Source organism: Oryza sativa, chromosome 1 (assembly GCF_034140825.1).
Source record: "Oryza sativa Japonica Group chromosome 1, ASM3414082v1".
NCBI classification, from domain to species: domain Eukaryota; kingdom Viridiplantae; phylum Streptophyta; class Magnoliopsida; order Poales; family Poaceae; genus Oryza; species Oryza sativa.
This window is the reverse complement of record NC_089035.1, coordinates 43,158,923-43,430,810: the sequence shown is the minus strand read 5'-3', so window position 1 is coordinate 43,430,810 and position 271,888 is coordinate 43,158,923. Positions and strand designations below refer to the sequence as shown.

Below are 271,888 nucleotides of genomic sequence, written 5' to 3'. Positions count from 1 at the left end.
CGTATCGATCGGTTTCTCTCCACGCGGAGAAATCGTGAAACATTCACGTGCCGTGTGGTCTAAATCTTGTCATTTCGCTTGGATCCCAATGCTGTTACGCCGTTGTCTTGTTCTCCTGATGATCTTGTGTGCCTTGTGTCGGTTTATCTCTTCTCTACTATTATAAAAAGTAAAGATGTTTTTGCCATACACTTCTCTTAACTTGCAGAAACTCCTTTTCATTTGGTTTGCATTCGAGTTCTTCCTTTTTCCTGGCCCCTTGTACTAGTTGGGATACTTTGCAATCAGGTTGTCATTAAGATACCAGTCAGTATTCCTTTATAAATTTCATGTTTTGTATCCAACTCCGTTTACTCACATTATCGTCAAGACTGCCTGTACCTCTTCACATAGAATAAAACGTTTTGTTGCAACTTCTTAAAGAAAATAGTTTTTGTTGTCAGCTGATTGAGAGATCCCATTGCTGACCTGCAGAAAAAAAAACCATGTGGTGACTCAATGGGTGATTATAGTCTATAGATCCTAAACCAGGATCTATAATGAGACCACCTCTATCCTGTGCTGGTTAGAATTAATGTTTGTAGTGCATATACATTTAATGGTCACTTCGTATGACCTTGGATGCTTTTTACCCTTTTGTAGTGCATTAGCTTGTACTAGTCACCGACCCATTCATCCACACGAGCAATCTGTCTTAATGAGATAGTATGCACGTGCGAAAACAGCTTTTGTAACCAACTCAGACTCATATTGCAGACCCTAGATACTTCCATAGAATTTGAATATAACCCAACATGTTAATCTGGGACATCTGTGCAATATAAAATTTAATCATTCACTTCTCAAAAATACTAGTTATGGTTTGCACTTCTTGTTTCAATTTGGCTTCTCAATTATGCCGCTGCTAGGAATTGACATAGCAACTGCATAACATTTGATTTATTCAAAAAAAAAAAACTGCATAACATTTGATAGATGTACACATTGAAGTACAAGCAGGGAAATCTTGTAGTAGCATATTATAATTCCATGATATTAACCCAGGATATCAGGTGTTTATGGTTTGTTTCTTTTCTAGCTTTATAGTATGTATGTGTCCAAGCTATGATATTCATACAAATTGCTTCATAAATAAATGTGTTATGTTGGAATGGCATTTTTTTCCAGATTTCTATACCACAGAAGATTGCTACGCCAGCTTCCAGAATAACCATCATGGGTGAACCATTAAGAACTCTTCAAAATGGTATTTTATTTGTACTTTTGCTACTTATACAGTTGTACTGAGCCATGGGGTAATAAGTTAAGATAATCCTTTTTTAACTCTTAGATAGTCTTAGAGAAATAGGATGTGCATAATTAAGACTGAATCAATTAATCTTATCTCTAATTCAGCATTTTATTTTATTTTTACTTCAGATCAATCAGAAGCTAAGGATAAGGGGAACAAGGTACAAATATTCTATTATGTATATGTCGCCTTATTCATTTATTGGAACCAGTCAATTTTCTGTGGATTTCAATGGTCTGCATGGTTAGTTAAGTCAAACCTCTGTATCTGAAATCTGAATAGTCTGTGGCCTTCACACACTTGCCAGTGTTCAAAGGCATGAAATGAAACACCTATCATGGTCAAACATAGAAACAGCCGGTTGCTAGACATCTTGGGTGCATTTGCAATCCTATTTTAAAATGTTGATACCTTTTTATGCTGAACCTCTTCACCCCACAAAATTTTGCAATTTGCAGATAGATATTAAGTACGAGCTGACTTCTGCAATACTGAGTCTAAAGCATCAACAAGCATCTGGCAGGTTGAAGATGCCTTCAAGACTGCCAGCAAGATATCCCCATAATGTGGGACATTGTGCAGAGCTTATCATGAATTTGGGCATTGGAGAAGATGTTCATTGCTTAAATGTAATGAGATCGTGTAACCATGAGAACATATTACATCCTGGAATTATTAAGGAAGTTATCATTGGTGACAGCTCCTTTAATGTGGCCTGGATGGAGCGTTACACTCGTGTGTTATCAGAATATGTGCAATTGCTCCTGTCAACAGCTCGGTTTCATGCCCCCGTTGGTGCAACTCTCTTACTTCCGTCACCCCATCTCCAGATGGTTTTGAGGTCTGTTTTGTTGGCACTAAGTTGAGTGAAGTTAAAATTTTGAGAGTAGTGCTTCCGTGAATGATTTTGTAATGTTGTTTCAGAGGAATATTTGACGGGATGGAACAGCTGTTTCTCAACGGGTATTATCATGGGAACTTTTCTCTAGAGAACACATATTGTTTCCTTGAATGTTCTACTCCAGTCGTGAAGCTCACAAATTTTAGAAAGAAAGGTAATATACAATTAACTTCATTCATATTTTCATACTTCTTTGTCAGTTGTTTCTCACTGGATGCCTTTTAATACTATCATGGGGTGAAGAAATTTCCTGATTTTTTTGACAGGAAACAGCAGAGAGCTATTAACACAAACATTTTTTCTTGGAAAATTATCAAGTAAATTGCTTCATTTATTCATTTCCTAGTTCATATTAGTGGCTCTAAAATATAAGTATGTATATCTAACTCCCTTGCTATGACCATCTCAGGTAAGGCACTTTTATCTACAGAATGCACATGTGTGTCTGTGCTTTGCTTGGGGTGGGGGGGGGGGGGTGGGGGAGGTCTGTTTCCCTTAGTTGTTGCAAGCTAACTGCCGTTTGTACCGAACTACTGACATGACTGGTTTCTAATCACTATATCAATGTTGCTTGTTTTCTGTATTTTTCTGATCTCCATGGAATTGAAATATTAGGAGTACTAGTTTGTTTAGAGCAAGTGCATTTAGAGGAGGGTGAGGGTATAGCTGCCAAGTTTGCTTGCCATGTGATTGGAATTACCTTTATCTGTCGAAAGGTCTGGTGGGGATGCATGTTGTTACCTGGCATTATATCCTTGACGGAATTGATAGTGTCTGTTGGGCATAATGGGCGAAACCAGAACGATATTTACTTTTGAAAATTAACTTCAGGCCCTAGTGTTCTTTACAAAAATAATAATGAAATAAATCGATGTTCCTTTTGCAGTTCCAGAGCAAGCTATGACCTGGGGTGTGGAGGAGGTGCGGAGTGATCGATATTTGTCCATAAGCTGCATTGAGTGCGAAATTTGTTCTTTTGTTGCATGTTCTTTGGACCAGGTTGTTGGGTCTTCTCTCTTTTGTGTTTGAGTTATATAAAAGCCGATAGCTTTACGATGGTGGTGTACAAAATTCTGTGTCGGGCACATTTAATAGTATTTAGGAGACCGTGGCACAAATGCCTTTGGCAACTCTGCGTTGTAAGGTAGATAGGTGTAGATATAAAATACATTCTCACCAAATTTTAAATCCAAGCTTAACTTCGTTTGTTGCCTAATCTTAATAGAGACTAATGGGAATGCAAAAGTACTGTCTTTAATGGGCTGATTTTCAATGGCCAATGAGTAATGATTTTTCAATTAAATAAGTCCATTACTATCGCGATGAACTGGCCGCGCCCTGCAGGTGATGCTGCCCCCCAAAAACATACGCGAATATTAAGGAGCGACCTAATACCAAATAAAAGGGTGAAGCTTCAAATCTAGATTATATTGTATAGTCCACCACCTTGTGTAGCTAGCCGAAAACCCCCTAGATTTTTCTCGTGATGCTGCCCCCTGTTCTCCCTCCGGCCTCCATGAAATGGACAGAGAGCTGGCCGCCGCCCAGGCCACTTATGGGGCGATGACGGTGAGCGTCGACAGTAGGAGGCGGCGGCGCTACGCTCTTAATCCGCTTAGGAACAAGTTCACTATGACTCCCTTAAGTAGTGATCGAATTTGATTCGTATCCTTGAATCACAATATCGGATATTTCAACCTCCCAACTATTTAAATTGGTGCAATTTGACTCCCTCAGCGGTTTTGGAGGACGATTTCACTGACATGGCACATACATGACGGTGTTGACTCGGTCTTCGTTCCACGTGGAGTTGATGTGGCACTTATGTGTATTAGAATTAAAAAAATATGAGTGGGACCCATTTGTCATTCACACACAAAAAAAAATAAGGGCCCCGAGATCAAAAAAAATAATAATAATGAGGGCCCCATGTTAGTCCTCTTTCCTCCATTCTTCCTCCTGACCTCCCTCTCTATCCCTCATATTTGAAAAATATTTGAGGGAACCAAAATAGACTTACTTCAGCCTTATAAGGCCCTGTCCAAAAAGAGAGGAGGGAGATAGAATAGCCATATTTCAGCTTTATAAGACACAACCCAAATAGATAAGGGAGGTCAAATAAACTTATTCTATAAAGAAGCAAATATATATTGTCACGCCTTCGTCCGGCCCGAGTTTTTTTGGGCTGTGCCTAGGCTGTGGGTAGGTATGACCCGGCCCGGCGTGTAGGTCGAGCCATGCCGGCCCGACTGACCTAGGCCGTGTCGGGCCAGGAGGCCCATTTGGACATCTATGATCTGAACAGGTCCTCACAGCTTTATTTATGCCTTCGTCAACTGTTACCTCGACTCAGATATATGGCGCGGCACAGCCACACACAGTGCGGCGGCGGCGGCGGCGTCGTCTTCGGCGCCGTCGGCTAGCTCGGCCAACCGCACCACCCTGCCGTATGGGGCGGTCCGCCTCAGGAAGGCTTCAGCCAACGCGCCGCCGTTGTGTTTCTGTGTGTGTGTTTTTTCCTATTTTGATTCGTTTATTTTCGCTTCTCTGGTGTCTAGCTTCTCTTGGAATTATACAAGCCTCATGAAGATCTGGGAGCTTAATTAGATCTTCCACTCTTTGATTTTTCACTACTTTAGATATCGCCATGAACAATGGAATGCAACTAGATGATATGCTGCCCAACAAGAAAATTACACATCTAGCATAGCATAAGATTGGATTCGTTGGAATGGTATTTTGACGAAAATATTTTAGTTTTGAGTGATATTCTAATGAAACCCATTTAATTGATGTTTTTCCAGCGAATCCAACCTTATGCAATGGTAGATATACAATTTTCTCGGGAAATACATATGGCTAAAGAGAGTTCATCCAATCGCACTTCTTAGATAGAGTTCACTGCTAATTGCAACAGTCGGTTGCCCACGGCAAACAAAACTACTCCAACAGTATTGTGTTTAAAACTACTTAAATACTGTTCGTGTTCAACAGTATAAAACTGCCGAACAAAAAGAAAAGTAATAGTGGTGTCCACTGTGTCTCCATCAGCATTGCGTTTTCTTAAATTGCTGCAACTCAGAAAACCTTGATCGAAATCTGTCCCTCACACTGTCAAAAGCTGCTGCTACTCCGAAAACCTTGATATTTCTTTCATTTGGCACTGACACGATCAAAACCTGTTGCTGCTGCAACTCAGAAATATACAGAACCAAACTGAGAAAAGGGAGTTACATACAAACCACTATCACAGGTATGGCTAATAAGAAAGAGAAAATGGATAAAAGAATTATGGTTTTGTTGTAGCCTCAACTAATCCGGGTCTACGCATCGTCCACCCCGAGAAGACAACAAGTCTTTTTACCCGCCCCTTACTACCCGTGTAAAAGGAGACGATATATCATGAGAAGAGGGAATACCTTACTTCGGAGGCCACCCAATGGCCTCATACAGGTTACACCAAATCCTCGGTGTCCACTTCTCCATCTTTCGAAGGAAGAAAGCGTAATCATCATTCTTCTCCTGCATTTGAAGTGTTATAAGGTACATGCTCGCATCCATTCATAATCATTCCAGTATTGTAGATGGTTTTATTTGTCTATTTGAACTTACCCGTAGATTAGAGGGCAGAGAGAGCCAATGTTTGACCAGGTTTCTGCACAATCGCAGGTAGTCATAAGGATCCAAAATGTTGTACTTTATGTCCAATCTGGTCACTTGATCAGTTATCAAGTTGTTGAGGAAGTCACTGTAGTCAGGCCATGTAAAACCAATGAGTTGCAGCTTGGATCTGACATATTTAGAATCAGACGCCACAAGTGCCTTCAAGTAACAGGCCTTTTTGTCATCATTCCATTCATCCGGGTAATCCTCTAACCACTTGACATTCCCAGCACCAATATATTTCAAAAACCTATCACAGTCAGGATGGATCTGCTTTTTAAGCCCAGCAAGTTCTACACATTTGTCTGCAACCCCTTTTACATCTTTCCACAGTTTGATCCTCTGTGCATTCTGATTACTAGCAGTAGTATTTCTTGATGTTGCCAATTGAGCTGCATACATGTTATGAAACAAATTAGTACAACAATGTTTATAAAAGTTACGAAGTACAGTAGATCACTGCATAGAAAATTCACATGTACAAGAAGGCTGAGGCACACACCTTCATAAACAAGCAGTTTAACTGTGGTAATTCCACCCTTCACTCGAACATATACATCTTCAATTCGAATCTCGCTAGGGTAAATGTTGTGTTGTAGAAGACAATCCAGAGCCTTGCTGATTCCACTACAACAATGGTTCAAATTAATAGTTAACATCAAATGACTAGAGTAACTATCTTGTCCATGTTAATGGCAATAAATTCAGTGTAACATATCTCAGGTACATGCAGTGGCAGTAAACAGAATGGGATTAAGTGCCAAACAAAAAAAAAGATGGTAATCAACTTACATAATGATTTGGCGGAATGTTGTTGAAGGGCGACTGCTGATATGTGAAGACTCAATGATTCCCTGTTGTCCTTTTTTGGACTTAATCCATGCAAAGAAGGGTCCCATCAACCCATGAGATGACAAATCTGGCCTCACCAGCTTCATCATAAAAATTTTGTATCGAGACGATGTTTGGATGCCTAATGTTCTTGAGAATAGCATAATCTTTAAGCATTAATGGTTTCTCTGCAGTGCCATTCTTCACCAAGCACTTTATGGTGCTTGGACCCATTATATAGGTGGCTTCATGCAGCTTGGTTGGGTTCCCGTCAAGATCCAGATGAAGTTTTCTCTGATCAATAACAAAGCATTCCCCACGAGTGCTATCCTTTGCATAAAACACAGACTTGTGTACCTCGAATGACATTGCTTATAAGCCTAAGAAGACAGTTAACTGTAAAAATCTGTCAGTATATAGTACTACTCAGGTCAGGTAGGCAAGGCTGTTAAAAATAAACTTGAAGCCATCCACAGAATAGGTTGAAATTGCCTGAACATCACTTGAATGTGTAATAAAGTAATAGCACTACTAGTATCTTGCCAGTATTGCGAAAGCAGTAGTAATCAGGTTTGCAAAACCGCCGGTAACCGGTTACTGGGCTTACCAATGGGGTTCAGTAGCCCTTTACCGGCGGTATGGATTACCAAATTTTGAGCAAATTCAAAAATTTTAAAAAAATCGAAAAAATAAAAAAAATCCATGGATGTAGTGCTTGATTTGTAGTGTATTATGGTGAAGAAATTTCTTGAAAAAGAGTAAGATAAATTCAAATTCGAGGGTAATACCAAAAGTCAATTAGGAAATAGGAAAAAGAAATAATGAAATGGGCCTAAGCTTCACTGGTCATGTGGCCCATTAAGGCCCATATGTAGAGAAAATATCTCATAGTACTCTCATCTCTCTCTATCGCGCGCGCTCTCTCTCTCCCTGCTTGAGGCACAGCGGCGCAGGGTTCCTTCATTTTTTTTTTGCATTTTTTTCATTTTGTTCTTCTTTCGGCCAAACATCTCACGGTTACCGCGCAAATACCGCAGTAACCGCCCCAAACTGCGCCCAAAACTGCGGTATCACGGTTGTTTTGAATTCAAATTTTTGAAACTGAAATTTGTGTGGTTTTTGGCGGTTACCGCGGGGGTCCGGTAACCACGCCGAAAACGGTAAGGGGAACCCATAAATAAAAGCTTGAATTGGACAATGACCGCTAGTAGATGAATATGCTCAAGCTAATTTTGGCAGGAGGAGGTGGCATAAGAACATGAGCAGAGCATATCCATTGCAGAGGCATGATATAGGGGTGGACGATTAAACTAGTAATCAGACATGGTATAAGCATATAATATATTAATCCACATGCATGGTCGGGTACTCATCAGGTATATAAGCAATCCTCATGCATGGTCAGGTCATGGCGAGTTTGGGGGAGATTGGATGAAGCTATGCAGGGAGAAGAGTTTCACAAGCACACGTGCCCAAAATAATAAAGTTTGCAAGCGGATACAGTAGATGAAAAGACTGCGCTTTTGTGCTTATATACTTGATAATTTAACCAGGAACACAAGAGAAAGCGGTTGACTTGGGTCACATATCATGGCATACATTTGGCAATCGAGCTTGTTGTTTTAATACTATAGTATCGATCGAAAGGTAGAAAACCAACCCCAGCTGATTCGATTCGGCAGACAAATTAGAAGGAACGCTACCGGGATGAACCAATATCGGAACCCAAACGGGATCAACCAAATCGGAACCCCCCCCCCCCCCCCACACACACACACACACCCCTACCACTACCGAATTCAAGCCCAAATCGGGCAGAGCAGGGGATTCCAACCAAATCTCGCGCAAAATAGGACCAAACAGCAACTGGCCCACCTAAAACAAAACGAACCGATCATCGAGCACCATAAGAGAGCCTTCCTTGTTCGTACGCACATATCATAAATACATCAAAATCACTGCTGCGCTTAGCAGTTAGCACAGGGGATGTTTGCTTGCAAGCAAATAAACCCAAACGCGGGTCAGCTGCATCGAGGATGGGAAGGAAAGGAGGTAGGTGGTTACCAGCTAGTAGCCGCACAGGAGCATACGGTGACTAGGGAGGGAGGGAGGGGCTGCCGCAAGAACGTCGCCGCGGAAGGGAAGGCCGGCGCCGGCGAGGGCGAGTTGGTGGGGTTTTGCAGGCAACACAAACCCTCGCCTCAACCCAGCTGCCTCTCACGGGCACGCGTTATATGCAATCCAAAGCTCCCTCTCTAGTCTCTACTTTGCAGTTTTGGTTTCTGAAAAAGGAAAAAAATAGATAAATAGTCGGAGTAAGTTTCACCGTGTTTTATTATCAATATTTTACTTTAGACCACCATTTAACCTACGTCATTTTAATTTCAACCGGGTAGTCAATCTTACTTTTGGACCACTCCAACTCTCGTTTTAAGTGTGTGTATACATACATACATACATACATACATACATACATACATACATACATACATACATACATACATACATACATACATACATACATATATATATATATATATATATATATATATATATATATATATATATAAGATTTCGGTTTGTACTCTTTAATGAAGTCTCACAACTATATTTTTATTGTTGCTCTGATATATAATAAGTTGATGGAGATGTATAAAATAGTTGAGGGTGATCCGAAATATCACAAAGGTAAATTTATTGGATTCATAATAGAAACATTTGTTAAAGAGTTATCCAAAATGCTACTTCCTCCGGATTCAGATAATGGTGAGGTTAAACTTTATAATTTTTTATTATGAATCATTTTTAAAATATTTCTCTTTGAAATAATTAGTCTTAAAAGCACTCTAATAATTTCTAAAAAAAGTACTTTAATAAAATCATATATTTGTTAACACTTTTATATATATTATAATAAAAAATAATGATTAAAGTTTTTTTGAGACCGTATTTTTGTCCAAAGAGACAAGTATTATCAATTCGAAGAGAGTACAATGGTAACAAAAGTTAAGTGAAATTTACTCTCATAATAATAAAAAATAAAAGAACAAAAAGTTGAGGGTTCCGGGTTTTGGGGGGGATACGGACGATCCAACGGTGGCAAATCATCCAGCTTTCCGCCTGATCACCCCTTCCCCTTCCCGTCCCGTCCGACGGACCCACCCATAATCTGGCCGTTGGTTCCAACGGTGGTGCATTTTGCACATAGATCCTTCTATTATAACATATTACAAAATTAGCCCGCCAATCAATTTATAGTCTGTACATAATATTACAGTAGCATGTACATGATACTAGAAAACTGTTTAATTTTTACACGAGTTATTTTCATTTTCATTAAAAATATTTTCCCAAAAGGACCTTTCAATGAATTTTAAATATATTATTATAATGTTTAAATGGATCAAGGTAGCATACTAATTTATATTTCTGAATGATTTTGTTGGGTTGGGTGTGTTGTTTTCTTAAAACTGTAAAAAATTCATAAAACCCAAAGTTTATTAAATAAATCCTTAGAATTTTTAGTATTAGTGGAAAATACAATGTGAAAAAGATTTCTGAGGCTTAATTGAATCATTTACGTTATTTCTGCCATTTGATTTTTCTATTTTGTTTTTGGAGTAATTTATAGATATTTTTAGTAATAATGATTGTCGACGGGGCATACCCGCGGACCATGTTATGAGGGTATTAGGGTACGTTGGTACGAGAATTTACACGATACGATATCAAACACACAGAAAAAACAAGGATTACACGATACGACAGTGATTTGGACTTCGATTATACATCAAGGTCGTTGATCTGCTCCGAGCTCTCTCCTTGATCGTCTCTACTCCCTCAGTAAAAAAAAAAAAGACAAACCCTGGATTTTCGTGTCCAACGTTTGACTGTCCGTCTTATATGAAATTTTTTTATAATTAGTATTTTCATTGTTGTTAGATGATAAAACATGATTAATACTTTATGCATGACTTATCTTTTTAATTTTTTTCATAATTTTTATAAATAAGACGGACGGTCAAACGTTGGACATGAAAATCCAGGATTTATCTTTTTTTTTTTGACAGAGGGAGTAGCATTTTGTTCACCAACCTCACTGACCTTAATGTATTATTCATGAGCCTTTCCTTGATATGCTTCGACGCCTCAGCCCTCCACGTACATCAACGAAAAGAATTGTCATGGCGTTGGCATCGCCATTGACAAAGATTAAGCTGATCAGAGAGCGAACTCAATTAACACAATTCACGGTGATAGCTGACCTGGCGCTCCCCCTCTCGCTGATATGCTGGTCCTACCTACCAGTGTCTCAGGAAATATTTCCAAAATATCTCTTTATAATAAAGAAAAACTATAGGATAAAAAACAACTTAAACACACTCAATCATGCAGTGGAACCAATGAACTGTCCTCCTTACATACCCCCGTTGTAACGCATGGACATCTTGGCTAGTCTATTTTAGGTTCAAAATTTTAGTACAGTGTCGGAGTAGTATGCGTCAGAGTCCCATCGCCGCCCGCCTCAATGTTGTCTGCCTTAGGGGCTGTTTGGATGCTTGCTTCAGTTTACCAAAGTTCTATAGCTAAGGTGTGGCATGCCACAATTTATGTGGCTAAGAAATTCTTGGCCACAAGTTAGGCAAATGTTGGCAAAGATATGTATCTATGACAAGTGGGGTCACAAAATTAAAAAGTATGGCATGATAAAGATGTGGCAATCAAGCAAACACTAGGCTAAATTGGTCAAAATAGCTTGCCAAAGTTGTGGTAAAGTATAGTCACCATCCAAACAACCCCTTAGGCCCGTCTCAAATTTGCCTCAATGGCCTGTACATGGCCGTCCCAATTTTTTCATTGAAGAAAGCAAAGCATATTCTGTCGATACCACCTATCGTTTTCTTTATTTTTGCATAGATGCTGTTCTTTATAAAAAAAATCGTCAAAATAAATTGCGGGCTTGCTCTTCATTCATGAGTTAGTTAGCTGTAGTTTTTCATTAAAAAAACAAAAGTACATGACCGTGTTTATTAACAAATTCATTTGTTATAATATCAATGGTAGTTTAATGAAAAACTTGCTACATAATATTAATTTGCAAATGTCATTTTGCACATACATCATACTCTGGATGTCGTTTTGACATATATGGTTTCTAAATTTCAATTTAGAGTATTGTTTGCAAATATCAATTAGGATATCAACGCTTTATTTGTGTGGATCTCAATTATCGAAGGATTTGATTTATTTCGTAATTTATTTTTTTCATTACAACACATTGACACTTTTGCAGTTTTGCTAGTCATACAAACTCTCTTTTATGTTTCTGCTTCGCTTTTCTTATTCATCTGCCTGCAGCTGCGCGTGTGATATTGTGATGGAATAAAGTTCACCGAAGGTCCCTCAACAGAGATTTTTTTTAAGATACTTTAACCACAACATTTTTAACCACAACATTAGAAAATATACCTCTAAACTCACGTAAACCATACACTCAAGATCCTATGACAGTATATACGGGTGGTTTCACGGACGTGGCAACCTAGTTAGAAAAAAAATAAAATTAAAAAACTACATGGAGCCCACATGTCAGTTGCACCTTTTTTTTTTCTCCTTCCCTTCTCTCTGCTCTTCTTCAGCGAGGGAGGCCGGTGGCGGGCTGAGCGGCGATAGGAGAGCTCAGCGGCGGGCAGAGCAGCGGGGGGCAACCGCTCGCTTGCCGCCAGCCTCCTAGGCCCGCCACCCTCTTCACTCCGAGCAGGCGCCATACTCCCCGCATTTTTCATCCACACCATGTGCCGGCGTTGGAGGAGGGCGGGGTGGGCGAATGTGGAGCAAGGCGACCATGGAGCGAGGCGACGGTGGTGGCGGCGGATGGTGCGGCGAGAAGCAGTGGAGGAAGAGGGGGTGAGCGGCCATGGAACAAGGGGCACTGGGCGACGACAGATCTTTTTGGAGCGTCAGCATCGTCCTCACTGCGCGCCAGCGACGACCCCTGTTATCGATCCAATCCATCAAGAACTGTCTCGCGCGCCTCTCCGCTGCAGCCTTGCAGGCCAACGCATCTTCGGCCCCGTTTGGTACGGCTCCAAACTCCAACTCCCAGCTCCAAACTCCTACTCCAGTTGAAGCTAGCTCCTATTGGAGTTACAGACCCATCAAAAGTGTTTGGCAAACTTTTAGCTCCAGATCTGAAAAAAAATGAAAAAAAAAGAAAAAAAAAGGAATCCCCGCCGCCAGGCCGCGCGCCGCCGCCAGCCGGCCAGCCCCCGCGTCGCCGCCGGCCCCCGCGCCGCCGCCGAGCCTATGCGCCGCCGCCAGCCCGCGCGCCGCCGGCTAGCCCCCGCGTCGCCGCCAGCCCCCGCGCCGCCGCCGAGCCCGTGCGCCGCCGCCAGCCCGCGCGCCGTCCGCCAGCCCTCGCGCCGCCGAGCCCGCGCGCCGCCGCTAGCCCGCACGCCGCCGCCGAGCCCGTGCGCCGCCACCGCCAGCCTGCCCGCCGCCAGCCCGCCCGCCGTCGGTTGCCGCCGAATCTTGCCGGAGAAGATGGGAGAGGAGAGAGAGGATGGGAGGAGGAGTTTAGGGGTAGTTCAATGGCATTTCTGTGTAAATACATCAAAATTTTAAAGGGTAGTGGGTCTTTTGGGGTGGAGTGGAGCTCTGGAGCAGCAAAAACCCAGCTCCACCCCCGTAGTACAAATTTATGGAGCTGCTCTGCCAACTCCGCTCCAAAAAACAGAGAATTTGTACCGTTTGGCACAGCTCCAGCTCTAGGTAAGTTGGAGTTGGGAGCTGGAGCTGTGCCAAACGGGGCCTTCATCTGAGCAACGGTAGAATTCAGAATTCAGACTTCAATATTCTCTTTTTGGGAAGGATTCAGACTTTAATCTTTTCTCACTGAAAAAAGAAAAAAAAAACTTCTAGCACTAATTTAGTCAGAATTTAGAAATCTTGGAGTACATGGAACTAATTTAATCTTGGAACACTCCTAGATCTAGTTCAGTCGAAATTCAGAAATCCTAGCACTACTACTCCTTCAGTCAGAATTCAGAATTCAGATTGCATTGTAAACCTATGATTGAATTCAGTACTACCACAGTACCACCAGCAAAAATCAGGTGTACTTTTCTTGCTATTGCTTGTACTCTGATTTTTTCAGAATGTACTTTTCTGAATTTGAGTCCTGAATAATTGGATTGAATTGGAGTACATCATTTTTTTTTGGAAACCACAAGCAACTGCGTTACTCAATCTGGAGATAAAATTGATGATTAATGTTTTGATTCCTCAGAGCAAACATCATATTACAGATTTACAGTCCCAATGCACTACTCCTACCTGTACTTCTTTCAATTACCAGTTTACCACTATTTAAAAGAATCAGAATTAATCGAGTAAATGTTCAGATCAGAGTAGCCACTTGTGTTCACTGTTCAGTGCTCTGCATATGCAGCAGATTCATAAGAAATCAGCCTGAGAGAAACCTGGAAAAAAAAATCAGCCTCCTTTATTGCACTACAATTTCACAGTTGTATTAACTTTACAAGAGTACTGTTGTTAACTTTACAGGAGTACTTCATACAAGAAATCACAATGTTAAGTTTACAAGAAATCATAGTTCACAAGAAACCACAATCAACTCGGAATTATTCCTGCAGGTGATTTTACACTTCCTTGCAGGGCAACATTCTGTGCAGCTTGTCCTCTTTGTTTCGCAGCTTCATTGCAGGGTTACGTTCTGCTAATTTTTGACCTGTTAGTCTGTGGAAGTTCGCGACGTCGGCCCTGTTTGGATGCTTCAGCCTATTAAATAGCCCTCCGAAATCTTACTATTTAGGAGTATTAAACGTAGATTACTGACAAAACTCATTCCATAACCCCTAGGCTATTTTGTGAGACGAATCTAACGAGGTATATTAATCCATGATTTGCTACAGTGATGCTATAGTAATCATCCGCTAATCATAGATTAATATACCTTGTTAGATTCGTCTCACAAAATAGCCTAGGGGTTATGGAATTGATTTTGTCAGTAATCTACGTTTAATACTTCTAAATAACAAGAATCCGGATAGCTATTTAATAGCCCGGAGGATCCAAACAAGGCCGTCGCCCATGTGGGCATACCCCATCCTCCGGTTCATGCCAAACTTCGTTGTCTCACCTACAATGCAATTTCATGGAAATTCATTCAGAGACCTGAATTCAAAGACAATTGCTTCTTAAAAATTCTTCCAATCTTAATAAAATTGGTCGTTTCGGCCGGCCAGCAAAAAAAAGTGCTTCTTAAAATGTTATGCTCCATTGAAATGCAGGAACTTTATACTCCTGAATGACATACTCAAACCAAGATCGGAGTGTCGTTTGTTGCTGCATCAAGCATTGCTGCCTATAAAGTTCAGTTCTTAAGTATTTTAGAATGAACATTTAATTAACTAGTTTTTTTCAACCATCTCGGCGTCAACCATCTGTCCCACCTACTAAGAACTGAACTATAAATTTTATGCTCCACACGCATGCTACCAACTGAGCTATGAAAATGTTCTATTAGTTGCAAGCAACTTATATACAAATTTTATATAGTTATACAATATAGTTACGCTACAATCACAATGTAGTTACACTAATGTTATATTTGAAAGTATTTTCTCAAAAACTTGTGACAGATTTTTAGATAGACCCAATATTAATACACGTTTTGATTTGTATACGGTTGTCATATAAAAAAAGATGGAGGGAGTACCAAACTATTTTGACACAATACGGTCATTTTTAAAAACTAAAAACTCCCAGGCTAGCTCCTTATGTAAAATTTGTCAACGTGTACCTGAAATCCCGTACTTTGCTATAGATGAAAAAAAATCGATATATTTGTTTTCATTTTGAAATAAACCTCATCTCCAGTATAAAACTCGATAATCACTTTGTGCCCATGCAATTCAAAATTTTGCATATAAACCGTGCCAGCACAAATTATAGTGTCATTGTTGTTTGAGACACTACTAGGTTCTACCAACAGTATTACACCCTCGTTACCAGGTCCAGCTATCTCCGCTAATGGGGGATCCTGTGTCAAAGTCTCCTCAGGACAAGTACTATGATGCGAGCAGGTACAATAGCAGGCTATAAGCCAGCTATAAACATATTTTAAAGAGAAAAGGAAGAGAGAAGAGCAGCGGGCTACAGATCTGTAGCCAGCTGCAGCACAGTCTCCAAGATGTAATGTGTGTATAACAGGTATGACCAGATATTAATAGTATAGTAAGCAACTATTGTATGAATTAGCTATTATATTGGCTATAGATGATTTGGAGCTAGTAATTGGCTATACTATTAAACTTGCTCTTAATGTGTTGCCCCTAAAAATGCCATGTAGGATTGGATGATGAGGTGGAAGTAATAATTGAGGAAAGAGAAGGTGAGCCACCCCTCATGCAAGGGCAACCTCCACACAAACCCAAAGAAAAATGAGATGAAAGAAAGAGGGGATTGGACAAACAAATAAAAAAATAATTTGGGTTAAAATGATAGAGGTGGTGTAGATGTGGTGTATTGTATATATCACCTCTTATCTTACATGGATAAAATTAGATGTGACAACTACCCCTACTATAAAACTTGCCCTCATGCTCCACTATCAGTTCATGCTCTGTTTCCAAGGAATGACCACAATCTAAGGATACTAGATCTACTGTACTTCGATTTGCACAAGTTGTAACCACCACATCCATAGAACGAACTTGTGAACTTGAAACATATGTAACATACGTCGATCACTCCAACTCACATGACATTGGCATCATCACAAAATGTTCCCCTGATCCAAACCTTGCAACATACTGCCCTTCCATTCTCATCACGTTCGTAGGTACGACATGTTCCATTTTAGAACGAACCCGATCACATAATTGTGCCCACGTAGGACTGCTCGCAAACACTAAAACACCTACTTTCATCTCATCAAATTTTCCATTTGCACTAACGGTTCCACCAGAATATACACGGACCACACGATCCATCTACATGCACAATATTCACATGCAAATCAAATACTCATTATAGAACGATACGAAGGCAGAAGCCGACAACTTATACACCAAAAAAATCACTGGATGCATGACCTTATCATCCCTACATGATCACAAAAACCTAAAAAAAATGTGTCCGTGCTCTCCCATGTCTAACCCCACTTTTAACCATATCATTCGAACTAAAAAGGTATTTTCCACTTAAATATCACTAACAGAAATGAGAACTACTCCATAATACACCCCGATCTATTCCGATCCATCCCATGAACCTCATTACCACATATTCCAACAACATTACATACAATCCTAGACATTACAAATACATGCAAAAACAAGAGAAAAGAAACCAAAAAAAGATATATACCTTACGGGTTGGGTTCCCACTCAAAAGGGCTTCACATCGAAGCAAGAACACTGGATTTTGAATGGATTTGAGGAGGGGGCGTCGGTTACTTCGCGCAGAGAGAGAGAGAGAGAGCGCAAGAACACGATAGAGGAAGGAGAAAGAAAGCGGCGGCGGCGACGGCTAGGGTATATTTCCCCCAACTATGCTAGATGGGATGGCATGGCAAGCCCAACCTCACCCCCACCAACCTCACCCCCACCACGTCAGTGCCTGTTTGACCTTGCCAACGCCAAGAGCGGTGGTGTGGCTGCTTAGTTTGGCCGCACCAGCTTAAGTGGCGTGGCAAAAAGATTTATTTTTTAAAATAAGTTCCTAGGAGGTATATTATTAAAATTATTTATTAAAAAAATCTAAAATAAAAAAATTCAAGGCCAGGACGTCAAAGAGGGAAAAAGTAAAATAAAATCTAATGTGATATGAGAAAAGGCACATATTAATAAGTTGGAAAAAAAAACATGGACCATGGTGCTATACGTAGAGTAAGAGGAAAATGATACAAAAATATAGCAAAATAAATATTTGATATATGGTAATGTTTAGCGATAGTTTCATCTTCCAACTTGAGATATTCTTATATATTCTTATAAGAATATATATCTGTATATATCTATCTCTTCCATATCTCTATATATTCTTATATATAGAAATATACTCTCCCTAGTTTTAATTATACTTTTCCCCTTTTTAATATATGACACTATTATAAATCAATTTATAACGAAGTAAATGGTTATTACATAACTCGGAGGTATTATGTACTTCGAAAATTCATATATTTTTTTCAATAATCACTTGCATGCTTTTTACCTTGGTCGTCTGCATGTCATTCGTTTTCTTTTCTTTTTTCTTTTTCTTGGTATATTGTTCAACTCACGCATCAAGTCTGCTTGCTGCCTCGCTCAACTTTTATTGACGTCTCACATTCCACGTTGTTACCTCACTCGGCTTTTATTGATCACACACTCTCTCATCAACCTTTTTCTCCTCTGTGCGGATATTTTTTTTCTTGTATTATATAAAAAAAGAAAGAAAATAAAAGCAATGCATGGGCTGTATAGTACTCATATAGGGGATGCTAGAACTGGAATAGCAAAAAGGACATATGAGACCCCTCTTGTCACCAAAATACAAAATCATTCCTCAACCAAAAAACCAGTTCTGTAAATTGAAGAGTCCGATATGTCTGATTTTTTTCGTTGAGAGATGATTTTGTATAATTTGGTGACAAGATAAAGACCTCGGATATACTTTTTTTTTAATTACAACTGGAATACCGTACAGCACTAGAAGGTCCCAAGTATAGTAGGCCGAATGGGCGGCCCGGCCCAGCGCGGTACGGGCCCACCAAAAGCACGGCCCATTAGGCACGGTTCCATAGCGGGCCGTGCCGTGCCAGCCCACGTGCCGTCCCTCCGGCCCAAGCACGGCCCAAGGGGACGTCGTGCCGTGCCGTGCCGGCACGGGCCCATTAGTGGCACGTGGGCCGGCGCCGGCCCGAAGGCACGCGGGAGGTCGAAAGTCGCGCCGTCGTCTACCGCCCGCCTGGCGCGCGACGCGTGGAGGCGAAAGATTGGAGCCGCGGCTCGCCCGATGCGGCACGGGCGCACGGCGGCGACGCAAGCGTGCATAAGAACGGGAGATTTTGACCAAAAAAATATGCGAAAAGAAAAGGAATGCATGTTGGTTGGGTGCATCAGTGCATGCATGTTTTTGACGTCGCCGAGGTCATTTATGCAGCAATACTAAGGGAGAATTAATTCAAGAAGCAATTATGATGCATGTTAGTTGGGGTGGATGCACGCATGCACTGCCTATTCGGTTCCTGTGCATGCCACACAAACTAACCATGCACGCTTGCATGCTGTAAAAAAGGAGCGAGTTTTAACTAATCTCGGGCTGCGCTGCGGTTGGTGGCTGGGGACGGCGCTACAGGCTGCGGCATGCGGCCCGATGGCTTCGGCCTCTCGTGCTGTGCCGGGCCACGCGTCGGGCCGTGCTGGCCCACGGGCTTAGGCGTCGGCCCAGGCACGGCACGCCCGAGCACGGCCCATAAGCTCACGGGCCCGTGCTGTGCCGTGTCGGTTACTGTAGCATCGTGCTTGGGCGGGCCCGACAGAGCACGGCCCATTTGGCCAGCTATATGGGAGAGAGAGCAAACGAACGGAATAAGTTCACCAGAGGTCCCTTAATTTGATAGCGAGATTTTTTGAGGTCCCTAAACCCCAAAACCAGAAATGTGTGCCCCTCAACTCTCACAAACCGTTCACGGGAGGTCCCTCGGCAGTATTTTTGCCCGGTTTTGCTGACGTGGCATACTAGTCAGCAAAAAAAATTAAAAAAAGTACGTGGGACCCACATGTAAGTGACAAAAATATGAGGTCAGATCCTACTCAGCATCCCTTTTTCTCTCCTCCTCTTTCGTCTTTATATTTGCCGCAGAGGGGAGCGGCAGCGGCGGAGCGAGGCGGCGGAGCGGCGGGCGAGCGGCTCGGAGGAGCAGAGGGGCTTGGGACCGGGCGAGCGGCGCTGACGGCGGTGTCGCCTTACCAGACGATGCACGAGGACGTGTGCGTCCTGGCGGAGGACAAGCACGTCTCGCTCATCGTGCTCCCGTTCCACAAGCAGCAGACGGTGGACGGCGGCATGGAGCCCATCAATGCGTCGCTCCGGGGCTTCAACGAGAGCATCCTCGCGTCGGCGCCATGCTCCGTCGGCATCCTCGTCGACCGCGGCCTCAGCGCCGCCGCGGCGAGGATGGCCGCCGTGCACTACGTCGCGCTCCTCTTCTTCGGCGGGCCCGACGACCGGGAGGGGCTCGCGTACGCGTGGCGGATGGTCGAGAACCCGGGCGTGTGCCTCACCATCGTCCGCTTCATCCCGCCGGGGTACACGGCGCCGGCGGTCTCGCCGCCGCAGCCGCCGATGCCCGCCGCCCACTCCCGCGCCATCAACGTCGTCCCCGAGGTCGCCAAGAGCGAGCGGCAGATGGACGAGGAGTACCTCAACGAGTTCCGGTCGCGCAACCTCGGCAGCGATGCCATCCTCTACGTCGAGCAGGTGGTGGCCAACAGCGAGGAGACGCTCGCCGCCATCCGCAGCCAGCTCGACAACGCGCACGAGCTGTACACCGTCGGCCGCCACCCCGGCGAGGCGAGCTCGCCGCTGACGTCGGGGCTCGCCGAGTGGATGGAGTCGCCGGAGCTCGGCCCCATCGGCGACCTCCTCGTCTCCTCCGAGTTCTCCAAGATGGCGTCCGTGCTGGTCATGCAGCAGTACGTCATCACGGCCGCTGCCGCCGCCGGTGGCGCTCGCCGGGCCGCCGACGGATGACCCCGTCCGGCAGTATTTGACCAACGCCAACCAGCTGCCTTCGGTGGCGATCGGCAGCAAACAGATGGGCGCCGCCGGCCGCGGCGGATGGAGCAGCGGCGCCGGCGGGTACTGACCGGACTCCGATCCGATCGAGCGCTTCGCTGTAATTGCCGTCAGTTAATCGCTCGAATGGTAGACCATTGGTCATTTAGCTTCACCCGATTTGTTGTCGTGGCTCCCCGTCCCCTCCCCGCCAGGTCCGGACACGACGCGACGGCGGCGGTGTTGTGGCTCTCCCCGTCCCCTCCCCGCCAGGCCCGGACACGGAGGGCGGCGGCAGCGGCGGCTGCTGCTCGGCCTCGAGCGGGCTCCGCCCGCCGCCGGTCTCCCTCACTGAAGTCACTGAAGAAGAGAAGAGAGAAGAGAAAAGAGGAGAAGAAGAAAAGAGTGTGCAGCTGACATGTGGACCCCACGTATTTTTTAAAATTATTTTTGCTGACTAGGATGCCACGTCAGCAAAACCGGGCAAAAATACTGCCGAGGAACCTCCCGTGAACGGTTTGTAAGAGTTGAGGGGCACGTATTTCTGGTTTTGGGGTTAAGGGATCTAAAAAAAATCTCGCTTATTCCCAAACGAACCCAACCCGACCCGATCCCGACCTGGGCACCCTTGGCGATTTGAGCTCCCAAACCAATCGTCTTCTTCGCCCCACCTCCCCTCCCCTCCTCCTCCGCCGCCGCCGCCTCTCCCGCTCCCGCTCCCGCTCCCTGGGTTCCAGATCGATCTAGTTTGGGTTTGGAGAGATGCCGCCCAAGCACCGCGGGTCCAGCCGCGGGCCGCCGCCCCCGAGCGGGAAGAACATGCCGGCCATCGGCGCCTCAGAGAAGAAGACGACTCCAAATCTGCGCCGTTTGGCCGTGTCAACCATCAACGACATCGTCGACGTATCCGCTGGTATTGACTCGACCACTCCAAAAGGTCGTCGTTTCGCGGTGCTAGGTGAACTTGATGACGATGATGATGATGTAATGGATTCGTGTGTCCCGGGGCTTTCTGGCCTCTCTGGTCCTTCCCAAGAGAAGGCGGCGCCACACAACAAGCAGGCCAAGAAGAAGAAGACATGGGTTCCACCTAGGAGGAAAAAAAGCTTCCGTTTTTCTAAGGCCCTCAACAGTCCTGCAGACCAGGATGATGATACCGAACAAGATTACAGCGTTCCAGTTGCAATCGCAACCGAATGCAATGATGCTACCATGGAGAAAAATGTGGAGGAAGCCAACCTTCTCACTCAGGAGCTGAATGAATTGGGTTTGGGAGAAGATATTAGCACTGACAAGTTCCGTGGTTACTTGCGCCAGCTGCCTCAAGAACAAGACTCTCCTGTTGATACTTCTACTCAATTGGATTTCAATCAGCTCGATGCTCAAAATGAACTCCATGAACTGTATCGTGTGAAGTATTACAAGGTTAGTTTCATTCATTCACACTCTATCCATATATCAATCAATGATCACTAGCTTATAGAGTGGATTGAGTATCCGTGCTTCCTCGGTGACACATCCTACAAATGAAATTGAGTGAATTGCACATTGGGCTACCTCTTATTACCAGAGTTACACATTGGACTAGGGGCAAAGTAATATTTTCACTTTGGACTAGACAATTTTATACAAGTTTCAGATTGGACCGGTTTTTCCTCAATCTCCGCTCTCTTCTCTTCTTCGTTGAGCTGAAGCCACTATACGTGAGCTTGAGCACTACCATGCCCTCTCTTGTATTGATAGCTAAAATTAGCATGCCAAGTGAGGTGATACGATTAGTTTAATTTGGTCATTAGCATACTGAAGTCTTCATCTTCTCCATGCTTGTGTGCTGGCTGGTGTGGAAAGAGAGCAATATGATATTTTTTTAGCACAAAACTGCACCGCCGCACAGCTCTACAGAGCAGTAAGAGAAGAGGTCCTGGTTTGGAGAGAAGCAGGAGTGTTCAAGCAGAGCGATTATTTCCTTGCAGCTCCTGGTTTTTTTTCCTTTTTTGGGGCAATGGCACACTGTCGTTTGACGGCTTGTTGCGTTTGCCCCTTTTTGACAGTCTAGTGCCGTTTTTTAACAGTACTGAATTTCTTCTCCTCTTAATACAATTTCGGTTGGTCCATTTTCGGCTGACCCGTCAAAAAAAAATTGTGTTTGGGATTGAGCTCCCTGGTGAAAGCAACCTACATACTCGAGCTCAAGAAACATTGCCTATTCCAAGCGCTGTCGTACTGCTCCCACACCCAAGCTCAAGCAGCAGCAACTTCAGCTCTACCACCATGCACTCCATCTCAGCTTGAGCACCGGTAGCGCTGCTGAACCTGTGATGATCTGCTCCTCCCTCCAGATTGGATAGGGTGACTGGAGTTTGGGAAGTGTCGTACTTTTACCTCCTCCTGTTCGTTGATAGCATAACAAGAACAGGTTGGGAGAGATGATAATAGCAGCAAAGAGAGGGACAACGGTGATGGGCTGCCTGACTTGGAGACGATGAGGGGGTGGTGCTGTCATGGGTAGTGGGCCGAGGGGTCAAGGCCCTAGGGATAAGGATAGAGTCTGTTGGATAAGATCAGAGTGAAACAAATGGCAAGGTTGTGTAGTCCAAATTGAAAATCATGACTAAGACCCTGTCCAAGCTGCAACAAGGGTAAAAATACATGACCCAAACTGCAATTTACTCAATGAAATTTAAAAAATGCTGCAACCTTTATTTTCTCTAAAATGTGCTTAACCTCAAACATTTCAGGGAGATAAGATACAATACTGATATATATGATTGACCTCCTGTTTGCATTTGCATCTAACATTATCTCATGAGTGATCTTATTGTTACAGTTGTTAGGAGATAAGATACAATACTGATATATATGATTGACCTCCTGTTACAGTCGTTACAGCAAGTGTCTGGAACTAGGAGTAAGCTGGACCATGATGAAATGATAAATCAATACCCTTTTGACATGTCTAAGCAGCTGGAGGAGGTCCTTATATGCTTTGAAAATGATGGCACACTTGATTCTGTTGATGATGAGGTCCTCTGGGAGGTTCTTAAGTGCTTTGATTACATATTTGTTTGGTACTTCCACCCTGAGTATTGCAAGCTTGCTGCACTTGTTGACTATCAACGTCTAGTCATTAAAAATGATGTATGTGATCATATATATGTTCTTGATGCATGAGTACTGTTATATATATCTTTGTAAATATTATTTTCTCAACCATGTGATTTTCCCCTTTTCTTTTTTTAGGGTTGCATGTATGCCAATTGGGATAAATATCATATGTATTTTAATACATATGATGTTGAAAAACAGTATGTGAAATATTATGGTGAATTATCAAAGAAACTTAAGGTATATATGCTTGTTGCATCATATTTATATCAAGTTAATCAAGTGTTAAAATTTTGTAACGCTTTTAAAGCATTGACTACTGACTAATAGCTTCCTTGTATTATGAAACAGTGGATGGAAGATTATGTGTTACTTGAGCGGCCATCTCTTAAGGCAAGTATTATTGTATAGAATAATTTTGCATCTTCATGTATTGTATCACCATAATAATTCTATATGTAGTGGGGAAGAGTAAGCAACAGAGGACTTTACCAAGCAGTTAAGATAGCTACTGGATTCCCCAAGATTACTGCCAGGTTAGCTTATCTTGGCTTCCATGTATGATACTTAAGTTGCACACTAGTTAATTTGATTTTAGTGGTCTTGTATATATCTAATAGTTGAATTATTTATACAATTCAGGAATTTGTATCTAGCATGAACTATGATGTTTGTTTTTTTAAGGAGCTAGATGATGTATATTTTGAGATTTGGCAGCGGGTTACCAAGCAAAAGGTCAGCACAATATTAACACTATACCCCAGCTGCACAACTAAAATTTATATAATGTAAATATATAATAGTTTATTTTGTATGTTTATAAATGTTGTATTTGCTTAGTAATGCCCGTGTTTTCTCTTTAACTATATATGTCCAGATGAGTTTCAGAGATGCAATGAAGGAAGTCTATGAACTGAACAGGTTTCCAGTACGACAACAAAAAATGAAATATGTACTGGAGATCAATGACTGCTCTCAATGGGAAGCGGAGGTAATTTAGTTGTGTTGTTCACTGATGATCTGCAAAATTATAATGTGGTATTCTCATTATCTTGTCATTCATCTCACCTTCTTTTTTCCCTTTCCAGTTTCATACTTGTACGGCTTGCATTACAGAGGAAGTAAGTATTGTGTTATATATCTGACATGCAAGTGCAATCCATTATATATTTATACTGGTAGATGTTGTTTTGTCTAACATCCCACTTACCTGTCAGGTTGCAGAGGATCAAGTTCTGGGGCTAATTGCAGACGCAGTTAAGAAGCTGGTAGTGTACTATATGAAGTTGTCTATGCATGCATGCTTGCTTTTTAAAAACTGTTTAGCTTTTTACTGATTGAGATTCATTTTATTTGTAGAGGGATAAACCGCGGTTCTATGATGACTACATCAAAAAGAAGATAAACATTGCCCAAGCTATTGGACTGATCACCACAGAAGAGGCTTAGTTTCACTTTTTTTTTTCATCTGTTTATGTAATATTGGTTAACTATTGGTTAAGTTGGTAGTGGACACGATGTGGCTTTTGTATGATATTTGCTGGTTAAGGTGGTAGTGGACACCGTATGTTTTTTGTAGGATATTGGTTAGCTGCTTGTTAAGGTGGTAGTGGCACCACATGTCTTTTGTAGTGAACAACAATACTTGATTGTTGCATGATGCTCGCTGATTTGTGATGCATGATGGCAAATTTGGATTAATGATGCTGATTTCTGATGGCATATGAACAGAATCCTGCTGTCTGGAAAGGTGGCCAATGAGGATTAATGTTGCTGATTTCTGATGCATATGAACAGGATTTTCTACAGTTTTTTTCTTTTTTTTTCCTTGCTATTAGGCTCGGAAATGTGGTCAATGATGAATATTGTTACTGATTTGTGATGCTTATGAACAGATTTGTCAATACTTGATCTAATTTTTCTTGCTATTTGGCTAGAAAAGGTGGCGAGTGATGGTTAATGCTGCTTATTTGTGATGCTTATGAACAGATTTATCTAATCTTGTTCTTTTATTTTCCTTGCTGTTTGTTCCTTTTTTTTATGCACTCATTCCCAGATTAATGCCTTGTGGTCTGGCAACCAAACATGCTCTTTGCATAAATTTGCAATGCAAGATAATTTTCCCCTTTGCATGCGACTTACATGAATACTTATCTGAGGCCAATCTCTAATACCGATTTCTAGGTCTAGGCTCTTGTTTTTCATTGGGCCGCGTGGCACCCTACAAATTTGGTTAGAGCTCACTGAAAAGCTGCCACGTGTGATGGGTGAAGTATTCGCATCGAAAGAGATCGGAAAAAAAAACGTAAACGTTTGCCTGCGTGCGTATGCGGGGTGGGTTTTGCATCTAGCTAGGCTGTGCGACCCTGGGCCTGGCCCTGGCCCTGGCGCCCCACGGCCTTTTCCGCAATATGTACCACAGTCCGCAATACTGGTGCATGGCCTCTTCACGCGGCGCTAAGTACGTTCGTTCAAAAGAAAAGGGAAGAAAAACAGCGTGAAGGACTGAAGTGTACAGAGCCAGTATAGAACAAAATAATAGTAATAAAAAGAAAATGAGAAAAAATAAAAATAATAGGATTATGCAATCAACCACAATTACTCGAATGAGGGAAAGTCACTTCATGTTAGCATCATGTGTTTCTAGAAAATTAGAAAAAATAGTGAAATTAAATGGAAAAAAATATAGCAGCAGCAAGGATTGTGTTAGGACAATCGAAAGCCTCCAGATAAATACAATCTAGAATGTTTACTTCAAACGAGGAAAATACCTAAAATTCTATAGAATGGAAAGAATAAAAAGTGAAATTAGATGAACCGATGTATTCTCTGTTAACCGACAAGTTCAGCACTATTTTCCTATTAATTCAGAACATTTTTTTTCTTTTTTAATCCTCACCTTATACTTTTTCTGGATGCTAGGAATCCATTTTTTTTTTAGAAACACAGTACAAACGTAGGCGCTCACAACGTGCGCACACTCACCCTATGAATGCACACACGCATACCCTACCCTTATGAGCACCTCCAGAAGACTGGGCCGGCATATCTTGAGATTGACGAAGTCACCACAGGCGCTTCGCTGTCGACGGGTACGTCGCCTACCACTGAAAGAATAATTAGCCATAAATACGAACACCCGTGTCAAATCTAGGATTTGAACCCGGGTGGGTTGGTTCCACCACAAAGGAATCCATTTATTTTGGAACATGGGTAAGTAACGACAATAATTTTGCTATATTTTTTGTTTGTGAAACACAATTTAGATGATATACACACGAGCACCTTTTAAGACTAGGCCGTCAGACATATATTTGGATTGATAAAGATCGGTAGGTTGCCTATCATTGAAACAACAAATAGTGGTAAAATGCAAAGAACTCGTTCTAAGTCTATTGACCTGAACCCGTATAGGCACGGAACCTAACCAGCTGAGCTGCATTAGAATAACTGGATATATGAAAACAAGATAAGTATCTTTACCATGTCGATGCCCCATCCTCTAAATAAAACCAGTATAAAGAAACAGGTAACCGAAGACACATTTATTTTAGATATGTATTTCGGACTAATTATACAAACTATATGACTTGCAAGTTTATAACAATCGTGTTGAATATTAATAAAAACACATTTTTCACTAATATATATGATCTTTAATAATTTCTTAACGTAAATATTCTGTTCGGCATGATAAGACCACAAATTAGGATAATTTTACTATTCTAACTTACTTTTACAAACATAAAATTTGAAAAAAAAACTTTAAATAATCATTTTAAACCTATTATTTCTAAAAGAAAATATACACATGCTATAAACTAGCTAGCGTGCCAACGGGCACGCTCATTTTCTAGTTCGTCCTATTAATAGTTGAGGGTGAAAGATGTCCGGTTTTCGGGCTTATGTGGATAATTTGTACTTTTTCCTATTTTAAAAAAAAATCTTATCATATTTCAGGTGTCAAATATCACTTGAAGACTATACAATGCTAATTTAATTCTACATATGTAAAATAAATGAAAACAACACAATTTAGTTGTGTATTTTTAAGTAGATCTAATTTAATTTTAATTCGTTTGAGATTAAGGTTTTCAATTTTTTTTGAATCTTTAGAATTATTTCATTAGTATCTGATAAGTGGGCAACATGAATGTTACACAGATGTAAAAAAATATGAAAAATATTTCAAGCCAATTATCTTGATAGAATACAACCACTTAATCAATCATGAGATTTATGGTCATATATATGTTTTCTCTTTGTCAAATAGTTTTGACAACAAATGAACAATCAAGTAACATGCATAATAAATTACTCATGATATATTTTTTATAGATGAGGAATTCCAACACATCAGGCAAATTTGATGGACGGATGTCATATACCCTATTGGCATGACTATAAAGTAACCCTATTGGCATGACTATAAAGTATACTTTAATAAATTAGTTATTGTAAATAAGTTTGGGAAAATAGATTCATTCTCCAAATTAATTAGTAAATATGTCTCATGTGATTATGAATAATAAGCGTTAAAAAAACCAAACTCAAAATTATAGATATTTATCAAAATATAACCAATAATATGGTGCTCTGGAGATTATCGTGGTAGTATTTAAAAAACCCTTTATCTAGGTTAAAAAATCACATATAGTACAAATAGATATGAAACAACTCAAATATTCCATTATCGTGACACATGTTCTCATAAATTTAAGGTTGTACGGTTTCAAGTAATATGTCCAAACTAGATATTAACGAAAACATGTTTAAAATATAATCAAGATCTATTTTAAAAATATCATCTACATGTAAACATTTGTAACAAAAATTTAAGCAACATTAAATAAGTGCCCGCGCATACGCGCGGGCTACCTTCCTAGTTTCTGCTATTTGTGGTACATCTATCGCTGACATGATTATATTTCAATCTTTCTCTCACTTGGCCTTTTGCTGGAAATCACATATAATCACTATTGCCACTCCTCTTGTGGTCAGGCAACCAAACAAGCTATTTTGTTTGCATCCTAATGTGTTTCGTCGTCGCTACTATAAGGGATTGTGCGGCGCCACGCCGCGCGGCCGGTGCGGCGATTTGAAGCGTTGTTAACACAAATCATGATAAAAAAAAAGGTTACTGTACAAATAAGGACCGAACCACAAATCAATAACTGAATATTGTACTCAAGCATCTGCCAAGTAGATCAGCAAACAAAATTGAGAGCTCCATGCGAACATCCATATAAGGCTAGAGTTGAGATGTACGAAAGTTTTGCACACACCTAACAAAGCAAAGATGAAGTTGAAAAAATCGTTAACTGTTTTCAATTCAAGCTACATAAACTCGCGTGCTTTACAGTGCTATGTAAAACTTTGAATGTCAACTGCAACTAATAGAAAAGATCAGATAGAGGATTTTAGATGAGTATGTGCTTTAGATGTCGGTTGGTCTAATCACTTTATCTCCAAGCTGGAAAAAAATACTGCCAGCTGATTGGTTGGGATGGCAGCCCATTACGGTGTTGACACGTATCTAGCCTTTTTCATTAAACTATTCCAACTTAAACGAGAAAAAGACCAAAAAAAAAAGGTGTGCAACGCAGCGCCTTCTATAACCGACTGGAATGAGCTGAAATGGATAAATTCTCCAACACAAACTAGAGAAAAACAATTCTACCTAAGAAAAAGGGAGATGGAATTAAAGTCGTCCTGTCCCAATGAGAAATCACAAAACAAATAGAAAATACGGGAAGAAAAAATGAAGAAGAATGAAAATGGCAAGGTTAATATATGTATTTTGATTGATTATAGTTTTTGGATAAACAGATCAAATACGGGCTAAAAATTTGAGGCAACTAATTTGACTATGTTGATGTCATGCATTTCAGAATTAATTTGTACCCATTAAGTATATCCCAGTTAAATGATGCTATTGACATTGTCCCTTTTTATAATATATATCGGAAAGAGCTATTAATTGTTTTATAATATGTTATTGGGCTAGGAATTTTTTTAAAAAAACCCAAAATACCTTAACAATTGATTTATTCCATTATAAATTTTAAAAAATATATGATTTTTTTATGTAGCCTCTTTACACAGAATGGGAATTTCTATTTAAGTTTCAAGTTTTGTTTGTGTTTTTATTTTTGTAAAGAAAAGTTATTTTTGTGTGGTATATGAGTGAGAAATTGCTTATGCAAAAGATAGTAGCAAAAAAATATTTTGTATAGGATACGAAATATGTTACATTAAAAATAACAACACAGAAAAATATTATATATAACATATAACAGATAATTATATTTTGCAAAAAAAAAAGCAAATACAAAAAATTTCACATCTATCTACCATATTTTTAATAATAATTCACCAACTTGTTTTACTCATCTTTCACTCAAACACTCTTATATTCATCACTCAACGGTTCAGATCATCTCTGTAAAATCCAACGCTCACGATCGCCTCCACCTCCCCTCTCCCTTCCGCACAGCTTGCGCCTTCCCTACTCCCCTCATTTATGCGCTCCCTCCGTAACCCTAACCATGCCGCGTCAACCAGTCGCCGTTGAAGCTGCCGCCTCGTCCTTTTGCCCTCGTCAGATTGACGCTGTGACGCCTTGCCTCCTCGCCCTGGTCGCCATGGAGCATCTCGCGCCGGATCCCGCGGGTCGTCATCCCCAGCCCTCCCTCTGACGGATCCAGAAAATCAATTCGTTGGTGTCATAACATATCTATTGGTGTCATAGCATGCTTATATGCTTAAATCATGGTGTTATAATATACGGATAAACAATTCCGTTATAGGTTTTGCCAAAAGTCATCGGTGTCGCCTGACACGGGCCACTACACTGTAGATCCGCGCCCTGCTCCCTCCCCCTCCCACTTCCCCAATCCCGGCAGCTCCTAGGTGAATCCCGGTGGCTCCTCCACCGCGTAGCCACCGGCCATCGCGCTTGCCACCGATCGCCCACCGCGGGTTTGTCGTCGCGGTGACCGAGCCCCCGCCAACCGTCGCGCCGTGCCGCCCCACCTCGCGCGTCGCCACAGGATCCGTTGGTGGCCGCCGGTCTCGGTCACACCGCCATCAAGTCGTCGTCGATTACCTGCCGTCTGGTCCGCGTCGCGCCTCCTCGCCCCCACGCCGCTAGCCAGGTAATGGCGAAGTCTCTCTGTAGAGCAACATTGAGCATATTCTTAACACAACATGATTTGCATTTTCAGTGCAACAAATTTTGTGAACTTGTGATAGCAACACATGAGGAATGAATTGTGTTCACTGTTAATCACAAAAAATAGGAAATCGAAGCTGGCAATTTTGTATTCCTAGCCCTCCTAGGAAGCTGCCACTACAAACAAATATTTATTTTATGAATCTGGGGACCTTTGCACTTGGGACTTGGAAACCAAAGTACTTCCTCTATTTCACATTATAAGACTTTCTAACATTGTCTGTATTTATATATATGTTAATGAATCTAGATATATATATGCACCTAGATTTATTAACATCTATATGAATATGAGCAATGCTAGAAAGTTTTATAACCTGAAATAGAGGTAGTACCAAACAACAATAATGTGAGCTGTAAAAACAATTGAAAAGATAAATATGAACTATCTGGAGCAACTAGGTTTTTTGGGGTTACATGTTTGGTCATTCGGTAACAGCTAAATATCAAATCTTCAGTTGAAGCCCAGGTTTATGAAAAAAATGGAATCTTTGATGTGGAGTAAGGGAAGTCATAATGCCCTAGGAATATGGTCTGCTATCGTTGTTTCTTATTGATTGTGACTTCTTGGATGATCAACCAATGATCATGACTTCTCTACGCATGTATTGTATTGTGCCCGGTAGGCTGGTAGGTGTTCGATTAAATGCTGTTGAGGGGAGGGATGGATCCAGTTTCCAGTATGTAAAAACGACCATGAGAACAATTTTGTAGATTACATGTTGATTTAACTCAGCCTCTGATTTCTACACGCATGAGGCATTGCATAGCTTAAACTGTCTTTTTTTTTTCAGAAATATGGTTTCATTAACAGTGGGGATGTGCAACATATTTATTGGTTTGCTTATTAATTTTCTTATGCTTGTAAAGAATTGGAAACCATGCGTTTTGTACTTCTTGATTTATCTACACCAATTTTCATGCAATATGAAATTGTATTACAAATAGTGAGTATTAAGTAATAAATCTTTTGTATAAATTCCTCATGTTGCTACATACTCCAAGTATTGACCGATATCAGAAGCAACGTGAGTCTTGAACATAACAAAACAAGGTCCTTACATGTATGTAACATATGCTCACCACTGCAAGATTAATCTGTTAATGTATAGTCAAATTACGTAATAATCGAGAACATATACCTATGAGAAGGATAGTTTTATTATTTAAATTGATGACAGAGTGTACATAACATGACTCGCATTTTAGGCTTTTATCAGATATTGCCTGTATTAAGAATCCGTGCATTCTTACTTTGGCATTTGATCTGTCGGGTTGTTTAACATTGCAGTACTTGTTGATTCCTTCCTCGAATATGAACAAAGAGGACTCAGAGCTGCTACATTGAGTTCATCAGAGGTATATGTGCGGCAAATTCTACTTTTTATGTGTCTCTAATCATTTTCTAAGTAAGCTATGAGTACTATAAATAGGACTCATGTCTGCTACAATGAAGTAGATCGTCGCCAGTAATCACCGCCTGTCGTAGGCGACCACTTCGATACCCTATCCCCGGTATCTGCCCCCGTCCGTGCTCTACATGTTCAGTTACATGCATCTTTTCAGTGTTCTCAGATTGAACAAATTTGAGCAGTGACGGAAGATTGAACAAATTTGAGAAAATTATAGGAACATGAGCATGATAGTTTGCCGGAGTCGATGTAACGGTTTGCTTTGGGTCTAACCAGCAAACTTGGTTGTACAGTATGCATCTTGTCAAACTTTCTGATTCTCACATCATGTGAAAACTTATTCTACATGTAATCAACAAATCCAAGAACGGTGGTTGTAGCAATTTGTCCGATTGAAAGGGAAAAATATTTTATTTTATATTACTGCAGTACTGGGAAAAGCTTATATTTTCTACTGCATGGTTGCCGGTGTGATCTGTATTTCATTCAATTTGTTCTAGATTTGTAGGCATGTCTAAATAGTGTGTGTTCCTTGTGCGACAAATAGAAAAGGGTTTGTTGGAACCATGCCACCCTAATTTTGCAAAATTTTAGATATGCCACCCGTATCTCAAAGACATGTAGGACCCACATGAGTCAATGACATGTGGGTCGGAGTGGCATATCACAAATTTTGCAAAATTTGTGTGGCATGGTTCAAATTTTCTCAATAGAAAATACGTAAGACAAAAGGAAAAATGAATGGAATTGACCTAAGCGAACATCCAAATTCGTGACATGTGGAAAATATATTTTCTTGTACTTTATATTCCATTCGTGACATCTGAATCTATTTATTAAAAAAAATGAAAAGTGATACTGTCATTTATTAACCTAAGTATTTACTAAATAACCTAAAAATTCTTATGTTTTGTAATCAAGAAAACATATTCTTAATTCTGAACGTGCTAAATAGTGGGCGGGCCAAAGAGCACGCCAATTTTCTAATACTCTCTAGAAGGCTATCCACGCCACGCAGGATTGGGCCACCTGCTGGCTGCTGCCATGTGCTTTGGCCGCCGCACGCCGTTGGGCGTTGCCTCCAACAATCACGACTGCCGCGCGCGCCGAAGCCTCGCTGAACAGCTCGCCAGCGCGGGAATTCCGGAATCATATTATACCCCCTCCGTCCCACGATATAAGGTATTTTAAGTTTTTGCTTGCAACGTTTGACCATTCGTCTTATTTAAATTCTTTTTGTAAATATAAAAAACGAAAAGTTGTGCTTAAAGTACTGTAGATAATAAAGTAAGTCACAAATAAAATAAATAATAATTTCAAAAATTTTTGAATAAAACGAGTAGTCAAACTTTACAAGCAAAAACTCAAAATCTCTTATATTATGGGACGGAGGGAGTATAAATTTAACCATTTATCTTATTTATTTATTTTTATAAATATCATTTATTTTATTGTTACTCGTTTTATCATCAAATAAACTATAATCTTAATTTATACTTTTACATATTTATACTAAATTTTTAAATAAGACAAATGATTGAACTTTATTCAGAATAAAAGTCAAATGACATTATATATGTTAGGACGAATCACACGCACAAACATTGCTTTAGCCCTTGATTGATTTAAGATTCGATTCGAGGGCACGTATCAGTTGTTGGTCGCCCTATGCTCGATCGGCTACTCGCAGTCTCGCTCTCGCTCTCATCACCATCAGGCGTGCCGCGTTCATAGCGACTGGAACAGGCACGACAAGACGAGCCGGGGAAAGGGGCTTGGTTTCTCAAGTGGCAAGGAAGCGGCATATACCAAACTCTGTTAGGAAACTATAAGCGAACAAACGATAAAAAACAATAGATCAATCATAGAAGACACGAGATTTAACGTAGAAAACCCTTTCAAAGTAGAAGAGAAAAAAACCACGGACGCCAGCCAGCAAAATATCTTCACTATATCTGGGGTGAAGTTGCAACGCCGCACGGCGGTTTACAAGAGGTATATATATGGTAAAACCCTAAAAGGGATGTCGATCTCTTAATTAATTGAGAGGTTCCTGCCCTTCCTTTCTTTACGCTGCAATGACGCAAGGAAGCAGACTAACAATTATTTTTTGAAAAAGAAACTAGTATGTTATACTACATTCATTCCAGGTTATAAGACATTTCTAGCATTATCCATATTCATATAAATGTTAATGAATCTAGACACACACATACATATATATATATATATATATATATATATAAATATATATATATATATATATATTTAGAATCATTAACATATATATGAATATGGGCAATGCTAGAAAGTCTTATAACCTGAAACGGAGAAAGTAGTTAAAGTTAGTGACTCTCGATGCTAGAGTTGTTGTCCAGATTTTGATTCATAGTATTAGTATGCGTGACATCATGTGCTAGATTGATTTATTTTGAAACGGAAAGCTTTCATTGTTTTTTTTTCCGTTGCGTCGGTTCGTCGGTCATAGGATCAGCAAAATTGCCGACTAGCCATATATTTGATGTTTCAAACTATATTTGCAAACATACCTTTTTCTTTCTTACAACGGATCGTACAATACGCTATCGTAATCCGAGCGGCTGGCAGTGCTTGTGGCTATGGCGGCCGATGGCACCGATTTTGAATTTTTTTTATTCTAAAATTGTTTTCACTGGCAGTTCTCTTTAGCTTGCCGCTTGGTTATCTTAGCATATCCGTTTGCGAAACTCGATTTTCGCTGGTCAACGAAAACCCAATTTAACTACCAGCGAAAACTATTTTTGTAGTAGTGATTTATGATGAGATATATGAGTGACGATAACAATATTACACCACCAACAACTTAAAGACTGGAAGGTAAACGAAAAGGGAGTTACTGAAAAAGAAGAGTTATTTTTAATTACATAATGGTACTGACCAGTACACTACACGTATGTATATGTGTGTGGTGATGATGAAGAAAGCACTCCCTCTGTGTAAAAAAAATTAACTTAGAAAGAAATTTGACCCTCCTAGAAGGTATAATGAATTTGGACTACCTTTTATGATTCGTTATTTTAAAAGGGATCACATCTACATCCCCTACTAGGTTAAGTAGGTTGCCAACGTGACAGAGACCAAAGTGCTGCTGTGACATTTGGGTTGAGGTAACAGACAACGGCATCACACTATAGTACTATATACAACAGTACGCAAATAATATCCATAAATATTATACATACAGTGTGGTCGAGATTTACCGCTTCCCGCGTACGTTAAAACAACACACATGATGCTAATTTATGCGTGTATGAATAGTAATATAACTAGCAATATATGTTCGCGTGTAGAAACAAACATTGAATTTATTGGTATAACAAATGAATGAATTTGATGTATATTTGGTTTGGAACAGACGAATGCTCCGCTTTTAAGCAGTAGAGGTAAGAATTTAAAGGGAAAAAATTCATTAGTGTCTATTCGTTTTGAAGAAATTTTAATACATAGAAATATAAAAAATGGAGAAATAGGAATACATGCAAACTTGAATCCATAGGATTTTCCCAAAAGGTTAGAGTGGACGGGAACAAAATATATGTTTTCCCTCTACATCTTGTAGGAGAAATTTTTTCTTTGGTTTTCCTATATCTACATTCCTAATAATCAAATAGCTTTCGTAGGAATTAATCCTAAAAGAAATTAAAATCCTTTAAAATTCATCCAAAATGAATAGGCGTAAATGAGTTAGGGAAAAAAAAGAAAAGAAGGAAATGGTGAAAAAGGAAGAGAGGCCCATGCAGGCCCACCAACCACCGGATCTCGATGGGAGGAGTGGGCCACCTCTTGTCCATCCCCTCAATCCTTTCCCTTCCTTCTTCAAAGTCGAGACTCGAGAGAGACAAGAGGAGAAGAGAGAGTGTGGGCGCTCTTAAATAGGAGAGAAAAAGAAAACCACCGCCACCGACATCGCCTCGCCTCGTAACCCCCAAATCCAGCGCCTCCCTTCCTCCCCAATAATCGAATCCAATCCATCTTCCACGCGCATTCCGGATCCGCGGACCAAGGGAGGATGTCGTCGTCGTCGTCGCCGCCCGCCGCCTCCGCCGCCGCGAGGCTGGATCTGGACGGCAACCCCATCGCGCCCCTCACCATCTGCATGATCGGCGCCGGCGGCTTCATCGGCTCCCACCTCTGCGAGAAGCTCATGGCCGAGACCGCCCACGTCGTCTACGCCGTCGACGTCTACTGCGACAAGATCCGCCACCTCGTCGACCCCGCCCCTCCCCACCTCCATGGCCGCATCTCCTTCCACCGCCTCAACATCAAGAACGACTCCAGGCTCGAGGGCCTCATCAAGATGGCCGATCTGGTCTCTCCCTCTCTCTCCCTCCTGCTCTCAATTTCAATCTCATTTCATTTCTGATAACACGCCTTGATTCCGGATCTGCGTAGACGATCAACCTGGCGGCGATCTGCACGCCGGCCGACTACAACACGCGCCCCCTCGACACCATCTACAGCAACTTCATCGACGCGCTCCCTGTGGTAATCCCTCCTCTTCTCCACTCCAGATTTCTTCTTCTTCTTTTCTACCACTAGTGCAGAATTGTTGATGGACGTGTGTGATGTGCACAGGTCAAGTACTGCTCTGAGAACAACAAGCGTCTCATCCACTTCTCCACGTGCGAGGTCTACGGCAAGACCATCGGCAGCTTCCTCCCCACCGACCACCCTCTCCGCAAGGTCATCCACCATATCACTCTATTTTGACGTTTCTTCTGGATAATAATGTGCTTGTGCCAATTGTACAAGTCTGTGTGACATTTTCTTTTTTGGTTGGTTGACTGAAAAGCAAACTGATTGGTACTGATTAGATTGGGGGTGGAATGGATCTGGTGCAGGTCTGCTAGATTCAGTTGTTCAGCTGCCATTATCCTGTACTTGCTGTTGTACGGCCTTGACAGTAAGGTTGGGTTAGATTTGGTGTTGGTTGGGAATGGATTTTCTTATTGGACCTTGTCTGGTTGTTGGTTGACACTCGGATATATGGTCTTGTGATGGTGGTTCTGTTTCAGGATTATTGAATGTTTTGACTTTCTTAGGATAGCAGAGTTGACAGCATCTCTTGGAGTGTCAGTATTTCTCATGTTGCTCTATCCTTCATCTGTGTAGATTGTCCAGTGCCATGTTGTGTTATGGAATGACTTGTTCCTCCTCTAGTTTGATGATACTTATTTCTTCAGGCATAACTATGTTTATGTGCTACTACTGCACATTGCTTTGCAAGTGGATATAGTAATCAAGAATACATGGCATCTTAAGGAAATGTCTTTTCTAATTGTATTTCCAATGTGATAAGTTAGTCCTGTAGGTGCATCAGTATTTAAAGTGAAGTCAACTAGCAACACGCTTGGAGGGTCAGGATCTAATGATAACTTGCTTATTGTTCCATGGACTTCCCCAATAAAGTTTACCCTAGAGTCTATATTGTTGAGTTGTATGCTTTGCAATGTATTTGTCTACTTTCACGGAGACAGTAGAGGAGGGCCCTACGCCCCTACTGAAATGCAGTAGTCCAGTTGTTGCATTCTCTTTAGTTAAATTGCTATGCATTTGCATTGACATGGATGGAGAAAGGAGCAAGTGTAAACCTGCCCATTACATGTCTTAATTTTGATCACAATTGACTCTTATCTGATATTTGTGTACCTTCAAACTTTGAAACAGGAACCTGAATTTTATGTACTGAAAGAAGATGAATCCCCCTGCATTTTTGGTCCAATTGTGAAACAGCGATGGTCTTATGCATGTGCGAAGCAGCTTATTGAGAGGCTTATTTTTGGTGAGTGCAGTAACTTTTGTTATTCATGTCATTACCTGAACACTTTGTAACCGTGTGCTTTTTGAGCTTTAACCAGCTGAAGGAGCAGAAAATGGCCTTGAGTTCACAATTGTGAGACCTTTCAATTGGATTGGACCAAGAATGGACTTTATTCCTGGTGTTGATGGTCCTAGTGAGGGTGTTCCTCGGGTTTTGGCATGTTTCAGTAACGTATGTCAACCAGTCCCTTTCTGAGAATAATATACCTCCATTTCGTTATGGTCGTTTTTCTCATAAGATGTATGTCGCCAATGAATTTGCAGAATCTCCTGCGTCGGGAGCCCCTGAAACTTGTTGATGGTGGCCAGTCCCAGAGAACTTTTGTTTACATTAAGGATGCCATTGAAGCTGTTCACTTGATGATTGTATGTTTTCTCTGTTTATCTTTACTTCCTTTGCTCTTATGCTAGATTTACCTTGTTAGTTGAACTGAAATGTGTACTTTATGTCAAAAGGAAAATCCTGCTCGTGCCAATGGTCAAATCTTCAATGTCGGGAATCCTAACAATGAAGTCACTGTTAGGCAATTGGCTGAAATGATGACAGAGGTACATCATTAGCGTGGCAATGTTTCTTTGAGCGTTTCTGTTACTCATGCCCTAAGTCTTACATGGTTGTCCTGTACAGGTCTATGCAAATGTCTCAGGAGAGCCACCACTGGATGAACCTATGATTGACGTGAGTTCGAAGCAGTTCTATGGTGAAGGATATGATGATAGTGATAAGAGGATTCCTGACATGACCATAATCAACAAGCAGCTTGGTATTTACTGTCTTCAATAACCTGTTATGTCTATGTTGTACTAGTTGGGTAACCAGTGGTTCATAATAACCAAATATTGATTCAACTGTTCTAGGTTGGAATCCGAAGACCCCTCTCAAGGATTTGCTGGAGACAACATTGACCTACCAGCACAAGACTTACAAAGAAGCTATCAAAAGGCAAATGTCACAGGCTTCAGCGTCGAGTTAGACAACACGCTCCAATCCATAGATGGTGATGTTGGCTCTTGTAGAGCACTGTCAGTGGCTATAATCGTTTGGAAGTGGAATACGTATACTCAAGTAATCCTTTTTGTGCATCTAGTCACTCCTAGATCCCTACCAACTTTTAGGTTTCCTCCTGTGTAAGCCGGCAAGGGGTTATCCACCATATCTGTGGCAGAGTCGATGTATTCATTTGTACCTTTGGTTGCTCATCCTGTGTCATTCTTTCTTATTGCTTCGTCGGTGAGAGATGTTCTTGTTCAGTATAGATGATTGTTCAAGGAAATTATGGGCTGGAAGCTATAATGGTTGTGAGTTAAGTTCTTTGAGTTTAGTACAGCAACTAGTAGTAGGCTGTTAGAAGCAAAATCTGCAAATTTCACTACTTGGTAGTTGTGATTCATATGACCGACTAATTTGTGGTAACTTGTTTGTTCCATGCGCATGCCGTGTGCCTGAGCTTTTCTCGTGCTATCACAGTATCCAGGTGGGTTCCCATTGTCATGAACTGATAATTTGGATTAGTTCAAAATTTCTTGAGAAAGTACTGTGCATTGTTCTCAAACTCATACTGATTGCGTACTGTGAAAAAAAAAACTGCATGAAAGGGCAGGTCCATCATTAGTATGTTAAGCTCTTTGTTTCTTGATAGCTGGAAGCCAGAATACATCCGATCTCCTTTTGTTTTCCACTTAAGATGTATCTGCGTTTGTTCAGGGAGATTGAGGGAGCAAACCTTTTATTTTTTGTGCGCATATTTTCCAAATTACTAAATGATGTGTTTTTTTAAAAAAATATATAGAAATGTTACTTTAAAAATAATATTAATCCATTTTAAAATTTAAAATAGTTGATACTCGATTAATTATATGCTAATGGCTAACCTTATTTTACGTATCTTCTCAATCATTTATTTTCCTCTTCACTCAAACACTAACCAGTAGTGTGTACGTTTTACTATCAGGGCTTTAATACGAAAAATAATCATGAAAATCCAAATGAAAAAGGTACAATTGGGCGTGACATCGCCCCCAGGCCTTCGAATGAGGTCAGAAATTAGCTTGGATGTTTCCTAAATTTTTCGCTTTAAAACCGAAGCTAAGCTAATAATTTGATGATGTAAAAACAAAACAAATCAACAGAAAGGAAAGGAACGTGTCGTGTGGGGCTAAAAAAGAATGTAGCAAATAAAAGAAAAGGTAATAAAGTGTACAGAAAATACAAAAGAAAAGAGCATATGTTACTCCCAAGTAATCCATCTTATCATCATCACCAACACCAATTACAAGCTAGTCGAGTGAGTCTCTTAGCGAGGAGAGACGAGGCGAGAGGAGAGGAGAGGCGCCGCCGCGGCGAGGAGAGCGAGAATCGGAAGGCGATGGGCAACGCCGGGAGCTCGCCGGAGCAGGCCGCCGGCAATAATAAGGAGGACGCGGAGGCCCGCCGCCAGCCGCCGTCCACCGTGCGATTCTACCCCAGCGCCGACCAGCCCAAGGCCAGGCAGCCGCCGCCCATCAAGCTGGAGGAGGAGGACGTGCCCCCTCCGCCCGTCGCCGACGAGGAGATGGCCCCCCGCAACCTCTGGCAGGTACAGCCCCAACTAATCCCAATCCCGCTCCGACCATCTCTCTGTCTGCGCGATTAAACCCACCAAAACCTCTATGCCTTGTGGATCTATGCCAATTTCTTCCCGCGTTTCAACCTGTCATATCGCCTGAAACTGCGACTCGAATATTTGTTTTGTTTGGAATATACAACAGATAAATTACACACAACATGAAGGGGATTTTCAGATGGCTTTACACACACCATGTATATTCACCATTATTTTGTTTGCTATTGTCTTTTGAAATGTGCAGTAATACTCTTGTTAGATTAGATGCACCCTTTGCAACACCATATGTCTTAGATAAGCACATTTCCTGTGATCTTATCCGCGAAGCTTGGTAGTCCAAAACAATTGTCTTAGATAAGCAACCTTTTAACTTTCAATGGCTCATTTCCTGTGATCTAATCCGCGAGCACTTGGTAAGTTGGTAGTCCAGGATAGAATGCACAAACTTGAAGGCAATATACTCATTCCCAGTACTATGCATAATTACAAGTGGATTACCACACCAGGCTGCTGTGTAGAATGTTCCCAATTGGGTATTTTAAATTTCACACCTACTCTGAGAATTAGCACCTGTTGTTTTGTCTTTCAAACTTTCTAAGAATTTAGTACTGTTTCTCCTTCCAATTGTCTCCATCGAAACTGTAATTTATCGTGTGCTTTACCCAAATTGTGTGTATCCAGTTATAGACCAAATGACTGTCTACCTCAAAGTCCCATGTAGTGAATTGTGGTTGCTATGCACGATTCCGAAAAATCAAATAGAATATTGCCAAACACCTCAATCCTGTGTCCGTGGGAGCAAAATGTGCATGCGAATATTCTGCAAGTTAATCACCACTTGATGTTGGATTTACTAAAATCAGGAGCTGAGATTCAGCAAGGTGGGTACAGTTATCTTGTTCAGATGATGCAATCAAGGAAACGAGCCTGTCTTGAATTCGGGACCCTATTATTCTTGCTAACAAGATACTCACACTTTTTTAGTTAATGCAGAAAATATTACTGTTAGTATCTGCTAATCAATGACTCCAAATTTCAGAGAAATCAACATATTCATTCAGACTTCAGAGAACCATATGTGGTTCAGCATCCGTTTTTCATTTTGAATTGTGCTGCAATATATATGCTCTTGTGTTCACTCATTGTGCTATCTCAACATACTTCACATATTTCTGAAAAGACGATTTGCCTTGCTACTTCTGTAGGTTTATGCTCTTGGAGCGTTTATTGTGTTGAGATGGGCCTGGGTTAAGTGGAAAGAAAGCAAGGAAAGAGATGATTCGCCTGATGGCCGATCCCCGGACGGGTCTTCTTAGTTTGCTCCAGAAAGCTTTAGTCTCTGCTTTAAATCCTAAGAAGATAAAGATGTTGTGCGATGATGGTGCACCTCTCTAATCTATGTCCATCTGATTAGAGTTTTTCTTCCCCGTCATTGTTGCCTTGTGTTTGGATTCTGTATTTGCCCATCATGCGCAAGTGACTTCCTTTTCCTTGCTGTCATGTTAGAACTTGCAATATCTTTAAGTGAAAGGCTTGTAGTAAAAGTAAAAGACCTCTTTTAATACTACCATCCATGATCCAACTGCAAGTTTGATTGCCTTCCGTTGTGTTCACTGATAAAGCATAACATTGCATGTTTTGCCTACTTGGAAACAATTCAGGGCCGGCCTACTTATATTTGTGGTGCAACCAAGAGCGACTGGTCCAGCCCACGATATGTCGAGGAAAACCTTTGGTGTTTTCGTCCAAATCTTTATAGAACATTACGGGCAGTACTTAAAAAACTATAGAACATTACGAGCATTACTTGTGTATAAACTGGAAATCTTTGAATATTGTTGAAGGAAATTTCGAAAAATCAAATTACTACAAGCATTACTCTTGTAAACTGCAAATCATTTGAATTTTTTGAAGAAAAAAAATCATTTGAAATTTTTTGAAGAAAAAAACTGAAAAATAAAAATGAAGTGGTGGCTAATAATTGTAAATAAAATTTTGAAAAAGCAAATCATTATGAGCTTTACTTTACCCTATCATGTTGATTTGGATATCTTCTTTCAGCTAAAGGTTAATATTCAAGTCTTTTTTTTTGGCCTAATACGCCTAAGGCGAGTACTCATGAAATTTTGGACCAGAGAAACATAACCACACTTTTTTTAAAAAAAAAATTGGCCGAAAGCTATAAATCACTAACTATAGGTAGATGGCTAAAAATCATGAATAGTTTTTTTTTTGTGAGGTTAATATTCACGATTTTGTACACAACAGTCCTTAAGACTAATACTCATTGAAATTTTGAGCTAAAGAAAAATATCCTTGCGTTTGTTTGCAAAGGTTAATACTCATGAATTTTGATCAAAGACTATACCTAATGAAATTAAATGCCGAAGGGTAAACCATGAATTTTTTTTTACTATAGGGTTAAGGTTTATGGATTTTTTTAACGGGTCCAAGGATAACAGTAATGAAATATTTGGCCAGACATATTCATATGTTTTTTTTTCAAAAGGATAGTACTCATTAATTTTGGTGTTATGCTATAACTAGTGAAATTATACGACGATGGGCAGAAATAACAAAACTTATTGTCCTAAGATTAATATTTATGATTTTTGCTCCCAAGGCTAATACTCGTTAAGTTTGGACATTTTGAGCTAAACCTTTGTGTTTTGTCCAAATCTTTATAGAACATTAGGAGCAGTACTTGAAAAAACTGTACAACATCACGAGCATTTACTTGAATATAAAGTTTTGAAGAAAATTTTGAAAAAGCAAATAATCTGAATTGTAAATCATTCCAAAAAATAATAATAATAACTGTACAGCATCATGAGCATTTACTTGAATATGAAGTTTTGAAGAAAATTTTGAAAAACCAAATAATCTGAATTGCAAATGTTGAGCAAAACCTTTGTGTTTGTCCAAATCTTTATAGAACATCACGAGCATTTACTCGAATATGAAGTTTTGAAGAAAATTTTGAAAAAGCAAATAATCTGAATTGCAAATCATTTAAAAAATAAAAAATAAAAACTGTACAATATCACGAGCATTGACTTGAATATGAAGTTTTGAAGAAAAATTTGAAAAAGCAAATAATCTGAATTGCAAATCATTTTGAAAAAAGAAGTAATAAAAATTATGTTATGAAGAAAAATTTGAAAAGGCAAATAATCTGAATTGCAAATCATTTAAAAAAAATCAAATAATCTGAATTGCAAATCATTTTAAAAATCAAAAAGTAAAAAGAAATCAATTAATCTGAATTGCAAATCATTAAAAAAAATCAAAAATCATTTAAAAAATCAAAAATAGTGCTGGCTGTGGGGTTCGAACCCACGCGCACTTCTGTGCAGAAGATCTTAAGTCTTCCCCCTTAACCACTCGGGCAAACCAGCTAAACGACAGTGATGGTCATAAAATGTTCTAGTCCTTGAAGCAACCGACTTTGCTGCATGGATGTCACTATTTTGGTCGGTGGCGTCCATTGACCTGACCTGTAGTAATGTCGCCTGCTGTGTGGGGCTGTCCAAATCGAATCCCTACGAATAATCGTCCACGAGAAAATTTTCTGGCCAATCATATATAACAATGTAGTAGGTTATGTTCGGTACGGTTGGTTAGGAATCATTCCGACATAGAAAACGAAAGATATCATTAACATATGATTAATTAAATATTAACTTAAAAATTATAAAAATAAATTAATATGTTTTTTTTAAAACCCAGTATATTCCCTCATGTCTTTAATATATGCTACACACCGTTCATTTTTTGACATTTGTTTGCCATTCATTGTTAGTTTTTTGTTTGCAAGCACAAAAATATAAGATATGTTTAATCAGGTAACAATGAAATAAATAATAACTACATAGCTTTTAATATTATAAACGTTTAAAATATATTTAAAAATTAACAACGTCATATATTTAATAATACCGGACGGGGAATTAAATTGTGTACATACAACATATGTGTGACAAACGTGCATTAAGTGACCGATGAAAATGCAGAAATTAAAGCAATCAATTGGATCCAATTGATGGGGATATATACGTACACAATTGGTGGGCGGAGCTCAATCTGTCAAAGAGTATGCAGAGCCACAAATAGAATAAATAATAACTTCATATTTTTAATATTATAAACATTTAAAATATATTTAAAAATAAACAACGTCATATATTAAAAATACCGGACTGAGAATTAAATTATGTACAAATAACATATGTGTGACTAACGTGCATGCAGTGACCGATGGAAATGCGGAAATTAAAGCAATCAATTGGATTCAATTGATGGGGATATATAAACGTATAATTGGTGGGCGGAGCTAGCTCGATCCGTCCAAGAAATTAAAGCGTGCAGAGCCACACGTGCAGGCATATGGAGTATAACGCATCGCAAAAATTCACGTTTGTTGCCTTCACCTTTTCCCGTTTGTGTGACAGCGACGACGACCGATGGTGATACACAGTAATCCATCGCGACAGTGAAATCGACGACCGATATGATGGTACTATTCCTTTCCTTGTCGGAGCTAGTTGGGTGAACAACCTCGCTGCCCTCACATTTTGATTGCTCTCGCTTGCTTTTGATTGTTCTCTTCTCTTTGTCTATACACATTTGCCGTTCGATTCGATCACTTTTTCTACCTGATGAATCGACTAGACCAAGTTTGCTAGCTAGCTAGTTACGGCCCGGCACACCAAAATCCAAAATTCTCCTTTTGCATGGTACATGTCAAAAGGAAATCTGGAACATTTCCAACACATATATGTTGTCCATATATATTTATAGACAAATGTGTGTGTGTATATGTAAATAAACAGCTGACTCCACACAGTGCTAACACAATGCATGATAGAGATATATGTTGAAAGTGATGAAACTATTGGTGTTTGGTCTTACATGTACATCAAGTCCTTGCAATGAGATATGCTAGTCTACTGTGCACCATGTGCATAACATGGGAAAACCATCGATCCTACTTTTCCAATGCCACCGCTAATGTACTTTCTGAAAAATTATAAAAGATCAAGTGACATAATTTCAAGCTAGCGTAAACTCAATTTACACATTAAGAAAGGAAACAAATACAAACATATATAAATATATAGTGCAACTACACCTTTTTTGGAATATTTGTGTTGTGGTTTCTTTCCTTCCACATGTGCCGCCATGTGTACATAAGAATTTCGCGTATTATGTTGAAAGTATGTTTTTGGTTGTGCCCATCAAATTTGGACCTTAGTTATTACGACTTTAATTTTGTGGGGGCAGTAGACAAATATTGTATTAGTGTTATCAAACGTGTGAAACTGACATCTTATAGCGAGTAACATGTAAAACATATCTCTCTTAAGTGCTTAAAATCCAACTCCCTTCACATAGTGTGGTACTCTTCTTGATTGCATGATTTATGCTTAATTAATTAAGACATGTTTCAATAGCAAAAGTTAACCTTAATCATGTCCTTCACACTCGATCATGACACCCGCTAGTAGTGTGGTGTGTCAGTCCGTGGTGATGTGCCTATGTGCGTGTAAGTTTCTGTATAGTAAAATAATAAAAGAAGAAAAGGCGAAAACTACACCGACCAACTAGCTAGTGGAGAATCTACAAGCCTGTGTGTCAGTAATAATCTGCACAAAAAAAAAGCAAAATCACCTTAAGTTTTATATTTTATTAACCACTACTCGTGAGTTATGCTGCCAATAATGGTAATCAAGTGATTTCTTCTACTTTTTAAGCATATATGCTTTGCTATATAGAGTATGAGCAAGTTGGTTAGTGATTGATGTGACATATATATTGTCTGATACATATAGAATTTTGCTATATCGACATTTATGCTGGTCAAAACTTCAGCTCCATTAATGTATAATTTAATTTAGAGCTATAGAAATTCTTAAAGGTCGAGCTATATATGCTGGTAAATTAAGGATATCTGGATGAGACATTTTATGTACATTTAAGAAAAAAGAAGAAGATTAAAACACTTTAATTTAGTCTATAAAATCTATTTTCTATAAAAAAAATTCAGTTGTAATTGCAGTCATGCCAAACAAAACCATATATATAAATGGTTCAGTACCGTAAGTATACAATATAGTACTACTCCCTATCATGTATAACCTGCACCCATTGCCCTAGAGGGCCGGGGTTACAGCATTTCAAAAGGAATAAATATTTTGTTCTTTTCACTATAGTTATTTAATTTATATATGTATTTGAAATGTAGGAAAAGTTCTAACCCTTTGATGGACTAGTTGATAGCAACTTAATCCCCAGCATATATATATTGATATCAAGGCATCAAGCTGCATATATACTCCGCCCAAATACGAAAGTATGTTATTTTCAGACATTTGCATGGTCTTCAAGATACGATTCTCACCACTAGTATATACACATAACTAGAATAATTATATTTTGTAATGAGGGCATACAAAATTATATTTGAAAACAATTATGTTATTACCAAGATAATTCTCGAGACAAATTTATGCATATGGTTTTTCATGCCTCCAATCCAAATATATATATCTGAAAGCAGATCGATGTTTAAAATTTAAAATTTGACTTATAACATACTATAAGAAGACCAAAATGATGTGTTTATTTTTTATAAAATGGATTAAAATAACCCGACCTCTACATTCAAAATATATGTACACAGCAAAAAAAAAATTGATGTGTTTTATGTGACTACATCTACATGTGTAGTTAAATATCACACACACAGTCACAAACACGTGTGTGTGTGTGTATTTGACTGCGTTAGGAGATAAACTCTATATATGATGTTTAATTAGCGTCGTGAGAAGTAAGAAATTAAAGGTAGGAATGAAAAGAGCAAGTAGGTCTCACAGACGTACGTTTCATACATGATTAATATATATATATGTAAATATAGTGTTCACCGTGTGCTACCCTTTTGTAAATCCTCAACACGTGTTGTTTATTATTATTTATGCGATACATGTATAATATGTGCGTTCTTGCCGTCGTTGTCATTAGGTCATTTACTATAAAGTTCAGGTTGGTAGTTAATTTGTGCGGCGCCGGAGATCGATCGAGCTACTTCATCATATCGCATATGCCAACAAAACTAGCTAGCTCTACTCAGTTTAATCAATTAGCAGTCGATCGACCCGTATTTAGTTAAATTAATCAATCTTGTTATCTCGATCTTGTTGTCAAATTAATCAATTGTCAGATATAATTTCATCGATCTGCATGTTTTTGAGGAAACATCTCTCAAATTTTATGTGCATTAGTAAACACACAAATTAATCTCTCGAGAAATTACTACTGATATATATATATATATATATAAATATATATATATATATATATATATATATATATATATATATATATATATATATATATATATATATATATATATATATATATATATATATATATATATATATATATATGCTAGCTAGTTAACTCTTTTTTCTCCTGGTGTGCAAGCAGTGCCAGTGATGGACCTGAAAACTTTGAAGAACCCATGGCAAAAACATGTTTCTTTACCTGAAAACTGAAAACAATAGAGGAGGCCGGCCCCCGCACCATATTAAAACTTTAAAATATTTACAAAGTTATATGCATATTTTGTATATAACATATTTTTTAGATAAATATGCACATTAATCTAGTGGTTACAAAGTGTCGATCCATAATTAAGATAATGTATGTCTATGTCTCTAAGCCTAAAAAGTAAATGTAAGGTTAAAAGTTCTTCCTTAAGTAATCATATTCATGCATATCAGAAACTAATAGTACGACCGATTTACTTAGTAGTCATATCGATCGTACTATTATTTATTTCTCCTTTGAAGAAAATAATATATAGTATGATCAATCTATAGTATTGTGGCCCACCAGTGAGCTTAGGCGGCTGCCCGAGTTGCGTGCCGGTCCTCTTGGCTCAGCTTTATGTGTGTAACTTTGAGTTTAGAGACTTAAGAATTTGTGGGGATTGTAAGAGCAAGTACAATTACAATAGCAGGCTATAAGCCGCTATAACCATATTGAGAAGAAAAGAGGAGAGAAAAGAAAGAGGACTACAGTAAGGGTGCAAGTGGCTACCCGCGAAAACCCATTTATAGGCTAAACTAACCCACAAGCTCGTTTATTTTGATCTATAAGTGGGTTCGCGGTTGACCCACTTGCACCCCTAGACTACAGATTTATAGCCAGCTGCAACACGGACTACAAGACGTTCTGTGTATATGAGAGATGGGACCGGCCGGGTATTAATACTGTAGTACTCCCTCCATTTCAAAATGTTTGACACCACTGACTTTTTAGCACATGTTTGACCGTTCGTCTTATTCAAAAAAAATTGTGAAATATGTAAAACTATATGTGTACATGAAACTATATTTAACAATGAATCAAATGATATGAAAAGAATAAATAATTACTTAAATTTTTTGAATAAAACGAATGGTGAAACACGTACTAAAAAATCAACGGTGTCAAACATTTTGAAACGGAGGGAGTATATTTTTATAGGTAACTATTGTATGAATGGGCTATTAGATTAGTTATAGATGATTTGGAGTTAACATTTGGCTATACTATTAAACTTGCTCTAAGGTGCAGATTGACCGTGTTACTTTGAGGTTAGATTGGCCAAAAGATTTTTGGCAAAACGACCTACTGTGTGTTAGATTGTTTCTCGATAGAAGATGACATCATGCATATATGTCTCTTAAGCACGATCCGTGTACATGTACAGTACTATATATGTCACGGGTGCAACAAATTTATGAGTTCACCCCTTGATCATAGATATTATATATATGTACGTTATATAAAAAGTGCCACATGTTTGGAGAAAATTTTGATTTGAAACTAATTATATGGTATTTAGGGTATATAATGATAATTAGAGGATGTCCACTCAAGATATTCAAAAAGTTATTAGCCAAATATCTGCAAATTAATTGATTCACACGTTTGTCTATTGAGAAAATATTTTGTTGCCCTTTTTTACTCTTTTCCCTAGCTAGCTAAGGCTGACGCTTGTCTGAACTTTATGTGTGTATGTGTGGATACCTTTGCTATCCATCTACTGTCAAAGTATTTTTAGGATTTTAATTTTGTAACAATATAAACATTTCGACAAACATTTTATTCAAATAAAACAAATGTAAAACCAAAATGGATGGTTTTGTGTTTATTACTCGTGTGACACCAATTTCAATGCACAGGGATGCAAGTATTTTTTAGCTAATATATTAATATGCTTAGGATGATCCAGTAATTCATCAAAATTCAAAATTTGATCGTGAGACAGCAAAAAGAGAATATTTTCCCTTAATCTCATTTTTTCTAAACAAACAAGAGGTGCTTATATATATTTAGTAGGATTGGCTGTGTACATTCTTCGGGATGTAGAAGCCGGGTTTTATATAAATCCTTTATCTAAAAATATATACTCCGTATTTAGTAGGAACTGATGGAGTATTATCTATATCTGTAAGCATATATACTCGAACGATATGTGTGTATACATGTCAGTCCATCCATAGCTTGTAGTCCATGTGGTAATGGTCATCGTCGTCGTCGATGGCGGCCCAGTCGTCGAGAGATCTCCCAATCGCCGGCGGCGTCAGCATCATCCCCCTCGCCATGTCGTCGATCAGCCCCGGCATGTCGAAGATGGCGTCCTCGTCCACGAACACGGCAGCCGGACGCCCCGAGGTGGCGGTGGCGCCGCCGCCGCTCGTGCCTTCCTGCGGATCCTCCGGCAATGCCAGCGGCGGCGGCGGGCGGCGGTACAGCTCGGCGGCCTGCGCGGCGGCGAGGCGGATGTCCTCGGGCGACGCCGTGCGCGCGCGCGGGAGCGTGGAGGGGGAGTCCGGGAAGTTGAGCTCGGCGCCGCGCTCGCCGCGGAGGGCGATGGCCGCGACGTCGTGCGCGCGCGCCGCCATCTCCGGCGTCGGGTAGGTGCCGAGCCAGATGCGCGCCTGCGCCTGCGGCTCGCGCACCTCGCACACCCACCTGCTCCCCCCCGCCCGCGCGCGCACGCCGCGGTACACCGGGTGCCGCGTCTCCCGGAATTTCTTCCGCCCCGCCCGCCGCTTCGGCGGCAGCCGGTGGTGGTGCCCGCCGCCCGGCGACGACGGCGGCGACACCGACGAGGACGAAGCCGACGACGTGTCCTCGGTGTCCATGGTCGAACACCTAGGTTAGCACTTAGCTTAGCTTGAGCTCAGTGGCGTGGTGGTGCGATGAGAGGAGGGATTAGTGGAGGTGGGTATAAGTAGGTGTGGGTGTTGGGTTTGCGGGTCGGGACCCGTCGAGTTCGCCGTCGAGGCGGACACGAACACGAGCGATCGACTTCGGGTTGTGGGTGTGAACTGGAGACAGCGGCTGGGGGACCCGCTTTATCCCCCCGCCCCGCCCGTTCGGCTTTAAGCTCGATCGTCACGTGGGGATTCAGAATTAGAGGGATGAAACACGTGCGCCCGTGCACATCTATTCTACATACAGGAGTAGTACTACTCTCGTACCACTAATAGAATTATTTAATTTAAGTGTAGTTTAAATCGGCGCAGCAGTATATTGTTTCTGATGATGTCGTCACGTTTGCATCCGTGCGACTGATGATTTCATGCCTACCTTAAATTTCTCGTGTAAAATAATGTGCCAGAGGTCGGCGCCTGTGTACCGGTTAGTGGACCTCGGCGAGACTCACATGAAAAATCCTTCAAAAAAATAATAATAACCCAAGTATATTTGGACATCGAGCATTAGTTGTGCAGTAAAAACGAGCTAGCATTAACCATTTTGAAGCATTAATATGGTATACTTATGCTCATCTGAGATGAAGTTGGGCCTTTTGACAACGAACACGAGTTTTACATGATTTTCGTAAGAATCAGGTCAACATGAAAGTTCCTCTATATTTCGATCATTCCAAAAGAGGCACAAGTCGCCTTCCCAATTTCGGTCATCTTTTCTAGTTATTAGGAATTTAGGATGAGAAAAGTCTAGTAAGTCACTCTCATCGACCCCTCACTTATGCACAAACATACGAGAAATACATACGAGCTACTGTACAGTAGTCTCAACACGACAGTAGTAAACATGATAGCTACTATTCGCAGTGTATCACGCCCAGGAATTTATGTAACCTAGCATGGCCCCACTGTTTCCAGTCACATATGAAGGAAAAATCATGCAATCTGGAAGACCAAGATATGCAAATATTCGATGGGTCAATGTCATGCTTAATTGCTAATCACTATCACCACTTTGCTAACAAGCTGGACCGCCTACCCAATTTATGGTGTCCTTAATGGGAAAACTAGTCTAGAAATGATCAGCAGATTGGAGAAACTCCAACTGGTCATCAGTGTAGATGCTGCTCAATCGGACGTGCTTGTGCTGACCAATCTGTAGAGTTTGTATTCTCTGCATTGGATGTTTGGAACTGGCACAAGAATCTAGCAAGGTACTATTAACAAATATATCTGCTGCTTGCTACCTTCTGAATGGTGTAGTCTTCAGCCAATTTGACAAACAGGATGCATGGGGACAGTTGCAGAGAATGAAGAAAGGTTCATGAACACCGAGAGTGCAAACAGTGCTAATTGCCTATAATGATATCACTGTACTAGCCTTCTGTTTCAAACGTTGTACTCTTTTACGGTGGCATCGGCCTTGCTTGTGTTGCTCCCACTCATGCGTTCCCCGAAGTACCCGGTTATCACAGGCCTGTAAAATAGGAGCAGGAAAGGCAAGAAAGTTTCATCAGATTGATTGCTGTCCCACTAACAAAAAATGTGGCAAAACGCACAAATGACGATACAGTTATCAACATTCTTTTTGGTAAGAATAAGAAAAGCCTCCCAATTACCTCACAAACATATTGAGTCCACAACTCTCTTGAAGACATCCTAGGGCTTCCAGTTACACTAGAACCATCTCTGCTTGCCAAAATTGTATCATCAGACAAGAAATCTCTAACAATATCCACGCAAGGTTTCACAACTTTCATGTTCCATGAGTCAGCAGTGGCACCTAGAAATATGCATGACATGTTAAGCAAACACATTAGATTTCGTAAGACATGAAATCTTTTGGCTTTGAACTAAAACATGAAATGCACATATCATTACCATAGAAAGCTTCTGTTGCATCAATATGACGCAAGTTCCACTCAAAATATTTATTCAACCGATGCAGCCTTCGTCTCTGAAGAAAGGCAAGAATATAAAACACACAAAATGCAATTTTCAATTATTTACTTAAAAAAGTGTCGAGATTACTTGACGTCGAACAAGTCTGCGAGTGTTTGCTTTTAGTTGTGAGACTGCTTCATCCAATAAGCCCTTCAGGTTATCATCATGGAGACCTGCCATAGTTGTACAGGAATCCATCTTTATCTCACCGGTTTCCTTCCTTGCAAAATAAAATCTGAAAAACTCATCAAATTCACGAACACCAATGGCCTGCCGCAGCCCTTGGGTATAAGTGGCCTCTCGATCATATATGTTACACACTTCATCTAGCAGGCCATCATCAATCATGCAGTCGACCCTTTCATTGACATAACGATCCAGAACATGAAGATCAGCATCTAACCACAAGAAACAACAGTCAAATCTGGAGTTACTAGGTCGACCCCACTTCTGTCCTGACAACAAATGACCTCATTAGGACATTTAGAGTTCGCATGAGGTCCAACTCGTACGGCAAAAAATGTGTTGTGCGCATGATAATATGCATAAAGTCCTTGCACATTTCACATGGACTATAGAGTCAGCAACAAGTCAGAATAAAGAAATTAATTAAAAGGGAAATCATTTTTTTCTCACCTCTGTGGCTTGCCCTTGGAAAAGATCACTAGGTAGGGCACCTGTGGATTCATACAACTCAAGGTAGCGTTTTATCTGGTCAACACAACAAAAAAGCATGCAGAACAGGATAACCGGATAAGGCAAATGGGGCAACACCACAAGGAAAATCCAATTGCTACCAAAGAAACCTAACAGGTTAAGGGCACAACTGTGCAACACCCTTACTTTTCGATGGTTGTTCGGGTGTATCCTTTGTGCAGCAACAGGATCAATCTTCTTCAAATGTTCATACAGACCGGCTTCATCATCATTATCAAGCCCTGCTTGGCATGTGTTAAGCAGTGTTTAACAAGTCAAACACTAATTGGACACAACCATTGATCAAAACATGCTAACAACAAGAAACATGTGCTAAGCTTTCATCATTCACCTATCTCATCTAGGTGGTCATTTAAAGTAAGACCCTCAATATCCTGTGCCATATCATCAAAGAGGAATGGGCTAACAAGAGCCTACAATAAGTGTTAAAAGGACAAAAATCAGATATAGTCTAATTCAGAAGAAAAATAGCCTAATATACAGGAATCCTCATGCGCTTAAGTATCAACCTGGATGTAGAAGTTTGTACCACCAACAATAACAGGGAGGCCGCCACGATCCAATATACCTTCTATAATCTGTGACCACTCAGAAACAGCAATTAATCAGTAAACCAATATACCTTATATAATTGGTGAGCAGAGCACTAAGAAACATCAACTAATCAGTAAACATGGCACACTAGGAGCACTAAAAGTCGTAGCAGCAACATCATAGGCTCACCGGCACAGCATGGTCGCGGAAATCGCGGCAAGTGAACTCCACAGAGGGATCAATCACGCTCAGGAGATGGTGAGGAACGCCTGGTAACACGGCAAAGATAGCGCTGTTAAGCTCGATCTGAAGCAGGTTTGGTCAAAAGAAGAACTGGGGAATCCCGGGAGGAGACCTTTCTGCTCGTGGAGGGGGACCTTGTTGGTGAGGACATCGAGCCCACCGTAGACTTGCATGGAGTCGGCGCTGACCACCTCGACGCCGGCGAAGTGGCTCGCGAGGTCGACGGCCAGCCGCGACTTGCCGGCGCCAGTCGCGCCCATCACCACCACCACCTTCCTCAGCCCCTTCTCCGGCGGCGGCGGAGAGTGGGAGGACTCCTCGCCGGCGTCGGGGTCAGCGCTTGGAAGCGGGGCGGCAGAGGCCGCGAGGTGGGCCATTCCGGTCAGGTGCGCGCCGCCCGTCGCTGGTCGCCGCGCCGCCGCCGCCCTAGCCCCCCGTCGCCCACTCTCCTCTCTGTTGTGGGCTTTGGGCCTTTGGGCTGGTAAGGTTGCGTTTTTTCTTTTTTTAAAAAAAAAAATTGGTAATAGGGGACTAGGGGAGTGAAATATCAAATTTACAAGAAAATCGGCGTACTCCAACGTATTTTTTCTTTCACTATGGTGGTTCTTAGCTGTCTGCTGCTCCATTCCAACACAATCGTCTCCTTGTGCACTGGTTTTGAGTTTGAGGATCCTTCCCTGTGGAGCTCGAAACAAGACCTCACCGACTTGCATCTGCTCATCGTTATGGTCCTCATCATCTTCCCCTCCGGGTTCTTCAAAACAATTGCAAAGATATTAGCATCTTTATTCAGTTATTATTATTATTAACCCGCCCAACTCGGCAAAATCTTTGGAATATACTCACATTTGGGCTATCGTAGCCTTCTTCAGAAGCATCACAAAGATCCAGAGCTAGCTTTCTTAGTAGTGGTAACTGAAATAAACAGCAAAATGAGTTGCACCTATGTGACCTATATAATGTTGCAAGGGCAGCAAAACCAATTAATAGATAAGATAGGTACCTCTGTTATGGCATCAGTTATGATGGTTCTTCCAATACCTTTGCCCTGTAACGACCAAGCCTCATAAACCACTTAACCAGTATACAGTTTAAACATCTTCAACGAAAGCTTGTTAGCAGAAATAGTTGCACATTGAATCATTTAGTGGCAGTGTTCATTCTTGTTTCTTGTCATTTAAACGTTCATTCAAGTAACTGAGCTATGCACAAGGGTTAACCGTTTGCAGGGGAAAGATCAAAGCACTGTGCTTACTGCTTACACCATCCTGAATCTACACAGTGTATGATGTAGAAAACTACCCCGCCAGAATTATATGCACAAATGGTAATTCTTTCCCAGTCAGGTACCACTGTAAACACTAAGTAGTACTCCCTCCGTTTCGTTTTATTTGACACCGTTGACTTTTTAGCACATGTTTGACTGCTCGTCTTATTCAAAAAATTTAAATAATTATTAATTCTTTTCCTATCATTTGATTCATTGTTAAATATACTTTTATGCATACGTATAGTTTTACATATTTCACAAAAGTTTTTGAATAAGACGAACGGTCAAACATGTGCTAAAAAGTCAACGGTGTCAAATAAAACGAAACGGAGGGAGTAACATATTACAATGGTCTAATGCTAAACCTTAACCAGAATAACTGCAAGCAATCAATTGATGGTCCTGTCAAAATAAACTCGAGGTGAATAACGATTTGTGTTGGATAACCTATGAAGGTGACTTGCCAACACTATGGCAGGAAATGCCGTTGTCACTGCACATCATTCTAATAAAGAAAAAAAAAGCATGATGACTATGAAGCATGAAGCAGGATTTGCTGCAAGTTTAAATTGCAATAGCATGCATATTAATAATGGTGAAACATCATGGTGAAAGGATTATTCCTATAGCAGCACAAGTCATAAACCTAACAACCTTTGTGTAAAGAGCAACAAGTTGCTACACATCCTTTAATTTAATTTATAGTTCTAAAAATGCTTTATTTGTAGGATTTACAGTTACACAAACACAATAGCATACAAAATATTTAGGTTTATGAGTTTTTAGATCATACTATCAATTATCTCAACTACATGGCTACGGCATTTCTATGCTCACCGTGTGCCGAAGTAACAGATCTTCCAAAGCTTTACAGTTTAAAATTGAAGAAACCCCGTCAAGTGTTATCTGACCACATTCCTGTAAATCAACAAGCCTATACATAAGAGATGGGGTTTGGAGGATGTTAACAATTTCAGCTGTAGATTGGAGTTTTCAATACATTGAATGCCTAATCAATGTACAAAAAGGTATATTCGTGATGATATCAAGAAATATAAACATCTACTAGTGAAATAACTACGATTATACAGTACATACATGCTGATGCATAAAGTATGGACATGAATACATTATATCCTTTAGTTCTGTTAGAAGTTACTTATTTAAGAGGGTGGCTACAGATATAACAGCACTGAAACCTTGAAATTTTGGCTTAAATAAAAACTGCAAAGATAAAGATAATTTTTAATCAAATGCCCCATGTAAAAAATTGTAGTTATAATATACCTCAAGGTGTAAACAAGTCAAGTTTGGCCACCCAGACGAGATTAACTCTTGAGAGTCTGTTGATCACAAAAAAAAACTCAACCCAACAGCATCACGAGTGGTCCACATACTGAATCCGAAAGTAGAACTTACTGGAGTCAAGGAGTTTGCAACCAGACAGTGAAAGTTCAACTAAGTTATAGTTCTGTATAAGAACTGCCAAGTCATCATTTGTCATCCATGGAGTAATCCACTCAAGCCTTAAGATTCTTAGCAATGGTGCCTTGATTTGGAAGCTAAATGAAGTTAAATTGCCAAGACAAGAGTACAGGCAAAGCACCCGAAGCTTCGTTGAGGATTTCAACAGATTTCTTACAACTTTGTCAGAGATCATCTGGTATGTACATCATCCGGTTATTAAAAGAATTAAAGGCACAATTAGTTTTATTATTGAACAAATAGTAGGGAGAAGAGCCAGAGACACACCTGAAACCTAAGAACCAAAGACTCTAGGAATGGACAAATATCAGGAAGAGCACACAATATATTCTCTGGTAATGTTGTGCCAAGTCCAATAGTCATCTTTCTTACTTTACTAAAAGAAGGAATAAGGGTTGTAACTCGAATAGGGCAAAATGCCCATCCCATTTCAACATCCTCTAAGCAGCAAGTACTGGTTATTTCTTGTAGAAAATCTCCGTATATATTACCACCACTCATCGCTTCTACTTCACCATGTTCAAATAGCAAGTTACGGCATCCAGCTGCTTTCAGACATCTCAAGTTAGAATTTCTTCTTATAACTGGTGCTAATGATACCATGGAAACCTGTAATTTTGAGGCGACAAAACTTTTAAGACTATATATATCAAAACAGACCATAGTAATGGTTCTTTTATGGCAGCATAACGATAAAAGACAGTAATCATGAACCATGACTGCACTGCTGTAGTCTGTCTCTGTCCTTTGCAGACACAAAAGTAGAAAATGTGATGGGCCCCCTTTTCAGATGTACAATAAGAAAGATCATTTCAATCATATACTTCTATTCAATGTTGGACGAGTAGAGCTTGGTTTGTGTGATCATCAAAACATTGCAGACTTTGTTCCATAATTCAATATTGCATATCGCTGAAAGCTACAGAAAGATAAATCACAATCTATAGTCCAGTACATGTTACCCTTACCTAAGTTAATTGTAAAAATATTGTTTATCTATAGTCTCCAACTGAGCAAATTCACTGCAAGTCTCAGTCTAAGCATTTCTTCAACTAGTCAATTGCAGTGTTTGATTCTTATAAAGTTCAAAACTGAAGAATATTTGCTTAGCATCACAAGTACTTTGGTTCAAAGAATAGGAAAATCATCTGATATTCTGATATATAAAAAGGTGACCATATGCATATAATTTGAAACAGAAAACCATACCACGGTCTCGGAAATATCAAGAAACTCAAGTGAAGAGCCAACAAAGTTGCAGAGAGCGCCATCGGTAAGTGTTGTCTCCCTTAAACATAGGAAGTTTGTTATATTCACATTACTCATTAGCTGAGACATAGCGGCATAACCAATACCTGCACAGTGCACGTAGATAAATTTATATTACCCAGATTCCCCCATGCTAGGCTAATGGAGCGTAAAGTTAATAGAACATAGAAATAAGAATGCCACTTCTGCTGTCCTAGGAAGTTATGATCTGCTTAGTTGTGGAGAAAGTTTTGACATGAAACAAAAGCCATGTTTACCTTTGCACCCATCCAGGTGCAATTCTTGCATTCTAAATGCCATTACATGCCTACACTCATCCATGCTGTCCAGAGGATTGGAATTGCATAGAGTTTGAATCGACTGATTTCCAAAAGAAGTATAAGAAAGAACCATTGAATGAATCTTCGTACACTTGAGTAATAATTTAGAAATACCATCATCTGTCAATAGGGTGCAATTTTTAATGTTTATATAACAAAGAGAGTTCTTCAGAATGGATATCTTCAACAGGTCCACATCTGCATACACACACGCAAAAAGAAAAGGCACATACATGGTTACAAGATTTCTTATAACCAAATCCATAACTATAAAGAAATCAATAGTAGGAACAGAACATATTTCCAACCAGTAATATCATTTCTGCCTTCCAATATCAATTTTGATATATTTGAGATATATGAGTTCATTGTGGTATCACATAGCGGATCCTGTGCATAATATCTTGTGAGCTTTGGCTTCACTGCGCCCCGTCCTTCAAATCTGGAAGAGATAACTGAATGCATTTGTGCTATAATGCTCGTATCAATAGACAAATCAATTTCATTAATCCATGGACAAGTCAGTAGCAGATATAACAAGTCTTCGAACTGAAATGTCAAACAAAAGGAAGCTCTGAATATCCTCAATTCTGGAAATGCCAACTTCAACCAGTCAATTGCAGTGCTAAAATGTGCATTTGGACATTTTGAGAGATCCACCATGTGCACATTTCCAAATGATGAGCTTTTAACAGCCTCCTCCAGCTCATTGTAAAGGATGATATTTCGGTAATCAACTTGGGCCCATGAACTTTCTAACCTTTTATTCAATGAGGCACCCACATTAGTAGGGGGGAGCACTGATATGTACAAGATTTCAGTAGTTATTTGTGGACAACCAGAAAGCACTATTTTCTGCAAAACAAAATCTTCATCAGTGAGAAGTGCAACGAAGTGCATGATCTGCAATAGACAATGAAAGGACCAGAATCTCTTTTGATAATGCAGGATAGCACTTTGTCATAACAGAAGGATATCTTCACACGAAGCATGTAAAAAGAGTTATTGAGCCTATAATATTTTGTAGGTTTTATAAGAAGATTTTTTATATACAAAGTAAAGCATAATTTACCTATTTTTACAACAATTGATAAAATAAAAGCAATATGTAGTCATTCAAACAAGGTATACATGAAGTGGTTGCGACCAATTTATGTAGTCACTAAAAAAGTATTATATTTTTAAGAAACACCAAAAAGAAAAGAATTCTAGACAATTCAAATATATCAAAACAACATTATTACAACAGAGGTGGCAAAAATAAAAACCTTAGAATATTCTGTAATTCGAACACGGTAACTCTCCAAGTTGTCATCAGCAATTGCATCCAATACTGTTCGCAAACTATCCTTGAGCAGATTAAGAATCCTACTCTCTACTTTGCTTCCGAACTCAGCCCAGTTTCTCTTTGTTCCTACAAAAATGAATCAAAAAGCATGGATTATGTCTTGACATAGCAAAAGATCAAACAAGAGAACCGCATAACATAATGTTATTATCAATTAAAAACTCATGATCAAGGAATCATACCTGCTGCAAATTCTAAAGGTAAGAGGCATATCCTCACCTGCAGAACAGGTTTAAACAGAAAGATAGACTTAAATCTGTGTGGCCAAAATATTCAGTGAAGTGGTAGAAAACATACATAAATGTAGTCAATGAACAAACCAAGGAGGCAACACATATATGATGGTATAAGTCATGTAACATTGTATAGATGGGTCACAGAGAGGTGTACTTTATTAAGAAGGTACAGCTGGTGATCTACTGAGTTGGGAGGTAGTTCTTCACAGCATAGCATATTTTCAGTAATCCAGCATAGGATTGCTTCGCATAATTGTTTTTCACTGGACAAGGTCAGTAGATCAAATTTTAGCATCGAGATGAAAGCACAGCGATTTGATTATGGAAAAGCGCTGAAAAATTAAAACAAACCTATCCACGGTCAGAAAGGGGCACTCGATTGTAGAATATAACAAATCATAGGGAAGTTTAACAAACGACCTCCTGGAGATAACCTGCACCTGTATGGGATTCACCCAGTGGTAATTATACATGAATACATTTCATGCCAAATAAAGGTAGCCCCACTGCATATATATTCAACTGGTAAGTTGGCCTATCATCATTTTAACATCATAACTTTTTTTTTCTTTTTTATAGAATATCATAAGCTTTCTTGGTTAAAGCAGTGTCTGAATAAGAAAGGCATAGTCTATTTAATTATTACAAGAAGGGGAAAAAATATGGTCTAAAACACTATAAGGCTATAAACGACATGACGCTGCTAACAAAGAGAATATCTTTATTTTCTCCATAAAAAGTAAAAAATCAGTGAGCTTTTCCTCTGAATCTAGACAAACCCTTTTCTTCAATTCAAGCAGTAATCATCATTCATAAATGCCAACATGCACCGGTTCATCAACCATAAATAGAGCACATGAAAATTCATCCAGCCTCTACAGTTTCTAGAATTTTCCTATCTGAAAATGTGAAATATTAATGTCAATTGTAGGCTACAAACATGGTTTATGTGAGTCAAATATGGTGACTGCGGGTCCTTAATGTTCTAGAATCTCCGAAAGGACCATGAGTGGAACAAAACTAACTGCTTGTAGAATCAGTCACACATAAACTTTTCAAACTGAAGGAAGATATTGTTAGGAAACAAATTGATAGTATGCAGAAAGGTATGGCAGCATTGCAACTTAGTATATTGTACCTACAAAATTCTGAGCTAAATATCCTGGGCATATATCTTGAACATAATTAATCCCTGCAATCATACAAATGTCAACAAGAATTAGATCTTTGAATAGATTTCGTTATGCAAAAGTATAAGAACCATTAGAACAAAGCGGCAACAAAATATGGCTCACCATGCTCTTGAGCAAAGTACCAGGTGTCAATTAAGAAATCTAATGGGGCCAATAGCGAGGAACTTTGAGAGCTCATGGTGCGGAACCACCTTTCACATTCTGTTAGAAGATTCTCAGCAGCCAGAAACAAGCCACCCTGCAAATATTAAGTTCATAATACCACCAGTGAGCATCACTGACCATACACCAAAACTTAATAGCACTAGCCTCAAATTATAAAGGTGCATAATGACCACAATCTGAACCTTCGAGCTCGAACCCAGTTAAGCAACAGTTCATGGAGACACAAATACATGGCATTTTTGCTCACATTTCACATAACACAAAATTTCCAAAACATGGTATGTTTACTCAAATTGAGCTAACTGACCAATTACTAGTAATTGTGTTGATTAGCAGCTGTGATTTCATATGTACACAAATGCCGGTCAACAACTTCTGCACCAAAGCCATTAAAAAGCTAACCCAAGACTGAATACCTCCATTAGCGGTAGAAAGGTGTGGTGCGTAATCGTCAAACTCCCAGAAGGCTCAAACAGATAGATGAGGACTTGCACGGCCGCCTCGAGGTTGCAGCTGATCTGCACATGCGCTCTCCCAGATTCACTGCCCACAGGAGCCGCGGGAAAATGTCAGACAATTACTTAGGATTTGCTGTTGATAGGTTTGAGAGATTGAGAGCTCGATCGCGTCGGGGCGACTAGATTACTGACCTGAAGCTGCCGCCGAGGAGGGCGCGGAAGTAGGAGGAGCTCTCGATTAGCCTGGCCAGAATCACGCGACGCGGGATTAGAATACAAGCAGCTCATTGGCCGGTGAATCCGGAGAAGAGGGCGCGGCGAGGGCTTGCCTGGTGCGGTCGGCGCGAACCCAGATGGTCGGGTACGGCAGGGGGTCTAGGCCGGCGAGGTCGTCGACGGAGACGGGAGGTGGAGGCGAGGGGTCAGCTTCCCCGGCGATGAAGGACGCGTCGGTGATCTCCAGGAGAACCGCGTCGCCGGCGTCTTCGCCGGCGGCGGCGAAGGACGCGCCGCCGTGCATCGTGCTCGCTTAGGTGGGCTTGTGTTGGAATGACTTTTTTTTTGTCGTTTTCTTTTGTGAAGAAGACACGAGAGAGATAAGAGACGGGCTGGAATTGGAGACAGAAACGGGCCCATCTCAAACTCCATCTTGGGCCTCATTTTGGTAGGCCCATCCACGAGTACGAAAAGTCCACCCCTTCAAAAGGAAAAAGTACACCAAAGGTCCGGGGAGCGCTACAAATCGGACGTCCGATGGATGATGAAACATCGGACGTGTTCCATCACACATAAAAAAATGTTTCAGATGTTTCATAATCCGATGAAAAAAATGTTTCAACAAGAATTGTTCCAGCGTGTTCCATAACTCGATCAAGAATGTTTCATTGATTTATCAAAAGATGTTTCAATCACATGCAACATCCAAGAACACTTGTTGCAACGCACAAAACCAGAATATTGCAACATCCAAGAACACTTGTTGCAACACACAAAACAGAATATTGTAACATCAAGAAATCATTATACCAATTTGTGCAACATCCAAAAAAGACTAATTGCAACATCAAGTAAACATTGTGTGCAACATCAAAAGAATAGGGTGTGCAACATTCTTGCCCAACTAGTTAGGCACACCAGCTTTACCTTTGTCAGCGCCGGCAACTACTTTTTCACCTCCTCTATCACATAGGTAGGGCACGACGACGGAGTTGGTGGCTACAAGAAGCTCCTGAGCTGAAGCCATATCCGTGCCTCTCTCCCTATCCCCATGGTGGCCTTGCCCCGGATCTGATACTTGAGGTCAAGGATGGCTAGATCTAGCTCGAGGAACACCCACGTTGGGGGAGATGTTAATGGGAGAGGAGGAAGAGTACATGAGGAGTTAAAGAGGAGAAGAACAAGGAGGCACAAAAGGCTTGCGGCGGCGGCGTCTCGACGGCCGACGACGGCAGCGCGTGGCGAGAGAGAGGGATGGAGCGAGAATGGGGAAAGCAGGGGCGGTTACAGCGAGGGGGAGGAGGAAAAGTTATAGCGAGGGGGAGGAGGAAAAGTCGTGGACTCGTTGTGTGAGAAACAGAGAAACACGTGGAGCGTCCGATTTTTTCGGTGGTATCGAACGACCGATTGTAAGCGTTTTCGCCAAAGGTCCCTCAACTTGTCATCGGGATAAAAAACGTCATCAAACCGCTAAACCAGATATCGCGGGTCCTTTAACTATACAAAACCGATCACAATAGGTCCCTCAGCGGTTTTGATCCCGGTTTTATCCTACGTGGTTGCTGAGTCAGCATAGGACCCACGTGGGCCCCACATATTAGGATGCCACGTCAACACATTTCTCTTTCCCTCTTCTCTCCCTTCTCTCTCTCACTTCTCACCTTCCTCTTTCCCTTTTCTCTCCCACTTCTCTGGGCAGGCTAGCCGACGGGAGGGGAGGAGGTCGGTGGGGCGCGGTCCCGCACCGCTGCCCGCCGCGCGCTCCGCGAGGTGGGCCGCGGCGGCATCGTCGTCGTCGCCGGCCGCGCGCCGTCTCCGCCCAGTTCGCCACCGCTGGCGCGAACCCATCCTCTGGCGTCGCGGCATCGGCGGCATCGGCAGCGGGGAGGCGGGTGTACGTGACCAACGTCGCACCGGGCGCGAGAGCGGAGCGGCTGCGCGCCTTCTTCGCGGGGTTCGGGGAGCTCGAGGGCGGGCCGTTCGGCTTCGACGCCGAGACGGGATCCTCCTGTATGCGAGGTCGTGCGTCGCCGTGCCGGAGCCGTTCATCCTGCAGTCCGTCTCGCGCTTCCGCAGGTGCAGGGAGAGCAACTGGATCGGGTACGTCGCGGTGGCCACCGACGAAGGGAAGGCCGCGCTCGGGCGCCGTAACATCTTCGTCGCGTGGCGCGGCACGGTGCAGTCGCTACAATGGATCAAGGACATGGAGTTCGTCAATGGCGCCACCCAAGGACCTCCTCCGGGACAAAGCCTCCGACGCCATGGTGCACCGAGGATGGCTGTCCATGTACACCTCCAGTGACTCTGAGTCCAGCCACAACAAGGACAATGCTCGAGATCAGGTAATGGCCGGAGTAGCGCGGCACGGTCACCTGCCACATTGTTACTGATTGACATGGATGTCGCCATGCAGGTGTTGAGCGAGGTGGCGAGGGTGGTGAGCATGTACCAGGGCGAGGAGCTGAGCATCAGGGTGACGGGACACAGCCTTGGCGCCGCACTCGCGACGCTGAACGCGTTTGACATCGTCGCGAATGGATACAACAGGGCACCCCGCGCCGCGGTGGCGGCGCTGGCGGCGACGGGCTGCCCGGTCACCGCGTTCGTGTTCGCCAACCCGCGCGTCGGCGGGCACGACTTCAAGAGTCGCTTCGACGGCGCACGTGGCCTTGGCCCCCGCCTCCTCCGCGTTCACAACACACGCGACGTCGTCCCCAGGTACTGAGGTACCCGACGGCGCCGCTGTACCACGGGAACGAGCTGGTGTGGCACAACCTCAAGTGGTACCTGCGCGACGTGGCCGGCGCGTGGGGCGGCGAGGCCGGGCGGTCCAAGCTCGCCGTGAACGCTGGCGAACAAGGCCTACGGCGCGCTGAGCGACGAGCACGCCGTGCACGCTCGAAATCGACTGGCGGCGGCAAGTGGGGCTGAGCGGCGGTCGGCGGAGGCGGCGTGCAAGCGCGCGGCGGCCAGCGGAGCAGAGTGGCGGTGGGCGAGTGTGTGGCGGAGGGCGGAGGCGGCGTGCGAGCGCGCGGCGGTTGGCGAGTGCGTGGTGGAGGGCGGAGCAAAGCGGAGGCGCAGGGCGGCAGGCGAGGGCGCAGCGGCCGGCGGAGCGGAACTGCGGCGTCTTCCGCCGGGGGGAGGAGATGGGCGAGGGCGGCAGCCGCCGAGCCACGGCCTCCTCTGGGCCCCCTACCTGCGAGCTCCTCGCCGACGACCGCGGCCACCCCGACTCCTCCCTTTCCACGCGGTGGAGCTCGCCGGCCTCCCCGCGCCTCCGCCGTGTCTTGCTCGCTCGCTCGCTCGTTGGCCTCCACCGTAGGCCTCGGAGCCGCCGTGCTTCCCCGCTGCAGCCGCTGTAGCGGCGCCGCGCCTCTCCTCTCCTGCGGCAGAGATGACTGAGAGAGGAAGGGAGAGAAGGGGGAGATGACGTGGCATCCTGACATACGGGGCCCACGTGGGGTCCCACGCTGACTCAGTAGCAACGTAGGACAAAACCGGGAATAAAACCACCGAGGGACCTATTGTGACCGGTTTTATATAGTTAAAAGACTCGCGATATCTGGTTTTGCGGTTCGAGGACGTTTTTGTATTCTGATGACAAGTTGAGGGACCTTCGGTGTACTTTTTCCCCCTTCAAAAACAAGTCAAGGCCGGTGTTTTTTCGTAGTACTAAGCATTCACGCAATATTTTTCCTAGTTTACTTAACTTAATTTGGTCGTAATAGCGTTGACGCAGAAATGGTACATATAGTACACCCCGCGATTTGAAGTTTAACACAGGTTAATTAGGTAATATATTAATCTGATCGATAGACTAATTAAAAAATAATGGAACAAAGTTATGAATGTGACACATTTTCATCAAAACAAATCAAGAATCCTTATTACTCCATGTTCAATCGAAAGAGCTCCATAATAATAGTCAATAAAATTTTGGAATTAATCAATGCACCATCCACATAATGAGAATATTATTTCTTGCTTTGACGTGGTGCACGAGTATGTATATACGTACGTACTGATCAGTGTCGATTTATTTCATAGTCGATCGATCGTATCTCACTTGGTTGGAGTAGACGAGTGATCGGCGATTTACGAGGCAAAACCGAGGGCGACATGGTCTCCGGCGGTGCGGCGGCGGTGGAACCTGGAGACGGCGCAGTCCGGCGAGAAGAGGCCCGAGGAGCGGTACTTGTCGGCGCCGCCCATGATGGGCATCTTGGCGGTGATGTTGAGCCTGTTGGCGTAGGTGGGGCGGTAAGTCTGGCCGAGCACGCCGTCGACGTCGCCGGAGAGGGCGTGGAACTTGTAGCCGAGGTCGAGGTGGACGAGGGTGTCCTTGGCGGTCTTGCCGTAGTGGTGGATCCGGGAGTCGTCGTCGGTGATGGGGACGGCGTTGGCGGTGATGGCGAAGACGCCGTCGAGCTCGACGGCGACGGCGTTGACGGTGTCGGTGCGGGAGACGGAGAGGGACGGCAGGGCGGCGGAGACCCAGTGGGCGCCCTTGGCGGCGTCGACGTTGACGGGCTCGCCGTCGAAGGTGATCTGGACGTGGTCCTCGTCGTCGTCCCACTCGGCGGCCCGGCGCGCGCCGATGTAGAGGCGGTGGTCGCCGAAGCTGATGCCGAGGGACTGGATCCAGGTGAAGTCACGCTTCATGGCCGGGTTGTGGTTGCCGATGAAGTGGGCGTTGATGTGCAGGTCGGCGTCGGAGACGATGCAGAAGTCCTGCTCCTTCTTGCCGTGGAAGTAGAAGGTGTTGCCGTCGGCGCCGGTGAACCGTGGGTCGCCGCACGACGTGCCGGGGAACAGATCGCACACTGACATGACAGAGTTCATACATATATCAATATTAATCCAATTGGAAACGAAGGATGAATAATCGAAATATATATATGTGCGTGCGTACTGCAGAAGGTGAGGCAGTAGGCGCAGGCGACGAGGCACTTGTTGGGGCAGTTGGAAGGGCAGGAGACGACGCAGGGACGGCGGCCGGTGTTGGTGCAGGTGACCTGGTAGTCGCGCTTGTGGTGGGGGCTGAAGGTGATGGTGGTCAGCTTCGTCTTGGGCGGGAGCTTCGGCCGCACGCCGGGCTTCGCCTTCGGCGACACCAGCGGCGGGCTCGACGCCGCGGCGGACGCCACGACGGCGGCGCCGCAGCACCACAGCGCAAGCGCCACCGCCACCACCTGCACCAGAGCCGCCATTGCTAGCTAGCTAGGCTGATGCGCTGCACGTACGACGAAGCTAGCTTGGATCAATCAGCCTAGCTAGGATGATTGTTTGGCTGCTAGCTACTTAGTTGCTGATCGATCGATGGATCGGAGTTGAGGATCAAATGTACATGGGGGGTAGGGTTCTTATGGGAAGATGGAAAGAAGACGCCGGCCTGGGCTTAATTGAGGGTGAAGTGGCTTCAGTGGGAAGTGGCGTAGGGGAAGACAAAGTGACAGTACATATGCATCTATGGTACGTTTGCTACTACTAATTGGTAGTAGAGTTGAAGCTAGGTAGAGCTATGGTCGTCGTGGTGGTCGAGTTTACAAGCTACGTGCTACATACTTTGCCTTTTTTGAAGACCGCGTATGCTACATATATACTCGCTAGCAACGAAGTCCCCAGATTAATTAAAGTGCATGTTACCGGCCCATGCAATGCCTGCATGGATTCAGCTCTACGCAATATGCATCTATCCTGGGCAGGGGAGACGTCCTTAGATAGCTAGATTTCATCGTTGACCTACGTACAGTGGCGGTGACAAGGGTGCTATACGTATTATACTATAAAAATGTGTCTCAACTAAGTCTAACAAAAGAAAACCCTTAATACTTTGAGAGGGAAGGAGTACATACTAAATGACAATATACGTGAGAATCCAAGTTGGGTTTAAGCATGCACTCCCTGTTTTGTTTGCGGCCTACTGGACTGGGCTGCACGTCCATTCCGACATTTCTATGTGTGAGAAAACTAAGAAAAGGTCTAATCTGGCTCCTTCAAATATAAGTATGATTTGATTCATACCTCTCAACCGTTAAAACGGATACAAAATGACTCTAAGAGCCAAAATGACTCCAATTGTTAAAACGGATACAAAATGACTCCAATTGTTAAAACGGATACAAAATGACTCTAAGAGCCAAAATATTTAAACTGGATCTAAGTCGTTTGTGTTGGTATTAATAGTTGGAGGGGTCGATATATCCGGTATTATGGCTTATGAAGTTGAGGGAAATGAATCAAATCTGACTTATCTTAAGGGAGCCATATTGAACTTTTTCTATAAAAAAAATACTAACTACATTTTTTGAAATGTGGACGGGCCGTGATCCACCATTCCCACTATTCAAATAAATCATATGGGGATTGCCTACACATTTGTCGGGTGATTTTTAACAAGAAATCACCCAGATTTTTTTTACACTTAGATTTATATCCAACGGACTACAAAATAAAATAACTAATACAAATTTGCTTATTCAATATTTTTATCAAAATTATAGTGCACTTACATATCATATCAACTAAATTTACATGTGTAATTTTAGTTATATAGGACTATAATTTTATATTTTAAATAATTACATGTCATATCAACTGAATTTACAAATGTAATTTTAGTTCTATATATAGGACTGTAATTTTATATTTTAAAGAAAATAACAAATACATATTTACTTACACTTTATTTTTATAAAAATTACAGTGCACTTACATATCATATCAACTGAATTTACAAATGTAATTTTAATTCTATAGGACTGTAATTTTATATTTTAAAGAAAATAACAAATACATATTTACTTACACTTTAGTTTTATCAAAATTACAGTGCACTTACATATCATATCAACTGAATTTACAAATATAATTTTAGTTAGTGTAATTATATACAAGTTGCAGTGTAATTACACTATGATTGTATTGTAATTACATCTGTCAAATTTCTAGAAAAAAATTTATCGGCAAATATATAAAAAAAAATGAATAGAACAGGTTTCTAGCGATGGTAGATTTGTTAGGCATGGCCGCATGGTGGTGTAATCTAGTGTGGGATCCTAGCTTTGGCTTGGTTCAGATTTACGCACAAGATTCAAGTGCAGAGAAGGTCGTCCCGTCCGGCGATCGTCTCCACTCATCATGCCCAAAGGGACGAGCACAGTGCGAACAAGATCATCCCGACCGGCTGACCACGCATGCAGCCTCCACCATCGTGCGGTCAGCAAATCCGTGAAATCACCGGGGAAAAAATCACACGACAGATTTCTAGCGAAATCGAATCATATGTTTTCATATGGATGTCTCGTGTTCAAATTAAAATATGGATTATATAATATTTGATTGGGAATTGCTAGTGTCCAGTCACCAGCTCTATGGCCGAGTCGTCCTCAAGCTCCAAATGAGGAGGACAGGGAGAAAGGGAGGAGGTGGTAACTCATCAGCAACGATGACTTCCCAGCGGTTGGTGACAGTGTCGCAACTATGACAAAGACACGGGGATTACGATTTTCTGGGTTGGGAGGTAATGGAGGGGCAAGGGGTGGTGAGGATGGTTTTCTGGGGACAACACGCTGGTCAGGGGAGGCGGCAGTGCTAGGTGAGGACTAAGGAGGCAAGTGTTTCGATGGATGCATGGAGATCCCCTCCTCAATCGATTCACATCGGGGGTTCGCGGGCACCCTTAAAAACTCTAACTAGAGACCAGAGAGATGGATTCGATTCCGGTAGTTGGAACGCGCGGTGGAGACTGGATTTGGGATCGGTCACGAACTCATCAGCCACGGTGGCTAAACCTTTTCTTTTTTTTCTTTTTCCATGTGTTCTTTTAAGAAAATGTATTTTCCGAAGCATGGAGCAAATAATCTGTTTTAACAATATTATACATTATCTTAAAAGAATTAAGCCTAAGCATTTTTTTCTTGTGTCACTTTTTTATTCGATTTCAACTTTTTTCTAGAGAAAAGAAAAAAAAGAAAGGTAAAGGAGTATATTCCATGTATCGGTTATTTTTATACATATGAAATTTAAATTGCAGGATTTTTATGTGATCACAAATATCAAATTATTTTTTAACATTAACAAACCGGCACGAGACGGTGCGAATATCAAATGATTTGAGTCCTATATTGATTGATGACTGGTATGTTTCCCTCAACCTGAAAATAAACTTATTCCAGTGTCTAGCTCTATTAATGCTTGATTGGGTACACGATAAGAGCTGTCAACGATCAAGCTTGAAGCATACAAGCAAATTTAACTGGCCCTGGCAGTGACCATGGTGATGCCGGCGCGGTGGCCGAACCTGGCGACGGCGCAGTCGGCGGAGAAGATGTCGGAGGCGACGTAGCTTGGTGCGCCGCCCATGACCGGCATGCTGGCGCTGACGCTGAGCTTGTTGACGTAGTCGGAGCGGTAGGTCTGGCCGAGCACGCCATGGACGTCGTCGGAGAGGTCGTAGAACTTGAAGCCGAGGTCGAGGTGAGCGAGGCTGTCCTCCTCGGTGACGCCATAGTTGTGGATGCGCGAGTCATGCTCGGTGATGGGCACCACGTTGGCCATGATGTCGAACACGCCGGCGAGCTGCACCCTGACGGCGTTGGTGGCGGCGGTCCTGGTGACGGTGAGGCCTGGAACGGCGGCGGACTCCCATCGCGCGTCGAGCTGAGCTGGAACGTCGACGGGCGCGCCGTCGAAGGCGAGCTCGAGGCGGTCGACGTCGCTGCTCCACTTGGCGGTCTTGAGGGCGCCCATGTAGAGGCGGTGGTCGGCGAAGCGGATGCCGAGGGCCTGGATCCAGGTGAAGTCGCGGCTCATGGTGGGGTTGCGCTTGCCGATGAAGTGGGCGTTGATGTGGAGGTCGGCGTCGGAGACGATGCAGAAGTCGTGGTCCTTCTTGCCGTGGAAGTAGAAGTTGTTGCCGTCGCCGCCGGTGAACCGCGGGTCGCCGCACGACACGCCGGGGTAGAAGTCGCACACTGGAACATTGAACATTGTCAGAGAGAATTACATTACATTACTTGATCAACCGATTGATCAGTACAACATGCAAATGGATTATGTACATAGCTAGTGATGCTTACTGCAGAAGGTCTTGCAGCTGGGGCACATGACGATGCATTGGTTGGGGCAGCGCTTGTCGCACTTGGCCATGCATCCTTTCTTCTTGCCCTTGGTGTCGGCGCACGACAGCTCCTGGTCCCTCTTGCCCAAGCCCGAGCTCCCCGGGTTGATCATGTGGTAGTTGGGCGGCAGCCTGGGATGCGACGCCGGCGGCTTCGCGGCCTCGGAGACGGCGGCGCACACGACCACCAAGAAGAGGGCCACGGCGACAGCCATGTATGCCCGGGCCATCGTCGCTAGCTAAGCTAGCTAGCTGGTGGTCAACGTACAGTAAATTTGGTTAAGTTGGCTACTCTGGATCGATCGGTGGTGAGGAAGATGGCTATGAGAGCTAGGCGCGTATTTATAGCTAGGCCGGCATTTCACTGGACTGGCAATGGAGATGATCCATCCATGAGGTAGCATGCAAGCATGGTGCTCGGCAGGGAAGACTGCCGGCGAGCCGGCGCGCGTGGTGGTGAAGCGAGCGAGAGCGCCTCGTGGTGCAGTGCCATGGCGACCGGCCAGGCGGCGTCGCGGCGAAGGCGGCTGGCCGTTCGATACGTCGTCGTGGCAAATCAGAAAGCTCCCAGCAGCTGCCGTATCTAGCTTCAGGTCTTCAGGAGAACGCATGACGCATTGCGTGCGTCTGAATATTTGCTAGCTAACTTCAGCTTGCATGTGGAGTACTTTGTCCAGCTTTTCTAGCATGCCACGCCACCAAATTTACAATCAGCAAACTCTGTTACAAAAACTTGTGTACCATCCGTTCTTGCTTGGCTGGTTTACTGATGAGAAATCTCATCACAATTTACAATTAGTTAACCACTATACTGTTCTATATGAAACGATAACAACAACGTGTGTGTGTGTGTGATCGAGCATGCATGTTGGGTAATTTGGCTTTACTGAAGAACAGAGGTCCGTGCATTGAGCCAGTAATATTTAGGAACATAATATCTGAAGATAAGAATTAAGTGTAGATCAAAATGGAGTTGACCAGGGGCTTGATTAGGATGGAAAAAAAGGTAAACAGCTTTCAGGTCCATAAGCCAAGCTTACTTCCTTTATTATGTTTGCTACTAGCTGAATCAACTAATTGCAGTAGATTTTAAGGAACTAGCTAGAAGGAAAAAAAACGGTAAAACCATGTCCATTGTTGGAAGAAAGGAAGCAAATTAAGCATGAAGCCATACAAGAACCAGCTAGCTTAATTTCTTTATATTATTACTGTTGACCTCGATCCTAGGACGACGTTTTCGATTCGTACGCTAGCAAGATCATGCATAGTTCAGGGTGAACGCAAAGTGTTGGATTCTCAGATGTCATGCTGGTGGCTTCACCGCCACGGCCGCGCCGCCGGCCAGCCGGAGAGAGCCGAAGCCGACGACACATCACCGGCGGCCACTCATCGATCCACTACCCCACTGCACTCGCGATCCCTATAAATGAACATCTTCTCTTGTCCTGAATCCTCACAAGTCACAACAACAACAACAGCTAGCAACACAGAGTCACAGAGGTTGAAGCACATCTCCATCCATTGAATCGCCATGGATCGGCAGCTCGTCGGTGCGCTCGCCGTCTTGGTGGCCGTGTGCGCCGTCGCGGCGGTCCAGGCGCAGCCGCCGTCGCCGAAACTGCCGCCCAACTACCACATGATCAACCCGGGTCACATGGGGGGGAAGAGAGACCAGCAGCTGTCGTGCGACGACACCCAGGGGAAGAAGAAAGGATGCATGGCCAAGTGCGACAAGCGCTGCCCCAACCAGTGCATGCATCGTCATGTGCCCCAGCTGCAAGACCTTCTGCAGTAAGCATCACCACTTCACTAGCTATGTACATAATCCATTTCATGGTCTACTGATGAATCGGTTGATCAGCAATGTAATTCTCTCATTCTCTGACAATGTTCAATGTTCAAGTGTGCGACTTCTACCCGGGCGTGTCGTGCGGCGACCCTCGCTTCACCGGCGGCGACGGCAACAACTTCTACTTCCACGGCAAGAAGGACCACGACTTCTGCATCGTCTCCGACGCCGACCTGCACATCAACGCCCACTTCATCGGCAAGCGCAACCCCACCATGAGCCGTGACTTCACCTGGATCCAGGCCCTCGGCATCCGCTTCGCCGACCACCGCCTCTACATCGGTGCCCTTAAGACCGCCAAGTGGAACAGCGACGTCGACCGCCTCGAGCTCGCCTTCGACGGCGCGCCCGTCGACGTCCCAGCCGAGCTCGGCGCGCGCTGGGAGTCCGCCGCCGTTCCAGGCCTCACCGTCACCAGGACCGCCGCCACCAACGGCGTGAGGGTGCAGCTCGCCGGCGTGTTCGACATCATGGCCAACGTGGTGCCCATCACCGAGCAGGACTCCCGCATCCACAACTATGGCGTCACCGAGGAGGACAGCCTCGCTCACCTCGACATCGGCTTCAAGTTCTACGACCTCTCCGACGACGTCCACGGCGTGCTCGGCCAGACCTACCGCTCCGACTACGTCAACAAGCTCAGCGTCAGCGCCAGCATGCCGGTCATGGACGGCGCGCCGAGCTACGTCGCCTCCGACATCTTCTCCACCGACTGCGCCGTCGCCAGGTTCGGCCGCCGCGCCAGCATCTCCATGGTCACCGCCAGGGCCAGTTAAAGAGTGTTGCCTTCGACAAAGGGTGCGTGTGCCGTCTGCATTCTGATGTTTGGCCAAGCTATCATGAGAGCCGGGAATAATTTTAACAGGAAGATCGATCACCAAGAGATGATCAAATTGACACAAGGATGATATAATCTCTTCACCCCTCCCACAAATGATGGGTGTACAACCATCATTGTTATTGTTCAATAATTATTTCGTCAAACTAAATATTGAATGAATATAGTGACGATGATTGAATATGTTAATTATCATGGATCATTATATTTTTGCCATACATATATTGTTCTATTTACTTATGTATGAAATAGAAAATTATATTTGCACCCTACATATAACTTAGCCATCAACCCATGCACACCGATCTATGTCGTAGGGTTCACCATGAGGAGCGAGACTCACTAAGGATGATCAACCATGCCTTAACTTAAAAAATCCCTTAACTTAAAAAAGGCTTGGCTGTGTACATCCATTTGGATGTAGAGGCCGGTTTAATCCATTATAAAAAAACTTAAAAAATGGTTATTGAACACCCTCATCTACCAATGCAATACCAGATAAAATCACACAGTAATTGGTTCTGCTTCCCTGATTTTGCTGACGTGGACAGGCCATAGAGCTGTTTTGCCGAAAGCACTAAGCATGCTCACATTACCGTTAAGCCTACTCTTCATATCTCCTAACATGCTACTCCTACAAACCACCAAACCGCCAAGGGAAGGCGTTGCTCTTGCTACTGCTTCTCCTTTTTTTTCAAACTAATTGCCTATTCAGTGATTTTTTTTACCTGTTGTGTATATCCTTATTGATGTAAATACCGAGTTTTAAATCCTATATCTAAAAAAATAGGTGCCGAAGTAGACGTTATGCTAGTAAGTTTGACCTTGTTTAAGCCTGGCTTAACTCATTTCCCCAATTGACCGACCCACGTAGTTATGTATGATATATTCGATATATAGCATGAATTATGTTTAGTTAACTAGACCAACCAACAAACTGTGATACACTTGGTCTATTTTAATCTATTCCATTATAACTCGAAAAAGTAATATTAACCAGTGAATTAAGTATATAAGTATTATTTTTAATTTTGAGAATTCCAATGATAATATAGGATGCACAAAGGAAAGTCTATGCATATAAAACTTTTAGTAACACTAATGTGGTATGTTGTGATTGAATCTAGATTCCTATTAACTACTACCATCTCCATTTCATATTATAAGTTGTTTGATTTTTTTCTAAGTCAAACTTATTTTATATCTGACTAGATTTATAGAAAAAATATAGCAATATTTTCAAAAAAAAAATTATCAAAATATGTTCAATGTTATATGTAATGAAACTAATTTGTGTTATTATATATGTTTTCATACAAACTTGGTTAAACTTTCATGAAGTTTGACTTAAAATATCAAAATGACTTATAAGTGAAAAGGATGGAGTATCTAATTAATTTGAATGGTTGATTCTCGAAAATAAATTCAATTGGTTGATAGCTTTGTTTGTAAGAGTTTTGTAGTAGTGCTCATTTGCAAAGTATGGATTGACGAGAGTAGATAAAACAAATTGGGCTATGTGAAGATTATTAGAGAGAAGGGGTCTGATGCTGATGAGAGGATTTAGTCGTACGTCGTCGACCAATATTAGATCGAAGTTTGTGCAAAGTCTCCTTGTTGCAGGACATGGTATAAATCGATCTGATCCATGTATTTGCCGAGTGCCGATCGATCCGACGGTCAACGAGCATGCTCTGCCGTTGGATGGCCGGATACCCCATGCGTTCGCGGTGCTGCTACAGTGAATCAATAATTGATTTTTTTAATGTGATACTCCCTCCATCTCAAAAATATTTGACACCGTTGACTTTTTTAAAAATATTTGACCGTTCGTTCAAAAAATTTAAGTAATTATTATTTCTTTTCGATTCATTATTAAATATACTTTTATGTATACATATAGTTTTACATATTTCACAAAAGTTTTTGAATAAGACGAACGGTTAAATATATTTAAAAAAATCAACGGCGTTAAATATTTAAGAAAGGAGGGAGTACGTACGTTTGATTCGGTGTAGCGTGTGGTGCACAACAGCAGAGAAGGGTGTATGATCGATCGAGTAGCATCGCAGGGAGGTCCTCGATCGATCGATCATCAGGTGGCAGCTGCATGCTTGTAACGTGTTGTGATGTGCAGAACAATAATATAGGTTACCACGCATGCAGATGCAAGCATTTGAAGCGATGCTGCTAGTAGCTAGCCGCTTTACGTGCATCGCAGCCTCTAACCGATCGAGATAGATGCCACTCAACGCACACCATGCACCGTACTGTGCCCTTGTACGTGTGTACAGCAAAACAAAAGAAATAATCTTTTTTTTTTTTTGCATTGGTGCATGCATGTAGGAAAACTATTTTCATCATTTTCATCCCTTGAGGGAATATTCCCTCGTTATTTGCATGTCACTCAAATGGTTATGAAAAAAAATAAAAGAATTTGAGAATATGTATTAATATGTGATATATCACTTTACAAATATGCAAATTCAAATTCTACTTCTACACCTCGCAATGAAAAAAACAAATTTGACTGTGAATATGCGTTAACTAGTTGTAGTTTAATTTGTTTTTTTCGTTGCGAGGTGTAGAAATTGAATTTAAACTTGCATGTTTGTGGAGTGATATATTACATGTTAATATATCTTTTTAATTTTTTTTCATAACTATTTAGTTAGTTGAGGGTTATCCTTCCCCTCGAGTTATGAAAATCCACTCCCCATGCATGGACATGTGCATAATGCGTGCGTCGCCAAGCTAGGCAACCCTTACCCAACGCATGCATATGCATCGCTTCACCACCACGCGCGCGCCGCACCGGCTTCAGATCCAACCCCAATCCATCGCGCCCGCGCTCCGCTCCGCTGCCTATAAATTGGCGCCTCCCCATGTCCTCCTCATCTCATCCTAGCTACCTCCTCGTTTGATCGATCGATTTCTGAAGCTTAGCTAGCCAACGAGGTAGCGATCGATGGCACGGGGCGCCGCGGTGGTTGCTGCGGCGGCTGCCCTGTTGGTGGTGGTGTGCGCCGCCGCGCAGGCGCCGTCGTCGCCGAGGCTGCCAAGCAACTACCACGTCATCAACCCCGGCAGGTTCGGCAAGAGGGACCAGCAGCTCTCCTGCACCGACTCCAATGGCAACAAGGCCGTCTGCATGGCCAAGTGCGACAAGCGCTGCCCCAACCAGTGCATCGTCATGTGTCCCGGCTGCAAGACCTTCTGCAGTAAGCATCACTAGCTAGTTGCAATTCATTTGAACTACTGATCGATCGTGACATCGTGTGTGATTCTCTGTGTGAAATTATTTGATTTTTTCAAAGTGTGCGACTTCTACCCCGGCGTGTCGTGCGGCGACCCGCGGTTCACCGGCGGCGACGGCAACAACTTCTACTTTCACGGCAAGAAGGACCACGACTTCTGCATCGTCTCCGACGCCGACCTCCACATCAACGCCCACTTCATCGGCAAGCGCAACCCCACCATGAGCCGCGACTTCACCTGGATCCAGGCCCTCGGCATCCGCTTCGCCGACCACCGCCTCTACATGGGCGCCCTTAAGACCGCCAAGTGGAACAGCGACGACGACCGCCTCGAGCTCGCCTTCGACGGCGCGCCCGTCGACGTCCCCGCCGAGCTCGGCGCGCGCTGGGAGTCCGCCGCCGTTCCAGGCCTCACCGTCACCAGGACCGCCGCCACCAACGCCGTCAGGGTGCAGCTCGCCGGCGTGCTCGACATCATGGCCAACGTGGTGCCCATCACCGAGCAGGACTCCCGCATCCACAACTACGGCGTCACCGAGGAGGACAGCCTCGCCCACCTCGACCTCGGCTTCAAGTTCTACGACCTCTCCGACGATGTCCATGGCGTCCTCGGCCAGACCTACCGCTCCGACTACGTCAACAATCTCAGCGTCAGCGCCAGCATGCCGGTGATGGGCGGCGCTCCCAGCTACGTCGTCTCTGACATCTTCTCCACCGACTGCGCCGTCGCCAGGTTCGGCCGCCGCGCCGGCATCTCCATGGTCACTGGCAGGGCCAACTAAGCTTGCTTCAACGACCTTCATCGCTGGGAGCTCTGATCTATTAATTTCTTAAACAGCAATAGAGCTAAACACCGGAATAAGTTAATTTGTTTTTAAGTTCAGGGGCTACACATATACAGATCACCAACGTGATATGTTATTTGATATCTGAGAGCACACAAATTTTATGCAATTTTATGTTAAAGATGAAATAACACACAATTATACTGGAGCATATGTTCACTATTTTCTGTTGTGTTCGATTCTCTAGCGCCAAACAATGAAAACAAAAGAAATTGTGTCAAATGTAATCCATCCGTTCTTTGTCCTTTTGTATTGAATGGCTAAAGCCTAAATAGGTACTCTCCTAGTTTCATATTATAAGTTACTTTTATTTTTTTCTAGTCAAACTACTTAGACTTAGCTAAATTTATATAAAAATTAGTAACATATGTAAAACCAAATTAGTTTCATTAAATATAACATTGAATATATTTTGATAATATGTTTGTTTTGAGTTAGAAATATCGTTATATTTTTCTACAAATTTGATCAAACTTGGAAAAATTTGAAAAAAAAAAGTGAAAGCGACTTATGATATGAAATGAATGGAGAGTAAATGGTTTGTGATAATTATTGAGATGTACAAACGAACAAATTAACTCTCGCAAGTTGAAAATGTATTTGAAACTATATTTCAAGAAATTTATGTGCATACAAGTTTTTTTAAAAAAAACCGCACCATTTGAAAGCTTGGAAAACACTAATCCATCATTCTACTCCTTACAAATAACGAACTTTAACCAAAGTGATAACGAGCTAGTCGACTCATAGTGTTGCCTCCCCATGGTTGGAGTCCATACAAATCAACTAAAAGAAAACATCGACAATATAAATTCCAAAAATCTAGTAAAAGAAGATTGTGATATAGAGTTTTTGTATTTCCATATTTTGCTTATAGATGGAAAGGACTCCGATTTTCGTTCATCTTGGTACGGACCGTCGATCCTTACATCCACGGCTCCCATCTCTCGAATCGACGGCTTCCGCGTCTTCGCGAAGCTTTCCCTTCTCCCGCTGTCGCGCGGCGAAGGAGCTAGAGGTGAGGTGACGATGAGGCATGGGCTAACGCGGCCTATGGGCCTATGGCCGCTAACCACCTCCAAACCCACCTCGCTAATTAGGGTTCTTCTTCCTCCTCCACTACTCCACCCCACCACCACCCACACGGCCCCACCCATGGCCACCGCCGCCGGCGCCTCCTCCCCGGCGCGCCGCCGCCCGCGCCGTGGCTCCAAGGGCCCCAACTCCGACCTCTCCCGCACCCTCACCGACTGCACCCGCCGTGGCGACGCCGCCGCCGCCATGGCCGCCTTCGACTCCGCCCTCTCCGGCCCCGACGCCCCGCGCCTCCTCGCCCACCAGTACAACCAGCTCTTCCACCTCCTCGCCACCGCCGACGCCGACTCGCTCCCCAACGCCGCCGCCGCCGCCCGCCGCGTCTTCTCCCACATGCTCGGCTCCGGGGCCTCCCCCTCCGAGGCCACCATCACCTCGCTCGCCCGCGTCACCGCCTCCGATGCCTCCAACCCCGCGGCCGCTGACGAGGCCTTCGACCTCGTGGCCACCATGAGGGACAAGTACGGCGTCGCCCCGCGCCTCCGCTCGTACAGCCCCGTGCTCGCCGCGTTCCGCCGCGCGGGGGAGGCCGGGAAGGCCTACGCCGTCGATGCCCACATGGAGGCCTCTGCTGTTGCCCCCGAGGAGCCCGAGATCGCCGCGCTCCTTGATGTCAGCGCCAAGGCAGGGGACGCAGACAAGGTGTATGAGTATATGCACAAGCTGAGCCGCACCGTGGATTGTGTCGGCGAGGAGACTGCGGAGGTGCTGGAGGGTTGGTTTCGGAGCGGTAAGGCGGCAATGGCGGGCAAGGCCGAGTGGGATGCTTGTAAGGTGAAGGACGCCATTGTGGCCAATGGTGGCGGGTGCCATCGGCTTGGATGGCTTGGGACCGGCCCTTGGACTGTGCAGCGAGTAAGAGTTGGAGGAGATGGCCAGTGTGAGGGGTGTGGTTGCCGTCTAGCATGTGTTGACATTGACGTCGAGGAGACGCAGAGGTTTGCCGATTCTGTTGCCAGTCTGGCCCTTCAGAGGGAGACCAAAATAAATTTCAGCCAGTTTCAGGTGCATATCCTCTGCCCTTCTGTAGTGTTAACCTGTATCCATATCTAACTTGGTATATGTAACCAGTTGATTTTACTGACTGCAATTGATTTACTATTAAGTGTGATAGGAAGATCACTCGTTTTGCTTGGTCTATTCAATCTAACATGGCCTTGTGGGCTCAGTGATCATAACAACATAGAAAAATTGTAGTCAGAGATGTAAGCCCATCGGTCTGTCTCCCTGCTTTGTTCAAAAAACCATTTGATGCTTCATTGTGGCCTAACCTAATAGTGCTCAGCTGATTTATCTATATTGGGTTTCACCCCTTTTAGAGATTTAAATGCTGCTGTGTATTTGAGCAATGTCTGCTCAGTAGTTCCTTGCCCAGGTAACTTGTTCTATGTTTAGATAAATCATTATTTGGAACTTCCCTTATGAGTTAAGCATTGAATTTACCTTCCTAAGAACGTAAGATACCTCATGCATGTGTTTCTCGATGCAAGTCAGAATATGATTCAGATACTTATTTTTTCTTCGCGTGCCTCTAGCGCCTAGGCAGTTCGCATACAAGAAATCCAAGAAATTAGCTGGCATATTGCATACAAATTATACTATGTAACCCTAAAATAGCAATAAAGCACCACCCAAGTTAGTTCAGCCGCCTAATGCAGCATCTAATGCCTAATTGTGGCTGCTACCCAGTGCCTAGGCGGCGCCTAGAGCCGACTTTTAGAACACTGCCTCTAGGTGATAATCCATTTATAAATTTGGAACACATGTTTTTTCTTCCTTACAAGTTTGAGTGCTATGACTTTATAGGAGTGGTTGGAAGAACATGGAGCATATGAAGCTATAGTTGATGGTGCAAATATTGCACTTTATCAACAAAATTTTGCAGAGGGTGGCTTTAGTTTGACTCAGGTCTGAACTCCATCTTTCAATGTACTTTGACCTATCAATGTTATCAGTGAAGTAATGTGGTACTAATGCTTTTCCTATCTGTCATCCTTAATATAGAGCAGCTGGACGCTGTTGTAACAGAGCTACGGGATAGATATAATGGTAAATGGCCACTTGTCGTATTACATAATAAACGCATTGCCAAGCTTATGGAAAATGCATCTAATAGACACCTGATTGAAACCTGGAGAGCGAACGGGGCATTGTACACTTCACCAATTGGGTCAAATGATGACTGGTAATGCTCTTCAGTCTCTAGTCTTGGGTGCACTTGCATTTTTTTTTGGGGTACCTTATATTGTATTTGTGCATTCATTGATTAATATGTGCAATTAGGTAATAGGTTGGATATTTCACCCATCAGTCTCCGGTTTGATGCACTTGTGTTTCATTTCATCGATGTTACTAACAGTACGATATGCACTTTTTCAGGTATTGGCTGTATGCGGCGATTAGGTTGAATTGTTTGCTTGTGACTAATGATGAAATGAGAGATCACATATTTGAGCTCTTGGGGTCATCTTTTTTCCCCAAGTGGAAGCAACGGCATCAGGTGTGCTCTGCACTTCTTTTTATTTAACATACTGGCCATTCTTTCTGCATAATTTATTACCACAGAACCCTGATTTAGAAAAGGTTGAGTGCCAGGTTAAACTTAAAACCATGTAAACAGATGCTGGGTCCTTTATCCTGTTGTAACATAGTGATACTGCTTCACGTATTGGATATTACCATTCCTGCTTAATTGTTGATTTTGTTTCTCATTCCAATTGTTTAGGTCAAGTACACCTTTAGTAAAGGAAAGGCGGTGCTTATGATGCCACCTCCATATTCTTCGGAGATTCAGGTAAGTAACTGGGCTACAGGCATCTTTAGAGCTTGCTATCTGTTGTTTCTGATGTAATCTTCATCGTAGGAATCGGAGATGGGATCTTGGCATGTGCCTATGGAGGAGAAATCTGGTGATGACAGAGCTAGGATTTGGCTTTGTATTGATAGGACAGGGCACTGCAAACATCCCCATGAAGCTCCTGCAGCAAACGGGGTTGTCCAGGATGTATCTCCCACCGAGGCATCTCATGGATGTGAGCAGAGGCGAGCAGAACATAATGGTGGCTCCTTAACCGGTAAAAGAAAGGATAGAAATTGATCGCCATGTAGCTTGAGGTGTCGTTCCTGAGCAGAGGAGGCATATTGTATTTTGCATTCTGCTGATGTATTTCTCAACTAGGGATGCAGCGGCGGTGCATCCCAAGATTCCCATATACATGGGGCAAGAAACGCCATAAACTACACTAAGGTGAGCTAAGCTGAGCTCCGGTGGGTTAGATTTTGTTGCGACATTTTTGGCGAAGGGTCACTGGGTGATGAAAATTGTGTTGGCATCAACTTTGTAATGCAACACTCAAATATCCAATCTGGTTGCACCGTCAATTTCTTCATATATAATGAAAGGTCAGTTGCACTCTGTATGTAGGAGAACGTATGCACGTTATTTTGTGGCGAGATTCTGGAACACCTGTAGAATGTTGGAATTTACCGATGTGATCTTGGCGAAACAATTTTGGATGGCCATTTATTTCATTTGTTGATCCGGCTGTGGTTGGATGGAATTTCAATATAAGCATTACAATCTCAACTTGCCATTCAGGCCTGAGTAACTGAGTATGATATGTGTAAGGCCATCTTCTCAAAAGTGAGCTTGGCGATGTGTCACCATATTTACATGTAAAATGATTTCACCCCTCTTGGTCATGCGTAGAATTAGATTGGGATGTTGGGACAAGAAAAAACTGATACTCTGATATACGGTCATTATTCTGATCCAGGAAAAAAAAATTCAAATACTGAACATGAGGAACTGATAAGATCTAAAAGTTAGTCTACGTTGAGTTTCCGGTCAATATCAGAGAACATCTCGAAGAAAGCTTTGAAGTGCTTGTATGTTGTATCTACGTCTTCTTTGCCACACATTTCTCGCACGCTGCAAACCAATACAATAGCAGTTAAACGTTCAGTAATGCGTCACCCACGGCCAGAACAACGATGGGGAAGGTATAAGTGAAATCTAAGCATACATTTTTCTTACCTATGTTATCAATTTAATTAAATACCTATTTTGACAAGGATGATACATGTAAGAAAAAAACTGACCTCTTATTCCCTATATAGCTAGGAGTCAACTTGCTCAATATGAATTGCAAAACGATTGGAAGTACTGTCTACATGCAGTTACTGCTAATTCAGAAATACGAAAAAGGATGGTCATAAAGCCACCGTTTTTTTGACAAATTGACCCTTTTCAAAAACTTATTTCGAAATTAACCCCTGCCAAAAGCTTCAACCAAAAATAGGCCGTTCGCTCAGCGCCAAGCGCATTGGCGCTGAGGTTGGGCGTGTCAACGCCAACGGGCGTGGCGCTGACCTCGTGCCACCGTGGCGGCCGGGCCGATCCCCTAGCTGACGTGGCAGCTACCTCAGCGCCGACAGTGCTAAGATGGCCAATCTCAGCGCCAATGGGCCTGGCGCTGAGTTTTGGTACTTAGAGGCCGGCCGAGGCCGCCCCCAGCCAGCCTCTCCTCCATTCTTCCCCACCCCGCGCGCTAGGGTTCGTCGCCCTCTCTTCTCCCCTCACCAAATCTCCCCCAAATCCACTCAAATCGAAGGGGATTTCGTCGGGATTGAATACTGCCTGTGATGTGAATAAATTATTGCCTGGATGTGTGGTTGTGTTAAGCAGGACTGGGCAGAGAGCTGTGCTGCTTATTACAGCAGGTCTGGAACCTCAGCGCCAAGCAAAATGGCGCTGACATACTCCAGGCCCGCGCCAAATGCCTTGGCGCTGAGCTCCCAGCCCAACCATCCAGAAGGCTTGCTGGGCTGGGCCATGGCCGAGCCGTCTAAGTCCAACCTCAGCGCCAGGTGCCTTGGTGCTGAGGTGCCCAGGGCTAGCGCCATTATGGCTGGCGCTGACATCCCAGCCCACAAGCCATCCAGAAGGTTTGCTGGGCTGGGCCATGGCCGAGCCGGCTAAGTCCAGGTGCCCAGGGCCAGCGCCATTATGGCTAGTGCTGACATCCCAGCCCGCAAGCCATCCAGAAGGCTTGCTGGGCTGGGCCATGGCTGAGCCGGCTAAGTCCAACCTCAGCGCCCTGGCGCTGATGTGCCCAGGGCCAGCGCCATTATGGCTGGCGCTGACGTCCCAGCCCGCAAGCCATCCAGAAGGCTTGCTGGGCTGGGCCATGGCCGAGCCGGCTAAGTCCAACCTCAGCGCCAGGTGCCCTGGCGCTGATGTGCCCAGGGCCAGCGCCATTATGGCTGGCGCTGACGTCCCAGCCCGCAAGCCATCCAGAAGGCTTGCTGGGCTAAGCCATGGCCAAGCTTGCTAAGTCCCATCTCAGCGCCAGGGTACGTGGTGCTGATGTGCCTAGTCTCGGCGCCATTTCTTCTGGCGCTGAGGTACCCCCCCCCCCCCGCCAGCCAGACAGACGGCCTGCTAGGTCGGGACTCGGCCGAAAAGGCTAAGTCCCACCTCAGCGCCGAAGCGGATGGCGCTGAGATTGGCCATCTCAGCGCCAAAGCGGTCGGCGCTGAGATAGCTGCCACGTCAGCTGGGGGATCGGCCCGGCCGCCACGGTGACACGATGTCAGCGCCACGACCGTTGGCGCTGACACGCCCAACCTCAGCGCCAATGCGCTTGGCGCTGAGCAAACGACCTATTTTTGGTTGAAGTTTTTGTCAGGGGTTAGTTTCGAAATAAGTTTTTGAAAAGGGTCAATTTGTCAAAAAAAGGGATAAAGCCAACTGTGCATACCTGTGCATTGAGAGCTGAGGAATACCACAGTCAACAGTCCGTATGCCAACACCAGAAGCAAGTATGGGGCCAATAGTTGAACCACAGCCCATATCATTCCTTACAACAAATTCCTATAAGCTATATACATCAGTGCAATTCCTCAAACTCATTCATGTATTCTAAAGACAAATCAGCTTTACAAAAGTAAAGACTTCTAGATGACACATGCTGATTTTGTTTTTCTTGAATTTAACATTTCCTATCAGAAATAATATAACTAGCAATAGATGATAATGATAGAGATAGACGATGATTTGATTCTTATCCATCTTGAAGCACACTTATTTGTTCAAACATAATGGGAATTTGCAATAAAAAAAGATGGTATTGAGGGTTAAAATGTAAAATATTGAATACCTGAACAGGAAGATTATGAAGTCTTGCTATTTCTTTGAACAGAAAAGCTGTCACAGCACTAGTAGCATAACGTTGGTTAGCATTGTGCTTGATAACTAGTCCTTTCTGTAGCTCTGGTCTGTGGTGCTCTTCATGCTTGTCTGGATAATTTGGGTGCAGGGCATGAGCCATGTCTGCCGAAACTGAAAGTGAAACAAGAATTAAATTTGTGCACTATTTAGTCTAGGACTATAGGCCGGTGATGATCTCCCAGATACATAAATATTACCAAGGAAAGAGGAATTTATTGCACGTTCCAAAGCACCCTCTCCCATAGATTGATGCATCAGGGAATCGACAATCCGTCTCATAGCATGGAACATGGTTGGTGCACCCGCCCCTTGCATCGAATTCGAACCCACCTGAATAGAGTCGAGGTTATAATATGAACAAGAAGGGACCAAGTACAAGAAATAAACCGAAACAATACCGTGTAGATAGTTCTACCAAAAAAATCAGTTTTATCAAATACTAGTGACCAGAGATAATTTAAGTGAAGACAAGCAGTAAATAAGTTAGCAGCACTACTTCTCATCTAAAGCCACTCTAAGCCTACAAATCAAAACAGACTCCAAACGGGAATGGAAATCTTGAGCACGCATTGATGTGCTTTTATCAATCATGATACTTTTAGCAATCAGGTGAGACTTCATTAGATATAGCATACCTCTTCATTATCAAATAAAGCAATCATTCTTATAGCCTTCTCATTTGACAATTCTTCTGGCATCTTGGAGGAGTCCATGAGAGATCTAAGAGCACAATAACACGAAGCGAGATTATCGAGTCTACCAGAATAAATGAACTCATTATTTCCCCCTCCAAGGCAGCTAGGTTGGGTATCACACACATTCAACTCTATGCCAATTATTTCACCTGATTTGCAACCAATTTCATCTGAAAGAACCTGTGGAGCAGAGCGAGAAAATCAAATGCTATAAGTTCAACTTGAAGCCATCTGTAGTACTTTGAAAGTACACCTCTGATTAAATGATAGAGCAAGTGCTCAGAATATAAAATCAATTACTTGCAAGAGCAGTGGATGATGGACAACTTTAGTGGAACTTGAACTATTTTTTTCACTGGAATTTGCAGTAGTCTCTTCATGTTTTGTTGCAAGAAGTGGAACTAGATGATTCTCCAGATTAGGCTTGAACCCATCAGAATTCACTGTGCTAAAAGGCAAAAGGAATTCAGTCAGCTAAATAGAGAAAGTCAAACTTAAAACAGGCAGTCAAATATGATAGCAGCAGTAGCCTGTGTGATCCTCAGATATGCACTAAACGAACATGACAATAGTGTTCAGAGATAACTTCCAAACACTGAGATAGATATAAATAGTAGTTCAAAGAAGACTAAGCTGCTATAACTTGACAGGGTTACATGATGATGCAGTACTGAAAGAGAGAACATCTAGCAATATTTGCTTAGCAATACAGAACATACTACCAGATAGATTCCACCTAGTTCTCAGAAAATAGATCAGTAAAAGAAGGAATGAGAAATAACCGGTCAAGATGTATAGCCAGCGTTGGTACACGTATCAATGGTCTGCTCACTTTGACAAGCTCATGCTTAAATGAGCCATCAGCATCCTTGAGGATAACTCTCCCAGCCAAAGTCAGGTCCCTGTCAAACCATGTATGCCACAGCCCACCTCCGTATGTCTGTACATTTACCATTTGATGCCCAGATTTAAAGGAGGCAGACCTTGGTTTCAGCTTGAGACATGGGCTATCGGTGTGAGCCGCAATTATATTGAACCCATTTCCCAATTTGTACCTGCGTCCAAAAAATAATTTTACTTCAAATATCCATTTACAACTAGGGAGTAGAAAGAGCGGTATCATAATTTTTTTTCTTTGAAACTTTTGGCACTTACGCATATATCATTTATCAGTGTGATGCCATGGATATCAAGGAGAGATTTTAAATATCTTCAAAAATTGAAAGGAATGCAACGAAGTGAAGAGGCAAAAACATTTTTGAGAAGGTACTGGAGTGTGTACCCTGCTGACTGCCGTACATACATAGGAATTTTTCATAGTATTGATTGCCTCTTCCACTAGCTTAAATATCTCAATCAGTTAAATACTTTGGCCATGTTTTACACTAGAGGTTCCTTTTGAGCAAGTTTAAGTACCTAAATCAAAGGCATTGACTTTCAAATGGTATTTGAACACCACATTCGTTGCAGATTCTTAGTGATAAGTTAAATAATCAGAAGCCAATGTCGCTGACTTACTTTTCCCCTACTGCAAAGGCAATCAAGCAGGACATGTTGCGCGTGAAGAAGTAGCGGCCACCAGGCTGCAGGTCCCAGTCGTCGTTCTCACTGAGCAGCGTGAAGCCCGCATCAAGCAGCTGCCTCTTCGCCTCCGCTGAAAGCATAAGCAAACACAGCACATGTGGGGGGGGGGGGGGGGGGGGGGGCTGTACCGATGCCTAAACACAAAGGTCAATGCACTCGAGCAGTCCAGGACATGCAGAAATGCCAGAGACAAAGCAGCCACTCGCGTCCTTCCCGGTGAGGAATAGGACCGAACAGGTTGAGGGCATCCATGCATGCGAAGCGGCAAAGCGTGGTGGGGGCGCTCACCGGTGGCGTGGAACTGCGTCCATGACTCGTTGAGGTAGTCGAGCAGGTCGGCGACGATAGAGGGCGAGGCGGAGGCGGAGGCATCTTCGGGCGGCGACGAGGCGTGGTGGGAGCAGAGGAGGCGCGAGGCGATGGCGGTGGTGGGAAGGGCGCGGCGGCACGGGGAGGATGAGAGAGGGGGAGGGCGAGAGGAGAAGGCGGCGCGCGGCCTCATCAGGAGGAGGTGGTGCGCGCGGAGCAGCGCCATCGTCGTCGTCGTCGTCGTTGCGCCGCCGCCTCAGGATGGAGGAGATGATGAGCTCAACTGACCACACCGCAGATTTTAGAGCCCAGCGCTCATTTGAAACAAAACAATTTGGCTTATGCTTATAAGCTAATTTTGAATTTTGAAAAAGAGTTGATTGTAAGGGTTTTTCATCGTAATTTATTTTCGAGCCTTTGCTTTTAGATTGCTAAGAACATGTATATAAAAGTTTTGTTTATAAATTATTTTTCGTTTATAAATATACCGTTTCGCTTATTCCATTAATAAGCGAAACTATGGCCTCCTTTTACAACATCTTCCTCAAAATTAGTTCAATTCTTACAAAGAATTATAAATTCCTTTCATTTAGAAGGAAGCCTCAACTGACTTATCAGGAGCCAAACATAAAAATTGAAAAATCTGACTATTTGAGCCATTGTGATAGACTCGCATAATCCCACATGTCATCCTCACGAGTGTAAATACAATCAAATTGGCAACATATAAAGTGTCAAATCATCAAATTTTATGATATATATATGGAGCCCAGCACTCATTTGGAACGAAGAATTTTATAACACTTCTCACAGAGCTAGTTCAGTTCTTACAGAGATCTTATATGCAATTCCTCAATTTCAAAGGAAGTCTCAACTTATCAGGATTAATAGAAAAAAAAGAACTGAAAAAACTTGACCAAACTTCAAAGAAAAAAAAAACTCTCCTGTAGATGTATTTTGTTCTCAGTGTCCTATAAAGCAGCAAATTGCTGATATCAACTTGCATAATCTAGCTAGGGCAGTTAGCACAAAGACACGGTTGTGAGCCTCTATATACAATCACATTCATCCATGTCGACCACAAAGCAAACAACAAGCTAATTGGATAGCCCAATTTCATGCAAAAAAAAAAACTTCATCTTCCGAATCAGCAAGTCGAATCACTCCGAGGCACGATTGCAACGTACGCTAAATGTATCGCACATAACATTATCAATTACAATGCTTTCGATCGGGCCGGAGCCTGGAAACCGAATTAATCATAACAGCTAAAAAAACATTGGTTCGGGATCTTTATTTCTGCAGGCGCTGGCGGGGCATCGACATCTACTGATACTGATATAAAAAGAAAGGTAAGCTAAGCCCTCCCAAAAAAAAACACTATAAGTTAAGCACATCATGTTGCTTCAGTCCCATCCTGCAAATGTAAATTTTAAATGACAGTTAGTTGAAGGAAGCTAATTTGGTTATTCACAGTGAGAAAACATGGCTCATGTGCAATTGTCAACAGCAATAAGACAATACCGTGGAAATCAATCCAATAGCTTGGGCAATATCTATCTTCTTTTCGATATACTGCTCGTAGAATTTTGCTTTGTTCATCTGAAAAAAAAAGAAGAAAATAAATTTCACTTCATTATTCTTTTTCTTTTCTAAATGTAGAGGAATTTCAATTCAGTATTCTATAAGCCAAAGCATGTACAATGAACTTCCACACAAATTTTCCTTTTTGAATGTAGAGGAATTTCAATTCAGTATGCTATAAGCCAAAGCATGTATGATGAAGTTCCGTACAATTTTTCTTTTTTGAATGCAGAGGAATTTTTCAATTCAGTATGCTATAAGCCAAAACATGTATGATGAAGTTCCATAGAAATAGGTGCCATCTAACAAAATGGAATTCCATACAAGTACAGTACCCGACTTTCAACTGCCTTTGCAATCAGCTCCAGAGCTTTATCCTCCGCAATCTAAGGCACACAGACATGATCAACATTAAGATCACATTCCACGTATTCAACTAATATTAGACAAATACAGTACTTACTTCACTGGTAACACTTGCCGTGCAAACATGAAACTGAAAAGATATGACAATAGATAATAAAATTAAAGCACAATTAAAAATTTGGAAACCACATTAAATTCTCAGATCATCCATGAAAAATAACCTACCACAGTTTCCATGTGGGAACAGTTATTCTCCAATGCATCCTTCATTTTATCTTGCCGTGAAGGGAACTTGTTGAGGTTGTAGACTTCCTCCAAAGAATCTCTGAAACTCTTCTGAACATTGTTGAGAAAAAGGCATGCATTACTAAACAAACATACACAACATAAACATAGGCAGGAACCTGGATAACAATGTTAAGTACTAACTTTTTGCATGTTGACCCGCTGCCAAATCTCAAAGTACAAGCTATCCATGTCCTTGCAATAAGCAACATAAAAGCGCATGTGCTGTAAACAATCCTGAAAGGAATGGAATTGTTACTAAATACAAACCACCTTTTTTCTATTAAAAATAATTAGTGTGTGTGAGGGATCGTACATAGTAGGCATTATAGGCCAAAGCAGCAGTGATCTTGGAAAAGCGGGTGGCAATCTTAATTGCTTGGTAGGCTCCTCTGCTGCATATTCTTCCCCACTGTACAGCAGAGTTATTATAGTACTACAACATATAACACTGCTCATTCAATCATTTTTGTATGGTGAGCTTGTTTACCTTAGAAGATGGCAGTTTATTCAGGACATAGTCTTCCATCCACTGTCTCAAGATAAAAAGCGTTTTTAATCCCAGAAGAATGCAAAGCGCTGTACAAAATGTTATTGGTTTGTTCAATTTTATGATACACACCTTAAGTTCCTTCGACAATGCCTTGCAGAAGTCGAGATATTGCAATTCAGTATGATAGCTATTAAAATAGCCGCGGTAGTCGTCCCAATAAGCGTACTCCTCACCAACCTATGTTGAAAAGGAGGGTAAGAGGAAACTCGCGATTTAGAGTTTTGAAGAAACAATTCGATGACTTCAATAACTAAGAGCTTCAAGCTAAAAAATATACAAGTAAATAAGCAGCAAAAAAGTTACTAGCTAGTATTCATACAGAAAGGGATGCAGATTTGTTCACTTTGTTCTTTTAAAGGAGAATTACAGAGTAGCACTCTTTACAGAAATGCCAGAAACTGTTCCATAAAGGGAAGAAGAAAGAAAAAAGGTACCGAGCACCTAGAGTATCAAGAAACAGAAATAACATGAATTGGGTTGGCTCTGGTTTTGAATTAGAAAAAAATGACCAGTTTCTTGTAGAGGCTGATAAAACAACAAAGCAAATGCTTGTCTTACGCAGCGATAATTCAGTAGATATAGCATGAAAGCATCCACAAAACTAATAGTAAAGCAGTATAAAAGCTGGATTATTAAACAAATAAACACATCTTTTTAACCTTTTGAATGCCATGTAGATTTTCCAACCAGACATCTTCATTTTGTATATATGATGATTTCAAATTCTAACTAAGTGGTCATCAGATTTACGATCTGTACACTTGTTATGTGTGATGGTGCAAAAACAACTGACAAAATAGAACACCAAGACACAACTGAAGAATTGAAGGACTATTCATGCATTAATATAATGTAATACGTACACAGTTTATCGGTACTAGACGTTGGTAGTCGTTCAGAGCAGCAAGCCAGCAGTAATCAGGGTAGAAATACCAATCAAATGTGCCATCTTCCTCGAAACGCATAAAAAATTCCATCTCGCGAATAAACTCATCGGAGAGTTCATCTTCCCCAACAAGTTTCATGTGGTAAGAATCCTCTACCAACTCAGTATTAGGTTGTTGTGACAAGTGCTGAAATTAGACAGACATAAACATTAAAGCAATGATTGTTGATCTAATATTCACATAGGAAACATAGTACAAAACATGCATGTGTTGGGTGATGATTAATTAGTATTTATTTAGCAGCAGTGATGGAAATTGAACCGACCTTATAGTATCTGACGCGATAGCGCGCATGCTGAAAATAGAGGGTAGTGACCTGTGCATCGTCCAGTTCAATGGAAGTATCGATTTTAGGTTGTTCATTCAGCTGGTCAATGTATGTAAGGAACTCCTCAGAGCTGATATTCTCTCCCAAGCCCAATTCATTCAGCCTTTTGATTGCCTCATCCGCTTCTTGCAAATCATTGTTCTCTGCGACAGGAACAGCATTATTCTCAGCGTTTGTAGCAGGTTCTTTACGATCCTTGGGAGGAGCAGTGTTGCCATTGGAGGAAGGGGCAGTGGTGGGCTTTTGACATGGGGTGTTTGTTGCTGATCTGAGCTTTGTAGTGGCCCTCGTCGATAATGAATTGTTACTTTTGGTGTGCTTCTGCCGGTTGGTAGTGGCCGCTTGTGCCTCTCTGTTGCTTACTCCTCCTTGGACTTGGATACATGGTGGATGGCGTCCAAGCCGAGAGGTACCCATCTGCTGCTTTGCCTGGTACTTCTGTGGCATTACTCCAATAGAGCTTGTGCCGGCCGGTGCCTGGAGCTTGTGCGGTATCCCTCGACTTGAGTCCGCCTTCTCTGCCCGGTGCTTCTGTAGCGTTACTCCAATTGAGCTCGTGCCCGCCTTCCCCTTTGCCCGGAGGAGCTTATGCGGCGGCTTCTCTCCACTTGGGCCAATCTCCTTTGGACGGTGATTCTCAGTGGCTGCCTTCTCTCGGAGCTTCTGCGTTGTCTGACCACTCGAGCCCGTTCTAAGAGCTATCTCCTCTGGCCGGTGCTTCTGCAGCTTCTCTCCACTAGAAGCCATCTCCGCCTTCTCCTCTATGCGGTGCTCGTCCTGCAGAATCTCTCCACTCGAGCCCGTTGGATCCTTTGGAGAGTGTTGGGTGGAAGATTTTTGACGGTTGCGTCGGGAATCCCTCCCCTCCCGCCACGGAAAAGCTCCAAACAAAACCTCCTCGCCGTCTTCGGCTCGGCCTTGACTCGGCGGCAGCAAGTAACTTACTCCTCGTCCTCGTCCTCCTCTTCCTCTTCCTCTTAAACGAGGAGGCCCCCCTCCCCTCCCCTTTCCGCAACCCACTCCAAGTCCATGACGAACCAAATCGAGATCGGTTTCCTTATTCCTTCATCCGCGGATCTCTTCTCTCGATTGCCTTGGATTTAAGGCCTGGACCGAGTGAAGTCGGGATCACCGCACCTCCTCTCCTCTCCGATCTCCTCTCCGATCGAGTTGGTGGATGACTAGGGTTAGGTCTTCTCACGATGGACGCGGCGGGGACGGTGAAAGAGAGCGGAAAAGGAAGGGCGAAGCGATAAGGGAGAGAGACCGCACTGCTACGTGGCGGGCAACCCTCGATTGAAAGGAGAAATCGGATCGCAAATCGGGATGGTTCGCCTCGGCGGAAAAAGGATAAAAAAAAAAGTTCAATTTGACTCCTTATATCGGATCGGATCCCATTGTAGGTCCCTCGTTTTATTAACTTTAGATGGTATGGAACCAATTTCCCCATTAAAATTATGTCCTTGAATTGTAATATCGCGTATAGCTGGTCTCTTTAACTTATAAATATGAGATACGAGTGCTAACGCTACGACGATATTTTATTCTTAGTTTCTACATATTTTTCCTTATTATATAATTAATTAACGATAGCAAAAACTGATTAAGAAGAAAATGAGACGTACATTTTTTTTCTCTACTACTTCATATTTTTCCTTTCAATTTCAGAATAAACAAGATGGTTGTTAACAACTCATCACGCTGCGATCTGAAACGCTAAAACACAATTAATACATGCACATGTATTATTGATTTCTTATACAAACAGTCAACAAATATTTCACAATATCAATTACAACATACATCACAAAAAAAAAAACACAGCAAATCCATATATAGTCGTAGTACTGCACAAATTTGCAGTTGCTCCATCTTTCTCCTGTTTTTCCTTCTCCAGTTTGATTCTTGCAAGTTACAGAAACTGATACAGTCATGTAAATGGAAGTGGCATGGACTTCAAAGTCATGTGCAGAAATAATATTTCTGCTCATACTCACCATTCGTTTTCTCTACTGGAGACTCAAGTGCAATATTAAATCCATCTCTCGATGATAATAGAACATATTACCACATCAAGTTGGTGAAATAAACGAGCAATTAGGACTACCAATAAATCCGCTAATGGAACACATAATGAACATAAATTCCATAGATCTAGGAGTAATATTAGCACTACAGTCACCATCTTCGAAACGATCGTTTCCTTTCATTTTAGAATGATGCACCACAAGCACTGTTTACAGAATTTTAGGTGTTCATAAAGAACAGATCTTCAAAGCAAAATTCATCCTCTATTTCCAATCAACAAGAGCCATATCATCTATTCACTCATGGTAGAGAAATAAGAGATGCAATAGCACCACATGGCACAAATGAACACAATTCCAATTATTATTTTGAGTCTATTTGCACAACACCGAACAATTCTTAATTATTATTTGAGAAAAATGTATGTAAATTGGCCATCCTTTTCTGTACTTACAGTAAAAATCAATAGCTCAACTAATAATTAATTGGTGGGCATGATGCATGCCATTTACCAATGGCAAAAAAAAAAAGATTGAAGTTTGAATAACCCAATTAATCAACTTTGCATCCACAATTTTGCAATTCCATCATAGCCCAAATGAGAAAGAGCTATGAAGTCTAACAAGAAAGAACATAAACCACATCGTTTCCTTTCATTTTAGAATAGCACAGATGAGAGAGAGCTATGAGGTCTAACATGAACCTTCAATTAAAGTATTCCTTGTTAGAATATGTTGGTCTGAAACTCCATGCACTACATTTAATTGTATGCTGATAGTTTACATCAATCTCACTGTGGCTCAATTAAAAGATGTTTCATCATGAATATGAAAGATGAAAGAACAATATTTGTCGGACGATAGGATAAGAACATACCTGTGAACTGATAAAGACTTGCGAATATAGATTGCAATACCTTCTCTGAAAAGGTAGCAACATAGCAGCCGTAAAAAAAACAGCAACGTCCTTTGCAGGACACAGAAAATACATGGCCACCAAATTCAATCCATATGGTGGACTTGCATCCTGAACTCCTGATCCTTGTCATACAAAACTACAAAAGGCTTCAGAGCTGTGCATGCTCACAGTCTCAACATATATAGTAATGGTGGTGCTATCAAACTGTGGTCTGTAGGAGAGAGTAGACACAAAGCTGTTCAGAACCAGAACTGCAAGCAACTTAACAGTGGTAAAGCTAAATTAATCCGCATAGCTCCATCAATTCAGAGCACCCCGTCATCACCAACAGCACCCCGCTGACAGGTCCGTCCCACCCACAGTAAAAGGAGGTTCCTTTAATGGTTAAAATTACAAAATCAAATCCACCATACAGCATGAAAGAAATCTATTACAAGTAGCGGTGCTGACAGTTGTTAGGTTTTTTTAAATCTTACCATCTGAGCTACTAAACTAAGGTATATAGAAAAAAATATATGCATTCAGATTTTACCTGACATTGGCATTTGAACACAAATACATAATTTCATATGCAGCCATATACGATCTCTAATATATTATGAACTTAACAATCTGCATCAATCTCCTTACTCAGGCAACCAGCATCAACAGGATAATTTAATACTTTAGAAATTTGGAAACTAATGTAATGCAAATATGCAATCTTCTAGGATTAAATACTCAGAAATCACTGAAGATGCACAGGATATATAAGCTTCTCGTTTCACAACAGTAATGCACTACCATATCAACCTTGAAAGACCAATACTATTCACGTAAAGCACATAAGTTGGTACCAAAAAATAGTTCCAGACAGTGCTAAATCATCAATTGTAACTGAACAACTCAACTAACTTTTTAGAATCATGCTCAAGAGAAAATTTCAACCGTAGACATCTAGCAGATAATTAGTAAATAAGGTAATGTTGTTTAGCATTATTCTCTAGCAAAAAATGACATACCTGATTAATCATGGCAAGGAGTTTGATTGCTGATTACTACCATGGCACTACAACTACAATTGATTTCGTCTAGCAGTTCAACAACCCGAATAGCAACTACCCAATTATGATGATGATTCATCTTGCAAGCACTGCAGTCACTTGTCTTGCATTTCCTTTTTATCAGTAGAATGCTCCCTGAAAAGTTAAAAAAACAGTAATCTCACATATAAACTTTCTAGCCCATGCAACAAAATCGTTCAGGGTCAACAAAATTCAAATACTCTGCTTGCCTTTTTATCCATGTGTACGATTCCATTGCGGTGTACATACTCCTGACCATGCAAAATATGTTTAGCGTATTTCCTGATGACCTGATAAACAAATACATTCAGTTAAAAAACCTCTTTAGTTGTAAACACATCAAAAGAGGACGCTCATATATAACAGTTAGCACTTACAGCCTCATGGAATGGCCCAACCCTCCCAAGGAATGATTGTATTGATCTTCCTAGCATAAACTCCACCAGAATATTTAGTGAGTTCTCCTCCCATACTGTTCCAATATATCATTGTTCAAAGCATACCAGATAAATCAAACACCATCATCGAATTGAAAAACAAACCATATGTAGTTATCTAGTATGTACTCACAGCATTTTGGAATGTGAGAGGTTCTTGAGTAGCTTCACTTCATCCTTAAGCTCCCTTATGTGTCACTAATCAAAAGTTTCCGATGAAAAACACTTAAGAGTGGGATCAAATAATTAAGAGCATTAAGATTTACAGTTGCGCAGTTGGTGAGGAAAATAAAGACAAACAAGAAACTGACCAAACGTACTCACTTGGGTCTTCTCCTCTGTGGCATTGCTGGTTCTGATCAAAGCCTGCACCAAAAGGAAAGCAGAAGACCGATCCAATCAGAATTGCCTATTGCTCGAAACTTGAAGCCCCTTGTAGGAATCGAGGTCCATGCTAGGTATACCTGCTCAGCACGCTGTTCCCGATGAGATTGCTATCTCTCCACTGGATCAGCAGGTTCTCCTCTCCTCCTGCTCCATTCCTACCGTCTGACATCCCGACTCATGAAGGCACATGCTAATCCACCCCTGAACCCCCACCGGAAGCTCTACGCTCGAAGCAGAACCTGCTCGTCGAGGAATACTGCAGTGCTGCCCCTGGGACGGGAAAAGATGGAGAGCGGCGGACTGAATCAAAGAGCTCCTAGAAACCGGCCAACACAATCGCCGCCAGCGGCGTCATCTCACACCGTGGTGGTCGTGGGAGTCCGCGCAGGTCCGATGGCAGCGGGGAGGAGCTCGCGGGCGAGTAGGCCCCGCGGGATGGTCAAGCGACATGCAGGCATGCAGCGGAGGAGGGGATCGGCGAGGCGGAGTCTGAGGAGACTTCAGCGGCGGAGGGACAGCGGAGGGAGACCGGATCGGCGATGCCGGTTGACGCGGCGGCGGTAGGCACTAGGCAGTCGTCGCCTCGTCGGAGAGGTGGCGCGGCGGAGGTCGAGCGCGAGGTGCGCGACCTGGAGGAGGGCGGGAAACCGGATCGGCGGCGGCGGGTGATGCCGGTTGAGGCGACAATCGTCGGAGATGCAGCGGCGGAGCGCGAGGCGCGATCTGAGAGAGGAGGAGCGAGCGCGATCTTTTTTTTTTTGAGTTAAACCGGCGCGCTTTATTAAATACTAGGATCAGTGATACCACGATCCACAATAGTTTGTACAATGTCAGGGACAGGTCAGCCCACACACTTGCTTGACCCAATTCCCAGCACACACCCATTTGAGCTAACTTATGCGCAGCCACATTACATGATCACGGGGCATAATTAAACACAACACTAGAAAAATTTAAATGGACGAGATCCTTGATCTCCCTTACGATAGAACTGCAAGGAGAGAGAGCGTACTCATGAGAGTGAAAGGCTCTCACTAGGATGGTGAATCAGTTTCCACCTGGACAGAGTTAATACCATGCGAAATAGCAGATTTTAGGCCTGCTAAACCAGCTTCAGCTTCAGCTGCAAAAGCATCATGTACATGTTCCAGGCAGCCGGCACCCGCAAGAACAGCACATCCACGGTGGTCACGAACCAGGAAATCATAACCACCAGACTTGTTTACAGCTCGGAAGGCTCCATCAAAGTTGAGCTTCAGATTACCATCTACAGGGGGAACCCACTTATTTCTTTGCACATTCACCTTGGGATGTTTTCCTTTGCGCAGAGAGGCATGATCACAGATCAGCTGTTTCACCTTGTGGACCACTTCTTCCACTCTGATTACGTCCTCCCCCGAGTTCACCTTGTTGCGTGCATACCACCAAACCCACAAAAGAAAGAAGACCTCCATTCTTCGATCATTCTCCAGCTTCAAAATGGTCTGAACCACATCTCTAGCAGAAACAAGCTGAGTCAAGCTTAAACGGATATCTTCAAGGCATAAAATTCTCCAGCAGAGTTTCATGGGCTTGCATTGCAGGAAGCAGTGTCCACCATTCTCATCAAACCTTTTGCAGACCGGGCATAGAGTTTCAGCGTCTGGTACTCTCCTTTTGATGTTGAGTTTCAGGGGGAGGCTGTTATGGGCAAGCCGCCAGATAAACTGTTTGACTTTAGGAATGCATTGCAAACTCCAGATTTTATCCCACTCGAAATTCCGCTGGTTCACCGCTCCAGAGGATGAACCGCCCTCTTGCTTCTTCGCCGATCTCTCCCTTTGATCTTCCAGGACATGGTACGCAGATTTGACCGAGTACATTCCTCTTGTATCAAAATGCCAGGCTACAAAATCATTTGTGTCTAATCTCACCGGGATGGCCAGAATGTTCCTGGCATCAGACTCCCAAAAAATCTCCTCCACTAGTGGTTTATCCCACCAGCCCGTAGCTGGGTCAATAAGATCAGCTACCTTGTTCAGCACAGTGCCTCTTCGAGGAGTTATCGGTCTTCGGGTGACTCCAGCAGGGATCCAAGGATCCTCCCATATATCTATACTGCTCCCATTGCCAACCCTCCAAATCCTCCCGGCCTTCAAGGCAGATAGCCCTCGGATAATGCTTCGCGCGATCTGATCGAGAGGGAGAGAGTGCGCGATCTGCGCCGCGAGTTGGATGGGGACGTGTTTTGCACGATACTGGTGGGGAGGAGGGAGGTGTGCGATTTGATATCGATCGGAGCCGTCGGATCGACCTCATTCCGTTGATTATGAATGAATCCTTAGATATGTCACATGATGAATGATTAATAAAAGCATTTGTTAAACTATATTTTGCATCATTACAGCAAGTTTAATAGTATAGCCCACTACTAGCTCCAAATCATCTATAGCCAACGTAATAGCCAATTCATACAATATTTGCTTACTATACTATTAATATCTGGTCCCATCTGTCATACTTACATTACGTCTTGGAGTCCGTGCTGCAGCTGGCTACAAATCTGTAGCCCGCTGCTCTTCTCTCTCTTCCTTTATCTCTTTAAAATATGTTTATAACTGGCTTATAGTCTGCTATTGTACCTGCTCTTAGATATGTCACATGATGAATAAGTAAAAGTATTTATTGCCAGCGTACGACGAGATCCCACAGCAGTACTATACCTGATTTTTTTTAATTAAAACGTGACACTTCAACCAATAAATAAATAAAAATTATGATAGCCCTACAGTCAGTGAACATGCATCTTTTCTTCCTAGGAGTGGATTATAATATAAACTAACATTTCATCGCTCTCAAAAAAAAAAACTAACATTTCATCGTTGTTTGCAAATTGTTATAAAAAATTGAAAAAAATAAACAAGATAAATTAATATATGACATATCACTTCACAAACATGCAAATTAAAATTCAATTTCTACAGGTTGAAAAAAAAAACAAATTAAGTCAAATTTGCTAACATTTTTTGGCATTGCCAAGTTATTGGATGGTCATATATTAGCAACTTTGTGTGTGTGTTTATACAATTGGTTTCGTTTGGGATGGATCGGTTTCTAATAATACAGAGATATTCAGATGAAATGCTAATAGTGTTGTGTAAAACCATGTGAATGAACGCATCTTAATGTCACTCTGTCGCACATTACCTTTACTCTTAACATTTTTCTGCTTAAATACAATTGCAATTGCCAATTCATTCGTTGCAACGCACGGACATTGTACTATAGATTACCAAGAAAATATTGAAAGCACCAAATATAACAGTACCAATCTTTATAAGATCTTTAGTGGTGCATCTCCCTCTTTTGCAAATACTAAATTATCAATAACTTAACTATGTTTCTCTTCGCCTCCTGCTAGCTCTATCAAAGACAAGTAGGAACCAAAAGCCACTGTTTCCCATTGTTCCAGACTTCATGCCTACCTCTCGCACAGCTCCCAGGGTTATATCTGTGTTGAAGAGATATGTTACTAAAATAAAATAATGTGCATGCCCATAACCTCAGGACACTCGAGCCATTGAGAATAAGACAAACAAGACGTTTCTTCAACAACAGACGTTATTTTACACAACAAATATCAAGCAAACAACAAAGCTGCAAATGATCCCATCATATTTATCTTTTGAAAGAAACAAAGTATAGGTGAAACAAAGTTCCCATGCCCGCTAAACAAACTAATCGAGCAATGCTCTGATAATGAATTTTTTAAGAACATCTACCACTACAGTTTTACAAGTTTGGGAAAGAAACCTGAAAACATTACCTTCAGTGTGGATTATCATGTCTGCTGAAGTCCTCCCAGTCATGTTAACATATATTATAGTCGACAGCAAAGGCCGGGGTTTCTCTCCATGATGACTCTATCGACCTGAATGTTGGTCTATAATTTACAACAGTAAGTTCATTTTATTTACTGCAAGCATGTAACCAGAAGGTAATTAAAGTAAGTTAATTTATTTGCTTAAAACATGTAATACCTTCAGCTCCTTTTCATGAGCATACATTCCACTTACACACAGCACATAGTCAACTCTGCTGTTAATATCAAACTTTTTAATCATATGATCTGCCCTGTACTTCATCATCAAATTAATTAATCCATCATAGTCCTCTTTGTCCCAAGGAAGAGCAATCAAATCTTCATTGCCCTCAATCTTTTGTCGAAATGCGCGTTTGTTCATGGCCAAAGGAATCGAGCAAGTCAAAAGGAACTTCCTATCATCAAAAACCCAAAAGAAAGGATGGCCTCCAATCTTCTTCTCAATATTGCATAAATCCCCGCTATAAAATAAACAATATATCATTAGTCTAGCACCACCATTCATGAATATAGCTTTTTAGATAGTCATTAAACTCTTAATTGCTAGAGAGTGCTCTCATTACGAATGCACGCATAAAAAAATATATTGTTAAGCTATTTATGTCATCAGTGTTTCACTTCAACTATCAAGTATTTCGCTTTCACCTAGAGGCTATTGGTTTTAGAATACCAATTGTTTTGTCACAATCAAACTCACAATATACTTGGAAACAAACTTGAAGCGTATGAAAGCTACACTGAAGAGCTGCAAGTTCCTTCTCATGGCCCATATTAATTCAAGCCAGGGCCATTCCAACACATTGGCATCACTTAATTCAAGCACAGATTTCTTACAATTCAATCATGAAATCTAGGTCTCTATCCTATACTTAAGCTATCAGCAATATTTACAGCAGGTAAACAACCACTGCAGAAAACATTGTTAAGTCACTAAAGTCGGTAAGATAAGCCTTCTTGATCCATGAGCGGTATTGAAGGAAATAAACAAAAACCATTGACATTGAAACATTCCACGCTCTAAACTAGATTGACCAACCTCCTTTAAAATAAACGACTAAAATCTACTATTCACAAACTTAGGAATTAAGTTCGGAGATATCCTTGTGAGGAACCTGCTTTCCTTGGCATGCAGTTAGCTACCTAAAGTACGAAACAATGATCATTTACATTGTTCTTGGTTTTACAGCAAGATGCTATTGCTGAATATGAACTGCTTAGCCAAAATTAGGAACACTCAAGACCATCCAAATTACACAATCATCAATTGATTCCTCAGATAAAAGAGCATTGACTAACCAAAAGCAGCCATGATTCAAATCAAAGCAAAAGTTTAGTAGATAAACTATAGACAGGTACTCAAGCATCAGTTCACAATAGGCATAGCTAACTTTGAAATTTAAAGATTTGCGATTATAGAACAAGTTAACCACACATCAGAACATATACTTACAAGGAACATATACTGATATTAACTCTCTAGAAAATCACGGTATACTTACAAGGAAAACTCCCTAAGTTCTTCAGCAAGGCTATCAATTTGACTGCAATCAAAATCAAGATCTTTTCGATCTTTAGCCATCTTTGAGATCTTTCTGAGTGCATCACCAACAGCCTGGCAGTCCTTAGCTTGCAATACTGGAGTAGACTTCACCTGATCTGAAATTGAAACATTAATTATATTGAAAACGTCATCTAAATAATGTGCTTACATATCTCTACTTGTTTCTACCCTAAATGGTGATCTTGTATCTCAACGGTCGATAGGTTGCATTACCTTTAACTTCAAAATTAGCAAGTTTCACAATGATTTCATTTCCATTCTTCTTGTAATAGTATGTCTTCTCAAGTGTAAAGTTTCCATGGTATTTCCCACAGAGCCTCAGCATCTTCAATCCATCAAAAACTTGACTAAAACAACAATACTATTACATGACTTTATATATCTTAATGCATTACGTAAAGCTGGCAACAAAGACACACCTTATAAGATTCTGTAGCACAGGTGTTGGGAGCACAACCTTTTCCCCAACCATATGTTTGGCCCCTAACAAAGTAGATTCCAAATATGCAAGAAGATTGCCTGTGTAAGGCTCATGCCATACAGAAATGCAGTCAACATCCTCCTTCTTCTGAACAATTGGAGCATGCAATATGTTCTTATGCAGGCAGTTTGTCATAATCTCCAAGCAGTGAAGCCCATTTGAATTATCCATCAAATCAAAAATTAACACAGAATCAAGGTTCTGTATAGGATCATACTGCCGCGGTATATTTGAAGGAATTTTTGCCCTGCAACTTCCTTGTTGTATTTTGAAGTCCCATGCTTGATGCGCCAGTTCATAACCAATGTTAATCTGCAAATTCATACTTTCTTGCTAGATAAAAATATTCAGTGAAAGTTTTATATGAAAAAAGAGGTAGAATTAGACTTGTACCGTTTTTTTCTGCCCCTTGCTCTCCGGCTGACCTAAAGTAAATTTTAAAAGAACTTCAGTTTCAATGACAACCAAGTCATTATAATTTTCTATACGAGCTAATTCTCTAAAACAAGAAATTTTCACTAATGGAAGCTTAAATTATCACCATTTGTGCTGCACAAAAATGCAAAGGTACATACTAATACTAAGACATTAAAAAATATGCAGTATATTTAAGAGGTGGGCATACTACCTGATGTGCCTGGGGCCATTCTGGTTTGTGACAACAAATTGTTAAGCACCTTTCTTTGGTAGGAAACTGCAGAAAAGAAAATGGCCTATCATTTCTATTTTCAGAACAACACTAATAAAGGGATTCATTTAGATTATCTCCAATTAACTTTTGCAACTCCCAGTAATGGAAGGTTCTAAAACATCCAGTGTATTAGAAATTCTTAAACTAATTATGAAAGGCACTGAACAAGGTACAGACCGATAACCAGGAGTTCATGCTTTGTTATCAAGAGAAAACAATTATTGTTGTTTGCATGAAAGGACTCAGAAGGTTGAAAAAAAAATACCCAGTTCATTATTTTTATACAAAATCTTATTCATTTTCCGCATACATTCACAAAACACAACAGGCTAAGCTCCTAGTTAATTCAGCAAACATCATTATGGGAAAAAAAGATGACCAGTACACTTGCATGAAGGAACAACACAGTAGCAGAATGTAACCAAGAAAGAGGAAACCACTCAAGATGACCAATCGAAGAAAGTGAATAATATGAAGCGAAATTACTACCGCAACTGTTGATATCTGCCATGTTTTTTTTAAAAAAGAAAAAGAATCTACTAACAAGTTAACATGATAAAAGCATACGGCAGACAAGGTTTTATACTTGTTTCCACATTACTGGAGCATATAACCCAGGAAGTCGTTGCGAGCACCAACAAAATAGCCATTCATGGGTAAATGTCTGCCATATTAGACATGGAATGATCGTCATTCAATTGATTTACAATGCGATATTCACACCATGAACAGGCCAGAACAGCAAAAGTAATTGAATACATGTTTGAAACTTCATTTTCATCGCAAACCAAGAGAAGTCTTGATTTTAGTGAAAGACTCCATGGTAGTTGATTCATCTTAACTACGCTGTTACAGCAAAAGAAACACGCATCATGTGAGGCCTGAAGAAGAATCAGACTTGGAAGTTCAGAGTTAAGGGGGATAGCTGTAGTAGAATCGACGGCTGAGATTGTGAGATACCGATTCATTGGAAGGGTTATGAAGATCGGGTGGCCCTGATTCGCCGCGATGTGCTACAGAGGGGAAGAATTGCCGTACTGTGGACGTCATCGTCGTTGTCGTCTAGCAGAGGGCGTACTCAATATAAGCCCCGTGTTTTGGCTGTAACTCTTTATCGAATCTGAACCCTAATATAATTTCCCCTCTTGTTCTTGCGGCGCACACATATATTTCCTTCCATTCTAGTTAATTTCAGCATTACAATTTTAATTATTTGCTGTGTTAGGATTCCTACTAGTTAGCTAATTGCCATATTTGAATCTCTTTCGAATTTGTCTGAACCAAAATCATTTGGTTCCTGACACATCAACGGTATTCTATGGTGCAAAAAAACAATGTGAAATATAGCACATACTGACTCAACAATGAAATTTTAGCCCTGAAATTGACAAGTAGGGTCGATTCTGCAGACTACAATCTGCGCCAAAAACTAAAGGTATACACACGAAACAAACAAATACCTGCAGGGTACGCACGGTGAACAGTTGAGACAGTCAGGCAGCAACTGGCGGGCGGCGGGCGGATGGCAGGCTAGGACTTGGGGCGGGGCTTGGTGTCCGGCAGATGGCGGGGACAGGCGAAGCTGCAGCCTGAGCACCCTGTGCCCTGCAGCGCTCGTCGCCGGCAACGGGGCGGGAGGGCGCGAGACAAGAGGCGATTTGGGGAATGGAGCTGCTCGGATTCGGAAGCCTGAAACCCTAGCGGGCCTGACGAGTGTGGGATTTTGGACTACTCCATTTGCCAATTGCCATCTTCCCAAAGTCAGGACTTGGATGATTTGCCATTCGGGTTCACTGATTTATTTTTATTTTGCCACTTTTCACTACCAGCTCAAAAAATCTCTACGTATATGGATTACTCCTTCCATCCCATAATATCCCATAATATAAGGGATTTTAAGTTTTTATTTGCAACGTTTAACCACTCGTCTTATTCAAATTTTTTTAAAATTAGTATTTATTTTATTTGTGACTTACTTTATTATTTATAGTACTTTAAGCACAACTTTTCGTTTTTTATAGGGTGAATAGCTAATTTAGTCCCTCAAGTTTCAGTGAAGGCTCAATTTGGTCCTTCACGTTTCATTTTGTCCACATAGGTCCTTCAAATATTTGTTTTGGCTTGAAATCATCCTTGGGTCCACTTAATATGTCATATGGCTTTTTCTAGTCAATATTTCTATTAGAAAATGTCCTTTTTGCCCTTAATTTGTATACATCTATATACTAGAAAAGAGAAAGCAAACATAAATAAACAACATTACAGATGTACTTCCCATTATTTCAACATGTGCACATAAAACTTAAGCAATTGCTATCGTATATACTTGTTAGTACATAATTTTTTTTCGTTTTACATAATATACTGTGTATTATCTATAAAAAAATTAAGCATGCAATTTTTCTCTTATATATGTGAATGATGAGGGGTATAAGTGTCATTTATAAAGAGAGTTGTTGGTTCAAAGATAAGTTTGAATTAAAATGAAAACTTGAAGGACTAATATGGATAGATTGGAATATTAAGGACTAAACTGAGCCTCAGATAAAACTTGGTGGACCATTTTAGCTATTCACCCTTTTTTATATTTGTAAAAAAAAATTGAATAAGACGAGTGATCAAACGTTGCAATCAAAAACTCAAAATCCCTTGTATTGTGGTACGAAGGGATTACTAATTTATTTTTATTTTTTTATCACAAAATCCCTGTGGGACGAAGAGAGTACTGATTTATTTTTATTTTACCAACGGACGACATTGCTCTGACTGTCTCCTCCGCGTCCGCGTAAGTAAAAAAAATGCAACTACCTTCTCCTTCCTCGCCCCGCCGCCGTCCTCGCCTTCCCATCCGCCGCGTCGCCCCGCTGCAGGCCGCCCCTCCCGGTCCACATCGCGCCGCCCCGCCGCCGTCCTCGCCTTCCCCATCCGCACGCCGCCACTCCGCCGTCCTCGCCGGCCGCATCCTGTCGCCACTCCGGTCCTCCTCCGTCAGCCGCTTCTCCGGCACCCTCCGCGACGGGGCCCGCAAGTCCGGCGAGCGCACGAGGGACCGGACAAGGACCGCGCTGGCGACAGCGGCATCTCCCGCCGCTGCCAGATCCTCCTCGGATTCCTCTGCTTCAGTGCTTCGTCCTCCTGTTCACCATCTTCTGCCTCATCATCTGGGGCGTCAAGGTAGCATACCGTTTACTGCAAATTGAACAACATATGCTTATGCTGTCTCTTGATTAGAGGTAATTGTTCTTAGAACGTTACATATATGAAGAACAAATCTTCAGAATGTTACATATATGAAGACTTCCCATCAGTGGAATAAAAGATAAATCTAATAGGGAGGAGAAGGAATTTATCAAACTCAGGCGACATACATAATTGTTTACATATATATTCTCTTATGATATGCTTCTGATAATTAGTTTCATGCAACAATAACTCATGCTTTTTTAGAAAATGGGATTAACCTGGCCTCTACATCCGATTGGATGTACACAGCCAACAATAACTCATGCTGATTGAAATAATTACCTTTTGTAATTATGGTTAATAACAGGGAGTCTCTTGTTGCTCGCTGACGGCTCGTGATCAGCCTTCATCTGAGACAGTCTCCTCCAAAAGTTGACCTTGAAGGTACGCATACTATTCCTAACAACATAACAAGGACATGCTGATGATCATATAAAGATAATACCCCCCCCCCCCCCAATCATCTATATCACTGATAATCACAAATACCGCCAAAACAAACAAGGACAAGGATCATAGAAAAAACTTATCATCACAACCTGCAGCTGCTTGGTTTACACAAATGTATCTTGATTATTCGTGAGAGGCTATGGAAGATTTAGGTGGAAATATAGATCTCGCCGATTTGTTGGAGATGCAGTTAGGTCGTTTTCGTTTTGGTTAGTATCGGTGATCGGGATGTTGGTTCAGATCGTGAAGCGCTGTGGAGTTCGTGCGAAAAATTTGGTCATCGCACTTGTTGGTTACATGCAGGTGTTGGTTGGGATTAGGGCCTTTTTATAGTTCCGCCGTATTGAAGCTCCTCCCTCCCCGTCACGCCCCCACTCGCCGGCCTCCGCTGCGCCTCCGCTCTCACCAATGCCACGCATCTGGGGAAGAAGGGGAGGAGATAGAGAAGAGAAAGGGAGATGATGAAGTGGAGGAAGTGGGGTCCATTATTTTTAATCTTATAATTTGACTGACATGTGGGTCTAAATATTTTGTTTTTATTTTTAAATTGTTAATTTTGCTTCATATGCCACATACCTGTTATATCTGATTTTCAGTTTGAAGGATGAAATCGGATTCGTTGACAAATTAAGGGACTTAACTTATAGTTGAAGCAGTAAACCAGATAAACTGACTAGAGTATATTTTTGCAAGCTACTTAAGAAGGAAAATGTGGAAATATATTTTTTGTTGCAAGCCATTTTACTTGTGTTTTGTCAGTGACACTGGCTGGCCCAGCATGCACCCCCCCCCCCACACCCAACCCCACCCAAAAGGATATCACTACAAATTGGTTGAAAATGGAGGGTTCAAGCCAATGCATCTGCTTACATGGTTTAACGTCAGGCTGGACTCGTGAATTTTGTTTTGTATCTATATGTTTTTTCTTCAATAAGTTCAGCACAAAATTGTGAGTGTTCCTTTCTTCGTCTCTCGCCTTGTACATTTCTAATTGTTATATGTTATTTAACTGTATAAACAATTAATAACAAGAATTGTGTATAGGTGGCGCGTCCCAGTATCTAGTATATTTGAATGTTGGTCTAGGTACCAGAATTTATCCATTTATCTAAGCATATGCTGCTGTTATTGTACCCTTCCTGACTCCAATATGATGAAAATGTAGATCTTTCTACATAGAATTGAAATCTCACTACAGTAAACATCATGCTGTGATTAATTGTTATGCATATGTCAGTGTATGTTCACCTACACACATGTCTCAAGGACAACATAGATAGAAAAATTGATCTGCTAATGATTAATTGTTATGCATATGTCAGTGTATGTTCATGGGAATAAAATGTCTGCCTATTCTTATTTTTCTGCAGAGAAATAATTGTACTATGTGCTTGTGCACTGATAATATGAGTGTGCTTGAAATCTGTTGTTAATTCATGGGCTTGAACTTCTAAACAGAATTATCCACACCACAGACACATGGTTATTTTACTATGGCAGTAATTACACCTAGGAACTATGCATGTTAATTTGATGAGTCGCTCTTCTTCATTGTAGGGTGAATTGGTCACAGTGTATGCTAACAATTGGAGCAAGATAACTTGCGGTGAGTTTAATACTTTTGAAAGTTGTTTTATTTGCTCGCAGTTTCCGTTTGATACCCGATAAAGCAAATCTTGGTTTTCGCTTCCCTTGCGATTGGCTTGGGCGAGGGGGAACATATCAAGTATCCGCCTGGGATCATGTTTTCTTATGTCTATTCTGGATGTACAATTCCATTTCGGTAGTCATTTTCCATTTCAGTTGGAAAATGCAATCGGATGTTTGGGGTACTATAAGTGATCAAGGGGTGGTAACTCATATCACAGGGGGAAACTTTGCACAGAGTTCCACTACGATTAATGGGTGGCTCCGAGATTTCTTGTGGGCACAAGCATCCCAAGTAATTCAGTCTTATGGTTCTTCATTATCCGCATATGGTCTTTTTTTCTTAGGTGCTCATTTTGTCTGGGCCTTCAGTTTAATGTTTTTATTCAGCGGCATGCGTTGCTGGCTTGCTGCCATTTTTGGACCATTAATTGAATGGATTATTATATTGGCAGTCCCTGCTTCAATTTTGTTTATCAACATATGGGAATTGTTATACTTTCAGTAGCACATTTTTTAAAATTTTATTAAACAATGGTTGTATTTTAATACAAAGTAGACAAAGGCATCCTGTTGGTAAAAGGGCAAGTTCACCTTCACAGGTTGAATCTTTATGATTTTGTATGTTTCACTGATTAACCTTTGACATTATTTAATTGAAATTTTACCATAGTGGAAATATAATTTTTTGGGGCATATTTACCTTCTTTGTGTTAACTTTCTTGATGTAAGGCCTGTCATGTTGTAGCAAAAAGAACATTTCAATATAGAAAACATCTGGATTTCTTTTTGCATTGCTCATTTTACTTTCAGGACTTTATTTGAAAAAACATAAATGCTTGTATTATTGTTTCAACCACAGTGTGTGGAAAAATACATGTTTGCTTACAGCAGTAACCTTATTGACACTGAATTGGAGATGTTACATGTTAACCTTTGAAATCTGAACCTGGGATGTGTGTGTGTGGTGGTGGTGGTCAGGCCAAGAAGAAGATGGCGAGGCTGATACAAAGGATCATCCAGGACAAGAGGGCAAGGAGGGCCGCCGCGGGACGCCATCGATGTCCTCATCGGAGACGGCAGCAATGAGCTCACCGACAAACTCATCTCTGACACCATGATCGACCTCATGATACCCGCAAGGACTCCGTCCCGGTTCTCATCATGCTCACCATCAAGTTCCTCAGCGAGTGCCCTCTCGCCCTTCACCAACTGGAAGTAAGCCTGTATACCTGAAACCTCTTACATAAATTTTTTTCAGCTTGATGACAACGCAATAAGCAAACTAATTGGATCAATAGCTGCATAACTAGATGAATCCTGAACAGAAAAAAAAAACAAACCCTAGGAAGCAATTAAGGATCCTCTGTTGTTGGGCATGGGTAGGCAGCAAAAAGGGTCCAGAACCGAAAAGAGTTGGATTTTCTTTCTTTTTTGTCTGAGAGGAACATGACCAACTATTCATTTTGTCAGAGCCATGTGTTGTGCATGATAATACTACTACCACTGTCTACTACACACAATGGCAGAGGATCTGTGTCCCCAAACAAAAACTAGATCATAAAAAGCATACGAATAAGGGAGAGATACGTAGGTGGGCAGAAGGGATCAGCAGCACATAAAGGGTTGTGCCAACCTTGGTCCATCCCTTTCTTGTTGGCATCTTAGAGCTATCATTATTGTTTGTTATCTATGTACCATCTAAAAAAAAGAACTGCTACTTGTGTTTGAACCAATCTTTGCAAGATGATATGCGTTGCATCATTGTCAATGTCAGGTCCATACATATCATTGGAACAGAGGCGCCTTCTCACAAGAGAAAAGGGTTACTATCATGATGTATCATCTACTTAGTTTTTTTTCTACACATCTGCAGGGAATAGTTTTTTTGGTTGAAGTATAGAGGGTTTTTTATCAGCTGGGGAAAAAACAAGGTTACATAATTTGTCTATTTATTCGGTGATGATTAGAAGGCAGCAGTAATATTTCCTAGCTAGGATGTCCTATTACACCAGTAGCATTGTGTCATATACTAGATTCCATTTACATCACTACAGTGCTAAGAAATTATTCATGTGTCGACCTTGTTTCTGTTTTGATGCAATATATTCTTAGATGGAAATAGTCTAGAATAATGCTCTGTTATATTAGTAACCCATTTAGTGTTTTTCCTTGCATTTGAGACTGAACATCAGTCTAATTCTTGGATGCTAAACAGTTGTTGCTTTCTTTTTCAGATCAAGCAGGATGACTAATGTTGTTGACGTGATGACTGCTATCTGGACTTGCTTATGATATTGTTTTCTGCCTTTCCATTCTATGTAGGTGAGCTTAGCTATTATATGTAGATATATTGTTTATACTTTGCATCCCTGTCTCATCTGAAGTATCGTGATGGGTATTATACCAATAACTGTCAAAGAGTCATTTTTCTAGGAGGCATGGTTTGGTGCGGCTAATTTTAAGTTTCTACATGTTGCATTTACGATAGAATGCTAATTTTCCTTTTCAGGACAAGGATAATTTTACATTGTTTATTTTATGCCTTATATTTACTTAATTAAGATAACTTCCTTTTACCCTCCCTAATTTTGTGTAAAACTGTCATTGTGTGTTCCTTAAATTTTTTTGTGTTTCTTTTTTTTCTCTTGCTGAATTCCTGTAAGAAAGAGCTGGCCAGTTCAATGTTTGCTTGATTCCGGCAGTGGTTTGCTTGATTGTTAGCTGACGGGGAATTCTCGTGGTCCAATTTATGGACTTTTTTTTTTTGGTTTCAGTTGCTGCATGTGTCTGCATTTGCATATGTTTCCATCTTCTTTTCGCTTCCTTTGTTTGCTTTGAGTGAATTGGGTCATGCGCTATGAATGTGTTGGCTGTATTGCAATTCTTTTTATACACAGTTTACATCTTTACTTCTTTTTAATGATAGAATCCATGCTTCGTAGAGTTCATTAAATGGCTAGAACATTTTAGTTTTGTTGCGAAGAACTTTTCCATAACTTGATTCAGTGAGCTGCAGAGGCAAGCAATTGCAGATATTAAAGATTAAAGTGGCATTACAACTGACTTTCATATTAATAAATGCAGGGTCATTCATTGATGCATTTTCCTAGCCTGTTAACTGCATCACAACACCGAGCCCAAATTGGAAAGAGATCATGGCCATCCTATCAAGAAGTTCTTGCAGGACCTTGGCCAGGTCCCCAAAGTACCTATTTTTACCACCTTGCAATGCAAATTTTCTCCAAATGGTCAGTTTTTTCTATGCAAACTGTGCAAATTTGTGGTGTTCTCTATTTTGTCACAGCCTGACAGCAAGCTGGTGAGTTTGCCGGACGACCGGGCAGACATGGAAATCAGCTTCAAGCCACTCCAAGTCAAGCTTGTCAGAGTTCAGTGCTATTTTCTCAACTAGATTACTGCTTTCATTAATATTTTAAGCACGTTTGCATTCCTATATGCATGGTTGGAAAAGTAATGTTGTAATTTGACATTTGAACTTTACTGGTATGGTCAACAGAATCCTGGTAAATCTTCAGTGTTGGATAGTGTGGTGGGGATGGATTTCTTACTAAGTGATTCAGGTATGTTTCAGGAAGTAGTTACTGTTGAGTTTTGTGATACCTTCCAGTTTTATGTATTTTTAAAAGCTATGTTTGGATTGGAGGATGCTACCTACAGGCATCTATTATCTTAAAAAAAAATTATAGGTATCCTCAGCCATTCATCATAGGTGGTGCAACCTGCAGCAAGAGATTTATAGATTTTTTGTAAGTTATCTGCTCTTTTGTCTTTTTCTATCTACGTGCTTTTGTATGCTAGCTGATAAGATATAATTATATTGAACTAGATTATCAATCCAGTAGCTGATTCCTATGTTGGTCAACCGATGAATTTGAGGCTTGCGTGCTAGTGGCAGAGTAGGTTCTTGTCACTGTCAAGATGACAGGCAATGCGAGGAAGGCCTGATGAGAAGAGGAGCATGCAAGCTACAATTGCTTTGTTACATGTATGAATTGGAAGCTGCGGAGAGGGTTGTGCACTGGTAATGTTGTTCTTCCACCATATTACTACCTATTACTATTTTGAATATAGGCATTTGCTACGTCAATTTTTTTTATTCAAACTGATGTCATGAAACCCACCTATGTTGATGTTGAATTGCTGTACATTTCTGTAGCTTTTACTAATAACTAAGTATGCGTAAATATAATTTGTTCCAAGCAATTCTATAGTATCATTTAGGTAGAGTTCATGTCTTTGTGTCTAAGATTTTAATTCATAAAAAAAATGATCTTTAGTCAAATCATGAATTCAATGACATGTGTGATTGGTTATCTTGAATGTAGTTGTGCTTTCTTGCAGTCAGGACTAGGTAAGCAGTAGAAGTAGTGAAGCGGCTAGGGTGAAAATAGTATGGAAATTTTCCGACCACATCGATACCGTTTCCGCAAAACTAATATGATAATAATAATTTTACTGACTGTTGCTGTCTAAAATTTAGCTTTTCCAATTTTTGTCAGAGTGGCATTGAAGTTGACACTAAATAGTTGAATTCAAGAAAATGGAAATTTCCCGACCGTTTCCGTCAAAAACAATAAAGTAATGATATTGTTTTCGGCCATTTTCATCCCTAGAAGCAACGGTGCCTCACATAAAGTTATGGGTGATGGTGGCAGCGTAGTACACTGTACGCAACAAAAGGATCTTTCTCTGTGTCTAAAATTTGATTGTCATCTATATTCTAGGCTTGATTTCCTTCGGTTCTTAAGATAGATTAAAGAGTGGTGCTATCATATTCATAAGCTAGGTGGATTCTAATTTGGTCTATTTGTTTTCTAATAGATTATGTTGATCAGTCTGCTTTCTTGCTTAGATACACAAGATGGCAATTCATATTAATAGGTTTTTTTATTATATATTGGACACAGGTTGAATAAATCTGTTGTACATTTTGTGGAGAGCATCAAAGAAATTATCGATGAGAAGTTTGGCAATGAAATGTAAGATTTCTGCCTATTGCATTCTATTTTCTATTTGTCCATGTAATACAGAGTCACGCGATACGGTTAATGAACTGATAAGCTTAGGTTTGTATATAGTGAGAACTGATGTAAAGTAAGCACCTTTCACTCAAAAAATTATATAAAGCCACCCACCCCTGGGGTTTCAGTATTTCGTTGTCTAGATCAATCACTATATTCTTTCAATAGTGGTAATTGGTAACAGGTGGAAATGTGAGTATTAGGATGCGGACTAATAGTATGTATTTAAAGGCTACTGACTGTGTAATTTTGGTCGACATGCTTATATCCTTTGCAAAAAAAATAATGCATTAGGGTAATTGCTTCCTACTGCAGCATGTCAGCTATCGACTTCTACTGTTCGGTTGACTAGGTAGGTGCTGATGGAAAAACAAGGTACATGGTGCTGATGGAAAAGATCGTGTGGTCACATTTGATGGGAAATATCTTCCATGTACTATGCAGGTTAGTGTTTCCTTTCATTGCTTACTTGCCTCCCTATTGTTGTTAAGCTCATCATTTATGTTGAATTATTTGCCCTCTATATGGACGATTTTGGAATTGAAATATGCTAACATATCCTATGCCCTGATCCTATCAAATCTGGCACCTATTTGATCCAATTATGTGTGATTTGTTGTTAGTTTGATTGAATCTTGGCTCATGTCAATTGTTCGATGGCTAAAAGAAGAAAAAAAATGCAGGTCCATGTTGTTGGAGAAGAGCCAGTTGATATCCGTGCGACTATTCCCAGAGCCCGGCTGGCTGGACAAGGAGCTCCCACTGCTCGCCAGCTTGGTTCTGCGCATCTCCTAGGTCTGCCCTCCTAGGTCTACCCGCCGCACCGGTCTTATATCTCCTCTGGTACGTCCTGGTTGATATAGATCTTCGTTGTAGCATTTGCACAATCACTAGGTTGTGTATGTTATTGTGGAAGAAACATGGATCGTCTATAATAGCACTCACATCGATTGACTTGGAAACAAGGTTCTTTCGTGCATGGTTTCATTTTTGTGCTAACTTGGCCAAAGTGTTACTAAGGTGATTGCATGTGATGCTCATGAAACTAATGTCTCATTTCATCTTTTACTGAAGAGATTTCAAGAGATGAAGTGACGCTGAGTGTATCCACACGAATCTGACCGCATGGGTCTGGCTTTCTAAGAATCGACCAATTCACTAATTCAATATGACTTTTTATTATGACATCGCTCTTCATGGTGTAACCAATGCTCATACTATACAGACATTAAAGCAATCTGTAAGATTAATATTTTTTCTATTATTTCTACCTTGTTGTATACATGAAATGATTTGTACGAGTAAGTTATGCATGAAAATATCACGTTCATACTCACTGTAAGAAACTGGATGATCAACAGGTTTATTCCATGTTTGTAACCAGATACTCATTGTCAGCTGGTATGTTTAGTTACCTAAGTACCTTAATAATTTTCAGCTGTTCCTCCAAATTTACAGGCGGCGCGCCCCATCCTCTAGTATACCCGCTCGATAAGCCCAAATCGCCTAGCCCATTTACTGTTCCCCGCGGATACTTCCTAGCCGTATTTTGTTTCCGGTTAATTTGCATGTGTCATGGCCAACAGGGAGCAATGTCGCCAGAAGAAGCACGCCACAAAATAACATCGTGGAAATGCTGGAGCACAGCAATAGTATAACGCTGATGTAAGTAAGAAGTACTATAAGTACCCCCGAAGCCCTGAAATCTGAATAGTTCCAGACTTCCAGCTCTCGAACACAAAATATTCAGGCAATGAAAAAAAAGTCATCCATCAATCATCAAACTATGTGTCAAGCATTTTAGTTTAACACTAAAGCAAGGTGTTACTAACAAGAAGAACACAGATTCAGAAGGTCGAACATCCTGGTCTGGAGTAACATTACATAACTGGCTGTTCAAGACAGATGGGACCACAAAGAAAGAAAGAAGAGGGCGACTCAGATGCTGCACTGGAGTAAAAACATGCTATATGCCTATCCCATCGTCAGCTTCGTTTGCCTTCCTGTAAAACAAAGAATGAACTATAATATTTACATGGAATCGTGTGGCAGAACATTTTGATAAAATATGGAACAGGGGTGCATAAGTACTTACTACTTTTTTTTTTAATCAAGAGGAGCTCAGCCCCTCCCATTTCCATATATCAGAAATGAGACTACAAAGTTTGAACAAAGCAGAAAAGAGGCTGACCCTCAAATCTACCCCTACTGATAGCCTGACTGCCTAGATGACTTAAACAAGCAGCAAGCTACGACACATTGTCAAATTCAATCCAAGAGATAGAGCAAAACTCCTCATCAACAACACTTTGATTATAATGGCATCTTAAATTACCACAGTTTATTTTAAAACGATAGCCACTTTCTTGAAGTTCCATAGCAGAATAGAATGATTTTACTGTGAACATTCCATTTTTTTGTTAAAGTCCAAATGAGTTTGTCCTTTTCCCCATTCAGTTGTATCTTTTCACAACCATGTTGGATTTTATTCCATTTCACAGCCCTCTATCCACTTGTTGCTCTCTAAATCTGAACAAATTCCATCTTTTTTTCCATTACCTTAGCTACTGCAACAAGTTTTGGAAAAGGTTATATTATATAGATATTGGAGCATAAGTACCTGCTTGATCAACCGAATGTCTCGTAAAGCTTACACCATATCTTAGGATCCCATGTTTCCATTTTTTGGATGAGCCTTTGCCATGTTTTGCATTCCACCTATTAAAGTTAAGGTGTAAGACACATAAAAGGATCAGAATAAAAAAATTATAGAAAAGAATATTTTCAATTTTCACTACCTTAACACTTTCTGGCAATAGCCACCAATGCTTGATTATATTTTTGCACAGCTTTAGGTAGTGATATGGTTTCTTATCATCGTAACCAGATGGGTGGCTTCTTGTTTGGTCATAACTTATCATCTCCTGAAGAGGGGATGGTAAATTCCCCAAGTAGGTCACAGGTGGCCACTGTATGAGGTTGTTAACCTCCTGCTCTACCTTATGTGGGTTCATACACAAGACCTTCAACAAGTATTTCCCCTTCTCAGTTTCATCCCAATCCAACGGATACCTCTGTAGCGTCTTCACATTGCCCTCTGCAATGTAATCAAGGAATCTCACGAGGGGCATGTCTTTGGGGGAATCCACATGATCAGCAAAGATTTTCTTCACCGCATCTCTCATTTCATGCCAAAGATTTGCCTGGATTTGCCTTTTCCTAGCATCACTTTTTGGCAAAGCTTCAGCTGCACAAACATATTTTAGAGAGGAACTCAATCATGGCATGGAAGCTAGATTGAAGGTAAACTAGTTCAGTCAAAAACGTGTTACAGTAGGAAATTTCTTCAAGGGAACAGAGCAGCAGAAAATGCATTATATATGGGTAGGTACCTTCTTCGATAAGAAGTTGCGCCAAGGCATTTTTCCCAACTTTTTTCACATAGATGTCCTTGGCAGTGATTTGAATTGGATAGATACCATGCTCAAATAGACATTCCAGTCCACTGCACAAATCCCTAAGAAAGAAAACACATCTTTTGTTCATTCTATTCAACGTGTTATTCCATAAATTGTTTTTTTAACTTACTACCTTACAAGCTGACGGATTGTGGAGTTTCGACAGGTACCCGTCCCTGTTCTCTTCAGAAGTACTTTGGCACCTTCGGTTTTAACCCATGCACTCATGCTTCCATCTACCCAGTTAAATACAAATCTGGGTTGGCCACTTCCATCAAAAAAGTTTTTTAGAAACACGATGTTATGATGCCGAATGTTTTTCAGCAAAGAATATGCATTTGCCTTTTTACGATCCACTTTATCAAAATATTTTACGAGACATTTCGAATGTAGTGGTCCGATAGCATATTCAGCTTCACTGAGATCCAAGAGACTTCCATCAAAATCCTTTAACTTCCGCTTATGATCCAAAACTATGCATTCTCCATATGATGTAGCCTTACGGAAGAATTCTTTGCGGGTTTGGATATCACTATTCATCATCCTACAAAATAAATATAAGTGTCCATTAATATTAGTTTATCGACAATGAGAGGGGCCTAAACTGCCAGAGGCTTCCCGCGTAGCTTAAAATTTCCGACTTTATTTTCTAAAGAAAAGGGATTGTCTTGTGAATTCTTGAGAGAGGAGAGAAATTTGGGGATTGAACTATTCATCCATTGAGTTGGCCCTAAGGGCTAATATGTTGAGAAGAGTACAACGCAAAAAGATAGAAATACCCCTTAACACAAACACACTAATACATATATTCTTAACACCCCCACTCAAATGTAATGTGTATACAATAACATTGCATTTGGAGTGAAAACTAAACAAGAGAACACAAACTAAATATTAGCCTATCTCCAAAGTCTTGATGATGTCGTCGAAGTGAGCCAATTCTTGGATGATGAAGAAGAAAAGATGTATCCCCTCCTCAATGAAGTGGACCTCGGAACCTTCACAAACTGTTCTTCGGCCCTCGGTACCTTGAAGCCTTCACGAACCGTTCTTCGGCTCTTCATTGATTCAGAGATGTTGTTGATGATGAAGACAATGAACCTTCACAAACTATTCTTCGGTCCTTTGACTGATGATGAGATATTGATGTTGATGAAGGCCCTTCACAAATTGTTCTTCGGACCTTCACTGATTGATGATGATGATGATGATGACGAGAAGCTCCGACGTGGAGATGATGAAGTGACAATGAAGGCTAGCTCCGACTGGGAGCTGGTGATGATGAAAGCCAACTCTGACAGGGAATTGGTGATGTAGAAAAGACGATGAAGAGATGGATTGACATAACTTCGACAAATTGAAGGATGCAATAGACTTGGATGGACTGAATGGATTGCAAAATGATTTGAACTAGTAGTAAGATAAACTAGCAAAAGACAGTACCAACAGGTATATACTAGGTACTGTAACAACAAAGGATTTGTTGCTGATCAACGCTGATAGATAATAGAAGACAAGCAGATTTTGTTCTCTCAATGATATGCATGCACTGTCAACTAGCTAGAAGCAAAGCAAGGACTATCTGGTCAATACTAATGGATGATACTAATGATGTTTTGAGCATGCTTGAGGCGCTTGCATATGCATCATTGGTGACTGATTCACAGGAAACATAAGAGAGAACACAAAATGCACATTACAAGATTGGAAGATGCTTTTGATTGAGTAGGACTGCTATTGTGCTGTGATCTGGGATACCAAAATGGTTTGTTTTGTGCTTCATCCCCCACTGCAAGTTCCCTTTCACTATAGTTTTTCTTCTAATTTGTTCACAAAATGAACTGTTGGCAGAAATTTTGGATGTGTGTCATTTCATAGATGCCGATTCCATAGGGCTATCAAACAGCCCCAAAATTATGCCACGTGACTGAAATTTGCTAACAAGAGTAATCATGTAGTCATGCTCAGTGCTAAATTAGGTATATGGATTATATAGAATCATTGATCTCATCAAATTCAGATTAAGAGCTGACAGAACTAAGCAATTTTAGTGGCTGACAAAACTAAGCAACTTTTTTTAAAAAAAACAATATGTTTCTTCATCCACTGCATTAGGTAAAACTAGAACCAAATAACAAAACAATTCCATGTTTGGATCACAGAACACAAATTTCTACATTTCTACTGTTAATGAAATATTTAACAGAACAAATTTTAGGTTTAAACTAACTTGATCCCCTACTTCTGCTGCTACAAAGTACTATTAGAAGAAGTACACATCTCTAATAATAAACAAGTTTTTGCTAATCATGTTTCAGTGAAAACAATCTAATTTTGTTCAAACAAAACAAATCAATCCACAAAACTACTACAATGTCAACAATCAAAACCTCTGTAAATGCAGGTGCACTCGACTCTTAACAAAGGAAGATAAAAAGGGAGAATGAATAACAAAAACAGAACATAACCTTATCTAACTTTAATTCAAATTTGCTTACAAAACTAGGTATTCTTGTTCTTGGTAGATGCGTAGAAAACAATACTAACTATATTAAGGAAGCTACGAAGGGGGAGAAATTGTCAAACCTCAACCCCTCGCCCTTTCCCCGAACAAAACGAGAACTAGTTTTAACTAGTTTTAGCTGCAAAACATTCTAACAGAGCTAGTTGTTTCAAGTGCTCGTATATAGAACAAACAAATGCTAGAAGGCAAACAGCAAAAGCAAAACAGAAAGTTTAGATGTAACAAAGCTTTTGTTTGGGAACTGAACAAATTTCGATGAACATGACAACCATCGGGAGAATGCAGTTCAAAGAATTAATTTGTCAAATAAACCATGCTCAAGTGCTTATAGTATCACAAATGCAAAACGTGTATTTTAGCAGGGAGAGTAATTAGAGGTAATCATGTCACAATACTAAAAATTAAGTGCTACTTTGGTCAGTGTATTTTAGCTCAAATCAACAACTAAATAAGAATGGAGGGAGTAACTTGTTACTACAGTCCTAGTTGCAGGCAAGTGCTGCATGAAAGGCTTGATCTTGGAAACATTCTGTTTCTTGTAGTGAGGCAAGACATTCCAAGAAAATAAACCTTATAGAAACAAATATTTTTTAAGAAAAAAAATATAGGGACACAAAGGTATGTATAGAAAACTGATCCCAAAAATTATCACCCTATCTAAATCAAGATAGTAAATTTATTTCAACATGCAAAACGTTCTAATGTTTAGGATCATGTATGCTGCCCAATTCCACTAGATTTTTTTGACATAAAGATAAAAAAGGGGCAGCAACAAAATGCTTTGCCGTTCACATAATGATACTTCCTCACATCAGAAATCTAGTGGTCTGGTAATTGCAAAATGAAATGCTAGTCTGCTGACACTCTCTCAACCTCCACAAATCCATTCTTCTGAGAAGCAGATCTGAGGAGAATACACAAATCATTTTATCCAGCTAGCTATCACAAACCTTCTAACTCCATCCCCAGCAACAGATTAGAGGGGGAGAAAAACACAATCATTAGATCTACCAGGCTCTCATGGTCGTCAACAAGAGCAAAACAACAGGGGGGGCAAAGAACGTGACTTACCATGGAAGTTTCCATGGTTGCCTCACTGGTTGCCGCTGCAAATGGCGTGGGTGCCTTGCCGCCAGCCACAGCAGCAAACCGACCACCTCGTCAACTACCCCTAGAACGCCGTGGCTTTCTCGCCGGCTGCCGGCGTCTATGCCATTGCCACTTGACCTCACCGGCAGCCAAGGAAGATAACTTCATTCAAGGTTGTGACTTGTGACACACACACGGGCGGCCAACTCACCAAGCGCCAAGGCGTCGCCACAGCCCGCCGCCACGAGACATTGCCGATCGCCGACGAGATTCTCCGGCGGAGCTATCGTTTGGAGAATCCGCGTATCAAGAAGGAAAAAAAAAAGGAATAGACGCGCCGATTGAGACGAAAACTACGAAGCGGGCGCGGCCCAAACACGGACTGAACCCGCAAATGCAGCAAAGATCTTGAGACAGATCAAGTGGACAGAAATTTGAGTGTAAACCCAAAATTTTTCACACTAGTGATTAATAGCAAATCCCAAAAAAAAAAAAACAGCTCGAGAAAAGCTCGGACGAGCCGAATCCGACCGACCCCAACATACCCAACTCGAGCCTAGATAGGCGCAGTCTTGCTCGAGCTCGGCGCCTAGCGCTCAGCCTGCCGTGCTACTGGTGGGTGCGCGCGTGACCGGCGACCTCATCTCCGGCCTGCCACCCCCATGATCGGAGAATCGCCCTATCCCTATCGCAACCGCCTCGGCCGCCGCACGGCAGATCGACCGAAATAAAAAAAAAATAGAGGTGGGTAGGATTACCTCCGGAACGGGAGCGCGACGAACGACCAACGCGAGAGGATGCGGCGAGGAGAGCAGGACGCAGAAGAGGCGAAGAAGACGCTTTCTCCCCCCTCTCTCTCTCTCTCTCTCTCTCTCTCTCTCGAAGACGAACACTGGAGGGTTTTTTTTTTTTTATTCCTATTACCAGCCCTCTCCTGGACAGGTTGATTTCCCCTTTCTCTCTCCCTCTCCTGCCTCTCCTGAGTCCTGACACACGCAGCTGGCTTGTGGCAATTATTTCTGTTTGTGCACTGTGCCTGTTAAAACTACGATTGACCAGCACTTCTTTTTTATCATTAGTGTGAAGACCACCCTCTAATCCGGCGTCATCACTAATTTTCCCGCTCTTTTTCACTCTCCCGGGATAGGCCTCAGTTGAGTTTAATGGGCCTATACCAAGTCTTCTTTGATGATCAGGCCCATATGCGGCTGCAAGAGTGCAAGGCCCAATTCCCTTACCAAGACACGCACTTTGCCATCAATGCACCAAATTACTTCAAAAACTATATAATAAACCAGCGAGATCTCATCACATTGGAGAAAAATTTAAGTTCTTGTTGAAACAGGCGTAGAAAAAATCGATTATATTACTGTACAAGTAAAAGAACAGTAATGCTGAGAATTGATGCACTCACAAGTCACAAATATCTCAAACGTCAAATTAACAGACCAACCAACCATACAGGTACGCTCTTAGAATGGAATAAAATGATTAACATGCATGTAGTTCATGACAGAGCTGATTTGCTCGATGCTACGTACAGTCAGACCCAAGAAGTCAGCTCTCGACACATGTAGTAGTAATTAAACTGAGTAATGGACGAAAGTAAAATGAAACTAAAACAAACAATTTTGATTAAGCTTAATTAATTAACCCTGCTACGAATGAATGACAATGTAATTACGTGCTATAATTAAAGTGATCATATATAATCGAGATGCATGGTGGGCTTAATTATATTGATGGATCAGTTGTTGCAGGTTTGGACGTCGTTGAGAGCTCGGTCGATGAGCATGGTGAGGAAGTTCATGACGTGGACGGCGTGCTTGAGCGCGGTGAATGGATCCATGGCGTGCGTCATGTTGGGGGCGAAGACCATGGCGACGTTGCGGCTGCCCATCTTGTTGCTCCGCTCCTCCCTCGCCACGTCCGCCATCAGCTGCACCGCCCAGTCCAGCAGCGCCGCCTTCGCCGCCGGCAGCCGCGCGCACAGCCTCGCGCAGTCGTCGGCGGACTGGCACCGCGTCACCTCCGCCGCCGGCAGCGAGTCCAGCATCCCGCCGGGGAGCTCGCGGAACCAGGCCTTGATGAGCCCCGCCAGGCAGTGCACGTCCACGCCGCCCTCCGGGAGCACGCCGGAGTTGAGCTGCTCCCGGACCGCCTGCTCCTGGGCGTCGTCGGCGGCGATGCGGAAGATGCCCTCCGCCTTCAGCCCGCCCTGCTCGTAGAGCCGCCGCTGCATCAGGAGGAGGATGCTCGGGACGCTGTTCCCCCGCGCGTCGTACGAGCACTGCATCGACTCCGTCGACACGCCGAACACCGTCTTGCTGCAATATTCCATATCCATAATAATAATACAGTTGTCAGCCGCCGCGCCGGCCGCCGGAGATGGAGAAGAAGAAGACGCTTACCTTGCGCTGGGGGCGTTGCCGGCGACCTCGGGCTGGAGCTCGACGGGGAGGCCCTGGAAGCCATGGAACCGGTCGAAGGTGACGTGGGCGACGTGGCGGACGTCGGTGGGCCAACCGATCTCCATCGGCGGCTGCTGCTCGCCGCCGTCAACCGCCTCCACCTCCTCGACTTCCTCGCCGCCGCCGGCCACGTCCATTGTCAAGCTCAAGCGACAAGCCACCTACTGATCTGAAAGAAATATCAAATATCCTACCTCGATCTCTCTCCTCTCTTCTTCAACGAACCTCCTAATTCGATCGAGGACAGAACGAAATGTCGTAGACTAATTGAGAGAGAAAGAGAGAATTGGTGGAGACTAATTAAGACGAGTGGATATATTATGGAGAGGTGGTTGGTCGTCGATCGAATGGATCGGAGATACAGTTAAGCTGCAGCGAGAGAGGGGACAGACGTGGGTTGCACCACTACTCCACCTCTCCTGTCTTCTCAATTCCCTTTTTGCATGCCTTGCGTATCTTCTCCTCTACTCAGACATTCCCCCCTCAACTCTAAAAAAAAACCTCAAAAATTTGATGTTCTGCCTAGGGAGGGACAACCCATCGTCTCTCATCTTATGTTTAGCTGTTAACTGCTTGAGAAATGCACTCGGACAGCTTTGTCCGCTCCGCCAAATCAGAGGATTTATTACTAATTAGTTTTAATACTCGTATCATATCAAGACGTGTGCCACAAATGCTCCAGAGAGCCTTGTGAATAAACGCTGGCTTTCTTTCCTGGTGGCCAAAGAAAGATAAAACATCATACGACCAATAATCTGGTCGCAGATATGCGACAAGGCGACTACAAGTTTTACGCTATATATAAATGAATCAATTCCTAGTTGCAACTTGCAAGCTCTGCCCTTAGGGGCACAAGAGACTAATCAGTCACCGTTACCACGGTAACCAAGCAATGCCAGTGCTAACATAGGATCAACACTTAAAATTAATATGAACATGTACATATTTACCGGTTCAGTTTACATGAATCCCAGTTGGGTAAGATCGTCATCTGGGATTTCTAGGCCTCCGGAGAAGTCAAAATCTTGTAAGGAATCATCAAGACCATCAGTAAACCACGAACTGATGTCGTTACCTTCAGGCACGTCCAAGATGTCCATTGGATCTATTGCAGGCAAATTTGCCAATGGAGCATCTAAGGTATCCTGGGCAACAGTAGCTGCGCTGTTTCTGACTGGTTGAGTAGGTCTTGTGCTCGACGTACTCGTCCAATCATGGGATTCTCTCTGGCCGGGTGCTGCGAAATTTGATGGCTCCGTAACTCTTCCAAGAACATTTCCAGATGTCGACAACTGTGCTAGCTTTTGCTTCGGTTTTATCTTAGTTTTACGCTCACTCCTTGCATTGCCGGACGAATTGCGTCCTGATTTCGAATTAGAATTCTTCAAAGACGCGTCTCTGTTTTGATCCCTTTCTCGGTCACTCTTTTTCCATTTTGTAGTACCTGGAAAAGGATCAGCAGAAGCTTAACATCTCTCTTGAAGAAAGAGTTCTAACAAACATCAAGTAGTACATTAATGATCCCTACTTAAGGTCTGCACGCCATATTCCACTAGGATTTGTTGAAGAATGCTAGAAACAGTGAAATACCTTGGCTCAATGGACTTCTGTCAAGCTTTAAAAGCTTTGGCCTATCTGCAGATCCTGGGAGACCACCTGAAGCATAGAGAAAATTATATTGATGGTAATGTAACATAACAACTGGGTTTTATGCAACTTGTTTGGCTGTTCAATAGTTTGTGTATTACCATCTATTGCATCATTCTTTGGCAAAGGTGCAGACAGCACATTCCAAAGGAAAGGCTCTCTGAAGCAGCTTTTCTCTGTTTCCTCAAATTTCTGGCACCGGGCAAGTGTTCTCTTGGCAAAAGCCAATGCAACTTGTTTTGCAGCCTTATTAGCAGCTTTATTGAGACCACCCTTATGACTAGAACTACCACGGCCACCCTGTGAAAATAGAACAAATATGGCATGCAATCAGGGGCACAGGTCAACATTAAGAAAGTGTATGTGTATTCATTAGTACAAAGTAACATTATAGACCAACAGTATTTACTCAGTTGTACAGGTAAAGCTAACAAGCAACAATTAATGCCTTTCAAAACCGAGCTACTAGGAATCTATTAGGTGTTTGAAAATAGATCGTATAAGATGGCCATTCTGAATCTCTATAGCATATTTTCCCAAAATCTGATTATCAAAAAAGATGTTAATCTTATTCGTCTGGTATAAATTAGACTGTTTCTATAACCTATAATGCTGTGTAAAGTATAAACACTTATAAAAGGTAAGTAAGTGGTAATGTAACCAAAAGAATATTCAAGTACCATCAGTTTTTTGTATGCCATCTCCACTAGCTTGTTCATTGCATGTTGCTCCAGACTCCTGAAATCCAAGTTTAGTTGCTGTTATAACTTCCATATATGTGTTTATAATGGAAAGTTGTATAGGGGTGGAATATTTAATACCTCTCCTCCATATTTTTAGTATCACGGATTGCTTTGTCCAACTTATGTAATTGGCACTTCTTTTGATTCACCTGAAATAAGTCGAGGAGCACAAGTGTTAAATAGGTGTTAACTCTTAGAAAAAGCACATCAATTTCCCAGAATACATCTGGAAGTAACAAAAGAAATACTGTCCAGGAAACATCACAATGAAATGTAGGTGTTCTCATACAAATTTTATGTGATATTGAAGCCTAAAGAATATCATCCAAGTATGAGAAATACAGAAAAATCAGGATCGCTTGAAGCCCTGAACTGTGATCGAAAATCTCATTTGTGGTGATAACATACCCAGATGATGCACAATGTATAAGTAATTTCAAGACCGACTCAGCTATTCTACTAATTGCTTGCTTGAAAACTTGGCACTGAGAAAGCTATGACATATTCTCCTATCAAGAGAATCCACCCCAAATCATGCTAGATTTTTACTGAACACAGTTAACTTGCTAGAGAAGTTGGCAAGACCACACGACCAGTTGTGTCAGTAGTTTTGGCCATGCCCTTATCATTCAAATAGGCCAAATTGAGGTGGGATGATGATGATTGTATGGGGTACTACTTCTGAATAATCATAGCTCTCACTATAATAAGAAGTCAAGTTAGAATCCCTAGTTCTATAGTTCTTTATACTTCGCTAATCTAGAAACGTTATACACTTTACAAGGTTACACACACACACACACATACACAGAGAGAGAGAGAGAGAGAGAGAGAGAGAACCTGCTCAAACAGTCTTTTCTGCAGCTCCGTAATAACTTTATCAATGTCCTCATCCTCTCCATCATCCAGCTTTGGCTACCGGAAGAAGAAAATTGTCAGGACTTCTTTTTCAAGCAAGAATATTGAGTAGGGAGCATTCGTACAAGAATCAAAGATTTGCACCAAAATTGTTTCAGCTCTCTCTCAAGGAATAAGCACCACTGGTTCACCCTAGTAGAACTCATGATTGAACAGGGGCAACAGTCACTCTAGCAACTGATTGGCGTCCAACCCCTTGCACTAACCTTTCCTATCCTCAAGACCTCTAAACCCCTCAGCTGTTTCCACTCAGATCAAAGTTATAATTTCAGTATTTTTCTGTTCCAATCGAAGTATTGGTGTATATTTTATTATCATAAAAAGTTTTTGCTAATATCTTCGCAGCTCCTAAGAACAATGGTTAAGATAAAAATGCAAATTACAGCACACTACTTTTGCAGTTCTTAAGGTGATCTACATTTTATCGATATTTTTCCTCACCATTGATGCACTAGGTGCCTTGTGCCAACAGGAATTTACATATGCCCCACCAGGAATGCAAATAAATAGAAAGCTACATCTACATTCATAGCATAACATAAGAAATCAAAGTCTCCTAAACACCAGAACCAGAGCAACAAACTGGCAACAGAAGAAAATGTATGGTCTCAACTTCTATTCATGCTAATTGAGATGTTTGAGAAACACCTTGGCATATAACATTATAACCAGGAAAGCAGTATATATTCTTCAAATTTACAAAATAATGGAAGGTTTTTAGGAACCATACCATCTCTGGACAAAGGTCAATACTGTGCAGCTCGATTAAAGCTCTGTCATGCACAGGCAACTGGTCATACTGATATTCATATGGTGGTAAAGGCGTACTTTTTGCACAGTTTTGATACTGTTGTGAGATATGTGGCACAAATTCATGAAAACCACCATTTTCTGGATATACTGCAAATTTTATCGCATCCGATGCATTCTCACTGCAAATTGAATTTGGACTATATGAGGCCCTCAAATTGCTGGAAGCTGTAAAACCATTGGACATGCTGTTATGCACTGAGCTATGGTTTGAGTGCTTGAAATCAGGACTTGATCCAAAGTTGGATTTTACTGCACTAGCTTCAAAATCATTTTCTAAGTTCATGTTGGCAGCATAAGGAAGGAAGTCATTTGAGAACTCAAGAAGTATATCTCCTCCATTGCATTCAGAAGAATTATCACCATCTTCTACAATAAAAGCAGAGAAGAGTTTGTGTGTCAAGGAAGCCATTCCACCAAACAATTCTTCTGCATGTGTCTTTTGAGATGCAGTGTTTTCATCATTGGGAGACAAAATATCAATAGATTCTCTTGTCCTGGGTCCATTTGCTTCGCTTTGCTCCAATGACACACATGAATTTGACTGAGGCAGAGATGAATTTTGACCCTGTTTATGAAAAGAACATATGGAAAGAGGATATCAGTCCATATGCATGAAGTTTAGAGTGGAGATATAACAGAATACACAGGTTGAAGAATTTTGTTGAAATTCTGTAGTGGAGTAATTCAGGCAAAATACCATTGATAATGGCCCACTGTAGTTAGTTGATGTGTTCAAATTATGTTCATCGGATGACTTAGACATGCCCATCTCAAGCTCTTCCAAAAATGTAATCTGACCAGAGATTCTGGTAAGTGGAAGTTCATCCCAAACAGGCAAAAATGTAAAGCAACTTATGCAAAGTCAAAAGGGCAAACAGAATCCAACCTGGTGCTTTAAGAAAGATAAATCTTCAGAGCTGATGAAAGTAAGCATCGGTTCTATTTTCTTCCAAAATGGACCAGCATATGCATTAACTGCAGAAAGGATAAGGAACCTATTAAGCATGAGCCAATAAAATTACAGCTCTCTGCAAATCATATAGGAAACTTTGATTTGCAGAATTGCACACCAATGGCACTGCGCGCAGCATTTGCAGCAGCTAGAAGCTCTTCCCGGTCATCTTCTGATTCACCTATGACACACAGTTTAATGTCAAGACTCTTAACATCCTTAACTCCTTATAGAATTCGAAGGCATTAGGTGGATAATAAAGGTGCCTTTCAGGAAACCTGATATATCTGTTAACCCACAATTTAGGATCTCCGAGTGTCGAGATGATGCTTTGCGGTCTGAACCCTTCTTCGTTGGAGGGCGGCCCAACTTACTGAATCAATTTAGAAATTAATTAGTTCCATTAGGATACATATAACTAACAACCTCAATAAGTTCCAATCATCAAGCACCTTTCATTCTTTTCAGATACAGGTCTTCCGCTCTTCAGCAGCTTTCTTGTTTCTGGGCTGTCCAACTTCTCTCTTGGCATGGATGCACACCCTTTAACATGCATAGTGTTTCTTCCGCTCCTCCCTTGCCGTCGAATACTTCCATCTTCAAGCTCTTCTTTTAACAGTATCCTGCTTTTCTTCGATGAGATAATTAAGTCTGCTGAATTATGGGCTGAATTTGCGCCCTCGTTCTCAAAATCACCACTATTACTGATTTTATCCTTGTTCTTATTTTCCGTAGCAGCAGAGTCTTCGCTTTCTGACAGACCAGCTGGAGATGAAATATTATCCATTCTTGGTGTAACTTGTGAATTATTACTAGCTACACCCCTTGGAAGCAAAAGGCCAGGTGACTCTACCGCTGGTCTAACAGCAGCATCAAGTGGTGATCCTTCAGATAGGCCTTCATCAAAATTTGAGACTGGGGAAACAACATTTGCTCTTCTTGTCCGTGACATTTTCTGTGGACGTTGACCCACCCAAGCAACAGGAGGTGAAGACCCACTTGCAGTCATGGGACGCTTGCGATTTGCAGTGCCTCCCAAAGGAGAGGATTTATTGGTGGATGGTGTTTCTTCCCATTCATCGATTCCTCCAGATGAGCGCTGAAGAGTGGATGATGAATTCATAACAACAAGGGAACTAGTTCTTGGTGCTCTGCATGCCTTGCCCTTAGTCAGAGGATTTAAAGTTCCAGGTTGCATATCCTCAGAGGTATTTGCCCTAAATAAGAGAAGAATGATTCAGTACATCATTTCTCATTCATGGTATAGAGTAGAAATAATCAACACTTCAACAGGACTCATCTCCCCGCAAAAAAGGAGTACTCATAAAATACAAGAAACTGCGTATACAAAGTATCAGTGTAACCAATCACACAAAGAGTTAAAGGCATTCCAAAATGCAAATCAGTGTGCTTGTATCATAGCATATATTGCTAAAATAATGCCACCAATTACTATGCTTACTTGTTTCCTTTCACCAAAACCCGTTCTTTGTCTATCCCTAAATGGCGCTCTCTTCTTTCATTTGGAAGAGAAGTGGAGTCCATGTCTGCCTTCAGTAGATAACGGGAACCTGCATTACTCTGTTGAGAACCTCCATCCATCTTGCTTCCTCCTAATGCTCCAGCAGAAGCTCCATGCCTGTCAACACAGCATTAAAGGGATGATGACAGACCTCAATGCTCATAGGAGTACCACCTATGATGTCATTATAGTGTGTGGCATAGTAAACCTCATTGTCTCGTTTCAATGATGTTTTCATTTGAAGCTAAAGTCTGTACAGAAACTAACTCATATAACAAGGTTAACAAGTAACAACAATGTATGAAAGTTACCTAATTGGAAGACCATCACTAGATCGCATGCGAGCTTCATTGTTTGGTCTATGTTGAACCAACGGTTTAACATCTCGGTCTACGTCATTGCCTCTGTTCAGCATAGTTCCAACAGAGCGCTTACGTTTCAACTTTTTCTCCCAACCTTCACCTCCAGGAGCTAGGCCCCGTAATTTGTCTTCAGAAAACCCTGATGCAGCATTGACATTCCTCAAAGAGTTTTTTTCCTTCTCCAAAGAGGAACTTTTCTCACTGTCCGCCAGAGGACCTTGCCTTGTAGGAACATTACCACGCCCTTCTAACTGAAATATATATCACAAGAGTCAAAGAAAAGGAAAATTGGAAGCACAGTAAATACATAACAAGTACGATAACGCCCAAAAAGAAATACCATGCCTCATAGGTAGCTCTAAGTTGAATTTAGAATGACGAAAATGTGCTCTCATATATAATAATATAATATTGCTCACATGGATACCACAGCAACAAAGAGATACAAAGACATAAAAGTGACCCAAAAATAAGCTTCAGCTGCTCTTTACAAAATAAGCAAAAAGGATGCTTAAGTACATTCCATATTAACCTGATCAGCTACGTCTACTCACAGGATGTATTCCTTCACTCAAATTGGTAACCATGACCACGTAATTGGGTCCAATTGCATTTGGAATCCATTTTTTAGCATGCAATAAAATTTAAATTGCTACTCCATGTTAACTGCCAACGCACACTGATATGCGGCATATGCCCAATTACCAGTTGAAAGTTCAAACTAATTTGTTATATTACAGTAACAGAGCAGCTTATGATTGTAATTCTGTAATCCTGTAGTATCGACGTAACTATTTACATTGATGGAGACAGTGGCAAACGAGCAAAATGAAATCCCTGGATGAATCTTTAGAGTAGCACAAGTACAAACCCGTGCATCTGCTGCTAGCGATGAGCGGACACGCTTGCTTGTGGTCGCACTCTTAGCCCTCTCCTCCAGCCGCTGGCCAGGATTATCCATACTGTTCTGAGCCCCCATCCTCAGGGAACCCGACCCACTCCCTGATGACCTCTCAGTCGCACCTCCTTCGCTCCTCTGCCGCCTCCGCGTGACAACGTTCCTGTACTTATCCAGCTTCTGAATAGAATCCTGCAGCGACTTGGTTTTCTCCCTGCACAACATTTCACCGGTTGCGGGTTAATGAGCAATGCAGATTGAAGCAGTAGTGTGCAGTAACTAGTAAGCAGCATGTACTTGGCTTTGGCCGACGACTCCACGACGCCCCCACGGATCCGCTTGAGTTCCTCGGACGCTATGGAAGGGAGTGGCTTGGTCTGCACCAGCCCGAACGACTGCTCCGCCTCCACGGTGACGCCGAGCACCCGCCGAAGCTCCGTGGCGCGCGACTGCTTGTGGTCGCCGACGGGGAACGACTCCAGGGGGAGGTACTGCGCCAGCGGGGGCGGCTCCGCCAGCGCCCTCGGGGTTCCCGCCCCGGAGAGCTGCGGGCCCTCGCGGAAGCTCCCGCCACCGCCGAGGTCGGGCCTCGAGCTCCCCGCCATGGCCGCCCGGCTCACCCCGCGTCTCCCCCAAAATCCTTATCTCAGAGGCATGGGAATTCCACCGGTGGAGGCGGACAATTCGACTTGGGAGCGCTCGGAATTGAACCCGCGGGCGTCGAATTGGGGCCGAAGCCTTGGGCGATAGTGGATTGGCGAGCCGGGGCAAAAACCCTAACCCTAGAACTCGAGGTCGCCGGCGGCGAGGGGGCGTGTGGCGGCTGAGGGGGGAAGTCGGCAAAAAGAAAAAAAAAATGAGAAAGCGGGTGCCGAGTCTGGTCGGGTCGGGTCGGGGTCGCGGCTGCGGACAAGTTGCGTACACCACGGCCACGGGCACCATGGGAGATTGTTGACCCATGGTCAACACCTAGCTTGGGATTAACAAAATTCTGTCCAAATCGCCACAACTTGTGGTTGTAATTTGGATTATCAGTGTATAAATTCTTAAACTGAAATTTCAGTGTGCCAGTATTCACAAGGATAGATATAGAGGATTTTTTTTTTTACAAACGGTGCCAGACAGTGTGTTCCTATTAAATATACTTCACGATATCTATAAAATAGAACCTCTATGATAGTAAGTTGCTTTGAATTGTTTCGTAAGTGTACATAGTACTTGAATTGGTAAATATTGATCCTTATTCAACTTAGTACTTCAAAACCATATAACATAGAATATTCTATTCAAAACCATATAACATAGAATATTCTATGTATAGATGGCTAGGGAGATTCAAAGCTAATATCTCCCTTTCTCATTGGCATCAAAATCTTTTTTTTTTTTAAAAAGAAAAATCTATGTTGTGTTTTCAAACATGGCTCCAATCAGGTTTAATAAGTCCACCGCTTAGCCTCTCGGAAGGAGAACAATGATCGAGGTAGGGTAGGAGCATAGACACATGATAGATTGATATTAGCTCATTTACCGGATCAAGCGGAGCTCCTACTAGCTCAACCATTGCTTTTTTTTATTGTCTGTGATTTGTTTAGAGCAGGAGGAGAATAACGTGTGTCCTTAATGTGCGGGAGATATGGTTCAGGGCACCGCCGCTGCATTCTTCAATGGACATACTTTTTGGTATTTTTTAGTAGCAAGAATTTTTTTAAAACATCTGATATGTAAAGCATAGTATTTAAAGCTAGAGCTAAGGGATATAGAGTATGGTTACTTAGGTCTTCTTATTGAGATTCTAAAGTCGAAATAGAAACGGATTTCAACTTATATACTTTAGCTTATAAATATTGTACATGGCAAGAACCCATTTAATATTACTTGTGAAATTAGTTTTCCATCAGCACCAAGTCATGGTTTGGAATAAGTTTATTATTCAGATAGATTGTAAGTAGGTTGTTGACATTATGTTAGATGGAGGTTTCTTGACAATGGCATCGATAGCCATATACGAAGATTGCAACAATTTACATAATGGTTTTGATAGGGTTTCTATTGAGTATTGTAATAGAGAGGCAAACCAGGTAACTCATGAATTGGCTAGGTCTTTTTTTTTTCAAGAAAATCATGTATATGGATCAATGAACCAGCCCCTAGCTTTATTATGAGCGTGGATGATGTAACTATATTTTCTTATTAATAAAGATAGTCCAATGACATCCCCCAGAAAAGTCATAATCTGAAATTAGTTTTATTAAATACATTTATAAAATTACTTCTATAAAACAAGACTTTCTTTAAGAAACTGTTAACTCTGTAAATATTAGTACATGTGTATTTAAAATTCAAACGGAAGTAAATAGGAATAAGTTCCCTCAACTTAACATCAAGATTTCAAGGTTCCTTAACCACAAAACCAGAAATCTTCACCCCTAAACTATACAAAACCGTCTAATTTGGATCCAAGGCAGTATAGATGACTGGTTTTGCTGACGTGGCATACTAGTCAGTAAAAAATAATAAAATAAATATATGGGGCCCACATGTCAGCGAGAGAAAATGATGTGGGCCCACATCTTTTTTTCTTCCCTTTTTATCTTCTCATCTTGTTAGTTCTCACGCGCAGGCGGGCAGATGTGGGTGTGCGGCCGACGGCTGAGCAGGCGCGGCTGCCGGCGCAGCGGGCGCTGCGGCGCGCGGGGAAGAAGCGGGAGAGGGGGAGAGGAGGCGGCCGGCGCGAACGCCCGCGACGGCGGGAGCGGCGGCTAGCGCCCGCCTCTCCCCATCCGGAGACGACGTCGAAGATGCTGGGCGAGTGGAGCGACATGGTGGTGTCGGGGTAGAGCTGCATCGACATCGAGAAGGGCGTGGTCTGGAACGCCGCCGAGATCATCGCCAAGGCCAGCTTCGGCATCGGCACCGACGATGACGCCACCGGCGCTGGGGTCTTCCACAAGCTGCAGGCCATGCAGGCGATGCTGTTCCGCTCCACCCGCCTCGTCGGCGTGCCGCGCCAACTATGAGGCGTGGAAGCTGGGGCGGGAGATCGACGCGCTCCTGCTCGACATCATCGAGTCGCGGCGTCACCAGCGGCTGCAGCGGGAGGAAGAAGACGAACGACCTGCTGTAGCTGCTGCTGGGAGGGAACAAGGCGAGCGCGGGGGCGCGAGAGGAAGCTGACGACGCGGGAGCTGGTGGACGAGTGCAAGACGTTCTTCTTCAGCGACACCAGCGACGGTGGGCCTCTCCCCATGCCGACCAGGCCGAAGGAGTTGTCTATGCTGCCGAGGTTCTCCGTCCCGCACCCGGAGGCGACGCCACGCACGGCGGCGTCCGTGCCGAGCGTGAACGTCTCGGTGGCGAGGATGCCGTCGGTGGAGGTGCCGTCGCCGTAGGAGAAGTAGTACGCGCAGCCCGTGTCGGGCGGCGAGCAGCGGGACCACGGGCTCTGGAGCGCCTGGCACATCGGCGAGCAGCACGACACGTTGGCGCACGTCACGGACCTGGCCGACGCGTACAGCGGCGCCGGCTGTGGGAAGCACCTCCGGCACGGCGCGTCGTACTGCGTCCAGATGAGGTCGCTACCCGTGTCGAGCACTGCGGTGAGCGGGAGCGGCTGTCGTGGACGCTGCTGATGCTGGCGGCGCACCCGGAGTGGCAGGCGGCGGTGCGGGAGGAGGTGGTGGAGGCGGCCGGGCGGTCGGGCCTCCTCGACGCGGCGGCGCTGGGGAAGCTGACGAAGATGGGGTGCGTGCTGAACGAGGTGCTCCGGCTGTACCAGCCGTCGCCGAACGTGCAAAGGCAGGCGCTGCAGGACGTAGTGGTGGTGATTCCGAGGGCGCCGAATGACAGCATCTGCGCGGCGCTGTGGAGGCGGCGTGGCTGGCGACAGCGAGGTCGCCGCTCGCCCGCTCACCCACCGTGGCTCCGTATGGGGAGAGGCGGCGGCGCCCGCTGCTCCCGCCGTCGCGGGCGGTCGCGCCGGCCGCCTCCTCTCCCCCTCTCCAGCTTCTTCCCCGCGCGTCGCAGCGCCCGCTGCGCCGGCAGCCGCGCCCGCTCCGCCGTCGGCCGCACACCTGCATCTTCCTGCCTAGGCGTGAGAACTGAGACGTTGAGAAGAGAAGAGAAAAAGAAAAGAAAAAAGTAGTCTAAGGGAGCGTTCGGCAGGAGAAGATTGTGAGTGAGCTTGTCTCGTTTCCGGCGCTCGCGTTTCCTGAACTACTAAACGGTGTATTTTTTACAAAAAGTTTCTATACGAAAGTTACTTTAAAAAATCATATTAATCCATTTTTAAAATTTAAAATAATTAATACTTAATTAATCATGCTCTAATAGCTCATCTCGTTTTGCGTATCTTCCCAATCTTCTTAATCTCCTCCTACTCAAACTCAGCCTAAGTTAACTCAGTTACTCTGTCCGAGGGATGGTGGAAAAGTATTAATTCAGATGCTCTTTTAGCTCTGTTCGAGGATGGTAGAAGGTACATCTTTACTTGTTCTGTGAATTGAGGGGATAAACTAAGAGTTGCTTGTTCTGACAAATTGAATACTGAATTGAGGGGATAAACTACCTTAGAGCTCCTGTTACATAAGAACATAAGAATAGTCAGATCCCCCTCTCACCCATCGGGTATCAGCTTAATACAGGGTTATTATGTGCATATTTGAAACGACGCGCACTTAATTAAATCCTAAATAGAAATCATTAATATTAATTCATGGCACATGGTTCAATTAGTTGGAAAACAATGACATCATGATTAAGTTTCATAAAGCTAGAATGGAAAATGGGTCAATCGGCACTAGATAATTTCGATTTCAACTACAGATACTCAGGCTCGGCAAATGCTAGGCAGTTATTAACCTCAAAAAATTAAAAAACTATAGAAACTCAGGCAAGTCTCTCTTTGATCATATTGATAGATGATGATCCTTCTATTCTAATTAAGGCAACATATCCTATGCACACAGGCCCTCACGTGTACACACGTGCACACCAACTAAAAAATGTCACCAAAAAATCTAGAAAAAATCATACACATGCTTTCAATTGTATTACACCTAGGGTTAAAATCTTAACGTCAAATTCATTATATTTTAACTGTAACAAAAAAACAAAAAATCTGACAGTTTTGAGGTTGCAATTTTGTCAGAATTTTATCTTTTTTGTTATTCTCTATGTAGAATGAATTTGAAGATGCGACTTTGCACGTAGATGTAATACTATTGAAAGTATATGTATGAATTTTCCTAGAATTTTTTTGATAATTTTTAGTTGGTGTACACGGTGTGTACACGTGAGGGCCTGTGTGCATAGGATACGCTCCCTCTAATTAAAAACCTATTTTATAAAATTTTTTACTCTTAGTATTGCATCAAACCATTATTCATATAAAATAAATATAATATAGATGATATTATTTGCTAGACTGATTATGATGGAGATATTGATATACATATAAAGATTATTGATCCTCACTTGTACCAGAGAACCATGTATACCGATCAACCATGGATCTGTCTCAAGATGGGCTGGGCCTAGTACCTTATTAAGTTTATTATACTCCACATGGGTATGTAGTTGTAGGAGGATGGGAGATGATATAAACCCCGTCAAGAGCATAGTATTCAGATGGGAGATGATATAGACCCCATCTATGAGTAGTTAGGATGGGAGATGATATAAACCCCATCAAATGCGTAGCAATGATGGGAGATGATATAAAACCCCATCGAATGCATAGTGATAGATGGGAGATGATATAAACCCCATTAGACGACCCGGCGTATATGGTGTCGTGGAGTGTAGTAAATGGAAATGAGGGAAAAAGTCTTGTACTCTGATAAGTCTAGCAATCGAATGGAATGCAAAGGCCCTAAAAATCAGAGTAGCTGTGGGTAAAGCGGTACAAGCCTGCACAGTGCTAAATTAAATCGTGATTCATGCTTTTGTACGAGGAGTTGCTACAAACTTTGTCAATGTTATGAGTGTATTTTAGTTTTTATAAGTCCCTTTTGGAAACCCTTTTACAAAATAAACTTAGATTTGATGATGAAATATGAATGACCATGATGTAGGATATAAAGGTATCATTTATGCATCTATGTTTTGCTACTATTGACTTGCTGAGTACGAAAGTGATCACCCTTGCTATATAACCCCTTTACAGGAATTGCTCTTTGCAAGTATAAGATGGAGTTGAGGTGGCCTTCAGACTCCTAGGGACGAATTAAAGGTAGTTCTAACTATTACTCTGTGCGATCTCTGATGGTGGGCTATTTTTTGGCAAAACAAGAATTTGTTAAATAATAATTCACAGCTGGTACACTTTTATCTACAGTGGTAAAAGTGTGGGGGCACCACAGTATTGTAATTATCCTTTTCTTTAAAGCTTTCTCCATCCTCCAACTGGATACATCAGACAATTCTACTAACTCTAATATCTGCGAACTCAATGACTATAAGATAAGCTTTATCGCATCTAATGCAAAGAACAAAAGAAGTTTAATTTCTTACAACAGAGCAATGGACAATGTAGCCACAGATTGTAAACTGGCTCATGGGTTGGGGTTCCTTAGAAAAGTTTTGGCAACCGATTTGCCTTGAATGTTTGGTGATATTCCTTAGAAGCTGATTCGTTTGCAATTGAACTGTCTATGAACATCTGGATTTCTGAAATAAGGAAGTACCCTTCTCCTAACGGGTGAATGAACTGTAGTTCTCTCAACTCTCTTAGCCAATAAGGATGCTCTGTAAGTCATGTTAAATTAATGGAGCCTTTCTCATGTATCTGAATAATTGGTCATAGTCAACATCTTTTCATGTAGTGTTAGTGTAAATGTTGCATCTGGGCTGCCACTTCATTTTCTGAAACATAGTTGATTGCAACGTGGTAGTCTATCTTCACTTCTTCAGTAAGGTTGTTTTCTGTTTTAGTTAGTTATGTAGTTCTTAATTACCTACTTTTTGTTCACTTTTATCAGTTCAAACAGTAGTCTTGGATTGTGCTATGGTTTGTCTAGGTATGTCCATATCTTAGGTTCGCGCTCGCCATGCTATTACCTTAACATGCTCTACTGCTCTTGTTTGTGTATCGTATGGAGTCCTAATTTGAACTTTTGGCGACCAGAATCGTTGTGGGTTGTGGGATTAGTATTTCATTATTTACTTGATTTTCTGAGTCTGTTTACTTACTGGAGTGTTGAGTTGGTGCAATAGCAAGATGAGTTGCTGGATTGAATTCACGCACCTATCTTTGCCCTTTACACCTTGAAATATGCCATTTTGTCATGGATATTGAGTTACTGCATGTTGAATTCATTCATTCCCTGCGATATCTTTTGGTTTAGATACCTTGATATGCTATCTTGCTTTCAGTTACTAGGATGTTGAATTTATTCACTTGGTGTTATGTCTTTTTCTTTAGATACCTCAACTTTATCATGCTGTGCTATGTGTAACCATTTGTCAATTTTGGTCATTTGTATGATGTGGGAAAACAAGCCATAGTTGCAAATTTGTGCTGACTTCTTCATAGCTGCTACTGTATTTTGTGTACACTAGGCAAAAACTCTGAAAATATCTGCTTGATGTATATTGTATGGGTCCGACCTCAGATCTTTGTTGCGGCTAGCAGTGCGGTTATATTAATAAGTGTATCTTTAGGAGTTACCTATAGAATTAGCCGACCATAAGTGGTTCTCCTGACTACACTTGATGCTTCTAAAGATATGCATTGTTTTGATTGTGTATGCTCTTCTTTCTAGGTGCTTATCAATTGCCAGAACAACAAGAAGTTACTAGGTCGTGTGAGGGCATTTGATAGCCATTGCAACATGGTTCTTGAGAATGTCAGGGAGATGTGGACCGAGGTACATGCAAGGCGTTATCTGAAGTTTTGAACTTTTGTTCCAGTTGAGTGTAGTGCTGTTTTCAGTAATAACATGTGTTACTCTTGCTGCAGGTACCAAAGACTGGTAAAGGCAAGAAGAAGGCTCTTCCAGTGAACAAGGACAGGTTCATCAGCAAGATGTTCCTACGTGGGGACTCGGTCATCATTGTGCTCAAAAACCCGAAATGAGTTATCTATATAGTCTTGTGTCGAGGATTGCCTCTTTGCTACGTCGCTCTTAGCAATGTCCAAACGCCTTTGTCTAAGAGAACTGGGCCAGAATCAGCTATATTTGATAGTTGAGTGTTGGAGTTGGAGTTGTTATGACTTATGGATTTACCTCTCTTCTAACTTGCATCGTTAGCATCTGTTTGAATCATCAATATATTAGCTGAAGACAATTTGGAACTCGACTGGTTATGTTTTGTGTTGATTTCTCACTTTCTGAATTGCTAGAAGCACTGCCTTGTATCGCAGTATGGCAGTATGTGAATTGTTATGAGGCAATATGTGCACATGTGTCCAGCTTTCCCGCTTCTTAATTCGTAACTAGATGGCATAAAATAAACAAAAGTGCACAGGAAAAATCAAGGAATGGAGATTTTAATTTGATGGTAAAAGGGAAATCAAGGAAAGGAGAATCCATGAGAAACTGATAAAATGAAGTCGAGTGGCATGGGATCCAAACCCACGAGGGATCCAAAGAAAATATGATTTTTTGAAATATTTTTTTTAAAAATATGAATTTTTGAAATATTTTGGGTGTACCTGTCGATGGTGATGGTAGCAGGATCAAAGTTGATACGGAGGCCTTCCAAATAGGGTGGATGACGAGCCAGCTGGGCTCGGCACGGAGGCCTTCCAAGTTCCAACCTTTACAAGTAAACAAGTTGCAATGGGCAAATGTCATACTGTCATCAACTGATTATTTTGACCGTCGATCACACACCAGTATGGCTTATATATACACGCTCCAAATGTCATACTGTCATCAATTGATTACTCTGACCGTCGATCACACACACAGCCACCAGTACTGCCTATATATACACGCTCTCTCCAGTCTCCAGAGAGCCTCATGTTGCATATGCAGTCTCATTAATTACATATGCGGGGCGTCGCTGTTCATCAAGGAGGACATGAAGATCACGGACGTCGAGGTGGAGATCCTGCTCGGCATCCTCAACCTCTACTCCCTCGTCGGCTCCTTCGCCGCCGGCCGGACCTCCGACTGGATCGGCCGCCGCCTCACCATCATCCTCGCCGCGGTCATCTTCTTCGTCGGCGCCATCATGATGGGCCTCTCCGTCAACTACCCCATGCTCATGGCCGGCCGCTTCGTCGCCGGCATCGGCGTCGGCTACGCCTTCATGATCGCGCCCGTCTACACCGCCGAGGTCTCGCCGGCGTCGTCGCGCGGCTTCCTCACCTCCTTCCCGGAGGTGTTCATCAACTTCGGCATCCTCCTCGGCTACGTCTCCAACTACGCCTTCTCGCGCCTCCGCCTGCAGCTCGGCTGGCGCCTCATGCTCGGCGTCGGCGCGGCGCCGTCCGTCGCCCTCGCGCTCATGGTGCTCGCCATGCCGGAGTCGCCGCGGTGGCTCGTCATGAAGGGCCGCCTCGCCGACGCCAAGGTCGTCCTCGGCGAGACCTCGGACACGGCGGAGGAGGCCGCCACCCGCCTCGCGGAAATCAAGGAGGCGGTGGCCATCCCGGCCGACCTCGACGGTGACGTCGTGGCCGTGCCGAAGAGGGCCGGCGGCGAGAGGCGCGTGTGGAAGGAGCTGATCCTGTCGCCGACGCCGGCCGTCCGGCGCGTGCTCCTGTCGGCGCTCGGCATCCACTTCTTCCAGCAGTCGTCGGGCATCGACGCCGTCGTGCTCTACAGCCCGCGCGTGTTCCAGAGCGCCGGGATCACCGACAAGAACAAGCTGCTCGGCACGACGTGCGCCGTGGGCGTCACCAAGACGCTCTTCATCCTGGTGGCAACGTTCACGCTCGACCGCTTCGGCCGGCGGCCGCTGCTGCTGGCCAGCGCCGGCGGCATGATCGCCACCCTCGTCACCCTCGGCTTAGGCCTCACCGTCATCGGTGAGGACGCCACCGGCGGCGGCTGGGCCATCGCCGTGTCCATCGCCTCCATCCTCGCCTTCGTCGCCTTCTTCTCCATCGGCCTCGGCCCCATCACCTGGGTGTACAGCTCCGAGATCTTCCCGCTCCACCTCCGCGCCCTCGGCTGCGCTCTCGGCGTCGGCCTCAACCGCGTCACCAGCGGCGTCATCTCCATGACCTTCCTCTCCCTCTCCAAGGCCATCACCATCGGCGGCAGCTTCTTCCTCTACGCCGGCGTCGCCTCGCTTGCTTGGCTCTTCTTCTTCACCTACCTCCCGGAGACTCGTGGACGCACGCTCGAGCAGATGGGCGAGCTCTTCCGCATCCACAACATGGCCGGCGACGACGACTCTGCCGCCACTCGACCGCCGTCGCCGGAGGAGGAGGAGAAGATCACCAACTACGTGGAGATGGCGGCGCCGTCGTCGTCGTCGTCGACGGCCACTAGCAGCCATCATGCAAAGTGAGTGATGGAATTAATGAATGAATGAATTTGTGGGAAAAGCCATGGATTATCTCATGCAATGAAAGAGACTTTAGTGGTTAGATTAATTAGTATTAGTAGTTGGAAGATACTCCAGTTAATTCAGATGGCTTTCATTTTGACGCGTTGGTTTTGTCTGTACTAATTAAGCATGGAATTATTGGATTAGTAGTTCGTCTCTTACTCTTACGTGTTGTGTGTCGACGTGTGCCTTTGTAACCGTTAACTAATGCTGCTGTATATATTGAGTCAAAGCACGAGAGTAGTATATCTATGCATAGTTGTCTTGTTTGATGTTTGCTTGCCGAACTATACTAAATTATTTGTCCAAGATTGTCGAACAATTCGTGTTAAACATACGTGTATACCCAGGAGGCTAGCTATTTTGTGTGTGCACCTGGTCATCTGAAATATTCTAAACTCTTAAGGAGACTCCTCTTATTGTTTAAGTGTCACTCGAATAATTATGGAAAAAACTTAAAGAAAGAATCATTAAGGTAGATTAATTTGTGATATATTACTTCATAAATAAGCAACATCAAATTTAATTTCTACAAGTTAAAAAAAGGCAAATTTGATTGTATACGTAAACTATCTATAGTTTAATTTGTTTTATGTTGCAACTTGTAAATTTAAATTTTAACTTACATGTTGGTGGAGTGATATATCACATATTAATTTATCTTATTTTTTTTCTTGTAGTTATTTGCATGATATGTAAATAACGAGAGGATGTCAGTTTAAAATCCACTCCCTTCTGTGTGCTAGTATGTTCTATCGCTAGAAAGATTACTAAATCGATTAAGGGTGTATTTGGTATAGCTACTATGGTGGAGAGGAGCTGAGAAAGCGGCGGGAATATGCCGCTCCATGCTTGTAGTGTAACTTTTGGAAGCGGTGTGGTAGCTTTACCTATGTTATCCAAGATCTTGGAAGTGCTTGATATAGCTTTAGCTCCCACGAGATAAGAATCTCGGAATTGGAGTCGTACCAAACGTACGTGTTTACAGATAATTCATGTTAATATAATACGAATTCAACACTAATTTGGTTGTACTCGATCGGGGTATATATATATATATGGTTTGGTCCAATCCATACACATCCAGGGTTTACAATTTCGGCTTGAAATTTTTAAAATTTCGGGAATTTTGAACCCCCGGTACGAAACTATATTTTTCCGAAAATTTCAATACTTGTGAATTTAGTAACATCTGTTCAAATTCTATCAATTTTTTTTGTCAAACTTCAAATATTTTCTTTCTGAAATTTCGGTCCCCCAGTTAATTTGTACACGCAATAAACCCTACACACATAATTATAGATTGGAGTTGACCATGTCCTCACGATAGGTAAAATGAATATTTTGACTAAAAGTACTACTCCCTCCGGGCTGATAATACTTGTCATTTTAGATAAGGATGAGATCAAACTTTAGAATCTTTGATTATGAATCATTTTTAAAATCATTATCTTTCAAATATGGTGATTACATGTATAGAATAGTCTTAAAAAGTATTTTAATAAAATCATATATTTGTTAATACTTTTATACATATTATAACAGAAAATAATGGTCAAAGTTATTTTTTGGAGACTATACTCTTGTCCAAAACAACAAATATTATTAACCCGGAGGGAGTATGTGCATTTTAGATGGCTAGCTAAATGCATGTGTTTGCTAATTGCTAAAAAAATATACTATAATATTGTATAAGATAAATAAAAATATTTCTCATAAAATGTGTCACGCATTATTCTGCTATAGGAAATATGTGATTTTTCATTTAGATTTTAATTATTTTTTATCATTAAGAATCGGCTAATTGCTAAATATGGAAATCAAGTAATAAACTGTTTGGTTTGGAAACATCAAGGGTCCATAGCTCAGTGGTAGAGCAATTGACTGCAGATCAATAGGTCTCCGGTTCGAACCCGGATGGGCCCTCGGATGAATTTTTATTTTTTTTTCTCCGGTTCGAACCCGGATGGGCCCTCAGTTGAATTTTTATTTTTTTTTTGGGAGTACCTATACATCTTTCGAAAGATTTTTATAATCGTATCACACAGATTTTTAATCTTTAGATTAAAATCCGATAGATATAATAAAAAGCAAAAAGCAATTAAGAAATACCATAATGGACACTAAATTACCATATCCTCAATAAAAAGACCAAATCCAATACAAAATTTAAAATTTACATGCGAAGATTCAAAAATTACAGTGTAACTTACAAAAGTTACAGTGTAAGTTTCATAAATTACACTGTAACTTACCAGAAAATGCACTGTAAATTTGAGTAAGAAAATCGAGTGAGAGATAAGAAAAAATCTTTCGAGTGAGATATAGCAAAATCGTTTTTTTTCTCCGGTTCGAGCCCATCCTCTCCAAAATGATTTATGTTTATTTTTTTCCTCAACTGATTTACATTATTTTGCTCAACTCAACTGATTTATATTTTTTTGTTCAACTGATTTACCTTTATTCAACTAGCAAACTGGTGAACAAGATGTGATATTTACGATTTTTTTTACCTCATCTTATTTACATTGTTTTCCTCAATTCATTTACCTTTATTTAACTACTAGCAAACTGGTGAACAATGTTGTGATGTTAGGGTAAAAACAACGTCATATGGAACTATGTACTTAACCAATGCAAAATTTAGTCAGCCTTTTACGTTGGGCTATATAAACTGCATCGCATTCCAAGAATATGAAAAACATCTTTCATCTTACGGTGAACCAGCTCATCCGAATTCAAAACTTAGATTTGATATGAATACTCGCATTTACGGCTAATTATTTTTTTAGTGATAGACTACCTACCCTCAACAACAATGTGTTCGTGATGACTTCATCAATTTTAAGATACGCCAACCCAACTTTTTAAAGGTGATTATAGAGGTAGGGTGTGTATTTATAAGAGTGAGTATATGCGCAATATGGACGTCTGCGTTTGTGTTTCTGTAAAAAGAAACACATTGATTCAATTTTACTCAGTAGAATATTAAGCAAATTCATGGAGTAAACAATCATCGCACGAAAACCTGGGCTTCCACCTGCACTCGTCGTTGAGTCTCGCACGGGCGTACGTGTGATTTGTGGGGTTCGGTGTAGAAGAGTCTGAGAGCCCCATCGTTTGGTTTTTTTCATAATAAGCCAAAACTATTTATTAGGGAATAAAAATGGATTTATAGGTAAAACTTTTATATATATGTTTTTTGACTTAAAAGCCAATGCTGAAAAAAAAACTACCTTAAAAATATCTCAAAATCAAATTTGAAAATTTAAAATTTAGTTTTTTTTTTGCCATCCGATGGGAGCTCAAACCCCGAAGAGGCATTTGCGCCGCCAGCCGTTTAGTACGAACTGGGTCAATCACCATCCACCCCCGGCCCAAATGTCTCTGGTTCGGAGATTTCTTCTCCGATCCGCTCCTAAGTCCTATCGCACGAAACGTGATCCTCTAACGTATTGCCCTCTAACTTTGAGAGGATGACATATGAGCCTCACAGCTGGTGGACCCACATGTCAGCCACCCACATCAGAGGGCGGTATGTCAGAGGAGCCTCTTCCCCTATCGCACGTACTACCATAATTGCGAACCAGTTCTTTATCGCAGTGATTTGATTTTCGTCTCCTGTCTATACAAGTACACATGTTTTTTTTTCGATGGGACAGACAGGGAGCTCCTGCAATTCACTATAGAAGAAGAGAGTTGATCCAGTTTATAAGGGAAACCGGACCCAAAAACCTTACAACAGCACGGTTAATTAAAGGAAAACCGGCAAAACCCCGACATTGACAAACTGAACCTAAGTACAGTTGTCCAACAAGAGATAAACTCCTAAAACGAAGCCTTCAGGAAGGTCACGCCGACAGAACGACGTCATCGTCCGATCCTAACGAATCTAGGTTTTCACCCAGAGAAAACTCTTGAAGTGGAGTTGAACGAGGGCTCCAGTAGCAAACGCCTTCAAGAAAGTGAACGGCGCCCAAGGGCGTCGCCGTTGCTAGCACCGAGAGCGGAGCAAGACTTTCGCCTTGGAGCACCCATCAACTATAGCATCCACGACGGGAGCTACCAAATGTCACCTACACACCGAGGGTACCTGCAATATGCACATCACCTGCACGACGGCCGGACGCCAAACCACCCCGTCCCCACTCGAGGACACGCCGGATCTGGGCAAGGGAGCCAGATCCGGCCGTCCCCCTCACCACCAACGCCGGCCGACGCCTAGAGGGGCGCCGGAGGACGCCAGTGGCCGCCGCGGGGTGCCTGCGTGCTCACGCCACCGCCGGCCGCCGCCGGATCCGCGGCCTCCACCACCGCCGTCGCCACCCACAAACACCACCGGGCGCACTCACCTCAGCAGCCACCGTCGCCCGTCCCCGCCGCCACCGCCGCCTACCCCGTCGCCAGCCCATCCCCGGGTGGCTCCCCAGGCCGTCCGAGCGCGAGGAGACGAGGAGCGCCCCGCCGCCGCCGTCCTTGCGGCCGCGCGGCTTCGGGGGGTGGGGTAGGGGGAAGAGGGGCGGCCGGGTCGCCTCCCGAGCCGCCCCTGGGGAGAACCGACTCGGGGGAGAGAACGGTCTTAACTCTGACAAGTACACATGTTGCTACAAGGCTAGTAGATGTCATCAATAGGTCTGGGAGAAGCTAAAGTTGGAACAGGATAATTAACTTACGGACAGCGAATCTGCAGATCAAACAAGTCGAGTATCTTGTTACCGATTGTGAACCAGTTGTGAACAATGATGCGATGATATCGTCAAAGCAACGTCGTATCAAACTACATAGTCCATCAATTCAAAAACTTAGCAAACCTTCCATTTCATTCAGATGTAGTACATCCTCTTTCGCAATCCGTCCAAGAACAGCTCTCGACAACAACATTCAGCTCAGAAAAACAACACACGCTGATTCAAAAAACAGGAAACATAGGGGTCGGGAAATAAATCTCCGAACCCCAAAGAGTCGTTTGGGCCGTATATGCAACAGCAATTGGGCCAGCCCACTTAGGCCATCGAATCTGCCGGGTCGGCCGAAGGAACCGGCGACCAAATTTCATTAAGATTGGGAGGAATAAAATCAAAGTACAAGTAGTTTTCGCTTGCAACGACAGGAGGCTGTCGAATTAGACTGTGGCAGGAACCACAGCCCGGCAAACTAAAGAACTGGAACGTCAACACTAAAAAACTAAAAAACTAAGATCTGCAAATCTCGAAATAGCCTGCTTCTTTCCACACTAAGATCTCTTCTTTGATAGCCTCTGCTAACTGGTTAGGGCTTCTCGATCTTTGGTCGAAAACACGCGCATTTCTTTCCTTCCAAATCTGCCAGCAAATCAGCATACAAGCGCTGTCGAAGTTTGTCCTGTAGCACTTCCGAAAACATGTTCTGGCCTGCAACCACCACTCTGTCAGGCATGTGTTTTCGCTCCCAGGGATGGGGAAGTAAGCGCTGATCCATTGCCGCATCAGTCTCCACACTGTGATGGTATAGTCGCAGTTGATAAACAGATGTAAGCAGTTTTCAGGTTCTTGTTGGCACAAAGTACAGCAATCAGCGTGAGGCCATCCCCTTTTTTCAAGATTATCAGCTGTCAGACAGCGTCCTTTTACAGCCAGCCACATGAAGAAACGTATTCTTGCCGGTGCCTTCGCTTGCCAAATTAATTCGCTGATTGGGCAGAGTTCTTTTGCCAAGAAGAATACACTGTAGGCTGAGGAGCAGCTGAAAGGCCATCGAATCTGTCCTACGACTACGGCCCAAATGCCTCTTTTGGGTTCGGAGATTTTTTTTCCCCGAACCCCTCCACCAACAATAACATCACCGATAAGTCAGTACTTTTTTTCATCAGTTCATCAAGCATGAAACCATGATCCATAGGCTTCATGCTGAAATGAATTCTCTCAGTAAAAAACATCATTTGGGTAAGTAATAAATTCAATGTGGAAACGGAATGATTTTGGATGAGAGTTGGAGCAGGATAATTAACTGACGGACAACGAATTTTACAGTTCGACTGTAAAACACGAAGAGTAGTATCTCGTTACCAATTGCGAACCATTTCTTAACAATGATTTGATTTCCATCTCCTTTCTACAAGTAAAAACATATTGCTACAAAGCAAGTAGATGTCATCAACAAGTCTGTGAGCAGCTAAAAATTTTGATTCTGGATTTCCTTCTTATTCCTACCAAAGGAGTTCTGATGAATGGGTAGTCAATTAACTACTTACTGGACAATTAGCATGTAATATGTTGCTCTCTTGTTTCCATTTTGATTAATCAATCAGTTCATCCCTTCCTGACATTGACCTGTGCTCTCGTCATGCTCCATGCCTTGAGCTGCGACACCTTCACCGTGCTACTGCCATTGTTGAAGGCGTACATGTGGGTGGCGCCGTCGACGACCGCCGCCGGGTACACTCTGGCCATGATGCACGCCCTGCCGCCGCCGCCGAAGCTCTCCACCGCCGACCGGTCGATCTGCACGCACGCCGGCGAGTCAGGTTTCGGACTGTTTGTTCATTTCACTTCCTAGATGTGTTGTGTTGATCGTGCAGATGCAGAGTCACTGATTCATTCACTCACCAGAGTTCTCAAGGAGATCTTCTTCTCCTTTTCAAGGTCATATTCAAAGAAGCCTCCATATGCTGGTGTGTACAGTCCTGGTCTCAACGATGATCTGCACAAGTAAAAATGATGAACACAATGTTGGACAATTAACTGTCAGACAAAAGAGCAAGTTCAGACTTTTCAGATATCTTCGTTCTTTTTTTTAGTGTTTACTGTCAAAGGTTAGATTTCTACAAATATCATTTCACTTTTATCAGTGCAATGCAAATAGGGAGTTCTTAAGCATCAACAGAATCTGGATGAAGAAAAAGCATTAACCTTCTCAGATCAGAGCACAGGAGAACCATGTACTTCTGCTCTGATTTGTAAACCCTGAAGTGCACAGTAGTGTGCTCGTCCATGTTATCAGAGGCAAGAACAACAAGTCCAAATGGCCCCAAGCCGCCATGAACTGATGCATCTGCTTCTCGGCAATGCTTCTCGGTGTCCAAAAGCCAGGAAGGGTCAAAAGGATCAGCAGCATCTATGGATGTCAGCTCAAAATCTATCTCCACATCTGCCTGCTTCAAGAAAATGGTGTGCCATATTAGCTACAGTGTCTGCAAAAAAAAAACATAATACTTTTGTTGAGGTAAATTGGAACTAGCCTGTAAAGTATCAGTTCCCTTGATCTCAAACAGATCACCCTTCTTGAGTTCTAAGCCTTGATGGCTGACTTCGTTTCTTCGAAGCGATTCGACCTCTTCGATTGGCCATTGCAGCAATCGCTTGCCATCACCATCTAACCAAATTGTCCTGGGGATTGCCTTTATGAAATGACGAATGAGGATCAGTATGTTACACTGACATGCTAAGGCTAAAACATTGCTTCCATAGTATAAAATTAAAGGAGGAGTAAATTGCATTGGTGGTACGTAAACTTGTTAGATGGATGCAATTTAGTACAAAAACTTGTAAAATACTCGTTTCAGTACACGAACTTGTCTAGTTCGTGCGAACGAGGACCAAAATAACTTGACAATGTTAATTTTATAATGCTGATGTTGATTAGTATGTGACGTGCATACATCTAGTGAGTATGCATAAGACATGCAATATTTATAAATTTGGTCTCTACTTTATCCTTCATCATGGAATTGATGAATTTTATATGTTTCTAACCCTTAAATCAGTGCTCGGCTTTTTCATCATTTTCTACTATCATTATATCCTATTCTATTTTTTATTTTTTATTTTTGATTGAATAGGTGTATGTTTAATAGCAACCTTTTTAGATATATGTTTACATAGTATCTTAATCGGCCCCTAAATCGATAAGATTAGCCATGTAGTATTGTAGTGTCCTTTTCACCTTCCTCCTCACGCACCAAACAAGTTCATGCACCAAAACGAGCATTTTACAAGTTTGTGCACTAGGTTGCACCCACCTGACAAGTTTGTGTACCGACGATGCAATTTACTCAAGGAGGAGATTAGAGGCTGATTTTCTTACATGGATGCCAGCCCAACCTTTTGCAACATCATCTGACGTACTATCTGTCTCATTAGTCCAGCCCCATATTATCCTTCTTCCCTTTTTCGAATCGAAGAATGACTTCGAAGCATAGTAATTGCCATAATCAATCCTCAACCACAATCGTCTGTCATCCAAGACAGTATCCGGCACAAACATGTCATGTTTCAGATCATAAACCCCAATCATGTACTTGTCACAGGAATCCAAGCTCATTTTGAGGACATGCTTGGCGCCATTTGGGATAGCTGCAGAGAGGTCCAGTCCATTGTTCTTGCCAGGCAATACTGCAAAGAAATCCGGGCACTCCCACATGTTGGATGCATTAGAAGAATACAATGGGTGATCTACTCTAGTCCACTGCATAAAGTCTTTGCTCTTGTACAAAAGTGCTGCACTGTAGCCATTCAGCTCAGCCCCAACTGCTATTCTCCATAGCCCATCCGGTCCTATCCAACCGGTTGTCGGATCTCTGAATTGGTTTGAGTTCAAACCCGGACCGACCGGTTCGATCAAAGGGTTGTTTTTTGGCTTGGTCCATTCCCTCAGGTAAGGATCAGACCGGTTCTTTGGTAGCACAATGTTTTGAACCTGACGCTTCTCCGTGTCGGCACCGGTATATATGATAACCGGTTGATCACCAGTGAGGATTGTTGCTGAACCAGTCCAACAACCGTTTATGTCGCTCGGAGTATTTCCTTCTATTGCAGGTTCAAGACGGATCCAGTTGATGAGATCTGTCGAGACCGAGTGGCCCCAAACTATGTTACCCCAGACTGATCCGTTCGGGTTATACTGGTAGAACTCATGGTAGATGCCATTGTAGTACATTGGCCCTGTAAATTTTGAGATAATTTAGGCACGCAATGTCTCAGTTTATTCTACAATTTGTTTGGATGCATATTATGTGAAGAAGATGCGTACCGTTTGGATCTTTTGAATTGCCACAAATTTGCCAGGATTGTCATTTCATGGAACATTTGAAAAAGAAGAGAGAATGTCAGCTTTAGAAGAATTGTCCAATATAGAAGACATAGCAAACAGGAGGAAAAATTCAAGAATCAGTACATGCTTGATTACTAGTTACTAGCCTATGTTTAAGAAAAGATCTGCTAAATATTCAGAAAAAAAAGTTATGTAGTTAGGCCTTTTAGAACAAATCTTAGAATTATCTAGGTCAACATTTTCTAACTGGAGCTAGTATTAACAGAACAGTACAACAAATGTGGAGTAGCTTTATCTGAGAAAACTCCACATTTGTTGTACTGTTCGTTCTGTTAATACAAATATGATGCCTAGCGTCAAAAGACGGCCACAAATACAACATTTCAGCGGTAAATATTTTCCAGCGAAAATCTAAACATAGAAATAACCATATTACGATTTTACTGAAAATCAATCTGCAGCACCATAAACGTGTGCAACAATCAGCAGTAGAGCTCACACAAGCAGTGAGTTGCCTACCTACCTTTCCCCCCTCCTCTCTATACCATGAAATTCATATAGACACAAGAAATTAAGCTCATCCACACGGCTTAACTTCTGCAGCTAGAAAAGATACTAACTAATTAGGGCAGCTGTTTCTTCTTGAATCAAGAAACAAAAGGAACACCAAATTGGATAATACAGTTTCTGGTTGGATTCAGCCAAAGTCAAAAGGGTAAAAACTGATGGAAAACATGCAGACATACCATTGATCCAGTTCTTTGGAGGCTGGAAGTGATATCCAGTTCTGTATCCCTTGCTGACAATAGAGGAGACCTTTGGAGACTGTGGATAGAGGAAGACTCTCTGTGTGGCCTCTACACCATTCCTGCAGGGAAGATTAGATTCACAGGAGAAAAGTACAAGGAAGAAGAGGATGAGAAAGGGCCACTGATGCCATGGCTGGGGTATTGGGGCCATGACCATTGGAGAGGAAATGGCCAAATGGCGATGTGAGATGTGTGAAAGACTTTGTTAACTTGTTGGCGTGGTGACCCAGCAGTACAAAAGTAATGAAACTTGCTTGGATTGGTCCAAACAGGAGTTTTCTAAGCATTCAGTACTTAGTTTACTTCAACAGGATGGTCAGTTTCCATTTAGACCTTGCTTTGTTGCAATATCATGGAGCATACCAGCTTAAGGAAGGTTCAGCATGACTTAGTTTGTTTGACTTGGTAATGTAAATTTATGCAAAATAAGGTTCTAAATGAAAAAAAAATGGAACTGTCTGCAACCATAATATACCTTGAAGAATCTATTTGAGCCAGCTAAGCATCATTTAGCATATTTTCATAAGACTTCTTGCTTGTCCCATGGACTTTGCAAAAGGTTTCTTCTACTTCCTCGCCTCCTGATTTGCCTACCCTCCCAATGTTTCTGTCTTTCTCCTCTCTCGTACATTTTTCTTCTCTAAATCTTCTCTCTTCACTTCTTCAGGGGTCTTCCTGCAGAAAAACTATTTTTTTTTGACCATGGACTCTGATTTTCAGCAGCAGTCTGTCAACAAAATCCTCTTGTGATTTTCTTTTGTTTTTTATTTGTTTTGCTGTCTGAACTCTATCCACTCCCCACCCCCCCCCCCCCAAAAAAAAAAGAACAAAAAGGAAAAGGGAGGGGAAAAAACCGTGTCCACTAGAATATATTTCTGACCGAACTACTGAAAATCTCATACTTCACTGGATAGCTACACACACTGACGTTCTGCATTTCTCTCCGGGTTGTTGTGCTCGATGTATTGCGGTATTACCTCATCGCTGAGATGATAACATTTTAAACGATTTGAAAATCCTTGCAAATTTCACCAGAACGAAAATCCATGAGCACGGAACCTATATATCTGGGAACGCAAAAAACCAGAGGATTAAAAATCAAAATCAATCAGAAGGAAGAAAAATTATGACAGCTGTGGGATTTGAACCCACGCCCTTTCGGACCAGAGCCTAAATCTGGCGCCTTAGACCACTCGGCCAAACTGTCTTCGTTGTGATTAGGCGGATTGTTATTTATAAATCATAAAGACATTTTAAAAACGCTAAAAAGAAAAACAAGCCGGAGCTGAGAAGAGGACAGAGGTTACCTGTTTTTGGCCGGTAAATAAAATTCTGAATGCTCGATTGCTATGTGAAATATCTCTGCTTGTTTTACAGCACAAATATCATATAGGAACGCACCGTTTGAAGAAGTTGGTAACTTCATCCATACACATAAAAAACGGAGCGATGAATTAACGCATGATTTGAAAAATAAATTAATATAATTTTTAAAGTATTTTTTCTTATAATAAAAAGATGGTTTGAAAAGAGGGAGAAGAGGTTAGGAATTCTGCAACAATTCTGAATCGAACCCCTCCAAAAAGAAAATCTTCATCTTCAAACCCAAGTAGTAAAAACTGTCCAGTATTGATTTGATGAATTGGTTTTTAGAACAAGCACATGTCTAAAATTAATCGCATTGATCGAGAACAGTATAACACAGAAAAATTAAAGCCCAAGACATTCTGAGCGGTGGCGCGGGATAGGGATGAGAGAAGCGAAACGGTGGAGAGATGCAGCAGGAGACGAGCTGCCGCACGGTGGCCAAATGCTTCAAAATGCAAAGAACCAATCAAGGGAATTAAACAGGGCGCCTGCCTGCTCGTTTGATCGCATTTCACACGGATGGCTGACAGGTTGCCCATAGATCATGTGAGGAGTATTCACATGAAAAGTGCACATAGAACATTGGCATTGTCGCTAGATCAGCAAATCTTTGAGCATTTATACAGACAGTCACGCCAACTCAAATATTTGCTTCTTTGTACACATGTCCATGTTAGTGTCCACTAAGGAATTTCTCTTGTACGTGCTGAGAAGCAAACCATGAAACAGATTTACCTTCTTGTGTCCATGTGCCTCGAGCCTTTTACCAATCTTCATCCAGCGTAGCTCTATGGAAGCACATCACTGTGCATACAAGGATGAAGAAGGACGTGAACTCGATGAACATGGCTCCAGTCTCAATTAGGCCAGCGTGCCTCAGAATTGCTGGGATTGCAATGCTTCCCATGGCAGATGCACCAGTCAGGAATTTTGCAGCATTGAACCACCTGAAATGATAAACACTCTATCATTAGTTTGTCACAACTACAAATCAGAAGGAATTTCCTTATTCCAAACTATTCTTTACATATGTTAGTTTACATCCAAGTAGTACAGTATGTATGGTAAAGTTTCTGGAACGAAAACAACAAATCAAACCATACCCTCCACCATCTCTGCTAGTCAAGAACTGGGTAGATCCACCACCGAAGAATAGGCATGGCATCGGTACAAGGACATACATAAGAGCTGCAGAAGTATGGCAAATGTCAGTTGAAGGTCGACGAGGATTAGACAACACTGATTGAGGATAACTAACTAACAATTACCTGCTAACATAGGCCACCAATTATTGTACAGAGCACAAGCCTGCACCATCAAAATAAGGAAAAATAATTAGCTATAGAACCAACAGCCTGATCAAACAACAAGAGCATGTCCGTCATGTGGGCTATGGTGTCTTCAAAATGCTACACGCTTTGTTCACTGACTGTGAAGTATTATTTCTAGCACGCATACTCTTCTACAGTAATTCTGGACAGCAATTGATGCTCCAGATTGCTCTAAGTTTTATGAATTTCACAACATAATTAGCATGACAGACATACAGAGTAATGTGCATGAATGAATTGTACAAACAAAATGCCAAATCAAACTGTTAGGTTCTCACTTCTCAAAGTAATGAAATAGTTAGTGAGTAAATAAATAGCAACTGTCATGAAACAAAGCACCCAGAAGCCTGAATTTTAGCAAATAAAAGAGGCTAGGTGGAGATTTAAACAAGTGAGAATTATGTACCAGTATTTGCAAAAGAATACTTGTTGAGAACATAAATGCAAGTCCAGCGAGCCTGTAGTAGAAGCAATTATATTGTTAACACTTATCTTAAATGTAAAAGAATGGTCAGAAAAGAATCTGAATAATATACTTACACTGTCAAGACACACATCAATGATAAGTGACATCATCATCATCATCCAGCAGAAAGGTATAAAAGCAAAGACAAGAAGCATTAAGTTAGTGAAACTTTCAAACCAATTGCAGGAGAACAAAGATGATGGCATGACCTAATAAGGAGCACTAGAGTCTAACAAATAGCTGATAGTGAAAATGAACTGTATTTTCAGAAAGGTAACTCTATGCAAATGAAATACTATTCTATAAAATCAACAAGCTGGTCTGAATTTCATAACCATAATTTAATGCATATTCTTCCTCCCAGTTTAGCTAAAAACACTTCAAAGGCTTAATAGTTCAGCATGATTTTTTTTTCTTCAGAGGATGGTCATGCTCATCTTTGGTGTTGTGCTACATAAAGGCTAATCTAAAGACGACATGGTTTTCGAAGTGCTTTTGAACAAGTTCGATGATATTTTTTATGAACATGAGGTTGCACAAATAAAGGTCGAAAGAAGAACATAAGTTGATCTGGGATGTTGTTTTTTGATGGACTAAACATACATCAAGCATGTGCAGAGCTCCATGTTAACTTCAAATTGTCCAGTTCCATGAATCATAAGTAGAATTTGGTTACAAATTTTGAATCAAAACCATGTAGTTTGATGCTTCAGTATCACTGTATGCTTTTAGCAATAAATTGAAGAAAGTGATATCCAAATACATCTCAGAAGCAGTGTAGTTTCAGGTTGGTAGCAAACAACCAAAATAATTTAAATGCACATGGTAAAATTTATATCCTAGAGCTAGAACTCAAAACCAAATGCACATAGTAAATGCTCATGGGTATCAGTTAAGCGATTCTGAGGGACACTTGTTATTGAGCTAGATGGTTAAGTTCACATTTTTGCAGGCATATTTTTGGCTTATGCTCCTTGTTCTGTTGGAAACTCGGGAGGATGCAGATGAGTTGAAATACAGGATAGTGTTTCATGCACAATTGTAGGTAAGCCGGACTACAATATCTACTGGCAAAACATAAGACCCAATACAAGGTGCTAACTTGGAGGATCTAATCACTTTGATTCTTTTTTTTTTTGCAGGGATAATTCACTCTGATTCTATGAATGACATATAAACAGATAATCGTGTTCACCGAATGCCAAGACTAAATCTGGGAAAGTTTAACTTCACAAGCATTACAACAAACCATGCGCGATGAATTGGGAACCCGACGCCCTAATCCGTAAAGCACGCACCAGCCAATCGTAACACCAAACTCGAACCGGAACCCTAGCCGCCCAATCCCCCGCCACCCCGACACTCGAATCGGAGAGCCCAAACGACGCCGAAATCGGGAACAGAACCAGACTAGCAATTGAGCAAATCTTAGATGGGGGAGGGAAACTCAGAGCGACCCTCACCTTCGACGGTCATCGCCATCTCCGCGAGCAAGCGGAGGCCTCTGCGGGGGAAATTTTCTCCAAACTCGAGAGGAGCACCTCCTTCTTCTCCCCTTCCGCTCTGACCTGCGTTGCGAGTCTCTTGCGCTTTACCCCCCTCTCTAACGAGAAGAGAGAGAAATACTCCGTGGAGGCTGACAGTGGGCCCCACATGTCAGCTGCATATCGCCCTTGTTAGGTTAGGGTATTTTTCTCTCTTGAAGTCTTTGAGACTTGAGAGCTCAGCTCGCCTGCCGCCGCAACGAGCGCTTGCTTCGCTTCGCCCTCCTCAACGGCGGCGGCCGGAGGAGGAGGAGATGGCGCGGCTCACGGTGGAGCAGGCGAAGCGCGAGGCGGGATCCGCCGGGACGCTCGCCACGTCGCTCAACCTCTCCCACCGCGCCCTCTCCGACGTCGGTGCTGTGTAGCCTCTGCCTCGTCGATTGGTGTTTTTTTTCCTGCCATGTTTTCTCATCCTTGTGTTGTGCGGTGCTGTGCTGTGTTGGTTTTTGTGTAGGTGTCGTGCCTGAGCAGCTTCGTGAATCTGGAGCGCCTCGACCTCGGCTACAACTGCCTCCTCACTCTCGAGGTAACTAGTCAATGTACTACGGGTTAAAACACAGTATTCTAGTGAGAAATGCACATGTTTATACAACAAATTTAGCATCGGTGTAGATTCTTGGTGAATTTCACCTGTATGGATATATGCGATGTCGGTGTTACTGTGTTCTCTACAAGCATAGGCACTGGGTAAATCCATCTGAAACATTGAATAGTTAAAAGGATGAATCCCGTAATAACCTTTTAGAAAGTCATATAATGGACTAATTTGATGTCCCATTCGGTCTGGATTATTCTTTGAGTTCATTGAAGTAGAGAATTGATGGCTAATCGTTCCATTAAATCATTGCTGTGGCTGTGTTCATCAGAGTATCTTTTTTTTTTCCACTCACATTGTGGTTTTGAATGCTGAAGGGTCTATCAAACTGTGCCAATTTGAAGTGGCTTTCGGTTATTGAAAACAAGCTTGTGAGCCTAAAAGGTGTTGAAGGCCTCTCAAAGCTGCAGGTGAGTTACTTCTCTGCCCCGCAAAAGGATCTTAGCCTGATTACTTCACTTGCAATGATTGGCAGTTGCTCCTCTCCTGTTGTACAGGTATTGAATGCTGGCAAGAATAAACTTAAAACAATGGATGAGGTCAAATCTTTGACAAGCCTGGGAGCATTGATTCTAAATGGTAATGCTATGCACAAATGCTATGTTTTGTCAGTTGTATTTTGTTTCTGCTGGTAGCTTGATGACTGGATCTCTGTAATTTCTCATGCAGATAACAACATTTCTTCCATCTGCAAACTTGACCAGCTTCATCAGTTGAACACACTTGGTATGCATAGTGAGATCTCAATTAATTATAGAATGAACTGAGTGGCTTCATCCTGTAGAATTCATTTTTTCCCCTTGGAATGATTAAATGATATGGTCTTGATTTGTGCCGATAATTTTGATAAACCAAAAGGATGTTAATAGTTTTTGTAAGTATAGTAAGTTTGGGAACCTTAACATTAAGATCCTTGCCCATTGCAATTTCTTTCTGCATGTAAAATACCAGTTTTCTTATAAATCATCCATATTCAGTTTTCATATTGTAGTACAAACCCATCACCCAACAAAAGAGTTGTTTTACAGTCCAGTTTGGAACAGGCAAAGAATAATGATGTTCCCTCCACCTAATTTACTTCTGAATGTTTTTCTGCTGCAGTTCTTTCCAAGAATCCTATTTTCACTATTGGTGATGCTTTGATGAAGGCAAAGGCCATGAAAAAGGTTTGTATTATTTAGTTTTGCAAAAAAAAAAGACCTATCAGCTTTAATATGCACTTTTTCCTGTTTTACATGACTAATGTTTTGTCATTACCTTCCTCAGCTATCCTTATCTCACTGCCAGATAGAAAAAATTGGTTCTTCTCTCACTGCGTGTGTGGAACTGAAGGAACTTAGACTTGCTCACAACAAGATCACTGTATGTATATGGACTTATGGATAGCATATGTCTGGGTCTCTTTTGCACATTGTTTTTTTTTTCTGCTCGAAAGCATGTTACATTCCACTTGGTCACTCTGTAACATCTTGCTGAACTCTGTCTGATTCACAGACAATTCCATCAGACCTGGCAAAAAATGTCAAAATTTTGAACCTTGATTTAGGAAACAACTTAATTGAGAGGAGATCAGATTTGGAGGTTTGCATCTGATTAATTTTCTCCCACCCTTCTACATTCATAATATCTTTACACTGTCTCAGTCTATCTTTTTTCTATTCTTTTTCTTTTTTTTTGGGTTAGGTCCTTTCTGAATTGCACTACTTGAGGAACCTAAACTTGCAGGGAAATCCTATTGCTGAGAAAGACGGTCTAGCCAAGAAGGTAATACCGTTTATTTTCTGCCTTTCTGTATGTATGCAATTCTGGAGTAACTCTGGATGTTTTCTCAGGTTAAGAAATTAGTTCCCAACCTACGCATATTTAACTCAAAGCCCATGGAGGCCAGCTCCAAGAGTAAGAATTCTAGAGAAGAGAATCTACCAATCAATGATGCTGATACGCCTGATGATGGTCCTACTGACATTTATACAAAAAAGAAAGGCAAGGGGAAACACTCAAAGCAACAAATTAAGAGCCCTGAAGAACCTGCAGGACAAAGTACTCGCCCGGATGTCACCATTGCTGCCCCAGCCAAATCTGAACTGCTTGATGGCAAGGAAATGAAGAAGGAAAAAGCGGCTGTAGAACATGTCAAGAACAAGAAATCAAAGAGGAAGGATGACAACTCTTCTGTTGATCATACTGATAAAAAGGTTAGTAAGGGAGCCAAGAGGACAAAATCTGCCAAGAAGGAAGAGAAGAACGCCGACGGAATTGATGACACAGAAATGCCATTTGCAGACTTGGTGTTCTCCGGTGAAGGCAACAATCCAGAGCTTGAGTTGAAGGGCAAAAATCAGGAAATTGCCCGAGATGGAAAATTTGGTGGCCTGGTAATCGATCACACCAAGAAGAAGAAGAAAGCCAAAGGCACCGTCTTTGGCTCGTCAGCTCTTGAGCAGCTATCATCTGTGCCGGAGGTAGGATCAGGTGCACTGTCAGGATGGGATTAGTTGTAATGAGCTGCGAGTCTGATGACTGGCGATTAATGCTTAATGGAATGTTGGAACTCCTTATTTTGGCTTTACTTGCAAGCCGAGCTTTTGTATGCACCATCTGCTTGTTTTGTCACTTCAAACGTGCAAACTGACCTGTCGGTGCAGCAAGTGTTGAAAATTTTGTACAAGTTCAGGTTGGAAGTTTTGTAAAAGTTCAGATGATGGGGAGCTCAATTTCCCTGAACTCAACAGTGTTGTTGCTTTTCATCCATTATTATCCAACTCTGTAGTTAAGCAAAGACGCAACATTTCGTACTAGTTTTTTTCTGAAGATTTGCTTTGCCATACATTAAAAGAAACACAAAATATACGGTAGCAACTGAAGTCAAACCAGTCAGTCCGAGAACATAATGTCCTGTCGAAACAAGGCCATGCCATTATCCTGTCAATTTCCGCACCGTAACCCCTATATATCATCGCCGTGAAAATTGTTTACAGAGCACTCAATAAGACAAGTGCATATGCATGTTTGCATAACAAGACGAGGAATCGCTAAACTTGCTTCGAGAGATATTGCAAAACTTTCACCTCCGTTTGACCTGGACTTTCACAAGATATATGCTGTTTGAAGATGATAGCAAAAATCTAATCTCATCAGGTGATGTGTATAACGAGGGCAATTTCTAAGATAAGGCCCAAATATAGCGAGAATTGGATTATACAACATTGTAAACAAAATCCCATCTTCATGTCCACCACTGATCATTGTGTCGGAGAACTTCAAAACCTCTTGCAAACAAATTCATATGGAGGAACTTTATCAACTGCAGAAGGAGAGTCAATGAACTCACATTAATTCTTATTTTGTGTCATTCATATTTTTCGCAAATTCATAAAGCATATATACCATCTCCCCAACTAGCCATTGTGGGTGGTGAAGACAACATCTTCTTGGCAAAAGCTGTTATATCATCTAGAGTCATTTCGTCCATACATTGAAGAAAATGGTCAACAGGCTTCCTGTGGTGACAGAATAGAAAAGAATCAATGATTTCTGTGCGGAAGACTTCTAAAAAATGAAGTGTGAAAGATATTGCCTTACCTGCAACCATAAGTCAATATCTGCCTCCCTATATCTTCTGCAACAATTACCTGGTGCAAATTAAAATAAGTACACTAAAGCAGGTTACTTACCTGTGAAAAGGGTCAGAAAGATTTTTGTGTGTGTGTGCGCGTGTGTGTATTGGGGATGGGGGTTCCAAAATTACCCTGGATTCAAGATTCATCAGCACGGCAGAAATTGTTGAGTTTTTCGCTCGTGCCAATTCAATGTCTGTCACTGTATACATACAAATCGCATCAAGTTTCAGATCAGGTAGCTTCAGTGGATGCTGAAGCAGTTTTGGCAAGCAGGAGATGATATATACCTTGTCCAGGTGTTGCAATAGCAATCAGTTCTTTTGTCGCAATATCAACAGCCTTTGCAACAAAATCTGAAGGCTGGACCAATAAAAAAACAAAAAAAAAGTATTTCAAACTTCTAGTACTCAAAAACGAACTGAAGCAATGGCACTTCAAAATTTTGAAAAAGCAGACTTTGCCAGCTCTAGTCCCTTTTGAAGTCCTACTCACACAATTTGATAAAATGACGAAGTAACAACTCAAGGTAGAAGCTGCAACATGTTTCATATAATTCACTATTTAATTCGAGGCACAGAATAATGTATAAAGATGAGCTTACCGTGGTCAAGTAAATACCAAAGAGGCCACTTCTATCAAATGCATTGCTAAATACCGAAAATGATTCGACCGTGTGGTATTTAGTTAAGACACGCAGATCTGCAAAGAAATAACAGTTCAACTTATAGCCTTTCAAAAAAAAACTTAAAAAACTGAAATAACTAAAACGGCCAAAAAAACTAGGGTACTAAACAAGCAGCACTAACACAAAAATGGCTATTAAAAACACAATCAAATATATATTCATTATTCCATATTGTAGCAGTTTGCAATCCTACTATCAAATGGTTGTCAAGAGAATGATTCAGATCTGCAAAGAAATAACAGTTCAACTTATAGCCTTTTTTTTAAAAAAAAAACTTTAGGAACTGAAATAACTAAAACGGCAAAATAAAAGCAGCAATTACACAACAACGGCTATTAAAAGCACAATCTAATCTATATTCATTATTCCATATTGTAGCAATTTGCAATCCTACTAAAGTCAAATGGTTGTCGAGAGATAATTACTTACAAAGCCGTGAATGCATCCCTTTTCCAGGACCACCAGAAGAGAATGAACCACCACCGCCCATTAAAGTCTACAAAATATTTTGGCATATTCATGGATATATGTTAGAAAGTGCAGTTGGGATGCAGATGTCAACATAGGCCAGATTGTTTTTAGTAAATACCCACTCATTAAGTATACCTGTACTACAGTCATAATTGTGGCATCTCTCTCTTCAAGCCAGCCCCCGGGCACTTCGAAAGCCAAAGCAACATGGGTCATCTGCAGGGAGAGGAATGAGCAGGGTTTCAATTTTAGAGCAAAAGGAAACCCCAAAAGAATAGGCAAAGTAGTGTTGATGGGAAGTATATTACCTCTGAGTCTGCTCTATGTCTAAAATCCCCACCGATATACTTAGACTCTGGCCTTTCCACTGGGGAGCCCTTGTGCCAATCAGACAATAAAGGCTCTGCAACATCTAAAAGGTATTGATGATCAACACCTGATGCTGCTACAACCAAGCGATCAGCAGTGAAGTTCTCCTGTTCAGTAATAGATTTTTTTTTCATAAATTTGTTAACTGAGGCACTGAGCTATAGAGATAGAGCTACACTTGCATTTTAGCATCGTTTGGAAACTACGAACAGCATGAATTGAGTCGCATTTATGAGTAATTTATAAGTCAAATGTGATACAGAAGCAAGAGAATTACGTGATAGAACTTTTGAATAATACTGCCATTGATTCGTGTGAGACTCTCCTCAGGGGCTACTAGTGGATTTGCAAGAGCACCTGTGTATCCAACTAGATTAAGTGATTCCTGAAGAAATCTCTCAGGGTTCTTCTGTAGCTCCTGAACTTCTTCTCTGGCAAAGGCCACCTGATAAACCAAACAACCATAATCAGTGCGCTGCAAATAGCTAGTAATAAGCTGTATCTTAGAGGCTAGTCTATCCATGAGTCCAGCACCTGTCGCTCGACTTCGTCTTGGAGGAACAATGGATTGCGGACACAGTCGATGAGCACCTCGATGGCCTGCGGCAAGTAGGCCTTGAGAGTCTCGTAGCTGTACACCGTCTGCTCCCTTGATGCAGACGCCCCGATGTTTCCTCCGGTGGCCTCCACATCCTGCACAATCTGCAGGTGGCTGCGGTGCGCCGTGTCCTTGAAGGACAGCCTCTCGAGCAGGTGTGACACGCCGGCCGTCTCCGCCGTCTCGTAAACCGAGCCGGAATCCACGAACACCCCTACGCACGCCGACGGGCCCTGCGCCAGAAACCCTCACACAGCGTCAGCCTCGTCGCCGCCGCCGCCGCCGCCGCCGCAGCACAGCAGAGGAACATAGAGTATCCAATACCGGGAGGTCCTCGGAGGCGACGCGGACGCCGTTGGGGAGCGTGGTGACGCGGGTGGGCTGGACGCCGAGCTGGTCGGGGAGGCACTGCGGGACGTCGAGCCCGGGCAGAGGGTGCAGGAGCGAGGTCGTCCGCGCGGCGGAGGCTACTGCGCCGCCGGAGAGCCATTCCCGGCGGCGCCCCGACGACCGCGACGCCTCCCGTAGCTGCAACGCGAACCACAAGCCATACTGAAATCGTAAGCGAGAAGCACCCGCTAAACCCTAGAACTAGAAGTAGCAGGCCGCCGGTGGCTGGCTCACCTCTCTCAGCAGGCGAGCGGAGGAGCGCAGCCGGAACATGACGAACGACGGCGAGGTTGGGAGCGCGAAGCCGGCGGGGAGGTGGAAAGCCGCCGCCGCCGCCGCCGCGGTGATGTTGGGAGACGATTGCTTGTGTTGGGCCGTAGGGTTTTTGTTTTTTTTTTTGGTCGCATCGCCAGTGGGCTTAGGCCGTCTCAATTGGAGGCCCAGTAGAAAGAGCAACGTGGCGGGCAGTGTCGTCTTCTTCCCTCCCCCACCTTGGCTCTTCAATTCGCCTTATCCAAAGTAAGGCAAAGCAAGGAAGGCCTCTCCTCCTCGTGGCCATGACCATGGAAGCCTCCATGTCCAGGACAGTGTCCATGCTCTTCTCCGCCAGGAGGTGCATCGTCGCCAGCGCCGCCAAGGTAATCATCTTCTTGGTTGCTGGATCGATCACCGCCGATGCACTGTTTAATTTGTTCATCTTCATCGACATGGATTGATTTCTCCAAACTACAGGACATCGAGATAGCACAAGGAGGAAGAAGGAGAAGAAGCAACGATGTGAAGCAGCAGCGAGGGTCACACGGCCAGCTCGCCGTGGCCGCGGCGACGACGGCGGCGGCCATGACCGGCCAATGCCACGCTGCTGCTGCTGCTGCTGCACCGGAGCGTCAGTGGCAGGAGGTGGCGGAGTGGGTGTGCAGGGCGGTGGCGGTGGTAGGGGAGCTGGACCCAGCGACGGCGAAGGCGGCGATCGGGGTGGCCGGGCCGGCGCTGTCGGCGTTCGGGTTCCTGTTCATCGCCCGGATCGTGATGTCGTGGTACCCGAGGCTCCCCGTGAGGGAGTTCCCCTACGTGGTGGCGTACGCGCCGACGGAGCCGCTCCTCGCCGTGACGAGGAAGGTGATCCCGCCGCTCGGCGGCGTCGACGTCACGCCGGTGGTGTGGTTCGGCCTCGTCAGCTTCGCCAGCGAGATCCTCGTCGGCCCACAGGGATTGCTCGTGCTCCTCTCTCAGCAAAAGCCTTAGCAAACTCTGTTTCGTTCGTTCGTTTCCATGTGAAAAGTGAAGCAAATTAATACGCTGTGATTCGGACTTTACACGATCTCTTGTAGTATTAATCGTCGGCTACAAAAACCAAGTTCTAACGAAAAACGCTCAAAATCGAATTTGAGACAGTCATGTTTTTTTTTCTCGAGATGCTCTCACGGGTGACAAAAACAGCTTATTTTCGGTGCTACTCACTCCGTTTCAAAATATAACGATTTTTTTTAGCACTTAAAATTTGTCCCAAAATACAAAACTTCTTCGCCAACATTCCCTTCTCAACCAATCACAACCCTAAACCATTCACTTTTCTTATCGACCTCTATTTCTTAACAAATCACAATCTTTCCTCATTTAATTTTACATATTTTAATACCGTATCTAACTCTAAAACTTCTTATATTCTGGGACGGAGATAGTAGTAACAGATGGTCTCTCCAGGATTGGATTTTTTATGGGACGGAGGGAGGACTTATATTGATTGCTATAAACTTAAAAAAAATAAATTTATGTGGTTTTTTTAATAAACCTCCTTATAAATATCTTTTGTACAAAACGTTAGTTTGAGAAACAGAGCTCACAAACCATTTAGTATTTAGAGAAATAGTACTCATAAAAACGATGGAATAGTTGGGGGGTGTTTATCCAAGGATATAAAGTTTTGGCATGTCACATCAAATATTATATAGTAATAGGGTGTCGCATAGGGTGTTCGGACACTAATAAAAAAACTAATTACATAATCCGTCTGTAAACCGCGAGATGAATTTATTAAGCCTAATTTATCTATCATTAACAAATGTTTACTGTAGTACCACATTATCAAATCATGGAGCAATTAGGCTTAAAAGATTCGTCCTGTGACGCAATCTGTGCAATTAGTTTTTTTATCCTATATTTAATACTTCACGTAGATGTTCAAACGTTCGATATGACAGAGTAAAAAATTATAAGGTGAGATCTAAACAGAGCCTTGGCCAATAAGATAAATCAAACGCAGCCTGCAGGAGTACATGCGAAATCGTGAATCAGAATCACTACATTACTGAAGAAGATAAGCTTGCCGGAGCGCATACGAATCACTACGTTGCGTCCAATTCTCACAAAATCAACCGACGATTATCAGAAAGATCGGGCGAAGGATGGATAGCAATTTTCAAATTTATATTCCTGTTCCATTTCGTGTATGGCTCAGGCCCTGTTTGGGGGAGCTTATCCCAGCTACAGCTTTTCTCAAAAACTGCTTCTGCTAGAAGCTGCCCTAAACAGTCCACAGCTTCAGAGAATCTGTAATTACAGATTCTGAAAAAAATGAACTAAAAAGCCAGAAGCTGGGTTTCAGAGCTTTTCCAGATTCTCAGAAGTTGGCTACCAAACAGCTGCTTCTTATAATCTAAAATCTAAAACTCCCCCAAACAGGCCCTAGATATGTACCAGATGCTGGAATCGGACAAGTTAAAGTTCAAACTTCAAACTAGTATATAGCTGAACTGACATGGAACAAAAAAACATAACACCGAAATAACAAAATAAAAGATATTTTTTCTATATAAAAGAGCTAACATTTGCAAGGGCACACTTCGTGCTCCGTGTTACAATTGCTACAAGCCAATCAATTAGGCTGGAAGGACAAATTATGTACTACGCTATCTATCTTCTTAGGGGCTACAAGTCAATATCTACCTTTCCACTCTACAACTCCTGTATGTTGTTTTGCTATATCTCAAACCTCTAACCAAGGAAAAAAGAATCTCGTATAAGCGCATATGCTGCGTGAAAGTATGCAAGTCTCCTAATGTGAATTGGTATTTTCTTCATGGCTTGTAAAGGCAGCCACTGGTGAATAGGCACTTGATGAAAACTCGTCAAAAATTCAAGTTGGCCACATCAATTATTGGTTGATTGTACATAGTTCCCACTTTCCTTCACCATCGATGAGTTTCAGCTCCAACGAATGGAAGGGTATCAGAGCAGGCCTCTGCAAATGAATAAATGAGAGAAAGGCATCATCAACCCAAATTTCACTTCTGACAAAGATGTAAGCTTAAGATGCAAAATACCATCAACTAGAAACAAAATGGATAGAAATGAAAACCATGTTTTTTTTTTATTCACCATTTGAAGAGTTAGGATAAGTGGGTATCTAGATGATACTTACTTGTGACGAGGTGATGACAGTTATGCCCATACTAGTTGCTATCTTGTACAAATGCTCCTCAACATCGACACTTGTGGCACTGCAATGAGTATGCTTTATAAGAGCTGTGCATTTATTGGTAAAAAATGGAAATGAGAACATTAAAAAACTATACGCTACATACTTGGTGCACTCGTCTAGGATACCAAATTTTGGACAGTGGAAGAACAAACGAGCCTGGAAAGAAAGCATTTATTACCCACTTAGTAAAGGTATATATCCATAAAAAACGAAAGAAAGCATTTATTACCCACTTAGTAAAGGTATATATCCATAAAAAACAAATGGAAATTAGTTAGACAACAAATATAAGCTGAAGCAAAATCACTGACCATGCCTAGCCTCTGCTGTTCTCCCAAGGATAGAATATCTTCCCAGTTAGGAGTAGCATCCCACCCTTCTCTTTCTAGAAGATAGACCAATCGAACATTCTCTAGAATTGTCTTCAGGTGATCATCCAGTGACCCAGAAGTTATTGCCTTGTCACCTACATCATCAAGGATAAGGGTGTGATGTTACATTACCAACAAATACATTGCTCATAACAGAACAGGAAATGGTCAACATAGAAGTTTGTTAAAAGCCATAATCAAAATAAAGGAGTGCTTAAAAATTCATTAGTTAAAATAGGCAGATATTTTTTCCTTTTCAAAGTTAGCTGGCACTAACCTGATTTGTATAATGAAAGAACCTTCAACTCTGCCTCCTCATGAGAGAGGGGATATATGATCTGATCCCTCAAGGTTCCTAGACAAGTATACGGACGTTGCGGAACATGAAAGATGCCATCAGACGGCATGGTAAGCCTCCCTGAAGCGATGGGCCACAAACCTCGGAGCACCCTAAAAATGGAGCTCTTGCCACTGCCATTTGGGCCTTAAGAAAACAGCATGATAGATATTAGAACATATAATGTAAACATGAAAGTAAATAAAAGCTAGGACGAAAAGCTGCCAGATGATGTACCAGTCACAAGAAGGCTTTTTCCTTGAGATACATCACAAGATAACTGGGTAGCCAATAGCTTTTGAGATGGCGTTACGATATCCACATCATGGAAGGAAATAATTTCTTCCGATGCCGCAATAATAGGATTAGAGGGCATGGCAGCATCTAGAAAAACAACAGTAACATATGAAGCTACAATTCGTAGCATTAAGATAACAAATGGCAAAACATCAAGTTTGACAATTTCATCAACAATGGCAAATCTGTTTAAGATGTAACTTTATAAGAAGTAACATGTGCTGATTTGTAGCTTTGAACAAGGAGAAGGTTCCTAAAATCAGCACATGTTGCTTCTTATAAAGTTAAAGATAGTTAACAGGTGTATACCAGACATGATGTTTTTTAATTCAGGGACAATATCAGACAAGATATTGTACTGAAGAATGTGGGCTCCAACTAAAAACTACTCCTAAATGGTTTTCAGTGTCCAGGGAAACAGCAGAAAGACAGTCAATTTAGAATTTTCTTTATTTATAGACATGATGTATCAGAAGATTTACATCTTTGCACCCTTCGACAAAGTTTACAGATTTAAGAATCTGTAATATAGACAGTAACTGTTCTTTAGTTTGCAGATGTCAGAAGTTAATTACCCATTAAAAATTAGCATCATAGTATATTTGAACGGCATAACTTCAAACTCAAGCATATGTTTGCAGAGAGTGCAACAGACTGGTAGTAGATTATTGAGCTGATACCTCACTGGCTTGGTTACTGAGAATAACCATTGAGGATTTGATGGGTGCCCCATAAGGCCATAACTTATGATGGGGAAAACTTCTCGTTATTGATTTAGAATTTCTGAGAGTTGGTAACTTCTTAATTTTGAGATCTCTCAGTGGCTGGGATAGTTAGTTTTAACAGTGGGTACTTAATATTTACAGTGGAGAAAGCCTCTTTTGTACAGATCCAACCCCTTATAGTCTGGTTTCTCCCTACTGTCTCTCATCCAAAAAAAAAAAAATCGAGTAAAATTTACAGTGTACTGAGAACTTACTGCTTTGAGATGTCTGTAGAAGCTCTTCGAGTTCAAACACCCTATTAATACCACCGGACAGTTCAAGGAATTTTTTATGTAACTCAAGAATATCACCAAAAGCTATAAAGCTTTGTGACACCACAGATGCCAAGAATCGAAGTGCATGTGCCAACTCTCCTGCAATCCGAAATTGAGAACTTGTTGGGAAATTCTATGCAAAAATAATATCATTTGGATTTGAAAAATTTATCAACCTTGAGTTGAAGTCAAAGCTCGGTCCCCCTTGTGTTCCAAAGCATATAACAAACTAAGCCCCCATGTCACATTGTGAGGTAGCTGCTTCGTCACGAAATCATCAAAAATACCATATAGCCATCTTTTTCTCAGAAGAGTCCTTGAGTGGTTAAGCATCGTTGTGAATTTAGCTTCAACCATCTGATTTACGATAAAATAATCATAATATTAGGGCATGTAAATTTACTAACAGATCTGTACCAGATGTTCAAAAGCAACAAGAAATTTGTATACACAAAAAACATATTGCCCACAAGAATTATAGTGTGGAAACTAGAAATTTTAAGCAGCATTTATGAGACATGAAAAACTCACAGCTTTTTCCCTTGATCCACCACCAAAGAAAGCTATTGACTCAGCATGTGTCCGCAATCTTGAGTGCATGAACCTGTGAAATTAACAAGGTCAATACTTGGAAGTTCCTTAGTAATAAAGTCAACTTTGCCAATGACCGCAAATCATATGTCACTAACCTGAATGTTCCTTCAAGTTCTTGTTCTTGATTTGCAAGATCACCAAAGTCAGGGGAAACAGCTCTTAGAAAACCAAGACCTAGCAACATGTATGCGTACAAAATAGCAACTCCCCTTCGCCCTGACAAAATCTTCATTCTCCATGTAAACCTGGAGAGTAATAGTGGACTTGCTAAGAAAACCTGATTAATCAAAGAACACCTGGGTAATATTTTAGACCATGACAAACTCACCAAAGAATGTCAACAAGTGGTTTCACCATTCCGGTAACTAGGCCAGCAAGATCATTGGTCAACTTCTCCACATCATGTGTGATTCTTTGGTCTGCATCAATATCGATGCCTGACATGTTAAATACCTGAAAAAGAAAAACTCAAACTGCTTAGCTTTCATGGAAAAAAAAGTAAAAGAGAAAAAAATGTTAGAAAGTGCAAGAAAACAATGTTTACAATCAAATCTATCAGTAGAGTTTACCTTGTAAAAAGCATTTCGTTTCAAATAATATTGAAGTAGATGGTTGGTCATGCGAATTCGCCAGCCAAGGGCAATCTTTGAAGTAAGGTTTCTGCATAGAAATATTTATCAAGCCGTGAATTTGAATACACAAAATCAGTTACCAATGCACAATAGTTAAATATCCTGACTAGGAAAGTAGAACATACATTCTTCTGGCAAACATAAACAGATATCAGAACTATAAGGAAAACTTAAGCCCACCGACAAGTATATGTTAAAAAGGCTCAGGAACTTTACTTTAAAAAAAAAGTGTATTATCTACTCCCTCCGTCCCAAAAAAAGACAAACCCTGGTTTTCGTGCCCAACGTTTGACCGTTCGTCTTATTTGAAAAAAATATGAAAAAAATAAAAAGACAAGTCACGCATAAAATATTAATCATGTTTTATCATCTAACAACAATGAAAATACGAATTATAAAAAATTTTCATATAAGACGGACAGTCAAAGTTGGACACGGAAACCCAGGGTTTGCCTTTTTGGGGGACGGAGGGAGTATTTGCCTGGCACTGCCCCCAAAGCATCCTGGTAGGAACATTTCAATTGCAGGGAACCAATATTACCTTAGTGATGGTGACACAATTGAATTTGCAGCACTTTGCAGCACACTAATCCCAATTAACCGAAGGAAGGCAGCTTTGTCCTGCTCCAGGACATACTTAACGCTCGTTCCTATCAAGATTGTGAAAACATATTAAGTAAAAGGTATACCATCAGATCTATCTCCAGTACATGAAGATAAAAGCCAACCGTTCAGTGAAGCTATACGATCTGAAATCCAAGTCCGAGAGAAAACAAGCAATGCCACTGCAAGCAACTGCCCACCTTGCTTATCAAATAATTTAGGGACCTGCCAAACAAATATCCCAGAAAATTATTTCATGTGGACGATCAGCAAATTTGAGTCGAAGAGATCTCTGAATAGTGGATACTAGATACTGAATTACTGATAAGCGTAAAAAAATGTATGTTTCTCACCAGTATTTTTGACATTGCAGCAGCTCGGAGTGGCAAAGGTCTTGGTGAGCACTGTAATTGTGGAACTAGATTTGACCGTTCTGTGTGTTCTATTTCCATATTGGGAGAAGTGGCTATGAGCTGTGTAGAATAAGAATGATCCTTGGGGCCCATTAAAGCATTACCCTAGCAAATAAAATCTGTTAAAAGAATGGTACATAAAAAATCAATAACAACAGAACAGGCAATATGGAATAATAACTACCTTTGTGTTGGCAATAAAAGCCCTTTGAACAGCAAGTGCATCAGATTTACGATCAGTTTCTGATGAGTTCAATGCATCAAACTCTGGTTCAGCAGAGATAAAGGAGCCATTTCTACAAGAGAAATAACGAACTTTTTAGAACTGCATTTCATATTATATATAAATAAATAAGGAGATAAAAATCATCATGAGGATAACCTATTTTCCTGAACTGTCCACCCTCCTTCTCCATCCAAAGACAAAACGATGTCATGAAATGCAACTAATGCTGGACGATGAGAGATTGTTATGCATGATGTGCCCATTGCTTGAACCCTTTTGCAGAAACGCTCTTCCATATCAGTTGTCACAGCACTAGTGCATTCATCCAGGATGGCAAACTTTGGCCTATGGTAGAACAGCCGGGCCATTCCCAATCTTTGTTGCTCTCCAAGAGACAATTCATCACCCCAGTTAACTTCCTTATCAAGAGGGTAGCGTTCTAGCAAATATTCCAGATCCACCTACCAAAAGGGAAGAAAAAAACTAAGGTTTTCCAGTAACACTTTCTAGGTACTTGGGACAAAATAGTCACAAACAAGTGCAATGAGGCAGCTAAAGATGCCAATCTATCAAGTGGATAATTATGAGTATTACATTCTTTAGAAGATCCACCATGCCACCATAGCTAAGTGGTTCAGTTTCCTGGTCTGCTGTAAGTGGATAGATAAGCTGGTCCCGAAGTGTTCCAACGGCTGTATATGGTCGCTGGGGAACATAAAAAATTTCTTTGTTAAGATTAGAGCCAACACCAGGTTTCACAATGTGGCCTGACATAAGTGGCCACAGTCCCCCAAGAACCCGGAAAAGGGAGCTTTTTCCACTACCATTAGGACCTGAAAATGAGCAAACATGCATTATAAAATTAGTTTCCATGGCTGTAACTTTCATGAAAAAGCACCAAAACATACAAGTAGTGTCACACATATACAAACAAAATGTCTAGAAAGAATATATATAATTATGCGTACATTTAAGAGTCAAATTTAAGGTTGATCACAGGGATCCGACAGCAACCTACATCCATGGATATATGGAGTGCATGGTATCTAATATTATCTTTAGATCAAAAGTTTAGACAGTTGTTAAGTGTTATCACTACATAAAGGACAGTTATTGCCAACGAGGGGAGCAAGATAAACAATAAATGTTCTCATTCCAAAAGTCCATTCCAGTCGCTTCTCCTAAGCCCTTTCCCTCGGCATAATACAATTTGCCCATCAGCACAGTAGTTACCCAGTGTCAACTAATGTTTACATCAGATGGCAATCATAAAAGAACTTGTATTGGGCGTGTTAAAAAGTGATGTGCAAATATCAGGTTTTCATTACAATAAGCATGATGAATTTGCAATAGCTCAATCGCAAATCCAAACTAAGAGGACACATATTTTGGTATAGATTATTACCAGTTATCAAAAGATTAGAACCCGACTCTACCCGAAGAGTTAAATCATCAACCAAGACGTTCCCTGAGGGTGTCACCACCTGTAACAAATCATTTATTAGAATTCTTCATACCAAACAGACAGAAGAACTAGTAGTCCCCATCATGATTACCTTAACACCCGAAAATTCTATATAATTTGCTTCGCTGATATAATTGTCTACAGAAGATTTTTTATTCATAGATAGATCACGAACCCCAGATAGCTCACGTGAAACATCCAGTAACTCGCGAATACGATCTGCATAGCCACTGTTAATGAGAATAGAAAGTTAATCAGCAAAAAGATATTTATCAAATGGAATTATGAAGTCATAGATACTTGTAATGCACAAGATATTCTTGGAATATGATGGACTCAAATATATCAACAGATAATCTTAAATTGCATATTCGCAACAGTACTGATACACACAAAAAACATGAATCACCAATATATTCCTTAGAAACCACAAGTCAAAATTTTATGTTTGTACTCCAGAAACGAAGTTTAAGAGTGAATAACTAATTTCTTAGTAGCAAAGAACTAGAGTGATGATGATAGATAGAACCTATAGTTCCACTAAATAAACAAAATATGAACCTGAGGTTACATAAAGGTTAAACATGTCATATGACATCATAAGAACCATCAAGTATCATCAACTACTTTATCAATGTCCATTAAACATGTGACAGTGCACCCCCCCCCCCCCCCAAAAAAAAATAACATGACAGGGCAAGCATTTCACACAAGGACAGTGCATTTACCTGAGAAGATTCAAGCGTCTTGAACTGATAGAAAGGGTTCCAAGAGACTGAAATAATGATATTATGACGCTAGTATGATACCGAAGATTGCTCAACATCTCTGCCCGTCCTAAAGTGGATGATTCAGGTTTAAGGTTTCCAGCAAAGAAAGGTTCAACAATCAAGATAACTCCAACGGTGGCACCAAGATACTTAAGAAGAAAATCCTGAATCATGCCAAACCACCAGTTTTCATGAAGAACAACATTCAAATGCTTCACAAGAGCCTGAAACCTCTGCATGATGTGCGATGCTTCTCTGTTCTCACCACCATAAAACGCCACACTCTCAGCATGGGTTCTCAAACGTGAATGGACCTGCCGATATTCCCCTTCTAGCTGTTGCTCCATGGATTTTAATTTCCCAAAAGCAGGAGAAAACTTTCTAATTGCACCACCAGCACCAAGTACATATGCCTGAAAGCAATTTACCAGTGTTGACAATCTATATAATAATGAGCAAGCTAGTAGTCATAATATATATTAAACAAACATTAAGGTAGCACAGTTTTCTCAAACTAGGAGTACTACTTTTCAACCATTGTCATAAGATGTTTCATTTCCTTTTTTGACGTGAAAGAGCAGGAGAGGTTGTCATATTATATTTCACAAAGCGTAACAACCCTTTACTCTGTGTGTGTTGTAGGGTGCATGCATGCATGCATCCATTGGGGTGGGGTGGGGGAGTTAATTACCAGAATCCAGAGAACATATTTTGGACTTGCATAAGAGCAGAGGCGCCAGATGTATATTAACCCATCTGCAACTGCAGTCAGATCATCCTGTACGAGTCCACTTAGTTCCGAGCAGAACTTAGGAATATCACTAGCAATCCTTTGTTCTGGATTTGAGATCCGGTGATCTACATGCGAGAGTTTGTAGTAAACCATGTTCTGCACACAAAAGGTGGGAGAAAAAGAATCAATGGCATGTAATGTTAAATATGCAGTTCAACACATTAATCGTCAAGCAATTGACCAAACTATTGGATACCTTTCCAAGGAAATTAGATGAGCTAACTAATCGATCTACATTTTACATGATGAACTCTACAGCATGAGATCATGGAAAGCTATTGAGTACAAAAAGTCAAAGTCAAATAACTAGAACCTCCAATGTGACCTATAATAACTTTCATATCTATTTGACTCAACGATTCTACAGAAGTAGCTGCAAACCCAAGTAATATACAAAAACTTCACTACAGAAGAAGGGAAAATTTGGTATTCGTGCAGATAGACTGAAAACTCCGAAAAGATGAAACAGTAATTCTATTTTCCTGTACATTTCAGCAACAGGAGTGACTTAACTCTATGGGGTTTAACTGACTTAAGTAAATAGCCTCCTTTTTGTTTAAGGTGTGCTATTGCTTTTCTATAATCAGGAATAAGGTAACCTTTTCAGTTGCTCTGTTTGTAGCAAGCATTTTGTCTCACTGTTCATCAATTATTCTATCAACAAAGCCTATCGAATTAACTATAGCTGTTCACTGCGTAATTGGAGAGTATCAAGTATCTTACTTCCTCCGTTTCATATTATAAGTCGTTTGACTTTTCTCCTAGTCAAACTTTGTTAAGTTTGACCAAGTTTATAGAAAAAAAATAGCAACATCTAAAATACTACATTAGTTTCATTAAAGCTAGCATTTAATATATTTTGATAATATGTTTGTTTTGTGTTGATAATACTACTATATTTTTCTATTAACTTGGTCAAACTTAAAGAAGTTTGATTAGTGAAAAAGTCAAACGACTTACAATATGAAACAGAGGGAGTAGATTATATACGTGGAGAAAGAAAAAAATAAACAGTAAGTGTAATCATGTGAAATTTAAGGTGCAAAAAGAATGAAGATTTCAACTTCATAAAGCAACATACCTCAAAGTAATCAGCATGGACAAGATCTGTCAAAATCTTCTTAAAGTGCAAACCTAAGGACCCTGTCAAGTACTTGGAGGTCTGATATATTGTGGACTGAAGGAAGCATAAAAGAAGATTTTCGATAATCAGGCGTGTAAAGGTTGGAACACGCCGAAGAAATGCAACCCTGAATAGATAGCCCTGAACTTTTGCTAATCTGTGGCCAACGGCAGTACGTAACACCTGCAGAAGCAAGATTTTATTTATATAAAAGAAATATGAAAACCCAAGCTCTATAGAGTTTTTACATGTAGTCAGACAAGGCTGGAAATGGTACTTCCTATCATGGTATGCTATAGCTCAATGATCGAGAGTTTAACTAACTGATACAACATATCATAACTAATCAGCAACCAAGTCAGCAAAGCTCAGTAACATATTAAACTCTAGCATAAAATGCAGATAAATACTTGGAAATGTAGATAACAAGCACAATATGCTTAGTCCATGAAGTAGAATACACATTCAAGGTGTAGAGCATAGATGGCCATACAAGTTATTAAATTCAGAACAATATTATCAGAATGTCAAACAAAAACACCCACACTAAAGAGAACCATCGAACTTACAGCTGTTATCATCAAGCCGAGAAGATGATTTATTCCATTTGGACCAATCTTTTTAAGCAAAATAGCAGCCAGAAATTGTAAGGATTTCAACCCATTTTTCTTTTTCCTTGTTTTTACCAATTTACCATCAACACCATTTTGACAAATGCTCTGATTACCCGTGGTCTGTGTACTTGCATCACTATGAGAATATTCTTCCTGACGTTTTTGGCGCCGAGCTGAGTGAGCATATGCTAAAGTTCCACCCGCAAGTAACGCACCAGAAACAACTGCAAGAGTTCTCCTGTTGATGTTTGTAAAGAACAAGGAACATGAGATAAGAACTAAATGATCGACTTACTAAAATTTAGAAAGACAATGTTAAAACAGCACACCTTCTCGAAGACAAAAGGTTGCGTCCGTGCTCTGTCAGTTGCAATAACTGAAGAGATGGCATTGTTGCTAAGAAGACACCAAAATATAACCGTTTAGCTCTAAGAAAATATTGAAGATTAAGAAAGACCGCCTCTGTGATGATACAGCATCAATGTATTAATTTCAACCTGTTAAGATTAATAAGCAGAAAAATGTATATCATATAATTGCCCAAAACGGAATGCATTGCAAACTGTTGTTAAAAAATGAAGTAGAGAAAACATGACAAGCAAGATGGATCTAAAAATGGGCAGCAAAGCTTTAGATCCACAGAGGGGGATAGCATGCAACAAAATAAAGTGTAATTGTTCCTATCTGCCTGAAGTTAGCAGTTGGGTGAGATATAAGCTATATGCTCTCAATCATGAACAAACTTACTGCAGACCTGAGTTCCACTGACTGACAGATGAAAAATACTCCCTAACAGCTAGCAACCAATTCAATGTGGCAGTTAATATCACCTAGATATAAATCCCATCCCACAAATAAAAAAGCTCGATGAAACAGTGGCAGAAATTTTTGACATTCAGAGGACCCATTCGGACAGGGGCAACTGTCTATTAACAAATCACAGACTGAACAAAATCATAGCTGATTGCAGTAGCATATATGCAACAAAAGAAGCAATAACAAGAGGTGTTTTGTGGCCCTTCACACACCCCACCTACTGTGCAATGTGCACACGAGTAGCAACTATCCTACTGTACAAGTCATTGGACCACCTGGGCTGGGCACTGCGGAAGCCACCTAGGGTTGCAGCACTTGAGAATCACAGCAGAAGCAGTTCCCTTATATCCTTACAATTGCAATTCCCTTGTCAGATTACTGCAGTAAATTCGATGTGCCACACAGTTCATCGCCCCCACCCATGTACCGCACCCTGCCCCACCCCCCGCACGGAGGAAACTGAACTAACTGACGCCGCATAGCAGAAAACTGCAAACGGATTCAGTTAAGTCGTCGCACGATAATGGCGGCGGCGCAACAAGCTCGGTCGATGTCAGCTAAAAATTTCTCCAAGCCGCCCTTTTAGCAAAACAAGCACGCTGCGGCTGCGCACGTAAACCAAGCAAGCAAGCAATCTGTACAAGCCCAATCAGAGCAAACCAGCCTCCCGAATTCGACACGCGCCCAAATCGAGCGAACCTCGAGAAGGGAGGAGGAGGAGGAGAGACGCTAGTTACCTCGCAATCGCCGGAGTCGCCCGATCGGGGATCGCCGCCGCCGCCGCCGCACGGAGAGCGAGTTGTGATGGACGAAACGAGACACGGGGGACGCGAGCGCTGACGCCCGCGGCGGCGACGCGAGGTAAGAGGAGGAAGAAGAAGAAAAATCGGGGAGGCGGGGGGTATAGATAGATACAGATAGATAGATGAAAAAAAAATACTCCTAAATAAATAGAAGACGAGACGGCGACGAGGACGACGAGAGGAGGAGGAGGAGGAAGAAGAGGAGATGGAGAGCGGTGGGCGGCGAGGAGGTGGGAACGAATCGGGTCTCCGTCTCCTTTCCTGGTCTGGTCTCCCCACTCCCACCACGCTATAAAACTCTCCCCTTCCTCTCTCTCCCTATTTATTTTTGGTTTTTGTTTTTCTCGTGTGCGTGCCTCTTGTTCTGTGTGATGCTTGTGGCACGTGGCCTCTAGTCGGATCAGAAAGTCTCGTGTCTTTACTCCTCCGCGTGTGAGCCACATGATCAACGCCGTGTATAACCCTTGCCAAGCTTTGGGTTGAGTTTGGATTTGGATTTGAATTAAATCTTTTATGCTTCCTGTATGTATTGCTAGTTTATTTTATTTTACTATGTACAGAACCGATGGTGGACTGACTCTTCAAACTTGACCGGTTTGTATTTATAGTGGTAATAATACGTTAGCAATGGAGATACGTGCACGTCCGGACATACCGTGTCGTGCACACAGTGGAAACTAGTATTTGGAATACGTGTACTATGCTAATATGTTAGTATTATTCTGTGCGATGGCTTTGTTGTGGCAATAATAATGTGCGTCAAAATAAATAAATTTAGGATATACTTTTATGTGTCGCCGTATAAATTTTGATCAGTCAACGTTTTTTTTTCCAAAGTACTGTAGCTAATCAAGGAGTAGTTAATAATCCGATCTGCCGGTGGCCGTGAGACGGGTGGTATAACAAAGGTTGTCCGCATGTTTATTTTGCGATTTCAAAGTACTATAATCATCTATTTTGCATGTCATGAATACGGAGCATCTTGTCTACATCTTGTGCGCGATCACGAGGGGAAATTTAAAAACCGTGCTGCTAATATTAATTGCCACATCATATGATTTGATTACGCTGGTATTTGTTGGGCGGCTGACAGAGGGATTTATTATTAAACAAGGAAAAAGCTCATTTGACTTCCTTAAATATCGGCCGAATCTAATTTGTGCCCTTTAACCAGAAAGCTGGATAAGAAAACTCCCCGAACTATTAAAACAGATACAATTTGACTCCTTAGGTGGGTTTGCAAGCGGTTTTAGCTGACGTGGCACCTACGTGGTACTGTCGATCCGGTCTTCGTCCCACGTGTCGTCGACGCGTTGCTTATGTGGAACTAGAGTAAAACAAAAGGCAAAATTTTGTAATTTTGTAGGACTGACATGTCACTCACAAACACACACAAGTGGGACCCATCGACAATGTGGGCCCCACATGTCATTCTCCCTTTCCTTCCCTTCTTCCTCCTCCTTCCCCCCTCTCTCTCTCCCTTATCTCTCTTTCTCTCCCCCGGCCTCTTTTTTCACCTTGCCCCGAGCGGCGGTGGGGAGCGATGGTGGGGACGGCGATAGGGAGCAGCGGCGGCCTGGCCACCTCTCCGTCGGCCTCTTTTTCTTTCATATTTTCCTCTCCTCTCACCTAAACACCACCGGTGTGCACACCTGCATTGGCAAGCTCTCCTAAACAACACATCTGCAAAAAATGGCACAAGCTTAATAATTTGAGCTGTTTGTAGATTCGTAGGAGACAAACATGCCGAATTGCGCGTATGTATTGATGAACATGCGCTGGTATCAATGGCGTTTTACTTGATGGCTGGAGGTGGTGTCAAAGCTGCGGGCGTGGTGGCATCGGAGGTGAAGGTGTGCGACGTCGTCGTTTGGGAGGTGAGAAGGCAAGGCTTCTTGGAGGCAGAGGCGGAAGCGGTGGCTGTGGTAGAGGCGGTTGCGGGGGAAGACGGGGATGAGCCAGTGAGCTGTTGGTGCTCACGGCGGCGAGCGGTGGGCACCTAGGTGCTCTTGACGTGGATGGAGCAACCGAAGCCGCGGCTTTTGCAACACGTGCGGCAATGTTGGTGGCCACAGTCTTTCTTTGCTTGGTTACCGCAGTCCTAGCACATCGCCGCGGCGCCGGAGCCAAACGATCCGTCAGCGATGTCCAGCATCGGGAGGGGGTTCTTGAGGTAGGGGAAGGCGCTAGCGCTACGTGATGAAGCTTCTCTCCGTTGACCCGTTGAACTACGACGACACCCCCATCGAAGGGATCAGGAAGATCCTCGAGGAGTTGTCCGGGGAGAGGATCATGCGGTCGTCCAAGATTCCCACGGCCAAATGGTCAATTGGAGCGGGAGCCAAGTGAATCGCTCCAGAAATTTATACTCCCTTCGTTTCAAAATGTTTGACACCGTTGACTTTTTAACACATGTTTGACCGTTCGTCTTATTAAAAAAAATTGTGAAATATATAAAATTATATGTGTACATGAAAGTATATTTAACAATGAATCAAATTATATGAAAAGAATAAATAATTAGTTAATTTTTTTTAATAAGACGAATGACCAAACACAAACTAAAAAGTCAACGGTGTCAAACATTTAGAAACAGAGTACTAGCGACTTAGCGAGGTGGAGTGGCGAAAACGTGGCTCCACGTCCTACTCTGAAAATAATTACAGCGCTACCCGTCCCCTTTCATCGAAATTACAGGAAATGCCATCGCATTACCTTGGATCCAGCCGAACCGTCGCGCCGCCCACTCGTCGACTCGGGCCTTATCGCGAGGAGAAAAAGGGGAGACGAGCGAGGCAGCGGCGGCAGAGCCAGAGGCTGCTTCCTCCCTCCTTCTCTCGGTGCGACGGTTTAGGCGGCAGCGCACGGTGACGGCGGCAGCACGGCGCACGGCAACTGGGGCGACGCAGCACGGTGACGGTGGCAGGGTTGGAGCACGGTGGCGAGCAGAGCAGGGGAGGGGATCCTGGTGAGCTTCTGATTCATCTCTCTCTCTCTCTCCCACCCCACCGGGGCTACGTCTGTCTGGAATTTGCTTGCGTTCGTTAACCCCTAGCTTCTTTTCTAGTTCTGGAAGAAGCTATTTCACGAGAAAATACAAGTAACAGTTTATTGTTTGTTTCCCCCAAAATTTGGGAGTTCAACTGAACCCCCCATGTCCCAAGTTGGATCCGCCCCTGGCGCTCTTATCCCCCTTTGTTTGATTAATTCACAGCACAGCTCAGTGCTACAACTCCTTCTACTTATTACAGTAATCCATCACCCATTACCAGATTAATCTGAATTGCCTGCATCTACGCTGCTGTTTTGGTGTTTTGCAGAGGACGCAGATTCTGAGAGTACCTCGAAGTTAGGATGGGTAGCACGGAGAAATTCAGATTCTGCATTGACAGGGGCGGCACATTCACCGACATCTACGCAGAGGTGCCCGGGAGGAGGGAAGGCTACGTGATGAAACTTCTCTCCGTCGACCCGTCGAACTACGACGACGCCCCCATCGAAGGGATCAGGAGGATCCTCCAGGAGTTCTCCGGGGAGAGGATCCCGCGGTCGTCCAAGATTCCCACGGGCAAGATTGATTGGATTCGGATGGGCACCACGGTGGCCACGAATGCGCTTCTTGAGAGGAAGGGTGAAAGGATCGCGCTGTGTGTCACCCGGGGATTCAGGGATTTGCTTCAGATTGGTAACCAGGCTCGGCCGAACATATTCGATCTCAAGGTGTCAAAGCCGTCGAATTTGTATGAGGAGGTGGTTGAGGTTGATGAGAGGGTTGAACTTGTTGGTGGTGGTGATGGTGAGAGGGATGATGGTTTATCTGTTAAAGGGATCTCAGGGGAATTGGTCAGGGTGGCGAAGCCGGTTGATGTAGAAGCATTGAAGCCTTTGTTGAAAGGTTTGCTTGACAAAGGAATAAGATGTTTGGCAGTGGTTTTAATGCACTCATATACTTATCCTCAGCATGAGCTTCTCATTGAGAAATTATCTCTTGAGATGGGATTCAAGCATGTATCGTTGTCTTCATCATTGACGCCGATGGTCCGTGCTGTGCCTCGTGGCTTGACAGCCAGTGTGGATGCTTATCTCACACCAGTCATCAAAGAGTACCTATCAGGATTCATGTCCAGGTTTGAAGGGGGAGGTGAGCAGGTGAATGTGCTGTTTATGCAGTCAGATGGTGGTCTGGCACCAGAGAGGAGATTCTCCGGGCACAAAGCAGTGTTGTCAGGTCCTGCAGGTGGTGTGGTTGGCTACTCTCAGACCTTGTTTCAACTTGAGACATCAAAACCGCTGATTGGATTTGACATGGGTGGTACATCCACAGATGTTAGCCGCTACGATGGAAGCTATGAACAAGTTCTGGAGACCCAAATTGCTGGGGCAATAATACAAGCTCCCCAGCTTGACATAAACACGGTGGCTGCTGGTGGTGGATCGAAGCTTAAGTTTCAGTTTGGAGCTTTCAAGGTTGGGCCAGATTCTGTTGGAGCACATCCTGGTCCTGTATGCTATAGAAAAGGTGGTGAGCTGGCAATAACTGATGCCAATTTGATTCTGGGAACTGTTATTCCTGAGTACTTCCCATCCATATTTGGTCCTAACGAAGATTTACCCCTTGATTATGACGCTACTAAAAAGGCATTTGAGATTCTTGCTGTTGAGATAAACTCTCACCGAAAGAGTCAGGATCCATCAGCAAAGGACATGACGGTTGAGGAGATTGCCCTCGGTTTTGTTAATGTTGCAAATGAGGCGATGTGCCGACCTATAAGGCAGTTGACCGAAATGAAGGGGCATGACACTAAGAACCATGCTCTCGCATGCTTTGGTGGTGCTGGTCCTCAACATGCATGTGCTATGGCAAGATCCCTTGGCATGTCTGAGTTACTTATTCATCGCTACTGTGGCATATTGAGTGCATATGGAATGGGCCTTGCTGATGTTATTGAAGATTTGCAAGAGCCATACTCTGCTATTTATAATGTTGATTCTGCTGCAGAGGCATCTCGAAGAGTAGATCTTTTAGTTAAGCAGGTGAAAGAAAAGTTAATAGAGCAGGGTTTTGGAGAGGACAGCATCAGGACACATTCATACTTGAACTTGAGGTACGAGGGAACCGATACAGCAATCATGGTTAAACAACCAGAGAGGGAATCTGGAAGTGATTATGCTGATGAGTTTGTGAAACTGTTTCAGCAAGAGTATGGCTTCAAATTATTAAACAGAAAAATACTCATATGTGATGTGAGGGTTCAGGGAGTTGGTGCTACAAATATCTTGCAGCCTCATGAACTGACACCAGTATCAACCAAACCTGTGCCAGAAAGTTCATGTCGAATTTATTTTTCATACGGATGGCAGGAAACACCACTTTACAAGCTTCAGAATTTGGGCTATGGGCATGTATTGAAGGGTCCTGCAGTTATAATGAATGGGAACAGTACAGTGATAGTAGAAAAAGACTGTAAAGCTATCATCACCAAGTATGGTAACATAAAAATTGAGATAAGTGCTGCTCCAAGCAGTGTAGAAGTATCAGAGACAGTTGCTGATGTGGTCCAACTTTCTATCTTCAATCATCGATTCATGGGTATTGCTGAACAGATGGGTCGAACACTTCAAAGAACTTCTATTTCTACCAATATAAAGGAAAGACTGGACTTTTCTTGTGCTCTCTTTGGTCCGGATGGTGGCCTTGTCGCAAATGCCCCTCATGTCCCTGTGCATTTGGGAGCCATGTCTAGCACCGTGCGTTGGCAACTCAAATATTGGGGTGATAATCTCCATGAGGGTGATGTTCTTGTAACGAATCATCCATGTTCTGGGGGTAGCCATCTTCCAGACATAACAGTTGTCACACCTGTTTTCAATGAAGGTAAAGTTATCTTCTTTGTTGCTAGTAGAGGTCACCATGCAGAGATCGGTGGTATCACCCCAGGAAGCATGCCTCCTTTCTCAAAAAGCATCTGGGAGGAAGGTGCTGCCATCAAAGCATTTAAACTTGTTGAGAGAGGTGTTTTCCAAGAGGAAGGAATAATTCACTTGCTACAGTCACCGTCCTATGATGAACTTACAAACCATAAGATTCCAGGAACACGTAAGATCCAAGATAATCTTTCTGACCTCCATGCTCAGGTGGCAGCAAACCAGCGGGGAATAACACTTATCAAAGAACTGATAAATCAGTATGGTTTGATCACTGTTCAATCTTATATGAATCATGTCCAAAACAATGCTGAAGAAGCTGTTAGAGAAATGCTTAAGGTAGTTGCATCGAGAGTTGAAAAGGAGAATGGGTCTTGTGTCATCGAAGATGAAGATTACATGGATGATGGTTCTGTGCTCCATTTGAAGCTCACCCTTGATTCAAGTAAAGGCGAAGCAACCTTTGACTTTGAAGGCACCAGTCCTGAGGTGTATGGTAACTGGAATGCTCCTGAAGCAGTAACAGCGGCTGCTGTGATATACTGCTTACGGTGCTTGGTCGACGTTGATATACCTCTAAATCAAGGCTGCCTAGCTCCTGTGAAGATCCTAATTCCTAAAGGCTCTTTCCTTTCTCCAAGTGACAAAGCTGCAGTGGTTGGTGGTAATGTATTGACCTCTCAGAGAGTGACGGACGTAGTCCTAATGGCTTTCCAAGCATGCGCCTGCTCCCAGGGTTGCATGAACAATTTGACATTTGGAGACGACACCTTCGGTTACTATGAGACCATTGGAGGCGGTTCAGGAGCTGGGGCGAGTTGGGATGGTACAAGTGGTGTTCAGTGTCACATGACAAACACAAGGATGACTGACCCAGAGATCTTTGAGCAGCGATACCCTGTTCTTTTACATAGATTTAGCATCAGGGAGAACAGTGGAGGTTCTGGTTTCCACAGAGGTGGTGATGGCCTTGTGAGAGAGATTGAATTTTGCCAGCCTGTTGTTGTGAGCATTCTTTCAGAGAGAAGGGTGCATGCTCCCAGGGGACTGAAGGGAGGAAGAAATGGGGCCCGTGGTGCAAACTATCTCGTCAAGAAAGATGGTCGTAGAGTTTACCTTGGAGGGAAGAACACTGTTATGGTTAATGCTGGTGAGATTCTTCAGATTCTCACTCCTGGTGGTGGTGGTTTTGGCTCTCCTTGATGGCTATTCTTGTGGACGATCATCTACCTCGCTTCTGGGTATTGTCATTTCTACTTCTTTAGTCCTACTTTTATCCACAAATAAAACATGCAGAAGGCAGAAACTTGCACAAATATTGCCTGATACAGATCCAAACTGTCATTGTTGCTTCTGGGACATTGGAGCTGAATAAGGAAGCATGTTGCTTGTTTACCTCACTGTTGTTCAACTTAATAATGTTTTTTTTTGATAAAGGAAGCTTTTATTAATCTCAGACGATTACATCAAGTTGATAGAACCATACTAAGAAAACTCCCGGCCTCTGCATAACTAGGATGCACACAGCCAAAACACACAAACCCACAAAAGAGTTTGTAACAAGAGAAGGAAAGCAGTAAAAATCAGGGAGCACCAATCTTCAGGCTAGACCGCCACCCATGTCCCTGGGTAAAACATTCCCTGACCACCTGCTCCAAGCGCTAACACGCCGCTGCAACCAAATCCCGTGAACCAGGCTTCTGAAGGATAGCCCAGGTACGAAGGAAGTGGATAGTTAAAAAAATAACCTGTAAAGGAGAAGAGATTTTTCTTTTGTCAAACACCATATCATTCCTGCAAAGCCATAATGACCAACAAATAGTGGCTGCCCCTAACAGGATAAGTGACTTCAAGTCTTTCCTAATTCCCCGTAGCCAATTACCAAACATATTGGATACACCACGTGGCGGGAAAAGCCCTGTAGCCACTTGTATAATGCACCACACAAAACGGGCAAATCTGCACTCATAAAACAAATGTAATATTGTCTCATCTTTGTGACAAAAGCAACAATTCTTACTTCCTTGCCAATTGCGCTTAGCTAGGTTATCCCTTGTCAAAACTACCCCACGACGTAAATACCATAGGAAGATCTTCACTTTAAGCGGTATTTTTAATTTCCAAATTACTTTGTTTATGTTGGGCAAATCTGAATGTACCAAGGCAAGATAATGCGACTTCACTGAAAACTCTCCATTTTGGGTTAAATTCCAATGAAACTTATCTTGATCCTGAGTAAGAACTAGGTTAGCGATTCGTGGAAGAAGGTTATTCCACGCCACTAATTTTGGCTAATGTTTTGTGTTAAAAAAAATAGTAATGTGGAATCATTTATCTTTTTAACGATTAACTGTATTGGTTGTCTCTGCACAGCATGGCTTTTGGTTTCCTCTCCTCATGTTACTGTTACATAAGAAATTACTCCTACCATACTGGTGTTTACGCTGCACTTGGTGGAGACTCAAGCTGTTGTTTCTGTCTAAGCAATAATGTCATTTGCATATAGATACATGAGGTGTAGCAAATCTACAGAATCAGAGGTCAGGAACTACACAAAAAACAATCAATAATATAATCACGATAAATTATTTGATATGAGTATTGAGAACAATACAATGAAAAAAAAAACTATGATGCACAGATTGGTATAAAGCTAGTAGCCTAATAATTTGATGCATTTTGCTATTAATTAGTTCTATACGATGGATTTCCAACGCAAATGCATCCCCAATGTTAAGGTGAGACCACACCCTGTTGAGGCACAGTAGCATATAGACGGCCGTCTAAGAGATCCAATACATGCTTTGCATGAATGTCTAGTTTAGGTTCTGTCACCTCTGAATCTAGTGGATACACTCTTTCTTTGGCAAGGCAGCTCATCTAGTGGACTCCACTGAGGTTGTTGGGCATTTTCAGAAGGTGATTCATCAATCTTCAGACTGTAATAAGATTATAAGAACCTCGCAAGTGGATGTGCTGTCAGCTGTTTCTAACTAGTGAATTTTCAGGTTCTTACCTCCAGAGGCAAGTTCTGTATCTGCTCAATCGCCATTGGTGTGATTGTTGAGGTTATAATCATGTTCCCAATCCAGCACCGGTCATACGGAGATGGAATCAACAATGTTCTTGTTCTTCTGAGAGGAGGGATACCGATCGCAATGCCTACTGTTCTGTCAGTCACACTTGCAATAGGTTCTCATCACCTGTCTCAACAGGTGTGTCCAAGATATTGTTGTCATGTTTCTTCAATTAACAGACAGTATATCACATATCATTACTAAAATTAATTAATTTTTGGCAAGGTGCTATCACTAAAAGGATGACAGCCATAGAAGAAATGGCAGGAATGGATGTTCTCTGCTGTGACAAAATTGGAACTCTCACTCTCAACCATCTCACTGTTGACAAAAACCTAATTGAGGTAGAGAACTTTAATAAAAATATGTGGTATATCGAATCCATCATTATTGAGTAGCTAGGCAACTTATGTTCCATCCTTTGTGTAATTTCAGGTTTCCGGTGGACGCCGGCATGTTCCCGGAGCACAAGTACGAGATCGTGAGGATCATTCAACGGGAGGGCCACCTGTGCGGGATGACCGGCAACGGCATGAACGCGCTGGCGCTGAAGAAGGCCGACATCGGCACAGCCAACATCGCACGCGCTAGCACTGAAGAAGGCCGACATCGCGCTCACGGAGCCCGGCTGAGAGGCACACATGCTGAGAGCGCATGTGCAATCTGTGATGAGACCAAAGCGTGTGGATTCTGATGTAATTCGATCGGCTCAGACAGTTTGATTTGCTTGGGTTTAGCTTCATGGCGTTGTATCTTCAGAGTTCAAAGTAAAATTACTATAGCTTTTTGCATGCAAAATGTCAGAAACTTATACGGAACATGTCGGTTTTCTTTTAATGATTAGAGATGATATATGAGTTTGCACCTGATAATTGAATATCTCTTGTTACCTCCATTGGAGTATTTGCTTTGTAGCAGTACTAGTCTTGTTAACAACCAGTGAACTTGGTGCTATACTTAACTGCACTATGCTCATTTGGATCTTTCAGATGATATAACCAATTAATCTACCATGATGGCATTAATGAACAATCAGGAATTCAGAATACTGCTCTGTAGACAGGATACAATGGCACACCTGGTCCTACAATATATCAAGCAACACCTGTGATTATGTACTGATGAAACTGACTTTCTTTCTACTTCCTCCTTCCATTCTTCTCTCCCTTAGGTGCTAGGCGAACAAAATAAATACAATTTGAGATGTAACAGGAAAAGCTAGGGTGCTGTTTCTGTCATATGAAAGTCTTGGTCTTGGTCGTCTGCTCGGCGCGGCGAAGAATCTCCATCAAGCATTCTCTTCGGTGTACCTTTTCCTTTTGTATCTCCATGACAAGTTGAGGGACCTTTGATGTACTTCCCTACCAAAAATCCTCTGGGCCGTAAGTGTTCCATAGACGAAAAAAAAAAGAAGAAAAAAAGGAAAAAAGAAGAAGAAAAGCGTCGTGGTGTCGTCGTCCTCGCCACCGGATTGTCCCGCCGACGTAGCGCCCTCCTCCGCCGCGCATGCCAACTGGACTAGTCAACCACGGCAGGGTAGGCGACTAGACTAGACTAGTACGCTTCTCTTCTCGCCATTTGAATGAATGCCACCGCCGCTCGATCCGATCCTGGCCTGCATGCTCAATCTCCGCCGCGCGACTGCTGCCGCCGCCGTCGACGGGCTCTGGTTCTCCTTCTTCTCCACCACGACGACTGCAGGAGGAGCCATGGAAGAGGAGAAGGCAGCCTCGCCCGTCTCCCGGCACATCATGCCGCATCTCCTCAACATGTACGTTCACCTGTTCTCTGCTTAGCTCTGTGTTGTTGATTCGGTGACGAAACAAGACAGAAAAAAAAAAAAGTTGCACGCATATGTTGCAGATACGGATCGTGCGCGACGGCTCGGGACTTCGAGATTTACGCGGCGCATGCCACATTCGAGGACCCGCTTATGCGAGCTCATGGGTACGTCTACGTTTGTTTCCTCACCATCGATCCATCATATCTCTTCTTCTTTGGCAAGGCCTTTCCATCCCCTGTTCTCCGAAAGAACAGTGTTTCGTGGCTGCATCCATGACTTGACAGATTGGTGATGGCACGACTACGCTCTTCTGGGAAGACCGGTGGCTAGATGGTTCCTGCATCTGCTCACTAGCACCGGCACTCTATGATCGAGTACCCAAGCGAACCCGACGACGAAGGACGGTAGCAGAGGGGCTACTCAACAGAGCTTGGATCCGCGATATATGAGGAGCCCTCGGATTGCAGGCCATCGTAGAGTATCTCAATCTCTGGTCGTTGTTGCGGGAGATAGAGCTCTCGGATCGCCAGGACCAATTTATTTGGAAATGGGAAAGTTCAAGCATGTACTCCTCCCGCTCCGCCTACCAAGCATTGTTCCTCGGTCGAATCCCGTTCCAATCCACGCCGATCTGGAAATCGCTGGCGCCGCCACGCTGCCGTTACTTCAGCTGGCTGGTCGCACTCAACCGCTGCTGGACGGCGGACAGGTTAAGCATCAGGGGCTTGCCCCATCCCAGCATGTGTGTCCTATGCGATCAGTACGAGGAAAGCATCAACCACATTTTGGTCGCATGCCCAGAATCAAGACAGCTCTGGTGGCTACTGCTCTCGGCAATCGGTTGCTCGGAATTAGGGCTGTCAACGAGCCTAGCTCGAGCGAGCTCGTCTGCCTAAGCTCGAGCTCGACACAAGCTCGAGCCGAGCCTATTGCACCTTCGAGCTTTTAGGCAAGCTCGGTTCGAGCTCGTTCGAGCTCGAGCTCGAGCTCGAGCTCGGTGCCGAGCTCGGCCATAAGTAGTATAATATATATTTTAATAATAATCTCTTGATAAGTCTAATTATTTTCTAGTTAATCACACTAATAAAAGAGTAGAAAATGATTAAAATAAATATATTGTGCTAACACATGCTAATTTATTGTGTAAATAGATACAAATATATATATTTATCTATTAGTTTATTATATTAATAAGGTGAACATGCAATATAGACTGTACACAGCCAAGCTCGGTTAGGCTCGGTAGAAGCTCAACCTCGGTTCGGTAAAGCTCGCGAGCTTTTACTCAAGCTCGAGTTCGGCTCGTTTGGAGCTCGAGTCGAGCTCGAATCGAGCCTAGGACGAGCCAAGCTTGAGCTGCTCGCGAGTCTCGAGCTTTTTTGACAGCCCTACTCGGAATGCTTGCCCATCAATGAAACCTCATTCCACTCCTAGTTATGTGACAAGAGGGAAACCTTACCGAGCTCTCAACGGCGAGGTTTCAATACCATTGCTACTCTCGCAACATGGACTATCTGGAAGGAGCGAAATAACAGGGTGTTCAACCAGAAGCACAGAAGCTGGACAGAAGTGGCAAGGGCAATGGCGGAAGAGGCAGCGCTGTGGCGGCTCGCCAATACTGCCATACCGGCCACGCCTTTAGAGCGCTCAGGTCGCAACATTGTATCGCGAGATTAGGGTTTAATGTTCTTGGGTGACTTCCTATAATCCCGTCTCCTGCTGTGTTTTCCCTTTAACCTGTACAGACTTTTACTCCTCTTAATACAAAGATGCGCTTCTTACGTATTCCCGAAAAAAAAAATATCCCTTCTTCTCTTTCATTCTTTCTTTCATTCCAGGGTTAAGCAGATCAAATCGGCCTTCTACACACTCCCCAAGGTAACATCATATCTGTCATGTTCCACCTCCACACAACCAAAACTTATTTCAAACTGAATTCTCTGTAATATACTATGCCTGTATGATTCATCAGTTATTCGGTGAATCCAAAATCGTGGAGTACACAATTACAGAAAACGAAACCGCGCCCGGAAAAGTCGAGGTAACTAATCAACCCAAACTTCATCGACAGTGTTTGACTATCATGCTGATCACTAACAGAGGAATTAACAATCAATCGATCTGTTTCAGATACTGATCGACAACAAGCAGCACTACAAGTTCCTGGGCAGGGCCATCGACCTGGCGTCGCTCATCACGCTCGACGTCGAGGACGGCAAGGTTGTGAAGCACCAAGACTGGTGGGACAAGAAGCCTCTCAAGAACAGGGACACGGTGAGCTTCCCGGTGGTCGGCCGGCTGGCGGAGGCGACCCGCCGCGGCGCCATGCTGCTCACTCACGCTCTCATGGGCTGCGGCAAGGACCCATAGGCCATCGCCTCCGACAGCCCTACAAGTGGACAATCTCGCTACCCGTATAAAAATATGTTTAATATAGTTTATTCTCTATTCACTAGTACTACCTCCTTTCCTAAATATATAAAGTTGGTTTGTTTAATTTTAAACGAATCAACGTCATACAAATAACACGGAGGGAGTACATTTTAGGTGGACTGTAAATTAAAGATTGTACTCCAGATGAGTATGACGTTTTTTTGCCTCATATCACTATTATGTAATATCATTTGTATCTACTACAGTACAATGTTTGCTTTACAATAATGAATGTAGTACTACGTTGTATGTAGCGCAAATTAGTGCAAGAAAAATTGTGGCAGGGGAACACTGTGCTACCACTGTGCTACACCCTGCAAGTGAAGTCTCTGCATTGTTTCTTTCAGAGAAGCCGTAGGCTGCAATGCTGCACCTGAATAGAATTTGCCGTGTAGGTGAATGCGTCGGCACCGACGACTGCGTCCACGAGATCCGAGTTAAAGGCACTTGCTTTTACTTTGCTTGCGCTGTAAATTAATTTTCGCTAAAGCCTAAAGAGGTCGTAGTCGTAGTAGTAAAAGATCACAAACTAAAGAGCTAAAGTGTTGTGTGCAGTGTGGTGTCGTTCCTTCTGCAATGATCGATACACAGATTAATTTCATTTCTATCTTCCTGTCTAACCTCAGTTCACAAATCAATCAGCTTGATTCCTTCAATATGCCTAATCAGCCCTAATCTATTTACCGTTAATACTACTCCTGTTTTTTTAACAACACTTTAATCTTTCTTGTTTTGCACGTATAAGACTAAAAACGAAGTTATTTTGGGGGAAAAAATACTCCCTCTATTTCAAGATGTATAACGCTGTTAATTTTTTCATAATATTTAACCATTTGTTTCATTTAGAAAAAAATATAAATATTATTTATTTTATTGTGACTTGTTTTTATCATCAAATAAAATATAACCTTGACTTATATTTATACACATTTATACTAAATCTTTAATTAAGACGAATGATCAAACGTTAAAAAAAAAGTTAACGGTGTCATCCAATTTAAAAATGATGTAGTACTGTTTAGCATTAGCTTTATATTTTTTTAGGAAATACTACTAGTTCCCTGACCTCCTGGCTACTGCATACTGTACGTACTGACCGAGTCTGCAGCAGCAGCAATCAACTGCCATGAATAGAGATGTTTTTCATATGGACACCGAAATGCACGTTATTTAGCGACCAGTTCGTCGTGCCCTTCAATTTCATGCCATGCAGGCGATGAGTTGGCAAAACACCACATCAATCAAGCTAAACAAACACAACACATATCCTCTGATCTTTTTCAGCCGGATTCTGGATATGAGTCGCTGGCAACTGGGCCCCACTCTGATAACGCAAAGTCGAAATCCCAAAAGTACCCCTCCTCCTTTCTCTCCCACTAACCATCGCCGGGAAATATTCGACTTAAAGTTAAAGAAGCCAACGTTAAAGACATCAAAAAATCAAAAAAGAAGAGACATAAATTCTCTTTGCTCACAGGGAGTCATCTCGTTGGCCATATATCCAAAAACACATTTCACTTCATCGTCTCGATCGATCGAGCTTCGAGCAGAGTGATTTAGCGAGAGTGATTAGTTAGCCGCTGACAATGAGACGCCAGGCTGTCGTCGAGCTCGTCGTCGTCGCGGCGGCGCTCGCCGCCCTCGCCGCCGGCATCCTCGCGGCGTCGCTCCTCCTGCTCTGGCGCTGCCGCCGCCGATCAGCGGCAGCAAACAGGCAGCAACCAGCCGTCGTCGTCGCCTCCGACGCCGAGCTCACGGTCCAGAGCCCGAAGAAGCCGGCGCCGGCCCGGCGCCGCGGCGGCGGCAGCGCGCTCCGGCGAGCGCTGCTCCGCCTCCTGTTCTGCTCCCGCCGCCGCCTCACCCGCGTGGAGCCGGCCGACTCCGCCGCCGCCGCCACGCAGGGGGAGGAAGGGGAGCAGGCGGCGGGGCCCGACGAGGAGGAGGTGAACACGTGGAGGGATCGGTGGTTCGGGCCAGCCACCGCCGCCGCCTCGCGCGCGCTCTACACCATCGACGAGGAGTCCGGCGCCGGCAGCGAGGGCGAGGAGGAGCCGGAGCCCGAGACGCCGTTCTACACGCCGCCGGCCTCCCCGCCCCGGCTCGGCGGCGGCGGCCACTCGCCGGAAGCCACCGTGTGAAGGTGAAGCTAGCAGCTGGTGTTCGTCCACGGTCCACCGCGACATGATTACCCGACCGTTTTCTTGTTTTCTTGTTGGCTAGTAGCAGGCTTGGATTTTTGTTGTCTTCTTTGATTTTTAGTTTTTTGCTCATGTCAAAACGACATTTTTTTAGCCAGGTTGCATGGTGCACAGGTACAGTGCAGTTAGTACTAGTGCTTAGTGTAGTTGTTACTACTTAATGCACGAGCAGGATGGTGATTAAGATCTAATCTCGTATGCTAGCCAGCTTGCACCAGTTGATGGAGTTGCATAGGTGCGCATGTTGGAGACAAATTTAATCTCTTTGTTCAAACATTATTCAAATTATCATGAGAAAATCTTAAAAAAAGTTGAAAATTCATATATAAAACATAAATATACAACTTCGCAAAATAACATCCACAAATAATAGAAAAAGATAAAATCCAACTTATGAGTTATGAATAGCATTGCTGCAATATATACGTGCGTGGATTTGTCTGTTTGATATACTGAGCGAGTCTGAACCTAGGCCGGCGTCCGTTTTCTTACATCGCGGAGATTTCCAGCGCACGCGAAACGAGAAGGTTGATTGAGCACATGCTCAATAATTAATTAAGCATTAATTATTATAAACTTAAAAAATAATTTATTTAATTTTTAAAACAACTTCTACATAGAAAAGTTCGTAAAAAACATTTAACGGTTTAAAAAACGTGCTAACGAAAATGGAGGAAATTAAAGTTTGGAGTCGAAGATAAGTGTTGTTGGAGTGGTAAATGTTACTGAAATCTACATTGTCATTTTTTTTAAAGAACTTTTCACGATCATTTGTATTGAATTTAATTTAAAAAATAGTAGATGAGGGGAGATCTACAAGGAATTAAGGGGTGAAAATGGTCGGAATCGGTAACATCTCTTCGGAAACGACGCTCGATCGACCGTAATTAACCATATTTATCATTTAAATTATTCAATGTCAACATTAATTGCTGAAAAAGAAATTAGAAAAAAAATAAAATTTATATAACAAAAAGGGTAACAGTGTTATGTCGATCCGAAATTTCCATCGCACATTTTCATCCCCCTCCATGCGCATGCACCAAACACTAGTCAATGTTGGACCTTTTTCTTCTCTGCTCTGTGATCTCTTGACCAGAAAATTAAGCCCCTCTATTTCTGTTGCCTGTTGCATGTATCCGAGGACCGAGGTAATTAGTAATTAAAAAGGTTCCAATTGCAATCTACTCCCCAGTATACGCCAAATAAATTGTTCCACTAGATCTTTTGCAGATGGGCGCTTAGATGAAAGCTACGCAGTGATCTATCGCTGTCTCCTCCATGAGTCACCAGGAAATACTGGAGTATACATTAATATTAGGTGGGTGTTTGGTCTGTGTGCAAAAATGTAGAACTACTACAAATGGAGTATATCACTAAGTAAGTTATGCCTTGAGAGTGCTCTAGCTAGCTAGAAATCACAGCTACCTAACCTAACATTGTTCGGTAACCTGTACTATGTCTGTACCATGCTGATGAATAATCATCATCTCATCAACTCCATTGACAATGACACACTGACACTTGCTGCTTGTGACCCAGGACAAGAACACCAAATTTTAGTCTCGACTCTCAACTATGCATACGCACACCTGACTGAAATTAGTCGCACTTTTAAGTAGGAAATTAAACGAATTCAGTCATAGATATTACTCCGTAGTACTAAAATGTTCTTTAGAAACGAATGAGTTGCAGGCAGAGCTGCATCTCGTCGATCACTTCATGCCGCGGAGAAGCTGGAGACCCGTCGGGTAGACGCCTCCGGCCAACAGGTCGGTGAAGCTGCACAAGGGTGCCATCTCCAGGAATGCCAGCTCGTCGTCGGTCAGGCGAGCCGCCGTCGTCGTCATCTGCTCCTCCTCTTCCTTGCTGCTGCCGGTGACCGTCGCCGGAGCAGACGCGCGCTTGCTTCTGCTGCTGCTGCTACCTTTCCGGGATGGAACTGGTTGCTGCTGATGAGCAGAGATGGGTTTCTGCAGCAGCGTCGTCCCGGTGATGGCGACCAAGCTCAGCTTCTTGGCTTCGTCCCTGACCTCTGCCTGCATTGGCCTGAAGGAGAAGGATCTCTTCCAGGTTTCCACTAGATCAGCGACGGCCGGGATCACTAGATTTTCCACTTGCAACGACGCCAACACCTATCAAATTCAATGTACAGTATGAGTCTGACAAGCGGCACCAACAATTGCTGAATCTCTTTGCAGTGAAAAATTAACTGAATGAATGATAAATGGATGGAGGATTGGTGATTCAGTAGGTTATGCACCTTTTCAACAGCCTTGACAAGGCGACGCATCATTCCTTGTTTCTGGTAAGCTGGCAGCGTGCCTGCGAAAGGCATCTCAGCCAGTTTCCTGCCATGGAACCTGTAACAGAAAAACAGGGCAGGACATTGGTTTGATAGTAGTAGCTGAAAAAGGTACAAAAAGGCATTTTTACCAAGGCATTCGAGTATCACAAATTCTGAACTTTATAATTGCAACTATACTGGTTATTCTCTTGCCATGTAGAAATCCTAAACTATGAAAAACAGCAGCACTGACGCTAACAGTAAAGTGTCAAAAGTGAAAGACACTGATACTGACTGAAGTAAGCTAGAGCAAAGTAATCAGAAAATAAATATAAGACATGAACTATCGCTAAGAGAAAAAAAACTGAAGAGAGAATGGATCCAAACCTCAGCAAGGCTACTGAAATGATTTCTCCATCCTTCTCAAGAACCATGGTGTAGAATCCCTCATAGTTTACTCGTTTGAACTCTGATCTGTTCGAGTACAAATGAAAGTTGTGTGACAATGTACAAATCTATCTCATATGTTTCTGAAGTTATCTTCTTGCTCTTACATATATTTTGCCAGAGAAACATATAACTGATGTTCAGTGCTAAACCATACAAAATTACTAAATATATGACACGTACATATCAGGGTTTGCATATTTTAGGATGAAACATTGAAGCAGTTGAATTAGCAATTTGATGCCTAGCAGCACATACCCTAGACTGTAGACAGCTTGGTGGAGCATATCGATCTTAGTCCTTCGATCTTGCACAGGATTAAAGCATTCATTGAGTACACCCAGAGCTACTGCAAGCTTCACATTGCTCTCAAGAATGACAGGCATGTCCTCAGAAGTGACTAGCTCATCCTTCTGAATCTTCAGGAGGGCCCAAGAAAAGCCATCTTCAGTATGGTTCATGACTCCTATCATATCTGATAGATGAGAGGACATCTGAAAAACGGATTCAGAACAAGCATAACTGAGATGTGCTCCATTAATAAAGCAGAATTTCAGAAGCTCTGTATTTGTACCGCATAATGTACAGAATTTGGAGTCTATCTATCAGACATTTATATTTTGAAAACAGTACTAAAAGGACCATTGCATCTATTAGAAAATTACGACATTAATTATATAGAAAAAAAACTACACCTCCCGATCATCGGAGGTCTAAATTATAGTGGTGTAGATTAATTTTCTTTAGATTAGGGCACACTTCTACAACCATATTAGAAATACAGTTGTGTCTCCATAAATAAACACAATAGTTGCGTAGCAAATACAGTACTCCGCACTAATTTTAAGGAAAACCGGTTAGTGTTGGACTATTGCTGAGCTAGCATATGCTATGGGAAAAAAATATCAATAACTAATTTTCACCTTTTTGCAGGTTTCGCTGCAGTATGCGCCGATCTCGAACCCAGGGCTTTGCAAAGGACGGCAGTACTGATGATCTGCAGATTAATGTGTTTCCAGTGAAGCTCATCAGTTACTATTCGGAAACACAAGGTTGATCAGATGCTAAAATGAAGGGACATGTACAATGAGATTAATTACATTTTCGTGTACACTGTTGGCATGTTGATAAACCCTGAACATCATGTGACATGCAGAGCACGCACCGGCAGAAATGGCAGCTCCAGGAGCCGTCTGGAGCCTGAAATCAAGCAAACAAAACACCCAACCAAGATTTCATCATGAATTCAAAATGCCGCAAAAACCACGGTTGCTGGCCGTAAATTGTTGTCAGTTGCTGTCTGTCAAACAGTAACCAAGATTTGATCATGAACTGGACATGAACCAAAAAATGTAAAATAGTAACCAAGGTTTGACCATGAACTGAAAAATGTAAAATAGTAACCAGGATTTGACCATGAACTGAAAATTGTAAAACAGTAACCAAGATTTAATCATGAACTGGACATGAACCGAAAAAAGTAAAACAGTAACCAAGATAATCTTGACCATGAACTGAAAAATGTAAAACAGTAACCAGGATTTGATCATGAACTGAACATGCTACAAAATCAATCACAGTTTCTGTCTGAAAATTATTCAGTCTTGTGACCTGGATGGCGAGGCAATCTGGATGGAAGGTGGAGGGGCAGGTGTCGCAGCAGAGCAGCTGGCCGCCGTCGGCGCAGACGCCGCAGGCGTCGTCGCTGCAATCCTTGCCGCCGCCGTTCTTCTTCACCTGATGACGAGGAGAAGAGGTGGAGACGACGACGACGCCGTCGAGGAGCTGCATCTTCTTCGTCTTCGCGAGCTTCCTCTTGGCCTGCGAGCTCTTCTCCTTCTCCTGCTCCAGCGACGCCATGGCCTTCTCCCGGGCGCGCATGGCGGTCACCCGCTCCTGCGCCCACGCCTCCTGCATGCACTTCGACAGCGGCTTCCCGGACATGAGCAGCAGCTTCTCCCATGGCTGCCCTGGCCGCTCGCACCTGGCGTGGGTTTCGAACACAGCCACGGGGACGACGGTGTTGCAGCAGCGGCAGCGGATTCCCGTCTTGGTGACCATGCCGGAGATGACCTTCTCGGCGGCGCCGGCGTCGCCCGGCACGTAGAACACCTTCGCTTTGTCCTTGAGGAAGCCGGTGTCTATCAGCCAGGTCAGCACGGTGTGCTTCTTCGCCTCCGGTGGTGGTGGTGTCGCCGTCGTGCCGGTCGCTGTGGCGTTGTTCTTCTTCCTGGCGGCGATGGCGCTGGACCTGGCGCTCGGCGAGGCGGCGGCGCTGTTGCTGCTGGTCTTGCACTTTGATCTGGTCTTGCTCCGCGTCGCCGCAGGGGAAGCGACGGCCGCCTTCTTCAGATCGTCGTCGGCGTTGCTTTGCGCGTCGGTGTTCGAGCTCGGCTGGTTGACGTCGTCGTCGACGATGATCACGTCAGCCGGGACGGTCACCTTGCTGCCAGCGGCCGCCGCCTTCTTGGCCCTCTTCCTCGGCTTCTTGTCGGATCCCGCCGCCGGATCATTGCTCACCTTGGGCGGCGCGCGCTTACGGCCGCGGCCATTTGGCGACGGAGCCGCCGCCGCCGCCGCCGCCTCCTCCTTCCCTTTGCCGGCGGCTCCGGCACTCGGCATCGCGAGCACAGGGGCCAAACGTTTCACCACCACGCCGGCATTTGCATGGCCGCCGGCCGGCGACGCGTTCTTGCTGCTTCCGGCGCCGGTATCAACGGCGATAATCTCAAGTGAGCGGCTAGTTCCGGCCATCTGCTTGCCACGGCCGGCGACGGCGCCGTTGTCGATAACGCGGCCGCTACTAGCTCCGGGTGTTCGGTAAGCGAACGTCGACGGCATCCCACGGGGGTCGGAGAATCTCCCGGAGGAGAACGACGACGGCGAGCCCCGCGGCGACATGGACGCGTGGTTCTGGAGCCACGGACTCCGGGTGGTCCAGCCAGCCAACACCATGAGCTGCTGGATCAGGTGCGGTGGCGTCGTCGTCGTCGTCGTCGTCGTCAGCATCGACGCGCCACCATTGATCGTTCGCCCCGCCATGGCCGTCCTCGCCGCCGAAGCGCCGGTGGTCGGGAACATGCCGTAGTTGGTGATGGCTCGCACCTGCGGCGACCGCAGCGCCGTCGCTCGCGGCGACTGAACATACGCACGTCCGGCTGCGACGGCGGCGGCGGCGCTGCCGGAGTTGAGCACGTGGAACGTGTTGCTGGCGGCGGCGGATGAGGCGGCGGGGGCGGCGACGGTGCCATTCTCTTTCCTCGCCGGCGCCGCCGACGACGACATAGCTGCCAACTTAGTCGTAATCCAGAGGAAAGAATCAAAACGAGATGGGTGTGTTTGCTTCCTGAAATTACCAGAAACTAAACAGGAAACGAGTAAAAACGTAGATCAAAACTTAGTTGTAATCCAGAGTGTTTGCAATCCATATTAGTATGCATTATTGTTGCTTGATTTGCATTCTGCAGCCTCTGAATCTTAATTAATGCTTTCTGAATTCGTTCGCAGCTGTAAAACGAGGTGAAGATGGAATGAAAACATGATCAGCTAAGGAAGTTCATAAAAACACACAGCAAGCAAATTAATTACTGTCAATTGTGATATATCAAATCCTTAATTTGTCCTATACTGACTCTAATGATCAGCAATCTGTGCACCTGACGATCGACATGCGTTTTCTGAATGAACGAAAATATGTATTGAGAGACACTGAGAATTAATGCGTTATGATTCATGAACAAATTTAACAACCAATTACGCGTTGTTTGCCACATTATTAATTTGCCATATACTATAAACTTCCTTCCTGCTGTCATTTGCAGATGTAAAAGCTAAAAAGCTGAATGATAATTGTGAAACGTACTCCAATATTCAGATAATTTATCACGATATACTGATCTGATTTTTTGGGCCATATTTAGTTCAGGTCTGCAAGTTGAATTCACCTCTACAAATGTTGGGATGAATGACAATATTTGGTAACGGAGTTCAGCAGTAGCATACATTTTCAAGGCATTGATTATAGATGCACCTCCTTGATGTAGCATAATTGTTGCGTATCAACAACTTTAGACTGGCAACACCATCTCACGAAAGTTTTGATACGTTTAAGGTGAGAGTTCACGGTGGAGTTTGTCGGAGATTGCCACCTCATGAACCACAGAGCTAAGGACACATTCTTTTTTTACAATTTTACCACAAGTATTCTACAAAAGGCCATATATCAAAAATCCAGTTTTATATGTGCTAAAAAATGTAATGTGGTTTTCTCAAATTTATAATTCATCATATTTCAATCCGCTACTCACTTTTATGATAATTGGTTGTAACTTTTTTGAAGCAAATGTCAGAATAAATTCAATTGTTTAAGTACCCAAAACCATTGAGTTACTCGGTTGTAACTTCTAAATAGAAACCGATTTGAAATACTCCCTCCGTCCAAAAAAAAAACTCACTTTAAGTAAGTTGTTTTTTTGTTATGGAGTCTAGATTCAAGGGGTTATTCAGTTTGATGTCATTTCTAACCATACTAATTTTTAACTAAGTTGCTATAGATGTACCTACATTTAGTTCCTTTTTTTTTTACCAAAATTTGGTAAATACATTAGAAATACCAAAAATTTGTTAGTATTATCAACTTATTAAAATTAGCATTGCTAAAATTTAATAAGATTTGTTTTGGCTATAATCCGAACAACCCCTCGAGCTAAAGTATTTTTTTAAGGAGGGAGTGGTAGGGGAAAAAAAAGAAAAAGCAAAATGGCGAGGCCGCTGCCTGACAAATGGGCCCCTTTGACGACGACTGGAGGCCTTTCTGCGCCGTCGATCCATCCATCCGGCCTCGCCGATCCCCATCACCTGCGACGGCGAGCAGCGTCGCCGGCGTCCGGCTGCCTCCGCCGCATACTCGGCTCGGTCGTCTTCTCGACCTTCACTCTCCGGAGGTCTCCTCGCTAGCCCCGCCGCGCCGATTTCCATCCATCCCTCCCGCGAGGTGGGTGCCGCCGTCCTGCCGCTTCCGCCTCCGCTCCGGTGAGCTCCCGCACATCCCCCTTCCTTTCGAATTTGCCCTAACCTTTAATATCTTATCTTCTAGATCTGGAAGCTATAGTTTTTTCTCTTTTTCCTATTAAACCTTAATACTCTCAATACTAAGAACAGTTTTTTTCCCCAACTCCCCTGAAATGTTTATTTTCTGAACTTATGGTGGATATAGGTTGGCTCCTGAAGTTGATTAGGTGGTGCCATGGGTTCAAAGGATTCTCAAGTCGAAGCTACTTTACAAGATGGGAACAAAGAAGATGAAGAGGATGGTACTGTTTCTTTTTTTTTTTTTTGGAGCATCTACTTTCTATAATTCTTTGGGACAATTTGGACAAAACTGTGACCCTGTTGTGTTGTGTTGTTGCTGTGGTGCATGCAGATTGGGAGGCGATTGCAGATCGTGGTGAAAACGATGAGACGCTAACGCTAGCGCGTTCTCTCGAGCAGCAAGCAAAGGTTTCTCCTAGTAGTTCTTCTGAGAAAATTAGCACTCCATCTTCAGGGCCCAAGAGGAGGGGAAGGGGTTCGTTTCTTTACGACAAGAGTGTTCTATACAGTGATCAGTGTGGTCTAGAAAATGATATGGATGAACAAGAGTCTAATGATCAGAGTGGATCAAAGGGCCGTGTGGATGAGCAGAAACACAAGAGTAATGCAGGTATGATCAGGGGATCCATTTCTACGTGTCCAGGTAGCCTGTTCATTGTGAATAAATGAAGAACTTAGTTTTTTGCTTGATTTTGTAGCTGCGAAACAATATGGGACAAGGCATGTCCTTGTTCTTTATGACTTCCCACCTAGCACACTCGCAGCAGATTTGGAAAAGATTTTCGACAAGTTTGGGGACCATGGAGTTGCCATTCGCTGGGTTAATGATACTGTTGCACTTGCAGTTTTTCGGACTCCATCAGCTGGTAATTTGATTGTTGTAGCAATTTCTTATTGACTTAATTTAGGTATTCCAACTTTTAGATGAGCCATTCATGTGGTTCTCTCCAAGGAACCAGATTGAACATGTGTCATATATGGCTACTGTGTTTACTTAGAAATTTAGAATTTTCTGATTGCTTGGAAATGTATTACATTGACTCATGCCTGTATCGAGGAACATGGCATTGTTTGCAGTTTGCATACATGAATGGCACATGGCATGCTCATACCTGAGCAAGTTTTCTTGTAATGAATCGACATAATTCACATGCAAAACTGTCCAAATTGTGTAGAGCGAAAGCAAGAGATTGCTCCTTCCATGATGATCCATTGTTCCTGTGATTGACTTGTTGCTGGTCTTAGTGCACCAGATCACTGGCATGGCAGGAAAATGGGGAGGACAACACGTTTTGGGCAAGGCTAAGTTACCCAAGATTAGTGACAACCTCCTTTTGTAGTGAAACATAGTAACTTGAACAAGGAAAAAATATTGCACCCCCCTTCTTGAAAAGAGGTTGTCATAACCTGCTAGAGTGCTGGTGCTTATTACGTTCTTTCCATCCTTAATGCAACCCAACAGCCTCAACAATGGATGGTTCATATTTTGTTTGTCTTACCTCAAAATAGATGGTGACTTATTTTCATTTGGTATGAAAAACAGTACATTCTTTGCTCTGCCTCCCCACAATTTTTGAACTGATATGTTAGGTTGCTGTGCCATAACTAAACCAGTAAAATACGAGGGGCAACCCTTATTTTGCTTGCAAGGAGAAGGGCATCTTATGATGTACGTTTCAGTTTTTATATGTTGACCTGGATCAAAACATTGTGTTTTTCAAGTTACATCCAGACTGTCAGATGCATACTTAATTCATGATCTTGTTCAATTCAATGCGGTCTCGATCTTTTTCCCTTTCTGTTGGTGTCTAGAACTTATTATTGATGACATGAACTGCCAAGCTATCAATTACTTTTGTTTCTGTACCTTATTCTGTTTTCTCACCAATCAACTTGCAGCTAATGAGGCACAAGCTTGTATACCTCCAAGATATAAAGTGCGGCCACTAAAAGAGGATGACGATCTCTTGACAAAAAATGATGGCATAGGTATGTATCTTAAATCCTGTGACTATTCTTTCCTGCTTGATCTTCTTTGCATGGATGATCTATAGGTTATATAGCTTGTACTTGAGTATTTTATTCCTACGTTCTCGATGGATACTGCGTACCATGTCTTGAGTTGCTTCTTCCGCGTTGCAGACCTTGAACCACCAACTCCAAGGCCGAAGACATCTGCAAGAACAGCACAAAGGCTGATTGCTCATGGAATGGGGCTAAGGCAGTTTACAAACTTCGGGTCAGACGAGCTGAAGAAACAAGAGGAGGCGAGGAGGAGTCGAATCGCTGCTCGACAAGCTTTGCGGGACGACGCATGGGGTTCAGATTGACTGATTCGCCGCCTTCATGGATCATCGCCTCTAGCAGCCAGGCTGCTCCCAGGCCTGGTGCCATTTTGTGTGACCTGTGGCTGTGGGTGCTTAAGACCATGTCTCTGTACTTGGGTTGGTTTGTGCCGTTTCTTTCCGACAGAGAGGAACAGAGGTAGCGATCAAGATATATAGATAAACTCGCGTCGCCCAAGCAAATGTCAAGCATGGCGGAGTATGAATTTACTGTAAGGGAATACCCTGAATTCTGGCGGTTTTGGTAGACCGTAATTCCCTGGATTGATACGTGCTTCTTTCAGAAATTCTGGAAATGTGTCTTATTTCCGTAGTTCTGAAAGGTGTTCTGCCTGGATTGAAATGATCCGTAGTTCTGATCACACCTCCGCTGCCAAAACTCATTTCAGAATTTCTACGCCAGCGGAGGCTAAGAGTTTCTGAAATGGTATACTCCCTCCGGACCAGTGGCGTGGCTCTAAAATAAAGATGGGACAGAGATATAGACAAAAGAACATACCGAGAGTATTCTCTAAGAGCAGGTACAATAACAGGCGATAGTATAACCATCTCAGCAAAACTAATGAGCTGGAGGATAGAGAAGAAGAAAGGCAGTAGGAACGGACGAACGACTATTTTGTCGCCAGCTCTACGTGAGCTCCAAGGTGAAAAAGCCTGCAGGGTAGGAATTTTCAACTTTTAAAAATGGCCATGGGTCCACACGCAAGGAGATGAATGCTATATAAAATATGCTAGTCAATTGGGTCTCACATGAAAAAAGAAATACATCTCGGGGGTTGTGATGTACTAGATAATTTGCTCTTCATATTAACTGTTAGCTTACTCTAGTTGATGTGAACATGGATGGAGCCAACAGCTGGCGATACTATTGAACCTGCTCTTATTGGTTAAGGCATTGGATAGGCGGGCACCACATCATAGGCCACGGGACAAACTGGTAGAGGCACGGTTGCGCGCCCACAGGCCTGTACATGGAGCGGTGTTTGCACATACAAATTGGCATTGATGGCTGGCGTAGTTATTGGTGCAGCGAATGCGATGAGCGTCGAACATCAAGCAATGTAGACGAATAATTGAGGCGAAGAGGCGCCTAGTCACCAAATTAGAAGATAAAATTATGATTGATCGCTTCATGTCTGATTTGAACTAATCTAGTGATTTGATGGGTTGATTGTAGGCTAATGGGGTTGTCTAGTACTACCTCCGTCCTAAAATAAGTGCAGCCATGAAAATCCACATCTGATCTTTGACCGTTCATCTTATTTAAAAATTTATGAAAAAAATTAAAAAAATGTCACACATAAAGTACTTTTTTTTTAGAATTACACAATACTACGTAGACACTCACAACGCACGCCACTCACCCCTATGAACACACGCACATAAAGTACTATTGATGTTTTATCATCTAATAACAATAAAAATATTAATCATAAAAAAATTTCAAATAAGATGAACGGTCAAACGTTAAATATGAACAGTGCAAAATTGCACGTATTTTGGGATGGATGGAGTATAGGAGGAGGGCGTGAGCAATGTGGGCCATAGCCGGCCCGGTTAACCCACCACGCCCAATGGGCAAGTCATATTTGATGCGATAGACTTTAAACATAGTTTGATCATTCACCATATTCAAAAGGCAAAAAAGCTAGTATTCAAAAGGCAAAAAAGCTAGTATGTAATTTATTTTGTTGTGATTTGTTTTATTCGTAAGTGTACTTTAAGCATGACTTGCACTTTAAAATATTTACACTAACTTTAAAATAAGATGAATGATCGAACATCATATCTAAACTCTAAAGTTAATTGTGTTAAATATTTATGATGAGAGAGCAATCTGAAATGCTATGTGGGCATAGCATAATATGAAGTATTGTGTATATAACATAATTATGAAATGTGTGGGTATAACATAATTGTGAAATGTGTGGTTATAACATAATTTCAGAATTTCCGCTGTCAAAAAATATTTGTGTAACATTTTCTGCTCAGCTGAGGCTGCTGTGTGAATGTGTACAGAATCAGCGATGCTGATTTACTACATCTCTACACCAGAGCTAATTGAAAACGACATCGAGCCAATAACATCAACATTTAACAGAGCGACATATATCTCCAATGAAAAATGTGTCTTTATTTAAAAGGGAGCAGTTACTGCCTCATTACATCACTCTTTTAAATAGATACAAAGACACATATTTACTCCCACATAAAGGGATGAAAATCCCTAAAAAGAAGAGAATTTGAGCAGGAAGCTCCAGAATAAATAAAAAATATCAATGAGAAGATTGCATCTTGGAGACCAGGAAAAATGAAGATTCCTCTTGTCCCAACAGCTGAGAAGATTGCTCTCACTCCTAATATCACCAGCACCTACATTTTTGTCATTCAGGGCTGCTTCTGAAAATTGGTTTTAACTTTTCATTTGTACCAAAGATATATGTTATAAATTATTGGATTTTGGTGGCAATGCTGAAAATGTTGCCATTAAGCCCTACACTTGCCCAGGGTCCTTAATGCTGGGCAGGTAACAAAACTAGACTAAGTTAGACAAAATGATGAGTTGGGTACTCATGCTCATATCCATTGTAATCATAATATAGCTTCTCACCACAAGCTATATCACGGCAGGCAACCAACAAGACATGGCTCTCACCATCTATGTCATACCGGACACATTTAATATTCTTCTTCTTTTTGCCATCCCTGCAAAGATTTAACATTTTCAAATTTAGGAACGATAGCAGTCTTTCCAACATCAAGCATAGAGTCAGTCTTCCTATATTTGAGAACAGAGTATTTTATTGAAGGAATGCAGAAATAAAGATGGTTTGACATGTCAGACAGACGCCTAATTATGTACTTATGCAATTATAAGAATTTAAATGCAACTACTTGATGCCTTAGAATATGTGGCGTCAACATTTCTAAAGTTTGTCCATTAGTAGGCTTAAAACTATGATTTATTATGAAAAATGTTTTCAGAATATTATAGTTTTATTATCATATCTCAAGTTAATGCAATAAACAGTGATGGTAAAAGTTGCATCTTGAAGGCCACAAAATGTAAAAAACATAAGGTAAAAAAGAACGAAGATTATACTTACAGAGTGTGATTATTAATGCCATTAATGAAACGGGAAATGTTTCCACGCTTATCAGGACAAATAACCAGCCTTTTGGAAGGATCTTCTGTCAAAAGAAGAGTCATTATACTGTCACCATCATCATTTGCTCTGTTTTCCAAAAAATCAACATCTCCAGTATATTCGGCGATGAAGGTCATATCTTTAATATCAGCATCAGCCTGCACTGTGAACCTGAAAATTATCATGGATTAGTCTAATTATGTATACTGATACTGCAAAGCTAAATATATCTGATCATAGTTTAGAAAGTACCCTTCGCGTGAATCAAACACCACAAGAAGGGGAGGGCATTCTCCCCTTTTTTGCATGGTTCTGCAAAGTTCTATAGTTTCCTTATCCTCTTTTGGAAGAATCTAGAAATTGAAGAGTGTATCATTATCTACCAAAGGGCCAACAAAATAAAATTGTTTGCATTAAACGACTTGCTAACCTGCATGCCACCTTCTTCCAGTGTAGCTTGATTACACGATCTCCCAGCCATACCAGGCATGTAAGTCAGCTCATTACTGAACTTCATCTTCGAAGATGTCATAGCAGTGGCTAGAGAAGCCATTTGTTTGAGCCTTTGAACTTTATCTTCAGTTGGGACATATGGCAGTATCCTCCTCCTCTTCTTGTGCATAACAAGGGAACGCTTTCTTCGCTTCTTAACATCTACACAAGTATAAAGTAAATTAGCTATGTTAAGTCAACTGCTTGACACAATTGAACAACTAAGTCTTGCGGTCAAACTGTCAGCCATCTTGCAAACATTGGATCAATCTTCAAGAGTTTAATTGGTACAATATATGATAGGCACGGAAATTTCACAAGAACTTAATTTCAATGAATATTCAACCATGGAAAACAAGAGCATCCAAAGAATGGTTTTTGCCAAGTTTCTTGAAAAATATTTATATCTATATTATGAATTTCTGATATCTGAACCAAGAGCATGTTCGAGAAGTGGTGCAACATACTTAAAACTCTTCCATTCGAATACCTCAGTGACAATGTTTCTATTACAACCAAGCATGTTTAAATAATTTCTGGTATGCAAGAATACTTTGTTGTTATGTCTATCATATTAACTAGCAAACATGTGCTATTTTCTTTATTCAGCAAAAGTGTAGCTAACATAAGCTAATGAACTGCTCTGGAATAACGCTACAGCTTTGTAAAGCTTGTACAAACATATTCACAAAGCAGTGATAATAAGACCGATGCTTGTATGGATCATTATGGCAACATGGGAGCTATTTTATGGCTAACTGAATGCAGAGCGGATCATAAAAATACTAGCAGCATTGATGGAAGTTGGTCAATCCATATAGTTTGACCGATCAAAAAAGCAGTAAATTACATGATCTTTGTGGCAATCACACATTCCTATTTCTATTATGAATGTGTGCACCATTATAACATCAATTAAATGTTTGTGCAATATAATTGTCCCGCCTATTACAGTGGGGAAAGCGTAAGGCAAAACAACACTAGAATTGACCTACATTACGCATAAAAATATAGGTTGCATAATAACAAAATCTCTGCTACTAATCGCTCCTATCAGGTACACCCTCCGTCGCGAAAAGAATCAACTTCTAGCTGATACATAGCCAGAAGTTGATTTGTCTTGGGACAGAGGGAGTACGTCATACTGATAACCAAAGATAATTAGCAGTAGTGTGGTATGCTTATCATGTGTCTATTTCTCATCACCACTACAAAAGCTTAGGCCACACGGATATATGATGGAATCCAATCCATAAGCCTCACCACTGTATCAGCAATAAGGCACCCCACACAATCAAAATGGTCTCACAATTCAGACTTGTACAATGGAACACTTTTCATGACCTCTCCCAATTGCAAAGTTACATGTTCTTATTGCTACTACGAATGCATGCACCATTGTTACATGAATTAAATGCTTGTTCAATACAACTTTCCCACCTATTTACAACAAGGAAAGCTTTCCCGCGTACTTCCAGTGGTAACATAAGTGAGCATTTCATATTGGAAGGTCGCAACATTGTCTATTCCCGCCTATGCAGCCCAACAACTCTAGAGTTAACATACATTGCACACAGAAATATAAATTGCACACTAACAGAATCTATACAACTGCACGCTTCTATTGGATACACCCTCCATCCCAAAAAGAATCAATTTCTAGGAATGAATCTGGACTAGCCCAGATTCATCCCCAAAAGTTGATCTTTTCTTGGACGGAGAGTAAATCATAGCGATAACCACTTATGTATTCAGCATTAGCACGGTATGCTTATCATGTGGATGTTTCTCACCACCACCACAAGTCTACAAAAGCTTAAGGCAAAACTACACTAGAATTGACCTACATTACACATAAAAATATAGGTTGCATAATAACAGAATCTCTGCTACTGATCGCTCCTATCAGGTACACCTTCTGTCCTAAAAAGAATCAACTTCTAGCTGATACATAGCTAGAAGTTGATTTGTTTTGGGATGGGGGGAGTATGTCATACTGATAACCTAGCTAGAAGTTGATTTGTTTTGGGATGGGGGGAGTATGTCATACTGATAACCAGATAATTAGCAGTAGCACGGTATGCTTATCATGTGGCTACTCACCACCACTACAAAAGCTTAAGCCACACGAATATATGATAGAATCCAATCCATAAGCCTCACCATTGTATCATCAATAAGGTACCCCACGCAATCATAATGGTCTCCCAATTCAGACTTGTACAATGGTGCACTTTTCATGACCTCTCCCAATTGCAAAATTACACATTCTTGTTGCTATTACGAATGCATGCACCATTATTACATCTTAAATGCTTGCTCAATATAACTTCCCCACCTATTTACAGCAGGGAGAGCTTTCCCGCGTATTTCCAGTGGAGACGTAAGTGAGCATTTCATATTGGAGGGTCACAGTATTGTCTATTCCCACCTATTGCATCTACTAACTAGATATGCAGCCAAAACAACTCTAGAGTTAACGTACATTGTGCACAGAAATATAAATTGCATACTAACAGAATCTGTACTACTAAACGCTCCTATTGGATACACCCTCCGTCCCAAAAAGAATCAACTTCTAGGAATAAATCTGGACAAGCCCGGATATATCCACTTATATATTCAGCTGTAGCACAGTACGCTTATCATGTGGCTATTTCTCACCATCACCACAAGTCCTACAAAGCGTAATTGGAAAACTACACTAGAATTGACCTACATTACGCATAATAAAAATATAGGTTGCATAATAGCAGAATCTCTGCTACTGAACGGTCCTAACCAGGTAGATCATACTGATAATCAGATAATTAGCAGTAGCATGAATGTCGCTATTTGTCACCACTACTACAAAAGCTTAAGCCACACAAATTATAAGATGGAATCCTATCCATAAGCTAACCACTGTATCATCAGTAAGGCACTCCAAGCAATCAAAATGGTATCACAATTCAGACTTATAGAACAATGGTGCACTTTTCCCAAATGCAAAATTACCTTGAAAAAGCCCATATTTCTCCGCCTCGGCATCCTCTGCGCCCTTCTGAATCCGGAAGAAATCAACGATCTTCGTCTGAGTCATCGGGAACCCTAACACCCCCCACGCCACCGAAGACACAAGGAGAAAAACAGTGAGATAAGAACAATCCGAAGCACGAGAGAAAAGAAAAAGGGGGTGAGAAATTAGAAAAGGATGGAAATGGGCGAGATCGTGCGTGGCGGCACGCACGGCGACGCACTTTTGACGGGCTTGGAGCGCGGGGCGCATGGCGGGCAGAACCAGGGGCCGGTGGGGACCCTGGCGGCGATGGGGCGGAGGCAGAAGGTGTGGCGGCCGCGGTCGCAGCCGTCGCACAGCAGCAGCTCCTCGTCCCGCTCCCCGGACCCGCACACGTCGCACCGCGTGCTCTCGTAGGCGCGCGCCACGGGGGGCGCCGCGTCGACGGGCAGCGAGCGGCGCATGACGTCGGAGATCGAGCGGTACCTCCGCGGCGACGGCGGCGGGGGCGGCGCGGCCGTGCGCTTCCGCCGCAGCTCCGGCGAGGTGGTCGTCGTCGACGACGACGACGACGACGACGACGACGGCGGCAGCGCGCGGCGGCCCATGGCGGCGGAGGGAGGAAGAGGAGGAGGGTGGGGAGATGACGTGGCGGTGGCGAGGAGGAGGGGGGCGGTGGTGGGCTCACTCGCCTCGCGCGTGAGCTGCGTCTTCTCTTCTCTCCTCTACTCTTGGATGGGAATATGGGAGATGGGAGAGATGACGCGAGGTTGGTTAATGGTTAGTGTAATAGCCTCCCGAGGTGATCAGGTGACCGTTGCTAATTGGGATTTTCTCACCACCCTTCCATTCTTTCTTCCTTGTCTGATCCTCTTTTTCTTTCCCTATTTCCCCCCTCATTTTAGGTACTGTTCAGTTTATGACCGCTTTCAACTTTGTTAAATCTTGGTATTATCGAGGTAACAAACTAAACACATTTGTACTGTTAGTACCTTAACAAATTTTGGTATTTCTAAACGGAAAATTTGGTAAAGATATTAAACCAAACAAAGACAACACTATCTTTTTTATTATTATGTACTACCTCCAGTTTCATTTTAATTGACGCTTTGGACAATGACACGCTCTACAAGATATACCTTTAACCTTATTTTTCTATTATAATATATACAATAAATAAATGCATGTTTACTTTTATTACAGTGTTTTGAAAGACAAATCTATATATGTTTTTCTAGTTTCTTTAAACTAAATATTTTTAAAGTTATTGATGGTCAAAGTTATAAAAGTTTAATCTCAACCTTGTTCAAAACGTCAATTAATATAGAACCAGAGGGAGTATCAAAATTTGGTATGGTTGATTTGGACAACAAAATGATCAAGTCCTTATATTAATTTCATTAATTGATTTCCTATTGTGCTTAGAGGCAGTTTTTACCATCTTCCAGATTTGTCCACTACGGTTTTGAACTTTTCATTAGATCCCTCGCTTTCTCCGTAGTCGCTTTTCTAACTTTTTTCTTCAGCTGCACATGAATGTAAGGAAGAAACTGTTTTTAGGTGAAGACATCATACATGCCACATGCAATGATTTTAAGATATAAATGTGATTTATCAGATTGCTCTAGATTCCATTGTACATAGTATGACAACATAGCAGCTATATCAGCTGGAAAATCTCTGTTACCATTGGTTTTTTTATTTTTGCTCAAAGGTTGTACAAGGAACCAGGATTTGGATAAGCTATTCTAGCCTAAAAACTCTAGAGATCCACATGTTACCAAGCAATAGGCAATGCAGCTACACAGCTAGCGACAGAGAGCTCCAGTGAAATCATAACTCGTTCACCAATCTTCTTTCTTGATCCAGTGCATTCCCCACAATCTGGTCCTGATCTTTTGTGCAGCCTATAAACGTGCCAACCTTCTCACCAACAATAGCTTTCGCAATATTTCCAGGTTTTTGCAAATTAAACACGACAACTGCAAGATTACAGGCCAAATTAAAAAGAATGCAAATCAAACACTGTATCAAGTCTCAGAAACTGACAGCTCTCTCCTTACCAGGAATGTTGTTTTCTTGGCATAGCGTAATGGCAGTCATGTCCATTACTGAGAGGTCTCTTGTTTGCACCTCATGGTAGCTCACAGCCTCAAGAAGGCGGGCATTTGGGTTACGCTTGGGGTCTGCGTCGTACACACCGTCAACATTTGTTGCCTTAAGTACTACCTCTGCATTGACTGCAAAATGAAAGAAAAAAAGCCATTGTAAGATGGAATAAACAAAATGAGACAATGATGTTTATTTGAGAAATCATTATAGAAAGACAAGTTCAAACTCAATTCATGATAAAATGATTCTACATGCATAATGGAAACTGTGACTAATGATTTCTTGTGAAATAGAATAGTTAAACACACCCTAACATGGCATGTATAACAATCTCTGCATCATGTCTCTAGTTTCTGGGAAGCAAGGTTGAAAATAAATGATCGATCCTTGTCTAGCCTAACTGTCTAGCTTAACCATTTAGGGCGCACAAGGGTCTTCATGAATTCATGGGATAAACTCAGAGGTGAGGCTACTAACATTACGAGCTATTGTGGGTAGAACTCTAGTTCTATTACCAGCAACTGACAGGGGCATGATGACTAACATAAATGACAAACTCGCAAAAGTACCTTGAATGTTTTGCAGTACTATATATTGTTAAATATACGACATGAAATTGCAGCTTATAAGCACTTGGCTTTAAAATATAAAAGTATTCACGTATCTCCAATACTACTTTTGTTGAGATTTTATGATTACAATTACACCAGTTCATTAGTGAGAAACGGAGGATAAACTCACTTTCTGCACAACGAAGAGCAGCAGCTGTATCAGTTGTAAAGAATGGGTTCCCTGTACCAGCAGCAAATATAACAACTCTTCCTTTCTCTAAATGCCTGACAGCTCTTCGGCGTATGTATGGTTCTGCAACTTCTGACATACGAAATGCAGTTTGGACACGGGTTGGTATTCCAATGCTCTCCATTGTTGCTTGAAGAAATATGGCATTCATCACAGTAGCCAACATGCTGAATTAGGAAAAGAGTAAGATAAAGTGGTGAACTATTTTATGCTGAGAAATTATGAAATCACTTATAACAGGAATGATGTCTTCTTTTTTTTAAAACAAAACCTAAAAAACATTTTTAAAAACGTTATGGGCAAAGGATATAGACCATATGTTAAATACTTACATGTAAGTTTGCACTTACAGAGAACAGTATATACTTATTGATTGTATGGTTTGTAAAATCGAACTATAAGTTTACACTCAGTACACTATTCTGCTTGGAAATTTGTTATGGAATTTTGTTCTATGAAATTTAGATGTGTTCTACGTGATGGGCCGATAGGCACAATCAGGCGTGGTATTATAGATGTTTAAATAGCCAAAAAAAAAAGTTAGCATGGATTACATAAATTAGCATATTTGCATGGTTGCATGCAACTACTAAGGCATGCCGAGTTGGGTGTTCTTGTGTCATTATTAGGTTAACCCTCATGGCGCTTCCACTTCATTTAATGCATTCTCGATTGCCAACCACAGGATGTTACGATGGTTCAATTATGAAAGACATTAGAAAACTGAACATCATACCCAATGTAATCTGCTGATGAGCGGTCGAGTCCACTACATCCAGCCCAAGAGGCCCCGCGGAAGATATTGCCGCCACCAACAACAATAGCAACCTGCAAGGGTTCCCGATCTTTAATGTACAGCATATGTTTCTACAATAGAGAAGACAAGAGGAACATACACATAGCATAATACCACTTCGTTGGAACACAGGGCGGTTTAGTTGTTGAACTTTAAATGTCTACTATGTACATGCCTAATTATGTTTCACTTGATTTAATTTCAATCTTCAAACAGTTAATCGGGTAAATAAGCAATAAAAGAATGAAAGGCACTGGCACACCTCTACACCTAGTCTGGTGACAGAAGCAACCTCTCTTGCAATTGCCATCGTGATCTGCAACAACATTACACACTTACATGACCTGTTCCATCAAATATTCAGTATTTTAAATTTGATAATGCTCCACTAAAAGCAACCTCACCTTTGGATCAATATTTTCTGTGTGATCTCCAGCAAGAGCCTCCCCACTTACTTTAAGCAACACCCTTTGCCATCTATATGGCTTTTTAGATCTAGAGCCTTCATCAAGCATAAGGCTGAATGGTGGCATCAGTGATGTTTGACCTCTGTCAAATAAAAGGAGATGCGTTATCAGGAATAACTCACTCCATAATTAGACTGTATTCAACATCAGAAAGAAACTACTACAGAATTTGAAAGAACATACATTGTTACAGAATTGACCTCAGATTTTGATGGCAAGCTGCCAATTCCAACAGAATATAAGGAAAAGTCACAGTCATAGTTTAGTATTTGTGAACATGAACCATGCAGATGTATTGCACACACAAATAATTTAAGTTTGACTTGAAGACATCACAATAGTATTTAAAGGTGCTCATATATAATACACCGCTTTTTTCAGAGATGATAGTGTCTTTGTCTTAGTTGGGCCACTTAACAGCTAAATAGCCACTAGTTCATCCTTGTTAACTCAGTAGTGACACCCTTACTATCTATTACAATCTCTAATCCTTGTGATGTGTGGCACGGCGTCGTCGCTGGCAGAGGATGTATGGAAAATGAGGCGCGGTGAGTGCCAACGCCATTCAAGATTGCATCGGCAATAGATTAAAATTCATTTTATTGAACATTAAACGCGCAGCGCAGGAAAAAAAATCACAAAGTAATAGGACATCAATAGGAACTACACTAAGAAAAGACTGAAGACTAATTCCTATGTAAATTTCTTGGATTGAGATTTTAGAAGTAAAATTTTAACAGAAAATTCTTCCATTCCATAGTGATACTGTAAAAGGGGAATCATGCTACTAGTCTACAGATTCTGCTAGAGCGCTATTGTAATTTCTCTGACATATCTGAACATATCCTACCCAAAATTTAGCATCCAACTCCAAGACACTAATCTAGCAAATACCGCAATATTTGGGGAAATGCCTCGTCCTCTATTTCTTACAGTATTTCGCTCCCCTCCACACGCCGGTGTGCCACCCCGTACGGCCGCCGCACACACCGCCACGAACCTCGGTGGCCAACTCGCCGCCCAAAGCTTCAGGCCTCCGGCCTCCGCTCGGCTAAGACTCGGGTGGTCGACACTGCTCCTTCTCATATCTCGCATCTCGCACGCGCTGACCATGTCTCAGGGCGATGGCGGCCGGCCAAAAGCTGGGGGCTACTCGCAGACATACGAGTTCTCCGCCATTGTTACCACGCATTGGCACAAACACAATGGGGGAGACCACAAAACATCACGTCAACCGCAGCCACGAAGAACAACACCCCGTGGAGCCAACCGAGTGCAGAATCACGTACCCAAAGTTGGAGGGAGAGTCGGAGCCGGCGGCGCGTGCCCTCGGCCTAGGCGCGGTGGAGAGGGAGACGGAAGACGCTCGCCGCGGGCGCGCCGACGAAGCCGGAGACCGAGGGAGAGGCACGTGGGAAGACGCCGGCGGCGAAGGCGAGAGGCGGATGAGGAAGGACGTAGACATGCCGCAGGCGACGGCGGCGGCGGCGGCGGCGGCCATGGCTGGAGAGCAACCGCCGCGCCGGGAAGAGGGGGGACGAGATGATGACGATGAGGACGGCTTCAGGAAGGAAAGCCACGTAATTATAGTCACACGCACAGAGATTTTTTTTGGGCCAATTGCATATTTGCCACTGGATTGATCAGGTATTGTGGATCTGCCACTAAAAAAACTATAATTGTAAATTTGCCATCAAAAACAGTATGAAACTAACATAACTGCCACTGGACTAACAGCTTAGACTAACACCGTTAGATGGCTGGTTTTCATGAAAATTAGGACAAGGATGCCCTTGCCCATGAAATTGTGAAATTGACAACATTTTGGCATCAATAAAACAATATTTGAGGCAGCAAGCAAGAACATAGTCAACTAGCATCATTTCGATAGAAATTTTGACATTGTTTCCTTTAACATATGCCCTTTGACAAAAAGAAAAAAACGATGTGGTGAAATAAGACTTAACCCTAACAATGGCTGTCAAGAACCTCGGCCATTCCTACAGGATAAGCAAAAAAAAAAGGAGAAATATTCTAGTAGATCAACAAGGAACAGATGAAAATCTACATCTAAATGCCTACACGATAGACAGAGATAGCAGGTCACAACCATTTCAGTATAGAGTATATACGTTTCTTTCTGCTACTGCCCATCGTAGCCACCACACCGCCTGAAGCAGCCGACGCCGCAGCCCACCGCACTCAACGCCGACACCCTCCGCAGCCTGATGCAGCCTGCTGTAGCCGTCGCCAAGCAGCCGCAAGCGCGGCAGTCGACGCCGACACCTGCCGGAGCCGCGCGCCGCAAGCCGCTGCTTGCCTTACTGCACTACTCGTTGAAATCTGCACCTCTTTCATTGGCATCTACTACTCCCAAGTGACCGATTTTTGATCGATTTGCTCCTGATTTGAATGAAGGGATGAGAGGATTGGGCTTGTAGGGTTCATCGTGGGAGAGGAGAGAAGTTCGAGCAGATGTTTCTGATGCGGTAGAGTTGGGGAAGAAAGCGGATAAGGTCGAATCTGGCAAGGGCAACATGGTCTTATCACGTTGCCTTGTTTTTTAATTTAATTTCATGAATTATTTTTGTCCTCTTACTCGTACAAATTGGAACGGCAATGGCATACGGAATCTGCTCATGCTGTTTTCAGTGGTAAATTTGCAATTCATGATTTTATAATGGCTATTTTGAGTTAGGGGGTGAAAGTAGTGGCAAATATGCAATTCTCCCATTTTTTTTTTACTGCCACTATAATTGGGCCCAAAATATTACTGCCACTAAAATTTGGCCCAGTTATTACTGTCACTACAATTAGGCCCAACTATTACTGCCACTATAATTGGGCCCATACAAGTTCATTAGTGGGCCAAGCAGAGCAACAGGCCATCGGCACACCAGGGAATAAGTTCATCTGAGGTCCCTTAACTTGTCAACGAGTACGATTTTCGTCCTTCAACCAAAAAACCAGATAAACGGGTCCCTCAACTATCAAAACCAGTGCATATGAGGTCCCTCGACGGTTTTGAGAGTGGTTTTGGCTGACATGGCGCCTACGTGGCAAATTTGACTTGGTCTTCATCTGATGTGGCATTAACGTGGCGCATATGTGGCAATTTGATCCGAAAAAATAATAAACTTCGTGGGACCCACATGTCAGTCTCACACATAAATTAATAAAAAAATGGTGGGGCCCACGTGGGCCCCACATGTCATTCTCAGCATCTCCCTCTCTTCAACTAGAGCCCCTCTTCTTCTTCCTCTCTCTCCCTTCTCCCATCCTCGAGGTGGCGAGCGGTGTCCTGGTGAGGGATGGCAGCTCGCGGCAGCCGGGCGAGGAGGGAGGCGGCGCGCGGTGGCCCGGCGAGGAGGGAGGCGACGCTTGGCGGCCCAGGGAGGAGGGAGGCAGCGCGCGGCGGCTTGACAAGGAGAGGCGGCGCTCGGCGGCCTGGCTAGGAGAGGCGGCGCGAGGCGGCCAGGCGAGGAGGGAGGCGGCGCTCGGTGGCCCGGCTAGGAGAGGCGACGCACGGCGGTCGGGCGAGGAGGGAGGCGTCGCTCGACGGCCGGGCGACGAAGAGGAGCTCCGACCCGGATATGACCATCGAGGACATCGGCAGAGGTGGCCGGGCGAGGAGGGAGGCGACGCGTACGGCTACCGAGCGAGGAGGGGCGGTGCCGTCCGGCTGGGCATCGCGGGCGGAGCGGCCGACGGAGTGTAGCTGTCGCGCTCGCCGGTGACCTCCTCCTCCTCCGGCAACCTCCGCTGCCCGCGGCCTATCGCCGCTCCGCCCGCCCCTCCGCCCCACCGCCGCTCCGTCCGCCGGCATGCTCCTGCCGCCGCTCCTGCGAGGACGAGGAAGAGCGAAGAGGAAGAGAAACGAGAGCCGAGAAGGACATGTGGGGCCCACGTGGGCCCCACCATTCTTTTATTGATTTATGTGTGAGACTGACATGTGGGTCCCATGAAGTTTATTATTTTTCCGGATCAAATTGCCACGTATGGCGCCACGTCAATGCCACATCAAAAGAAGACTAAGTCAAATTTGCCACGTAGGCGCCACGTCAGCCAAAACCACCCTCAAAACCGCCGAGGGGCCTCATCTGCACTGGTTTTGATAGTTGAGAAACCCGTTGTATCTGGTTTTCTGGTTGAAGGACGAAAATCGGATTCATTGACAAAGTTAAGGGACCTCATATGTACTTATTCCGCACCCAGCCTTGGCAGTAAATGGTGGGAAAAAGTACACCGAAGGTCCCTCAACTTGTCATCGGGATACAGAAACATCCTCGAACCATAAAACCAGATATTCGGCGTCCCTTAACTATACAAAACCGGCCATATCAGGTCCTTCGGTGATTTTAACCCGGTTTTAGCCTACGTGGGCGTGGGACCCACGTGGGCCCCACATGTCAGCATGCCACATCAACTTCCCTTTCCTCTCTTCTTTCCCTTCCTCCCCTCTCTCTCTCTCTGCCACTCTTCTATCGCAGGCCAACCGACAGGTAGGGAGCAGACGGCCGGGCGACGAGCGGGGCTGAGCGGCGGCCGGCGGAGGCGGCGTGCGAGCGCGCGGCGGCCGGTGAAGCGGAATGGAGCGGAGGCGCGGAGCGGCGGTGGCGGCAGGCGGCCGAGCGCGCAGCGGCCGACCATGTGACCGTTCGGGAGCATGCCCTTGTACACGGTGCCGAAACCGCCGGCGCCGAGCCGAGCCAAGTAGTTGTTCGTGAATCCGGCCAACTGCTGCGCCGTGAACCGGATGGGCTTCTCGCCGGCGATCTCTTTAAGAAACCTCTCGATGGTGGCGTTGCGTATCTGGGAGTCCGGCACCACCGTGTACATCGCCGCCGGGCCGTCCCCGGCGCGAAGCTCGTGTTGGTGTTGATATTGACGGCCGGGAGGCCATTCTTCTTGACACATCTGTACATGAGGTAAACAATGGCGACTGATCCAGCAATGCTCAACACCGAAAGCACTGCATCACCAGAGATCAAACCAAGCATCATCTCAGTGAAACCAGTTCATCATCTCGAAACAAGAAACTGAACAAAAGAAAGAAAAACAGGTACAAATTGTCGAAATTTCACGCACCGACGACGATGGCCAGAAGGAGTTGAAAGTGCTGGAGGCGTGCGTGCCGACCCGGGCAGAGGTGGCTGGGAGGGAGAAGAGGGGCACGCCCTCGATGCGGCGGCGGAGGAGAAGGAGGACGCCGGCCACCGCGCCGCGGCGGGATCCGGCGGGGACGAGGGGGATGACGACGCCGACGAGGAGGAGAGGATCCCATTGGGAGGAGCGGGCGCGGGGCACGCCGACGCCGACGACCACCATGCCCGCCGCTAGGAGGGCCGCCACCTCCACCGCCTCCGCCTACTGGCCGTCGCTCCCCATCCGCCGGCCGCCGCGTGCGCGGCCGCCTGCCGCCACCGCCGCTTCACGCCTCCGCTTCGCCGGCCGCCGCACGCTCGCACCCCGCCTCCGCCGGCCGCCGCTCAGCCCCGCTCGCCGCCGCGCGTTGCTACTCCCCCACGGCAAAGAGAAGTAAAAAAAAAAAAAGAAGAGAAAAAAGAAAGGGGAAAGTTGACGTGGCACGCTGACACGTGGGTCTCATGCTGACTCAGCTGCCACGTATCAAAACCGGGGTCAAAACCACCAAAGAATCTCAGGTGACCGGTTTTGTATAGTTAAGATACCTCGCATATATGATTTTGCGGTCTGAGGATGTTTTTTATGACAAGTTGAGGGACCTTGGGTATACTTCTCCCTAAATGGTGACATCGATGAGCTTTTTTTTTTTTTTTTTTTTTTTGCGAGGGACATTGATGAGCTTTGACAGTTACTCCCCCCATCAGTTTGATCATCACCTATTATTTGTGTTTTTTTAAAAAAATAATCATCATATGACACAATGGTTCTTTGTTTATTTATACAAGAGTAAATATGTACTGCATATATGTAACTTTATACATGCAACCAACCAAAGATTAATTTCTATTGATTCAACCCATACAACATTTAAAATTAATTTCTATTGATTCAACCCAATGCGAAGTGATTTTTATTAGATAAGAAGCGACGAAGCATATTAATCGATAGTAATGATTAATTTAGAATGATGGAGGTTTTGGTACGGCCTTTGCTTAAGGGGTGATCGAACTAGCACGGAAAGAAAGTAATCCTCTGTATACTTGTAAGTTTATCCCCACTAAATATAGTTATTGCTATTTCTCTTTTCTCTTATTAAGCCACATCATCCGAATTATTTTTAGCCATTGGATGATGGATTTATGGTTCAAATTGTCTTTTTTTTCTTCTCTCATAACACCATACAATCTCAATAATTTATAGACTCAAAATTCATAAGTATCAATTTGTTTTAGTTTTAATAATCATATTGCATCATATTTGTATATATTATATAACTTAATTTCCCGCAGCAACGCAGCGGGGTATTGATCTATTTCTTATTTAAATGTACTCGCTAGGTTAAAAAAATATGAGCATTTCTGTACTTCCTTTTTTTTTACGGGGATGGAGGTGAAATTAAATAAGACATGATTTTTACTGGGATTAAGGAGAGAAGTGATATTAAATAAGTGATGGTTTTCATGGGGATTAAGGAATGGTGAAATTAAATGAGTACTGATTTTCGCAGAATTTAAAGAGAGGTGGAATGAAATAAGAGATGATTAATTGATATATTCTAAAATAAAATTAAAATGCCAGATGGTTATATTTTAGGATAGAGGAAATGAAATATTAGTAAAGTGCTCTTGATAACAAATACAATTATACAACTTTGATGTTAAATATTTAGATTATTTAAAATATAATATTGGTCCCACGTGGAGTATTTACAGATTTTTATACTGCTTTGGTAGGTAAAACTTTCAGAATTGAAAGGATGGAAATTAAACGTCGGTAAAAAAAAGAAGCCCCACATGGAGTATTTACATTTTTTTACTGTTTTCTTCTTTCACCATTGTAATTACAACAACAACTAAAATACACAGTGATGTAGGCCTCACCCTTATTCACAAAGTAGATAGAACATATGGAGTAGGCAAGATACCAAAGTTGGATGGAGAGAGAGAGAGAGTAAAAGATGCGTGTTGACTGTTGAGTATTGAGTGAGTAAAAGAGAGGCCTCCTGCCTTCTGAGTTCTGAGCTTTCTCAATACTTGACACTTACACTTTGGGTGGCTACCGGTTGGTTACAGTTACAGAAGAGGTTTGTATAACACAGTAAAAACCAGTAGATAATACAGTTCCCAAAAAACTTCATTCCTGTGTTTGTTTGGCATCTGAGGTCGCCATTGATCGACTAGCAAGCTCTTGATCTTGTCCATCCATAACCATATTAAAAAAAAAGAAACAAAGGTATGTTCTAGGGTTCTTCGGTTGATATCTAGTTGTTTGATTCTCCTTTTGGTTGGACATGACACTGATCATACGAACCATTTGGTTTCAGTGATTGCATACTAACCTCTGCCTCCACAGGTACAGTCGTACAGAAATGGAAGGTCATCCTGATCCAACATCTGCTGCTACTGCCATGATCCCCGAGGCCTCGATCAGACGCATCAACCTGAGTATCACCAGCAACGAGGAAATTGTAAGCTGTCAAACCATCATCACCTTCACCTGCCAATGGTATTTGGTATCATATTCTTTTACCCATTGCTGTGACTCCTGTGTATTCGGCAGCTGAAGGCGCAGCCGGTGAACGAGCTCGAGAAGCCGATCCCCATCACGCATCAAAGCCAGCTGCTGAACAATCCATACTTGGGCCTGCCTCTGCAAGTCGGCAGCTGTCAGTCGTGTGGCAGCAACGCCATCGAAGAATGCGAGGGTATGCTAGTCAGTCGCAATCTCTTTTGTGCGATCCTGCATTGGACAATAACTTTCAGATTTCCAAACGGGTGCAAATGAAAGCAAGTTTTGTGAAGTTATTCACTGTTTATTTTGCATGGCATGATGTCTGAAAATCTGTTTCTGGAAAAAAAAAAGAAAAGATATTGCAAAGAACAGTTTCAGAGACAGTGCTCACTCTTCACTCTGTTGTGTACCTTTGATGGAAATAAAATTCATTTTTTGATGATTGATTCCAAGGTCACTTCAGATTCATTGAGCTGCCCATGCCCATCTTCCACCCGAGCCATGTCACCGAGCTGAGCCAGATACTCAACTTAATATGCCTGAGATGCCTCAAGATCAAGAACAGAAAGGTACAACTGCAAAAACCATGCTCAGGCATATCATCAGCATATGCGATAAGCCATACTATATTGTCATCGCTAACACATGTTTCTGCACTTAACAACTCAAACAGAAGAGCACTCTTAAGGGAAGCAAATTCACTTCATGTTCACACTGTCAGGTAATTTGCAGCTGATCATCCATTTATGTTTCTTAGGGGTCAATGTTGCTTTTCCCTCAACTGTGAAAAGCCAAGTAATGCAAACAGGCATCATTAGTTCTTGAATCCATCTTATTCCAGGAGCTCCCACCGCTGTGCGTTGCAGAAGTCAAGAAGTCCAATGGTGCCCGTGGCTTGGAGTTGAGAGCACCTATCAAGAAAGAACTGGAAGAGGGATTCTGGAGCTTCCTTGATCAGTTTGGCAGTTGCACGAGGGGTACCTCTCATTGTCGTCCTTTGCTCCCAGAAGAGGTACTCTTGCTCATGTTGCGAAAGCCACCCCTATTGGAACAAAGCAAAGATAAATGCATAAGTTTCAGAACTTACATAGAGTAGCTTTGCATATAGAAATTGTTGCACACATTTATCTTACTATCTGTCCCCCTTCGCATTTTATTCTTCTGTTTGTCAGGTCCAAAACATCATAAAGAAGATCCCTGAAGAAACAAGAAGGTGGCTTTCTGTTAGGGGATATATTCCTCAGGATGGTTTTATACTGAGCTATCTCTGCGTCCCACCAAACTGCCTGAGGGTTTCCAATGTTTTGGATGGAAATACATTCAGCTGTTCAGTAAGTTCATCCTAATCAAACACTATTTGATTGAAGTTTAGAAGTTCTTTTTGCCTTTTTCCCTTCTAGATGTCATTACCACTGACCTAGTGATTTATGTCCCTTCTTTAATCAGGGCACATCGACAAACTTATTAAGGAAAGCACTACGTAAGATACAGCAGATTCGTGGTTCAAGGATTGGTTCCTCAAACATCCAAGTGGATCAAGTTGCAGATGATCTTCAGGTCGATGTTGCCAACTACATCAACCTCGGAGGAACAACAAAGGTACATGATTCATTAGTAAATAAAGTGTAGGTTACCTTCTTCATCATAATTGCATCTTCATAAATTTATCATCATCGTATGTCTCTTGAAGGGTCACGGAGATGACACGTTCACAAGTCAACCAACAGCAATGCAATGGAAGCAAAAAATGAAGACATTGTTCATCAGTAAGAGCTCAAGCTTCTCGTCCCGTGGTGTGATTACTGGTGATCCATACATTGGTCTCAATGTTGTTGGGGTGCCTGAGGAAGTAGCAAAGAGAATGTCAGTAGAAGAAAAAGTCACAGACCACAACATTGCTCAATTGCAAGACATGATGAATAAAGGACTATGTTTGACATATACAGATGCCAATTCCATCACGTACTCATTGGATGCAGGGAAGGACAATCCGAACAAGAAACACACCATACTGAAGGTCGGCGAAATTGTCAACAGAAGGGTTTTCGACGGGGATATTGTCTTCCTCAACAGGCCACCAAGCACTGATAAGCACTCAGTTGAGGCCTTCTATGTCCAAGTCCACAATGATCACACCATAAAGATCAACCCACTCATTTGTGACCCACTTGGAGCAGATTTTGATGGTGACTGTGTCCAAATCTTCTACCCAAGGTCGCTTTCAGCAAGAGCTGAAGCTAAAGAGCTATACACTGTGGATAAGCAGCTGGTGAGCTCCCATAATGGGAAACTGAACTTTCAGTTCAAGAATGATTTCTCACTAGCTCTGAAGATCATGTGTGGTAGGGAGTATTCTGAGAGGGAAGCAAACCAAATTACAAATGCAATGTTCTCATCAGGGATGTACCCCCAGAAGCCACTGATTGGTGGACCTTACTGGACCTTTCCTCAGATTCTAGAGACCACTAAATCTAATGCAATAACACTGGCAGACCATCTTGACAGAGAATCTGTTGGAGCCTTAGCTACTGGTACCACCATCTCATCGATCCTTTCTACAAAGGGTCCAAGGGAGGCCACAGAATTTCTGAATCTTCTGCAGCCCTTACTAATGGAGTCACTGCTTATTGATTGCTTCAGCATAAATTTGGGAGATTTCACTGTCCCAAGTCCAATTCTGGAAGCTATTCAAAATAATCCACTTGAGCTAAATAAGTACAGGGAACCAATTATGGATTTCATAACCCATTCTTCTGCCATAGGACTGTTGGTTGATCCCAAAAGTGATTCCAACATGAACAAAGTAGTGGAGCAGCTTGGTTTCCTGGGGCCTCAACTACAACACAACGGAAGACTATACAGTAGCAGGTTAGTGGAGGATTGCCTGTCTAAGTCTCTGCACAGATGTTGCGGGAGTACCAATTGTTGCAACCCTCTAGAGGAATATGGTACTGTAAGGAGCTCAATTTACCATGGACTAAACCCATATGAGGCTCTACTTCATTCTATATGTGAAAGGGAGAAGATAATGCGTGCATCTAAAGGGCTAGTGGAGCCTGGCAGTCTTTTCAAGAACATGATGTCAAGACTCCGAGATGTCACAGCATGCTATGATGGATCCATAAGAACTTCGTCTGGTAACTTAGTTCTTCAGTTTGGCTCAAGGGATGCATCAAATTGTGTGACACCAGGTGACCCCGTTGGTATCTTGGCAGCCACTGCAGTTGCAAATGCTGCTTACAAGGCAGTGTTGGCTCCTAATCAGAATAATATAATTTCTTGGGACTCGATGAAGGTGAGAAGCTGACCAGATCAATTCACTCCAAGCCTCAGTTCAATTCATATGTAGACTGTAATTTACTAATTTTGACTACTAAATTTTGTTTTACTACTAAATTCATATGTTTTTTTTACTACTAAATGTTACTGTTATAGGAAGTACTGCTTACTAGGGCAAGCACTAAAGCTGATGCCAATCACCGAAAGGTCATTTTGTATCTGAACCAGTGCTCTTGTGAAAATGAATGCATGGAGAGAGCACTCACAATTCGAGCCTGCTTAAGGAGGATCAAATTAGAGGATTGTACCACAGAGATATCCATCAAGTATGTACTATCAGGCTTTCCAATTATTTATGCTTCTGCAATGTAAAGATACAAGTCCTATTGATTCTACTTTACCTGGACTATAAATTAAACTAAATCTACAAAACTTATTTCATGTGATGCAAGCAATTAAACAGCAACTATTGATTTGGCATCCTATTGAACTTTTTGGGGAAAAAGAGCATTTCGTTGAACTTGCCCAGTTCAGTCCAGCATTAGTTTCTTAGATTTCCCTTTTAGTAGTTCTACATTGTCCAAGGCTCAGAATTGTTGGGATAATATTTCAGGTATCAACAGCAAGCAACTCAAGCAGCTCATCATCTTGTTGGCCATATTCACCTTGACAAGGTCTATCATTCAGTAACTCAAATTATATCCATGTCATTTCATAATAATCACTAAGATTATAAGTTTCTCTTGCTCTTACAGAAGCAATTGAATCAGATTGAAACAATTATGGACAGTGTTCTTCACAAATGCCAGGAGACTTTTAGGAATAACATAAAGAAGAAGGGATCGATGCGTGAAATATTGAAGACAGTCACTTTCATTTCAAGGTGCTTCAAACTTCTATTATTTTAGCAATAAAGACAGTATGAATAGAGATTTACTGCTCTTCTGAACTTCAGGTCCAGTAGTCTACTAATTTAAGTCATATGTTCAGTGCTAGACCACTAAGTTCTTTATGGCACAGTTCAGACTCTAGTAAATATATTATCTTCCATTAGGTATTTATGCATTTGGGACTACCATCCATATTTTGAGTAAAAGAATATTTTTAAGGAAGTATGACTATATTTTTGTTGTAAACTAAATCATGTGTTTCTTCTTTGCAGCACAAGTTTGTGCGACCAACATACAGATGATGATAAAAAATTTCAGGTTTCCTGCTTGCAGTTTTTCCTCCCTGGAAGCATCACTAAAAATATATCTGAATCTACTGAACGAGTTATCGATTTCATGACTAATGCCATTTTCCCTATAATTTTAGACACTGTTATAAAAGGTAAAAAAAATGCAAGAGGAACATCCAGACAGTTATGGTGAAAATGTCCTATGCAATTATGCTTACTTACAATCAATTCTGCACCTTCTCTTCACAGGTGATCCTCGAGTTGAGGAAGCCAACCTAGTAAGGATTGAACCAGAATCAACATTTTGGGTCCAGAGCTCTGGTGCAGAACAGAAAGGCGAGGCGGCACTGGAAATCACTGTGGAAGAGGCTGCGGCTGCTGAGAGTGGCAATGCCTGGGGAGTAGCAATGAATGCATGTATCCCTGTGATGGATCTGATTGACACCACCAGGTCTATGCCGTACGATATACAGCAAGTCCGACAGGTGTTTGGCATTTCCTCCGCATTCGAAAAAGTCACACAGGTTCAGTTATTCCCCTTTCTCCTTTTAGCTGAAATTCAGGTAACTTCTGCTGAAACATTGCTCGTGTTGTGCTCCTTTCAGTACCTTTCCAAGTCTGTTGGAATGATTACAAAATCAGTTCTCCAAGAGCACCTGACAACAGTTGCAAGTAGCATGACCTGCACAGGCGATTTGCATGGCTTCAACAACTCTGGCTACAAGGCCACATGTCAATCTCTGAAGGTTCAGGCACCATTTATGGAGGCTACACTATCAGTAAGTCATGCACTCTCATCTCTTTTGAAATCCTCACTTAAATGAGCCAGAACCAAGTCTTGGTCATAATTCAAATATAACAAAACATGTTGCAGAGATCAATACAATGCTTTGAGAAGGCAGCAGCGAAGGCCTACTCCGATCAGCTGGGCAATGTTGTATCAGCCTGCTCTTGGGGCAATAATGCAGAAATTGGAACTGGTTCAGCTTTTGAAATCCTTTGGAATGACGAGAACATGGTACATTTGACAACTTTACTTGTTAACACCACTCATATTTACAGAGACTTTTGAAGATCACTTTAACTTCTTATCTCTTTTCAGTCATCAAGCAAGAGTATCCTTGGTGGGTATGGTCTGTATGACTTCTTGGAAGCAGTAGAAACAACAGGAGCAACTAAAGATAAGGCAATTGTTCCTCATAACTACTGCTTATATGATGTTGACTGCATTCCAGAGGATAAAGTATGTTTAGAAGAAAACAATCAGATCACCTGGACAGACAAACCAAAAGCTGAATTCCTGATGGAATCTGAGGGTAGGAGGGCAGGGATGCACAGCACTGGCCAAAAACATCCGAGGAAGCCAAATTGGCATGAAGGAAACACCAAGAGTTCCCCAAATTCTACTGCAGTAGAATTTACTGGTCAGGTGTTCCAGAGAAGGCAACTGAAGACCAAGAGTAACTGGAACTCAGATGCAACACAGCAAGATGATAAACCAAGTTGGTATAGTTCAAATAGCGCGGGCACACAGAACTTCACCATTGCAGGATCATCCCGACCAGGTGAATGGAACAGGAAGAATAATAATCGCGGTCAAGGTGGTGGTAGAGAAGTGTGGAAATCAGAGGGACCACACCGTGGAGGCAGTAGCAGTAATAGGAATCAAGGTGGTGGTAGAGCAGTGTGGAAATCAGAGGCATCACACCGAGGCAGTGGCAATAATAGGAATCGAGGTGGTGGTAGAGCAGTGTGGAAATCAGAGGCATCACGCCGTGGAGGCAGTATGAGGCAGGTAGCGAGTTGTGCTTTTACACCAGTGGAGCAGCAGATATTTGAACAAATCGAACCAATCACAAAGAATGTAAAGAGGATCATCCGTGAATCGAGGTATTTTTCTGGTCCAATAAACTTGAAAAGGCACAAGTACTAGGATTCTTCATTTTTCGACCACTAGTACGTTGATAGCTAGATGATAAGATGGAAGTTAAGTGTATGTTCAAACACCGCCCAGGTGGTTCCTTCTGTTGTATCCCTTACAGTCCATCTCTCTCAATACTTTTGCAGGGACGGTATTAAACTTCCTCCAGATGATGAGAAGTTTATTGTCACAAATGTTCTCATGTACCACCCAGAGAGGAAGAAGAAGATAGCTGGCAACGGCAACTACATAACAGTAAGCAACTTGCCTTCTTGAATCTTTCTGCGTCAGATGAACCAAAAAATGGAAAACCATGAGGACTCATTTGCTGCTTATAGGTCGATAGGCATCAGGTATTCCATGGAAGTAGGTGCTTATATGTCATGTCCTCAGATGGATCCAGAAAAGATTTCTCCTACAAGAAGTGCCTGGAGAACTACATCAGAGCTCAGTACCCAGATGCTGCAGATTCATTCTGCAGAAAGTACTTCAAATGATGAACCATAGCACGTTAAATTTCTGTTGCACTCTTGTATCTGGTGCCCACAAACTTATCTACTCTACCTCAGTATGATCAAACATGTTCTGTAACTGTGAACTTGTATTTGGTGCCCACAAACTTATCTACTCTACCTCAGTATGATCAAACATGTTCTGTAACTGTGAACTTGTATTTGGTGCCCACAAACTTATCTACTCTACCTCAGTATGATCAAACATGTTCAGTAACTGTGAACTCATTACTGAACATCAGAAAAACACTAAATGCCTAGACACTTCAATGTTTTTATTGCATTGTGACTGATACTATATTGTTGAATTACTCTAAAGAGGCAAACGTACCCTTTAAGTTAACAGCAACCACTAAAATAAGATGCCTAGTCGCCTAGACCTCGCACTCAAACATTAGCAGTTATATAGAGTTTCATGTTGAATCGTATCACTATGATTTCTTTTTCTTTTTGAGACAAAGCATATCAGTATATCACTATGAATTTGAAGCTGATGAAACATCTAGTAGTGGTAGAATCATAAAACATCCATTAAATGGAAATTTTCAAACTACCACTGATTCTTCTAAGAGCTAGTGAATCAAATAGGTTGCATGATATTCTACTAATGCGGTGCAAAACAGAAAATGAGTAGCAATGGAGAGTTACACTGCTGTACATGAGTAAAGGTTTGTGTGGTCGTGGTGCTTAAAATGCGAAAAAAAAAACTTCCATTTTCTCAAGCTTCAGTTGCAACCACGCGCACAAACACAAAAGAAAAGGTGATGCATGAAAAGTTACTTTAAAACATTACCTGGAACCTATGCCCAACAAAGCTGGCTATTGAACAAAACCGATGATACATTAACAATGGCCTGATTTTATTGCTTGTGCACTTCAACTCTACAATGAACTTTCAAGGATGCTTAAGTTTCAAACAATTTAAGCAGGTGCATTATCTGCATCATAGCATAGCTAGGTAGGTACAGTAAAACTCCTGAGACAGTCATGGCATCATTGGGAGCAAAATCAACAGCCAACTTTCCTGAAAGAGCACTCACAAACTCAAGCAGCGCCTACTCCAGCCTTCATCTCCGCTGCAGCCTTCCTCTCGCAGTCTTCAATGTACCATTTGAGAATCGCAAGCCTCGCCGTCTCGAAGGCGCAGTATCCCAGCGCGGCGAAGCAAGCGCTGTGCAGCACCCTCGGACCAATCCCCCGGGACAAGCCCATCAGCCCCTCCTCGGCGACGACCTCCCGCATTGTCCCAACCACGGTGCGGCTCCCCTCGGTGCCCACCCTGGTCATGAGGCGCGTCTTGACGACGTCGAGCGGGGTGGTGAGCGCCGCCGATATGGCCCCCGCGAGAGCGCCGCACAGCACACTCTCTCCCGGCGTGAGGCTCTCCTTGTTGCGTTGCTTGAGGGTGAATGCCTTGAGGTACTCGAAGGAGGAGTAGCTGAGGACCCCCGCGGGGAGGTTGCGGAGGAGGGTGGCGGCGTAGCCGGCGTAGAGGCCGAAGAATCCGTCGGTCTGGAGGATCTGAAGGAGCACCTGCCATGAGCGGCCCTTGGCGGCGCCGGATTGGAGGCGCTGGGTGATGAGCTCCTTGGGGACCATGATGGCGGAGGAGGAGACGTTGCCGCTGGCGCCGGCGAGCGGCGGCACGAGGAAGGGTGGGAGGTGGGGGCGGAGCAGCGACTTGGCGAGCTCGCACGTGCCGAAGTAGACGGCGGAGGAGGACGCGGAGCCGAGGATGACGGCGGAGAGGCCGCGGTAGAGCCCCAGGGGCCCGTCGGTTCGGAGGATGTCGAGGAACACCTGCCACGACCCCCCCGCGGCGGCGCCGGCCTGGATGCGGGTCTTGACGGCGTCGATGGGGAGCAGAGCGGCGTAGGTGAAGGCCCCCGCCGCGGCGCCCGCGCACGCCCCGATGGCCGCGCGGGCGAGCGGGGTGGGAGGCGCCGTGGCGGCGACGGCAGCCGACGCAGGCGCGGGCGCGGGGATGGAGAGAGATGAGGAGGAGAAGACGGGGCCAGGCGACGACGAGGAGGAGGGAGGCGGCGGGTGCTGGAGGAGGAGCGAGGTGAGGTCGGAGAAGAGGGAGGGGAAGTCGAGGTGCGGCTGCGATTGGGAGCGGGCGGCCATGGCGACGGAGAGCGACTCCCTCGAGCTCGGCGGCGGCATGGTCACCTCCACCTTCACCTTCACCTTCACCTACTCCGCTGCGCCTGCGTGGAGAGAAGGGTTGGGTTGGGTTGGGTTGGGGTGGGGTGGAGGAGACGAAGCCTACTCCATTTCTGGGATGTCAGTTATGGATGGGGCCCACTTTTGTTGTGGGCCCTGGGCCGTATGGCTAGTTCGTGATTCTTGTTGGAATTCTTTCCTCCAACTTTGCTCTGCTTTCGAATGGAGGAAATTTAGTTGAATTATATAGAAAATTGAACCAAATTCTATAGGGGTTCTCCAAAATTCATACTCCTTCCGTCCTAATATAAGTGATGACCGGATGTGACATTTCATAGAGGAAGTACGTGAATTTTGTAAGATACTGTGGGGTTTTCTGAAGAAGGCAGTGCAATTCCCGCGGGATTTGAGAGTTTTTCTCTGGCTCCTCTAAAAAATAATTTGAAGTGTCTAGTAGTTGCAGTTTTAGAGCAGTTTCATTCCCAGAAATTCTACCAAGGCTTCACTCCATATCATCAGCATCATGTACATAGACAGTTGCAGTTTTAGAGCAGTTTTATTTCCAGAAATTCTACCAAGGCTTCACTTCGTATCATCGGCATCATGTACATAGAAAGGATGGAAAATGGTTGCAGAAAATTTCTCTGAATCTTTACACCTGCACTGCATTCGCCATTCAGCAATTAATTCATCATCACACAAAAAGGGAAAAGAAAGGGCTAGTCCTCCCTAATAGTTTCACAGCCCTCCCTAAATTTGTTTGACAGCTCTATGTACATGAGTGACATTGGGGCAGAGAACCACAATCCCCCCTTGGACGATCATGGATGAAAAATAAGAATAATTATCCACACTACAGGGCCAAAAAAGAATTTTTCTCTTCAAGGCCTTGCAAAAGATAGTTGCAAGGCCTCTTTAACTATGGCTTTGGAGCCTCACTTCATGTTCTTCCTCCAGCCAGTCCAGCAGCATGCCATCCTCATGTCATCGAGCTGACCGGGTTGATGCTGCTGACGAGACTCTTTCGGAACTTCTTACGTTGTACCTCTCATATACCTTCTCCCGGTTCTCGTTCCACCAGTTCTCTGCTTGATGCTCCCCGAACCGCCTGCGACTGCAAGGATAAGAGAAGTGAGTTGAATTGGGCATTGCGTATGAAATGTTGTATGATCCCAGCACAAACACTGCACCATTCATAGTGCACGTTAGAGCCTAGAGGGGCACTTGCTGTGTTAAAAGACACCAAGAGGCAGCTTACTTTGCATTGCAACTATAGTATGACTGTTGATTAAATAGTTGAATTAAGGAATAACACACCATTCTGTTTTATACTGTGGAGCATATCCCGAAACATAAACCAACTGTCAGGTTCACAGTGATTTGCGAAAGCATTTTTTTTATTTTAGTCAAGAAATACCATATCTTACTAAGGGGCAAACAAAAACTAACCACCATGACAGGATTTAAGAAAGAGGATAGAGATCCTGATTTACCTGAAGCGCACCCGCTTCAGATCCCGAGTCCCATCGCGTAATGTTGTCAGTGTAATGTATACCCCTGGTTCATACTGTTCAATCCATTCAGCCTGAACTTGGTTGCTGGACAGAGATACTGTCCCTCGAGGTTTGTAACCATCTTCACCATTTTGAAGGGACCTAGCATCCCTGTTATTGCTATCATCCGATTTACCGCTTGCACTGAACAACTCATCACTACTGATCCGTGCCCTTCGATTTGAAAGTTCAGTGTCATGAGGGCTTGAAACCCGATGGCTGTGAGTGCTCACTTCACTATGTTCACTAATACTACCCAGTGATTTATGTTGACTTGAGATTCCATTTGCATGCAAGGATCTTCCAGTGTTCAGGCTAGGCGTGTTTAAAGCACTGATAGACTCATTTTGTAGCTGGTGGATGCCATTCGTGCTCGAGTAGATAGCAGCATGCAACTCTGTGCCATTTGGAAAATGCATTTGTTTTGATTCATTCCCATCATAGGCTCCCTGATCTGGAGGCAGTCTTTCAGCCATATCCTTGAGCTGCACAAGCCGAAGCAAAAGGCAGACAATAGCCATCAGGGAAAAGGATAGCCATAACAAAACTAAAGTAAGTGATACTTAACTGAAGAAAACTCAAATGAATAATTTGAGAGGTTAGGTGCCAAATACAGAAGTTTCTTTCAGATTAAAGTTTTTTTAAAAAAGATAAAATGAATATTTAGGTATTGTACATTTTGATTTTGACATTGCATGTAATTCATAACATTAAGAAATTTCTACTCTTGCAAAATGGAAGTGAAGTGAAACTGAAACATATCCCTTTTGTTTCTGGTAGAATGATTATACATTTAAAATGTCCACCACAATAACATGCATGAACACAGCTTGGCATTCTTAACCACAATATATCACAGGCCAGGAATACTACAGGTGTCCAACAGTTAATTAGTTAAGTATCGGTTCATGGCTTTTATGAATAAAGGAGGACAATAAGCTAATAGGCCTTACCTGTGCTGTTAGCGATTTTATGACTTCCTTTGCAGCTTTGGACTTTGAAGATTCTTCTGCAACCAGTGTCATGGCCTCTTGTACTTTCTTGGCTGATTTCTGCAACTCAAGTTCTTGAACCTCACATCGGTGCCTCAGGTTATCAACCTAAATATGTGCAGCATTAAATTCTTTAGTCGCATAATAAAGAGGATACCAAAGTTGGACTTGTGCATAAATAAATAAAGAGATACCTGTGCACGGAGTCTTTCAACTTCCTGATTTAACATCTCATTTGTTTTCGCAAGATTATCAGCAGCACCTTTTCCAATAGAAAGGCCATGAGTTGTTGGAACTGGTGTGGTAGAACGGGGCGGACTAGGCTTGCGAGAGAAAGGGGAAACAGCCCTAGAAGTATTTACCGATCGAACTGCCGTTGTGCGCACTGCTCTTGGAACTGGCCTGTTCAGATCAAGCCCACCAGATAGAGCAATATCTCTAAGCTGAAGAAGCGAATTCATTTGAGGTGTACGAAGAAACGACAGTGCATCTGTTTTTTTCCCTTGTTTTGCTGCCTTGCTATCCAAACTTCTGATCATATCCAGATTACTAGGTATAATTGCTTTTGTCAATCTACCATCAGAGTTGCTTTCGCGAAGTACATTCTCTTTCTTTTTACTAATTGCACTAGAGTCTACAGCATTGTTCAATTTCAAGAAACAGGAATCACAAACACGGTAAGGTTTTGCAGGATTGGGAGCCAAAGCTGCCCTGACAGCCTTCCTCGAGGTGCACGCATTACAATGGACAAGTCCACAATTATGGCAATTATGCCTCTTTCGGGTGAACCCAAATGGTTGTCGACATGAAGCACACTGTGACTGCTCGGCTCCAGAGACCCACTTATGCTGGCATATAGCAGCAGTGAAGTTTGCTCCACAGGCTATGTGCCTAACAGACCTATCTCTCAATGCCTCAACCAGTGTAGGTATTTTTCTGTCCTCTATATCTCCATGACCTAGTCTTCCATTGGCTCCTTTTCCCCATGTAAAAACCTCGCTCTTAATTGTCAAAACTGCAACATGGTAGGAACCACAGGCAACTTGCACAACATTTTCACCCACAATCTCTTCAACTAAACATGGAATCTTACCATCTGAACGAGGATTGCCAAGCTGACCATAAACAGTATTACCCATGCTCAAAACTTTCCCAGATGTTGTCAGACCCACAGTTAAACTATGGCCACATGCTATCCTGTGAAAATCATAATCAATAAGTGAAGCCACACATGTAGGCTTGAGTCGTGGTTCTTTGTCACCATGACCAAGTCGATGCTTATCACCATCTCCCCATGTGAAGAGCTTTCCAGAAGATATACTTGAACTTGACTGAGTCACTATAACTTCTACAATGGCAGCAGTGTGCCATACACCACATGCAACAGAAATCGTTTTCAACCCCGATAAAGACTCGACCTCCTTTGGGCATGAAATGCTTTCTCGGTTTCCATGGCCTAAAACTCCAAATGTGCCATCACCAAAGGTAAATAGCTGGCCCATTGTTGTAATCAAAGCTGTATGCCATGTTCCACAAGATACATAAGCAACTGCAAGACCTTCCAATGCTCCTGCAATTCTTTTTGGAATCCAGTGGCTTACATCTTTACCATGGCCTAGAAGTCCAACATTATGTGTTCCGTCTCCCCAAGTATACAGTTCCCCAGCTGTTGTCACAGCACAAGTATGGAACTCCCCACAAGCAACAATATCCACATTGCAAACTGCTAATGACTCAATTAGACGAGGATGAATAGAATCTTCTCGTGATCCATGGCCAAGGCGTCCACCAGATTCTTCACCCCATGTAAAGACTTCTCCATTTTTTGTGACCAAAGCAGAATGTTTAACTCCACAATCCACATGATACGCATCAAGGACTAAATTAGATTCCAAAGGCTTAGGTCGCAGGACATCGGTCCTAACAGTTGACCTAACTACAGTATCAGAACCAGTTCTTACAGAGTTATCACAGATAACTTCACCCCATACATACACATCACCTGAAGAATCACAGTCATCTTGTGCAGAACCGTGACTTGATGTACTAGGGGCACTAGATGTGCTTACTCTGATAACATCAGAAGAAGCCCCTTTAGTGTGCATATTTATCACATCTGATCTCCAAGAACTGCTATTGAAGGAATAACAAGGCTGATTTAATATTGAAAAATCTGCATATGTTTAACAGCAACTCAGTAAAACTCATTATGCATCATCAAATTGATACAGTAGTTTTAACGAAACAAAATTACAGATAAGAACAAGTGAATAAAATACATGGATGCGGTTACGGGAACAAAGTATCAGCATCCTATGAACCTGAATGGCAGCAATAATGGAGGTTATGGGGAAAGCACACTTCTGTTACTGGAGAGCAAGATTTAAAATGACTATGGCCAGGTATAGTTAGATCCCATTATAGTACAGCAATTACAAAAGTTGTTTGTGAACTAATTTGTCCATCTTATAATATGAACCAGTTTGAGGTCCGCGCTCTAAAACTGTACACACTAGTTATCAGAAGCAACATAGAATGGTTCTGTTGAAATGCATAAATTCACATTATACCTTCATCATAAAGAGGATCAGGCTGCTGAGTAGCACAGCAGCTCCTCCTACGCTTATATTGACCACAAACTACTACAGCACTACATGATACAAGTTAATCCTGATCCTCTCTATCGCTTATAAATCCTTCCTACATGCTTGGAAAAGTTGCTAGCTAAAGCTCGAAAAAAAGGAAAATCCATAAACATACCATTTTTAACATAGCAATAATAACCAAGAACACATCGTGAAAATTACCAGGTGTACACATAAATAGCAATTTTATCCCGAGAATCCAGCACATCCTAAGTGGAATCAACATAATAGCAATATGCATAAATCCCTCTGCCCTGACCATTCCACATACCTTGCATCTAGAATTCACCTACGCTCATTCATCCACAAGCTCGCTAGTAATAGCAACCCCAAGTCCAAGCAAAAAAAACAAGAAAGCATCCATAGTTTTTTCTCATTCCACTACCACTACCACAGAGCAAATCTTAGACAGCAAAGCCCTCACAAAATTCGCCCTAACCTAATCAAGCAATCAGAACAGAAGCCACAAGCTAAGCCCCCCAAACCTCGCATCCTCAACTAAAACCACACGGCACAAACCACTGAGAGGAGCCTCCTTTTCTAGCCATTTTCCGCACCGAACATAGCAGGAAGAGTAGAACAGATTGGATTTCGCCGTACCAGAGGAGGCAGGAGTCACGGGGGGGCGAGCTCGCCGGGGATCGATCCCTACTAAGCCCGCGGCGCAGCCTCTGCTCCGAGTCCTAGATCCGGCCGAACCGAACAGGAAGGAGAGGGGAGCAGAAGAGGCCAGACAAAGCCGGCGGCCGCGGCCGTACGCTGGGGTTGGGAAAGCTGTGCGCTAAGCTCCCCGATTCCAACTCTTGATTCCTCTTTGCCCCCTCTCTCTTGGAGCTCGTCGTGCGCGGTGGAGTCGTCGGAGACGGCGACGCAGAACGGAGAGGAGAGCCTGGTCTTGCACAAGGCCTTAGCTTCTCGCCTTGCCTAAGCGCGCAGCCGCCGGAGAGGCTCGCTTGCTGGCCCGCGAAGCTCTGCTCCGCCAGGCGCTGGACCTGGACGCTCCGCCGCCGAGTAGATCCGGCCGCCGACGAGGTCGTCGGGCGAGCGGCGGATGAGTTGGGGGGGAGAAGCGGCGCGGCGCGGCGCGGCGGCGACACCAGAGGAGCGGGAGCCCCGGCGACGGATGGAAGAAATGGAAGGAAATGAGAGAGAGGGGGTGATTTTATATAACTAACTTGTTTTCAGGGTGTTTAGTGTAAAAACTTTGGATCTACATGTAAACTGTGGGAATTTTTTTTTTCCTTTCTTACTATTCCGTGTAAAGTGTATAAACCGTATTTTCTTTCCTCTTGTAAAAATTTGTACTAATTCTCTCTTTAAATATTTTTCTACTTTTTTTATAACTAGTGTACTTTTTTTTCTTTTGTCATTGCCGCCTAGTCAACAGTCGTTGACTGCTATACCCTTACAGATATTTTAAAATATAACGAGCTTAAAAACTCTTAAAATGCCATAAGATGACAATAAAACTAACAGTTGAAAGATATTGAATTTACATAATATATTAATAGTTTAATTAAATTCTGCAAACCATTAAACCTATTTAAAACCACGCCTCAAACAATATATATTGGCGTCTACAATATAGTTGTCATGCGATTGACTTGCATCTTACTGCATTTTTTCTAAAAGTATCTTACATATGAATTGTTGATAGCTACTATATATACTTTGAAATCACCGGAAGCTATTGCGATACATATAAAAATATTGTGTGTTTAATTAATTGTTATCTTTCAAGAATATGTGTCCTAAATTTTATCAAATGTGAATGCTATTTATAATGCATTCCATGTGAAAACAGTAAAACATGACTTTCGGAAGCTAATGGCTTGGAATGTCAAATATGGCATGGTAAATCTTTACTAACTCTATTATCTTGTACTCCACGTATGCTAAAGTAAATTAGGGCGGTTATGATCTACTCCCTCCGTCCCAAAATAAGTATAGCCATAGTTTTCTGCGTCTAAATTTGACCATTCGTCTTATTTAAAAAATTTTAAAAAAAAATTAAAAACACAAGTCACGAGTAAAGTACTATTAAAGCTTTATCATCTTATAACAATAAAAATACTAATTATAAAAAAAAATTAAATAAGACGAACGATTAAAGTTGGACGCGGAAACTCATGGCTGCACTTATTTTGGGACAGAGGTAGTAAACAAAAATAAAAATAAAAATATAGCGTCTCTGCTAAGTGTCAATTCCTCTACCTCAAAGCTTTTGGTTCCCAACAACTGATGTAGCTTTCTTGGTGGGTCTTGTTGTCTACTCATTTCATGCTTGATACCATCTGGAGACAGTATTTATACCCCAATTATTCTTACAATAAACACAATTTAGAATCTTTTTAATGGTGTATAGTACTCCCTTCGTTTCACAATGTAAGTCATTCTAGCATTTTCCACATTCATATTGATACTAATGAATATATATATATATATATATATATATATATATATATATATATATATATATATATATATATATATATATATATATATATATATATATATATATATATATATATATATATATATATATATATATATATATATATATATATATATATAATGACTAGCATTTTCCACATTCATATTGATGCTAATGAATATATATATATATATATATATATATATATATATTATATATATATATATATATATATATATATATATATATATATATATATATATATATATATATATATATATATATATATATATATATATATATATATATATATATATATATATATATATATATATATATATAAATATAAATAAAATATGTCTAGATTCATTAGCATCAAATATGAATGTGGGAAATGCTAGAATGACTTACATCGTGAAACGGAGGAAGCAGTAATAACATCAACGTAACGAAAACACCATTCTAGAAAAGCAATTAATAAATGTCCTAATGACACTGACTTGATTAATTAGCACAACCTACCGAAGGTTTGGACTTTGGACCAGGCCAGAGGATGAGTTTTACTATTCATTTTTTTCTGTCTTTGACTGGATCATGGACCCTGGTGACATGGCTTTGATCCGGTGGGGCCCACTTGTCGGGGCATGAAGCATGATAACATGGCCATGTATGTCCTCCTTCACAAGGATCCGGATCATGTCTTTCCAAGGAGAAAAAGGCACGGCTTGCACATGACCTACCTAGCCAACTAGGGGCTAGCTAGGGCCATCTTAAAAAATCGATATCCTTCCGAACAAACTTTTAAGATACCCTCTTAGTCGCATAAAAAAAATCAGTTTTATTATATAAAAAAGTCATATCTTATTCTAAGTTAGTTTTTTATGGGACGGAGGAAGTATATATTTAGGATATGTCAATTGTGTTTTGAAAGGTTTAGCACAAACAAAGTCATTAAGGAAGAAATGGGACACTGACCTATTCAGTTCAAATATCCTTTTTTTTTTTTCAGGAATTCAGTTTATTGTAATTGCTTCTAGATAAACTGTGACAGCTTATGTTCACTGCTTTCTACTAGTTTCTACAAGCTATTTTCCCTAACATGTCAAGATCCATGTGGTGTATGGTGTAGTACATAAGCGTAAACCACATGTTGTTTGTATCAACCAACCAGTTCTATTCAGTACTACTACCTAAACAAAACTTTTGCTTTTTTATCGTTTGTTCAGATAGATGAGCTAAACAAATTTAATCGTGTGGTGTTGCTTTTGAGGAGATCAAGATAATGCAGGCACTAAGCTTAATTATACAGCTTGATAGAATCGAGTGTTTGTGCTAGCTACCTGTTATGGAGGAAGACAAGAGCAGAGAGCAAAAAGGTGTCTTTTAGATGATGATACTTTTCTTCGGATGAAGTAATCAAACTGTGATGTGTTGCACACTTGTCTCCCATTAACGAGCAGCAGATCGTTAGTGAGGATAAAATTTTAGATTCTACTGTCTTGTTTATATGGGTATTAGTGTGCACGCTTAGTGTTGTCATTTCAACAAATCCCTACACAAATCTTGATTTGAGCTTTAGTTTGGTTCCAGTGTGGGATGTTCTTACCGTGCACGGTTGTTATTGGCACATTATATATGTACCAAGTAATTAACTATCTCTCATTTCACAAACTATAATAAAAATCAAAAGTGTTGGTTTCGATTCTGGGCCCTATTGAAGGAAACAAGGATACAAGATTTTCGTCACCATGGATGAATGTTTAGTAATAAGGATTAATTTCTGATTGTATAATCTCCATCTACATGGTGTCGCTTTATTTAGTTTCCTTGGCAATTTTCTATTTTCAACCACAGTAATGTGAGTTGCAGTTGTAGTTTCTATGAAGCTAAGGCTGAATTAATTTCCATTATCTAAAATAAAATCTAAGGTTTCAATAGAAGTTGGAAAGATGAAACCGCAATTAGCAGTTTTAAATTGGATTGATTAACAAATAAGACAGTGGCATGGAGTACAGTGTTCTTCACATGGTGGGATAGTATCATAGTAGCAGCAGCAGTGGTAGACAGCAGCATAATAAAATCATAGCAGACCAAGTAGGTTAGGTAGTTGACCTATGCCTAAATAGGTGACGACTGGTAAGATTTGCATAAACAAGCTTGTCGTTTTTAGTAGCTTATTGCATCTAGAGAAAGAACACTGTTGTGTTTTGGGGTGCTAAACAAATTGTCAACTTGCTAAAAACTAATTAATGAAGCATACATTATATGATGATGGCTGTGTTGGTATTGCCGTTGCATCTTCTGAAGGTAAAGTACACATGACATTTGCTTCATCTAAGTTTTCTGTCAGGTTCATGCAAATAACTGGTACTTGAAGTTTACATTTTGGTCAGAGTCTGAACAAAGCAGCAAGCTTTGAGTGTTTATTCAGACAGATTATTAAACCATATATCTGTATATTTTTCTCTTTCTTTTTCTCTAACTAACCTTGAGCTAGTAGTATCATTATTTGGTTGTTGAACAACAAGACCAAAAGCTTCACACGCTTGTACGAAATCCGAATTTTGGGGTCACATGTGCTTAGAATTAGATGGTCCATGTACTTAAGGGCCATGGCCTCTAATCTGTAGGTAATTAAGGGCACAGCTTGATGAGACCCATGTGCTTCCGTAACCATGAAATGCCAACTGAAAAAGCTAAGCATTTCATGTCGTCTGCTATGTAGTAGTCCCTCTGTCTAAGTACAACCATAAGTTTTCGCGTTCAATTTTAATCGTCCGTCTTATTTGAAATTTTTTTATAATTAATATTTTTGTTGTTATGAGATGATAAAACATGAATAGTATTTTACCCGAGACTTATGTTTTTAAATTTTTTTTAATTTTTTTTAAAATAAGACGGACGGTCAAGGTTGGACACGGATAACTATAGCTACACTTAAAATGGGACGGAGGGAGGACTATATCAATATAAGATCTTTCCAAATTGCTCCCCTTTTTTTTTTGCCCCTCTAACAGATCAAGCTATTAGCTACAAGTTGGGCAAAATTCCAAGCATGCAAGACAATTATTTTCTTGTCCATGGATGCAGACATGAACATGCCAAAGAGGCAATGATAATGATAAGAGATGTAATGGCTTATGCTAGTGGTGTGTTGTTAGTTGAGCTAACTGTACAACACAAGGACACATAATTAAGCACAAAATGAGTCAATGATATTTGATAATGTTGAGCCCCAAATTGGGAGAGAAAAATTAAATGCAGTTGGGCCTATCATGGGCCAGAATGTGGACTGTGTGAGGCTATGCATAAAACTGGGCCAGGTCTAATTAAAGGATTTTGCATGAATGGCTAGGGCTAGCTGTTGTGAATTTCTGAATATACTAGATAAAACTCCCCGTATTGCAGCGAGAGATAATGTTTAATTTATAAGTTTTGACTTGCTAAAAAATAAATAATAATGAAATATTGAACCATATTTTAACATTTAAGTATGCACTATTTAGGTTCTAGTGTGGTACACGACTTTTTTTTTTTTACTATTTGACACTAACCGGAGAGAAAAGATGCATAGTTGTGTCAAGTAAAAAAACAAACAAATTGAATATTAAAATAGTATGATAACATTCGCCTTTCTTTCCATATCTTGTGAATACAGCTGAACATAAATAATCAAGGAAAATAGGAAAATGGATATGTCTGAGTATGAAACTCCTCTAACGGGGAAGTGAGCACTCCTCCTTAGAGATTCGGTCAGGAGGCGAGTTTCGAGCTCAGGTCGCGATTTACATGGGAGATGGACATAAGATATTATATATATAGGTAAATTTTGATACTACTTTTTTTTATAAGGTAAAGTTAGCTAGCTCATATTTGGTTTGATAACAATTTAAATTTAGTAGCATGATAAAGAAGTTTCTAAAATGTAGCTAAATTGAGCATGGTCAGTGGTCACTATCAATTGTTTTGGCTTCAATCTAAACTTGCACATTTACCAAAATTTTGATAAGGCATCTTTCGGCTTTAATGCAAAACGACTCGAAGGGACGAGGCAAACAGAACTCTAACTGATGGGCTTATAGGTGTGATCTAAATTGGGCATAAGGTCCCCATCGGTTGCTCACGGCTTATTAATGATTAAAAATTGATCCGTGAATAAAACTTTTGTATATATGTACTTAGCGACTTACTCCCTCCGTTCCACAATATAAAGGCTTTTGGGCGAATGTGACACATCCTAGTAATTTGAATCTAGATAGGCTCATGTCCAGATTCGTAGCACTAGGATGTGTCTCATCCACCCAAAAGCTCTTATATTTTGAGGCAGAAGGAGTAAAAGCTAAAGTTGAAAAAAAACTATGTTAAAAAAACATCAAAATCAATTTTAAAATTAAGTTTTAAAATTTAAATTTTGGCTTTAGCTTATGAGCCTCTAGGCAAACGATGTGCCCTAAATGTTGGCCCATACATGCTACGTGCAGATACTGTACATGTTAGCCAATCCTGCATCCTAACCTTGCAATGAAGATCCAACGGTCCAAACAAATGGGGTGATGTAGAAGCACCATATGTCAGGAAAATAGCAATACCTAAACTAGGTAGGGATCAATTATATAGGTAGGGATCAACTGTATATGTTTATAGAATTTGCTTTGCTTTAACAAAAGAAGACCAATCATCTCTTGCTTTAATTTCAATAATCAACATCAGCCATTAGTTGCTACGAAAGCAACATATGGACATTGGCTAAACCAGTTTTTGAGTGAATTGTCATTGCCATTGTTCAATCAAATTGTCGTTATTGTCCTTGATAAAAGTGGAGAAAAAATCATAAATATCCGAGCTACGCAGGTGAGACAATTTAATATTAGATTGACTAAAGATTGGAGGGCTTATGAAGGAGTTGACGATAAAGATCCATATACGTTAGGTAGCAAAATTGTTTATGCATGAGAAACTTTCATTTGACTTTGAATACTCCCTCCGTTTCCGTTTTTAAATATTTGACACGGTTGACTTTTTAAAATATGTCTGACAGTTCATCTTATTTAAAAACTTTAAGTAATTATTAGTTCTTTTCCTATCATTTGATTCATTGTTATATATACTTTTTTATATATATACATATAGTTTTACATATTTCACAAAAGTTTTTAATAAGACGAACGATCAAACATATGCTAAAAAGTCAACAGTGTTAAATATTTAGAAACGGAGGGAGTAATATCTAGGAAAATAAAAAAAGAGGAGCAAAGACATTTGGCTGATAATTGTGAGTTGCATGCATGCACTGCTGCTAGCGTTAGAAAATCAGGGCCTCATCGTTTAACCTATAAAGAATAAGTAGTAGGCAAAATTTAAATTTTAAAACTTAATTTTCGAATTCATTTAGAGTATTTTTCATTTTTTTCAGCCTATTATTTTCAGCATTACCTTTTAAATCGCTACGGATATATATAGAAAAATCGTTAAAAGTTATTTTTTATCGCTAATAAGTGTTACGACTTCTCAATTAAAAAAATCGTTACAGCTTAATCAGCTCGTGTCTAACACTCTAACCAATGATGCCATTTTCTGATACTATATTTGCATGTTAGGTTTGCCGCTATTTTTTTTCTGGTTACGACATGACCTAGGGTTGTAATCTTGTAATTTTTCTCCTGCTCTATTAATAGAATTTTGCACCGTCTTATACAAGTTGAATTCCATTACTCAAAGAAATGGCACCTGCTGTTGAAGTTACCTCTGTTTCAGATTATAAGACGTTTTGACTTTTGTCAAAGTCAAACTGCTTTAAGTTTGATTATGTTTGTAGAAAAAAATAATAACTTTTTCAACAAAAAAATATTATGAAAATATATTCAACTATTGATTTAATGAAACTAATTTGGTATTATAAACATTACTATATTTATCTATAAACTTAGTCAAACTTAAAGTAGTTTGACTTTAACCAAAATCAAAAGGTGTTATAACCAGGAAAACAGAGAGTACTACACAAGTCAAGGCGGGCAGGTCGCCATCTACCTCGCGTGTCAATATGAAATTGACCAGTCGAGCCATTTAGCAGAACAACTGAATAATTTAAGAGCTTGGAAAGCTCAACTAAAGTAGTGTATTTCATAGATCACCTTGGACCTACAAAAATCAACATTGGCAGGTCAAAACAACACACAAATCTTGGACTAAGAATAGAACAATCTTATACACATCACATCGCAGAAGAAAAGTATGCAACCACCTCAGCATTCACTGCTACATGATACTTGTAATCGAATATGATCGAAGCTTGTAATTGAGCAAAGATTGGCTTGATTAATCAGTTGATTGATTAGCTTGCTCTTGGCCATGGCCAAACCATTAGATTTGCCGTTGTTGCTGATACCGGTCATGGTTGTTATCCTCATCAGCGTGTCATTTGCCCAAACAAATGTCACTTCGGGCGCCTCCGTGCAGGCCGTCGCCGGCGCCGGCTGGTCCTCGCCGTCGGGCCACTTTGTCTTCGGCTTCTACGCCACCGACGGCGGCCTCGCCGTGGGCGTCTGGCTCGCCACCGCGCCCAGCATAACGGTGACGTGGACGGCGAGCCGCAACGACACGCCGGCCACCGGCGGCGCGCTGCGGCTCACCTACGACGGCCGCCTGCTCTGGACCGGCGCGAACGGCCAGGACAGGACCGTCGCCGCGCCGCCCCAGCCGGCCGTCGCGGCGGCCATGCGCGACGACGGCAACTTCGTGCTGTACGCCGCGAACGCGACGGTGGCGTGGTCGACGTTCGCGGCGCCGACCGACACCCTGCTCGCCGGCCAGGACCTCGCCCCCGGCGCACAGCTCTTCTCGAGCGTCTCCGCCACGAGCAGGGCCACCGGCAAGTACCGGCTGACCAACCAGCTCAACGACGGCAACCTCGTCATGTACCCGGCGGGCACCATGAACGTCGCCGCCGCCGCGTACTGGGACACCGGCACGTTCCAGATAGGCTTCCCCCTCACCTTGCGCCTCGATGCCAGCGGCGTGCTCTACCTCGTCGGCAACAATGGCAGCTACACCAAGAACTTGACGAAGGCCAGTGCAGCTCAAGCCGTAGAGCAAGCTCACTACCACCGCGTCACGCTTGATCCCGACGGCGTCTTGCGTTCGTATCGCCATGGATTGCTGTCGAGCGGCGGGTGGAAGACCGACGTCGAGTGGATCGGGCCGAGCGATCGGTGCCATGTCAAGGGCGCCTGCGGGTTCAACAGCTACTGCGTGCTTGATCGCGACGCGCAGCCCAGCTGCTTGTGCCCGCCGGGGTTCGATTTGATCGACGCCGGCGACGCCGCGGGCGGGTGCACGGCGAGCTCCGGCGCCGGCGAGTGCACGGGGGGCAGAGAGCCGACCCTGGTTCGTCCATGGCGACCATGCAGAACGTGTCGTGGGCGGACACGCCGTGCGGGGTGCTGGCCGCGGGCACGAGCGCCGCCGACTGCCAGGCGGCGTGCATGTCAGACTGCTTCTGCGTCGCCGCGCTGCTCGACACCAACGACGGCACGTGCACGAAGCAGCAGCTCCCACTTCGATACGGCCGCGCGGGCGGCGGCTACACGATGTTCGTCAAGACCGGTGGAGCGGCGAGCCCGGCGCTCGGCGGCGGCGGCGGCGGCAACCACCACCACCACCGCCTCAGGCGAGCGAGCACCGTCGCGCTGGTCTGCGTCGGGCTCCTGACGTTCGTCGCGCTGTGCGCCCTCCTCGCGTCGGCGCGGCTGCTCTGGCTGAACCAGAGGATGGTGCGACGGCGCGTCGCGCTCGCCGACGCCGAGGCCCTGGACGAGGAGGCGCCGCTCCGCTCGTACAGCTACGAGGAGCTGGAGCACGCGACGTACAGCTTCCGACACCCCCTCGGCCGCGGCGCGTTCGGCACGGTGTTCAAGGGGACGCTGCGGCGCGGCGGAGAGAGGACCGTCGCCGTGAAGCGGCTGGAGAAGCTGGTGGAGGACGGCGAGCGTGAGTTCCAGAGGGAGGTGCGCGCCACGTGGGCGCCAACCGCCTCCTCGTCTACGACTACATGAGCAACGGCTCCCTCGCCGACTTCCTCTTCAACAGCGGCGGCGGCGGCTACCTGTTGAGTTGTGATCCAAATTCAATTGCACTTAATAAAGACCAGCTTCTACCGTAGTGGAGCGGAGGCCCGTCGCCGGGAGGTTGGGGCGAAACGGATCGTCATCCTTTTTAGGGTTCCACCATATATATATATACACATCTTGTAAGCCGCCGTGCGGCGTTGTAACCTCACCCCATATATAGTGGAGATATTTTGCTGGCTGGCGCCCGTGGTTTTTTCTCTCCTGTTTTGGGAGGGTTTTCCACGTTAAATCTCGTGTCTTCTGTGATTGATCTATTGTTCTTTATCGTTTGTTCGCTTATCGTTTCCTAACAAGTGGTATTAGAGCTTGTTCCCACATTAGGGTTTCGCGATGGCGTCGATGAAGTATGATCTACCGCTGCTAGACTATAAGACGAGATTCTCGTTGTGGCAAGTCAAGATGCGGGTTGTTCTAGCACAAACTTCGGATCTTGATGAGGCGCTGGAAAGCTTCGGGAAGAAGAAATCGACTGAATGGACCGCTATGGAGAAGCGGAAAGATCGTAAGGCTCTGTCGCTGATCCAACTTCATCTATCTAATGATATTTTGCAAGAAGTGTTGTAGGAAAAGACTGCTACAGAACTTTGGCTCAAACTGGAATCGATTTGCATGTCTAAAGATCTAACCAGTAAGATGCATATCAAGATGAAGTTGTTCTCGCACAAGTTGTAGGAGAGTGGTTCTGTGTTGAACCATATATCGGTCTTCAAGGAGATCGTTGCCGACCTAGTGTCGATGGAGGTACAGTTTGATGATGAAGATTTAGGTCTTTTACTGTTATGCTCACTGCCTAGTTCATATGCAAATTTTCGTGACACCATACTTTTAAGCCGTGATGAACTAACCCTAGCGGAAGTTTATGAGGCGCTCCAAAATAGGGAAAAGATGAAAGGTATGGTTCAGTCTAATGCGTCGTCCTCTAAGGGCGAAGCATTGCAGGTCAGAGGCAGATCTGAGCAGAGAACCTACAACGACAACAATGATCGTGACAAGAGCCAAAGTAGAGGCCGTTCCAAGTCCAGAGGTAAAAAGTTCTGTAAGTATTGCAAAAAGAAAAATCACTTCATTGAAGAATGTTGGAAGCTACAGAATAAGGAGAAAAGGAAATCTGATGGTAAGGCCTCTGTTGTTACCAGTGCTGAAAACTCTGATTCAGGAGATTGTCTTGTCGTTTTTGCTGGTTGTGTTGCTAGTTATGATGAATGGATTCTTGATACTGCATGTTCGTTTCATATCTGCATTAACAGAGATTGGTTTAGTTCTTACAAGTCTGTGCAGAATAGAGATGTTGTGCGCATGGGAGATGATAACCCACGTGAGATTGTGGGCATTGGCTCCGTACAGATCAAGATACATGATGGCATGACACGCACGCTAAAAGATGTGAGACACATACCAGGGATGGCGAGAAATCTCATCTCTCTCAGCACACTTGATGCAGAAGGATACAAATACTCTGGTTCAGGTGGAGTTGTAAAGGTATCGAAAGGTTCTCTCGTTTATATGATTGGTGATATGAATTCTACAAACTTATATGTCCTTAGAGGAAGTACATTACATGGTTTTGTTACCGCTGCTGCTGTTTCTAAAGATGAACCTAGTAAGACTAACCTGTGGCATATGCATCTTGGACATATGAGTGAACTTGGTATGACAGAATTGATGAAGAGGAACCTGCTGGATGGCTGTACTCAGGGTAACATGAAGTTCTGTGAGCACTGTGTTTTTGGTAAGCACAAGAGGGTAAAATTCAATACCTCAGTTCATCGCACCAAAGGTATACTTGATTATGTACATGCTGATTTGTGGGGGCCTTCTCGTAAGCCCTCTCTTGGTGGTGCTCGTTATATGCTTACCATTATTGATGATTACTCTAGAAGAGTGTGGCCTTATTTCCTGAAACATAAAGATGATACATTTGCTGCTTTTAAAGAGTGGAAAGTCATGATAGAAAGGCAAACTGAAAAGGAGGTAAAAGTACTTCGCACTGACAATGGTGGTGAATTTTGTTCGGATGCTTTTGATGATTACTGCAGGAAGGAAGGCATCGTTAGGCATCACACCATCCCGTACACTCCACAGCAGAATGGTGTGGCTGAGCGCATGAACAGAACAATCATCTCCAAGGCTCGTTGTATGCTGTCCAACGTTCACATGAACAAGCGTTTTTGGGCAGAGGCTGCTAACACCGCCTGCTACTTGATCAACATGTCGCCTTCTATCCCACTTAATAAGAAAACTCCTATTGGGGTATGGTCTGGTATGCCCGCTAATTATTCACAGTTGAGAGTTTTTGGATGCACTGCTTATGCTCATGTTGATAATGGAAAATTAGAGCCTAGAGCTATTAAGTGTCTGTTTCTTGGTTATGGTTCAGGAGTAAAAGGATATAAGTTATGGAATCCTGAAACTAATAAGACATTCATGAGCAGGAGTGTTGTTTTCAATGAATCTGTTATGTTTAATGACAGCTTGCCCACAGATGTCATACCAGGTGGTTCTGATGAGGAGCAGCAATATGTTAGCGTGCAGGTGGAGCACGTGGATGATCAGGAAACTGAAATTGTTGGTAATGATGTTAATGATATTGTTCAGCACTCACCTCCTGTTTTGCAGCCACAAGATGAACCTATTGCACATCGCAGAACAAAGAGGAGTTGTGGAGCTCCAGTCCGCCTTATTGAGGAATGTGATATGGTTTATTATGCTTTTAGTTGTGCTGAACAGGTGGAGAATACTCTTGAGCCAGCCACATATATTGAAGCTGTTGTTTCTGGAGACCGTGAGAAGTGGATCTCAGCTATGCAGGAGGAGATGCAGTCTCTTGAGAAGAATGGCACATGGGAGCTTGTGCACTTTCCAAAATAGAAGAAGCCTGTTCGTTGTAAATGGATCTTCAAGAGAAAGGAGGGCTTATCTCCTAGTGAGCCTCCGAGGTTTAAGGCAAGGTTAGTAGCAAAAGGTTTCAGTCAAATTGCTGGTGTTGATTATAATGATGTGTTCTCTCCAGTTGTAAAGCATAGTTCAATTCGCACATTCTTCAGTATTGTTGCTATGCATGATCTTGAGCTTGAGCAGTTAGATGTGAAGACAACATTTTTACATGGAGAGCTTGAGGAGGAGATATACATGGACCAGCCAGAAGGGTTCATAGTACCTGGTAAGGAGGATTATGTTTGCAAGTTGAAAAGATCTTTGTATGGTTTGAAACAGTCTCCTCGTCAATGGTATAAAAGGTTTGATTCATTTATGTTGTCACATGGCTTTAAGAGGTCTGAATTTGATAGCTGTGTGTATATTAAATTTGTTAATGGATCACCTATATACTTGCTGTTATATGTTGATGATATGCTGATTGCTGCCAAGAGCAAGGAACAAATCACTACATTGAAGAAACAGTTGAGTAGTGAGTTTGATATGAAGGATCTTGGTGCTGCTAAGAAAATTCTAGGTATGGAAATCACTAGAGACAGAAATTCTGGTTTGTTATTTCTTAGTCAGCAAAGCTACATTAAGAAGGTTCTTCAGCGTTTTAACATGCATGATGCAAAGCCTGTTAGTACTCCTATTGCACCTCATTTTAAATTATCAGCTTTACAATGTGCTAGTACTGATGAGGATGTAGAATACATGTCTAGAGTTCCATATTCTAGTGCTGTGGGTTCTTTGATGTATGCCATAGTTTGCTCCCGTCCAGATTTATCTCATGCTATGAGTTTGGTTAGTAGATACATGGCTAATCCTGGTAAAGAACACTGGAAAGCTGTTCAGTGGATTTTCAGGTACCTCATAGGCACAGCTGATGCTTGCTTGAAGTTTGGCAGGACTGATAAGGGGCTTGTTGAATATGTGGATTCTGATTTTGCTGCAGATTTGGATAAGAGAAGGTCACTCACAGGTTATGTGTTTACCATTGGCAGTTGTGCTGTGAGTTGGAATGCAACATTGCAGCCTGTTGTTGCCCAGTCTACCACTGAAGCAGAATACATGGCTACTGCTGAAGCATGTAAAGAATCAGTTTGGTTGAAAGGATTGTTTGCTGAGCTTTGTGGAGTTGATTCTTGCATTAACTTGTTTTGTGATAGTCAAAGTGCTATATGCCTTACTAAAGATCAGATGTTTCATGAGAGGACAAAGCACATTGATATCAAGTACCATTATGTTCGCGATGTAGTCGCGCAAGGTAAGCTAAAGGTATGCAAGATAAGTACTCATGATAATCCTGCTGATATGATGATAAAGCATGTTCCTGTTGCTAAGTTTGAGCTTTGCTCAAGCTTAGTTGGTATAGTGGTTTAGCCCAAGAGGCTATTTGGCGCCGAAAGTGTTTTTTGTCTTTGTTGTGTTCAGGGTGAAGGATTGGTTCATGCTACAAGAAGGAATTTGTCTCAAGGTGGAGTTTGTTGAGTTGTGATCCAAATTCATTTGCACTTAATAAAGGCCAGCTTCTGCCGTAGTGGAGCGGAGGCCCGTCGCCGGGAGGCTTGGGCGAAACGGATCGTCATCCCTTTTAGGGTTCTACCATATATATACCTCTTGTAAGCCGTCGTGCGGCGTTGTAACCTCACCCCAGATATAGTGAAGATATTTTGCTGGCTAGCGCCCGTGGTTTTTTCTCTCCTGTTTTGGGAGGGTTTTCCACGTTAAATCTCGTGTCTTCTGTGATTGATCTATTGTTCTTTATCGTTTGTTCGCATATCGGTCGCGCTCGACGTGGCGCGGGGTCTCCACTACCTCCACGACGAGCTCGACAGCTGGGTGATCCACTGCGACGTGAAGCCGCAGAACATCCTGATGGACGCGGCCGGCACGACGAAGATCTCCGACTTCGGGCTGGCCAAGCTGCTCCAGCCCGACCAGACGCGCACCTTCACCAGCGTGCGTGGCACGCGCGGGTACCTCGCGTCGGAGTGGTACCGCGGCGCCGGCCCGGTGATGGTGAAGGCCGACGTGTACAGCTACGGCGTGGTGCTGCTCGAGACGGTGGCGTGCAGGAGGAGCATGGAGATGGAGGAGGCCGCCGGCGAGGAGGAGCGGACGCTGGCGGAGTGGGCGTACGAGTGGCTGCTGGTGAAGAGCGAGGCAAAGAGCGCCATGAGCAGCGACGAGACGGTGGAGGCGGCAGAGGTGGAGAGGGTGGTGAGGGTGGCCATGTGGTGCGTCCAAGCGGAGCCGCAGTCTCGGCCATCCATGAATGGTGTCATCTTGATGCTGCAAGGCCGTTTGGAGGTGCCATTTCCTCCTCCTCCTCCAGCTTCTTCTTAAGATGCTACTACTAACATCGTTGCAACTCCAGCTATATATCTAAAGTTGTTACTAATCGGGCCTTGCAATTGAAGTTGTGTTGCATGAATGTGCTAATCTACGTTGATAAAGTGACAAGGGCTTGAGTGATCAGTTAATCGAACGGCTGGGTTGGTACAGCCGTTGCATCTTGTGAAGCTGAAGTACGTGTATGTGGGATACACATGCAGGTGTTTGATTGCTTGCATGACATATAGCTGGATATGATAAAATGTTGTTTGGTTGGTTGTAGCAAAGGGAGGATGGGATGGTTGCATACAAGATATGTTGTTTAGTTGGATGGGTACATCTTGTGTGTAGATACTTGTTCTTATGGGTGGTGAGGTTACCCCTAAAAGCTTTTGGAGCAAGATTTTTTTCCAAGTCTTAAATCTGTTTATGGGTGGTAAGGTTAATCCGTAGTAGAGTTTTACTGATATGGTCATATTTAAGAACCCAACAATCGCATATTCATCCCCTCTAGTCGATATCTCGATCCAACATAGCCTCCTCCGTGCGAGAGCGGTGTTGCGCTAACATCCAAGTCCTAAATCTGTTTATGGGTGGTAAGGTTAATCCGTAGCAGAGTTTTACTGATATGGTCATATTTTAAGAACCCAACAATCGCATATTCACCCCCTCTAGTCGATATCTCGATCCAACATAGCCTCCTCCGTGCGAGAACGGTGTTGCGCTAACCTCGCCTCACCGGCGTCACTTGCAAGGTATTGGAGATATGAATAGTTAATATAGGGGAGAATATACTAACATGTGTGTCAACCTATTTTTAAAATATTACTTTTGTTGAATAAACTGCCACGTAGAACCAAAACCACTCCTGATTTATTTAGTGGGTAACTCGTTCCATTTGAAGAATTAGGGGTGTGAAATGTTTGGTATTTAATTTGGGAGGGATAATTCGTTTATAGTCTTGAGGTGTAATTCAATTTATTTTCCTTTACGACCCAAATAATGCTATACAATTACATTCAGCGGACATAGCATGACATTTTCCACAAAAAAGCTCATCATGAGTCCACATATATATCGACAATTTGGGTCCTTAAATAACTTTGCGATTGGTGCAGAAACCAGATCACCCAGATATTCACAATAAGAATGTACCACTAATTAAATTTCTGAGAAAAAAACTATCTTAAATTCATAGTTTGGAACTGTTATTAAATATTAACCACTAACCACAAGTAGGTCATAATATCTTACTAACACTACGGAATACAGTACAAGATCAAATAGTGTTATGATGAATATAATCAGAACTACTTACAGTGTCCAGAGGGACTAGGCGTTGATAGTCATCCAGGGAAGCAAGCAAGCAGTATTCAGGGCGAAAGGACCAATCTAATATGCCATCTTCCTCAGAGTGCTTAAAATATCCATGCTTCTGAAGAAGCCGCAGCTTACTGCCATCATCCTTAATGCATAGTTATCCTTATCCAGGAGAACATACAGAAGGCAATAATCCTCCTTCAGCTTATCGTCACCATGCTGCTTGTTCTTCTGTAGTCGCTGTTTTGACAAGTGATGATGATGGCAATGAGATTGATCAGAAAAGATATTATTATTATTCAATGAAAATAATTGGAGGTTAGTGAAACCAACAAACATAAGTAGAAGTATTACGAGTAGAAGTATTACATGTAAGTATTTATACCTTATAGTATTTGAGGCGATACAGTGCGTGGCGAATGTAGAGGTCTGTTCACCTTGCAGCTTAGTCTTGGGTCAGGACGAGGAGGCCCGTGAGGCAGATTTCCGAGACAAGCAAGGCACTCCTCGCCGATGCTCTCTCAAAAACCCCAGCTCGTCCCAAAACCCCCCAGCTCGTCCATTCTTCTTTTTCTTCTACTTTTCTGTCCATCGTCCACTGTAGCTAACTACTCCCTATGTCCCATAAAAAAAATCTAGTACTGTGATACATCCTAGTACAACTAATCTAGACATACATTTGTTCAGATTCGTTGTACTAAAATATATCATATCTAGTCCTATATTCACTTTTTTTTTATAGAGGGAGTAACTTGTAAAATCTTGTGATTTTCCCGATGCTTGGCGGCAAATATGATTCTTTACAACAACCTTGTGCACATCTAGTTGGTGTGATTTCGATCGGCAATAGCTAGTTGTGTGTTAGTGATGAACTCTCGTCGAGATCGACCACAGCTCTCGCGAATTTCACCGTGGAACTCAACAAGGCATCACTAATCTCTAATACCGAAATTTGTGCAAAACTCTAGCAGCTGCTCGTGCCATGTGGCTTAACTGGTTTCGCCGGAAAGAGCTCCTACCTCGCACTTGTGTTGGCGTGACTTTTGCTAAAAAATAGGCCCACGGACAACTGCAAAATTAACAGGCCGTGCAAAATATGAAATATCACTGGACGATTCTAGAGAAATCAGAAAGAATCCCTTGCAAAATATGGAATATCACTAGACGATTCTAGAGAAATCAGAAAGAATCCAGATTTACCACAACCAGCCATACATGTGGTCAACCTTTAATAATATTATAACACAAATTCTGTATAAATTAATCGTTGGCGCACGTCTTCACTCACGGAATCGGTCTCCACGCAATATTGCCATATATGCGGTCAATCTCTAATCTTATAACACGAATTTTGTGCAAATTTGCCGCCCGGCACGCTGATTTTCTAGGCATCGCTAATCTCTTACTATCGAAATCCGTGCAAATTATCGAGCAATTAGCGATGCCACGTGGCACAGCGTGGTTCGTGCGTGCGCTCCCACACTTGAGAAGGACTAAAATATAAAAAACAATCTTACGTTGGAGTAAAATCAAAAAGTGCAAAGCCACCTGATGTTTCCGGAAGGGTCACGACTCTTGGTCTTCTACAATCTTGATTCACTCTTCATCTTCTATAATCGTTCCTCTTTTCTCTTGTCATTGTTTCACATTCATTCTCCATCTTGTCTGATCCACCGGGAGAAAGAGGTAGCGACCTCCGGCCGGTACCTCTGCGGCAAGCATGTCCTGCACAGAGACAACACCACGAGGAGGAGGCGGTGGCCTTCGGCCGGTATCTCTGCGGCGAGCACGTCCTGCACCGCGAGGACGACGTTGGCGAGTTCAGTGAATGGCAATCACATGTATTAGTGATATAAATATTGCAGATTTTTCATTCTTAAAAAAAAACCAGCTAGATCTGTTACTTCACTGATATATATTAGACTATTTGTTATAGTATAAGTTATTGGGAATGGAAGCATTCGGAAAGAAGTTTTACTGTCCCTTTGTTATTGTAAACGCATAATGAGGACCATCTTCATTAAGAAGATAGAACCCTTGTAGAATATATTTTGTTTAGTGATGCTGGTACTACTCCTACTCTACCAAGTTCCAATATCATGAGGTTTTCTGTTTTTGTTTGACAATTTCGCCAATGATTAATTATAACATTTGAATTTTATTTGTTAAGTCTTTGCTTAGCTCCAGCTTTGGGGCTTGTATTGACTAGGAGACTACCCATGCATAAGAAGTTTCAGACTTTCAGTTGGTTAACTTAATTTAATTCCTCGAATATTTATTCCTGTGATTATCTGGTGGTTAAATTTCTCTGTTCTGCCACTATAGTGAAAAATTGACACACTTAATTTAGTGAGAACCACCCCAAGATATTCAGAGCATGGAAGCTGAGCCATGTAATTTAGAGACAAGCAGTTTGTCAGGCAAAAGAGCTTATGAAGATCCGAACAGTAATGATCAGGTAAACAATTGCTCATATTTAAAATCATTTGTTTTTCAATCATATAATTAACCTACTACTGTACTGTGCATAAGCTTGGCACCATTTCAAGCAAGTGTATTACCTTATATGGCTGCTTCAATTTCACGGTTACCTACCAGATACCCTGTTTACATGTAGTATTCACATATATACCTGACACTACATAGAAACCTCATACTTGCCCAACCTAGCTACTGCATCGTGTTAAGTACTGCATGAGAAAGAATTGCTGGTTCCTCAGTAACATACTTTGACAAGGATTCTAATTATTGTTTTTTTTGGGAAAATAATGAAGAAGAAAACACTGACTTTTGCTATTTATAGCCCAAGCTGGATACTTTTGTTATCCTCTCATCTACCAGCCAATTTATTTTTGATGTATTTAGCACTCACCAAGAACCTACACTCATCTACTTTCCAGTTACTCTAATACAAAATTGATAGGGAGCTTTATTAAAATCTTCCATTATTTAAGTTCCAGATCAAATGTCTATAATATGTCACATACTCATACCCCGCGGCGTTGCTGCGGAAAATTAAGTTGCATAATATGTACAAAACTAAAAACAATTTGATACAATTTTGAGCCTAAAAGTAATTGAGATTGCATGTTTTTAAGAGAGAAGAAAGAAGAAATAATTTAGACCATAGATCTATCATCCAAAGGCTAGAAATAATTAGGGTGATGTGGGTTAATGAGAAGAGAGAAATAGCATTAACTACACTTAATGGAGATGAACTATATAAGTATATAGGATAACTATTGTGTTTTGTTCAGATTATACAGTCTATATCACATTATATGCCATAGATTAATTTTTAAAATTTAATACTCTGCTGTAGTAATCATGATTGTGCAATATAGTATTTTGCTACAACTTGCATTGTTGTTAAACTGATCATTCTGTCTCAATACGACCAAATAGTGTGGCCCATCGAGTGTTGCACGCGTGTTTTTTTCTAGTCTACTAATCTAAAGCTGGCCATTCTTTCTAAGTTTGATTGGTCCACGTGGCGCCGTATTTTGCGAAGTGACTCGTGAATACGCATCTCTAGCTAGCAGCGGTTTAAACTGGACGTAACACCGGCAAAAAGGAAAAAAAAAAGGAAGAACGGGCGCACGCACAGGGCTGAGGTTGACACCGAGCTGTGGGCTATACAGCCCAATCATGTGTACCTGGGCTGGTCGTTTCATGCTGTTCATGCTAGAATTCGCACGTTGGACGTTGGCTCCTCGTGGCCACTAACAGGCACCCATGAGCAAACAGAAATAGGAGAAGAAATAGTAGGGAAAAATAAATACAAATAATTTCGTAAAAATATTTGAATATATAAAAAACATCATAAAAAATAAACGAAAGAAGTAATTTTGGCACCCCTAATTACATGTTTGTCACAATTAACATAATTTGGTTTTTCTCATTCTTTGACAAACACAAAATTAAATTCCCGTAATATGTCCTTCTTAAAGGAATTTCTAAGCGTGTGAAACTACTATGTAATGTACACCCATACCTATAGACACACCACATACACATCCTACCACTACTGTACCCAGGGTTTTCAATTTTGAACAGGGTTTTTTTTTGCCAGGGGTTCCGAATTCACGAAATCACCAAAATTTCGGAAGTTTTGGTATTTTTTGGCCTAAATTATTTGAAAATTTAACTAACTTTAAATGAATGTAAATAAACTTTTACCAAATTCACATAAATTTGCAAAAAAAAAGGAAAGTTTCGGGCAAGATATGTGCTTGCCGGTGGGGGCAAAATTACTGAAATTTCCGAAATTTGTTCCGAAATTTCAATCCATATTTGTCCCTTTGAAGATTAAATCATCATTCATATCTAGGAATTGATAATGGCTGGTACATCACCTACCACTGAAAAAACAAATAGCTGTAAATAAGACCACACATGTTAACTCTATACCTTAATCCTGAATAGACATGTTCCACCACACGGAATGTAACCAACCGATCTACACTTAGTATATCCTGGATATATAAAATCAAGATAAGTATCTTTACCATGTTGGTGTCCTTTATTTTTATTTCTAGAAAATGAAATGGGTAATCAAATACACATTTATTTAGATATGTATTTCCTACTAATTATGCAACATCTATGACTTACATGTATAAAAAATGATGCATATAAATAAAACAAGTTTTTTCACTAATATATATCATCTTTAGCCATTTCCTGAAATTAAATAGTCGTTCAGCATGACAAGACCACTAATTAGAATTCTGCCTTGATTTGTTCCACAACATTTTACAAACAAAAAAATTTAAAACCCATTAAATAATCCTTTTGAATATATGGTTTATAAAAGAAAATACACACGGGCTATAAACTAATTGGCGTGCCAACTGACATGCTTATTTTCTAGTCTATCTTCTAAAGCTGGCTCGTCTCGAGCCATTTCATTGGGTCACATGGTGGTGTTAAATTTTAGGTTAAATCTAAGGAAATTATGCATAAGAAAAAATAGATAAAAGAAAAGAAAAGACACAAATCCAATTTCTAGAGACTTCATGTCACGCCCCGAACTAGTCCCGACCGGAACTAGCCCGTGACGCTCCAAATTAACCTGTTAATTGTCACGCCCAGAAATTCCCGAATAGAATTCCAAGCAGAATGTGTATTAAAACCCCCGTCCAGGACCAGCCGGGGTACACAAACGACAATGTTGACATACAGATCCACGTCTTACAAACATTATAAAGGTCTTACAGAAATGCAGCGGAAAACAAAAGAAACTGGAGCTAAGCCTTGACTAAACTGCAGCGGGAACACCACTCCACAGGCATCCTCGACGGCACGGACGAAGCCTACTCCTCAGGGAAGCCTTCATCTGACACATACCCGTCCTCTGGGGTTGGGAAAAGTAGAGCAAGACTGAGTACTACCCACTGTACTCAGCAAGTCATACCGGAATAGGGGTATGATGCAGGGGATTAACAAAGAAGAGCTAGAGTGGTTCATTTGCATAAAAACTGGCATTTATAAACAGGAATTGAATGCGAAAACGGTTGTAATAATTAAGCAGTATTAAATCTCCGCTGTCCAACGCTAACCCACGTTGCGACAGGCCCAACCATCCACCTAAACTATCCAAGTTCAACAGATTACTCTAGGGTGAGACTAATCACGGTGAATCTGGTTGACCGCCCATAACCGCGGGCACGGCTATTCGAATAGTTTTACTCTGATCAGAGGTGTACAACTGTACCCACAAGACACAGCCCCACGACACGTTTCCGTGCGCCGACATGCCACCACGACATACCGGAAAGAGGCCGTGACAGGACCCTTCGCATAACCCCCTCTAGCCAAGCACACCACACCTCAGGTTTCACCCCCGTCCCCAGCGGGCGACGGGCAGTCCCCTCTCGTGCCTAGGTGAATCCGGAAGCGACAGAGGCCGTCGCAGGGCCCGCCCCGCTCCATCACGCCCACCCTTGCCTGGATGCGTCGACTAGAGGAAAGCTACACTACAAGCCCAGCCGTTGCCCACGCTGGCTTGTGGTAAGTACGATAAATTCTTCCAGGGCATCCCGCGAACCGGTCCTTAACTGCCATGGGTGCGACTAGCAAAACCATGCACCCACAGCCCACCATGTGGTTCATTTTATTTAACCAACACCAGAGCGGTGGTATTAAACCAACATTATCATATAAACCTATAATCTAGGTTTTAAATGAGATCCCCAATGTGTGCTAGTTGAACTAAGCATGGCTAAGCAATTCCTAGTCCAAAGTCTAATCATGTTATAACCCAAGCTAACAAAGGAGCATGATATCCAAAAGCATGGCTGTAACAATAGGTATCCATCCCATAGTGATATTATAAAACAATGCAATATTTGAAAGAAAACAATAGAGCATTTGCAAAATGGGATCAACATGTTCAAGTGACAAGCATGACTTGCCTTGCTCTGCTGCTGGAGGGACCTCGGCGACTATCTCGAAGTACACCGGAGCGTCGGAGGGATCGGAATCTAACGACATACAAAGCAAACATTGCAAACAGGCTATAAGACTACTGAAACAGAGAACAAAACCATTTTTAATGGATTCTACACATTTTTCTTGATTTACTGAGACTTGAATGGGATTAAACGGAGCTCGGATGAATTAGATATGAATTTTAGAAGATTCACTGTGTTTATTACTATAAAAGAAATCCTTAAATAATTTATTGCGCAATATTAACCAGGGCTGACGTCAGCGAGGGGGCGCGGCGCCGACAGGCGGGGCCCACCGGTCAGCGACCGGGAGAGAGAGAAAGGGGTGGCGGCTCGCGGGCCCACTGGTCAGTGGCACGGGGAAAAGGAGGGGCGGCGGCGCCACGTGGCGGCCGAACCGACGGCCCCGATCTACCCAAGGGTAGATCGGACGGCGACGGGGACCTCGCGGCCGGGGCGCGCGGGCGCGGCGCGAGACGGCGGCGACCATGGCGCCGGCGGCGCGGCGCTCACACGGCGGCGGCGCGCATGCGGCAGCGGCGCAAGGCGGCGACCGAAGGCGACCGACCGGCGGCGGGGAGCGGCGGCTAGAGGAGGAGCGGCGGGCGGCGATAAATGCGGCCGCCGGCGCGGCTCGGCATCAAAGCCGACCGGCCGGCTGGGTTAAACGGCGACGGCACGCGTGCGACGACGGCGGCTACCGGCGGCACGGGAAACGGCGGCGGCAGTCGAAGGCGACGGCCGACGACTCGAAGCGGCGGCTAGCGGCTCTAGGAGGAGAGGAAGGGGAAAAGAAGGGAGGGGATGCCTCACCGAGGGTGGCCGGCGCGGAGGAAGGCGATGGCGGACGGCGACGGCAAGCCACGGGAGGACGGCGTCGGCTAGCGGACGAGCTTCGGCGTGCCCTAAGGAAGGAGAAGAGAGGGATTAGAGAGAGAGAGATGGACCATGGCGATCGGGATCCATGGCCGAAGGCGGCGATAGAGGTGGCGCTCACCCGTGCGCGTGGAGATGAGGGCTCCGGCGACGAACCTCGACGGAGGAGGGGTGGACGAGGTGGACCTCGACCGCGCGAAGCTAACGGCGGCGACGGCGTGAGACGGCGGCGAGCCTAGCGGCGGCTAGCGGCGGCCGGAGTAGCAAAAGCGGCGGCGGCGGGTGGTTGCACGGCGCGGAGGCGTTGGGGAGCTCGGGAGAGGTCGGCGCAATGGGGAAAAAGCGAGAGGGGGTGCCGGCGATGCTTAAATAGGGGATGGGGGAACCGGACGTGGCCGGGAGCGGCGGGATTCGACGGCCGACGTGGGGGAGTGGGGAGGAGAGAGAGGCGGGATTCGGTTTTCGAATCCCGGCCATCTCGGGCGCGGGCGCGAGCGGGAGAGGGAGGGGAACGGGCGCGGGGAATGCGGCGCACGCGCGGGCGTGGTCGACGTGGCCCGGGAGCGACGGAGGCGTGGGCGCGGCGGCGGTTTCGGCGCGGCGGTGCGCCGGGATCGGCGGGAGGTGGGGGAAGGACCCGACAGGTGGGCCCCACCTGTCGGCGACCCCGAGAGAGGAGGCGGGCGGCGGCTGCCAGGCTGGGCCCTCGGCCTGCGGCCGGCCCAGCAAGGAGGAGGGGGAGGAAGGAGGGGAATGGGCCGGCGGCCCATCCGAAAAGAAAAAGGAGGAAAAAGGGAGGGAAAAGAAAAAGAAAAAGGAAAAGGAAAAAGGGTTTTCCCTGGAATTAAAAATTGCACTTTAGTGATTTTTAATTGGTTAAAATTATTTCTAGAGCTCTGAAAATTCCACTAAAAATCCTGTTAATGCATTTCGACATGTAGAATTCAAGAAAAATTCCACATGTCAAATCCGATTATTATATGCATTGTTTTCTTAGGGTTTTATCCTGATTTCCTCTGCATTTTCTTGGGGTCATTTGTAATTTACAATTTGGCTTGGGAGGAAAACTTCGGGGTGTGACAAACCTACCCCCCTTAAACGGAATCTCGGCCCCGAGATTCGGAGGAGCTGGTGAAGAGGTGCGGATGGGCGGCTTTCAACTCATCTTCCCTTTCCCAGGTTGCTTCCTCTTCCGAATGATGACTCCATTGAACTCGGCAAAACCGGGTGACCTTGTTTCTGGTTCTCCTTTCACTGGTATCAAGTATGCGAACCGGCTTCTCCACATATGTCAGGTCTTCCTGGATATCAATGTGTTCCGAATCAGCCTGTTCTTCGGGTACCCTTAAGCACTTCTTTAACTGGGAAACGTGGAACACGTCATGGATGCCGATCATATTGGATGGAAGTTCTAGCTGATAAGCAACTTCTCCCCTTCGTTCCAAAATTTTGTATGGTCCCACGAAGCGTGGTGCCAACTTGCCTTTCGTCTGGAAACGGTGTACTCCCCGGAGCGGAGTGACACGAAGATACACGTAGTCTCCGGCCTCAAAAGTTAGCTCCCTTCGACGGTTATCCGCGTAGCTCTTCTGTCGAGACTGAGCAATCCTCAATCTCTCCCTGATGATTCTGACTTTCTCTTCTGCTTCCGCTAATACTTCTGTTCCGAACAGTTGACGTTCGCCTGTCTGATCCCAGAAGAGAGGTGTGCGGCACTTCCGGCCGTATAGAGCTTCAAACGGTGCCATCTGTAGACTGGCCTGGTAGCTGTTGTTGTACGAGAATTCCGCATATGGTAAGCTTTTGTCCCAAGCTCCACCAAAATCAAGAGCGCAAGCTCTTAACATATCTTCCAGGATTTGATTGACTCGCTCGGTCTGACCATCAGTTTGCGGGTGATAGGCCGTGCTGAAATTCAAACGGGTCCCCAATTCTTCCTGCAGCTTCTGCCAGAACTTTGAGGTGAACTGACTACCTCGGTCGGATACTATCTTCTTGGGTACCCCATGCAAACACATGATCCTTGCGAGGTACAATTCTGCCAATCTCTTTCCCGTATAGGTGGTATGTACTGGTATAAAGTGAGCCACCTTGGTGAGTCGATCCACGACTACCCAGATTGAATCATGTCCCGATGATGTCCGGGGCAGTCCTGTTATAAAGTCCATTCCAATCTCCTCCCATTTCCATTCCGGGATTTGAAGAGGTTGGAGTAAACCTGCTGGTCTTTGGTGCTCTGCTTTCACTCGCTGGCAAACATTGCAGAGTGCGACGAATTCAGCTATTTCTCTCCTCATGCTGACCCACCAAAACTTCTCTTTGAGGTCTTGATACATTTTAGTGCTGCCTGGATGAATGGAGTACGGGGTCTGATGAGCTTCGGTGAGTATCAGATCCTTCAATTCCTTGTCGTCCGGTACACACAATCTTTCTCCCATCCAGATTGTGCCATGCTCATCCTCAAGGAAATCCCGAGCCTTTCCGACTCTCATGTTCTTTTTCAGTTCTGCTATTTCCGGATCATTTACTTGAGCGGCTCTAACTTGATCCACGAGCGTAGGCCGTGCCTCCAGAGCGGCTACGAACCCGTGTTCAACAATTCCCACGTTGAGATGCTCAAACTCCTGCCGCAATTCCTCACACATGCCCTCGATGCATAGAGCAGTGCAGTAACTTTTCCGGCTTAAAGCGTCTGCCACCACATTGGCTTTACCCGGGTGGTAGTGAATACTCATGTCATAGTCTTTGATTAGTTCCAACCATCTTCGTTGTCGAAGGTTTAGGTCTGGTTGGGTGAAGATGTATTTCAGACTCTTATGGTCCGTATATACTTCGCAGCGGTTGCCGATCAGATAGTGCCTCCAGATCTTCAAAGCATGGACCACTGCTGCCAATTCCAAGTCATGAGTTGGATAATTTCCTTCGTGTGGACGCAACTGCCGCGAGGCATATGCAACCACTCTGCCCTCTTGCATTAGGACACATCCAAGTCCGTGACGGGATGCATCGCAATAGACTTGGAAGTCTTTCGTCTGGTCGGGCAGGATCAAAACCGGTGCGGATACTAATTTCCTTTTGAGCTCCTCAAAGCTCTTGTCGCACTCAGCTGTCCATTTAAACTTCTCGTCTTTCTTAAGCAACTGAGTCATGGGTCGGGCGATTCTTGAGAAGTTTTCGATGAAACGACGGTAATAACCAGCCAGTCCTAGAAAACTTCGAATCTGCGACACTGTCTTCGGTGGGGTCCACTTGGTAACTGACTCCACGTTCGATGGATCAACTGCTACACCCTGAGCTGTAATGACATGGCCCAGAAATTTGACTTCCGTCAACCAGAAGTCACACTTGCTGAACTTGGCGTATAGCTGGTGCTCCTTCAACTTCTCGAGTACTAGACGGAGATGTTGTTCATGTTCTTCCTCGGACTTTGAATAGATAAGAATGTCGTCGATGAATACCACAACAAACTTGTCCAGAAATTCCATGAACACTTTGTTCATCAGATTCATGAAGAATGCGGGTGCGTTAGTAAGTCCGAAGGACATAACCGTGCACTCATATAGCCCGTACCGAGTGGTGAAGGCCGTCTTCGGAATATCCTCTTCCCGGATTCTCAACTGGTGGTAGCCTGATCGCAGGTCTATCTTAGAGAACACTTTAGCTCCTTTCAGTTGATCAAATAAATCGTCGATTCGCGGCAAAGGATATTTATTCTTGATTGTGACCTCGTTAAGTGCGCGATAATCGACGCACATCCTCTTTGTCTTATCCTTTTTCTCCACAAAAATGACCGGAGCGCCCCAAGGTGAAGTGCTTGGTCGTATGTACCCTTTCTGCAGCTGTTCATCAACTTGCTTCTTGACCTCTGCTAATTCGTTGGCCGCCATCCTGTATGGTCTCTTGTAAATTGGAGCGGTTCCTGGTGCCAAATCAATCCGGAATTCAATCTCCCTCTTGGGTGGCATGGTGGTGAGGTCTTCGGGGAACACTTCTGGATACTCGCAGACTATGGGTATGTCCTCCAATTTTCTCAAGTTCTTCTCTTCGGTGTCCACTGGGATTTCCGTCTCAATCTGATTCAACGAGGCTCCTTTCTTTGGCGAGACTAGAGATTTGTACACCACGGTTTCTCCTTTCTCATTGGTCAGGGTGACTGTGCGACTCGCACAATCGATGACTCCCTTAAACTTGGTCAGCCAATCCATCCCAAGAATGACATCTAGGTCTTTGGATTCGAGAAGGATGAGGTTGGCTAGAAACGGTGACCTTTGAATTTCTATTGTTATAGAAGGGCTGAATTGAACCGAAGTGGAGCTATTCCCTGGGGTATGAACCCGCATCGGTGTGCTAAGTTCCTCTCTTATTAACCCATGCATCCCGACAAATTTCTTGGAGATGAAAGAATGCGTTGCACCAGAATCAAAAAGTACTGTTGCAGGGATTGAGTTAACAGGAAACGTACCCAGTACGACCTCTGGTGCTGCTTGTGCCTCCTCCGCAGATGCGTGGTTGACACGAGCCTGGATAAACCTTGGTCCGGCACGCCTGGGCTTCGGGCATTTGTCAGCGAAGTGGCCAAGCTCGCCACAGTTGAAGCAGGACCCTGGTTTTGCTCCCGTCTCCTTCTTGGCTTGTGCGGGCTGGCCTGACTGTGCCGGTGCCATCGGTGGGCGTGGAGCTGCACCGCGGTTGGGCTGGCCTCCATGGTGGTTCTGACTGCCACTAGTGCCCTGGTGGAAGTTGCTAGGGTTGAACGGGCGGTGCTGGCGGACGATCATGGTGGTAGGTCCACCCTGCTGTCCGGGAGTGAAGCGCGGTCGGTGCTGACTACCTTGGTTGGACCGGAACTGCGCCGCCTTTCTTTTCCTGTCCATTTTGTTGCGCTGATCCTCCTGACGGATTGCCTTGTCAACCAGCCTCTCAAAGTCGGCGTAGTCCCCAGATATCAGTTGGTTGGTCAGCTCGTCATCCAGACCCGCCATGAACTTCTCCTGCTTCTCGGCGTCGGTGCGGACATCCTCTGGTGCATATCGCGCGAGGCGATTGAACTCATGGAGGTACTCTGTCACAGTCCTGTTGCCCTGGTGGAGCGCCCGGAATTCCCTCTTCTTTTGTGCCACGACCCCATCTGGCACCTGTGCCTTCCTAAAGCTACGGCAGAACTCTGCCCATGTGACTTCAGTACCCGGTGGGCGGGTGGCCATGTGGTTGTCCCACCAAGCTGACGCAGGACCCTGAAGCTGGTGTGTGGCGAAAGCGACTTTCTCCTGGTCATTACACTGCAGGAGATTCAGCTTCTTCTCTATCGCATGGAGCCAGTCATTTGCCTCCATAGGGTTGGTGGTGCTGGAGAAGGTGGGTGGCCTGACACGTAGAAACTCCGGCAACTTGGACTGAGGGGGAGGGGGACCAAACTGCTGGTGCTGCTGTTCGGCGTGCTGCATCATCCTCTGGTGCATCTGTTGGTGCTGCTGCTGCATCTGCTGCATCATGGCTGCCATCATCTGAGTCTGATGTGCCATAACTTGGGCAAGGGTCGGATTCTCGGGAAGTGGTGGCGGACCATTGCCAGAATCACCGTTGGGGTGCACACCATCAGCGCGTTCTTCACCGTTGCTGCCCTCGCCTGTTGCGCGGCTACCAGTCCTGGTGTAGACCATCTTGAGGGGAAAGCAGACGGGGAAAAGAAGAAAAACAGATGCTCAAGGACTAAGCTTTATTATATAGGAATTAAAACTGCAATTGTTCTGATCTGAATTAAAACACTTAAAAAGGCAAGCAAAAATCCTTATTAAGACAGCCATATCATAGGCACATGATATCGACCGTCAACTGACCCCAAACAAGCAACCTAAACACACAAACTAACAAGCAGAAACTAGACAATCGATAAACTAATGGGAAAACGAGCCTAATGCTCGGAACGGCTCCTGCGGTCGGTGGAGTCGAAAGCGTCCTCCTGCTCGTCACCTGGTCCCTCTGAGCGACTCCTGGAGCCTGACAGATCAGTCTCGCCGCTGCCACTGGGAGTAGCGGACAACCAACCTCCGGTACCACTGGCTGAACCTCTGGCGGCTGATGCTGGAGCGAAGGAGAGAGTGAACGCGGGAGCTGGAGCTGGAGCTGAAGCTGGAGCTGCAGGAACTGCGGGCAGAACTGAAGGTGCTGCGGGAGCTGCTGGTGGAGGTGGGTTCCTGGGCGCAAGCTGGATGCGCACGGGTGCAGTCGTCCTCTTACGGGGCGTAGTGCGGATCCGGACTCCTCCTGGTGCTGGAAGACCCTTCAACTGAGCATTCTCCTTCTTCAGGCGCGCTACCTCGTCCTTCAGAGCGACGATCCTCATGAGCTTCCCATCGTTCAAGGCCTTGGTCGCCTTGTGCAGGTCCGAGTGCATCCTATCCAATCCCCTCATCACAGCACACATGTGACCGAAGGTGGTGTCGTTCTCGCCAGCTGTCGGACGGAAGGAGCTGACGCCATCACCATGGGCTCGACGGGGGTGGTAGCGGTACGCCGTGTCGTGGAAGATGTAGTCGTGGCGCTCCCGTAACCTGGCCATCATCAAGTAGGCTGCCTCCTGACAGGCATGATCTGCGGTGCCTCCTGACGCCTCAACCGCCATGTTAGCGAGGCAAGTCCCCACGTAGCCATGGACCTCCAAGCGGACACGGTGAGGAAGCTCGCCACTGAGCGGTGGGATGGTCGTGTACTCCGGCGCGTCGGGGTAGCCCACCACCAGGGTCATGCGTGCCAACTCTGCCACGAAATCAATCATGCCTTCTCCGCGGTGGTTGGGTGGGTGACCGGCCATCTAGAGAAGACAAAGGAGTAGGATCAATGCATGCTCAAATCCAAATTTAAATAAAGCAATAAAGACTCAAATAAAGGAATCAAATAAGAGCAAAATTTTATGCATAGATCATTTTACATGAGTGCGAATAAATAAGACTCACATAACGATAAAATAATGGGAAATTAGATACATAATAATAATAACGAACAAAGCATAAACACCTTACAACCCATGTTACCGAGCTAGGACCTAATGCATTTCACCCCTCAAACCCCAACTGACTGACGAATAAATCCCAATAATTTTACTAAAACCCTAGACTGACTCGTTTTAAAAAACTCACTTTAAACGAGCGACCAAGATTTTTCCCTTGAACCACAAGAACAGATCCCCATTTTCCCGGAACAAAATCCAATTGCAAGGAACATATGCAATGAAAAGGATTCAGAGGGCTCTTAGGTCTTTCCATTTGGCTTGTCCTACGGTCAAGGTCGGCTCTGATACCAACTTGTCACGCCCAGAAATTCCCGAATAGAATTCCAAGCAGAATGTGTATTAAAACCCCCGTCCAGGACCAGCCGGGGTGCACAAACGACAATGTTGACATACAGATCCACGTCTTACAAACATTATAAAGGTCTTACAGAAATGCAGCGGAAAACAAAAGAAACTGGAGCTAAGCCTTGACTAAACTGCAGCGGGAACACCACTCCACAGGCATCCTCGACGGCACGGACGAAGCCTACTCCTCAGGGAAGCCTTCATCTGACACATACCCGTCCTCTGGGGTTGGGAAAAGTAGAGCAAGACTGAGTACTACCCACTGTACTCAGCAAGTCATACCGGAATAGGGGTATGATGCAGGGGATTAACAAAGAAGAGCTAGAGTGGTTCATTTGCATAAAAACTGGCATTTATAAACAGGAATTGAATGCGAAAACGGTTGTAATAATTAAGCAGTATTAAATCTCCGCTGTCCAACGCTAACCCACGTTGCGACAGGCCCAACCATCCACCTAAACTATCCAAGTTCAACAGATTACTCTAGGGTGAGACTAATCATGGTGAATCTGGTTGACCGCCCATAACCGCGGGCACGGCTATTCGAATAGTTTTACTCTGATCAGAGGTGTACAACTGTACCCACAAGACACAGCCCCACGACACGTTTCCGTGCGCCGACATGCCACCACGACATACCGGAAAGAGGCCGTGACAGGACCCTTCGCATAACCCCCTCTAGCCAAGCACACCACACCTCAGGTTTCACCCCCGTCCCCAGCGGGCGACGGGCAGTCCCCTCTCGTGCCTAGGTGAATCCGGAAGCGACAGAGGCCGTCGCAGGGCCCGCCCCGCTCCATCACGCCCACCCTTGCCTGGATGCGTCGACTAGAGGAAAGCTACACTACAAGCCCAGCCGTTGCCCACGCTGGCTTGTGGTAAGTACGATAAATTCTTCCAGGGCATCCCGCGAACCGGTCCTTAACTGCCATGGGTGCGACTAGCAAAACCATGCACCCACAGCCCACCATGTGGTTCATTTTATTTAACCAACACCAGAGCGGTGGTATTAAACCAACATTATCATATAAACCTATAATCTAGGTTTTAAATGAGATCCCCAATGTGTGCTAGTTGAACTAAGCATGGCTAAGCAATTCCTAGTCCAAAGTCTAATCATGTTATAACCCAAGCTAACAAAGGAGCATGATATCCAAAAGCATGGCTGTAACAATAGGTATCCATCCCATAGTGATATTATAAAACAATGCAATATTTGAAAGAAAACAATAGAGCATTTGCAAAATGGGATCAACATGTTCAAGTGACAAGCATGACTTGCCTTGCTCTGCTGCTGGAGGGACCTCGGCGACTATCTCGAAGTACACCGGAGCGTCGGAGGGATCGGAATCTAACGACATACAAAGCAAACATTGCAAACAGGCTATAAGACTACTGAAACAGAGAACAAAACCATTTTTAATGGATTCTACACATTTTTCTTGATTTACTGAGACTTGAATGGGATTAAACGGAGCTCGGATGAATTAGATATGAATTTTAGAAGATTCACTGTGTTTATTACTATAAAAGAAATCCTTAAATAATTTATTGCGCAATATTAACCAGGGCTGACGTCAGCGAGGGGGCGCGGCGCCGACAGGCGGGGCCCACCGGTCAGCGACCGGGAGAGAGAGAAAGGGGTGGCGGCTCGCGGGCCCACTGGTCAGTGGCACGGGGAAAAGGAGGGGCGGCGGCGCCACGTGGCGGCCGAACCGACGGCCCCGATCTACCCAAGGGTAGATCGGACGGCGACGGGGACCTCGCGGCCGGGGCGCGCGGGCGCGGCGCGAGACGGCGGCGACCATGGCGCCGGCGGCGCGGCGCTCACACGGCGGCGGCGCGCATGCGGCAGCGGCGCAAGGCGGCGACCGAAGGCGACCGACCGGCGGCGGGGAGCGGCGGCTAGAGGAGGAGCGGCGGGCGGCGATAAATGCGGCCGCCGGCGCGGCTCGGCATCAAAGCCGACCGGCCGGCTGGGTTAAACGGCGACGGCACGCGTGCGACGACGGCGGCTACCGGCGGCACGGGAAACGGCGGCGGCAGTCGAAGGCGACGGCCGACGACTCGAAGCGGCGGCTAGCGGCTCTAGGAGGAGAGGAAGGGGAAAAGAAGGGAGGGGATGCCTCACCGAGGGTGGCCGGCGCGGAGGAAGGCGATGGCGGACGGCGACGGCAAGCCACGGGAGGACGGCGTCGGCTAGCGGACGAGCTTCGGCGTGCCCTAAGGAAGGAGAAGAGAGGGATTAGAGAGAGAGAGATGGACCATGGCGATCGGGATCCATGGCCGAAGGCGGCGATAGAGGTGGCGCTCACCCGTGCGCGTGGAGATGAGGGCTCCGGCGACGAACCTCGACGGAGGAGGGGTGGACGAGGTGGACCTCGACCGCGCGAAGCTAACGGCGGCGACGGCGTGAGACGGCGGCGAGCCTAGCGGCGGCTAGCGGCGGCCGGAGTAGCAAAAGCGGCGGCGGCGGGTGGTTGCACGGCGCGGAGGCGTTGGGGAGCTCGGGAGAGGTCGGCGCAATGGGGAAAAAGCGAGAGGGGGTGCCGGCGATGCTTAAATAGGGGATGGGGGAACCGGACGTGGCCGGGAGCGGCGGGATTCGACGGCCGACGTGGGGGAGTGGGGAGGAGAGAGAGGCGGGATTCGGTTTTCGAATCCCGGCCATCTCGGGCGCGGGCGCGAGCGGGAGAGGGAGGGGAACGGGCGCGGGGAATGCGGCGCACGCGCGGGCGTGGTCGACGTGGCCCGGGAGCGACGGAGGCGTGGGCGCGGCGGCGGTTTCGGCGCGGCGGCGCGCCGGGATCGGCGGGAGGTGGGGGAAGGACCCGACAGGTGGGCCCCACCTGTCGGCGACCCCGAGAGAGGAGGCGGGCGGCGGCTGCCAGGCTGGGCCCTCGGCCTGCGGCCGGCCCAGCAAGGAGGAGGGGGAGGAAGGAGGGGAATGGGCCGGCGGCCCATCCGAAAAGAAAAAGGAGGAAAAAGGGAGGGAAAAGAAAAAGAAAAAGGAAAAGGAAAAAGGGTTTTCCCTGGAATTAAAAATTGCACTTTAGTGATTTTTAATTGGTTAAAATTATTTCTAGAGCTCTGAAAATTCCACTAAAAATCCTGTTAATGCATTTCGACATGTAGAATTCAAGAAAAATTCCACATGTCAAATCCGATTATTATATGCATTGTTTTCTTAGGGTTTTATCCTGATTTCCTCTGCATTTTCTTGGGGTCATTTGTAATTTACAATTTGGCTTGGGAGGAAAACTTCGGGGTGTGACATTAATCGATACCAGTCCCAGGAAATAGTGCTGGTATCACAGGGAGACAGAGTATCACAGTAACAGAGGTCTCTTTATTATAGAGTAGAAGTACAGTCATATTGGGCTGCGGACAGATCCCGAGCTCACAACTGCATTACAAAAGGAAAGCGGAAGCCAGGACTTGGACCAATCATCACAGGCGCGACTTGGGAACTAGGCCGAAACCCTAAAACTCATCGTAGCCGACTTGCTCCTGGAAGAACTCCTCGTCAGCAGGATCCACTTCATCTTCTTCAGCAACTGGGGGAGGATTATTTATATAGAGCAAGGGTGAGTACGGGAGTACTCAGCAAGCCAGGGGAAATAAGTGTTTAATGCAGGCTTCAAGGAAAGGCTGTTTTTTTCGTAATTGATTTTGTTTGAACTCTTTTCTAAAAAGTCTAAGTGAGTGCTTCTCAAACGACACGGATGAGACAGTGCATCTCGTCCGGTCGGAGTATGTGCAATGTATCAGTCTTTAGATCTTGAAACAGGGTTGGCACCCGGCCAACAGCTTTTCAAACGGCCACCCGGGCCAACAACATTTCAAACGGCCACCCGGGCCTAGCTGATCCCGTCAGCTGCTGATTTTTCAAACATCGAACCCAGTTTCACAACAGCAATTTCACAAGCAGTAGTCAGACAAAACTACACTAGGAATCACCTCACATCCGCCCATGACCGTGAGCACGGCTGTTCGAACAGTTTGTTAACCTCTGCAGAGGGGGTACACTTTACCCACACGACATTACTAACCCGGATCACCCAGCCCGTGGGGATCAGCCACGTCGGGAGACCTCCAAGCTTTCATGACAAGGCATTTCGAAAGCCGATACAGGTTTACCATATGCCGACGAGAGGGGTCCC

At 43.0% G+C, this 271,888-nt stretch overlaps 36 protein-coding genes, 4 long non-coding RNA genes, 3 other non-coding genes and 3 pseudogenes across 89 annotated transcripts in view; 21 read left to right on the top strand and 25 right to left on the bottom strand.

The window, feature by feature from the left end:
• Window positions 1-3,408, top strand: part of LOC4323836 (uncharacterized) — a 3,760-nt gene extending 352 nt beyond the window's left edge. The window contains exons 2-7 of one of the 2 annotated variants that reach the window (XM_015779330.3): window positions 1,168-1,246; window positions 1,420-1,451; window positions 1,750-2,132; window positions 2,216-2,346; window positions 2,459-2,509; window positions 3,079-3,408. In XM_015779330.3, coding sequence (XP_015634816.1) covers window positions 1,216-1,246; window positions 1,420-1,451; window positions 1,750-2,132; window positions 2,216-2,346; window positions 2,459-2,509; window positions 3,079-3,221 — 771 coding nt within the window. In that variant the 5' untranslated portion in view covers window positions 1,168-1,215 and the 3' untranslated portion in view covers window positions 3,222-3,408. The remainder of the gene's footprint in view (window positions 1-1,167; window positions 1,247-1,419; window positions 1,452-1,749; window positions 2,133-2,215; window positions 2,347-2,458; window positions 2,510-3,078) is intronic. The other variant, XM_015779337.3, reaches the window with a different exon arrangement.
• Window positions 3,409-5,498: 2,090 nt separating this feature from the next.
• Window positions 5,499-6,888, top strand: LOC107281195 (uncharacterized). Its single transcript, XR_001546541.3, has 3 exons — window positions 5,499-5,735; window positions 5,862-6,056; window positions 6,579-6,888. It is a non-coding gene; the product is annotated as an uncharacterized lncRNA (long non-coding RNA).
• A 7,280-nt stretch (window positions 6,889-14,168) lies between these two features.
• Window positions 14,169-17,305, bottom strand: LOC136355000 (uncharacterized). Its single transcript, XR_010738976.1, has 2 exons — window positions 17,079-17,305; window positions 14,169-14,847 (listed from the first exon to the last, which is right to left on the bottom strand). It is a non-coding gene; the product is annotated as an uncharacterized lncRNA (long non-coding RNA).
• A 3,752-nt stretch (window positions 17,306-21,057) lies between these two features.
• Window positions 21,058-25,301, top strand: LOC9271097 (uncharacterized). 2 transcript variants are annotated; one of them, XM_015767705.3, is made up of 10 exons: window positions 21,058-21,899; window positions 23,355-23,612; window positions 23,715-23,819; window positions 23,931-23,972; window positions 24,042-24,115; window positions 24,222-24,314; window positions 24,457-24,570; window positions 24,668-24,700; window positions 24,797-24,847; window positions 24,939-25,301. In XM_015767705.3, exons 1-6 carry the CDS (start codon window positions 21,237-21,239, stop codon window positions 24,238-24,240), a joined length of 1,161 nt encoding a protein of 386 aa, XP_015623191.1. In that variant the 5' UTR covers window positions 21,058-21,236; the 3' UTR covers window positions 24,241-24,314; window positions 24,457-24,570; window positions 24,668-24,700; window positions 24,797-24,847; window positions 24,939-25,301. The 2 variants fall into 2 exon arrangements, with proteins under 2 accessions (XP_015623191.1, XP_015623200.1); XM_015767714.3 differs by having other exon boundaries at window positions 21,087-21,899; window positions 24,264-24,314.
• Window positions 25,302-36,106: 10,805 nt separating this feature from the next.
• On the top strand, window positions 36,107-39,517 carry LOC4323835 (UDP-D-apiose/UDP-D-xylose synthase-like). Its single transcript, NM_001372192.1, has 9 exons — window positions 36,107-36,573; window positions 36,657-36,749; window positions 36,840-36,947; window positions 37,932-38,046; window positions 38,123-38,256; window positions 38,349-38,450; window positions 38,541-38,633; window positions 38,713-38,848; window positions 38,943-39,517. The coding sequence occupies exons 1-9, from the start codon at window positions 36,274-36,276 to the stop codon at window positions 39,056-39,058; spliced, it is 1,197 nt and encodes a 398-aa protein (NP_001359121.1). The 5' UTR covers window positions 36,107-36,273; the 3' UTR covers window positions 39,059-39,517.
• Window positions 39,518-40,363: 846 nt separating this feature from the next.
• Window positions 40,364-42,286, top strand: LOC4323834 (uncharacterized). The gene is made up of 2 exons (XM_015773595.3): window positions 40,364-40,660; window positions 41,893-42,286. Exons 1-2 carry the CDS (start codon window positions 40,451-40,453, stop codon window positions 42,001-42,003), a joined length of 321 nt encoding a protein of 106 aa, XP_015629081.1. The 5' UTR covers window positions 40,364-40,450; the 3' UTR covers window positions 42,004-42,286.
• A 1,716-nt stretch (window positions 42,287-44,002) lies between these two features.
• On the bottom strand, window positions 44,003-44,085 carry TRNAL-UAA (transfer RNA leucine (anticodon UAA)). The gene has a single exon. It is a non-coding gene; the product is annotated as a tRNA-Leu (tRNA).
• Window positions 44,086-50,023: 5,938 nt separating this feature from the next.
• On the bottom strand, window positions 50,024-50,929 carry LOC4323832 (dehydration-responsive element-binding protein 1F). Its single transcript, NM_001372191.1, has one exon. It carries the CDS (start codon window positions 50,884-50,886, stop codon window positions 50,227-50,229), a length of 660 nt encoding a protein of 219 aa, NP_001359120.1. The 5' UTR covers window positions 50,887-50,929; the 3' UTR covers window positions 50,024-50,226.
• Window positions 50,930-51,598: 669 nt separating this feature from the next.
• On the bottom strand, window positions 51,599-62,688 carry LOC4324017 (BTB/POZ domain-containing protein FBL11). 11 transcript variants are annotated; one of them, XR_010738859.1, is made up of 30 exons: window positions 62,467-62,688; window positions 62,330-62,380; window positions 62,096-62,222; window positions 61,617-61,752; window positions 61,464-61,513; window positions 60,673-60,761; window positions 60,476-60,584; window positions 60,268-60,304; window positions 60,006-60,151; window positions 59,046-59,592; window positions 58,675-58,935; window positions 58,358-58,503; window positions 57,416-57,757; window positions 57,083-57,323; window positions 56,951-57,006; window positions 56,501-56,581; window positions 55,397-55,441; window positions 55,240-55,308; window positions 54,967-55,147; window positions 54,506-54,871; window positions 54,340-54,419; window positions 54,126-54,194; window positions 53,948-54,029; window positions 53,743-53,837; window positions 53,536-53,610; window positions 53,221-53,297; window positions 52,987-53,072; window positions 52,837-52,912; window positions 52,575-52,738; window positions 51,599-52,432 (listed from the first exon to the last, which is right to left on the bottom strand). XR_010738859.1 is itself a non-coding variant. In XM_015765463.3 (29 exons), the coding sequence occupies exons 1-29, from the start codon at window positions 62,655-62,657 to the stop codon at window positions 52,313-52,315; spliced, it is 4,395 nt and encodes a 1,464-aa protein (XP_015620949.1). In that variant the 5' UTR covers window positions 62,658-62,688; the 3' UTR covers window positions 51,599-52,312. The 11 variants fall into 11 exon arrangements, 3 of the variants coding, with proteins under 3 accessions (XP_015620949.1, XP_066162935.1, XP_015620951.1); XR_010738856.1 differs by having other exon boundaries at window positions 51,653-52,432; window positions 53,221-53,349; XR_010738858.1 differs by having other exon boundaries at window positions 51,653-52,432; window positions 53,161-53,297.
• A 930-nt stretch (window positions 62,689-63,618) lies between these two features.
• Window positions 63,619-66,067, top strand: LOC107277667 (phospholipase A1-II 6-like; annotated as a pseudogene).
• Window positions 66,068-66,211: 144 nt separating this feature from the next.
• LOC4324016 (uncharacterized) lies at window positions 66,212-67,702 on the bottom strand. The gene is made up of 2 exons (XM_015778130.3): window positions 67,266-67,702; window positions 66,212-67,176 (listed from the first exon to the last, which is right to left on the bottom strand). Exons 1-2 carry the CDS (start codon window positions 67,561-67,563, stop codon window positions 66,449-66,451), a joined length of 1,026 nt encoding a protein of 341 aa, XP_015633616.1. The 5' UTR covers window positions 67,564-67,702; the 3' UTR covers window positions 66,212-66,448.
• A 2,754-nt stretch (window positions 67,703-70,456) lies between these two features.
• LOC4324015 (uncharacterized) lies at window positions 70,457-71,857 on the bottom strand. Its single transcript, XM_015779913.1, has 2 exons — window positions 71,434-71,857; window positions 70,457-71,328 (listed from the first exon to the last, which is right to left on the bottom strand). The coding sequence occupies exons 1-2, from the start codon at window positions 71,702-71,704 to the stop codon at window positions 70,607-70,609; spliced, it is 993 nt and encodes a 330-aa protein (XP_015635399.1). The 5' UTR covers window positions 71,705-71,857; the 3' UTR covers window positions 70,457-70,606.
• A 1,148-nt stretch (window positions 71,858-73,005) lies between these two features.
• Window positions 73,006-74,167, top strand: LOC4324014 (uncharacterized; annotated as a pseudogene).
• Window positions 74,168-76,987: 2,820 nt separating this feature from the next.
• On the top strand, window positions 76,988-78,485 carry LOC4324013 (uncharacterized). The gene is made up of 2 exons (XM_015778694.3): window positions 76,988-77,382; window positions 77,479-78,485. The coding sequence occupies exons 1-2, from the start codon at window positions 77,130-77,132 to the stop codon at window positions 78,198-78,200; spliced, it is 975 nt and encodes a 324-aa protein (XP_015634180.1). The 5' UTR covers window positions 76,988-77,129; the 3' UTR covers window positions 78,201-78,485.
• A 792-nt stretch (window positions 78,486-79,277) lies between these two features.
• LOC4324012 (proteinaceous RNase P 2) lies at window positions 79,278-82,777 on the top strand. The gene is made up of 6 exons (XM_015765819.3): window positions 79,278-80,363; window positions 81,165-81,266; window positions 81,368-81,543; window positions 81,738-81,858; window positions 82,084-82,152; window positions 82,222-82,777. The coding sequence occupies exons 1-6, from the start codon at window positions 79,293-79,295 to the stop codon at window positions 82,453-82,455; spliced, it is 1,773 nt and encodes a 590-aa protein (XP_015621305.1). The 5' UTR covers window positions 79,278-79,292; the 3' UTR covers window positions 82,456-82,777.
• Window positions 82,778-82,978: 201 nt separating this feature from the next.
• On the bottom strand, window positions 82,979-88,499 carry LOC4324011 (probable aspartyl aminopeptidase). 2 transcript variants are annotated; one of them, XM_015765821.3, is made up of 9 exons: window positions 88,158-88,499; window positions 87,804-87,939; window positions 87,068-87,340; window positions 86,586-86,733; window positions 86,226-86,465; window positions 85,788-85,920; window positions 85,520-85,701; window positions 85,121-85,233; window positions 82,979-83,289 (listed from the first exon to the last, which is right to left on the bottom strand). In XM_015765821.3, exons 1-9 carry the CDS (start codon window positions 88,402-88,404, stop codon window positions 83,184-83,186), a joined length of 1,578 nt encoding a protein of 525 aa, XP_015621307.1. In that variant the 5' UTR covers window positions 88,405-88,499; the 3' UTR covers window positions 82,979-83,183. The 2 variants fall into 2 exon arrangements, with proteins under 2 accessions (XP_015621307.1, XP_066162938.1); XM_066306841.1 differs by lacking the exon at window positions 85,121-85,233.
• A 793-nt stretch (window positions 88,500-89,292) lies between these two features.
• LOC4324010 (uncharacterized) lies at window positions 89,293-93,463 on the bottom strand. Of its 6 annotated transcripts, none has more exons than XM_015765809.3 (11): window positions 92,179-93,463; window positions 91,830-92,039; window positions 91,036-91,143; window positions 90,904-90,945; window positions 90,730-90,825; window positions 90,558-90,650; window positions 90,354-90,464; window positions 90,226-90,258; window positions 90,098-90,148; window positions 89,703-89,780; window positions 89,293-89,595 (listed from the first exon to the last, which is right to left on the bottom strand). In XM_015765809.3, the coding sequence occupies exons 1-11, from the start codon at window positions 92,986-92,988 to the stop codon at window positions 89,575-89,577; spliced, it is 1,653 nt and encodes a 550-aa protein (XP_015621295.1). In that variant the 5' UTR covers window positions 92,989-93,463; the 3' UTR covers window positions 89,293-89,574. The 6 variants fall into 6 exon arrangements, with proteins under 6 accessions (XP_015621295.1, XP_015621296.1, XP_066162936.1 ...); XM_015765810.3 differs by having other exon boundaries at window positions 90,354-90,461; XM_066306839.1 differs by having other exon boundaries at window positions 90,558-90,638.
• Window positions 93,464-95,158: 1,695 nt separating this feature from the next.
• Window positions 95,159-97,818, bottom strand: LOC107280163 (uncharacterized). 3 transcript variants are annotated; one of them, XR_003240308.2, is made up of 7 exons: window positions 97,153-97,818; window positions 97,000-97,054; window positions 96,822-96,886; window positions 96,629-96,723; window positions 96,461-96,541; window positions 96,189-96,365; window positions 95,159-95,562 (listed from the first exon to the last, which is right to left on the bottom strand). It is a non-coding gene; the product is annotated as an uncharacterized lncRNA (long non-coding RNA). The 3 variants fall into 3 exon arrangements; XR_001543705.3 differs by having other exon boundaries at window positions 97,013-97,054; window positions 97,153-97,470; XR_003240309.2 differs by having other exon boundaries at window positions 97,009-97,054; window positions 97,153-97,293.
• Window positions 97,819-97,836: 18 nt separating this feature from the next.
• On the bottom strand, window positions 97,837-99,135 carry LOC136354940 (uncharacterized). Its single transcript, XM_066306846.1, has one exon. It carries the CDS (start codon window positions 98,935-98,937, stop codon window positions 98,110-98,112), a length of 828 nt encoding a protein of 275 aa, XP_066162943.1. The 5' UTR covers window positions 98,938-99,135; the 3' UTR covers window positions 97,837-98,109.
• A 1,091-nt stretch (window positions 99,136-100,226) lies between these two features.
• LOC4324008 (uncharacterized) lies at window positions 100,227-105,361 on the bottom strand. Its single transcript, XM_015764653.3, has 9 exons — window positions 105,131-105,361; window positions 103,608-103,673; window positions 103,373-103,404; window positions 102,918-103,291; window positions 102,712-102,845; window positions 102,437-102,593; window positions 101,095-101,398; window positions 100,881-100,997; window positions 100,227-100,565 (listed from the first exon to the last, which is right to left on the bottom strand). Exons 2-8 carry the CDS (start codon window positions 103,624-103,626, stop codon window positions 100,935-100,937), a joined length of 1,083 nt encoding a protein of 360 aa, XP_015620139.1. The 5' UTR covers window positions 103,627-103,673; window positions 105,131-105,361; the 3' UTR covers window positions 100,227-100,565; window positions 100,881-100,934.
• Window positions 105,362-106,438: 1,077 nt separating this feature from the next.
• LOC9266912 (uncharacterized) lies at window positions 106,439-115,438 on the top strand. 20 transcript variants are annotated; one of them, XR_010738845.1, is made up of 14 exons: window positions 106,439-106,844; window positions 107,221-107,297; window positions 108,921-108,969; window positions 109,992-110,228; window positions 111,248-111,335; window positions 112,098-112,209; window positions 112,318-112,401; window positions 112,531-112,594; window positions 112,692-112,780; window positions 112,861-113,055; window positions 113,942-114,013; window positions 114,371-114,499; window positions 114,739-114,898; window positions 115,130-115,438. It is a non-coding gene; the product is annotated as an uncharacterized lncRNA (long non-coding RNA). The 20 variants fall into 20 exon arrangements; XR_010738837.1 differs by having other exon boundaries at window positions 112,678-112,780; window positions 112,924-113,055; XR_010738852.1 differs by having other exon boundaries at window positions 112,098-112,218; window positions 112,721-112,780; window positions 112,924-113,055.
• A 371-nt stretch (window positions 115,439-115,809) lies between these two features.
• Window positions 115,810-122,007, bottom strand: LOC107281642 (uncharacterized). The gene is made up of 6 exons (XM_015790562.3): window positions 121,885-122,007; window positions 117,647-118,057; window positions 117,448-117,572; window positions 116,854-117,302; window positions 116,676-116,773; window positions 115,810-116,058 (listed from the first exon to the last, which is right to left on the bottom strand). Exons 2-5 carry the CDS (start codon window positions 118,054-118,056, stop codon window positions 116,684-116,686), a joined length of 1,074 nt encoding a protein of 357 aa, XP_015646048.1. The 5' UTR covers window position 118,057; window positions 121,885-122,007; the 3' UTR covers window positions 115,810-116,058; window positions 116,676-116,683.
• Window positions 122,008-122,541: 534 nt separating this feature from the next.
• LOC4324006 (rho GTPase-activating protein 1) lies at window positions 122,542-123,990 on the bottom strand. The gene is made up of 2 exons (XM_015763437.3): window positions 123,538-123,990; window positions 122,542-123,453 (listed from the first exon to the last, which is right to left on the bottom strand). The coding sequence occupies exons 1-2, from the start codon at window positions 123,732-123,734 to the stop codon at window positions 122,874-122,876; spliced, it is 777 nt and encodes a 258-aa protein (XP_015618923.1). The 5' UTR covers window positions 123,735-123,990; the 3' UTR covers window positions 122,542-122,873.
• Window positions 123,991-124,379: 389 nt separating this feature from the next.
• On the bottom strand, window positions 124,380-132,335 carry LOC4324005 (uncharacterized). 2 transcript variants are annotated; one of them, XM_015763422.3, is made up of 16 exons: window positions 131,750-132,335; window positions 131,426-131,666; window positions 130,504-130,805; window positions 130,133-130,309; window positions 129,123-129,887; window positions 128,949-129,043; window positions 128,789-128,851; window positions 128,605-128,693; window positions 128,416-128,511; window positions 127,636-128,283; window positions 126,828-126,902; window positions 126,066-126,136; window positions 125,925-125,982; window positions 125,346-125,544; window positions 125,188-125,253; window positions 124,380-125,041 (listed from the first exon to the last, which is right to left on the bottom strand). In XM_015763422.3, exons 1-16 carry the CDS (start codon window positions 132,055-132,057, stop codon window positions 124,557-124,559), a joined length of 3,738 nt encoding a protein of 1,245 aa, XP_015618908.1. In that variant the 5' UTR covers window positions 132,058-132,335; the 3' UTR covers window positions 124,380-124,556. The 2 variants fall into 2 exon arrangements, with proteins under 2 accessions (XP_015618908.1, XP_015618914.1); XM_015763428.3 differs by having other exon boundaries at window positions 128,970-129,043.
• Window positions 132,336-140,344: 8,009 nt separating this feature from the next.
• LOC4324003 (polyol transporter 5) lies at window positions 140,345-142,212 on the top strand. Its single transcript, XM_015788509.3, has one exon. The coding sequence runs from the start codon at window positions 140,477-140,479 to the stop codon at window positions 141,914-141,916; it is 1,440 nt and encodes a 479-aa protein (XP_015643995.3). The 5' UTR covers window positions 140,345-140,476; the 3' UTR covers window positions 141,917-142,212.
• Window positions 142,213-143,809: 1,597 nt separating this feature from the next.
• On the top strand, window positions 143,810-143,881 carry TRNAC-GCA (transfer RNA cysteine (anticodon GCA)). Its single transcript has one exon. It is a non-coding gene; the product is annotated as a tRNA-Cys (tRNA).
• A 4,060-nt stretch (window positions 143,882-147,941) lies between these two features.
• On the bottom strand, window positions 147,942-152,234 carry LOC4324001 (beta-fructofuranosidase, insoluble isoenzyme 4-like). Of its 2 annotated transcripts, none has more exons than NM_001406086.1 (7): window positions 151,729-152,061; window positions 150,962-150,970; window positions 150,017-150,873; window positions 149,172-149,330; window positions 148,843-149,084; window positions 148,540-148,633; window positions 147,942-148,434 (listed from the first exon to the last, which is right to left on the bottom strand). In NM_001406086.1, the coding sequence occupies exons 1-7, from the start codon at window positions 151,946-151,948 to the stop codon at window positions 148,243-148,245; spliced, it is 1,773 nt and encodes a 590-aa protein (NP_001393015.1). In that variant the 5' UTR covers window positions 151,949-152,061; the 3' UTR covers window positions 147,942-148,242. The 2 variants fall into 2 exon arrangements, with proteins under 2 accessions (NP_001393015.1, XP_066162699.1); XM_066306602.1 differs by having other exon boundaries at window positions 148,013-148,434; window positions 148,843-149,080; window positions 149,168-149,330; window positions 151,729-152,234.
• A 684-nt stretch (window positions 152,235-152,918) lies between these two features.
• On the bottom strand, window positions 152,919-152,998 carry TRNAL-UAG (transfer RNA leucine (anticodon UAG)). The gene has a single exon. It is a non-coding gene; the product is annotated as a tRNA-Leu (tRNA).
• A 632-nt stretch (window positions 152,999-153,630) lies between these two features.
• LOC4324475 (vacuolar protein sorting-associated protein 55 homolog) lies at window positions 153,631-156,549 on the bottom strand. 2 transcript variants are annotated; one of them, XM_015793734.3, is made up of 5 exons: window positions 155,031-156,549; window positions 154,897-154,948; window positions 154,428-154,467; window positions 154,263-154,347; window positions 153,631-154,106 (listed from the first exon to the last, which is right to left on the bottom strand). In XM_015793734.3, the coding sequence occupies exons 1-5, from the start codon at window positions 155,045-155,047 to the stop codon at window positions 153,923-153,925; spliced, it is 378 nt and encodes a 125-aa protein (XP_015649220.1). In that variant the 5' UTR covers window positions 155,048-156,549; the 3' UTR covers window positions 153,631-153,922. The 2 variants fall into 2 exon arrangements, with proteins under 2 accessions (XP_015649220.1, XP_015649226.1); XM_015793740.2 differs by having other exon boundaries at window positions 156,420-156,549.
• A 117-nt stretch (window positions 156,550-156,666) lies between these two features.
• Window positions 156,667-159,846, top strand: LOC4324474 (uncharacterized). 2 transcript variants are annotated; one of them, XM_015793709.3, is made up of 10 exons: window positions 156,667-156,850; window positions 156,955-157,026; window positions 157,413-157,505; window positions 157,593-157,674; window positions 157,765-157,821; window positions 158,197-158,261; window positions 158,362-158,457; window positions 158,590-158,676; window positions 158,779-158,859; window positions 158,928-159,846. In XM_015793709.3, the coding sequence occupies exons 1-10, from the start codon at window positions 156,755-156,757 to the stop codon at window positions 159,588-159,590; spliced, it is 1,392 nt and encodes a 463-aa protein (XP_015649195.1). In that variant the 5' UTR covers window positions 156,667-156,754; the 3' UTR covers window positions 159,591-159,846. The 2 variants fall into 2 exon arrangements, with proteins under 2 accessions (XP_015649195.1, XP_015649188.1); XM_015793702.3 differs by having other exon boundaries at window positions 157,413-157,674.
• Window positions 159,847-160,012: 166 nt separating this feature from the next.
• LOC4324473 (mitochondrial-processing peptidase subunit alpha) lies at window positions 160,013-163,586 on the bottom strand. Its single transcript, XM_066306833.1, has 13 exons — window positions 163,463-163,586; window positions 163,163-163,366; window positions 162,775-163,071; window positions 162,518-162,685; window positions 162,180-162,347; window positions 162,007-162,087; window positions 161,830-161,896; window positions 161,317-161,414; window positions 161,003-161,075; window positions 160,844-160,914; window positions 160,678-160,727; window positions 160,483-160,595; window positions 160,013-160,399 (listed from the first exon to the last, which is right to left on the bottom strand). Exons 1-13 carry the CDS (start codon window positions 163,499-163,501, stop codon window positions 160,356-160,358), a joined length of 1,473 nt encoding a protein of 490 aa, XP_066162930.1. The 5' UTR covers window positions 163,502-163,586; the 3' UTR covers window positions 160,013-160,355.
• A 110-nt stretch (window positions 163,587-163,696) lies between these two features.
• Window positions 163,697-164,544, top strand: LOC4324472 (protein COFACTOR ASSEMBLY OF COMPLEX C SUBUNIT B CCB3, chloroplastic). The gene is made up of 2 exons (XM_015793727.3): window positions 163,697-163,866; window positions 163,961-164,544. The coding sequence occupies exons 1-2, from the start codon at window positions 163,786-163,788 to the stop codon at window positions 164,471-164,473; spliced, it is 594 nt and encodes a 197-aa protein (XP_015649213.1). The 5' UTR covers window positions 163,697-163,785; the 3' UTR covers window positions 164,474-164,544.
• A 1,469-nt stretch (window positions 164,545-166,013) lies between these two features.
• LOC4324471 (ABC transporter D family member 1) lies at window positions 166,014-177,868 on the bottom strand. Its single transcript, XM_015793695.3, has 26 exons — window positions 177,540-177,868; window positions 176,316-176,483; window positions 175,942-176,224; window positions 175,331-175,555; window positions 174,148-174,345; window positions 173,415-173,869; window positions 172,778-172,916; window positions 172,627-172,705; window positions 171,816-172,054; window positions 171,378-171,682; window positions 171,180-171,291; window positions 170,936-171,100; window positions 170,708-170,807; window positions 170,521-170,629; window positions 169,917-170,007; window positions 169,676-169,800; window positions 169,443-169,592; window positions 169,285-169,357; window positions 168,930-169,110; window positions 168,694-168,852; window positions 167,655-167,801; window positions 167,358-167,564; window positions 167,021-167,175; window positions 166,813-166,865; window positions 166,650-166,728; window positions 166,014-166,469 (listed from the first exon to the last, which is right to left on the bottom strand). The coding sequence occupies exons 2-26, from the start codon at window positions 176,375-176,377 to the stop codon at window positions 166,383-166,385; spliced, it is 3,978 nt and encodes a 1,325-aa protein (XP_015649181.1). The 5' UTR covers window positions 176,378-176,483; window positions 177,540-177,868; the 3' UTR covers window positions 166,014-166,382.
• A 2,486-nt stretch (window positions 177,869-180,354) lies between these two features.
• On the top strand, window positions 180,355-187,502 carry LOC9270353 (5-oxoprolinase 1). Of its 3 annotated transcripts, XM_015794755.3 has the most exons (6): window positions 180,355-180,573; window positions 180,926-184,771; window positions 186,224-186,449; window positions 186,539-186,745; window positions 186,833-186,951; window positions 187,043-187,502. In XM_015794755.3, the coding sequence occupies exon 2, from the start codon at window positions 180,960-180,962 to the stop codon at window positions 184,731-184,733; it is 3,774 nt and encodes a 1,257-aa protein (XP_015650241.1). In that variant the 5' UTR covers window positions 180,355-180,573; window positions 180,926-180,959; the 3' UTR covers window positions 184,734-184,771; window positions 186,224-186,449; window positions 186,539-186,745; window positions 186,833-186,951; window positions 187,043-187,502. The 3 variants fall into 3 exon arrangements, with proteins under 3 accessions (XP_015650241.1, XP_015650257.1, XP_015650232.1); XM_015794771.3 differs by lacking the exon at window positions 186,224-186,449; XM_015794746.3 differs by having other exon boundaries at window positions 180,926-186,449.
• A 515-nt stretch (window positions 187,503-188,017) lies between these two features.
• On the top strand, window positions 188,018-191,076 carry LOC4324469 (uncharacterized). 2 transcript variants are annotated; one of them, XM_015794726.2, is made up of 5 exons: window positions 188,018-188,378; window positions 188,471-188,554; window positions 190,229-190,268; window positions 190,363-190,431; window positions 190,521-191,076. In XM_015794726.2, the coding sequence occupies exons 1-5, from the start codon at window positions 188,194-188,196 to the stop codon at window positions 190,758-190,760; spliced, it is 618 nt and encodes a 205-aa protein (XP_015650212.1). In that variant the 5' UTR covers window positions 188,018-188,193; the 3' UTR covers window positions 190,761-191,076. The 2 variants fall into 2 exon arrangements, with proteins under 2 accessions (XP_015650212.1, XP_015650218.1); XM_015794732.2 differs by lacking the exon at window positions 188,471-188,554 and having other exon boundaries at window positions 188,044-188,378.
• Window positions 191,077-192,252: 1,176 nt separating this feature from the next.
• Window positions 192,253-193,212, top strand: LOC4324468 (uncharacterized). Its single transcript, XM_015789058.3, has one exon. It carries the CDS (start codon window positions 192,410-192,412, stop codon window positions 192,959-192,961), a length of 552 nt encoding a protein of 183 aa, XP_015644544.1. The 5' UTR covers window positions 192,253-192,409; the 3' UTR covers window positions 192,962-193,212.
• A 1,285-nt stretch (window positions 193,213-194,497) lies between these two features.
• Window positions 194,498-199,072, bottom strand: LOC136354941 (increased DNA methylation 1-like). Its single transcript, XM_066306854.1, has 9 exons — window positions 197,526-199,072; window positions 197,367-197,486; window positions 196,856-196,955; window positions 196,679-196,752; window positions 196,014-196,249; window positions 195,696-195,782; window positions 195,285-195,384; window positions 194,991-195,156; window positions 194,498-194,864 (listed from the first exon to the last, which is right to left on the bottom strand). Exons 1-9 carry the CDS (start codon window positions 199,038-199,040, stop codon window positions 194,737-194,739), a joined length of 2,526 nt encoding a protein of 841 aa, XP_066162951.1. The 5' UTR covers window positions 199,041-199,072; the 3' UTR covers window positions 194,498-194,736.
• Window positions 199,073-200,570: 1,498 nt separating this feature from the next.
• On the top strand, window positions 200,571-203,504 carry LOC4324467 (uncharacterized). The gene is made up of 6 exons (XM_015767628.3): window positions 200,571-200,786; window positions 200,971-201,067; window positions 201,178-201,456; window positions 201,545-201,712; window positions 202,746-202,835; window positions 202,989-203,504. The coding sequence occupies exons 2-6, from the start codon at window positions 201,001-201,003 to the stop codon at window positions 203,174-203,176; spliced, it is 792 nt and encodes a 263-aa protein (XP_015623114.1). The 5' UTR covers window positions 200,571-200,786; window positions 200,971-201,000; the 3' UTR covers window positions 203,177-203,504.
• Window positions 203,505-205,301: 1,797 nt separating this feature from the next.
• LOC4324466 (probable Histone-lysine N-methyltransferase ATXR5) lies at window positions 205,302-210,591 on the bottom strand. The gene is made up of 6 exons (XM_015776910.3): window positions 210,072-210,591; window positions 209,830-209,922; window positions 206,771-206,994; window positions 206,593-206,693; window positions 206,299-206,511; window positions 205,302-205,897 (listed from the first exon to the last, which is right to left on the bottom strand). The coding sequence occupies exons 1-6, from the start codon at window positions 210,436-210,438 to the stop codon at window positions 205,738-205,740; spliced, it is 1,158 nt and encodes a 385-aa protein (XP_015632396.1). The 5' UTR covers window positions 210,439-210,591; the 3' UTR covers window positions 205,302-205,737.
• Window positions 210,592-211,421: 830 nt separating this feature from the next.
• Window positions 211,422-215,559, bottom strand: LOC4324465 (uridylate kinase PUMPKIN, chloroplastic). The gene is made up of 7 exons (XM_015783464.3): window positions 215,296-215,559; window positions 213,944-214,088; window positions 213,802-213,855; window positions 213,480-213,571; window positions 212,684-212,910; window positions 211,894-212,070; window positions 211,422-211,812 (listed from the first exon to the last, which is right to left on the bottom strand). The coding sequence occupies exons 1-7, from the start codon at window positions 215,505-215,507 to the stop codon at window positions 211,664-211,666; spliced, it is 1,056 nt and encodes a 351-aa protein (XP_015638950.1). The 5' UTR covers window positions 215,508-215,559; the 3' UTR covers window positions 211,422-211,663.
• A 2,329-nt stretch (window positions 215,560-217,888) lies between these two features.
• Window positions 217,889-219,341, bottom strand: LOC112937632 (uncharacterized). Its single transcript, XM_026022496.2, has 2 exons — window positions 219,095-219,341; window positions 217,889-218,978 (listed from the first exon to the last, which is right to left on the bottom strand). Exon 2 carries the CDS (start codon window positions 218,921-218,923, stop codon window positions 218,429-218,431), a length of 495 nt encoding a protein of 164 aa, XP_025878281.1. The 5' UTR covers window positions 218,924-218,978; window positions 219,095-219,341; the 3' UTR covers window positions 217,889-218,428.
• Window positions 219,342-221,519: 2,178 nt separating this feature from the next.
• On the top strand, window positions 221,520-227,642 carry LOC136351226 (DNA-directed RNA polymerase V subunit 1-like). The gene is made up of 15 exons (XM_066308225.1): window positions 221,520-221,618; window positions 221,711-221,855; window positions 222,116-222,231; window positions 222,336-222,383; window positions 222,471-222,674; window positions 222,835-222,993; window positions 223,109-223,261; window positions 223,353-224,957; window positions 225,098-225,267; window positions 225,555-225,615; window positions 225,697-225,824; window positions 226,104-226,273; window positions 226,371-226,645; window positions 226,727-226,900; window positions 226,996-227,642. Exons 1-15 carry the CDS (start codon window positions 221,520-221,522, stop codon window positions 227,191-227,193), a joined length of 3,705 nt encoding a protein of 1,234 aa, XP_066164322.1. The 3' UTR covers window positions 227,194-227,642.
• LOC107276722 (DNA-directed RNA polymerase V subunit 1) lies at window positions 227,251-228,759 on the top strand. The gene is made up of 3 exons (XM_015784943.3): window positions 227,251-228,011; window positions 228,189-228,297; window positions 228,381-228,759. Exons 1-3 carry the CDS (start codon window positions 227,425-227,427, stop codon window positions 228,537-228,539), a joined length of 855 nt encoding a protein of 284 aa, XP_015640429.2. The 5' UTR covers window positions 227,251-227,424; the 3' UTR covers window positions 228,540-228,759.
• A 631-nt stretch (window positions 228,760-229,390) lies between these two features.
• Window positions 229,391-230,788, bottom strand: LOC4324463 (protein MITOFERRINLIKE 1, chloroplastic). The gene has a single exon (XM_015758927.3). The coding sequence runs from the start codon at window positions 230,718-230,720 to the stop codon at window positions 229,599-229,601; it is 1,122 nt and encodes a 373-aa protein (XP_015614413.1). The 5' UTR covers window positions 230,721-230,788; the 3' UTR covers window positions 229,391-229,598.
• Window positions 230,789-231,359: 571 nt separating this feature from the next.
• On the bottom strand, window positions 231,360-237,035 carry LOC4324462 (PH, RCC1 and FYVE domains-containing protein 1). The gene is made up of 5 exons (XM_015758919.3): window positions 236,511-237,035; window positions 233,460-235,438; window positions 233,227-233,373; window positions 232,214-232,758; window positions 231,360-231,834 (listed from the first exon to the last, which is right to left on the bottom strand). Exons 2-5 carry the CDS (start codon window positions 235,368-235,370, stop codon window positions 231,705-231,707), a joined length of 2,733 nt encoding a protein of 910 aa, XP_015614405.1. The 5' UTR covers window positions 235,371-235,438; window positions 236,511-237,035; the 3' UTR covers window positions 231,360-231,704.
• A 7,473-nt stretch (window positions 237,036-244,508) lies between these two features.
• On the top strand, window positions 244,509-251,735 carry LOC107277817 (uncharacterized; annotated as a pseudogene).
• The last annotated feature ends 20,153 nt before the right edge of the window (window positions 251,736-271,888 follow it).

What these genes read in the sequence shown, in the direction of transcription:
- LOC9271097 (XM_015767705.3), top strand. Translation starts at nt 21,237, where the DNA reads ATGCCGCCCAAGCACCGCGGGTCCAGCCGCGGGCCGCCGCCCCCGAGC. An exon ending in GTCTAGTCATTAAAAATGAT is followed by an intron (nt 23,613 to 23,714) that starts GTATGTGATCAT and finishes TTCTTTTTTTAG; the next exon opens with GGTTGCATGTATGCCAATTG. An exon ending in AATTATCAAAGAAACTTAAG is followed by an intron (nt 23,820 to 23,930) that starts GTATATATGCTT and finishes ATTATGAAACAG; the next exon opens with TGGATGGAAGATTATGTGTT.
- LOC4323835 (NM_001372192.1), top strand. Translation starts at nt 36,274, where the DNA reads ATGTCGTCGTCGTCGTCGCCGCCCGCCGCCTCCGCCGCCGCGAGGCTG. An exon ending in TCATCGACGCGCTCCCTGTG is followed by an intron (nt 36,750 to 36,839) that starts GTAATCCCTCCT and finishes TGATGTGCACAG; the next exon opens with GTCAAGTACTGCTCTGAGAA. An exon ending in CCGACCACCCTCTCCGCAAG is followed by an intron (nt 36,948 to 37,931) that starts GTCATCCACCAT and finishes ACTTTGAAACAG; the next exon opens with GAACCTGAATTTTATGTACT.
- LOC4323834 (XM_015773595.3), top strand. Translation starts at nt 40,451, where the DNA reads ATGGGCAACGCCGGGAGCTCGCCGGAGCAGGCCGCCGGCAATAATAAG. An exon ending in CCCCCCGCAACCTCTGGCAG is followed by an intron (nt 40,661 to 41,892) that starts GTACAGCCCCAA and finishes CTACTTCTGTAG; the next exon opens with GTTTATGCTCTTGGAGCGTT.
- LOC4323832 (NM_001372191.1), bottom strand. Translation starts at nt 50,886, where the DNA reads ATGGACACCGAGGACACGTCGTCGGCTTCGTCCTCGTCGGTGTCGCCG.
- LOC4324017 (XM_015765463.3), bottom strand. Translation starts at nt 62,657, where the DNA reads ATGCACGGCGGCGCGTCCTTCGCCGCCGCCGGCGAAGACGCCGGCGAC. An exon ending in GATATTTAGCTCAGAATTTT is followed by an intron (nt 60,762 to 61,463) that starts GTAGGTACAATA and finishes AATCCCATACAG; the next exon opens with GTGCAGGTTATCTCCAGGAG. An exon ending in CTTTGGTTCTTAGGTTTCAG is followed by an intron (nt 57,324 to 57,415) that starts GTGTGTCTCTGG and finishes TGTACATACCAG; the next exon opens with ATGATCTCTGACAAAGTTGT.
- LOC4324016 (XM_015778130.3), bottom strand. Translation starts at nt 67,563, where the DNA reads ATGGCGGCTCTGGTGCAGGTGGTGGCGGTGGCGCTTGCGCTGTGGTGC. An exon ending in CTACTGCCTCACCTTCTGCA is followed by an intron (nt 67,177 to 67,265) that starts GTACGCACGCAC and finishes CTGTCATGTCAG; the next exon opens with TGTGCGATCTGTTCCCCGGC.
- LOC4324015 (XM_015779913.1), bottom strand. Translation starts at nt 71,704, where the DNA reads ATGGCCCGGGCATACATGGCTGTCGCCGTGGCCCTCTTCTTGGTGGTC. An exon ending in CAGCTGCAAGACCTTCTGCA is followed by an intron (nt 71,329 to 71,433) that starts GTAAGCATCACT and finishes TCAATGTTCCAG; the next exon opens with TGTGCGACTTCTACCCCGGC.
- LOC4324013 (XM_015778694.3), top strand. Translation starts at nt 77,130, where the DNA reads ATGGCACGGGGCGCCGCGGTGGTTGCTGCGGCGGCTGCCCTGTTGGTG. An exon ending in CGGCTGCAAGACCTTCTGCA is followed by an intron (nt 77,383 to 77,478) that starts GTAAGCATCACT and finishes ATTTTTTCAAAG; the next exon opens with TGTGCGACTTCTACCCCGGC.
- LOC4324012 (XM_015765819.3), top strand. Translation starts at nt 79,293, where the DNA reads ATGAGGCATGGGCTAACGCGGCCTATGGGCCTATGGCCGCTAACCACC. An exon ending in AGTGGAAGCAACGGCATCAG is followed by an intron (nt 81,859 to 82,083) that starts GTGTGCTCTGCA and finishes CCAATTGTTTAG; the next exon opens with GTCAAGTACACCTTTAGTAA. An exon ending in CATATTCTTCGGAGATTCAG is followed by an intron (nt 82,153 to 82,221) that starts GTAAGTAACTGG and finishes TCTTCATCGTAG; the next exon opens with GAATCGGAGATGGGATCTTG.
- LOC4324011 (XM_015765821.3), bottom strand. Translation starts at nt 88,404, where the DNA reads ATGGCGCTGCTCCGCGCGCACCACCTCCTCCTGATGAGGCCGCGCGCC. An exon ending in GACGCAGTTCCACGCCACCG is followed by an intron (nt 87,940 to 88,157) that starts GTGAGCGCCCCC and finishes TTATGCTTTCAG; the next exon opens with CGGAGGCGAAGAGGCAGCTG. An exon ending in ATCATCCACTGCTCTTGCAA is followed by an intron (nt 86,466 to 86,585) that starts GTAATTGATTTT and finishes TCTGCTCCACAG; the next exon opens with GTTCTTTCAGATGAAATTGG.
- LOC4324010 (XM_015765809.3), bottom strand. Translation starts at nt 92,988, where the DNA reads ATGGCTTCTAGTGGAGAGAAGCTGCAGAAGCACCGGCCAGAGGAGATA. An exon ending in GTCTAGTACCGATAAACTGT is followed by an intron (nt 91,144 to 91,829) that starts GTACGTATTACA and finishes TTTTCAACATAG; the next exon opens with GTTGGTGAGGAGTACGCTTA. An exon ending in CTATTGGATTGATTTCCACG is followed by an intron (nt 89,596 to 89,702) that starts GTATTGTCTTAT and finishes TTACATTTGCAG; the next exon opens with GATGGGACTGAAGCAACATG.
- LOC136354940 (XM_066306846.1), bottom strand. Translation starts at nt 98,937, where the DNA reads ATGTACTCGGTCAAATCTGCGTACCATGTCCTGGAAGATCAAAGGGAG.
- LOC4324008 (XM_015764653.3), bottom strand. An exon ending in GTGCTACAGAATCTTATAAG is followed by an intron (nt 102,846 to 102,917) that starts GTGTGTCTTTGT and finishes TTGTTGTTTTAG; the next exon opens with TCAAGTTTTTGATGGATTGA. An exon ending in GAACTTAGGGAGTTTTCCTT is followed by an intron (nt 101,399 to 102,436) that starts GTAAGTATACCG and finishes TTTATTTTATAG; the next exon opens with CGGGGATTTATGCAATATTG.
- LOC107281642 (XM_015790562.3), bottom strand. Translation starts at nt 118,056, where the DNA reads ATGATGAATAGTGATATCCAAACCCGCAAAGAATTCTTCCGTAAGGCT. An exon ending in ACAATCCGTCAGCTTGTAAG is followed by an intron (nt 117,573 to 117,646) that starts GTAGTAAGTTAA and finishes TTTCTTTCTTAG; the next exon opens with GGATTTGTGCAGTGGACTGG. An exon ending in TATTGCCAGAAAGTGTTAAG is followed by an intron (nt 116,774 to 116,853) that starts GTAGTGAAAATT and finishes TAACTTTAATAG; the next exon opens with GTGGAATGCAAAACATGGCA.
- LOC4324006 (XM_015763437.3), bottom strand. Translation starts at nt 123,734, where the DNA reads ATGGACGTGGCCGGCGGCGGCGAGGAAGTCGAGGAGGTGGAGGCGGTT. An exon ending in GGCAACGCCCCCAGCGCAAG is followed by an intron (nt 123,454 to 123,537) that starts GTAAGCGTCTTC and finishes GGAATATTGCAG; the next exon opens with CAAGACGGTGTTCGGCGTGT.
- LOC4324005 (XM_015763422.3), bottom strand. Translation starts at nt 132,057, where the DNA reads ATGGCGGGGAGCTCGAGGCCCGACCTCGGCGGTGGCGGGAGCTTCCGC. An exon ending in GTTTTGGTGAAAGGAAACAA is followed by an intron (nt 129,888 to 130,132) that starts GTAAGCATAGTA and finishes TCTCTTATTTAG; the next exon opens with GGCAAATACCTCTGAGGATA. An exon ending in TTGACCTTTGTCCAGAGATG is followed by an intron (nt 126,903 to 127,635) that starts GTATGGTTCCTA and finishes TTCTTCCGGTAG; the next exon opens with CCAAAGCTGGATGATGGAGA.
- LOC4324003 (XM_015788509.3), top strand. Translation starts at nt 140,477, where the DNA reads ATGAAGATCACGGACGTCGAGGTGGAGATCCTGCTCGGCATCCTCAAC.
- LOC4324001 (XM_066306602.1), bottom strand. Translation starts at nt 151,948, where the DNA reads ATGGTCATGGCCCCAATACCCCAGCCATGGCATCAGTGGCCCTTTCTC. An exon ending in AACTGATACTTTACAGGCTA is followed by an intron (nt 149,081 to 149,167) that starts GTTCCAATTTAC and finishes TGAAGCAGGCAG; the next exon opens with ATGTGGAGATAGATTTTGAG. An exon ending in AGATCTCCTTGAGAACTCTG is followed by an intron (nt 148,435 to 148,539) that starts GTGAGTGAATGA and finishes GCGTGCGTGCAG; the next exon opens with ATCGACCGGTCGGCGGTGGA.
- LOC4324475 (XM_015793734.3), bottom strand. An exon ending in TTGGTGGCCTATGTTAGCAG is followed by an intron (nt 154,348 to 154,427) that starts GTAATTGTTAGT and finishes ATACTTCTGCAG; the next exon opens with CTCTTATGTATGTCCTTGTA. An exon ending in ACTAGCAGAGATGGTGGAGG is followed by an intron (nt 154,107 to 154,262) that starts GTATGGTTTGAT and finishes TTATCATTTCAG; the next exon opens with GTGGTTCAATGCTGCAAAAT.
- LOC4324474 (XM_015793702.3), top strand. Translation starts at nt 156,755, where the DNA reads ATGGCGCGGCTCACGGTGGAGCAGGCGAAGCGCGAGGCGGGATCCGCC. An exon ending in TCATCAGTTGAACACACTTG is followed by an intron (nt 157,822 to 158,196) that starts GTATGCATAGTG and finishes TTTCTGCTGCAG; the next exon opens with TTCTTTCCAAGAATCCTATT. An exon ending in TTGCTCACAACAAGATCACT is followed by an intron (nt 158,458 to 158,589) that starts GTATGTATATGG and finishes TCTGATTCACAG; the next exon opens with ACAATTCCATCAGACCTGGC.
- LOC4324473 (XM_066306833.1), bottom strand. Translation starts at nt 163,501, where the DNA reads ATGTTCCGGCTGCGCTCCTCCGCTCGCCTGCTGAGAGAG. An exon ending in AGGGATGCATTCACGGCTTT is followed by an intron (nt 161,415 to 161,829) that starts GTAAGTAATTAT and finishes ATTTCTTTGCAG; the next exon opens with ATCTGCGTGTCTTAACTAAA. An exon ending in TATTGCAACACCTGGACAAG is followed by an intron (nt 160,915 to 161,002) that starts GTATATATCATC and finishes GTATGTATACAG; the next exon opens with TGACAGACATTGAATTGGCA.
- LOC4324472 (XM_015793727.3), top strand. Translation starts at nt 163,786, where the DNA reads ATGACCATGGAAGCCTCCATGTCCAGGACAGTGTCCATGCTCTTCTCC. An exon ending in TCGTCGCCAGCGCCGCCAAG is followed by an intron (nt 163,867 to 163,960) that starts GTAATCATCTTC and finishes TCCAAACTACAG; the next exon opens with GACATCGAGATAGCACAAGG.
- LOC4324471 (XM_015793695.3), bottom strand. Translation starts at nt 176,377, where the DNA reads ATGCCATCTCTTCAGTTATTGCAACTGACAGAGCACGGACGCAACCTT. An exon ending in TCCATGCTGATTACTTTGAG is followed by an intron (nt 174,346 to 175,330) that starts GTATGTTGCTTT and finishes TTTTGTGTGCAG; the next exon opens with AACATGGTTTACTACAAACT. An exon ending in TCTTTCATTATACAAATCAG is followed by an intron (nt 167,176 to 167,357) that starts GTTAGTGCCAGC and finishes TTGATGATGTAG; the next exon opens with GTGACAAGGCAATAACTTCT.
- LOC9270353 (XM_015794771.3), top strand. Translation starts at nt 180,960, where the DNA reads ATGGGTAGCACGGAGAAATTCAGATTCTGCATTGACAGGGGCGGCACA.
- LOC4324469 (XM_015794726.2), top strand. Translation starts at nt 188,194, where the DNA reads ATGCCACCGCCGCTCGATCCGATCCTGGCCTGCATGCTCAATCTCCGC. An exon ending in CCGCTTATGCGAGCTCATGG is followed by an intron (nt 188,555 to 190,228) that starts GTACGTCTACGT and finishes CTTTCATTCCAG; the next exon opens with GGTTAAGCAGATCAAATCGG. An exon ending in CCGCGCCCGGAAAAGTCGAG is followed by an intron (nt 190,432 to 190,520) that starts GTAACTAATCAA and finishes GATCTGTTTCAG; the next exon opens with ATACTGATCGACAACAAGCA.
- LOC4324468 (XM_015789058.3), top strand. Translation starts at nt 192,410, where the DNA reads ATGAGACGCCAGGCTGTCGTCGAGCTCGTCGTCGTCGCGGCGGCGCTC.
- LOC136354941 (XM_066306854.1), bottom strand. Translation starts at nt 199,040, where the DNA reads ATGTCGTCGTCGGCGGCGCCGGCGAGGAAAGAGAATGGCACCGTCGCC. An exon ending in CAGATTGCCTCGCCATCCAG is followed by an intron (nt 196,956 to 197,366) that starts GTCACAAGACTG and finishes GCTTGATTTCAG; the next exon opens with GCTCCAGACGGCTCCTGGAG. An exon ending in TTGTCAAGGCTGTTGAAAAG is followed by an intron (nt 195,157 to 195,284) that starts GTGCATAACCTA and finishes TGAATTTGATAG; the next exon opens with GTGTTGGCGTCGTTGCAAGT.
- LOC4324467 (XM_015767628.3), top strand. Translation starts at nt 201,001, where the DNA reads ATGGGTTCAAAGGATTCTCAAGTCGAAGCTACTTTACAAGATGGGAAC. An exon ending in CAAAGAAGATGAAGAGGATG is followed by an intron (nt 201,068 to 201,177) that starts GTACTGTTTCTT and finishes TGGTGCATGCAG; the next exon opens with ATTGGGAGGCGATTGCAGAT. An exon ending in GACAAAAAATGATGGCATAG is followed by an intron (nt 202,836 to 202,988) that starts GTATGTATCTTA and finishes TCCGCGTTGCAG; the next exon opens with ACCTTGAACCACCAACTCCA.
- LOC4324466 (XM_015776910.3), bottom strand. Translation starts at nt 210,438, where the DNA reads ATGGGCCGCCGCGCGCTGCCGCCGTCGTCGTCGTCGTCGTCGTCGTCG. An exon ending in GCGCTCCAAGCCCGTCAAAA is followed by an intron (nt 209,923 to 210,071) that starts GTGCGTCGCCGT and finishes GGGGGGTGTTAG; the next exon opens with GGTTCCCGATGACTCAGACG. An exon ending in GAAATATGGGCTTTTTCAAG is followed by an intron (nt 206,995 to 209,829) that starts GTAATTTTGCAT and finishes ATACTTGTGTAG; the next exon opens with ATGTTAAGAAGCGAAGAAAG.
- LOC4324465 (XM_015783464.3), bottom strand. Translation starts at nt 215,507, where the DNA reads ATGGCCGCCGCCGCCGCCGCCGCCGTCGCCTGCGGCATGTCTACGTCC. An exon ending in TCATCAGCAGATTACATTGG is followed by an intron (nt 212,911 to 213,479) that starts GTATGATGTTCA and finishes TTCCTAATTCAG; the next exon opens with CATGTTGGCTACTGTGATGA. An exon ending in CCAAGAAAACAACATTCCTG is followed by an intron (nt 211,813 to 211,893) that starts GTAAGGAGAGAG and finishes GTAATCTTGCAG; the next exon opens with TTGTCGTGTTTAATTTGCAA.
- LOC112937632 (XM_026022496.2), bottom strand. Translation starts at nt 218,923, where the DNA reads ATGTGTCAAGAAGAATGGCCTCCCGGCCGTCAATATCAACACCAACAC.
- LOC136351226 (XM_066308225.1), top strand. Translation starts at nt 221,520, where the DNA reads ATGGAAGGTCATCCTGATCCAACATCTGCTGCTACTGCCATGATCCCC. An exon ending in ACCTCGGAGGAACAACAAAG is followed by an intron (nt 223,262 to 223,352) that starts GTACATGATTCA and finishes TGTCTCTTGAAG; the next exon opens with GGTCACGGAGATGACACGTT. An exon ending in GCCATATTCACCTTGACAAG is followed by an intron (nt 225,616 to 225,696) that starts GTCTATCATTCA and finishes TTGCTCTTACAG; the next exon opens with AAGCAATTGAATCAGATTGA.
- LOC107276722 (XM_015784943.3), top strand. Translation starts at nt 227,425, where the DNA reads ATGGAATCTGAGGGTAGGAGGGCAGGGATGCACAGCACTGGCCAAAAA. An exon ending in AGGATCATCCGTGAATCGAG is followed by an intron (nt 228,012 to 228,188) that starts GTATTTTTCTGG and finishes ATACTTTTGCAG; the next exon opens with GGACGGTATTAAACTTCCTC. An exon ending in GCAACGGCAACTACATAACA is followed by an intron (nt 228,298 to 228,380) that starts GTAAGCAACTTG and finishes TGCTGCTTATAG; the next exon opens with GTCGATAGGCATCAGGTATT.
- LOC4324463 (XM_015758927.3), bottom strand. Translation starts at nt 230,720, where the DNA reads ATGCCGCCGCCGAGCTCGAGGGAGTCGCTCTCCGTCGCCATGGCCGCC.
- LOC4324462 (XM_015758919.3), bottom strand. Translation starts at nt 235,370, where the DNA reads ATGCACACTAAAGGGGCTTCTTCTGATGTTATCAGAGTAAGCACATCT. An exon ending in TAAAATCGCTAACAGCACAG is followed by an intron (nt 232,759 to 233,226) that starts GTAAGGCCTATT and finishes CGGCTTGTGCAG; the next exon opens with CTCAAGGATATGGCTGAAAG. An exon ending in CTGAAGCGGGTGCGCTTCAG is followed by an intron (nt 231,835 to 232,213) that starts GTAAATCAGGAT and finishes TTATCCTTGCAG; the next exon opens with TCGCAGGCGGTTCGGGGAGC.